This window comes from Phocoena phocoena, chromosome 1 (genome assembly GCF_963924675.1).
Source record: "Phocoena phocoena chromosome 1, mPhoPho1.1, whole genome shotgun sequence".
Classification (NCBI taxonomy): Eukaryota; Metazoa; Chordata; class Mammalia; order Artiodactyla; family Phocoenidae; genus Phocoena; species Phocoena phocoena.
The window spans coordinates 145,882,831-146,095,967 of record NC_089219.1 but is presented as its reverse complement, the minus strand read 5'-3'; the positions used below and the strand labels follow the sequence as shown (position 1 = coordinate 146,095,967).

Sequence of the window (213,137 nt, the reverse complement as noted above, 5' to 3'; positions counted from 1 at the left end):
CTAAGCACTGAAATACTAGGGTAGACCCAAAAGGACATCACCTTAGCCAAAGTACAAACTATCTAGTCTAAGCCTTGGTTTCAAGAATCAAAGGCTATAAAGAAAACATTATGGCTCCTTAACTTGCTGCCTTTAGGCAAGGGCCATTTAAATCACCTTAGATCAATGTGTTCCCCAAAGTAAACAATCTTTTTTATAGCCTAACAACTACACCTAACCCCAAAATGAAGCCAGGAACTCTTTCACCTCCTCTAAAGTACTTTTCCTCCTACTAGAAAGTGGTCCAATAGTTACCATGAGCTATTGATCTAGGTTTTATTTGTATGAGAACTTGTGGTCTGACAGTATTTCCAAGTAATCATTTGCTTCTCTTACTTCTTAACCGATATTTCTAAACTGATAACATTTAAGGAAATTTTTTTAAGTTTTATTGGAACACAGCTCCCCTCCCCCCATCTGATTACATTTTGTCTGTAGTTGCTTTCATCCTACAGTTGCAGAGTTGAGTAGTTGCTTTTGAGGTTTTTTGGGGGGGTTTTGCTTTTTATTTATTTATTTACTTACTTTTGGCCATGCCACCCAGCTTGTGGGATCTTAGTTCCCTGACCAGGGATCAAACCATGGTCCCCGCCATGGGAAGCTCAGAGTCCTAACCACTGGACCACCAGGGAATTGCCAGGAAATTATTATTTACTTATAATTGTCACTGTAGTTTTATGATCATTTTAACATTCTTTGCAAGATGTTCTACCTTTTTAGTAGGAAGAGCAAACAGTACATATAACTTTTTTTTAACATCTTTATTGGAGTATAATTGCTTTACAATGGTATGTTAGTTTCTGCTGTATAACAAAGTGAATCAGCTATATGCATAGGTATATCCCCATATGCCCTCCCTCTTGCGTCTCCCTCCCACCCTCCCTATCTCACCCCTCTAGGTGGTCACAGAGCACCCAGCTGATCTCCCTGTGCTATGCAGCTGCTTCCCACTAGCCATCGATTTTACATTTGGTAGTGTATATATTTCAATGCTACTCTCTCACTTCGTCCCAGCTTACCCTTCCCCCTCCCCGTGTCCTCAAGTCCATTCTCTACGTCTGCATCTTTATTCCTGTCCTGCCACTAGGTTTATCAGAACCATTTTTTTTTAGATTCCATATATATGTGTTAGCATACGGTATTTGTTTTTCTCTTTCTGACTTATTTCACTCTGTATGACAGACTCTAGGTCCATCCACCTCACTACAAATAACTCAATTTCGTTTCTTTTTATGGCTGAGAAATATTCCATTGTATATATTGCCACATCTTCTTTATCTATTCATATGTTGATGGACACTTAGGTTGCTTCCATGTCCTGGCTATTGTAAATAGTGCTGCAATGAACACTGTGGTTCATGACTCTTCGAATTATGGTTTTCTCAGGGTATATGCCCAGTAGTGGGATTGCTGGGTCATACGGTAGTTCTATTTTTAGTTTTTTAAGGAACCTCTGTACTGCTCTCCATAGTGGCTGTATCAATTTACATTCCCACCAACAGTGCAAGAGGGTTCCCTTTTCTCCACACCCTCTCTAGCATTTACTGTTTGTAGATTTTTTGATGATGGCCATTCTGACCTGTGTGAGGTGATACCTCATTGTAGTTTTGATTTGCATTTCTCTAATGATTAGTGACCTTGAGCATCCTTTCATGTGTTTGTTGGCTATAACTTCTTAATTGCTGCCTCTTTTTTGCACCATAAAACTAATTGGTAGCTTAGGAAATGAAAGGTTAGGATTGTGAACCAAGCAAATAATGATGAAAAAAGCTTGATGTTGTAGAATCAAAATTTATACTTAAACACAATTATGTTTTTTTTCCCGTTTATATATAATCTAAAGTTTCTAATAAACCTGCAGGAACTTCTTTGTTAGTGTTTATTACACCTGTAAATTGTATAAATGTTTTCTTAGCAAAGTAATAAGTAGCATATCTTAATATTACTAAATTATACTCTATAGGAGCTCAATTATTTTACTTTGCAATAATTAGCACTTTCAACTTAAATTAATTTCATTATAAAAACACTAAAAATAGGGGCTTCCCTGGTGGCGCAGTGGTTGAGAGTCCGCCTGCCGATGCAGGGGACGCGGGTTCGTGCCCCAGTCCGGGAAGATCCCACATGCCGCAGAGCAGCTGGGCCAGTGAGCCATGCCGCTGAGCCTGCGCGTCCGGAGCCTGTGCTCCGCAGCGGGAGAGACCACAACAGTGAGAGGCCCGCGTACCGCAAAAAAAAAAACAAAACACTAAAAACAATGTTAATGAAATAATTCTGAAAATCTTATGGCGGTGACCAGGATGAGTTTGGATGATTTGGGGGTCAAATATGTGTGTGGCAGGAGCAGGCATGTTTCTGTCTGCCTTTTAAAGGTAGCAATAAATCCAGCCTCCATACCTGAGGATAACTAATTCAGTCAAAACAGCTAAAAGGCTGCCCCAACATCTAGGAGCTCTAAGGAAGCCAGTTTGGGGATAGAGTAGCACCCACCCAGCCACAACCCACTGTCAGGGTCACCTTGGACCTCGTCACCACCCAGACTGCTTCAGTTATGAAACCTGAATCTCCGTATTCCAGCCTCTGGCTACAATCTCCTGTTCTTCGGCTTGATCCTCTCACTCGTGCTCCCCTAAAACTCCCCAGTCTTTCCTTTTCTCCCTCTCCATCTCTCTCCACTAGGCTTCTCTTACCTCGCTTTTCACTTTAATTGCTCTCATCGTTCCCCTCAACTTGCCCTTCCCATAGTCTTCAAATTACACCTGCCCTGCAAAACCTGGGATGGTTCCTGAGTCCATTTTTTGGTCATACTCCTATGGGGGCTGTTGGGTTCAGCTGAAAAAAAATCACACAGCTCTGAACGGAAGGGTGGTATTAACACGCTATGGATTCCAGACTCAACCAGGTGTCCTGAGCCACTTGGAAATCCTTTCATATATCCCTGATCAGCTTCCCATCCCATTCCTCTTGTTTCAAATACAGTCTCCTCTTTACTTTAAATTTCTGATCTGCATTCTCTCCCCTCAGACTCATTGGAAGGCCTCATCAACTGGAAACCTATCTGCAGCTACCTTTATGTGCTGTTGATCATCTAGAGAAGTTTTAATTTATGTTTCTTAGACACATTAAATAAAAGAGTTACTAGGAATTTCCTCATTTTGTGTTACTATTTAAAAACCATCAAACTTCTAAGTAGTGAACAGGACCTGTTGAATAAATGCTGTTTCTAAGAGGAAAGGAGGAAAAGACACAGACTTGAAGGTTCTATTTATATGTATTTAAATTGCTATATATATATCAATAAGTAGATACTGATATTATATATACTTATATATATAAAACAGCTTTATAGATTTATAGTAAATATATATAAGCTTTATTGAGATTTAATTCACATACTACACAATTCACCCATTTAAATTATACAATTCAACCATCTTTAGTATATTCACAGAGTTGTACAGCTATCACCAAAATCAATGTTAGAACATTATTATCATCCCAGCAAGAAACCCTGTGTTCATTAGCAGTCATTCCCTGTTTGCTCCCAAATTCCCCAATCCTGGGAAGCTGTTCCCCTGTATTCTGCCTCTATGAATTTTCCTATTCTAGGCATTTCATATAAATGGAACCACACAATACATGGCCTTTTGTGTTCAGCTTTTTTCACTTAGCATAATGTTTTCAAGGTTCATCCATGTTGTAGAATGTATTAGAACTTCATTTCTTTTTATTATCAAATAATATTCTATTGTCTAGTTATACCACATTTTATTTATCAGTTCATTAGTTGATGGACATTCGGGCTGCTTCTGTATTTTGGCTATTATGTGTAATGCTGCTAATGAACATTCATTACAAGTTTTACATGGACATACTTTTTGAATTTTCTTGGTTATTTACCTCGGAGTGGAATTGCTGGGTCATATGGTAACTCCGTGTTTAAACTTTTGAGGACCTGCCAAACTGTTTTCCAAAATGGCTGCACCAATTTACATTCCCACCAGCAATGTATAAGGGCTCTGATTTTTCCACACTCTTGCCAACACTTGCTTTTTTCCCTCTTTTTGATTATAGCCATCCTAATGGGTGTGAACTGGTACCTCATTGTAGTTTTGATTTGCATTTTCCTGTTGGTTGATGATGTTGAGTACCTTTTCATGTGCTTATTGGCCATTTGTAAATTTTCTTTGGAGAAATACCTATTCGGATGCTTTGTCCTTTTTAATTTGTGCTAACTGTCTTTTTACTGTTAAGTTGTAAAAGTACTTTATGTATTCTAAATACAAGTCCCTTCAGAAGATCTGAATAGCCATTTCTCCAAAGAAGACATACAGATGGCCAAAAAGCACATGAAAAGATGCTCAACGTTACTAATTATGAGAGAAATGCAAATCAAAACTACAATGAGGTATCATCTCACACCAGTCAGAATGGCCATCATCAAAAATCTACAAACAGTAAATGCTGGAGAGGGTGTGGAGAAAAGGAAACCCTCCTACACAGTTGGTGGAAATGTAAATCGCTACAGCCACTATGGAGAACAGTATGGAGGTTCCTTAAAAAACTTAAAATAGGGCTTCCCTGGTGGTGCAGTGGTTGAGAGTCTGCCTGCCAATGCAGGGGACACAGGTTCGTGCCCCGGTCCGGGAAGATCCCACATGCCGCGGAGCGGCTGGGCCTGTGAGCCATGGCCACTGAGCCTGCGCGTCCGGAGCCTGTGCTCTGCAACGGGAGAGGCCACAACAGTGAGAGGCCAGTGTACCGCAAAAAAAAAAAAAAAAAAACCACTAAAAATAGAGCTACCATATGATCCAGCAATCCTACTCCTGGGCATATATCCAGAGAAAACCATAATCCAAAAGACACATGCACCCCAGTGCTCATTGCAGCACTATTTACAACAGCCAGGACATGGAAGCAACCTAAATATCCATTGACAGAGCAATGGGTAAAGAAGATGTGGTACATATATACAATGGAATATTACTCAGCCATAAAAAAGAATGAAATAACTTTATTTGCAGCAACATGGATGGACCTAGAGATTGTCATACTGAGTGAAGTAAGTCAGACAGAGAAAGACAAATATATGATATCGCTTATACGTGGAATCTAAAAAAATGGTACAAATAAACTTATTTACAAAACAGAAATAGAGTCACAGATGTAGAAAACAAAGTTATGGTTGTCAAAGTGGGAAGGGGGAGAGGGATAAATTGGGAGATTGGGATTGACATGTACACACTACTGTATATAAAATAGATAACTAATAAGGACCTACTGTATAGCACAGGGAACTCTACTCAGTACTGTGTAATGACCTATATGGGAAAAGAATCTAAAAAAGAGAGGATATATGTATATGTGTATGTATAACTGATGCACTTTGCTATACAGCAGAAACTAACACAACATTGTAAATCAACTATATTCCAATAAAAAATTTTAAAATAAATAAATAGAAGTCCCTTATCAGACAGGTGATTTGTAAATATTTTCTTTCACTTTGTGGATTTTCTTTTTACTTTCTTGATGATAGAGCACAAAAATTTTAAAATCTGATGATGTCCGCTTTATCTAATTTTTCTTCTGTTGCTTGTGATTTTGGTATCATATCTAAGAAACCATTGCTTAATCCAAGACCACAAAAATTTACACCTTTGTTTTCTTCTAACAGTTTAAGTTTTAGTTCCTAAATTTTTTTGTTAATCTTTGTATATTGTGTGAGGTAGAGGTCCAACTTAATTCTTTTGCATGTAGCTCTCCAGTCGTCCCAGACTATTCTTTTCCCATTGGATGGTCTTGGCGCCCCTGTCAAATCAATTGACCTTAAATATGAGGGTATACTTCTGGACTCTCAGTTCTGTCCATTGATCTATATGTCTCTACTTATGCCAGGACTGTGCTGTATTAATTACTGTAGCTTTGTAGTTAGTTTTGGAATTGGGAAGTGTGAATATATCAGCTTTGCTCTTTTTTTTTCAAGATTGTTTTGGCTACTCTGTGTCCCTTAAAGTTCCTTATGAATTTTAGAATCAGCGTGTTGATTTCTGCAAAGAAGCCAACTGGGGTTTTGATAAGGATTGTGTTGTATTTGTAGTGTCCTGGGAAGTACTGCCATCTAAACAATATTGTCTTTTCATTTGTTTAGGTCTCCTTTCATTTCTTTCAACAACATTTTGTAGTTTCCAGAGTATAGGTTTCACATTTCTCATATTAAATTTATTCCTAATTATTTTATTCTTCTTGATAATGTTGTAAGTAGAATTGATTTCCTAATTTCATTGTCAAATTTTTCATTGCAAGTATATAGAAAATGATTTTAGTTTAGTATTAATCTTGTATCCTACAACCTTACTCATTAATAGTTTTTTTAAAGTGGATTTCTTAGGATTTTCTATCTATAAAGTCATGTCATCTATCCCCTGAATGTTCTTAAAGACTGCAACAATTGCACTGTGGCGGGGCTGAGCTGGGGGGGTGGATCTTCAATCCCTTCAACATAGTGATATAGGGGCTTCCCTGGTGGCGCAGGGGTTGAGAGTCTGCCTGCCAATGCAGGGGACACGGGTTCGAGCCCTGGTCTGAGAGGCTCCCACATGCCGCGGAGCAACTGGGCCCGTGAGCCACAACTACTGAGCCTGCGTGTCTGGAGCCTGTGCTCCGCAACAAGAGAGGCCGCGACAGTGAGAGGCCCGCGCACCGCGATGAAGAGTGGCCCCCGCTCGCCGCAACTAGAGAAAGCCCTTGCACAGAAACAAAGACCCAACACAGCCAAAAATAAATTAATTAATTCATTTAATAAAGAAATAGTGATATAATTTTTTGCTGAAAGCTTTTCCTTTTTCTAGCTAGAAAGGATGAGTTTCTCAACAAGAAAATTCACTACTAATTCTTTACACATTATATTTCAACTAGATGCAGCTGAAAAATCCAGTTTTGCTCTTTACCCCAAGGGTTGCCCTTATCAACCTACCTAAATATATGAGATGGGGATTTTACTGGTGGTCCAGTGGTAAAGAATCTGCCTTCCAATGTGGGGGACGCGGGTTCGATCTGGGTTGGGGAACTAAGATCCCACATGCCGCAGGGCAACTAAGTCTGTGCACCACAACTACCGAGCTCGCGCGCCTCCACGAGAGAGTATGGGTGCCGCAAACTACAGAGCCCAGCTCTTTGGAGCCCGCATCCACAACTAGAGAGAGAAAAAAACCCACATGCCACAGCTAGAGAGACACCCGAGCAGACCGTGCGCCTTAACAAAAAGATCCCTCATGCCTCAACAAAGATCCCGTGTGCCAGAGCTAAGACCCGACACACACACACACACAAATAAGGAAAACAAATAAATTAAATAAATAAATATTTTTTAAAATAAATAAATATATGAGATCATGATTCCAAAATAGTGTCAGTATTCCTCTCTTTCATTCAGAAGGCAGCAAGGTTTAATGGAAAGATCTCAGTCTCTGGAGTTGGAAGACTGATTTCCAGTCCAGCTCTGTGCCTATTAGCAGTGAGACTGTGTCTGCCTAACTGACTTCTACATGGTTACTGTTGAGAGCCCAGTGAGCTACTTCTTCGGGCTTCCTTCTGTGAGCTGGCTGTTTCCCCTGCAGAGGACTGGGCCTCAGAGGGGTGGCAGTGCCCTAGAACAGAGGAAGCAGAACCAGCTGAGCTGTACCCTTGGGAAATATTACTTCTTTTCTTTGGTTTTGTTAGGGGTAATTCCTTTCCTAGTTTAAAACTATGATGACATTCCACCTCATTGAGAAATGCTCTCACTCTAAGGTGGATCTACCTTTGGTGAAGGTATATCCAGGTCTCACCCAGCCTACGTACCTGCTGGCTGAAGAGGATCTGAGAGATAGATGGGAAAGTCACAGTAGTGATTAGGAAGAACACACAGGCTGTGGTTTACCTTAGTCACAGAGCCATGGCTTTGTCACCAGGACGGGGGGACTGGCAGGGGGCATTCCATTCCTTAACGTAATGCTCATTGCTTTAGCTGCACCACTGCTTCCTTCCTTAATGTGTGATTAAGAACTGACTTTATGAGACAAACAACATGTCCATTGTTGGGCTCAGTAGCTTAGTGGCAAGAGTGTGGCCCTATAGTCAGTTTGCTTTTGATTCAAATCCTGGTTCCATCCCTTAATAGCATGTGGCCCTGGCAATCTACTTAACCCCTCTGTGCCCCCATTTCCTCATCTGTAAAAAGAGTATATAGTAATTCACAGAACTGAACAAATATGTATAGTCCTTACCATGCGATAAGCATAATATACATTTTAGCTATTAGGAGGAGGAGGAGTAGTCTTCAAGGCATTTAGTTGATTAAATTAAGACAATTGTTTGAAGTGTTTTTCAATCTTTAGTATGCGTAATAATCACCAGGAATGATTTTTTAAAATGAAAACTTTCAGGCTCTACCCAAGAATTTCTGATTCAGTGGCAGGGCTCATGAAGTTGCATCAGTAGCAAGCAATATACTCCAAGATTCTGAGTCAACTGATCCGTGGGCACTTTTTTAAATGAAATTTTATTTTAATATAATTTCAAATTTACAGAAAAATTGCAAAAAGAGCACAGAGAACTCTCATACATACTTTACCAAGGTTCATCAATTTTTGTAGTTTTCTACATTTGTTTTATCAATCTCTCTTTTTCTCTATTTGTCTCTCTATGTAAAATTTTTTTCTAAATCTTTTAACAGTAGGTTGCACTAAGTGTCCACCAACAGAGGACTAGATAAAGAATATGTGGGAATATTACTCAGCCATAAAAAAGAATGAAATAATGCCATTTGCAGCAAGACGGATGGACCTAGAGATTATCATACTAAGTGAAGTAAGTCAGACAAAGATAAATATCATATGATATTGCTTATATGGGGAATCTAAAAACCGATACAACTGAACATATTTACAAAACAGACTCAGACATAGAAAACAAACTTACGGTTATCAAAGGGGAAAGGCGGGGGAGGGATTAATTAGGAGTTTGGGATTAAAATATACACACTGCTGGGCTTCCCTGGTGGCACAGTGGTTGAGAGTCCGCCTGCCGATGCAGGGGACACGGGTTCGTGCCCCGGTCCGGGAAGATCCCACGTGCCGCGGAGCGGCTGGGCCCGTGAGCCATGGCCGCTGAGCCTGCGCGTCCGGAGCCTGTGCTCCGCAACGGGAGAGGCCACAACAGTGAGGGGCCCGTGTACCGCAAAAAAAAAAAAAAAAGTACACACTGCTATGTATAAAATAGATAACCAATAAGGACCTGCTGTATAGTATGGGGAACTATACTCTATATCTTGTGATAAACTATGATAGAAGAAAGTGTAAAAATAATAAATATATGTATAACTGAAACACTTTGCTTCACACCTGAAACTAACACAACATTGTAAATCATCTATATTTCTATAAAAATTTTAAAAAGGAGAGTAATTTGCATCTCATGCCCCTTTACTCCTTAAATCTTCAGTCTGTATTTCCTAAGAATAAAGATATTCTCTCTACATGAACACCCTTCAGTTATCAAATTCAGGAAGTTTAACCTTGAGAAGCTATTTTTACCTAATATATAATCCATTTTCCTATTTTATCATTGCCTTAATAATGCCTTTTATAACAACTATTTTTACCCAAACAGGATCCATTCCAAGTATTACATATAGCATTTAGTGTGACCTCCCTTTGTCTCCTTCAATCTGGAACAGTGCCCCGGCCTATCTTTGTTTTTGTCATATTGACATTGTTTGTAGAATACAAAACAATTATTTTATTGAACGTTTCTTATTGTGGATTTGGCTGATGTTTTCTAGTGATTAGAATTGAGTTATGCAGTTCTGGCAAGAATCCTTCATAACTGATATGTCCTTATCAGAATATCCCCTCTGGAGACACATGATATCCATTTTTTTCTTATGAATGACATAGACTACACTTTGAAAATACTTGATTACTTTGAGAAGTATTTGTCTAGCCAATTTCTGTTCTAAAAGGCCTTAGAACCTAGAGTGGTCAAAAAAGGAAACAAAACCTCTACTCTTCTGATACTTCTGATTGTTAGTTAAGGGGCTTATCTGTCTATTACCTTGGTACTTCAGAAGAAGATCACATAACAACCACAGCTGCTATTACATTCAAACCTACAACACACCTTCATGCTTCACTTACACAACTCCCCGCTCCACCCCTTTTTATTCTTAGTAACTCTGGATCATGACTTTTATTTTGTTGTTTATACTGATAAACTATGTGATTTATCATATGACATAACTAGACCTATCCTTGCTACTGAGGGTTGTCTGAGACTAGTAGAAACAATTTAATTAATTTCTCGCGTCACACATTTTACAATGATATATCAGCCGCGTCTTCAATGGTGTGCTTGAAAGTACTCACTTATTCTTCCTTTATCTCTAAAACACACTTATCAATGAACTATAACTAACGTTTTACCTTATTATTTATATTTCCATGTAAAATCTCTAACCTGCTGTCTCATTGTACCTACTTCATCACTGACTACATAATTCTCCTAGCATTCCTTCATTAATGCATTCATTCTACAAATAGTTCAAAGACTAAGAAAGAATGTGATTTAAGCCTTAAAGAAGCTAACATTTATTGAATATCAGCTTTATGTCAGCCACTATTACATATATTACCTCACAACAACCAGAGAGGAATGTTTTTGTTACCAACATTTTACAGACAAGGAAACTGAATTAAATAACTTAACTTTACACCAAACCACTAACAAGTGATAGAACTGAGACTTAGTCCTACATCTGATTAACTCTAAATGTACTCTTCATGGGTACTACCTATAAAATTGCAATGGTAAAGACAGAGCGAACAAAATTAAATTTACAAATTTCAGAAAGCCTCTCAAAATTGAAAGTGCAACTTAAGGTGAAATGAAAGCACTACCTTACAAATGGGTAGGAAACTTACGGAAGTTTTACCCCTCAGGGCCCTTCAGGGTAAAACCACAAGTTTCAAAATAGATTCCTTTGAAAACTTTGACAATAAGGTTGAAGTTCCTGTGTTCTCTCCCATCCTACCCACCTTCTTCCTTTCCATTTGTTACTATTATTGTGCTTTTATACTCTGCATAAAATAATGTGACTAAAAATACAAATTAATGCAAAAATAGCATGCTATATGTAATACTGTACAACTTGGTATTGTCACTAAATATGTTTTCAAGATCTAGCATTTCTAACAAACATTTGTCTGACACACGATGTTTAAATACACATATCTAATAGATTTATTTTAAAGACTATATAGTATGAATATGCCAAATGGTATAATTTTTTACAATTTATTTATGTATTCTAATGGAAAATATTCAGGTTCATAATGGGTTATTAGGGAAGCTAAATTGATTGGAAAATGCCTTTAACTTTTGAGATTAGCATTATGAATAAAGCTCCCAAAGCCAGAGGACAAAGGATGCCTGGAGTTGGCATTTGGTGTTAGGAAGACCCTTTGGCTTGAGTCTTACGATCTCAAAGGGGTCTCCAATTAGATACTATTTCAACAATAACTATGTATTAGGAAAAAGAGACAAATGTCAAAGTGAATGGTAAGTTAAATACTAATATTATATATTCTCTCACATGTACACATTATCTTTTTTACTTATTTAATTATTAACAAACTTTATTTTTCAGAGCAGGTTTAGATTTCCAGCAAAATTGAGCAGAAAGTACAGAGAGTTCCCATATAATCCTTGCCTTACACATGTCCAGTCTCTCACACTGAGTTTTTAATCATGAATTGGTGCTGAATTTTGCGAAATATTTTTCCTGCATCTATTCACATGTTCATATGATTTTTCTCTCCTGGACGGTTGATGTGATGTGTTACCTTAATTGATTTTCAAATGTTGATCCATCCTTGCCTACCAAGGATAAATCTCACTTGGTCGTGGTACATAATTCTTTTTGTACATTGTTGGATTCAATTTGTTGACTATTTTTGCATCTATGTTCATGGTCCATTGTTGGTCTATAGTTTCCTTTTCTTGTACTATCTTTGACTGGTTTTGATATTAGAGTAATGCTGGCCTCATAGAATGAGTTTAGAAGTGTTTTATTGGCTTCTGTCTTTTGGAATAAATTGCAAAGAATTGGTATAATTTGTTCTTTAAATGTTGAATAAAATTCCCCAGTGAGCTCACCTGGGCATGGTGCTTCCTGTTTTAAAAGGTTATTAATGATTGATTCAACTTCTTTAATAGTTGTAGGCCTATTCAGATGGTCTGCTTCTTCTTGTGTGAGTTTTGGCAGATTGTCTTTAAAGGAATTGGTCCATTTCATCTAGGTTATCAAATCTGTGGACATAGAGTTGTTCACAGTGTTCCTTTAATATACTATTACAATCCATGGGATCTGTAGTGATGTTTCCTCTTTCATTTTTGATATTAGTAATTTGTATCTTCTTTCTTTCTTTTTCTTAGTTAGCCTGGCTAGAGGCTTATCAAGTTTATTAATCTTTTCAAAGAACTAGCTTTGTTTTTTATTTTTCTATATTCTTTCTCTAAAACTCTTCATTTCTTTATCTAGATACATTTCTGATCTATATAATTTTCATTCTCTCTGAATAATTTTTTAAAACATTTCTGGCAAGGCAGGTTTACTGGCAACAAATTAGCTCGATTTTTGTTTGTCTGAGAAAGTCTTTATTTCTTCACTTTTGAAGGATAACTTCACAGGGTACAGCCATGTCAGCCATCTCTAGTTGACTAATGAACCCATCAAAGGCATTCTTCATTTCTCATGTAATTTCCCTGTTTTTAGTAAGGTGCTTCACCCTCTGACCTCAGCCACATCAAGGATCCCAGAGCATAAAACCTCTCTGAGTCAGCCTCACCAGCGAGTAAACCTCTATCTAGTATTCCAGTGGGATGGGGGAGGTGTACACTTGTACCTAGGCAGGGACAGCAGGCTATCTTGGAACTCTTCTTTATACAAACCTTCATTCAATCCTTTGGTTTTCAGGGCCACCCCAATCCAGTACCTCCAATTTCCTTCTGGGGTACTGCATGGTATTTGTTTGGCTCTTGTTATCTCCCAGAAAGCACTAGTGTTTCTGCTTTCTCCTCTTTACTAAGTCATTTATTATCACCTATCCCCTTTCCATCTTCCAAAATGTTGTTAACATCTCTCATTTGCTGTGGTATTTTCACTTGTTCTCTTTGTCCTTGTAGATTTGTCTCTTTTATTAAGTCCCCCCCGCCCCAACTTTAACCTTTTGAGATTTTGGAAGAACACAGAGACAAATAAATATGACTAATTCATTAGGTTATTCAGAAGCCTATTTATTTTTCATGTAAGATTACTTTAAAAAATTATGGCTAAGGGACCCAAAAAACTTTAAGTTGTAGGGTCTCTTTCAACTTTCAAGTAGTTCTGATAGCTATGATCTTCACAAACTCTTCCTGGAGACAGAATCCCAAATGAATTCTAGATCTGACACAATATCAACATTCTCATATTTTTATATGCAAACATAAATTAGTGGGTAGTTATCTTCTTTAAAGAGGAATTTGCTATGGAAAACAAATTCCCTTAGGATATTTAAAGTAAAATTTTATGTATAAAAACTCAATTTATAGCTTAGAACATAATCATTATATATATATTATAGTATACTTATGTCTTTCTGCTAGCCAAGTCACTCAGCATATTCTTTAATTTGGAAGCTGGAGTTTCGTAAATGGTACAATCATTTAAATCACATTATTATAGCCTCAAAAAGAAGTGGATCATACTAAGCAAAGTAAGTCAGACAGAGTCACTTATATGTGGAATCTAAAAAAATAACACAGAGGAACTTATTTATAAAACAGAAAGAGACTCATAGAAACAGAAAACAAACTTATGGTTACCAAAGGGGAAAGGCGGGGAGGGATAAATTAGGGATTTGGGATTAACATATACAAACTACTATGTATAAAATAGATAAACAATAAAGACCTACTGTATAGCACAGGGAACTATGTTCAATACCTTGTAATATCTATAATAGAAAAGAATCTGAAAAAGAATATATATATATATGAATCACTTAGCTGTACACCTGCAACATTGTAAATCAACTATACTTCAATAAAAAAAAAGAAAAAAGAAGTGGAAGCTGCAAAGGAAAGGAAGACAGGCAGAAAAAAAAAAAAAACAGGTTTTAAGAATGATTGGGCAACAAATAGAGACAAAGTAGGATGACAGCCACAGGTGAAAGAAAGCCATCCAAATACCTGGGAAAAGGTACTGCTGGGAAAATAATGGTGGGTTCTCACTCATGGTAATGAAGGGCTTAAAATGGAAGATTGGAGGAAAAAATTGCTGCAGACATGAATCTAATATGATGGTTATAATCAAGTGCATGATTGCTTTTGAACAGTTTTCCAAGTTACAAGATGTGCTGGGTTTGAATAATGGGTTGTGCACCAAGAGTTCCTAAATTAAAATAGTGACGGCCAAGAGAGAGGACTCATAGATTTAAGAGGAAAAACGTAATCAGGGACTTCCCTGGTGGTCCAGTGGTAAAGAATCCACCTTACAATGCAGAGGACGCGGGTTCGATCCCTGGTCAGGGAACTAAGATCCCAGATGCCACGGGGCAACTAAGCCCGGGCAACACAACTACCGAGCTCACGCACCTCAATGACAGAGCCCTTGAGCCGCAAACTACAGAGCCCACGCACTCTGGGCCCGCGCACCACAACTGGAGAGAGAAAACCCGCACCACAACTAGAGAGAAGCCCACATGCTGCAACAAAAGATCCCGCATGCCTCAACGAAGATCCCTGCCTGCCGCAACTAAGACCCGACGCAGCCAAAAATAAATTAAATAAATAAAATAATAAATAAAATTTAAAAGAAATAATAAAAGTAGACTCAGTGAGAATCAGAAGGAAAGAATCCATTGGAATTCTTCCAAGTTGATTTCAGAATTTCAAAAGCATTGATATCCCAAAAGAGGGGAAAAAGGCATGTGGAGTCGTTGACAAGGAAATTATAGCATCTGTGATGATATCAGGAACAAAACAAACAAAAACAGAGAGATAAGCTCCTCATAACAATATTAACATAATAACTAATGTTTATTTAGCATTTGCTACATGACAAGCACAACGCTAAATATCATAGCATTATCACATTTAATCTTCACAGCAACACTATGAAGTAGGAACTATTTCCTACCATTTACAGATAAGGAAACTGAGGATTTGTGACCTTAAATAAGTTGTTCAAGGTCACACAAACTCAGGTCTGTCTGACTCCAGAGTTGGAACATGTGTTTCTACCAAATTCATGTTATCAGTAATAAGTACTATTTAATAAATATCATTTATGTGTCAGGCACTTTATATACTTACCTTTATTCCTCACTACAACCCTGTGAAGTAGATTTAAATAATACCTAGGTATTAGTAAGGTATCATTACCTTATTAAATATTAATAGTAGTCTTACAACAATTCTCTGAGGTAGCTATTATAGATATTTATAGGATATTACCTTATTAATTATTAATAATATCTTGAGGAGAGTTACATTCAAAAGTATGAAAAACTGATATTGAATTCCCTCAAAAGCAAACCACATTTAGCATCTCTGTTTCCCCTCCTCCTCCTCCTCCAATTTCTCCTCCTTCTCATCCTTCTCCTGTGAGAATGAGCAATGGGAGAGAGCAGATAGGGTATGGATGTTGAAGCCAGACAGGCCTGGCTCTGATAGACTTGGAATCAGCTCCCAACACAAGAAAACAGCAACTACAAAGATCTTATGAGCGACACAGCTGATGCTCCAACTCCTTCTTCACCTTCCTTTTAGTGTGCTGTGGATAGAGCAACTTGTTTGTTGGGGAGTCGGGTGATATCTCAGCCTTCTAACATGTATCAGAGAGGTTAAAAGGGAAAGCATGGAAAGAGGTAGCGTTAAAGAATTGATATAATTCTTCCTAAGAAAGAGCTGAATGTTGTTCTTTGCAAATAACAAACCTGAAAACCCAGAAGAATAAGACAGCAACTTCCCATAGGGAATGAGTTCCTAGAATTAGGGGATATGACAGGAAAGACTTTGGTTATTTTGGAAAAAAAAAAGATATACTTCTAATGTTAGGCAACTTGTCCTCATTGCTTAAGGGATGGTTTGAAGTTGTAGTTTGAAAGTTATCCAAAATTGTTGCTTTTTCTCTTATCATTGCTTGCTTCGGACCACTTTATATCCATTTGCAGGATTCCCAATGAGTGGGCAATAGAAGACAGAGGAAGATGGACTCATGTCCCAATAGATACTTCGATAAAATATTTGATAAAAGAATGGGGAAGGGGAGGAAATCACTGGTTAAAATTACTTTTCTAGGCTAGTTGAGTGATTCAAACACCCATGGTTAGAAGAACACTTGGAGCCAGGATGGGGATTCTGTTGGTTCATTGTTTGACTAGGGTATCAGCTAAACACACCTTAGTTTACAGATTGTTTCTTCCCTGGTGGTTTATAACATAAAGATTAGAGCACATGCAGCCATACTCATGGATAAATGGAACACAGGATGAGGATATGAGAACAGTTATCAGGGGAGTGCTTCTGAGAAACGCCTTCTTCTATTTTGACCCTCATGCATCACACAGGCTGTAATCAATCTCCCCAAAAACCTTACCCAAAACTCTATACCAGGGGAATTCTGAATGAAAAGGAATCTGTCCTTCTTAGAAAGAAAGCATAGTACTTGTCTGGACTCAGTTACTGAAATGATAGCAGTAATAATGTTGAAAATATAGACACTCTATTAAGTGTGCTAAAAGTGGAAATTCATGGAAATAGCCTATGTGATCTTTGGTCTACCCATCTAACATTGAGGAGCAAAGTTCACAGTCAAATGGTCTTCATCTCCAGTTCTGATAAAAGGAGTATCTAGCCAACTCAAATTGTGGGCTAACTTCAGAGTTCAACTCTTGATTTCATGAGTTTAGAAAACCCCTAATTTCATCCCTTTATCTTAGCAGATTCCAAGATGCTTCCATGGGCAACCATGATGATGTCATGAAGAGCTGGAAAGTTCACCTAGCCCCATTTTCCATCCACAAGATCAAGAGAGCCTCTGTTTAGTGGCCTTTACCCTGTGTCAGCCCTGGCCTTTCTCTCTTCCTCTGTAGTTCCCAGCACATCACAGCTAGGGTTGAGGGCTTATTCCTATACCCAGTCCTAGCTGCTCCTCCTCACACCCAGTTTTGGAGTCCTTCCTAACTGAGGCAGGGAGTTTGTCTTTATTTGGGCTACTCTAACAGAGTGCCATAGACTGGGTAGCTTTTAAAGAGCAGAAATTTATTTCTCACAGTTCTGGAGGCTGGGAAGTCCAAGATCAAGGTGCCGGCAGACTGAGTGTCTGGTAAAAGCCCACTTCCTGGTTCGCAGACTGCCATCTTCTCACTGTGTCCTCACATAATGGAAGGGGCAAGGGACGTCTCTGGGGTCTCTTTCATATGGGCACTAATCCTATTCATGAGGGCTCCTCTTTTATGACTTAATTGCCTCTCAAATGTCCCACCTCCTAATATATCACATTAGGAGTTAGAATTTCAGCATATGATTTTTTTCAGTCTATAACAGAGTTCAGTATTTATAGGCTTAGTCTCTCCCTACAACCTCATTTCATGGGGCTAAGAAGGAAGTCTACTCTCTAAGAGTCTGGCTCCCTACTTATGGCTGCTAGGTGCCCATGTGACTTATCCATTGCCCAGTTTCTTTGGTTTCTGGGCAGACCTGGGACTCAGCATTCTTAAGGAGCGGTGGAAGGTGATTGTGCTGACCTGTGAAGCACACCTCTCCTCATGGCCTTGGTCCCACCACCCCTAGTCCTGAATTTTGACCACTTACCTTGCCCAGGATCTCAATACTGAGGTTGAAAATTAAAACTCAACACAGTTGTTGGAACTACTTGTTTCATTGCCAGGGTCATGGTTCTCCAGACTTCCAGCTGGGGTTACAATCTTGATTTCCTCTTGTTGTACTCCCTGCCCACCTCTGACTTACCTCCCAGTGCCAAGTTTTCTGAACTGTGATGAAGGTAACTAGGTCTCGTGGGCCTTGTGCCTGCTCTACCCAGCTGGACCTCTGTCCAAAGCAGTGTGCTGCATGCAGCAAAGGAAGACCCAGAGGTAAATTTCCCATAAAGCTTTCTCAGGACGCTTAAACACCAGGGCACCTGTATTCTAGGTGGGGAGAGAAAGCCAGGTTGTTATCAATAAGAATTTTTGCTGGTAAATTACCTACATTGATCCCAAAAGAAGGATATGAATCTCCAAGTCACCAGTATTTTGTTGTGATTTCTTTACTCATTCTAAATGAATATTCACTTCCATACCTGTAATTTGTATTATTTTTCTGAAAGAGCAACCCCTAAATTGTATAAGCTTCAAGCCCCACAAAATCTGGATCTGCCCTTAGGAAGACCCATGGCCAAGCCCCATCTCCAGACTATGATTTCATTGATCTGGGGCCATAGATATCCACTGAGGTCAATTTTGCCCCCTAATGGATTTTTAGCAATGTCTGGTTTTGGTTATCACAACTGAAAATGAGGGGAAATTTGCTTTTGGCATCAAATAGCTAAAGGCCAGGAATGTTGCTAAACATCTTTTTTTTTTTTTAATAGGATCAGTATTTTATTTTTTAATTTTAATTTTAATTATTTATTTTTTGGCTGCATTGGGTCTTCGTTGCTGTGCCCGGGCTTTCTCCAGTGGCAGTGAGCGGGGGCTACTCTTTGCTGCGGTGCAAGGGCTTCTCATTGTGGTGGCTTCTCTTGTAGCGGAGCACAGGCTCTAGGCATTTGGGTTTCAGTAGCTGTGGAGTGTGGGCTCAGTAGTTGTGGCTCATAGGCTCTAGAGCACAGGCTCAGTAGCTGTGGCACAGGGGTTTATTTGCTCTGCAGCATGTGGGATCTTCCCAGACCAGGGATTGAACCCATGTCCCCTGCATTGGCAGGCATTTTCTTAACCATCATGCCACCAGGGAAGTCCCTGCTAAACATCTGAAAATGCACAGGACAGCTCCCACAAGAAAGAATTATCCAATCAAGAATGCCCATGGTATCACAGATGAGAAGCTTTGATCTAGGATGGGGCTCTGAGCATCAGCATTTTTCAAAATGTTTCCAATTATTTGAATATTATAATAATAATTTATCATTATTATAGTAATAATAGCTAACCTTTACTACTGAGTACTATGTGCCAGTCACTGTTCTAAATTAACTAACTTGGTTAGTCTTTAGAATAGCTTGTAAGTACTATTATTGTTCCCATTCTATAGATGAGGAAATTGAGGTACAGTATATCAAGAAATGTATCCTAAGATTCAATCCCAGACAGTTGGGCTCCAAAGTCTGAGCTATTAACTGCTATTATATACCTGAATATCCTTGACTGACTCACTTCATCCACAGAGATCTCTAGAAGGGAAGGAGAGCCCCAGGTGGTTCCTATAGCCACAGTCCTCTGCTCCCATCACTTGGAAATGAAAATAAAATGCAAAAAGGACTCAAAGTAGGTACAGCTGAGATGGGGGAAGATGTATCGAGCCATTCTGAACTGTGTGCCACAGCGCCCTGGGTATTTGCCCCAGTTCCCGATATGTCTATGACTAGTTCAATTTGCTGGATGCAATTTCTTAAAATGAAAGCTTTATCCAGAAATGACAGACCCATATTGGGGTACAAATTCCTTTAAAAAAAAGTGCCTTGCCCATTAGACGGTAAACAGGTAATAGTAATTGTTGCTACTATCACCATCTCTGGAGCAGTAATGGGTTGTGTGGCAAATGTCCCTTTTACAGATGGCTGCCTTTAATTGAAAGCCATGCCAAACAGCTGTCAGAAGTGCTGACTACCAGACTGGGAAAAGTACTGCCAAATGGGAGGAAAGCAGACAAGTTCGGTGGCAAAATGGGAGAAATATATAACCTGAAATGACTCTCTCTTTAGTCACTCTTAGAAAATGCTGAAGTGGAAAGTACCAGCACTTTGGGACTTCTTGGTTCAATTTCAGAAAACCAAGATGAAGAAGACAGTTTCTGCCTCTAGCACAGCAGATGAGGTGGGGATAAGACAAAGGCACAAGAACTTCTACAATAAAATAGGCCATGGAAAGGGGCACAATAAAGGGCTCTTCCAAGCTTGGAAGAGAACCCCAAGCCGCATGTGAGAAGCACAGCTATGGCCAATTCCTTGATAACCAGCCTGGGGGGACGCTGAGCAGAGAATCTAGTAGCTGTGCCATGCTTGGACTTCTGACTTACAGAAACTGGGAGATAATAAATTTGTGTTGTTTTGAGCTGTTTGTAATAATTTTTACACAATAGAAAATGAATAGGATGAATTACATTGGTTGATTTTCAAAAGCTTAACCAAGTTTACATTCCTGGGATAAACCCTATTTGGTCACCACACACTATCCTTTATACACTGTTAGATTTGATTTGCTAAAATTTTGGTCAGAATTATTTGTATATGTTTATGAGAGATATGGCTTGATGCAAAAGTGAGAAGAAATTTGAAGGAGAAAGAAACGGAGGTAAGATGAGAAAGGAAAACATTACAGGTGAGAGAACAACATAGTAAAAAGTGAGCAAGTGTCAGACAAGGGCTGGATGATAACCACATATGGGAAGTCAAGGGGTGGGGAAGGGCTAGAAAACTGGGGAGTAGAATGCATCCTTAGTTTAGGAGAATAATCAAAGATCCACTGAAATTTGTTGAGATGAGCAAGCCAGAATCAGTGTGTGGTTTGAAATGTACTAAGCAGAACCTGAGGGACAGTAGGGAAGCCCTTGCAATTGTCTGGTTTGAGGTCAGGAGAGCCTGAACCTTAAAGGGTAAAGGAGAGGAGAAGAAGCAAGCACTAGAAGAGATCTAGCCCCTTGGCACTCAGTCTAGTTGTTAGACGGCTCTACTCTCTCTTTGGACACCTGAAGAACATCATCTGGTGATTGGCACCAACCACTGAAGGCAAATCTGAGAACTATTGACCAGCTGCAGGTCCAGCTCCCTGTGTTCCTGGTGGATCCAGGCCTGGCTGGTTGGTCCCAGAAAGTACACAGTTATTAATGGTGGCTCTAGAGGCCCAACCCAGAAGGACTCCAAGAAACTGGTTTGAGTCTGCTGTCCACTCTGGGATGGGAGGTAGTTCAGTTTAATTGATGAAATAGGGGAGAAAGGAACAAGGGAGCTTGGGGAGCAGAACTGTGATCTCTCAGTAAGGGCTTGAAGCATCTCTCTTGGGTTTGTGGTCCTAATGCAGGATCGGAAGCAGAGGCTGATGGGAAGGACTTCTCTGGAGGGTACCACCACCAGCCCTGGAGTTTATCCCACGTCAGAGGTTGGAAGGGAATGGAGCAGGCTTGGGGGAATGTAGCACGTTGGACATTTATTCTTGAGTCTTTGCTGCATGCAAGCTCCCTGTAAGAGACTCTATATTTGTGACCACATTGGGCAGTTATCCCACAATGTCCTCTAGGGAGCTGCCTCTAAATTCATTCTTTCTCCAGAAGGATAGCTTTTACTTTCACAGCAAAGTCAGGTTCCTCTAATAAAATGCTGGCATTACCTGGGGGGTGGCAGAAGGGGGGTGCTTAGTACATCGGCTTATCTGACCATCTCCTCAGGGGCACAGTTTTCCATAGGGAGAGGTAACATACGGAATGGGCTGAGGTGGACTGATGAGGAGAGGTGAGAACACACCTGAGAAGCTGAGTCAAAGAAGTAGGGATGGGGATTGTCTGGCCACTGGGGTGACACTGGCAACAAGATGAGACTCCAATTTACAGTTTTGCTCCAGGTTCATCCTATAGCCTTATGTAGCACTCCCTCCCACTCCCTTCTGTGGTGGTTTGAATTATGTCCACTAGTCCTTTGATCTGCCACCCCTCAACAGGTGAAGAGAGCTTGACCTTCCTTCCTTTGATTAGGAGCCAGAGTTAATGACTCCTGCTAATGGAAAGAATATGGCAGAAGTAACTGTGTTACTTCTGGGATGAAGTCATGTGGCTTTCATTTGGCCACTCTCTCTTGGATCACTGGCTCTGGGGGAAGCCAGCTGCCATGTCATGAGGAGAGGTCCCTGTGGCATGGGACCAAGACATCCTGCCAACAGCTGTGTGAGTTCAGCCATCTTAGAAGCGGATCCTCCAGCCCCAGTCAAGCCTTAAGATGGCTGCCGCCCCATCAACATCCTGACTCCTACCTCATGGGAGCCCCTGAGCGGAACTATTCTCCATTAAGCTGCTCTCGAATTCCTGACCTAAAGAAACTGAAATGATACATATTTGTTGTTTGAAGCCACTACATTGTGTAGTCATTTGTTATGCAGCAATAGGTAACTATTATACATTCCAATGGGTCTCAATCAGCTGTTTCAGGTCAATATAATTCAGTGGCTCTTAGCATGGAAGGACCCAACAAATGAAGATTATTAAAACTAATCTTGGGGACTTCCCTGGTGGCGCAGTGGTTAAGAATCCACCTGCCAATGCAGGGGACACGGGTTCGAGCCCTGGTCCGGGAAGATCCCACATGCTGCGGAGGAACTAAGCCCGTGCGCCACAACTACTGAGCCTGCGCTCTAGAGCCCGTGAGCCGCAATTACTGAACCCGCGAGCCTAGAGCCTGTACTCCACAACAAGAGAAGCCACCGCAATGAGAATCCCGTGCGCAATGAAGAGTAGCTCCCGCTCGCCACAACTAGAGAGAAACCCGTGCGCAGCAACGAAGACCCAATGCAGCCAAAAATAAATAAAATAAGTAAATTTTAAAAAAAGAATCCTTAAGAAAAAGACCAATGTCTGTATTTTGCAGGTAGGGAAATGAGCCCTGATCTGGAATAGGGCTAAAGTGCTTTGCTTTGTTTAATTTTGCCTACTTGAATAAATGCTTTTGAACCTCAGCATAGAAAGTTGTATGTTGGAATATACAAATTCATGCAAAGCACTGGCAGGGAAACAGTACACTTTCTCCATCTGCTCTGATTGCAGAAAGCTGGCTCTTAGGTTCACTAGTCTTGACATCCATGCTTGAACAAGGAATGAACAACCTGGCTTGAACAACGACAAGATTTTGAAAATATAGGGCACTGTCTTAGCAAAGTGCCATCTAGACTAAGAATCCTGGGATGACTTTGGGCTGGTTTGTTTATGGACCAAACAGGGATTGCTCAGTCAGGGAAGCCAGCCAATGGGGCAGTCGGTGAACATATCTGAAAGGCCCCTGCAGGCATTCTAGAAAGATCTGTGTGGACAAAGAATATCACCTGCCATTTTAGTAAACAGAGGATGTTGTGCCCATAAAGCCATCAGCCACTGTAGCCGCCCCTGACCGTGTGCCCTGAGGGGATTCAAGATGGAGAAAAACAGGATACTGCGCTAAAATAGTTAAGGTGCATAGCATGGCAAAGGAATGACTTCAATGAGCCCAAACTCTTGCATCTTCCCATACATAGAAAAACACTAAAATCATTAACTTGAGATGTCTGTTTGTGTGATTAGCAGTAATCTTTTGATGTTGGACTACATGTTTTGTTTGTTTCTTTGTTTTTCAACAAAAACTCCTATATACGCTGGCTCCTCCCTTACCTCTTTGGAACAGTCCCTCAGAGCCATCTGAGTGTCTGACTCCTGGACTTAGGTCCTCAGTAAGTCCACAGAGTAAAATATAATTCTCAGCTTTTAGGTTGTGCTTTTTTTTTTCCAGTTATCTGCTTAACTAACCTTGCTTAGCTCATGATAATTTTGGCTAAGTGCTTGTCAGTGGCAGTGCTTGTAGCCTAACTGGGGCTGTATTTTTGCTGTAACGTGTGCCAGTTAATGTGCACAGCAAGAAGTTGTGAGGTTTTGGACCCAGGTCCCCAGGTGGACTGGCATTTTACGCGGCTTCTGCTCTGCTCGATTAACCTTGCGCTCCTCCGTGTTATAGCTGCCCTTCCTAATCCCCTGGGGAAGCCACAAGACGCTTGTTTGAACTGGATTATAGATTATACAGATCCCTTAGGTTAAGGTTCTTAGTCGGACTGGTAGTTAACATTTATTTTTGTGTCCCCAAGATCTGGCTCAAAAATGTCTGAATGAATGAATGAATGGACAAAAGGATGGCTACCACTCCCTGGGATGGTGAAATCCCAAAGGCGGGTCAGTCTGGCAAGTTTGATGCCTTTCCTGTTCCTTGCAGACAAGAAGCACCAGCCAGAGATCCTTAATTCTTCACTCAAAGCACAAGGACCTTTACAGATTTTCTTTCCTGTGCTTTATCCTTTTTAAATGCAAACTGCGACACCGGGTTTCACAGAGGCAGAGGATTCTTACTCTGAATCACTCTATTATATTTGAGCCTTACCTTGGCACTACTTCCTGGCCACATTGGACTCTCCCATTCCCAGATGGGCCCTGGGGTTTAGTTCCCATCAAAGACCTCCCAGGAAAGTCTGATATCTTCATCCCCAGTCTGGGCACTCTTAGCCGGGCTTAGCTGACAAAGGCACCTCAGTTCTCCCTTTCCTAACCAAAGTTTCTGGTTGACAATCCCCACTCCTCACCTCAGCCCCAGGGGAAATCATTCTGTACTGAGTTATGCTAATATATTAATCAAATAAGACTCCTGTTTTGTATATCCAGGAGCCTTTCATTTTTTGATTTTTAAAGGGGCTTTGCATATCCCTGCTCTGATTTATTGGTTTTATTTCTCCTCACAGTTTGCCTCACTGTCTACTTGGTGGGGCCCCCAAAACAGCATGTGAGGGTGACCTTCCTTTTGAGTGCTCAGTACGATTGACTGTTCATGGGCACAGCCTAGGCTACAAGGTCAGCACCCTTAGTGAGTCACCTCTTTTTTAAAAATTGCATTTTTTTCCCAGCTTTATTGAGATGTAATTGACATACAACATTGTGTAAGTTTAAAGTGTACAATGTGATAATTTAATACACATACATACTGTGAAATGATTACTACAATAAGATTAATTAGTACCTCCATCAACTCACATAATTACCGTTTCGTGGTGGTGGTGTTTGTGGTAAGAACAGTTAAGATGTAGTCTCTTAGCACCTTTCGAGTATATAATACAGTATTGTTAACTATAGTTCCTTGCTGTACATTAGATCCCCAGAACTTATTCATCTTCTAACTGGACGTTTGCACCCTTCGACCAACATCTCCACCTCCAAGCCCCTGGCAACTACCATTCTACTCTGTTTCTATGAGTTCAGCTTTTTAGATTCCACATATAAGTGAGAACACACAGTATTTGCCTCTTTCTGACTTATTTCACTAAGCATAATACCCTCTAAGTGCATCCATGTTGTTGCAAATTTCAAAATTTCGTCTTTTTATGGGAAAATTGTCTTTTTTTTAATTTTACATTGGAGTAGAGTTGATTTACAATATTGTGTTAATTTCAGGTGTACAGCAAAGTGATTCGATTATACATATACATATATCTATTATTTTTCAGATTCTTTTCCCAAAAGGTCATTTCAGAATATCGAATAGCATCCCCCGTGCTATACAGTAGGTCCTTGTTGACTATTTTATATACAGTAGTGTGTATATGTTGATCCCAAACTCCTAATTTATCCCTCCCCCACCCCCTTTCCCCTTTGGTACCCATAAGTTTGTTTTCTATGTCTGTGAGTCTGTTTATGTTTTGTAAATGATTTGTATCATTTTTTTAGATTCCACATATAGGTGATATCATATGATATTTGTCTTTTTGTCTGATTTACTTCATTTAGTATGATCATCTCTAGGTCCACCCATGTTGCTGCAAATGGCATTATTTCATTCTTCTTATGGCTGAGTAGTATTCCATTGTATATATGTACCGCATCTTCTTTTTCTGTTTGCTGATGGGCAATTAGGTTGCTTCCATATCTTGCCTGTTGTAAATAATACTGCTATGAACATTGGGGTGCATGTATCTTTTTAATTAGTGTTTTCATTTTCTTCTGATATATACCCAGGTGTGGAATTGTTAGATCATATGGTAGTTCTATTTTTAGTTTTTTAAGGAACCTCCATACTGTTTTCCTCAGTGGCTGCATCAATTTACATTCCCACCAACTGTCTACAAGAGTTCTCTTTTCTCCACACCCTCTCCAACATTCCTTATTTGTGGTCTTTTTGATGATAGCCATTCTGACAAGTGTGATATGTTATCTCACTGTGGTTTCAATTTGTATTTCTCGGATGATTGGTGACAATGAGTATCTTTTCATGTGCCTGTTGGCCATCTAAATATCTTCTGCCCATTTTTTAATTGGGTTGTTTGGCTTTTTGATATTGAGTTGTATAAGCTGTTTACATATGTTGGATGTTAACCCCTTATTGGTCATATCATTTGCAAATATTATCTCCCGTTCAAGTAGGTTTTCTTTTTGTTTTGTCAGTGGATTCCTTTGTTGCGCAAAAGCTTTTAAGTTTAATTAGGTTCCATTTGTTTATTTTTGCCTTTGTTTCCTTTGCCTTAGGGTACTGATCCAAAAAAAAATGTTACTACAATTTATGTTAAAGAGTATTCTGCCTATGTTTTCCTTTAGGAGTTTTATAGTATCCAGTCTTACATTTAGGTCTTTAATCCATTTTGAGTTTATTTTTGTATATGGTGTGCAAAAATATTCTAATTTATTCTTTTACATGTAGCTGTCCAGTTTCCCAGCACAACTTATTGAAAAGACTGTCTTTTCTCCATTGTATATTCTTGCTTCCTTTGTCATAGATGAATTAACCATAAATATGTGGGTTTATTTCTGAGCTCTCTATTCTGTTTCATTTATCTATGTGTCTGTTTTTGTGCCAGTACCATACAGTTTTGATTACTGTAGCTTTGTAGGATAGTCTGAGGTCAGGGAGCTTGTTACCTCCAGCTCTGTTCTTTCTCAAGATTGTTTTGGCTACTCAGGGTTTTTTGTGTTTCCACGCAATTTTTAAAATTATTTGTTCTATTTCTGCGAAAAATGCCGTTGGTATTTTGATAGGGATTGCATTGAATCTGTAGATTGACTTGAGTAGTATGGTCATTTTAACAATATTAATTCTTCCAGTCCATGAACACAGTATATTTTTGCATCTGTTTGTGTTGCCTCCAATTTCTTTCATCAGTTTCTTATAGTTTTCTGAGTACAGGCTTTTTACCTCCTTAGGTTAGCTCATTTAATTCTTAAAATAATTCTGTGAGGAGGTAGTAAAATTAGTCCCCTGGGCTCTGTTGCTCCCTGTATTCGTTTGCTAGGGGTTTTGGAGGCTGGAAGTCTGAGATCAAAGTATTGGCAGGGTTGGCTCCTTCTAAGGGCTGTGAGGAAAACATCTGTTCCAAGCCTCTCTCGTTGCCTTGGCTTTTCCCTGTGTCTCTTCACATTGTCTTCCCTCTATTTGAATCTGCCTCTGTGTCCAAATTTCCCTTTGGATAATGACTCCAGTCATACTGGATATGGGTCCACCCGATTGACCTCATTTTAACTTGATTACCTCTTTAAAGACCCTATCTCCAAATAAGTTCACACTTTGAGGTACTGAGGGTTATGGCTTCATCACAAGTACTGGGGGATGGGGCATGGAGGGACACAGCTCAACCCATAACAATCCCCAAATTACTGAACTGTAGGTTTCCTAACAAAGATACATGGAAGCTGGTGCTGGCCGCCTCAGTGAGGTAGAGGCAGGAGACAGCCTATGCTATGCATGAGTCACTCACAGTTCATAAACTCACTCACTAGGGTCACTCTCCAGGAGTGAAGCGTTCTACCTGATTCACTTTCTAAAAACAAAACAACAGGGCCCAAATGGAGTCACTTGTGCTGAACCCACGTCACCAAAATAAAACTTAGTACCTACCTAATTGCAATTTCAGCCTCTCCCAGGAATGTAATTTTAAACCAGTCAATCTGGAATTTCCTGGTCAGCAGTAGTGTGGTAATTCCCTCAATAGACCCCTCCCATCCCCCAAAGAAGGATGTGGTAATCACTCTTTCTTTTGCCTGCCCCCCTCTGTCTATAAAAACCTTCCATTTTGTATGATCCTCAGAGCTCCTTTCTAATCCCTGGATGTGATGCTGCCCCATTCCTGAATCGCTGGATAAAACCAATTGGGTCCTTAAATTTACTCAGTGAATTTGTTTTTCAACACACCAAAAAGTCAAATATTTTGATTTTTTGAAGAGGTACCAAAAGATCTAGATTGAATTAGACTTTGATTCCAGGATCAGCCACCTCTTTAACTCTGAGTGACCCTAGAAATTCCTGTAGGTTCATTTCAAGAATAAGCAAGGCTTGGGCCAGCCACTAAAGCAACCGCTGAGAAATGGAACAGAAAGAACAAGAGAGAAAGGATATATTAGGAGGGATGTGAACCCAAGGAGAAGGAAGTGGAGTGTTGAGGAAAGAGGAAAGAAAAAGGAGGTCAGAGAACTGCAAACTGCCTCCAGTCACCTGAGATTTAAATTGCACCTCCTGGTTGGAGATCAAAGTAACATATGTAAATATGTTTTCAAAGGTTAAAAGTGTTATGCAATTGTAAAGTGTTATTTTCTAAGGCAGAAATACCACGACATTGTACCCTTTGGAAACTGGTTCTCTAGGTTTTATGACAGACTGCTACCTGTCTTTCCTTCACTTAATTTTTTAGCCACAAATAAAACATTGTAACTCTTCTGTAAGTCACCAGCATCCATCTTCATTGCTTTGAGGTTTGTGTTATAATCAGCAAATATGAAAAACTTCCAAGGCACATTAACCTCCGTGCTAACCTAACTGGGAGTGTCAGGTTAAAACACTCCCCTTCCTCCTGAGGTCCCAGCAAACTCTTATTGTAGAAGGCAAGAGAGTTGGAATAAATGTCCCTGACTCTCAACTTTCATATTTTGCTCCTGGTTTTGCCTAAGACCCTGTGAATAGAAATTCAGCTGTGTTCCAGAGCCTTCCAACCACTGATTCTCAAAACTACCCAAGGCCAACCTGACGGGCGTCAAACAGACCCAAGAAAGCGACTCTTCCCTTTAGTCCTTACAGACAAACTACTTACAAGTCCATACACTCCAGTTTTTATGTACATCTAGGAGCTACCCTCTAGTAGCTTGATAAGTGAATTATTAAAAGATAAAATCTAATTTGGAATTCATAAACCAAAATCAATGAGATACTAGTTCTTATTGAGGATTTCTAATTTCTAATTTAGTATCCCACCAAGAAGTCTGGCTTCCAGGGAAAGCTCTGATGGAGCCTCGCCCACACCTGACTGTCTCTAGACCAGTGCTTTGTCATTAGTCTACAGTCAGTATTGCCATATTTGGGTCAAGGTCTTTAATTGCTGCCATTCTTGCTTTAATTATAATTTACTGTTAACTTAGCTTCATCATTATCAAGTTAGTTGCGATTTGGTTAGCCTTAAAGCGACTAGTGTTGCATATTTGCTTCAACTGTATTTTTTGGCCTCTAATTTTCCAGTAATTATACCTAAAGACAATTATGCATTGCAATTTGAATATGAATCATGTATGCCCTAGTTGCTAAAGCACATTGACACTTAATCCCCCCCAAATATACTTTACAGTGGCCCCTCAATAGTATCCCTGAGTTATTTTTCCATTGGGACGTGAGAAAGGATGGGGTTGACTGGCTGTGGGCTATTTTGCCCAGCTTAAAGTGGGCTCAAGGAGGAAAAGAAAAGGTTGAAAACCACTGTCTTACACTTGAGGAATAAACAACTGAATATACAGCGCATCTTGCAAATAGCTTATAAGTGGCATGTACAAACTCGTTCCCCTTGATAGATGCCTGGGAAATGAATGTCCACACTTACCTACTTCCACCCCCTACTCAGCTGCAGGCTTGCTGTGCTTGTAGCAGGAAGCAATGGAGTCTGACGGATCAGGGAGCAGAGCAGCGGTAATGAATGGGAGGGGGTGGGGCTGTTCCGAGCAAAGGTTTCAGAGTAACTGTAAATATGAGAGGCAGGGGCACAAACAACACTGAGCTCTGCAAACAGTGGCCGAAGCTCGCAGCCAGAGGTTTCTGTTCAGGGCTGTGATAAGTGCTGGTTGTACATTAGTAAATGGCAGTGACCATGAAAGCCCAAAGAGACTTTGGAAGACTGGGCATTCACACATTCAGGAATCCCTCTAAGCTGGGTCTGGGCTGACCTCAGGCACAACCGTGGTCTCACACGCTCCCTTTCCTGTGGATCCCACTGAATTTCATTTGTGTCTCTTTTGTAACATTGCATTCTGTCTTGCTTTATAGTGGTTTATGAAGGTCTAATTCCCTTGCAGACTTCATTTCTTTGGGGGTAGGACCAGGTTTCACCTGTCTTCAGGGGACAGCTTGACAGAATGCCAGCAGTGGAGTTGGGGGATCAGCCTTCTGTTAGAATTGTCTCTATCCTAAGTACTGAAAACCCAACTCAACCTTTCACCCAAAACAAACAACAAACAAACAAACAAAACCCCAAACAAAGAAAAGTACTGATACACAGAGGTATTAATAGTTTACATTATGATTTAATCCAGAGACTCTAAGACTTTCAGATCTCTCTCTCTCATAAACAGATAGAAGGATGGATGGAGCGCTAGACATGGAGAGATAGAGATATATCTCTCAATGTCTCTCTTTTTTCACACACACACTCAATTCTGCTTCTTTCTGTATTGCCCTCATCTTCTCCTACAAATGAGCTTCCTCCATACAAGTGGTGGCAGTGCCTGTAAATAGTTTATCTCATTTCTGCTTAGCAACCCAGAGCGGGGAAGGACTTCTCTTTCTGCGATCAGCATATACAAGTCCAAGGAAGTCTCTGATTGGCCAGATCTGAGTTGCAAGCTTACCCCAGGGAGGGGAGAAGGGTTTTGTGATGGACAGTCCCACCAGAATCTCCTGGTAAAGTGGAGAGAGAAAATTCCCCAGAGGAAAGGGTATTTGTAAATGCTGTTACCAAAAATAAGGATTTGGGGGGTGCGGGTGGGAAGGAAGCAGAAGTTGGGCCCACAAAATAGGAACTGTCCATTTCAATGGATGGGATGCCATAGGCAAGGGGACAGGGCCTTGTACTGAAATAGACATTAAACTGAGCCATCCATTTCCTCCTTCTTTGGGCAGTTCCCAGTCCCTCTGTTCTTGGAGCCTCCTCCTTCCTTCCTTAAATACCCTTGTCCCAGCCACACCTAAAGTCACTTCTGAGACTGTTGGGGAACGGCAGCCGAAGGGAGCTGAAAGGACCCTTCCCTGCTTGACTCTCTCCAGGAGCAGGAGAGAAAATGCTTTTGATTTGGAACAGAAGGAAGGTTCACAGGGAGATCAGAAAGCTGTAGTAGAGGGCTTCCCTGGTGGCGCAGTGGTTGAGAGTCCGCCTGCCGATGCGGGGGACGCGGGTTCGCGCCCTGGTCCGGGAAGATCCCACATGCCGTGGAGAGGCTGGGCCCGTGGGCCGTGGCCGCTGAGCCTGCGCGTCCGGAGCTGCTCCGCAACGGGAGAGGCCACAGCAGTGAGAGGCCCGCGTACCGCAAAAAAAAAAAAAAAAAAAAAAAGAAAGCTGTAGTAGAAAAGAAAGGAAAGCTAGCACTGCGAGGCCATAAGGCCTATTCTCTCGAGTGCCTGAGGAGTTAGGAGCTGGGTCGCAAGTCCCATTAGAATTAGTGGCAGGGTTCAGAGAGGTGCCATTCAACTGACACGCAGGGTTACTGTTCTCATTCCCCTCCTCTCTTCCCTCCTGCTTTTTCTCTTCGCTGTTTCCACGTTATCAGAGACCTCCAGGCAATGTTCCTTCCCTTGACAGAGGCTCAGCAGGGGGAATGGTGCAATCCAGAGCTGAGGTGTTGAAGCAGGAAGCAGACAGTGATTTAACTCGGGCTCTGATGGGCCTGAGTGTGTAGGCATATCTGGTTTCAGTCCAGTAACCTGCTCCATGAGGCTTTTCTTGGAGTCAGTGGCCCAGAAGACATCTGCGGAGGAGGATGGTTGACAAACCAGGCTCCTGAGCCCGTAGCAAGTGTGGCCCTGGCAATGGATTCAGTGCCAGTGGGAACCAGGATGGGGGGGGGCGGTGAGAGGACGACCACACCTACACAAGGATTTGCGCTGAGTCCTTGTTTGTTTTTTGGTTTTGCCATTGAAATCATATTCCAGTAAGACTGGAGGTGCAGAGAGAAGGAAGTAATACGTGGTTTCCGTAGTTCTTGGCCATAGCTGGGAGGCCAATTGGCACAAGAGTTTGGGTACAGGAGAAATTCAGCGATGGGAGTTTAAGAACCACCCGCAGGGCAGTTGTGATGCATAGGAAAGAGAATGGGACGTGGCGTCAGCAGATCTGAAGTTAAAGCCTGACTCAACTGCTCATTCATTCACTATGTGATCTTGGACAGGTTACTCTGCTCCTCTGTGCCTCAGTTTCCTCATCAGAAAGAGTCAAGACAATAATGCTTCACAGGGTCATTGTCAGCATGAAAAGAGCAAATACTGTAACATGGCATTCCATTTTTGGGGGTCTATTACCTTCCCCAGGAAGCTGTAGGGTGTAATTGTTAAGAGCTCAGGCTCTGGAATTTGACAGAACTGAGTTCAAATCCCCGTTTAAAATTACAAATAGCTATTTATGTATGAAATGATGAGATGTCTGGGATTTGCTTCAAAATAGTGCAGGAAGGGGAGAGTCAGTGGGGATGTTGCGGAATGAGACTGGCCATGAGTTAACAATGGCTGAAACTGGGTGATGGATATATGGGGTTTATTAGACCAATCTGCGTACATTGTATATACGGGCAGTCCTCACTTTGCATGGTTCTGATATGCATGGATTGCAGCTACCATGGTTTAGTTAAATAGCACCAGTCTCCCCGCAACACAGCTCAAATTTCAGTGACCACAGGATATTAACTGTGAGTAATTGCATAAAGTACACAAACTACTGCATAAAAAGCAGGTGCCCATTATCATCAGCCATCTGTCACAACACTTCTTTCAAAGTCTGTCTTTGGTTATTGGTCACTGTCCATCTGTTGTTAAGTTTACACACAGACACAAAGCGTGTGCTGAGTTGCCTCCTTGTCTCCTAGTGATAAACCTATGTGACATTTTACAAAAATGGATAATCAAAAAGAGAGATTTGGCCAACAGAAATGAAAATGCACCAAAGAAATGAACAGTGATGACGCTGAAAATGAAATTAGAGCTTATCTACAGGTGAACTTGTAGATAAATAGCCGACTGTGGAGAGGTCGACATTGACGCCATTCAAGGCTATGGACACAGCCAGAGGAGTCAGTGAAGGCAAACTCAGGGAAAACAGTGGTTGTGAAGAAAAGATGATATTCCAGAGGAAGTGACACCTGGAAAAACCTTCACATTGAAGGTACTCTTGGAGGTGCTTCACAACATGGAAAGCCCAAAGGACAAAGTGTTGGAAGCTGATCTACACTTAGAAAGAGCATGACAATTCACCAAGGCATAGAAAATATGCTTAGTCGTTGTGTGACGTGAAGGCAAGCACTGTTCAAACTACTCTTGATACATTTCTTACAAAGAAATAAACACTTTCCTTTTCAAAGTGTCTACTGTTTTAAATTATAGTGTACTAAATAAATATTAGCTTTACTCTTTTTTTCATCTCCCTATGTATTTACAACGGACAGTAAGGGAAATTTTAATGTTCTGACAAAAATGTTTGAAGGTCACAAATGAACTGTAACTTTTTCATTGTTTATTAAGATTGCTTTGCGTGGTTCCAGCTTACACAACCATTTTCACAATCCTGCGCTACTGTGGAAGGTTTCCATTTTGACATTTTCAATACTGAATAGTTTTTTTTTCTAATCCCCATTCAACCACTTTCTTATGAAAATTATTTAATCTTCCCGTGTCTCAATTTCCTCACCTGTCAAATGGGGATAACAGTAGCATTCATTTTGCTAATCGTTGTGAAGATTTAACAAGTTAATGCCTGTCGAGTACTCAGCAGAGTGACATAAATAAAAGAGTCAGTGAACAGTGGCTGCTATTATATTTACAGATCTGGACCAGAGGGAGATAGAAGACACTGAAAGGTCACAGAGTATCACTGTGTTATAATAGTCATCGTCTACCATTAGATGCCTCACAGCAATTCTTGTTTGCATACTTCCTTAAAATGCTGCCTTCTGCTACACGGAGGTATTTCAGCACAACTAAAAACTCAAGGAGAAAACTCAAGGAGCCTCCAAATCTGGATAAAGTCACAGTGATGTAGCTCAGTGTTTCTCCACTTTTTTTTTTTTCACTATTACCATCCCCCTCCTGCCCCACGGGAGCCTTTTTAGACATCTTTCCCCTAATCTACATCCCCCTGAAATATTAATAGCATAGCTATACTGCATATTCATGTGTTCATGTACTATATGTATATTTGTGCTTTACATAGAAAAGGAATAAAGTCCTACCCCAACCAATATTTTACCCTCTTGGGAGGATATCATTGCTATTGAGAATGATAGCATGATAGCATAATGTAGATGAAAATGTAACAGACATGTTGATTGACTATTCAATGTCCTTATTGCCATCTTCATCTTCCTACGACTACCCCATCCATCCATCCCCAACCCACTGCTTTCCCTTTTCCAAGGGAACCCTGATATTTTATTTATTTATGTCTGTCTGTATGTATGTATGTCAATCCACTGTCATGCATGTGGTCATGTACTTCACTAAGCCAATTAGGTAATCCCGTTCTCTTTGCTAGTGATTTCACTAGTGATTGGTTAGGAATGGGTGTGTGATACAACTCTGGGCAACGAGATGTGAGGGCAAATCTGCCAGGTGGCTTTGGGGAAAGGTTCCTTCATGACGAAAAATGGACACACCAGAAGAGATGGTCTAACATTTTCCCTTGGAAGTTGGCAGGTTTAGATGAGTTACTTAAACTCTGACAGCTAGCTACGTTTTGTCCATCAGATGAATTAGCTTAAGAACCCAACTGACATGCTGAAGATACAGAATGAATGGAAATAACCAAGGTTCTTGATGACATGGAGTTGCTGAAGTAATCAATCCTGGAGCTGCCCTACCTTGAGACTTCTTGTTATATGAGATAATAATTTTTCTTTTTGCTTTGGCTTGCTGAGTCACTGTTTTTAGATACTTGTAGCCAAAAAGATCCCAGTGATGTTGGGGGGAAAACAGCTATGACAACAAAATAATTTTGAACAAATGTATTACTAAAAAGTCAAGGTAGGGCTTCCCTGGTGGCACAGTGGTTGAGAGTCCGCCTGTCGATGCAGGGGACGCGGGTCCGTGCCCCGGTCCGGGAGGATCCCACATGCCGTGGAGCGGCTGGGCCCGTGAGCCACGGCCGCTGAGCCTGCGGGTCTGGAGCCTGTACTCTGCAACGGGAGAGGCCACAACAGTGAGAGGCCCGCGTACCGCAAAAAAAAAAAAAAAAAAAGGTCAAGGTATCCACATAAATTGAGGATCATTGCATTTGGAGACAAGATTGGAAACACATTCCTGAATAACCGTATCCACGTTCATAGCTCCAGCACCCAGACCCCTGAAGTATCTGCGTTTGAACCCTATTCACCCATTGATCACGTGGATGGCCTTGGTAGATTACTCTTTTGAGTGTCAGTTTCCTTCTTAGTAAAACTGAGACAAGAATACCTGTCCTGGATTGTGAGAATCAAAAGAAATAATACCAACGAAGTGTTTAGAACAGGTATGACATATATATTTAATATAAAATAATATATAATAAAATTTACATGTAATATATATATTTAATAAAAGGTAACTCTTATTATCATCATTTTCTTTACGCTGATGGCTTCCAACACAACCTCTCCATCTCTGTCTGTTCCCAAATTTTCTCCGGATATTCTCATTTGGATATCTCAATGTTACTATAAATCTAACTAATTTCCTGCCTCCTTCCTCTAAACCACACTTCTGTTCCTGTGCTCTGGATCCAACACTCTTAGCCCAGAATGCATTTCTCCTTCAGCATCCTTAAAAAAATGTATCTGTGTGGACCCAGCTCCTTGATCCCTCAGGCGTTATAAACGGTCTTCTCTAGTCTCCCAAAGCACTTTGTGTCTCTCATGTTGTTTTTCATTATAAGTAGATTATAAACCTGTCTTCCCCAACTCTAAGCTTCTTGCAGACTGAGGCTATAATAGGGAGATGGCACAGCATCCTTTCTGCCATTCCCTGCCAGTACCCTGATTTTTACTCAAGTATTTACTCTCTGGTCTATTAGATTTGGGGAAAGATAACCCCTACCCTCCAGCTAAAGAGGTAGGTTTTTATTGCCTAGATGTAATCCCATCCTGCCTGTCAAGGCAATTAGCTTAGGCCTGGGTTTCTGAATCAGTCAATGCCTGACATTTCTTTCCACATGGAGATTGGTTTTGAAAGGAATATGTGACCTAGTCTGACCAGTGGAAAATGAGGTGAACTTTGCTAGGTAATTCTGGGAAAGCAGGGTCTATGCTTTTAACAGTGAAACTTCATAAAAGCTTTCCTCTCTTTTGTAAATCCTGGTATCTAGAAGAGCCATTTATCACAATGTGGGAAGCCAACCCGAAGAGGAGGCCCATGCACAGAGGGGAGATGAGCTGGGAGCCACCCAGTTAATTCATCCCTGAAGCCTGCCCTACCTCTCAACATCCATTTACATGAGCCAAAAAAATTATTTATTAAATTGAAGTAACTTGTAGTAGGAAGAGTCCTAACGGATACAGGGACTCTATCTTCGACTTTGTATCCACTGTATATCTGTCACATGGCAGGCATTCAATAAATGCTTGTGGGTTGCATGAGCCCATGATTCTAACATGGTTCCCTGCTGGCTCTCTGGATCTTGCCTGCAGAGCAATTTTCTCCACACAAATCTCCGTCAGCTCCCCTCCTCATCTGAACTTTTGGGAGGAGTGGGTTGTTTTCTAAAACTTAAACAAAGCATCCCGAAGTGACAGGAAGGTTCATGTCTATCCAGTCCAGCTCTCTCTTGGAAATTCCTGGATGAACACAGGCAAATCTAAACTCACTGACCCTCCTTTTTCTAGACTTTGGACTTCGACCTTTAGATGGCAATTGTGGTTATCATTTCAACATACTTTCATGAAGTTTTAAGCTTATTACTTCCTGGGGATAACACTGGAATCACATAATTTAATCAATAAGCGATCTACAAGTCACATTTTAGGGTGGATTATTGTTATTAAGTATTCAATCACCAAATATTTGAGATGCAAAGTCCCATGGAATGATATAATTTCTAAGAAGTTTTCTGTTGTTTATTTTCTTCATTTCTGGATGTAGATTATTAAGAGCTATATTGTCAGTTAGTACTTTTTTTTTTGCTGTACGCGGGCCTCTCACTGTTGTGGCCTCTCCCGTTGCGGAGCACAGGCTCCAGAAGCACAGGCTCAGCGGCTACGGCTCACGAGCCCAGCCGCTCCGCGGCATGCGGGATCTTCCCGGACCAGGGCATGAACCCGTGTCCCCTGCATCAGCAGGCAGACTCTCAACCACTGCACCACCAGGGAAGCCCAGTATTTCTTGATTTGAATATCTTATCCTGTGTCTAATTTCCTCCTGCCCCCATCATTTATTGCTTTAAATGGTACTCCCCTATCTTAGGGACAGCAGATGGGCCAGAGATTGGCAGTGATCCTAAAGCAGACATCCATAAGCTGCCCCGGACCTAGGAGATGGTCTTACATGAGAGTATCATCCAACCACATTGCTTTATATTGTGCTTGGCTAACTAGGTAAATCATCTCTCAGAGATTCTGAACGTGAACCACAGATAGAGAGGGATACACAAAGAGGAATGAAAAAATTAAGCTCAACCACATTAAAATTAAGTACTTCTGTTCATCAAAAGACCAGATAGACAGTGAAAAGATAAGCCATAAAGTGGGAGAAAATATTTGCAACATTAGGTAAGTGACTGTTACATAAAAGAATTCCTAAAACTTAACATGAAAGAGATACACAACCCAATAGCTCTATCCAAAAATTTTGAATAGGCCCCAAAGGGCAAGTCCAAATGGCCAATAAACAATATGAAAAGGTATTTAGCCTCATTAGTCATTGGGAAATATGAACGAAGCCCCAACAAGACACCATTATATATCCACCAGATTGGCAAAATTAAAATATCTGAAAATAACATAGACAAGGTTATGAAACAAGGGGAACACAAATACACTGCAGGAGGGAGTATAATTGCTACAACTACTCTGAGAGAGTTTGGCATTACTGAGTACCTTATGACTCATCAACAGCACTCCTAAGAACGTACCCCAGAGAAATCTGTCCATAGTGCACCAGGAAACGTGTAAAAGAATGTTCAGAACATAATAGGAAAAAAAGCAGAAACCACCTAAATAGCTATACATGATAGAATGGCTAAATAAATTATGGCATATTCTTACAATGAAAGACTATTGGGCAACGAAAATGAATGAGCAAGAGCAATACGCAACCACATGTTTGAGCCAAGCTGGCAGTAAAAGCGTATGGAAGAGATATGGCCATTGTCCTTCATGGCGGATGGCTTCGCCTTCTGGGAGCTCCTTCTTTATCTGTTTCCTCTCTCACAGCATCTTTGGAGCTATGCAGATTTCACAGCCGGCTTCCTACTGGTGCAAATGTTGGGGTCCAAGGGTTGCTTTCTGCTTTAAACACCTGGAGATTTTTTTTTTTTTTAAATGCTTGTAGTTTGAGAATGTAATTGCCTTGAAACTTGAGAAGGCTCAGTCAGTTCCATGAGTCAGTCACCACTCCCAAGTTCTTCTCCGAACATAGGTCTTTAAGTTGCTTTACTTCTTTGCTTTCTTGATCAACCAGTGATTTTCTCTCTCATTTGAATGATGGCTACCTTGAGTCCATCTGAAATGACACTTAGTCCCTTTTTTAAAAAAATTAAGTAATTTATTATTTTGGGCTGCGTTGGGTTTTTGTTGCTGTGTGCGGGCTTTCTGTAGGTGCGGCGAGCAGGGGCTACTCTTCGTTGCGGTGTGAGGGTTTCTTATTGCAGTGGCTTCTCTTGCTGCGGAGCACAGGCTCTAGACGTGCGGGCTTCAGTAGCTGTGGCACGCGGGCTCAGTAGTTGTGGCTTGGGGACTCCAGAGTGCAGGCTCAGTAGTTGTGGCGCATGGGCTTAGTTGCTCCACGGCATGTGGGATCTTCCCAGGCCAGGGTTCGAACCCGTGTCCCCTGCATTGGCAGGCGGATTCTTAACCACTGCACCACTAGGGACGTCCCAGATCCTTAGTCCCTTAGTCTCATCTTTGGCACAGGCCTGGCTCTTGGTTTGGCTGAGAAGTTTTAATGACCCTTTGAAAAATGCTTTGAACAACCATAATTTTAGCTCTTCTTGCTTGGGGTAAAGAAGAAATTGACTTGTCTGACTCTGTAAAGATCCACGATTCTGGACATACTCCGCAATCTGGTCATTTCTTGCCTGCACTTGTTGTAATATCTTACTAAAAAGCAGGAAGGAGCAGCTAGTACACACTGATGATGGAGTTTTATGCAATTACTTCCTTTAGAATTAGGGGCTTGGTAGGCAAGTGGTCTGTCCTTCAAATTATCACAGATGATGTTCTTGTCAAATGTTTTTGCCTCAGCATAACAAGACACTGGCTTTCCAGTAAAAAACATCAATTTCTTATCTCTCTAGTAAAAAACAATGACACATATTTTGAGTTTTTGTAACAGCAATACCATACTTTTGGAAACAATTTCTATATTAGTTCGGGTAAGGTTATAGATGGGTAACAAAGAGACCCATCAATAATCCCACATCTTTAAGAAGACAAAAGTTTCTTTCTTTCTCAGGTAACAGTCCAGGGTGGCTCTGTTCTGCCTGATCACTCAGGGATCCAACTTCCTTCGCTCAGGGTTCCAATCCCATCTTGTTAAGCCACTTCTCCAACCCCTAGGCCTTGATGTTATCTGCGTAATCAAGGTTCAGTCAGTGCCTTGCCAGGGTCCCAGTGTGTGCGAAGGGGTAAGAGACTGGAGAGGAGACACACCCAGGTGTTAAGTGTAGGCCTGGAAGTGGACCCACTCACATTCCTTTGGAGGAAATTTATTTAGCCTGTTGGCCATATCTAACTTCAAGGAAGGCTGGGAGATGTGACAAGGATAAAAGAAAGAACAGATTTGGGTGGGCCATTCGAGTTATATTACCCCCAAATCTTCAATCTCAAGTCTTCAGTTTACTTGGCAGCTCTGGAAATAGATTGAGACTCAGGTTCTTGGCCATAAAGTCAGAGCTATGTAGAAGACCAAAAATACCAGAAGTTCCCCTTTCATGTATATTATCTATGAAAAAGCCACATAATTTCACAAGCATCTGGCTGAAACAGTGGAACATTGTGATCTTAACAATTTCTAGCAGGCCAGACATAGTAAAAGGAAATTAATTGTGCAGGTTTCATTATAAATTTCACATCTATAAAAATTCACAGCTATGTTCTTCAATAAAAAAGAAGATGAAGAAGAAGAGAAAGAAGAAAGAAAGAAAGAAAGAAAGAAAGAAAGAAAGAAAGAAAGAAAGAAAAAAAGAAAGAAAAACAAAGGAAGGAAGGAAGGAAGAAGAAAGGAAAAGAGAGAGAAAGAAAAAGAAAGGAAGGAAGGAAGAAAGAAAGAAAGAAAAAAAGAAAGAAAAACCCAGCGCCCTGCCTGGCATAAAGTAGGCACTTAAATGTCAGTTCCTATGCCTTGTGAGTTCCCTTTCAGAGTATTAATTTGTCTCCAGGGGCTGTCCTGGCTTACCTAAGAAAAGACGATGCGATCCAGGATAGTGGAGGGAATTGATGCAGCCCAGAGACTCAGAGAACAAAGGCAGCAGCACCAAAGTAGCACCTGGGGTTGCCCCCTGGGGAGCGGTACCCTGAACACCGTGAGGCAGTGGCGGCCAATAGAACACACGAACAGCCACTTCTCACTCATCAAGACCTCTCCTGGCTGGCAAGCCTCTTCTCACCTCTCTCTTCTCTAGCCTCATTGACTATCTGCTCGAATCCCATCTTGTTAAGCCACTCTCTCTGCTTGTAGTGGAAAGGCAACACAGCCTGTCAGGGTTGCAGTAGCTGGGGGCAAAGGCAGGGTGTACGTTGTTCAGGGGGAGTTCACCCACTGCGCTGTGTGCACCTGCTGCCAGACTAGCGGGAACAGTGTGATCTCCCAGTGGCCACTCGGGTTCTTGTTTGCTCTGTTTAGGCAAGTTGGAAAGTGCAGGAATGTGATGTCATAGATTTTCCTAAGTTTCAGCAGGATAATTAAACAGATGCTTCTATATCTAGATATTTGAGTAAAGTCCTGCCTGGGTTGCCTCGGCCAAAGTTCACTCATGTTGACTCTAAAGCCCTGTGTTGGACTATGTCCACTGTCAGGAGGTGCCTGGCCACACAGAAAGGAGGGAAAAGGACAGAACAGTAAAGACATCGCTATTGCAGTGGTTAAGAATCTGCCTGCCAATGCAGGGGACATGGGTTCGAGCCCTGATCCAGGAAGATCCCACATGCCGCAGAGCAACTAAGCCTGTGTGCCACAACTACTGAGCCTGCACTCTAGAGCCCGTGAGCCACAACTACTGAAGCCCACGTGCCTAGAGCCCGTGCTCCACAATGAGAGAACCCACTGCAGTGAGAAGCCCGCGCACCGCAACAAAAGTATAGCCCCTGCTCGCTGCAACTAGAGAAAGCCCATGAGCAGCAACAAAGACCCAACACAGCCAAAAATTAATTAATTTTTTTAAAAAAAGACATCACCATCTAAGAAATTCTCGTGAGAGAATAAGCACTACGATTATTATTCTGAGCTCTGTAAAACAAATACAACACACACACACACCCCATGAATTGACACATCAGCTATTTGCAAACCCTTGTGCTAGTTATGAGAAGGAAAGTGGGAGGAAGGCCTTTGCTTTACAGTCATTCAGGTGGACAAGGAAAAAACGGGGAAGACAGAATGGTCCTAAAAGAAACATTATTCGTGAAATAAAACATAGCATAGTCAGTATGTCAGAATAAAGAGACAGTGAAAGAAATGCATTTGTTTAATGATTCACTGATTCAAACTTTTACTCAATACCAACTCTGTGCCATCCATTGCAATAGGCACTAGAGACACAAAAACAAATAGGACACAGAGACCCTGCCCACACAGCTAGAAGCAGGAGGCAGGAAGTCAAGTAAATGAAAGCACGGATATGTCATCAGAGCTTTTGTAGACATGGGTACAAGGGTCAGCTTGATTCTAACCATCTGTGGAGTCTGTGGGCAGAGGTCAAGAGGAGGCTTTCGAGAAGGGGTGGCCAGGGTGACAGCTGTGACAAGTGAGGATGCAGCAGCACGTAGAGAGCAGGCTCAGGGGCTGTGGTGCCAGAGCAGCTGCTATAATCTTAGAAAGCCAAGCTCCCAAAGCAACTTTTTGTTTGGCCATTGACACCTGGGATGCAACAACGATATCAGAAAGGTGCATGTTCCAGGGGAGAATGTGATGTTGGGGAACTAGTGAACCTTAGGAATGAGATGGACTCCTGCTGGGAGCCTCCTGCCCTCATCAGGGCAGCTGGTTATCATACTGCTGACACCTAGCTGGCACAGGAGCCACCCTGATGAAGCAAAAAGCCAGCTGTCCCACTAAGCCTCCTTTCAGGAAATGTTACCCTAAAATTGCCACTCTGGAGCAAACACAAAGGAGCTGGAGGTCCCCACAGTTGAGACTCTGGAGGTAGACAAAAATAAGCTGGAAGCCTGGCTCCTTTTTTTTTTTTTTTTTTTTGGCCACACCACCTCGTGGCTTGTGGGGCCTTAGGTCCCCGACCAGGGATTGAACCCATGCCCCCTACAGTGGAAGCATGGAGCCCTAACCACTGGACCACCAGGGAATTCCTGGAAGCCTGGCTCCTTATTTAACAGATGGACAAAACACTTGTATTAGTAAGAACTTATTAGCTGTAATAGACACTCAAGCTAGGATAAGTGAAAAAGGTCAATTTAACATAAAGATATAGGGCTGTCTCTTAACACCAGAGGGCAGGAAGGCATCCAGGTCCCAGGGAAGACCAGAACTGGTGGGTGGCTGCCCACCAGGAACCATTCTCCCTGTTTCTGCTTCTCTCTAGGCAACTGTTTCTCTGTCTGTCTGTCTGTCTCTCCCCCTCTCTCAGCATAGCCGAATATGGCCACCCACAGTGTCCTTGCTTCCATCTTACAGGTCCTACCCCAGGGAAATCCCGTGTTTCTCTTTGGACACAGTTCCAGATGCCTGGGGGAGGGCTCTGACTCAGCTGAGGCCAGGAGTGCAGGGTTCATGCTGAACAGAAATCTGCCAGGAGCTAGCTCTGTGGGCAAGGGGCAAGGGTTCTCGTGAGTTGGGCAGGCACCCCAAAGGAGGTCAACCATAGTTTTTCAGGGACTCTAGACCCTGAAGATAATAGTCACACCTTACCTGGTCATCAAACAGATTTGATGAGTTAATATATGTAAAGCAATTACCATACAGCATGTCCTTAGTAAATGGAGGTGATTATAATTATTATGAGTCAATAAAGAGAGAATGTGATCTATTTTTAGGAAAACCCACTCCAGGAGGCTGGCATGCAGCCTTCTTTCCTCCACCAAAGACGTTCACATTAACATAAAGATGCAGGGCAAGGTCCCTCTTTCTTTGCCTCAGCCCCATCCCTCTCATCTCTCATCTCACAGTTAGAGCCTAAAGCTCCCATTCCCACTTGCCCCCAAGCTTTCTTTGCTATTACGAACCAATCATTTAGTCTTGGGGCCCTTGCCACCCCAGCAGGTAATGGCTGTTCTTAGGAGTGTTAAGTTTATACGGTGATTATATGTCTTTCTTCTTTATTAAACTTTAGACCTGTGGGCTGAGAGACTACATCTGAGTACCCAGGACATTGCCATGCATCTAGTGTTCACTTGATAATATTTGTTGATTCATCGTGTTTTCACGTCAAGGGCAATATCCATTTATAGACCCATAAAATGAATCTCAAGAACTCATTTAATTCAGGCCACTGCCCTTAGGCAGGGTAAGGTTTAAATGTCGTGTGTTTTATTTCCACTTTCCTGTAGGCCTACAGGCACAGAACCTGGGATTTGGAAGGGGCCTGGTAGGTCTCGGTCAGGCACCTATGCAAGGCAGGATTCCTGCCCTGAGACATGGGCATCTGGTCTCCACTTGTTACCATCCTAGAAATCTCACTCCAGCTTTATCTTTTACAGTTTGGGGAGTTCTTCTTTGTAGGAAGAATCTCAAATCTACCTCTGTGTCAATTCCATTAAATGTTCCTAATTCTGTAGGACCAGAACTAATGCCTCTGAGACAGGCCTGGGACCTGGGACCCTCTGCTACAGTGCTATAGTGCTTGCACCTGGACAAAAGTCTCCTTGAGCTACAAAATACAAAGAAACTATAAGGGACTAAAAATAACTGCTGTGCATGCACAGTTGAGGCAAATTCTGGCCAAAAGATACAAAAAACCCTAAAAGACCAACTGCCACTTCTGGAGAGCCAGGAGCAAAAACAGGGGGTCGGGAGCAAAGGCAGGGCACTGCTCATGCCCCCTGCACATAACACCACAAAGGGGTGGGAAAACCTAAGCCGCCCCTCCGGCCCAACCCCTGGACACACCCCTACCCTCACCCCATGTAAGGAACCAGCTTGTCCCACCTTGGGGAGCAAGCTAGGAAGGGAACCTGTTACTTGTTCTCACTCACGCCTGCTGCAGCAGGGACCCCAGTAAAACCATGCCTGAATTTCTTGTTTGGCCTCTGATCAAATTTCTATTAAGGAGGCCAAGAACCCTGGGCAGTAACACTTCTTCCCCCAGGCAGACTTCCTCGCTCACAGAATGAGGGCCCGGTTCACTCTCTCGTGTCCCCTCTGAGCCTCTTCTCTTCCACCCAAGTGTCCTCAAGTCCTTCTCCACAAGAAATGGTTTACAGACACTTTGTCAACCCTTTGGCACCTTGATATGTGGTGTTTCTCTTTGTTTTCCTTTCTTAGGGTTCAGAACCCAGCCCATAAGACTCAGTGTGGCCCGATTGCTGAGGGGAGTGGGATTGGGACCTTTGTTCTCTATCTAGCGACTGTGATTTTTTTAATACTGTGTAATTTTGAGCTAGCTTTTCTTTCGGTTGGAGAACCATCATAATTCTGGCTCGTATTAGTTTTAAAATCATCATACATATTTTCAAAAAATGGTAATTACTTAAAAAAAAATAAATGTAATATACATCATCATGGAAAATTCAGGGAAACAAAAAAACAAAACATGAAGGGAATAACCACTATATTGTAACCCTTCCCTTTAAAGATAACTATTGTTTACATTTTGGTATATACTCTTCTAGACATCATTTTCTATGTATAACACATACACAGTTTTACAAAAGTGGGATTAAACTTCTGTGGCAGATTAAAGACGGCTGCTAATTCTTTGCTACTCTTCTCATTGAAAGATGGCATTTATTACCTCTCCCCTGCTTCTGGGCTGGGCCTGTGACTGTTTTTTTTTTTTGCAGTACGCGGGCCTCTCACTGCTGTGGCCTCTCCCGTTGCGGAGCACAGGCTCCGGATGCGCAGGCCCAGCGGCCATGGCTCACGGGCCCAGCTGCTCCACGGCATGTGGGATCCTCCCGGACCGGGGCACGAACCCGTGTCCCCTGCATCGGCAGGGGGACTCTCAACCACTGCGCCACCAGGGAAGCCCCTGTGACTGGTTTTAATAGTATTAAATAGTATTTAATACTACTTCCAATAGTATGTGGTGGAAGTAACACAGGGTAACTTCCAAGGCTGGGCCTAAGGAGATCTTGGCTTCTGCCTTCATCTCTTGAAAGACTCTTTTTGGAGGCCAACCATCATATGAGGAAGCATAATAGCCCCCTGGAGAACTGAAGCCGGTGTCTGAGAACACACGGAGCTCCCTCCCAGCTGGCAGCCGGTATCAATGATCAACTGTGCAAGTGAGGTCCTTTTGGACCTTCCAGTTATCCCAGAGTCCCAGTCAGGACCAAGTGATACAAGATAATCCACAGGATCATAAAAAGTCATAAATTGTCATTTGAAACCACTAAGTTTTGGAGTAGTTTGTTACAACAGCAACAGATAGCTGAAAAAAATGACACATAATCACAGCAAATGGTAATACAGTGTTTTCTATGTGCCGGGCATAGTTATAAATTCTTCATACATATTAACTTACAGATCCTCACAATAACCTTATGAAGTAAGTACTATGAGTATATATTATTGTCCCCATTTCACAGATGAGGAAACTGAGACACAGGGGAATAAGAAACTTGCTCAGGGCCACACAGTGAGTGATGGTTCTGGGATTTGAATCCATACAGTCCCTCAGGTTCCAGAGTCTGTGCTCTAAACCACCATATCCCACTGCCTCCTGCTGCTTCCTCTCGTTTAAGATACATGAACAACTTTCAAGGTCAATAAATATCAATCTACAAAGTCATAATTAAGGGCACTGAGTCAATTATCCAAAGTATTAGCAATCTATTCTAGTTTTGAAATTCTCTTCATTGGATATATAGCATGTTAAAGTCATCAAGCTGTTGATAAAATTTGTTGAATAGAACAGAGTTCAGGAGTGAACCCCCTTGAACCCACCTGAGATGTCCATCCAGAGGGCCATCATTTAGCAATACTCTTTTTAAGTACAGATTGTTCAACAAACTGGAATCTGCCCAGGGTTCTATTATCTTAGCCACTGGTTCCCGAGCACAGGCTGGGAGATAGGCCACATAGAAATTGTATAGGCACTTGTTAAAATACAGATTCTTAGGCTTTGCCCCAGACCCTCCAGTAAAAGAATCTCTGAAAATGGGGCCCAGGAATCTGCATTCTAATGCCCTCTATATCATTCTGATGACAGCTAGGTTTGGGAACCATTGATTTAATCTCCACTTCTCCTCATCGATATTGATAGCTCTGTCAAATCCCATACCAAATTTCATGTACACTAAGTCTGTGGGAATTTTCTGGTAGTCCTTTGAGAGGTGTCCTAGCTCTGCTGTTAACCAGATATATGATTTCATCTCTGGACTGTTTTTATCTATAAAATGAGGAGATTGGGTTAATTTTCACAGTGGATGCTGTGGTGTGCCCACACATACCTTCTTCAAGACTGAGTCACTCATTCCCTCAACTGTTGGGATGGATGATAGTTCACAGGTGACCCAAGACCATATCTCCCCCAGAAGCATAGCCTGTCCAGGGACTAGTTGATGAGGAAGTATGAAGACGCAGCCCCCTGGCCTCAAGGTGAGCCAGTTCTGAAGAACCCTCCCATAGGGTTGACCTGAGACCTTTGTTACATCTGCATCACAGTTCAATTCACCCCTCTGCCATTTCTACTCCCTTCGGTCACCCATAGGCATGGCTGCCAAGGTCACTCAGTAAACTTCCTGCCCACAATCTCCATCTCGGTCAGCTTCCTAAGGAACTGATTACCACAGTGACCTTCCGCTCCTGATTTGGATTGAAGTGACAGCACAGACTCTCAAGACCTTTTCAAACATCCTGGGCTCTCCGTTCAGCTTAAGAAAAGCATTCTTCCTGTCATCCGCCTCCCATTCATTCTTCATTCACGGAACAAACTTTTACTGTACCCCTACTACGTGCCAGGCCCTGAGCTCAGCCTGGGTATTCAGAGACTTTCCTGGATCTCCAGTAGTGGAAGGAGAGAAAGCACTTAGGAGCTGAACGGCTCCACTGTCTCTTTGTCAATACTGTGCTATTTCCCATGCTATAGGACTAGCCCATCTTCTTGCTCTGAACATGACCCAATAGGCCTTTTTTTGGCCCTGATCGTGGTTGGCAAGGCCCTTCTTTGTAGGGGATTTAACCCTCCTGACGTCATTCTCATGAGTTTGTGTCTCTCTTTGAATTCCCCTCTTAGCTTCTGAGTTTCTCCTCCCAGCTCTAGTAGCCGGGCTGGGCAAGGACCAACATAAATGTTTCATTCATTCAGGACACTAATGTCTATTTTATGTTTACTGGGCTCACAGTGGAAAATGTAGGGGAAACAATCTTAAGCCCTTCCAGAAGGGCTGAGGCAAAAGTAAGGGATTAGATTTCAAATGTTCATCCAATAATCCATCAAGGACTGACATTCTTCAGGCAAAAGTGGAATAAATCAGCTACATTTGCTGCTGCCACCCCTCTCTTGTCAACTCCAGCCTCTGCCTGAGGGCCCTCTTCAGCTCCATCCCCACTCCTCTTCATGGATTTGCAGCCTCCCTGCCTACTGGTTCTGCATACTTCCTACTCCCTTTGCTGTCAAACATTTTCATTTTTTACTTGCCTGCGACTGAGTCATAAGACATCTTTTCCAGGGATCACCATATTTTATGCTTTTTCTTGTATCATATTGCAACATAAAAAGTTTTGTCCAATGGACATTAAGAAAACAGAGAGCTCTTTTCAGCTCTGCAATCACATCATGCCCAAGGGCTCTTCACTGAAGAGATATAATAATGTAGCACAGGAGCAGAAAGGACCCAAGCCCAACACTCTCATTGTATAGATGAGGAAACCAAGAAAACAGTGAAGTCAAGCAGCTTTCCAAAGGTCACACAGCAGTAATTGCCAAAACAGGAAAAATGGCACCTTCATTCAGTGAGGAAGGAGTCCATGAACGGTACATTCAAGGAAGGGCTCTGCCTGTCAGAGGTGCTAATTTCTGCATACTGCCTAAGAGTGCTACTCTGATTGATTGTTTATAGAAGTAGACATATCCTTATTAGTCAGGCCTCTTTTACCTGCTACTACTCCACTAGGGGTCAAGACCAAGCCCTCGTTGCCCTTTCTAACTAGATCACAAGCAGAATAATCCAGGTTCCAGTCCACTTGGTTCCAGAACTTACAAGTTGTCTGACCTTAAAAACACCATTTAACTGCTGTATCCGTGGTTCTCCAGCCTGGCCTTGCTCCCACAGCTGTGGGGCAAGGAAAAGCACGCAGGATCTCTGAGGGAGAGAGAGCCCTTTGTACCATGAGCTCTCCTCCCTCCTTCCTGTGCATTGGGATCCTCTATGGAGCTTGAAATTGGAGGAGGGGGTATGGTGGTGGAGCAGGGATGGGGGGAATGAGGGTGGGACCTGGTGACTGGGAAGCTTTTTTTTTTTTTTTTGGAGTAAAATTGCTTTACAATGTTGTATTAGTTTCTGCTGTATAGTGAAGTGAATCAGCTGTATGTCTACCCATATCCCCTCCCTCTTGGACCTCCCTCCCATCCCCCTCCATCCCACCCATCTAGGTCGTCACAGAGCACGGAGCTGAGCTCCCTGTGCTATACAGCAGGTTCCCACCATCTGTTTTACTCATGGTAGTGTATTTATGTCAAACCTAATCTCCCAATTCGTCCCACCCTCCCCTTCCCCGCCGTGTCCACAGGTCCATTCTCTACGTCTATGTCTCTATTCCTGCCCTACAAGTAGGTTCACCTGTACCATTTTTCTAGATTCCACATATATGAATTAATATACGATATTTGTCTTTCTCTTTCTGACTTACTTCACTCTGTATGACAGACTCTAGGTCCATCCACATTTCTACAAATGACCCAATTTCATTCCTTTTTATGACTAATACTCCATTGTATATATGTACAACATCTTCTTTATCCATTCACTTATAGTTGGACATTTAGGTTGTCCCCATGACCTGGCTATCATAAATAGTGCTGCAGTGAACATTGGAGTACATGTGTCCTTTTGAATTATGGTTTTCTCAGGGTATATGCCCAGTAGTGGGATTGCTGGGCCATATGGTAGCTCTATTTTTAGTTTTTTAAGGAACCTCCATACTGTTCTCCATAGTGGCTGTATTAATTTACATTCCCACCAACAGTGCAAAAGGGTTCCCTTTTCTCCACACCCTCTCCAGCACTTACTGTTTGTAGAGTTTTTGATGATGGTCACTCTGACCAGTGTGAGGTGACACCTCATTGTAGTTTTGATTTGCATTTCTCTAATAATTAGTGATGTTGAGCATGTTTTCATGTGCCCCTTGGCCATCTGTATGTCTTCTTTTTATTTAAGCTCCATAGGTGATTTTGATGCACAGTTAAGTGAGGAAACCACTGACAAAGTATAAAAGACAAACAGGAGAGGAGAAATAAATTACACTGTTAGCTAAAAAGAAGTCTTAGAATTATCTGCACATTTTAAACTCTGTTTAGAGTTGATAACTAATTGTCTGCCTTTTTCAGGGCACTCAAAACACTAATCTCAGGTTCCTTTCCTTCTAGAAAAGATGTATATGACTTCAGTGACATTTCTCTTACCTTGCAGTCTACACACACACCATGAATCATCTCCACCTGCCTCTGTGCTGAAGTCAGATTCTAAGTCAGGTCTTTTATCCTCTGACCACTGAGTAATCACTCTGGCCCCAGTCTGTTCTTTCAGGTCCAGGAAAACAATCTGATTAGGCTCTGGAAAATGGATTCACAGTGGCCCAAATCTGCACAGGTGCTCTATAAACCCGACTGCTAATGTTCTGCTTGGGACTAGCTGTCAGAGTCCTAGCTCTCCTTTTTAAATAACTGAGTGGCCTTGAGCAAATTGCTCAATCTCTAGGTCTCCGAGGTGATTATCATTACCTGCTCATCACGCTTTACAAGGTAGTATTTCCTTCCTTATAGCAGTTCTCTTCGGAGTACCAGTGCGGTGTAATCAGAAATTTGCTGCAGTGGCCTCAACATTAAAGAAAATGGGTAGGAATGAGAAGCATACATTTGAAGAGCATTTCATTCAGCCCCTAAGACACCAAGGTGGACCCTGTTACTTCTGTCTGCCCAGCACCTCCTTCCCCTCTTCTGGGGACAGAGCCTCCTTCCCTGGGGGAACCGCTTCTGTCTCCCTCCGTACGGTTCCGGGCCGCTGATCCAAGCGCCCTGGACTGTTCCTCTGGGGCCACAGGGGTGGACATGTGACCCCAGCTTAACCGTAACAACAGCCCACTCATCCGGCCACAGCAATTGGTCTGAGGATTCATCTAAGGACCAACTCCCTCCCTCCCCCCTTAAAAAATCAGGGGTTTTTCTAAATGAAGCTGGTGGGGAAACTCTTCTTTCCGGTCAAATTGCTATATAACTGTGACACCAGAGCTGCCACATAAGAAGGATGGGAGGATGAGGCCACCATCCAGAGGTGAGGCTGTGAGAGACAAACATGGAAACGAGGAAAGAGAGTATGTTTTATGGTGTTGAGTTCCCTCCGATTAACTCTTTTTTAAAAAATAAATTTATTTATTTATGTTTGGCTGCATTGGGTCTTCGTTGCTGCACACGGGCTTTCTCTAGTTGCGGCAAGCGGAGGCTACTCTTCGTTGCGGTGCGTGGGCTTCTCATTGCGGTGGCTTCTCTTGTTGTGGAGCACGGGCTCTAGGCGTACGGGCTTCAGTAGTTGTGGCACACGGGCTCAGTAGTTGTGGCTCACGGGCTCTAGAGCGCAGGCTCGGTAGCTGTGGCGCACGGGCTTAGTTGCTCCACGGCAAGTGGGATCTTTCCGGACCAGGGCTCGAACCCGTGACCCCTGCATTGGCAGGCGGATTCTTAGCCACTGCGCCAGCAGGGAAGTCCCCCTCTGATTAATTCTTAATCCAAAGAATTCTTTGGATTCTTTGAGCTACCCCAGTATTTCCACCCCCCAAAGCCTCAAAGCCTCTTTTTCACTTAAGCCAGTTTTAGAATTTCTGTCACTTGCAACCCAGAGTCTTGATGAACAGAAATACTCTGACAGCTTTCCTCTCTACCATACACTTTTTGAAACTTCAAAAATGTGAGGCTCTGTGTATCGGTGGGCTGAGTGTGCTCTTGTCTTTCCTAGAGCAGCGTTGGAAGGTTCTGGTGTAATATTTCCCAGCACCCCCTTCTCTGTGAGAAGTTGGCCAAAAGGGAAGTTGCATGTGGGTGGTGGCGGTGAAACAGCAGCCATCACGCTCTGAAGGCCACTGTTGGCTGGAGCTGGTGAGGGACACACCGAGAGGCAGCCAGGCTCGTGTGTGTCCCTGCTCTTCCCCGCTCCTCTGTGACTGCCGGCCCTGCTGACCAACAGTGACGCCCCCATATACCATGAGATGCTTTGCTGCCAACTCACAGAGGCAGTAGCTACAAAGAGCCACGTCCTTCCAAAGATTGCACCCCAGCCCCTTGGTGGCCCCAGTCCAGCAGCCAGACTTGCCTTGCTCTTCCTTGTAAGCTCTGCTTTGTTCACCCGCACCATGGCTGGTGAATGACTTTTCGGTGATCCTTCACCGAACTTTCAGAAGAAAGAAAGAACTTTCAGTTCTTTACTTGCCCAGCTCCTAATTCTTATAGTATTAATAAATTCCTTATTCCGTAAGACTCATAGTGGCTCTGCTTCCATAACTTAACCCTAAGACAAATGTCACTGGGTGAACCCTAAGGAGCTCCCCGCTTCCTTTCTTTGCTTCAAGCCCACACCCAGTCCTCCTGTCTCCGTGGTGCTGCTCCCCTCTGGTTGCTCATCTTTCCACACCTCCATGTGTTCATGGGAAGATCTGATCCTGTTCCTGCTCATCTTACCATTGTGTTATTTGCTGTCTCAAGCTACTCTTGCCTGTGGCCTCTGCCTGTTTCACTTTCACACTATTTCCTACTCTCCAGTTCAATCACAAGACTGTCTGGCAGGTGGCCTGGAGATTTAACACAGACTGGCATCCAGCTAAGGCGAAAGCCAGGACGTCCTGCCCAGAGCCTCCCACTACTGATTTCCAGTTAGGAAATGTCATTAGAGAAGGAAATAAATACCTTCAATGAGAACTTAATGGACACTCTGTGTTGCCCACAGATGCCAAAAAAAATATTTTAAAAAATGAATTAACATAGCAGAAACTATTTGATGTGAAAATTATCAGGGAATATTTAAAAAATCAACATGGTATGCTGTTGGCCCATCAAACGCTCCATGAACAGCCCTGAACTTTCCACTGGGATGGGTTCAAGGTCTCTGCCAGTTCTGTGATAATGGCTCAAAGACCAGAGCTATTAACCCCAGCCTGGCCATTGCTCAATATGCGACCTTGGTTGAGTCAGCTGGTCTATATGGATTAATGAAGTAGACAGAGAAAGATTTAAGAATCATGGTATCTCAGGCTTGGAAGCAACATGAGGAGTTATCCCTAATTCAGGCAGCTGACCCTTGCTTATCTCCATCCAACCCCTCTGGCTTTGCTCAACTCCTCCCTCAAGTGGGGCCCTGTGGCCATGTACCACTGTCCTATCACTGCAGGCAAAGGCTGGGGCTGGTGACTTAGGCCTCTGTTGGGACTCTGTCCAAGAGTTGGGACAACTGTCTAACAGTGGAATTTTCTCCATACTTATTTAGGCACCTTAAATTTTTAAAAGAACACTCCTGCCCAGTTTGACATGAGACATGGACAGCAGGAGAGGACTGAGAGAACTGGGAACGTGCAAGAGGAAGAAGAATGTATTACAAACAAGAATCAAGCAAGTAGCTGCTGGTACTGGGCATCTAGTACTTCCTACATACTTTATATCTGTGTTGACATTTAATCCTCACAACTCTATGAGGTAGTGGTGTTTTCTCTAATTTACAAATGAAAGGATTGAGACCCAGTGATCTCCAGCAATGTGCCTTGAATTGCACAACTGGTAAGTGGCAGATTTGGGATGCCAGACACTTTGGGGTGACCCCGACCTCTGTTCTTTTTCCATGTATAATCCTATCCCTCTCTACCCATCTCTCAGTCATGCTTGATTAAGGGGCTTTTCCAGGTTTCTAGTCAGAAGGAAATTGGAAGCCAACACATCATATCATTATATCATCTATCATCCCATATCATATGTCATGTCATGTCCTATCATATCACATCCATGGTTGGCTGGGTAAATTTATGATTAAACAATGCAGTTTTCTTTCAGTCACACAGACTTAGTGTTTCTCACCTCTTCCTTTTGTCGTCTACATACATTCCCCAGGTGTATAACTCCTCTGAGTATTTGGACTGGGTGGATTCTGCCAGGCCAATGAAATCAAGGTCAGGTGACCTGACCAGGTAAACCAGGTGACCAGTGGCCTTTACTTGACGTTGGCTTGACAAGGTTTATTTGGTTGTCCTACACATCACACCTGTCCTACATCTGTCCTCAGAACCTCCTGGAGAGCCATGGGCAGCCAGGAGAGCCCTGACTACAGCCTACATTAGAAAATAACTTGCCCTAGTCAGTTTGTGGCAAAGCTGGTCCCAGAGGCCAAGTTCCCTGACTCTCGTTGCATGTTTAAATGCTTCTTTCATGTATATATAGGATGAATCTTTACCCATGCCTAATGCTGATTTCCAGAGCAGGGTTGAGGTCTTTAGCCAACCCCTCTTCATCTCCACCAGCACCCCATGCCCACACACATTCACCTCCTTCTTTCTTATGAATAGCTGATGTTTTCCCAGTTCAGATAGTCCTATGCAAACATGGCAAGCGGGTTCCCAAGCCCACTTTCACCCATCAAGGTTCCTGGGTAGAAACTCTGGAGCCACTAGCACATGTGCCTGTCTCTTCCAGGAGCCACCATTATTTTGCTTCGTAGATTCTGCCCTTCTTCCTGTCAGAGCCATGTTTAAACATCGTTTTCCACTCCAGGATGACCAGGTTGTTATGGTGACTTTGTTTTTCATAGACACAGTGCATCTGGCTGGTTTTCCCAAGTTTCTGACCAGAGGTAGCAACGGCGGGTCAAGGTGTGGCCCAGATGACTTTTCGGCTACACAGATTTTAGAAGCAAAAGTGGCCATGAAATTTCCATTATCTAGAGACCTGTCTTCACCCTACAGAGAATGAAAAGTTAACTGAGATTTGCTAAGGCCAATTCTTTGCTTCTTTTATGCAGAACGGATGCGGAAGTAATGGCCACTTCGCCTGAGAACCCAGCAAATGGGCTGGGCTCACTCCAGCAGGGAAATTTCACCAAAGTGAGAACACCTGAGGGAAAACACCAGCCCACCCACCACGACCAAATGAACTCTCCAGCGGTAGGCTGGCATGGGCTCCCCTCTCCCAGGGGTTGTTGATTGCTCAGGTTTTACAATCCTCAAGCCCTGTGCCAAGGAGCTTTTGTGGTTTAAACCAATGTGCTTCTGGGAATAAGTGCCCTTATTATTCCTAGTTCATATTATTTGCCGTGCTCTTATACCACGGTGACATAATACCCTTTGTGCAGCTGTACAATAAGAGTCCTTTCAGGATCCTCTAAGAGCTTTCTAATTAGGACCACAACCACACGACAGACAGAGAAACTGAAGACCAGAGACAGGGATGACAAAGCTTCGCCTTGGTCACAAAGGAGTCTAGCCCAGTTCTGACTCCTACTCGGAGGCTGTAGGGTCAGGGCTAGGCCACTAGTTTAGGAAGGGCACCTCTGCAACACTGGCTGCAGAATTATTAGGCTGCCTGAGTGCTGGGTCCTTTGTAGTAGGGTCACCTAAGCAGTTGAGTTATTGAGGTGAGGACCAGAAATATCCAGCATTAGTTATGCAATAGCTCTTGAGTTTACAGTTAGTTCTCAGTGGCTAGGCTCCTAGGACCAGTTAACTCTATTAAGGCTAGGTCATTAGAAACTGAATTCTGCATTAAGTAATTCAACTCAAATGACTGCCTACTATGCAGCACCATGCTGGACAGCAGACATGCAAAGATGAACTCCCAATCCTCCCGTTGGATGTTCACAGTTTAGACAGAAGGCGAGATAGCTACGTAAGCAGGGAGATACACGTAAGCAGAGGGTAGACCAGAAGGCTAGGGTAGCACCCAACTCTGTGGGGCTTTCAGGGAAAGCTTCTTGGAGAGGAGGACTTTCAACCCGGGTAAATCTACAGAGATGGACTGAGCTTGCTAAGCAGAACCGTGGGGGAGAAGAAGCAACGCACACTGAATGCCAAGTGCCACAAGGGTGCAGAGGTGTGAGATGCACTGGGGTTCAGGAAACAATGAGAATGTCAACACGTCTAAAGCGACAGCCATGGTTATCTCACTGTTCTTTCTCTCTTCTGTTTTTACAGCCAAAACGCTATCCCTTTTTACTCTCAATGTCTTATTTTGGATGTTAAAAAGACTGAACATTGGGTTGTTTTGTCTTTGCGTATTGCTTTAACCCTCCACTTCTCCTTAGGGCATTGTGGATGTCTCTGACTAGGGAAAGATCACATATTGGGGAATGTCCAAATGAAAAGCAGAAAGATGAATATTTCACTGCATTATAAGGACGTAAGGGCAGCTCAGGGAACCTTGGACAGGAACTCAGCTGGGCTGTCCTTTTTTATTGTTTGTACGTATAGCAAAAAAACATGGTCTTGGATGACTCCCAAGGTTACCTGTCACAGGTCCAGCCATCCAAAGGGAGTCTGTGGTCCAAAGCTCGCGGGGTAGAAGTATAAAGGAAAGCAGATGGGGGGTGGGAGGTGAGGGGAAAACATGAGCTGGCCGGCAATCTAACAGGTGACCTGCAGAGGAGTGAAAGCATCAGTGTGGACCTCTCCGAGTCTGATTTGCGCCTGGCTCTGGATTAGAGTGGTGAGAATCCAAGGCCACCTCTGCCTTCCTCTCCTTGCCTTTGTCTTCCTTGGCATCTTACGTTGCCCACTCCACCTCCCACAGGGTCTTTCAGGCAGCTCTTTATACACGAGCTCAGTCTATGAGAAGGACAATGGAGTGGACTGCTCAAGTCTCACCTCAGTGCAACTGGCACCTCAGCACCTTGGCACTGTGGACAAACATGGATCAAGCTTACACACATGACAACCACCAACCGAAGCTTCCAGAGAGCAGGGACTCCACCTGCTGCAGTGTTTGCATGTATCAGGTGCTCAATCAGTCCTTGAAAAAGAAAGGCAGGGAGAGAGAAAGGGAAGGAGGGAGGAAGGTAACCCAGAAAAAAGCTGGCTGGCAACAGTGAAACCCAAATCACCCAAAGCAACAACATAGTCCAAATTCTGATCAAGAGAAGGCTGGTGCAGGAGGAAAGTGAAGGTGACTCTAAAGAAAAAGACAGATGATGGGAATCCCCTGGCAGTCCAGTGGTTAGGATTCTGGGCTTTCACTGCTGGGGTCCTGGGTTCGATCCCTGGGAAACTAAGATCCTATAAGCTGCGCGGCTGGAAAAAACATAAAACAAAAAACGGATGAACAGGCCTTTTTAAAAAATTTTTATTTTCTTGCAAGTCTAGGCTCTGGTTCCCTCCCTACTGCCTCAGACCTCAGATCAGAACCTGAGTTGCACTCCAGGACCCCCACAATGGCAGTGGTGTGTGCTCCTGCCTTGACACTGCTTGCAGCTCAGAAATAGTAGAAAGCCTTCCCTATATCTCTTGCCTCCGAGGCGAACACTGAGTCAGTAGGCAGACCAGTTGGGACTGCTCCACACAGGGATGTGAACCAGGGCTGGGGGCCGGAGAATAGTCACGAGGGGTGGGACGGCGGAGGGAGCCGTTTTTTCTCATCAGCAGGACACGGTCACATTAGCCACTACACGTCCACCTTTATGCTGACTCCGAGGGCCAGGCAGGCTAACTGCTCCACACAAGATTGAACATGATACAGGTCATGGAGGAACCCTGGGCTTGGCTGGAGAATCAGAACACGGAGGGATGGACAAGGGTTTCAGTGATGGAAAAGAGTTTTCAGGTGGTGGGAAAATATGAACAAAGTCACGACGGTGAGAGTGTGCAAACCAAGCTCGAGGGATGCCCAGGAAGCTAGTTTTATTACAGGCTGGGATACACACAGAGATGGGGTGAGAGGTGAGGCCTGGCTGCCACGCTGGAGTCTCACTGTGGAGGGTTTTAAATGATATACTGAAGAATTCAGGCTGTATATGGAACCCAATGGGAATTAAGATTTTGAACCAGGTGAGTGAACTGGGAAGCAGTGGGAATAAGGATTACTCAGAGGAGGCAGACACCAGCAGCAGGAAAAACAGGAAGTGAAAGTGATATTCCAGGAAGATATAATGAGGCTGTGAACTAGGGTGACGGTAGTGGCAACAGGAGGGAGGCAACACCGTGAAGGACAGTCCCCCATCCTCCAAAGTAGGCCAGCTCTTCTCCCTGCCTAGACACATATCTCATACACACACAGACACACTTAGGAGGCGAGAGCAAACATAACCTCTTCACCACCCCCCTCCTCTCAGCCGTCAATTTTTGTCCTTTGAAGTCCTCAAACCTGGGACATCACCTTTAAGGCAGAGATGATCTGAAACATTACTGTTTTAGGAAGCTGACGTTTCTTTCCCCGGGGTTCTCTGGGCCACCAGGCCACGCTGGCCACTCCACCACTGACACGGAAGGCAAGCCACGTTTGGTGGGCCCGCCAGTAGCCGGCTTTGTGCATGTATTATTACCTTTAATCTTCACAACTCTTCAACAGGCAGGTATCAGCCCCATTTCACAGACGAAGAAGCCAAGGCTCACAGGGATGTTATGAGAGTAAACAGAGACTCGGAGAACAGCCAGGGGGCTGACGTGGGGTGTGGGACAGTGGACAGAGGTGTTTGTTCCCATTAACAGGACATGGTAATCTCAGCCACCATTTGTCCACATTCATGCCAACCCCAGGGGTCAGGCAGCAGAACATGCACGAGACTGGATTTGATACTGGTCACAGAGGGAGACGGAGCACCATGTCTGGTTGGAGGAATCAGGGCCAGGGTTTCTGCTGGGTCTGGAGGGGCAGATGGGTTTTTCAGTGTGGTGTAGCTGGGGTCAGGGGAGGCTGCATTCTGCTTAAAGCTATTTCCCTATGACCAAGGCTTTGGGGAGCTTTCTATCCCCTCAAACACAGAATTGAAGCAGGAGGTTAAGACTGCCGTGAGGGGTTTAGCTGGGATGTAAGGAAAGGTTTAGTGAACTGGGAAGATGGTTAGATACCAAAGGAGCAGACTTTCAGGCTGAGAGAGCTTTTCCAAAGGCCACACAGGAAACAGCAGCGACTCTGATCTGGATGGTCCTGTCTAAACACATTCCTCTCCACTTTCACTGGAGAAAATGATCAACTACCAAGGAAGCTAAGGCCGCCCTGGCATAATCAAGCCCAGGGTGGGTTTCCCACAGCCTGTGCAAAAACAAGCAGTGGCACGGCCGTGAACCCAGGGAACTTGTCTATGACTGTATTCCCAGTTCCTGGTACCCTGTATGTGTTCAATCAACATTTGGTGAAGAATAAAAGATCACCTGTTTCCAAAATTGTTTGTGTCCTTGTTGGCTGTGCCTTTTGCACAGATCTGAGAAATCTGAGCTCACAAACGCCTGCTCAGACGAATGGACAAATGCTGACTGAGCTACAGTGCCCTGTGATGTCAGCTGAGTTACCTTGGTGCTTAGGATGAGGGAAAAGTGCTTTCCATCAGCTAACCTGGTCAGCATGCAGGGGAGAGAGGCAGGGGGAGGCGGTGCTTGGGGGAGACGCGTGGGCCCCCTCCTGCACCAAGGGCCCTCAAGGAGATTCCAGACGTGCTTACTCCCTGAGAGAGACAACTCCAGGCAGGGCTAATACTCTCTTGAGCATCCCGGGGGACACTGTAACCACTAAGTAGGACAGATATGATCTTGCTTAAGTGATTCTGTGATTACAGTCATTTCTCCCTAATGCCCTGATACCTTGAAACGTGACATTGAGGGGTTCGTGTCCTCCAACGGCCTGGCCAGAAGCAGTAGTTTCTGCAACAGGAGACAATATTTAATTCTGAGTGTAAGCTCCTATCTCCTCAAGGCTAAATACTGACTTCACACTTTAGGAGTGTACCTTTTTTCCAAATGCTCTTTCGTTCCTCTCTGGCTTCCAAGTAGTAGCTACCCAACTGTCTCTGCTTATATCAAAAAGAGGCTCTCTGAGGAGGAAAGGACACTGCATTTGAAGTGCTGGAAAAGGAGAAAATGCCACATGATGGCCAGTTTTCTAATTACCTAAGACCCTGTCCTGTTACATATAAGGGGGGTGCTACTAGAATTTCAGAAACGGCATCTTTTGTGCTCTGTCAACAGCTTTTATAAAGTCCTCTCCACATTCTCTGAAAATAGGTCTTTTCTGTCAAATGAGACTGCAAGTTGCTTGAGGGGTCTCCCTGTCAGTTTCCTTTTGCATTTCTCACCCCAGTTCAGGGCCTGGCATTGTCAGGAAAGCCCATCTCTCTAACTTGCACTTCTACAGTAGGTTTTTCATCTACTTCTCCTGTCAAGTGGAAGAAGGGGCTGGGGGGATTTCAGAACTAACCCTCCTAATCACAGAACCGGCTGCCTTTGCTGGCAGTGGGGGTGGGAGGGGAAAGCAAGGATGGGGGACACAAGTGTTAACAAGTCGCCATCACTTTGCTCATCTCCTAAATGTGAGATGACACATAAACAGAAAGCATCTTTAGCCTCACTGCTTCCAATGCGGGAGCTGGGGGTGGGAGTGGTAGAAATTGAGGCAGCCCGGCCTACTTTCACCTTCCATGATCTTAGGAAACAGGAAAAGCAAACGTTGGTATCGTCTCATAATTCCTCAGTCTAACTCAGTTCTATTTTACTTGTCACAGTCTTCTATTTTAAATTTCTTTCTTTAAAATACAAATAAGCCACAAATAAGCTTCATCAAAATCCACAAACGAAATCTCCCGAGAAAACCAAAAGGTAGAGAGTATTTCTTCTCTGCTTACAATCTGAATTTTGAAGGTACTGGGTAGATGTTCATCTTCCTGATTGTTCTGATTCATTTGGTATTATCTCACATTTATAATTTTATTAAGAAAAAAATTATCTGGAAACAACAATAAAAAGATTTTTAGTCTCAGTTTGCCAGCTAAGTATCACTAGACAAAAGCGAGACCCGTAGTCATCATCTATGAAGAAGACAATCCCCAAACTCATTTCACCAAGTCTCAATCTTTAACGAGACCTAAATGATAAGCAAAGAACGCAATTATTGCACAACAAACTGGACTGTGCAGGACAGAACTGCTCTGGGAGAGATTAGCAAGTAAGCAGGAGGATAAGGGAAAAGATATAGACTGAAAAAATGTTTTATAACTGTAGTAGATTTGAAATAAGTAAATTTACATTTTGCATTCTTCATTATACTGTGAAAATCAATGACTCCAGATCTTGGTATGTGATTTAAGAAAAAAATCATGACTTACACTCTGTTTAAATCTGTTACAATTAAACATCAAATCGCTCATAGAGTGAGTAGACTGGGAGGCACCACAGGATAGTGGACTAATGCCAGTTAAGCCAATAAAATACACAGCCCATGGAAAGGTCTTTGTGTTCCTGGGCAAGAAATGGAAAGGAAGACCACCGCCTCCTGGAGTGCTGTTGGCAGGAAATCTAAGGCAATTCACCAGACTTTTGGACTTCTCAGTACTCCCATCATACTTTTACTGTTGGTGACTGATAAAACCTAAATCCAAGGGCACATTATAGAGAGAACAGGGCTAGGTGGTTGAGCAACACAGTACTGTATTATCTGAAGCAAAGCAAACACACGAACCCCGGATGCCTTCCTCGTCATCCACACTCTTCCACGTGAAAGCTTTGGTGCATCAAATAACTCCAATGTAGACACCTTATCTAAAAACCTACTTAAGGACTATCTAGGTCCTAAGGTAGTAGTGAATCTCATTTCTTCGCTTATTACTCTTGCACTGTCCAGTTCTACAGGCAGTAGCCACATGAGGCTATTTAAGTTTAACTGAATTAAAAGTAATAAACGAGGGCTTCCCTGGTGGCGCAGTGGTTAAGAGTCCGCCTGCCAAGGCAGGGGATGCGGGTTCGTGCCCCGGTCCGGGAGGATCCCACATGCCGCGGAGCATCCCACATGCCGCGGAGCGGCTGGGCCCATGAGCCATGGCCGCTGAGCCTGCGCGTCCGGAGCCTGTGCTCCGCAACGGGAGAGGCCGCAACAGTGAGAGGCCCACGTACCACAAAAAAAAAAAAAAAAAAAAAAAAAGTAATAAACAATTCAGTTACTCTAGGCTTACTTTAGATAACTAGGCTTACTTTAGATACACAGCTCTATGTGGCTAGTGGCTATATTGGATAGTACAGACTTAGAACATTTCCATCATTTCAGAAAGTTCTGTCAGACAGCTCTGCTTATACTCTGTATACCAGATGGCAGGGTCATCTTATTCTCAGTATACTGCTGGCATGTATTGGCACAAAAAGATCAAGTGACCTATCCAAGGATCCATGGCAAGTGAGTCTTATAAATAGAACTTAAACTGACACCTCTGGGACCCTAGACTGAAGGTCTTGCTTGGCTGCTTTGTTCTTCTCTGAACCATATTTCAACGTGAAAAGTGACTGACAGCCTTCAGTTGCAAATTACCTGCTACCTTGGTGGGTTTGAGCTGGAAAGCCACATCACAAGATCTCTTAGTTTAAGTTGGACTACAATAGTACCTTAGTTTCTAAATAGTCAATATACTATGGCCATTACCACTGAAGGTAATCAGTACTTTTGGAAAGTATTTTCATAATTTTCTTTGTACGTTTTTCTTTAAATATTTTAATTAAATAGGATTTCAGCACTGCAGTAGACAGAAATTCCATTTTGTTAAGGTCAACATTAAGCTATTTTGTTCTTAATCAAAGTACCCAAAATGAATATGAGGGAAGATAGCTTAAATGTGTGTTGACTAGCAGAGAAAAGGTAACTTTTATTTTGAATAAATAAAATGCTAAGATTAAGAACTGATCTATGGACTTCCCTGGTCGTGCAATGGTTAAGAATCCGCCTGCCAATGCAGGGGACATGGGTTCGATCCCTGGTCTGGGAAGATCCCAAATGCCGCGGAGCAACTAAGCCTGTGCGCCACAACTACTGAGCCTGCGCTCTAGAGCATGTGAGCTGCAACTACTGAGCGCACATGCTGCCACTACTGAAGCCCGCATGCTCTAGGGCCCATGCTCTGCAACAAGAGAAGCCACTGCAATGAGAAGCCCACACACCACAACGAAGAGTAGCTCCTGCTCGCTGCAACTAGAGAAAGCCTGCACACAGCAACAAAGACCCAACACAGCCAAAAAAATAAAATAAAATAACTTATTAAAAAAAAGAATTGATCTAACACTGTGAAAAATAATACTAGGGAGGATAATAATAGCGGTAATAATAACAGCAAACACTCATGTGTACTGATTACTATGCGCGAGGCACATTCTAACTGCTTTATATGTATCAATTCTGTATTAACTTGCTTAATCCTCACACCTAACCCATGAAGCACTATTATGCTTCCTGATCTGGGGAATAAGGAAACTGAGGCATAGAGAGATTAAGTAGCTCATCCAAGGCCACAAAGCTAGGTAGAGTTAGGGTTTGGAACTGGACAGAGTGGCTCCAAAGGTTGGGTTTTTAGTCACCAGGTTATACTGCAAAGTCACTAAATACTGGGAAAAATCAGTCCTGTCTTCTTAAATCAATCAGCCAGTGCCTTTATTACTCATATTTCTAAAATCAGGGAACATGTTCACTTCATAATCAGTATGTTTATCTTTCTTTTCTGCATCTTTCCTTGAGTATTCTTTTCCTTTTCATTCATGAGTGTACTGTTGAAATTATAAACACAGTTTCCCCCCACCTCAAATAACTGTTTAACAGTTGATGCCAAAAATGCAGTAGATATTATACCAAAAATAAAATCAGTGTCCTAATTCCAGATCTAATGGACATCCTAAAATAAAATAACCTTTTTTGCTTCACAGAGTTACTTTTCACTCCAAACTGTTTGGATTTGTTTTTATTTTAATAATTCCTTTCCAATTTGTGCCAGGGGCTCTATAATATACCAAATCAATCAGTTTATAACTACAGCTATCAAAAGCCTATCTTTTAAGAACATAAAATACGGGAAGGTCTCAAAGTGAACTGGGGGAATTGGTAGTTTACAAAATTTGCTTCTTTTCAGACAATTCTGCCTTGAAACAGCACCAGAAACCTAAAATTAACACTGTAAAATTTCATTCTTAAAAAATAGCCACTTTAAAAGAAAAGAAAAGAAAAAAGATTTTTTCAATTTAAGAAAGAACTTTTTTTTTTTTTTTTGTCTTTAGTCTTTCAGATAACAAAACTCTAGACTGGAGTCAAGAGGTCCTGTCTAATCCAGTCATTTTACAGACAAAGAAACTTCTGTCTACAGAGATGATGACACTTGCCCAGGTCACAGGGCTAACTCTTTGGAGCCTACAGTGGAACCTAGGCTTTCCGGTCAGCTCTTGCCACACCTGGTAGAAGGGCAAGAGGTCCTGCACACGTCCCCCGCTACTCTCTAGCAATTCTTCCTAAGGCTTATGTTCCCAGATGTTGTCATGCCTGTGCACATCATGTACTCCGTACATCTGGGCATCAACCACAGTGGACACTGTAGATTTACACACGTTTTATGACAATGCCCTGGCCACTGGCAGAAGAAGTGCTGTGCTGGGACAATAGCTCATGAAGCCAAGAGATCTTAGAGGGACACGAGTTGCCTGCCAGTCACTTTCACCCCTAGAGGCCACATTACACACACACAAAAACCCCCCAAACTCATTTTTTTCCCTTTAAACTCTATCCCTCCTTTGAGCCAATGTCGACTTTAAAGAGAAAACGGCAAAACGAGCAAAGCAATTGAGAGATTTATTTTAAAAGAAAACGTCCAGGGAATGTGCCCTGCGCTTCACCTTGGGAGCTACTTCCAGCCCAAGTGCCCATATCATCAGTGTCTGCAATCCTGTGATCCCTGATGTCTAGAAATCATGATCCTGAAGCACTGAACAATCCCAAATCAAGAAAGAACAGTTAAATTACATGTAGTATACTGTGTTAAGAAAGTGTATTATTATTATATTTTATAATGGTTTTCAACCAGTACTGACATAGAAAAAAAGGGGGTTTTCTGGCTAACGAGAAATCTTCTATTCCCTGAGCATCCCAACTACCTGAGGGTGTATTATAAAGAGACTCTGCTGTTTCTAGACAATCAAGGTTAGCGTTACCTAACTTGCCAAGAAGAATCTAAACCAATCAAAGGAAAAGATCTGCCCTCCTAACATTAAATGTGATGTTTTTCATTCTTAGAAACAATAAAAAACGTCTGTATTACATAAAATTGCACATATATTAGAAAAAACAAATTATTAATTTCCAATCTTTCTATGTAATTGTTAGCTGCTCTTTGGGTCAATTAAATACTAAAACAATAAATTACGATTGCTTTAACAGAGAATAGATAGGTAAACAGTTGAAATAATACAGCAGGATGTTTCCTTTCTGCTAGACTGCAGGCTCTCATAATCCACAACACTGGATGTTTCAGGGGACACTTTCAAGTCCAACTACGGGAGTACTCAGTTTCTACTACCCTGGGTAAACCCGGCACATACTGGTCAGAACTTCCAAAGGCCCAGCTCAAAATTAGAGGTCTATGTCAGGCAGCAAGTGATATATTTTGGTAGGAAAGCAGTCAAATTTACTAATTCAATGATCCCAATATGTGACTTTTCCTGAAAGAAAAAGAGAAGGCTCAGCAGAAATAAAAGTAATAATAGCAAAACAATGAAAGTGCTGAATAGGAGATGAAGGACTTGGTTTAAGAAGAAATAAGGGGAAAAAAATCTTTCTGGTTAGGAACCCAATGATTTCTCCAAGTAAATTTTTAAGAAAAGAAATGTTTTTTCAGAATGTTCTATCACAGAAACCAATGAATAAACGGACTCCATATTCTAACTTTTGTACCTTTATCCATATGAAAAAGCAAACTATTTTCGCTAATTTGCTCCGTTCCTGGAAAGTCTGTAGTGCCTCTGTTGCACGGCTAAAACCGCGTGTAGGCATTTCGCTGCTGCTGCTGTTGTAACGGCTGCTGGACTTGCTGCTGCTGCAGGCGAATCTGTTGCGAATAAGGGTCTTCCAGGGATTTTACAAATATGGTGGTTCTGGGACCAGTCTTCCATACGATGCCGTTGGCGTCTTTCACAGAAGATTCCACTGTAATGTTGTGTGTGCCAAGGATGGCAAAGTTCAACAGGAATTGAGTACTGAAGTAATCATTATGAGGCTCAACCCTCTGCTCCATCTCATTGGTCATATTGTCAATGGGTATCTGGAATGAAAAAAATCGTTAAATAACAATAGCTAACGTTTACTGAGTGCATGCTGTGAGCCAGGACCTGTTTTAAGTGGTATTTAAATCTTTGCCAACAACCAAGAGGTAGGTACTAATATTATCCTTGGTTCATGAACGAGGAAGCTGAGGTGGGGAGCTTAAGTAGCTTCTCCAAGGTCATACAGATAATGAGTGATGACGTTGGCATCTGATAACAAAACTCTAGACTGGAGTCAAGAGTCTGGCTAACTCCAGAGCCTGTACTCTTAATATCAGGTAACACTGCCTCCTCACCAGAAGGAGCCTGAGTAGAAGGAGCTTTCTCAACCCCGCTGATGCTGGCCTTTCTGCCTTGTGAAGCAGTTCAGAACATGCCACCCCAAATACGCTGCTGTGGCATAGCGATTATTTTGAGCTAAAGGCACTTGAAAAACAACAGATACAGAAAGGGCTCTCTGACCTGCCCCTTTTTACCTAAAACATAAATCAAATTTTCCATGAGAAAGGTAAACCTCCCTGCACCAAAAAAGAGAAGACTATCAACAGAGACTGGGAATCGATGTTGAGATGGATCTGTACAAACCAACCTAAGAAAATAACCCGTATCTTCCACTAGTCTCCCCCAATGCCCCAACAGATCTCCTAGTCATTTTACTTACTGTCCCTAGCCCCAAACCCTCTGTCTTGCCATTTTGTCAGGAATTTATCATCTGTGTGACTAAAAGGTACCTAAGCTTTCTGTTCTGGTCACTTCTTCGGGTCTTCAGCCTCCTGTGAAGACTCCCATATATATGTAAAATTCCAATAAAACTGGCATGCTTTCTTTTCTCCTGTTAATCTGCCTTAAGGTCAGTTCAATCTTAGGCCTAGCTAGAGACCCTAAGAGCGTAAAAGAGAAATTTCTCCTCCCCTCTCCTTGTTCACCCAACCCCAACTCCAATTCCCATCTTTCTTTAACCTGTGAAGAGATATTCTAAAGAAACTGGATGCAACTACCTGTTTCAGTGAGTTTAAAATCTGAAAGACTAAAAAAGAACATAATGCTATGCAAATATATGGTTTTTCCCCTCCTAGCTAGTCTGATTTTATATTACTTAAGTAATGTAGTGATTCTTCCCTCCTTTAACAAATTAACTTTAGAACTTGCATGTTGCTTACTTAAAAATCAGTGTTTTGTTCAGACGGGCAGTACAACATATTATGAAACACAGATTTATGAATTCATTTATGTATTTAGCTAGATACTCATACCTTTGTCCTTCAAAGAACAGAGTAACACCTGCAGGTGTACCTCTTTTTGTACCCAAGATGAAGTATGTCAAGAGAGACACTTATTCTAAGAATGCATATACAGGTCATCAGAATGAATATTTGATTAGATTGCTCTATGTTTATGTGTGTATTTCTGTTGTGTAATTAATTATATAAATGTGCCCTGAAGCTTCGTGTCTCAATAAGCAGTTATCATGAGGTCAGTTTTCCAGAGACACTGATCTGTAACATTAATGAAATGAAGTCACCACAAATTCAAGATCTTAAAATTATTTATAAGTCCTTTTTTGTTTTTTGTTTGCACATTCAACTTCTGTAGGATTTTTATTTCTGTAAAGAATATGCACACCAAACAAGAACTTCCTTAAAAGGACCAGAAATAGGCCTAGTAGGCAACCTGATCACTCTGAACGCATGACGCATTTTAAGTTGCAAACTCACTGCAAGTAACATTACAAAGCAATCATGTACTACCTGGCTTATTACGTCAGCTTCTTGACTTTAACCAGTGCCTCTTGAGAGGTAAGTCAACAATGAGAAGATCAGTAGTACTTCTCGACTTGAATGGTTTTTTTAAAAACAGTAAAAGTCACTATATACAAGAACAAAGAGAATCATGGTTACTGTTCTTTCAAACTCAAAATGAGCAGAGAGCTGCAGACAGGGATAAGCTGACTATGTAAGTTCTCCTTTATGATCTTCTGTGACAAGAGAGATCATTGAAACATAAGAGAGTTGTACTAAATACAGTAAATGATTTTTTTCATTATTCACCAAATATCTACTGAGTGGCTACATAAGGTGCCATGCTTTGTGTCCTCGAAGTCAAAAGAGAGGGAGAGAATGAAGGCTGAGCCTTCTCAGAGTGGGTACAGAGCCCCAGAGAGAGAGAGAAAGTTATCAAAGTAAGGAAAGTAGTAATGGCTTAAACCAGACCTTCCCTTGGCCTTTTAGCCTAAAACCACCAAAGAGAATAAAATGCTCTCATTTTATCTTTACTGATACCCCTTTCCTTGCTCTGGACCTCAGTTCAAGGGTGCCTACAAATAAACCCAGACATAACCAATTTGGACATTTAAACAACTCTGTTCATACAACTGCACTTGTTCCCTTGTTCCATTTACTGTGGGTAAACCACCAAGGGACTGGAAAGAGATGTCTAAAGAAAGGAACACTCTACATTTGGAACATTGGTGTTTCACAGGCACAGATTCAGAATCTTAGCTTTGGCTAACAAAGCAAGCGTGATTTTGGTTAACCTACCTCATGATTTCTCAAAGTAGCAAATTTCTAGGGTTAAACCCTTAACAAAAGATTTTACTTCATCTGATCACTGTATGTCAATATAGTATACTTTTTTTTCTTTTTCTTTGCAGTACGCGGGCCTCTCACTGTTGTGGCCTCTCCCGTTGCGGAGCACAGGCTCTGGACGCGCAGGCTCAGTGGCCATGGCTCACGGGCCCAGCCACTCCGGGGCATGTGGGATCCTCCCGGACCGGGGCACGGACCCGTGTCCCCTGCATCGGCAGGTGGACTCAACCACTGCGCCACCAGGAAAGCCCAATATAGTATACTTTTTTTGGAACATGCTAAAATTTACTTAAAACAAAGGAAAAATAAATAGATGTGTTCTTTCGGGGTCAGGGGGTTAGGGAGAAGTTATTCCCCATTCCTGATGCTTCCCTCCATGTGGAGGGACCTTTCATTAGATGAACAGTACTGGTCTCTAGGGGAGACGGTGCATCCTACTGATTGGTAAGTTGTGGGGTGGGGACTGGGCCTGGGGAGCTAAGCACCTTCTCTCTCCCTTCTTCTTTGGGCTTCAGGGTACTGCTCCTCTCAGTTTTATAGGGGCAGGCTCTTGTGTATACTGGCAGAGGCTGGTGGGAAAACTCAATTCAGAGCCACAAGGCTAGGCAGTCCTTGCTGCCAGGCACCTGAGCTAGGTTTCTCCCCAGCTCTAACAGTAGTGACACTCATATTTTGATCTCTGCCTGCCTGGATGCTTTGTCTATCAACTGGTTCGGGCAGGGAAAAGAGAAGTGTTGTTTATCAGCCCCCTTACACCCTAATACGTACTTTTAACTTATGTCCATCTGATCCCTTGGGAGGTATAACTACAATCTGCTTAACCATGAAAAAGACGGGAAAACTTCCATCAATGAGTTGATAAAACCTGCATCACAACTCTGCCTCTTTTCTAAATTACCTTGTAGTCTTGTCCAGATTTACTCTGCAGCGTGGAAGAAACATTCAGACAGACAGACTGAATTTTGCGGAAGAGTCCTGGTTTAGATCCGTGCTGGACCACTCCCTCTACCTTCAGCGCCAGTTGCTGGTTATTCTGGACAGCAATGGGTTCAGCAGGGTTCCGGGGGGATGGTGACAGGGCAAGCTGGAAAGCCAACATTAAAATAAACGCTAACAACCAAAAGCGAGTTTCCTTACAACAAACATGTCTGTGCTAATTGTTGATTATAGATTAAAACGTTACTTGTACATACACAGGCACACATACATACACACAGAGACACACACACACACACCCCCCGCAATGACCTGACCGTGCTGGGACAACCAGACAGATGTACCTTTAAAGTCAAGGGTTCCTTATCCCTAATGCCTCCTTTTAAATACCACTGTTTTGTTTGTTTTTTTAAACCCCCAGCCCCAGTTCTGTTTGAGGGAAACAGAGGATTAGAGAATAGCAAGGGCACTGTTCTCCCAATTTCTGAGGTGGGGCATTTCTTTGACAATGAACCAACTCTAGTATGGAAATGCACTATATAAATTTTCATGTCCAGCTGCTGTCTCTATGGTCTTAGGTAATTTTAAATAAACTAAATTCAAATGTAAATGAATCTAGAATTCTAGGATTACATACGCTATCAAGTCAGAATGGTATAAAAGTCAATTTCCACAAATAAACCAAATGACATTTTTAACCTCTCAGTTTTTCTTTAAAAACATATTAAGAATCCTAAATACCCTTTAATTAAAGAAAGCTCAAATCTTGCTTAAATAAAAATACGCAAGAAACTGGGTCTTTCTGATAATGTTGTTGAGCCACTGAACCCTGAAGACATCTTACCTTAGGACTTCTTATCTACATAATCAATTTTCCTTGTTATTCAGGTCATTTTCAAATGGAATGCTCTATTATTTGTAATCAAAAACATTCAAATGGATGCAAAAGTGCACTGAAGACATTTACTGATAGGGATAATCCAGGGAATCTCTTACAAATGACAATTTCCCCCCTTTCCCAACAATTTCATTCTTTGAATCAAAATAGCTTTTGAATTTTGAGTGGCTTAAATATTTTAAAATACTGACTCTACTCATTGCCCAGCTTCTCAAAATTTGTTATTTGTAGACAAAAGTGCTTTGGAGATAGGGCTGGTGATGTTTTACTGGACCTGATTCATTCTAAGTTGGGTTTAAATAGTTTGATCAGACATGGACTCAGCTCAAGATCCCTGTGGGCTACTATGATGAACAGCAGCCAACTCATTCTTGAAGACAGGGACAGAGCTCAAGGTACCCAAAGTGCCTGTCCCACTGCATCTGGCACTATGAGGAAAGAAAGGAGAGGAGAGGGTTTAACTCCCAAATCACTTGTTGATTACAACTGAAGAGTATAAGTTCTGTCTAAACCAAAGGTAAGGTCCTGAAGCAAAGCTATGCCCCCTACAATCTTGAGAAGAAGGTATTAAACTATATTAAACCTAATTGTTCTTCCTATATTACCTTGATGCTGGTAGACTGCAGTTTCTGGAAAAAATATCTCTGAAATGAAAGAGGAACTTTCAGCAAAGAAATGATGGCATTGCAGAGGCATGCTGTATGCTGGGGAAAAAAAAGAAAAATCAAATGAAAATAAATTTCATCAACAAATAGTTACTTTCAGGAAGAAGTGTAAAAACTACAAACGCTCATAAAATTACTACAAAAGTACACACCAATCAGGTTAAGAGACATAACACTCAAGAACTACATACATTTATCAAATCACTCATGTCAAGGAGGACAATTACAGATTTTTACTTTATTCTGAAATATATTCAATAAAAAATGACAGAGAAAACCCACACTCCTCAAGACCAAGCAATGTGCAAAGTTTGTGTTTCTATAGAGCTTAGAGCTACTAGATATATACAGTTATTTCAGATACTAAAATATAAAGTAACTATCACGTGACAAAATATGAAAAAGAGCAGGTATATGGTAAAAAATCAGAGCAAAATATTGACATTTGAGGCTCGAGTCCAAATCCCTGTGGAACTTTGGCTTGGAACTGCCTCATTCTTCATCCCATCTCTACCAGGTAGCCTCCCTGTTCATGTGGCCATGAGTCTCCAGAGATAGAGCAACGGTGGAAACTTACTGGAATTCAGATTACAGATTACCATATAGTCCAACTCTATAGATTGCTGAAACTTAAATAAAACACCTTCTTTCTAAAATCTATTTCACAAATTTAACTGAGTTTTGAAAATCCCAGCTTAACTGCAGAGGAATAGAACTACTCTAATGAATCTTTCGGGTCTTAGTGAAAGGGGTCATAGAACCAGAATTTAAGAATTCAAAGATTTTATTTATTTATTTGTTTATTTTCAACTACTTTCTTGAGGTACCACTGACATGCAAAAAGCTGGACATATTTAATGCATACTACTTAATCAGTTTGGAGATAAGTATACACTTGTGATACCATCAAAGCTATTTTAAAGATCACCCAGTCTAACCCTCAATTTTGCTGATGACACAGGTCACCCAGACAACTAATGGAACAAGCTGGGACTGGAACCTAGGTCACCTGACTAGGTCACTCAGTGATTTTGTTTTATTTCACCAATGATTTGCAAACTTAATAGAAAAAAAAAAAAGTACAGTACCAGAACACCTGTAACTTTGGGTGACCCAGAACCATTCCTGCTTGGTCTACCATCCCCTCCTCAGTCTACTCCTCTCTCAGTGGCCCCCAAAATGCCACAAGGCTGAAAACTATTCCACTATACAGTGCTGTCTGTCCTTTTAAGTTCCTGCTTCCAAGCAGGGTATCACCTAGTGCCTCTGCTATAAACATTTTAAAAAAGTAGGGCATTAAGGCTAAAAGCCAGAAGAATCCATTCCTCATTGGTTTCAGATTACTGAACATTCTGTGCCTGACAGACTCCTAATATAAATGCCAGGTCTATTACTTGAGATTACCACAACACGGATTTAGAGACACTGGGTCTACTCAGGTTTAACTGCTAAAACGGCACTATTCATCTTCTTGCCACAAGGGATCTGAGATGCGTTTGCCCGGACATCCTACTTGTGGTGGAACCTTTGATGCCACAACAGTATTTAAGGAGAGAAACATCTTTAAAGAATGGATTTAGAGGACCACAAGTGACCTCAGGCTGTTCCCGGGCAAAAAGGTACCATTTTCCCTTTTAAAAGAATAGATGCGGATTTTGCAATTCCCCACTGGGAAAGCAGGACTGCCTCTGAGACCACTAGCCCCTTGGGCACACTTCAACACGTATGTTAGTTGCAGATTACTATCAAAGTACCAGTCTAGAGATGTGAAATCACATATCATGATTAGTAAACCGGTAAGAGGACTATCCCATTATGAATACTGCCTTCATTGTCAAACCGAATACTTTTCAGCCTTTGTGTTTTTTGACACTTCTGTGGCACCTGATAATGCTCTTCTTCCATGAAATTCCACTTAACGGCCCCTGCCCTCACTTCTGATTCTTCCCTGCTCCATCTTCTTTCCTAAGATTCTCTTCCTTTGTACGTTCCTTCAGTGTTGATGCTCTCCTTAGTCCTTTTGTCTTCTCAGTCCGTTTGTTCTTCACAGGCAGTTTTCTTCACTCCCAGGACTTTAAGAATCTATATGCTCACGACACCTCAACTTTACATGCGTTCCAGCCTGTCTCCTTCTGACACCAAACCTATTATCTAACTGCCAATGTTTCACATGTTTAAAAATGAAACCACCTTCTTCCACTATCCCTCTGTATCCTGTCTCAGTCAAGGATCAACCATTTGTGCACCTGGTCACCTAAGCTGGAAACCCAGAGGTCATGTCTCCATCCTCTCACATCTAATTTAAAGAAAACAAAAAACAAACAAAAAACCAAAACCAAGCCTTGAAAATATTACACCTAAATAATCTTTCTTATGTATCTGTTCTTCTCATTCTTGCTCCCACTTTATCAATTTGGCCCCTACCTTGGATTACTGCAGAAGTCTTGTAACCACTCTTCTTTCCTTTAATTTCATGGCTTCCAGGCCATTACCTGTTCTGTTTCTACATAACAATAGTGTACAGTCTTAGCTTAACCACTTCTCTCCCACACCCATTTAAAATTCCTAAAGAGTGCCCCCATTGTCTATGGGATAAAGTTCAAACTCCGTTTAAGACTGTGTTAAAAGCCTTTTGCCATCTGGCCTCCACCGACCTCTCTAGTCCCGAGCCTGCACATTACGCTGCAGCAATAACCCACTGTTCCCAGAAGACATCATGCTATTTCATGCCTCCGCTTTTTTTTTCTTTTTAATAAATTTATTTATTTATTTACGGCTGCGTTGGATCTTCATGGCTGCTTTGGATCTTCGTTGCTACACGCGGGCTTTCTCTAATTGCGGCGAGTGGGGATTACTCTTCGCTGCGGTACGCGGGCTTCTCTTGTTGCGGAGCATGGGCTCTAGGTTTGCGGGCTTCAGCAGTTGTGGAACGTAGGCTCAGGAGTTGTAGCTCGCGGGCTCTAGAGCGCAGGCCCAGTAGCTGTGGTGCACGGGCTTAGTTGCTCTGCAGCATGTGGGATCTTCCTGGACCAGGGCTCGAACCCATGTCCCCTGCTTTGGCAGGTGGATTCTTAACCACTGTGCCACCAGGGAAGTCCTCATGCCTCTGCTTTTGAACATGTTGTTCCCTGCATGAAACACCTCCTTATCTGCCTGAAAAACTCATATGCAAATACCTCTTCCCTCTGATGTGCACCCTCACCCCATTTCCCCTATCCTTTGATATGAATTACTTTCTCTTTTGTGCTACAACTCTGCTTTGTGCAGACCTCTATTATTGCACATATATTGTATTGTATTTGTTTACAAAATCTTTCTTATCAGACTACGGACAACTTGAGGGAAGAGCCTCTTTGCCATTTTTCTATTCTCAGGATTCAATAAATACTTGTTAAACTGAATTTTGGGTTCGGAAAGTATCAAATCTATAAAATACAATTTGGAAAGGGGGAAAAGGGAATCAACATTTATTAACCACTCCTTATATGCCAGGCCAGGCACTGTGCCAGGCATTAGGCATTATTCCATTTAAACTTCACAAAAACCCTATGAGGTAGATATTTTTCCATATCATAGAAAAGGGTATTAGAAATTTGTCTAAAATCACGCCTGCTGAGTGGCAGAGGTAGAATCTGACCCTAGGGCTCTTTTCTCTGTATTGCGTACCTACTGGGCAGAAAAATCCCATTCTTTCCATTAGACGCAGTGGATTGAACTCTATCAAACTCAAGGTACTATCTGGCATCTATTTAATTTCCTAGGGTGGAGCTTAGAGGAAATACATGTAAATAATTTAATCAATGTCTCACATAAATATGTCTACTTCCTACAAAGATAATCTTTACAATCTTCCTTAGCAACCAATCTCAGTATCAAACAGCTACCTGTGTCATTTCAATTCAGCAAATATGTACTGACAATCTTACATGGAAAGCAGCATGCATATGAAAGTATCTAACCTTAAAATCTAATTTAACTCTTTAATGACACATCCTGTCAATTTCTTCTAGAACACCTGATAAATGGTGAGTTCAGAATGAGAACAGCAGGAGGCAGAAGAGAGCTACAGGAAATACCAGTATCCAATGTGTAGGCAGGGCAAGAGAAACTCTCCAAGGTGTAAAGTTCAAAGACAGTGCTATGTACTGAATGTGCTGTCGTCTCTAAATTCACATGTTGAAGCCCCAACTCCCAATGTGTTGATATTTGGAGGAGGGCCTTTGGGAGGTCATTAAGTTTAGATGAGGACATGAGGGTGGGACCCCTGTGATGGGATCAGTGCCCTTATAAGAAGAGAAAGGAGAGAAGAGAAGCCCTCTCTCTCCAACACGGGAGGACACAGTGAGAAAGCAGCAGCTGGCAAGCCAGCGAGAGACCCCACACCACACAACAAACTGGTTGGCACCCTGAGTCTGGACTTTCCAGCCTCTAGAATTGTAAGAAATGTCTGTTGTTTAAGCCACTATGTCTATTTTGTTATAGGAACCTGAACTCAATACAACACTGGAGAATGGCCAGACAGGGAGGAGGAAATCTGGGTGAGAGTGTCAGTCTGTCCTGTGACTGGGAAGTCAGGGGATAAACAGCAGATGTTCAACAGTGCCAAAGGTAGCAGATTCAGTAGGCTAAGTGGACATGAGTATTAAAGGACAGCAGTAGCATCACCCGGCAGGAACTGATTTACTGATAGTCAGAAAATAAGCCCAGTTCTTTCTATTTTAATTGGCCAATAGTTTTCAACCCTGGTGGCATGACAGAATCACCTGGGAGCTTTTAAAAATCCTAAGGTCTGGGCCTCGCAGAGATTCAAAGATAACTGGCCTGGGTGGGGCCTGGATATTGATGTTTTTTTTTTAAATAGCTTCCAAGTGATTCTAATGTGTAGCCAAGGTTGAGAACAATTGCAACTTTAGTTAAATTGTTAAAAAAGGAAAAAAAAAGTTTTATCTGCATTCTGGTAGAGCAGATTTGACATGTTAGTGTGACTATGTAGCAGCTACAGATGTGCTAAGTGCTTTCATGGATTATCTCATTTCATCCTCATAACAATACTATGATGTAGGTACTGTACTAACCCTGTTACAAAACAGGCACAGAGTGGGGCTTCCCTGGTGGCGCAGTGGTTGAGAGTCCGCCTGCCGATGCAGGGGACACGGGTTCGTGCCTCGGTCCGGGAGGATCTCACACGCTGCGGAGCGGCTGGGCCCATGGGCCATGGCCGCTGAGCCTGTGCTCCGCAACGGGAGAGGCCACAACAGTGAGAGGCCCGCGTACCGCAAAAGAAAACAAACAAACAAACAAAAAACAGGCACAGAGAGGTTAATGTGTTGAAGTCACACACAGTAAGTGCCAGAGACAGACAAAAACTCACTTCCACATAATAAAACTCAATAAAACAAATGTGACTTGCCATATAAGAAACAGGGGTATATTTCCGATTGAGTGATTCCACCTCCTCCAAGACATGATTATATACAGACATCATTCTTCTCTCATATTCACTATCAGCATGGGCTGCTCCTGTAGATCCATATTCCTGGAAACTGAAGTCAAAAATTAATATCAATCAATCAACCAAGATAGTAACTAATTTTTTTTTTTTCCGGTACGCAGGCCTCTCACTGTTGTGGCCTCTCCCGTTGCAGAGCACAGGCTCCAGATGCACAGGCTCAGCGGCCATGGCTCACGGGCCTAGCCGCTCCGTGGCATGTGGGATCTTCCCGGACCGGGGCACAAACCCGTGTTCCCTGCATTGGCAGGCGGACTCTCAACCACTGCGCCACCAGGGAAGCCCAATAGTAACTAATTTAATGTCAAAATGTGTCAGGTACTTTCCACACTGTCTCATTTAATCTTTAAAATAATGAAGTAGGCACTGTTATTTCCATTTCACAGATGAGAAAACTGAGGCTTGGAGATGTTAAGTAATTCGCCTTCAGTCACACAACTAGTAAGCGACAAGCCAGAATTCAAATCCAGACCTGACTTCAAATTATACAAGTCTTAATCACTTTGGTTGTTAGCTAGTATAAAAATGTCTAATTAAACCTTGTCCCTGCCATGAGCGGAAAGAGACATAAGGCATTTCTGAAAAGGTAAACTATCAATAAAGTCAGCAGACAAGTGCCAAATAACCAGTAAAGATATGCAAGTAATCAGAATATAGAGGGAGCTGAGGAATGCCACAGAAGAGATCGGTCTTGGACAAATCACTATGCAAGTAGCATGGATAAGATGTGAAGAGATGGAAAGTTCGGAGGGCATTCATAACTGGAGAAATGGCATGACTCTAAAGCAAGCAGGTGAAATGCACAAGAATGTTCAGCAGAGAACTAGCATATAGAGTGTGCTGGAAAACGTTTTACCTAGATTTCTTTTTTTTCTACTGCCTCAAACCCAAAGACATTTCTGAAAGTATTTCTAAATGGGAAAAGGTGGCAAACTCCTGCATTCTAACTAAACTTCAAGAGGGCTATTTGAAAATGCAATATAGGTAACTTAACTATGTTGGGTTAACACTATTCTTATTATTCCCTTATTATCCTTTTAATGCCTACCATGTGCAAGGTACTTCAGCTGGGTACTTTACATACGTTTTCATTTAACCATTACAACCACTCTAAGAGACAGGCATTATTACTTACCTATAGTTTATGCATATGTGGCTCAGGGAGATGAAAGAACATGTCTATATTCATACTCACTCCTAGCTGTATGTACATGTGTATCTGCCTGGCTCCAAAGCTTAGTTCCCTACTCTGTACTATATCTTAAGTTCTATTAAGACAAGAACTGAACCTCATTTAGTGATAGACTTTAAGGAAAACTATACCACACAATAAAGCATAAAGATTTAAAAGTCTCTGACAAAGTGACCTGCAAATAAAAGGGTATAAAATCAGAATATACTGTTCCACCTTCTACAAAAGGAGTATTCCTTTATTTATTTTTAATAAACTTTATTGAGATGTTACAAAATCGTAAAAATGCACCCTTCCTAGTCAATCCCTACTTGTGGCCCCCAGCAACCAGATTAGCTTTCTATCACTGTAAATGAGAGGTTTCCTAATACTGGATATAAATAATCATACTATATGTAATATTTTGTGCCTGGTTTCCTTTACAGCACAACATTTTTGAGTCATTAATGTGTTTTGTGTATTTCAACAGGTCACCCATCTATATTGCTGAGTAATATTCCACTGTATGCACATACTACAATTTATCTACCCACTCACCTGTTGACACATTTGGCTCTTTCCAGATTTTGTTGTTACAAATAAAGCTGCTAAGAAAATCTGTGTACAGGTCTCTGTGGAAATATGTTTTCATTTCTCTTAAGGAAGTAGAAATAGAACTGGTGGTCGTATGGTAATTGCCGAACAGTTTTCCAAAGCGGCTGAATCATTTTGCAGTCCCCAAAATGTATGAATTCAAGCTCTTCCACATCTAATATTTGGTATTAAAGGGCTTTTTAACTTTAGCAATTCTAGTGGGTGTTAGTTGTATCTCACTGTGATTTTAATTTGTATTTTTCTGATACCTAATGATGTTAAGAGTCTTTTCATGTGCTTACTGGAATTAACATATCTTCTCTGTTGAAGTGTCTGTTCAAATCTCTTGTCAATTCTTAAAAATTGGGTTATCTTGAGTTGTATGGTTTTCTTGATATTCTGATAGGATATGTTTGAGAATATTTCACCCTGCAACCAATCTTTTTATTTTCTTAATGGCATCTTTCAGAGAGCAGAAGTTAAAATTTTTAAATCCAATTAAACAATTTTTTCTGTACAGTAACTGCTGCTTGTGTCCTGAAAAAATCCTTGCTGATCTCAAGGTCATGAAGATTTTCTCCCAAGTAGTATTCTAGAAAGTTGGGAATTTTATCTTTTACAGTTTGATCTGTGATACACTTGGAATTAATTTTTATGTATGGTGTGAGGTAAGATCAAGATTCTTTCCCCCCTATACAGTGTGTTCCAGCATAATCTGTTGAAAAAAACAGATTGTCATCTTTGTCAAAAATCAAGTAATACGCCTATGTAACTATTTTGGTCTCTCTATTCTACCCTTAAGCCAATATCACATTGTCTTAATTACTGGAACTTTATACTAAGTCTTGAAATCTTTAGCAAGTCCTCGACTTTAGTTTTTTTCCTTTATTTTACAATATGGTGAATTACACTGATTGGTTTTCTAATATCAAACCTAGAATTTCCAGAACAAACCCTACTTGGTTTTAATGTATTATCCTTTAGAGTTTTGTTAGGTTCAATTTGTACATGTTTTATTAAAGATTTTTAAGTCTATGTAGAATATGTGAATTTTTCCTGTTCACCTCAACTGTCACATTTATTGGCACAAAGTTATTTATTCCTTTAATATGCTTTTAATATCTATGGGATTTGTGATGGTACTCTTATTTCATTTCTAATATTGGTAATTTATGTTCTCTTATTTCCTTGTGCAGAATAGCTAGTCTTATCAACTTTATTGATCTTTTCAAAGAGCCAGCTTTTGATTTCACTGACTTTCTCTACTGTTTATTTATAATTCACTGACTAGCATTCTCATCTTTACTATTTCTTTCCTTCTAATTACTTTGAGTTTAATTTGCTTTTTCTTGCTTTAATATGATAGAAACTAATGTTATTACTTTTAAACTTTCTTTTGTGTGTGTATGTATGCGTTTAAAGTTATAAATTTCCCTCTAAGCTCTGTTTTAACTGCATCACACAAGTTTTGATACGTCGTGTTCTCATTTTCATTCAGTTTAACTTACTTTCTAATTTCCCTTGTTAATTTTTTACCGATTGGAATGTTTAGAAGTCTTGTTTAATTCCTAAACATTTGGGGATTTTCCAGAGATGATTTTCTAATTTAATTCTATCAGATAACATATTCTACGTAGTTTCAATGCTTTTACATTTACTAAGAATTGTTTTGTAGCTCAGCATATGGTTTACTTTGGTAATGTTTCCAAATGCGCTTGGAAAGAACGTGTATGCTGCTGTTGGTAGGGCATACAGGTCAATGAGGTCAAGTTGGCTGGTAGTGTTATTCAAGTCCTCTATATCCTAAGAAATCTTCTGCAAGTTGTTCTAGTAATTATTCAGAGGGGAGTGTTGAAAACTCCAACCATAATTGTGGATTTATTTCTCCTTTCAGTTGTCAGTTTTTGCTTCGTATATTTGGAAGATCTGTTACTAAGTATATAAATGTTTAGAATTATGTCTTCTTGATGAATTGATCCCCTATTACGGTAAAATGTAGCTCTTTATCAAGTCTTTGTCCTAAAGTCCACTTTGTATGATACTGTCACACCAGCTTTTAGGGTTCCTTTTCCATCCTTTTGTTTATTTTTAATATATTTGTATCTTTGTATTTAAAGTGGGTTCACACATATGGTCACCTTATCTTTGATAAAGGAGGCAGGAATATACAATGGAGAAAAGACAGCCTATTCAATAAGTGGTGCTGGGAAAACTGGACAGCTACATATAAAAGAATGAAATTAGACCACTTCCTAACACCATACACAAAAATAAACTCAAAATGGATTAGAGACCTAAATGTAAGGCCAGACACTCAAACTCTTAGAGGAAAACATAGGCAGAACACTCTATGACATAAATCACAGCAAGATCCTTTTTGACCCACCCCCTAGTGTAATGGAAATAAAAACAAAAATAAACAAATGAGACCTAATGACACTTAGAAGCTTTTGCACAGCAAAGGAAACCATAAACAAGACAAAAAAGACAACCCTCGGAATGGGAGAAAATATTTGCAAATGAAGCAACTGACAAAGGATTATCTCCAAAATATACAAGCAGCTCCCGCAGTTCAATATCAAAAAAAAACAACCCAATCCAAAAATGGGTGGAAGACCTAAATAGACAATTCTCCAAAGAAGATACACAGATTGCCAATAAACACATGAAAGGATGCTCAACATCACTAATCATTAGAGAAATGCAAATCAAAACCACAAGGAGGACTACTGGGCATATACCCAGAGAAAACCATAATTCAAAAAAACACATGCACCCCAATGTTCATTGCAGCACTATTTACAATAGCCAGGTCATGGAAGCAACCTAAACGCCCATCGACAGACAAATGGATAAAGAAGTTGTGGTACATATATACAATGGAATATTACTCAGCCATAGAAAGGAACGAAATTGAGTCATTTGTTGAGACGTGGATGGATCTAGAGACTGTCATACAAAGTGAAGTAAGTCAGAAAGAGAAAAACAAATATCTTATATTAACGCATGTATGTGGAACCTAGAAAAATGGTACAGATGAACCGGTCTGAAGGGCAGAAGTTGTGACACAAATGTAGAGAACAAACGTATGGACACCAAGTGGGGAAAACCCCGGGGGGTGGGGATGGTGGTGTGCTGAACTGGGCGATTGGGGTTGACATGTATACACTGATGTGTAGAAAATTGATGACTAATAAGAACCTGCTGTATAAATAAAAATAATTTTAAAAAGCAGATGATTAATACTTAAAAAAAAAAAACCACAAGGAGGTATCACCTCACACCAGTCAGAATGGCCATCATCAAAAAATCTACAAACAATAAATGCTGGAGAGGGTAGGGAGAAAAGGGAACCCTCTTGCACTGTTGGTGGGAATGTAAATTGATACAGCCACTATGGAGAACAACATGGAGGTTCCTAAAAAATTAAAAATAGAACTACCATATGATCCTGCAATCCCACTACTGGGCATATACCCTGAGAAAACCATAATTTAAAAAGAGACATGTACCACAATGTTCACTGCAGTACTATTTACAATAGCCAGGACATGGAAGCAACCTAAATGTCCATCGACAGATGAATGGATAAAGAAGATGTGATGCATATATACAATGGAATATTACTCAGCCATCAAAAGAAACAAAATTGAGTTATTTGTAGTGAGGTGGATGGACCCAGAGTCTGTCATACAGAGTGAAATAAGTCAGAAAGAGAAAAACAAATACCGTATGCTAACACATATATATGGAATCTAAAAAAAAATGGTTCTGATGAACCTAGGGGCAGGACAGGAATAAAGACACAGACAAAGAGAATGGACTTGAGGACACGGGGAGGGGGAAGGGTAAGCTGGGACGAAGTAAGAGAGTAGCATTGACATATATACACTACCAAATATAAAACAGATAGCTAGTGGGAAGCAGCTGTACAGTTGGGAGATCAGCTCAATGCTTTGTGACCACCTAGAGGGGTGGGATAGGGAGGGTGGGAGGGAGACACAAGAGGAAGGGGATATGGGGATATATGTATACATATGGCTGATTCACTTTTTTAAACAGCAGAAACTAACACAACATTGTAAAGCAATTATACTCCATTAAAGATGTTAAAGAAATAAAAACTAAAATAAGCAGCCCACAAAACCTCATAATAAACCTATGAATTAAGATGAGATATAAATAAATAAATAAACGATAAAGTGGGTTACTTGTGGTAAGCTTATACTTTGGGTTTGGCTTTTTTAGCTGTCTGATAATCTCTTTACTTAGAGTAAGACTATCTACATTTATTGTAATAACTGGTATGACTGGGTATAAATCTACCATTTTGTGATTTGTTTTCTTTTTTCATCTGTTCACTGTTTTTTTTTTTTTTCTCTCTCTTCCCCTGCCTTCTTTTGGATTAACTGAGGTTTTTTTTTAAAGTATTCCATTTTACCACCTCTGTTGGCTTATTTATTTTCTAGTGGTTGCTCTAGAATTTATTCATCCTCCATTACCACAAGTTATCTTCAAATAATATATACTTGATGTAAAATGTAAGAATCTTACTACTGTATTAATTCCAACCCCCACCCCCATCATTTGTCTCACGTCACACATTTTACTTCTACGTGTTATAAACTCCCAAATGCATTGTTATTTTTTTCTAAATGGGCAATATTTTTTTAAAAAAGTAAAAAATGAGGAGAGTCTTTTTTATTTACTCACATATTTACCACTCCTAGTGTTCTTCTTTGTAGATCTGAATTTACATCTCAAATAATTTTTCTTCAGCCTAAAGAACTTCCTTTAACATTTCTTATAGTACAGGTCTAGGTCTGCTGGTAACAAATTTTCTCAGATTTTGTCTGAAAATGTCTTTATTTAGTCTTAATTATTCAAGGGTATTTTTACTGAATATAGAATACTAGGTTACTTTTTTTTTCTTTCAGGACTTTAAAGATGTTGCTTCACCTGTCTTCTGGCTTGCATTATTTCTGATAAGAATTAGTAAAAAATTCTTATTTTTATTCCCTTCTACATAGTCTTTTTTCTTTGGCTGCTTTATATTTTTCTTTATTACTGGTTTTCAGCAATTTGATTATAATGTGTGCCTTGTGATTTTCTTTATGTTTATGCCACTCTGGGTTCGTTAAGCTTCTTGGATTTGTGGGTTTATATTTTTAATTAAACATGAACATTTTTCAGCCACTTAAAATATTTTTCTGTCCCTTGCTCCCCTCCTTCTAAGATTTCCAATTACATGTATAGTAGTACAAATGACACTGTCTCACTGGCAATTTTAACTTTGTTCTGTTTTTCAGTCTTTTTTCTTTCACTGTCCAATTCGGATAATTTCTATTGCTATGTCTTTAAGTTCACTAATCTTTCCTTTTGCTGTATTTAACCTACTGTTAAACCCAACCTAATCAACCTTGAATTCTATGTTCATCAAAACTATCTTTCAAAAATAAAGGCAAAGTCAAGATATTTCATTTTTATGCTCTAGAAGTTCCATTTTCTTTTTAAACCTTTAAATTTGTTCATTATCTTCTATCTTTAAAATTTTGAAAATACTAATAGTACTAAAATACTATTTTAAAGTCCAAGTCTGTTAATTCCATCATCTGTCATTTGTGAGTCTTTTTTCTAATTGGCTGAAGTTTCTCTTGGTTATCTGTCACATCTTCCAGCTTCTTCTCATGACCAGTAATTTTTGATTGGATGCTAAAATTGTGGACCTTATACATTTGAGTTTTTGGATTTTGTTGTCTTCAAAGAATGTTAAGATTTTGTTTTGGTGGACAGCCATTACTTGTCATAATCCTGACTCTTTGAAGGATTACTTAAACTTTGTTAGGACAGGTCTAGACTAGTCTTCACTTTAGGGCTAGTTTAGCTTGATTACTAAGGTGGTGTGACCCTTCTAGTGTCTCTTCTGAATGCCTTGAGTGTTCAATTAGGTCTCTACAGTTTGGCCGGTTGGAACTCAAACATTTCTCAGCTCTGCATAAGCTCTGGGAACTGTTCAGTTTACAGCTTCCTGGTAATTATTCCCTCCTTAGTAGCTGTTTTTTGCCTGGCCTTGTGGGATTTCCCCTAATATATGTACAGCTTAGCATTCAGCCAAAGATTCATAGCACTCTTCCTCTGGAAAGCTTCCTCCACCCCTGTACTTGGCCTGCAAATTCTAGCTTCCTTTGTTCTGTGAACCCTGATATCTATCTCTTCAACTAAGCAAGACCACCATGTTTTAATTTGGTTACTCCTGCCTGAAAGGCAGTCTAAAAAGTGCCTCCAGGCAGAGGAAAGCAAGGACTAGTGTAAAGTTTACCTTATTTATGTCCCTTCCCTGAGGAATTACATTCCTGGTCTCCCTGTTGTCCAATGTCTGAAAACTAACTTAAACTTATATTTAAACTTGCATATTTAATCCAGGTTTCTAGTTGTTTACAATAGAAGGAAAAGTCCCATACGTGAATGGCTTCATGACCAGAAGCCATTCCATTATATTTAGGCAGTAAAAAGAAAGGTTAAGTGCAAAGCTAGAATAGAAAAATGTAATGGACAAGCACCTCAAAATATTTTTTCTTAATAATCCTAAAAGGTTGGTATAAGCAGATAATAACATTTATAATTATAAACATAAACCCCATCCTATCCCACACTTACTGATACTGGCTCAAGCACAATGTTAGCTGCTAGAGATACGAAGTTGGATAAGACAAGGTCTCTTCTCCCCAAAATCCTTCTAGGCTATGAAACATACACACAGATTTTTGTAAAAACTATAGTGAATTTTATTAATGTCATGCTTCACTCTCTTGAGGCTCTTTTTAGCAGCAGGTCCTTCTTTATATGAAAGGCACAAAATATATAGTATCAAGAAGAGAAGTTTCAGAAGGAATCTACTCTTTGCAGTTGTACACCAGTACGACTGAAACCCAGAGAGCTCTCCTTCAAGGTACAATCTTTCTTTTCCAATTTTTCATTGCTAGGAAGGGCAAAGGCTAGGGGAGTGGGTTTAGGGGATAAAACAGGATGGAGAAGAGTGAAGAAAGGTGGTAGGAAGTGGAGAGGTTGACAGTGAGAGTAGGATTTGAGAGCTGGCTAGGTAACTCCCTTCACCCCATCCCTGCTGACCATGTGTTAAAAAAAATCAATCAAGAAAAATACTAATTTCTCTTATGTCAACCAACAGTACAATGACATTTGTGTGCTATGAGGTAAGATGAGTAGGCATAATCAGAAATGGCGCGAGCCTGGAGGTATCAATTAACTGGCAAAGACTGAAAAATATGGAGGTTAGAGAACATTTTGAAATTTAAAAGGGAGAAGCTTAAAAAAACAAAACAAAAACACTGGAAGTCTAAGGGGAAAATGAACATAGATCAAAGAAGGATAAATGGAAAAATAAGTAAAAATTAGTATGTCATCGAAATATTAAAATGAATCAGACGAGTGAAAAAAAAAAATAGCCAAGCGGCCTAGTCTGAGAGTAGATAGCACTTTAAAACAGAAGGCAAGGATTTTGGTACTGCCTTGGAAAAAAATGGTGAGTCAATGCTTTAGGATAGAGAAATTTAAAATGCTCTGTTGATTATGTTCTCTTTGAGGAAGCTGATCTTAGAATCACAGGCCTTACTAGATTGGAAATATACAGTTGAAAATACATGTTCTAAAACAGAATACTATAGTGGGAAAAAATAATGGACCATTCTTCAATAAAAATATTTTGAACAATTAATCAGTTAATTAGAGAGTGGAGAAGGATTTTAATAAAGCAAAAAGAGGAACCTCTTTTTGTTTGGGAAACCAAAGAATAAAAATTTCAAGTTCAAGCTTAATTATACTATTAACTCAATTTTTTACACCAAAATTTAGTTATCATATACCAGAAGAAAATGTTCAAATTCAAAGAACTTCTTCCTAGTTATTTAGAAAACAGAACACAGGAGGTAAGTAAACAATGGAAACAGAAAATCTAGGTTTGTCATTAGCTATATAACCTTAGGCAAATGCTAGAGAAGTTCTTCCTCTTTGTTTCTTCCTCTATAAAACCTCTTCCAAAACACTGTTGTGATAATTAGGTAAGATAACATATTTGAAAGTGTTCTGTAATATAAACTTCAAATACCTTGCTGATTCTGGATCCAAAATCAGGGCTTCTATTGCGTGAGATATCAGTAAACAGCTCTGCTGCTGTCTGCATTATGTTAAGGTTATATATTATACATGATAATAGAGAAATGTACTATAGACTTTATATTATTTGAATACTAAATAAGGCAAGATGAAAATTGTAAGGCCAACAGGTCCGGGGAAGGGCCCAGGGAACCAGACGGAACCCCCGCCGAGGAGGCTGATGCAACCAACCGGTCTTCCCGCTCCCTGAGGGGCGGAACCAACGGCTCTGAGGCTGATGCAACCGACACCCAACATTGCCACAACATCCAAAAGATTACCAAAAAGGGGCTGCTTCACACAGCAAGTGCCTCCCCTGCGTCCACCCCTATAAATTTTGTTCGCGCCCACACCCGGGCGCAACTTCTCTGGCCCCTTTCTCTCGGACCAGTGAACCTCACCCAGGAGCGTTCCCAAATAAAGCTTGTTTACACTCTCCTCCGGTTTTGGTGCCGTTCCTTACAAAAATCGTATTCTTAGTGAAGGTAACCACATGTTATTGACTCAAATAGTCTGTGGCTCTATTTTTTTCTTTTTAAGGGATATATGTTGCCTGTGATAGTTCCAGGAAGAGTACTTCAGAGGTTAATGTTGGAAGGAGGAACCAAGCAACAGGCTCTGTGATTCAATCACAGAAACTTTTTTATCTATCTTGGATATAGGGGTTTCACTGATGAAAAGTTTAAAACCACCACCACAATAAGGGTCTGTAGAGCGGTTACCCTGGAGGTTCCTAGGCTGGGGCTCAAGGGATCTGTTAACTCTCCTGAAATGGTATGCAAATTTTGGGGGATATGTGCATATATGCATTTTTTTTTAGGGGAGAGGATCCATAGCATTCATCAGGTTTTCAATCACTAAACCAAAGTGCCAGGAATTACTGATTTATAGGTCTGCAACTTAAAAGCAATTTATCTCCTTCTTCCTTTCAAAAAGGATCTGAAGCTGCTAGTAAGAAAATACGGAGAACTTAAAGGGGGCTTAGGGAACATAAGTGATGACTGAAACGACTGAATATATCATTAATAAAGGTGATGGGAACTAGGGTTGTTAGCTGTGAATAACAGATAGGTGAAGCAAGACAGAAAATGGTTCTCTGGTGGAAAAATATTTTGTGTTGTCCATTGTAGCTCAAGTGAGCACAAAGTATTCAACACTGCTTGGACCTGGGTTTTGGATGCTCTTCCCAGAGGTGGAAAAAGACCACCACTGAGTCACCACTTTTTAAAAAGCCTGGTTGAAGTAAAGAAGTTAAATTATACTGCTCATACTAGGTTTCAAAATAGAAATTATTATTTATGGTAAATCTGTAGGCTTATCTAATGTATATGTATATTTTAGTTAAGCGTATCTGAAATATTTACTCTACATTTAAAAGAATACTTCCAAAGAACAAGAAATATTGGGCAAGTTTAGGATACAGTTCTACATTCCTCAAAGTTGCGGAATCAGCATCAAAAGATGCCTGATAAAGATCCCCATATCGGGAGGCAAGGCTTCGGAATTCTTCCATGGACAGTTTCATCTATAAAGAAGGAAAAATATCAATTATGATAAATAAACAAATATGCTTTTGTGTTGTATAAACAACACAAAAGTCAAAACGTAAGAAAACAATCCTCAAACAATAAAAATGAAAAAATATTTCAACACTTTTTCATTTTCAATTTATTCATTTTTATAAACCCTATTAAAGAAAATTAACAAAGATGGCAAATGAAACTACAAATGTGTACAAGATTATAATTTACACATAATGTACAGAAACAAAAAACACTGCATTTTTAGCTTCTTCAAAGTTTCACTAAAATAAATAATATAGTTATAAACTTCCCAAAGTTTCTTTAAAATGTATGTCCTTTTTCTTTATATAAACATGTAGCAACTAGTGAGATATCATCAATCACTCTTGTCATTTTAATAAGACTTCAGCCTGTTTTTTTGTAAGACAGATGAGTTTAGAAGTATTTGATGTTTCCTCTGAGTCAAACCGCTGATTTTTAAGTTTCAGAATTTTTCATCTCACAACCTCAAAAACCTCTAAAGTGTAAATAAAAACTGCACTGAAAATAAAGTTAAGAAATACCTGATTGGAGATGCGACCACACCGCTGGAGATCATTCCCTAAGGTCATGGCAATTGTTGTGGCAATTGCAGGTGGCGGGCTTGTCTTGAGGCTACTACAAGTACAGATAAGTTGAGAGAAGGCTTGGAGAAGGTCAATCCTGAGCTTTACAAATTCACACTGAAAACTTAAAGGATTCAGTGGTGTACTGGCAGCCTGGGGAATAAAAACAAGCTATATTTAATACAAGGTAAGCATAAAAGGAAGATGCTGAAGGACAAAGTATTTGTCAGAGTCTGCAAAAGTGCAGTAGTTCTAATGATGATGGATAAACACCTACATTATTAGGGGAGGATGTAATATTAGAAAGAAAAACTTATTGTCATTAGCATCAACTCTGAAAAACTATGTTCCATCAACACTCAGGTTCCTTACTTCCTACATTTGCAAAGATCCCACAAGACATGGGTTAACTAGACCGTCATCTGTAAGATATCATATGAGGGATGCTTCACAGACATTACCATTCCCCCCAAAATCCCTTATCACCTTCCTACCTTTCTAACCTGAAATTCGCATGCTGGAATCATTAAACAGAATTTTTAAAAGTTGGAAGGGGGAGGGCTTCCCTGGTGGCGCAGTAGTTGAGAGTCCACCTGCCGATGCAGGGGATATGGGTTCGTGCCCTGGTCCGGGAAGATCCCACATGCTGCGGAGTGGCTGGGCCCGTGAGCCATGGCCACTGCGCCTGCGCGTCCGGAGCCTGTTCTCTGCAACGCCAGAGGCCACAACAGTGAGAGGCCCGCGTACCGCAAAAAAAAAAAAAAAAAAAAAAAAAAAGTTGGAATGGGGAGAAAAGAAAGGTGAAGGCAGGAGAAATATATTGTTAGACCGTCACTGTTAAAAAAGCATGTTGCTGGCGGAGGTGAGGCAAGAGCCAGCCAGACCACGTGGGGCCTTCAGACCACAGGCAAAGTTCCGGATTATATTTTAAATGCAGTAAAAAGGCAGTTTCAACAATAACAAAAACAAACAAACAAAAAAGCATTTTGCCTCATGGCTGCTTTCTTCCATAACTAGCCCAGATTAATTTTAAAAAGAATGTCTCATTAGACACTTGAGATGCACAGAGAGGCCACCAAGGAATAGGTTATAACACACAAGTAAGTTTCAGTGAGAATGGAGGGGTGTCAGGGATAAGTCCTGAATAGCAAAAAGTAGCATTCGCTAGGTAAAGGGAGCAAAGAATATAAGTCAAGCCAGCGTGGGCAGAGAACTAAGACAACATTTAACTATTTATCAACTGTCCTAGTGGAGAACCTAGCATGGTGCTTTCAACAAAAGGCGTACTAAAAATATGCTAACTCGGAGTCCTCTTCGCGTGCCTGGGTGCCACGGGGGCCCGGCCAGACCCGGGCTGCCCTCAGAGGCCGGGCCGCGCGGGCGTTTGGCGCCCAGCCCCCTACTCTGTGCAGCACCCTCTTTGTGTACAGGTCCGCGGCACCCCGCCCCGCCCACCCGCTTTCTTCCCCGCCGATGCGCACGTGCGTCCCGAGCGCGGCGGCTGTGCCCAGAGACCCGCCTGACCCCGGGCGCCCTTAGCCCTGGTCCGGGCTCCAGCCACCGCAGCACGCTCGCCTCTGGTCTCGCGCTCTGCCCTCAGGCACCTGTCCCCCGGTGATCCACGCAAGGCCCCGTCTGCAGGTGAAGTGGCCTCCCTTAGAGCGACCCGGAAAGTGTGGTCTGTATTTAAAGGTGGACTTTCAAAGGCGGTGCTGCCTTGAGCCCGCGGGCCCCGCCGGTGGTCGAGCGCTCCAAGACGTTAAGGGAAGGGCACGCCTTCCCTAGTGCAGAGGCACGGGTGTTGGCCGACTGTCCATTTTTGCAGAAATCTTCCTCCTATGTGGGATCGCTGTCTGGAGAAGGCCTCCTGCGCTGCTCCAGGAAGAAGCTGACCCAGGACGGGAACACGTGGCTGGAAGGGCCATCTCCAGAAAAGAGGAAGAGCTGCAAGTGCCGTCAGTGATCCCCTCCAGGCACCCAGAGCTTTAACTGAAACACCGGATCGTTCCCTAGATTTTTGCTACATTAAACTATATTGTCCAGTTAAAAAAAAAAAAAAAAAAAAGAGTACGAAACACCGTGGTAGAGGACAACGATTCCTGGCTCTCCCCCGACTGCACAGCCTTTGGACAACTTTGCCAGTGAAAGAGCTTTGCTCCAACCACCTGCCCCAGTGCAGCTGTGTCGATGGCACGAAGCTTCGTTCCGCAGCTCCTATTTCACAGCAGTCCCCTCTCCCTGGTCTCGTTGTGGGTCACACCATGATGGCTGCCCACCCCTCAGATGGACCACAGGTTCTGGAGTTGGCTGCTCCCGAGAAGAGCTGGGTGGTGACTTTTTTGAGCAGGACCAGAACAGACCTCCTCGGGCCACGCAGCTGCAAGTGGCACGGTGACCCAGCTGCTCGCTTGCAACCAGCGACTTTCCCAAACCAGCTGCTGCTTCAGCTTCGTGATCGGGCCAGTTTCTAAATTGGGTAACGGTCAAGAGGCATGGTCTGTGATGTCATGTATGTAAAAATCTGTTTCTCGTTGAAGTTACAAAAGTAATGACAACACGAGCTTTTGCAGGGCCGAGCTCACTTTGTTCTGATCGCTGCCACCAGGGTAGGGGGTCCAGGGTGGTGGGTGGATGAAGCCCACCTCTGCCTGAAGCATCCAGCCAGGCTGTGCATCCACTTCCTGGTCTGAGAAACGGAACTAATAAGCAGAATACAACTTCTCTTTATTGTTTTCTATGAAGAGTGATCTGATTTAAACATTACTCGGAGGCCCCTGCTTATTTTACCAAGCACACTGTCCTCAATGTTCCTCCATGCCATAGCAGGTAACAGGACTTCCTTCTCTTTTAAAGGTTGAATAATATTCCATAGTCTGGATAGACCACATCTTGTTCATCCATTCACCTTTCAGTGGACACTTGGGTTGTTTCCACCCCTTGGCTAGTGTGAGTAATGCTGTTCTGAACATGGATGTACAAATATCTGTTTGAGTTCCTGCTTTCAGTTCTTTTGGGTCTGTACCCTCATGGGTGTGAGGCAGTATCAGTGATTTTTAAGACTCCTTTGCTTCCCAATTTCTTTAGCTGTCTTTCTCTCCCCTCCTACCTTATGAAATACTTAAGAGGTTAAATGTATAAGATAAAGAAATTCCTAAAAATGAGGAATTGGGAAGTTTAGACTTACATCTCCCAGAGGGATTGGAATGAGTCCCTTTTTACCACCCTGAATTCTCCCAGCCAGTGCCTGCCCTGTCCCACTTCGCAGCTGGCTTTGAGTTCATGAAAACATATACAATATTAGAAATTAAGACTAAAAGATTGTTTTTAAAAGATTTTTATTCATTCATTTAAACTTACAATAAGAAACCGACTCCATGTTACTCAACAATAAATAACATTTTATGAAAAATCATTATTTTCAAAAAATGACTAGTGAGAACAAGGGACTTGTTTCATATTTTTGAAGATCTCTTTAATGTCTAGCTTGATAAAAGACAGCTGGATTCTCATAGCTGCTTCTGTGTTCAGTCTCTTGTAATATATTATTTTAGTTGATGTCTGTTAAGAAAATTTGATCTCACAGGGATGTGTAGCAGGAAAATGGAGAAGCGTTTATATAGATTCTCCACCAAAACTGACACGTGAATGTTCCTTACAGGTTCATTGCAATGTGGACTCCAGAAGCACTGCTATGTACCTTTCCTGCTGTTAGACTAAAACCCACTGGTCTCTCTGGCACTTTGGATGGATCTATTACCCACACATGATTTTGTAACACGGCCATTTGGTCATTTGGAAAATATTAATTCACTGAATTGTGCAGTTATTCCAAATGTTGACCCATTTCACTAGACAATATTAAAAATCACAGTTGTGTGGAATGTAAATTGGAGCAGCCAGTATGGAAAACAGTAAGGAGACTCCTCAAAAAATTAAGACTAGAACTACCATATATGATCCAGCTATTCCATACCTGAGTATTTATCCAAGGAATACAAAAACACTAATTTGAAAAGATAGATGCACCTCAGTGTTCATGGCAGCATAATTTACGATAGCCAAGATGTGAAAACAACCTAGGTATCCATCAACAGATGAATGGATAAAGATGGTGATATATATACGTACCATTGTGTCCCCGCGAAAAGGCAAGGACTGTCTTAGTATTAGTAGAAAAGTAGTTTTTTTTTTAATATCAGTTATCTTTTAATTGAGGTGTAGTTGTTTTGCACTGTTGTGTTAGTTGCAGGTGTACAGCAAAGTGATTCAGTTATACATATATATATTCTTTTTCAGATTTTAAAAAATTTACCTAAGTATAGTTGACTTACAAAAAAAAATGCTAACTTAACAATAAATGGAGGCGTAATGAAATTAACTTTCTTCCCTGACATGACTCGCTTAAAACATGCTGATGCCGTTCTTAGATAGTATTTCACACTCTTCTTTTAGCAGGAGAGCCTGGTGTGCGACTTGAGGTTCTAGAATTAAGTTACAATATTATCCATCTGACCAAGTATTGACCTTAGTGTAGTTCTCTCTAGTTTAAAGTGTCAAATTATAGTTTTATTATTTGGTGGAATTCATATTTTACTCTAGGAAATAGTTTGCCACTTCCTGTATCCTTTATAAGAACATACACTTGCTCTAGTATCCCTCTCAAATTGCAAAGTTACACCTACGTAAAATTATATAAGCTAGAGGTAATAACTATAATCAATATATTGAATTCTGTGGTTTTCAAACTTCTGGGATGTTTTGTTCTAATCATGAAACAGCACATTAGGGATATTAAAGAGACTATTTCAATTGTTTTTAATTTCTTGGAGATTTAATTTGCTCTTATAGGAAGATAAGTTCCCCCTTCTTCTGCCCCTTAAGCTGCTACTTGCTATTTTTTATTTACTGCTTATCAATAACTTTAGAAGGGTCAGGGATACAAGTGGGTATATATGATATATATACAGTGTAGACCATCTTACCAGACAAAAAAACATTTGCAATATTGTCCTAACATGCATTATAAAACTGAAAGCGAAGCAAGATGTAGTTATAATGAAAAAGATTTACTGCTACTCTGAATTTATTTCTGACTAACAAGAAATATTTGATGATATAAGATGGTAACTTTGAAAGTGACTGTGCATCTTACATCGTGTTATACTGAGGAAAACAATGTTAGATATAGTATGCATGTTCAAAAAGAACACAGAAAAGATAAACTTGTGATAAAGTTCAATCAAAGACTTTAAAAAGGTAATATCGTCCATGAGAGACAGAAAACATAGAAAAATAAAATTTAGACTATAGTGTTATGAACAATGCCAATGAGAAATAAAAGGGATGTTATTTACTCTTCTTTACATGGGGGCTAATGCTTAAAACAGAAATGGGTTCTAAGGTCAGCAGGTAAAGCAAAAATTGTATACAGTCAAAATTATCCCCGAAAATTCCTCAAGAAGGAACTACTTCCAGTAAATTTAACATAGGTGAAGGAACAGCAAACTCAGAGCCCCGGGGTACAAGCTAATTGAGAAGAACTGTCCCCACTATTTAAACTGCTATTTTGCGTCCCCATTATTTAAATAGCTATTTTCCCTCATTCTTGTTCTTTCTTTCTTGATTTTTTTTTTTTTTTTTTTGCGGCACGCGGGCCTGTCACTGTTGTGGCCTCTCCCGTTGTGGGGCATAGCTCTGGACGCGCAGGCCCAGCGGCCATGGCTCACGGGCCCAGCTGCCCCACGGTACGTGGGATCTTCCCAGACCGGGGCACGAACCTGTGTCCCCTGCATCGGCAGGCGGACTCTCAACCACTGCGCCACCAAGGAAGCCCTTTCTTGATTTTTTTAAAAGTCTAAACATACAGAGGTAAATCTGTGTTAAGCACACATATAATGCTACTTCACTGAATTTCTGACTTGTGGTACATATTCTGTTTTCTATATGGAGCAGCTAAAAGAACCCAATGTGGCTGAAAGGAAAGCTACTTAATAAACTCAGTTAAAAATATTTATATATACTGTGGTAAAGAACATGTGACAACCAAGAGTGAACCACAGTGCAAAAAATGGACTTTAAGCCCCTAGTAACCACCACCCTACTTTCTGTTTTTATGATACTGACCACTTTCATTTAAGTGGAATCATATAATATTTGTCTTCTTGTAACTGGATTATTTCACTTAATACAAGCTCAGTTTTTGAAAGAGTAAGCCAAGCTTAAAGCAATAGTAGACTAAATTGTTTAAAACCAGACCTCCTGCTAAGAACAAATGGAAAACTGAGTTAAATATTATGAACATCTATCTAAAAGCACTGAAGAGCTACTAAGGCAACAAGGAGCCAAAATCATGGAGAGATGGGCAATCCAAGAAGATAAGACTGACATCTGGTGATTATTTGCTAATTTGAAAGCTGCTCCTGGGAGTGTGAGAAGCTGAGCAGAGCTTTCAGCAGTCTCATAAGACTAAGAGGGCTGTGGAAAACACTTCAGGCTTTTGGCTGTAACTTCAAAGGGCTATACCCTAGGAGTTAGGAGAACCAAAAATATACTGGCTCTTCCAAGGACTGAAGCTTAGCTCTGAATCAGTTCAATCCTTGGCTGGATTAGGGTAATCTGCCCTTAGCCTAACTGCCTGCCAAAAGCAAGGATGATATAATCATTGTAATTTTTCACACACACTGTCCAAAACTAACTAAAAAAATAACTGAGTATACAACAAAGACAAAATTCCTCAAACCAAAAGGGGGATAAAAGGTCAAAGACACAAACCACAACAGATCCAGATAACAGACTATCATATATGAATTTCAAGATAACTACAATCAATATGTTAAAGAACTTAAATGACAAGATAGAGAGTCCTGGAGAAGAACTACAGAATATAAAATAACCAAATGGAATTTCTGGAACTGGAAAAACACAATAAATGAAATTAAGAACTTAATGAATGAGTCTGACATGCTGATTAGACACAACGTAAGTGAGAATTACGGAAATGGAAGATAGGTCAGAAGAAAATATTTAGAGTTAAGTATGGAGAGATAAAAAGGTGGAAAATGAAGAAGAGAATATAAGAGATCTATGAGTCATGGTAAAAAGAATTAACATGGGTGCACTACGTCCCAAATGAGGAAGAAAGGGACAGAAGCATTGGCTGAAGAGATAATGGCCAAATGTTCCATAACTGATCAAAGTCATCAAGCCTTATATCCCAGAAGTACTATGAACCCCAAAAGTCATTTATACTGATAGTAGTATAAACTGGAAACCACCATAGGCAACTTTTTGGTAGTATTTATTAGAGCTGAACTTAGTATATCTATGACACAGCACTACCATCCAGAAGATAGGCACACCTATATCAAAAGATGTGCGTAAGAAAGTTCAAAGTCAAATTATTCTAAATAGCCCCAACCTGGAAATAACTCAAATGTTTCTCAAAAATAAAATGGATAAACAGATTGTTATAACAGTTATCCAAAAGAATATCACAATGAAATGAAAATGAACAAACTACTGCAATATGCAACAAAAAGCATGAATGCATCACACGAATATAAAGCTGAGCAGAGAAGCTAGAATCAAAAGCATAATACTGCATGAGTCCTTAAATAATAACGAAAAACAAGGCGAGACTAATCTATAGCTTTAGAAATCAAAAGTGCCTTCTACAGAGAAAGGTAAAGGTAGTGACTTGAAGGGAAAACATTTCTTAAAGTGATAAAAAGCCACAAATCAGAAGATAATATTTGCAACTCATATAACCTACAAAAGATTGGTATCTAGAACATCCAAAATAAAAAGGCAACCTAATGAATGGGAGAAAATATTTGCAAATCATGTATCTAGTAAAGGGTTAATACCTAAAATACATTTAAAAACTCATACAAGTCAATAGTAAAACAACAACAACAAATAATCCAATTAAAAAATGGGCAGAGATTTGAATAGGCATTTTTCCAAAGACATACAGATGCCCTATAGGCTCAACATCACTAATCATCAGGGAAATGCAAATCAAAACCACAAGCACAAAATTCAACTCACACTTTTTATAATGGCTATTATCAAAAAAACAAGAAATAACAAGTGTTGGCAAGGATGTGGAAAAAAGGGAATCCTGGTGCACTGCTGGTAGAAATGTAAACTGGTGCAACCACTATGGATAACAGTATGGAAGTCCCTCAAAAATTAAAAACAGAACTACCATATGGTTCTGCAATTCCACTTCTGGGTATTTATCTGAAGAAAACAGTAATACTAACTCAAGAAGATATCTGCACCTCCGTATTCACTGCAGCACTATTTACAATAGCCAAGATATGGAAACAATCTAAATGTCCCCTGATACATAAATAAAGAAAATGTGGTATATATATACACAAAATGGAGTATTATTCAGCCATAAAAAAGAATAAAATCTTGCCATCTGTAACACCACAAATGGATCTAGACGGTATTACGCTAAGTGAAATAAGTCAGACAGAGAAAGACAATTACCAAATGATCTCACTTATATGTGGAATCTAAAAACAAAAACCAAGCTCATAGATACAGAGAACAGATAGATGGTTGCCAGAGGTGGGGGTAGGGAAGTGCATGAAATGGGTGAACGGGGTCAAAAAGTACAGCCATAAAATAAATGAGTTATGGGGATGTAATGCACAGCATGGTGACTATATTGTGAGGGAGAGGCAAAGATAGCAGAGTAGAAGGACCCTGAGCTCATCTCCCACAGGCACATCAAAATTACAACTATTTACAGAGCAAGTATCAATGAAAGTGACCCGAAGACTAGCAGAAAAGAACTTCTACAGCTAGAGATGTAAAGAAGGAACCACAGAGAGATGGGTAGGAGGGGTGGAAATATGGTATAGTCAAGATCCATACCCCAGGTTGGTGACCAACAAATGGGAGGCTAATTACAAACTGCAGAGGTTCTCCTCAAAAAGCAAGGGCTTTGAGTCCCAGCCGGGACTGGGCTTCCCAGCCGGGAGCCCCTAGAATGCTTGGCTTTGAAGGCCAGCAGGGCTTATTTTGGGGTGAGCCAGAGGACAGTGGGAAATAGAGACTCCACTCTCAAAAGGCATACACAAAAGAAATCATAGAAGGAAAAGATCAGAGCAGAAATAAATGAAATAGAGACTAAAAAAAACAATGGAAAAGATCAATGAAACTAATGGCTGGTTCTCTGAAAATATAAATAAAATTGACAAACCTTTCACCAGACTCATCAAGAAAAAAAAGAAAGGCCCAAATCAATAAAATAAGAAATGAAAAAGAAGTTACAACCCACACCATAGAAATATAAAGGATCATAAGATATTCCTATGAACAATTATACAACAATAAAAGGGACAACCTAGAAGAAATGGACAAATTCCTAGAAATGTACAATTGCCCAAGACTGAATCAGGAAGAAACAGAAAATAAGAACAGACCAATTACCAGTAATGCAACTGAATTGGAAATTTAAAAAACTGCTGACAAACAGAAGTCCAGCACCAGATAACTTCACAGGTGAATTTTACCAAACATTTTGAAGAGAATTAACACCTGTCCTTCTCAAATTATTCCAAACTGCAGAGGAAGGAATGCTTCTGAATTCATTCTATGAGGCTGGCACCACCTGATACCAAAACCAGACAAAGATACCACAAAAAAAGAAAATTACAGGCCAATACCACTGATGAACACAGATGCAAAAATCCTCAATAAAATATCAGCAAACTGAATCCAACAATACATTAAGAGGATCATATACCATGATCAGGTGAGGTTTATGCCAGGGATGCAAGAATGGTTCAAAAATCAATGTTATACACCATATTAACAAACTGAAGAATAAAAACCATATGATCATCTCAACAGATCCAGAAAAGGCTTTTTGACATAATTCAACATCCATTTATGATAAAAACTCTCCACAAAGTGGGTATAGAGGGAATATACCTAAGCATAATAAAGGTCATATATGACCAGCCCACAGCTTGTTCTCCACTCAATGGTGGAAAGCTGAAAGCATTTCCTCTAAGATCAGGAACAAGACAAGGATGCCCACTCTCACCACTTTTATCCAATATAGTATTAGAAGTCCTAGCCACAGCAATCAGGCAAGAAAAAGAAGTAAAAGGAATCCAAATTGGAGAGGAAGAAGTAAAAATGTCCCTGTTTGCAGATGATACGATTTTATATATAGAAAATCCTAAAGACACTACCAAAAAACTACAGGAACTCATCAATGCATTCAATAAAGTTGCAGGATACAAGATTAATACACAGAAATCTGTTCTGTTTCTATACACTAAAAAACAAACTATCAGAAAAAGAAATTAAGAAAACAATACCACTTATAATCACATCAAAAAGAATTTAAAATACCTGGGAATAAATCTAAGGAGGGAAAAGACCTGTACTCAGAAAACTGTAAGACATTAATAAAGGAAACTGAAGATGACACCAAAAACTGCAAAGATATGCTATGCTCATAGCTTGGAAGAATTAATATTGTTAAAATGCCTATACTACCCAAGGCAATCTACAAATTCAATGCAATCCCTATCAAAATATCAAATGGCAGTTTTCACAGAACTAGAACACATAATTCTAAAATTCATATGGAAACCTTACAGGACTCCAAATAGCCAAAACAATCTTGAGAAAGAAGAACAAAGGTGGACGTATCACACTCCCTGATTTAAAACTCTACTACAAAACTACAGTAATCAGGGCTTCCCTGGTGGCGCAGTGGTTGAGGGTCCACCTGCCAATGCAGGGGACACGGGTTCGTGCCCTGGTCTGGGAAGATCCCACGTGCTGCGGAGCGGCTGGGCCCATGAGCCATGGCCACTGAGCATGTGCGTCCGGAGCCTGTGCTCTGCAGCGGGAGAGGCCACAGCAGTGAGAGGCCCATGTACCGCAAAAAACCCCCAACAAAACAAACAAACTACATTAATCAAAACAGTATGGTTTTGGCACAAAAACAGACACATAGATGAATGGAACAGAATAGAGAGCCTTGAAATAAACCCACACGTATATGGTCAATTAATCTACAACAAAGGGGGCAATAATATACAATGAGGAAAAGACAGCATCTTCAATAAATAGTGTTAGGAAAACTGGACTGCTACATGCAAAAGAATCAAATTGGACTCCTTTTTCACATTACATACAAAAACAAACTCGAAATGGGTTAAAGACTTAAATGTAAGACCTGAAACCATAAAATTTCTAGAAGAAAACAGGAAGTACACTCTTTGACAGAATACTGTCTTATTGAGCTAAGTATCCTCTGTCTTACCTAGCAATATTTTTTTGGTTATGCCTCCTCAGGCAAGGGAAACAAAAGCAGAAATAAACAAATGGGACTACATCAAACTAAAAAAGCTTTTGCACAGCAAAGGAAACTATCGACAAAACAAAAAGGCTGCCTACTGAATGGGATATTTGGAAACAATATACCTAACAAGGGGTTAATATACAAAATATACAGAGAACTCAAACAACTCAACATTAAAAAAAAGCAAAAAATCCAATTAAAATTGGGCAGAGGACCTAAATAGACATTTTTCCAAGGAAGACACACAGACGGTCAAAAGGCAATGAAAAGATGCTCATCCAGGGAAATGCAAATCAAAACCACAATGAGATATCACCTCACACCTGTCAGAATGGCTACCATCAAAAAGACCACAAGTAACAAGTGTTGGAGAGGAGGTGGAGAAAAGGGAAACTTGTGCACTTCTGGTGGGAATATAAATTGGTGCAGTCACTATGGAAAACTGTATGAAAGTTCCTCAAAAAATTAAAAACAGAACTACCACAGGATCCAACAATTCCACTTCTGGGTTTTTATCCAAAGAAAATTAAAAACACTAATTAAAAAAGACATATGCATCCCTATGTTCACTGCAGTATTATTTACAATAACCAAGATACAGAAGCCACCTAAGTCCCCATCAAGAGAAAAATAGATAAAGGAGGTGTGGCATATATATATATACATATATATATATATGCACACACACACACACACACACAATGGAATATTAGCCATAAAAAAGAATGAAATCTTGACATTTGTGACAACACTGATGGACCTAGAGGATATTAGGCTAAGTGAAATAAATCAGACAGACGAAGACAAATACTGTATGATCTAAAAAACAAAACAAATGAACAAACATAACTAAACAGAAAGAGAGTCACAGATAGAAGAGGTGGTTGCCAGAGGGGAAGAGGGTGGGGAGAGGAAACTGATAAAGGAGATTAAGAGGTACAAACTATCAGTTACAAAATAAATGAACCACAGATATGTAATGTACCATATGGGGAATATAGCCAATAATTATGTAACATCTTTGTATGGTGACAGATGACAACTAGACTTACCATAGTATCATTTTGAAATATACACAAATACTGAATCGGTATGCTGCGCATTAGGAACTGAATTTCATAGGTCACTAAATGTAAATAAACAAATGAACAAACAAATTCATAGAAGAGTAGATCAAATTTGTGGCTACCAGAGGTGGAAGGCTGGGTGGGGGTTGGGAGGGAGAACTGAACGAAGGCAGTCAAATGGTACAGAATTCCAGTTATAAGTAAGTCTTAAGGATATAACGATATAAGGATATAAATACAACACAATAAAGATAACTAATACTGCTGTATGATATATATGAAAGTTGTTAAGAGAGTAAAATCCTGAGTTCTCACCACAAGAAGAAAAGTTGTTTTTTCTATCTCTTTAATGTTGTATTTATATGAGATGATGGATGTTCACTAACCCTATTATGGTAATCATTTCATGACGTATGTATGTCAATCATTATGTTGTACACCTTAAATTTATACAGTGCTGTATGTCAATTATATCTCAGTAAAACTGGAAGAAAAAAAAATTTTTTAAATACTATATTGAATATTTGAAAGTTGCTAAAAGAGTAGATCTTAAAAGTCCTCTTCACAAGAAAAAAAAATTTTCTAACTATGTATGTGACAGATGTTAACTGTCACCATACTTACTGTAGTGATTTCACAATATATACAAATATCAAGTCGTGTTGCACATCTGAAACTAATCCAATGTTATATATCAATCATACCTCAAATATATAGATATATAAAGTTTAATTGTATTAGTAATTTGGGAAACTCCAATCATAACTTCCAGAACATACCAAGTGAGGGGGAAAATGTAGAGTAACAGGAACTCTTATACACTACTGGAAGGATTGTAAATTTGTAAAACCACTATGGAAAAACTCCTGGTATTAGCTAGTCAATTGAAGATGTATATACCTTATGCAATTCCACTCCAAGGTAGTATTTTAGATCGGTATCTCTTAATAGGGGCAGGAGTATCCTCAGCATTTCTGGAGATTAAGCATCTCCAGCCACTGAGCATTAGGCCAACAGCAGTCCCTCCAACCCCTCTATCACTGGGACAAACAGAAACATCCTCACACATTTCTAAATTGGAGCAGGGGGCAGATACATAGTTCTGACTGAGTACTGCCCTAGAGAAGGGTTTTCAATCTCAGTATACTAGTGACATTTTGGACCAAATAATTCTTTGTTGAGGGGAGTTGTCCTGTGCATTGCTGGATGTTCAGCAGCATCTTTGGCCTTTACCCACTAAATGCCACTAACATCTTGGTGAGTTGTGACAACCATAAATGTCTCCAGACATTGCCAAATGGAGCTAGAATCATCCCCAGTTGAGAATCAGTATCCCAGAGAAACCTTTACATAGGTGCATCAAAATATGTCCAAGAATGTTCACAGCAGTAATGTTTTAATAACAAAAAACTGGAAAAATCAAAATTTCCATCAACATTAGAATGGGAAAATAAACTGACGTATAATCATATAATACATGGGTATACAGCAGTGAAACTGACCTAAAGCTTTATGCAACAAGATGGATGAATCTTAGGAATATAATTTAGATAACCAAAGCAAGTCAAAGAAAAATACATGATTCCTTTTTATATAAAATTCAAAAACAAGCAACATAAAACAATACCTTAAGAGTTAAAGAAAAGCATGTTAAAATTGTAAAGAAAGGCAAGGGAATGGTACATACAAGGTTCAGGATGGGGACTTCCCTGGTGGCGCAGTGGTTAGTGGTTAAGAGTCCGCCTGCCAATGCAGGGCACACGGGTTCAAGCCCTGGACCGGGAAGATCCCACATGCTGCAGAGCAACTAAGCCTGTGCACCACAACTACTGAGCCCATGTGCCACAACTACTGAGCCCATGCGCCTAGAGCCTGTGCTCCACAACAAGAGAAGCCACGGCAATGAGAAGGCCGCACACCGCAATGGAGACCAACACAGCCAAAAATAAATAATCAAACAAACTTACCAAAAAAAAGGATTCAGTATGGTGGTTACCTTTGTGAGGTGGGAACTGGTATACAAACATGGAGGGGCACACATGAATTTTAAAGAAAATGGTAATATCCCATTTCCTAAACTGAGTGCTAGGTATACTTGGATATTTGATATTTTTATATACCTCACATAATATATATGTAGATATCATACCTATTCAATATTTAATAAAATAAAAAATAAATTAAAAACCCACCATTGTAGGCAGATTGCTAAAATCGTTCCTCTAACTCATGCCACCACTCCCACCCCCCGCCCCAGTCTCCACACCTTATATATCTCCCTTAAAGTGTGGGTAGAACCTGTAACTTGCTTCTATCTAATGGAATATGACAAAGGTAATAGATTTTGAGGATGTAATTTAGGTCCCTAATGAGCTGACTTTATAATCAAAAGGGAAATTATTCTGGGTAGATCTCGCCTCATCAGGTGAGTCCATTAAAAGAGGGTCTTGAAGGTAAGAGATTCTCCTGTGGGCCCTGAAGCTTCCACAAGTCTTACGGCTGTGAGGAAATAAATCCTGCCAAAAACTACACGAATTTAGAAGAGGACCCTGAGCCCAGGCCTCAGACAAGACTGGCCCTGGCTGACACCTTGATTGCAACTCTGTGACAACATGAGCAGAGGGCCCAGTTAAGTCATGCCTGGACTTCTGACTCATAGAGACTGTAAAATAATAAATGGGTGTTGTTTTAAGCCACTAAATTTGTGGTAATTTGTTACACACCATGGAAAACTAATACAAACACTTCTTACAATTTTTATTTCTAAGAAGCAAGATAACTATCATTAATCACTGCACTGGGAAATTAGGCACCCAACATCGCCATAGCGGCCCCACAAGCACAGAATTTTTAACTTCTCTTTAGTTTGGTTGAAGAAGGTAAAAAGTATAATCCTCATAGCTGACAACCTCAAATTAGAACATTCATGTGTCAGAGAGTAAAAGGGCAATTCATGCTCAAATCATCTTCGTTAAAAAGACAGAAAGCTACCGTCAAATCCATACTTGTCAATTGAACAGGTTTTCTAAAAACCTTAAAACAAAACAAAACCCTGATAGTATAGTACAATCAGAAATGTGAGAAGTTCCAAATGATTGTATGGATCATACTGCCTTCCCTTTCAGACTATTCTCAAGTGGAGAATCATTTCCTGATTTCTTTTTATCCTCAAAGCAGTGTCTGGAACATAGCAAGTGCTTACAGTGTTGAATAAAGGAACTCCATTTCAAAAGATGATCTGAGGCCCAATAACCTGCCCTTGCCTGTGTTAATGGCAGAACAGAGACTAAGACAAGGGCCTTCTGTCAACTGGGTACTTTCTTCCTACATCAGAATTCAGTCCTTAATTACTGCCAAGCCTCATTAAACACACATACACACAAATCATTAAAAGACTATTAAATATTCAATGGGATTTTTCATAATATTAATTCTATCTGCCTCATTGTTTTGTGAGCCTGTTTCACAGTTCTTACCATTTACTGTACTGCATGATTAACAATTTTCTGTTCCACATCAACTAGAAAATGAAATTACCCTACTGATCAGAGGCAATAACTGTACTTTTTCATTTTCTAAGGTATTTATTAGCCTGATATAGGCAACAACAATCTTTTCCTAAGATAATCAAGAGGAGAGAATCACTGCAGTCAGTGCTACCCCTTAAAATGGAGGGCAGCCATTCCTATGTTCCTGTTTTAAAATGGCAGTTAATAAATCATTCTTCAAAAGATATGTACCCACAGTAATCTGAATAGTCTGTCTCTTTTGTGACATCTGTTTATTCTTTGTTCTACTTTGAAACATTTCTCTTTGCATGGCCCACCATTAAAAATATTTTAGATTATGTGATAAATATAAAAGAGGTAGGGCTTCCTTGGTGGCGCAAGTGGTTGAGAGTCCGCCTGCCGATGCAGGGGACACGGGTTCGTGCCCCGGTCCGGGAGGATCCCACATGCCATGGAGCGGCTGGGCCAGTGAGCCATGGCCGCTAAGCCTGCGCGTCCGGAGCCTGTGCTCCGCAACGGGAGAGACCACAACAGTGAGAGGCCCGCGTACCACAAAAAAAAAAAACAAAAAAAACCACCAAAAAAAACAAGTAGCAAAAGTTTTATGGCCCCATCTAAATATATACAATTTTTAAAGTCATGTGACAATACTTTAAACATGTTTAATGCTGATTACATAAACTCTTTACTCTTAAGGGGAAAAAGTCCTTGCATTAATACAGGAAATGCACATTTTAGGGAACAGATTCTTAGGAATATAACTAGTTTCAAGGAAGTGTTAAGGATCTGCTCTCTCTGCTACACCCTTTCTTTCTTGGGAAAAAAAAAAAAGGGAATAGTAGCTGGCTGACTGTTAATTTGGAATAGGAGGATATCACAGTGGGATAAAAGGTGAGACATTAGCATCCCTCATAATTTCTTCTTTATTTACAAAGCAAGAAACTCTAGTCTCTTAGTGAGTAGTTGCCAGGTATGAGATGGGGTCGAGGGTTTATGTTTGACGGTAGCAGTCACCCAGGCTGGGGTCTTACTAACAGGAGTCTGGAAAGGGAGGACCCTATCTCCACTTTATCCTTCCTGCATGGATTCAGCAATCCTCTTCACATGTGTACCTGATACTTGATAAAAACAAAATGATAAATGTTCACCAATCTATGAATGTTAAAAAGTGGGGGAGGGGTTAATGATCTACTTCCATGTCCTATTTATTCTTGTAATACTGCCAAATACATATATATCAGCAGGTTTTTCAAGGTTAAAAGAGGATAAGCCCCAAAAGAAAAGGGAGACCATTGTCACACAAGTCATCATCACCAAAGGAGAATGAAGAGAACTTACCGTTAAGGAAGCAATCCCTTTGTGGTAGAATTTTAAAGACTCAGCAATGCAAGAAAGTGCTGAACTATAATTCTCCTCTTGCAACCCAGTGAGACACTGTTCTGCATGTGAGAACTCTTTCAAACTATTCAGCCAGAAGTAGAAATGTTCTGAGGCAACCTGAGTCAGCAAACTCTGATAAAGCTCTCTGGCCATGTCGTGATTACCCTAAGAAAAAAAGGGGGGGGGAGGATAATGAGGTTCTTACACTTGAATTAGTTGATGTAGCTGCTAAAAGAGAAACCCAAACCTTGGATAAGTTTTAACAATCACTCCTCACATTATAACTCTGTGAGACTCAGTCTAAGTATTTCTTCAGAGAAAACATGCTGAGCTGCTTTTATGTAACATAATGACTGAAGTTCTTTACCAAAACAGTGCCAAAGAGAAAATGAATGGAAGTAACTATAACCCATGTCTAGAACTTTAGTTCAAAATATAGAAAGTATAAATACTTATTATATGTCATTTTGTATGAGCTATTTAGTGGGGTGGGGAGAACTGCAGTTAAGTTCCATCAAGCGATTACCAAGAGGAGCCCTGCGCCCTCTGGAAACGACTGAGGGAAGGGTAGTTGTGGGAGGATGTGAATGCCTTTTAATGCATGGGGGCGAGGGAAGCTCACTGTCTTGCAGTGCTTGGATGCTTGGGACAGTTGGGTATAATAAAGAAATATCCTGTCAATAGTGCTTCTTCTCCCATTTGAGAAACACTGTAAAATGTGAACATGTGCTTCAATCACCTAGAATAATGCTTCTCAAATTTTGTTCTCTGGACTTATCCCCAAAGAATTTCTATACTATCCAAGCTCTATATTTCCTCTCAAACAAAATTAATAAAAATTGTTAGGATTTCCATATGGTTGAGAGGGAACAGAAGACTAAAACTTTCCCGTTTCCACATAAGAATGATGAAGTTGGAGAGGGAAAGGGAAGAACGACATGGTGTACTGAAAGGGGAGAATATAAACGTGGGTGGGAGGGAGCTGTGCTTACGGGAGCACAGGACAAAATGAAAGCGCTGCTAACAACCTACAGCCAGAAAGAGCTCATGTTTTTGGAATTCCCATGGAACTTCCCCATAACAACATATATACCATTCTCTGTGTATATGTTAAAAATTAGGTCCTTTCCTTCATCATCTTTTAATCGCATGACTAAAAAGTACTTCTACCTTCATCTTTAGTTTTGACTAGGAGTAACAATCACACAACCTAAGGTTCGTAATCTGCCATTTTCACCAACCCAGTTCACATAGAAGGATACTACGTACCATTCGGGATGCCTGTCTGGCAATTCGGTATACAGTCCATCCATTGGAGACGCTTTCAAGCTGCTGCTTAATTACTGCCTTTACTTCAGGAGACAGTGCTTTCTGACTGGCTACAAAAATCACAGTGGCCAAGCTCACCTAACATCGAGCAAGAAGTAAGAAAGTCAAGAAAATCATTAACTCTATGCAATGTCAAAGATAACTTTACCCAAAAGCGTTAAAAACTAATTAGAGCCTATCAAAAACGAACAAAATTTGTCTTCCTTTGACATTTATAAAATTTCCACTTTATTCCTTTGCTCAGAGCATTGTGTATAACAGCAAATAATTAGAAACAATGCCCATAAATATGGATAAACTATGATATAATCACACAATGAAATACTATAGAGCAGTGAAGTGGATAAACTAGAAATACACTTATCAGTATAGACGATTCATACAAAACAGGCAAAAATAGGCAAAAGATTACATGCAGTATGAGAACACAAAGTTAAAAATATGCCCAAAATATTGCATATCACTTAGGATATATACTAAGGTAGTAAATATATAACAACATGCATGGGAATGACAAACACCAAATTCGGGAGAGTGGCTACCTATCCTGATAGGAAGGAAGACGACACTATCAGAGAGATACACAGCGGGGTACAAGTCAAGTGTACTAGTAACACTTTTTTCTCAACCTAGGTGATGGATGCAAAAGCTTTCATCATATTATTCCTTATGTGTTTCTGAATATTATGTTTCATAATTTAAAGTTGCTTTAAAGTAGTACTAAGAAAAAAGCAATAAAAAACATTAATTGAAAATGCTGCTTCAATGAAAAATAAACTTGGCTAACTGCTTCTCAGTATTCCAAAGCTGATACATACAAGGATCCATACATACTGTAAAAACTGCCTGATTCCCACGACCACTGTCACTTACTCATCTGGGTAACCTTTACTGATAGCAAATGATGAAATGGGGGCAATCTTTTACACAATGCCCCCTGCAGGATTAAACATAAAATGGGCTTGAGTAAGTAATTTCACTAAGCTTTTTTCCCAAGCCATAAAGCCAGATGACCACAAACAATATGGAGTGGCTACTTTAAAGCTTACATATAATTTATGCATATTTAGAACGTAGTCTACTCTCAGCCCTGGAGAACTTTCAACTCAACATTATTATACAGCTTCCACACCTTCTGTTTTTTTCTAAGCATGTACCTTTCCCAGCCCCCAGACTGTACTGAAACCTAAACTGGATCCTAAACAGCTAAAGAGGTCCTGGATTGGCAAAGAGGAATTGGGTTAATTTATGGTCATTGATATCACTAGGTCTTTAACTTACATTTTTGGAAGTACAATACACGGTTTGGTTCATTATTTATTTGTCTTATATTAAAAAAGAAAAAAACCTTCATTTTCATTTTGTCCTTTGTAATAAAACAAAAATATCAGATTGAAGGCTTTGGCTACACTAAGCTGATTTGACAGGGCTTAGGAAGAAAGCAGTTTTACCTGTGAACTAAATAGGGCTTTCTATACCAAAAGAGGAAATGGTAAAAAGCTCCAGGTCCCAACCCTATTTTGACTTCAGCATGCTCTTGGTCTCAGCTAATTACTTTAACCTGTGGAATTCTGAAAGTAATTCCCACTAGACCAGATCCTATTCTTCCACAGCAGGTTCAAAAAGTGGCTCCTTACCAGAAGTTCTTGTTGCTTGTCTGTGGCTGATCGTCCGATCACCTTGTAGAGCTCCATGAGGTCACCGAGCATTCCATCGCCCAACACAGGCAGCTGCATGGCAATGGCGGCCAGGCAGTGGCACATCAGGATCCGGGCAGCGTCCTGAGCACTGTGCAACTGAGTCAACAAGGTCTCAACTACAGACTGGCTGAGATGGGGCCTACCCTTGGCCAACTTCACCATACAATTCAGAGCGATCTGCATATTGAATAGAAGATGGACCAGTTACATTCTGCAGGTTCATATGAAGTGAAGCTTTAAAGAAAGTAACTCTCTACAAGTTACTAGGAAAAATCAAGGAAAAGGGTTTTTTGTAGGCATGACATTTTTCTTAATAAGAAACACATGACACTGAATCCCATATTAAGATCTGCAAGTGTGCCATGTTTAAAACTAAAATAATAAGACAGGAGGGTACATTAAACACTCATTTTAATCTAAGACTATTCAGTCTAAGACTTGAGATGAACATCATAAGGAATAATGCTGAAAAGGCCAAATAAATGCCAAACTGAATGTCATATTACTGCACTTTCATTAGTTTTCAAGAACTGCTTCTAAAGTGTGGTTTGTAAACTTACCCATAATGGCATCTCCTAGGATGCTAATTAAAATACAGATTCTTGGGCCCTATCCATCCCAAACTTAATGAATTAACCTTTTTTTTCCTGGTGTTTGGGTTACTGAAAGTTTGCAGTTTAAAAAAGGTGCCCTAGGTGACTTCAGCACACTGAAGTGGGGAGGAGGCTTCTAATTTTCTCTTATTTCTCAACAGAAATCTAAATATCAGTTGGTCTCAGAGCTTCTATGCAGGCCGGTTAATCACATCCCTAATATCCCAGCCATCAAAACTAGAAACCCAGAAGTCCTCTAACTAACATAGCCAACAGGTTGCTAAACCTAGTCATTTCTACTTTTGTCAAGTCTCTAATACCCATCTATTTAGCTCCCTTTCATTCTCTCTACTACAACATAAATGTCTCCCTAATTCCAATCTCTTGAAAAGATGGGCCCATTAATCCATCCTTCACGCTACAACCATGTAGCTTTCAGTGTGTTAGGAAGAATAATCATGTCTTTAGGGTCTGACAGACCCAGAGTTTAAGGTCAGCTTGCCCTTGACTAAGTGTGTGTGAACAAGTTATTTTATCTCTCTGAGGCTTAATCTCCTCATGACTATAAGAGGAATACAAATTTCACTAGTTAGGGTTATTGTAAACAGTGAAAGATGTATATATAAGCCTTCAACAAAGTTTGGTACATAATAGACATATTTAAATAATAATAGCTACAACAAAAGTTAGAGCATGGTCACTACTTCAAAATTTTAAGATCTCATTACCTACAGAATCAAGCCAAAGTTCCTCAGCCTGACATTTGATATCCCCCATGATGGAGCTACAAACTACCTTCTAATCTCCCTTTACCTCAACCAGCCACAGTGGGCTACTTATCACTCTTCCAACATAACAGGTACATTTCTGCTTTCCTGTCTTTCATAACAGTGGTCCTTCAGGTTCAAATGATCCTTCCTCAATACTGAAATTCTACCCTGTCTTTCAAGGCTTAATTCATATGACATCTACTTGTTCAAGTCTTCCCTAATACCCTTAGTTGAAATTAATCACTCCCCACTCTGTCCTCTCAATTAGAATTGCACTTTTGTTTATATTACCAGAGAACTTGCGACATTCTGCTTGGTATTACAACCCCTTATATAAATATCAGTATCCTCTTATGGAGAGCTCCTCTAACAAAGGGACTTTTCTTGACCATCCATATATGTCCCACTGTGCTGAGTCCAGTGTTTTATTGACACCTATGATTGCTGGGAAAGGTTTTGGTTTGCTTTCTTTTTAAACTTTTTAAATAAATGTATTGTGGTTCCAAAGGGATTCTGTGGACTTGCCAGTCACATGTTGTCTACTTCCTTCACCACCCCTTGATTATCAGCTTTTATTTAATGGTACTAGTATCTTTACTGTACATCATTATGACTACATCATACCTTTTCTTAACATGCTAAAATAAGTCACAACTTCCCTCAAGCCATAATAATAAACACTTTCAACTGACGGCAAAATAGGCCAAAGCTCGCCTATATTTTGGAATAATAACAGTCAAAATGCTAGTTTTGAAAGTGAAGATCAAGGGCAAATATTTGTTTAAGCCAGGAGTCGACAAACTCTTGCACTTGGGCCAAATCCTGCCGGTTTTTGTAAATAAAATTTTACTGGAACACAGCCACACCATCACCCTTCCTTTTTTTTTTTTTTTTTTTAAAAAAAAAAAAAAAAAAACCACATTGTCCATGGCTACTTTTTCTCTACAATAGTAGAACTGAGCAGTTGTGACAAAGAGTGTACTGTCTGCAAAACTTAAAATATTTACTATCTGAACCTTTACAAAGAGATTGTCAATCCACACTTTAGGCAATGAAGACAGGCATTATATTAAAATAACTGATGTTTTCACCTTTAAAGTGGCTTGAGCACCTGGGCTATCATCTTCACTACAAAGTACCAGAAGGGATTCCAGGCCAAAGACAGCATCTTGTTCCAGTGCCAAAAGGTCTATAGGAAAAACACTAATTTTTTTTAGCGGTCAAGTAGAGAAGATTAAATGCACACACACACACACTTAGAAGAAGAAAACATTAAGGAGTCTAAAATATAGGAAATACTTCAATGCATAAAGCTAACCTTCCTGAAAAAGTACATGTGGCATTACTTCTAAAATGCAAAGGCTATCTTTAGACTTGTATATTTCCACTACTTTATTGAAGATTATAAAAATATATACATTGTATCAAGCCGAAAAGCTTCTGCACAGCCAAGAAAACCATTAACAAAATGAAAAGGCAAGCTGCTGAATGGGAGAAAATATTTGCAAATCATATATCTGATAAGCAGTTGTTAATATTTAAAATATATTAAGAACTCATACAACTCAACAGCACAATAACTCAATCTGATTAAAAAATGGGCAGAGAATCTGAATAGACTTCTTTCCAAAGACGACATACAGATAGGCAACAGGTACAGGAAAAGATGTTCAACATCACTAATTATGAGGGAAATGCAAATCAAAATCACAATGAGGGATCACCTCACACCTTTTAAAATGGTTATTATAAAAAAGATAGGAAATAAGTGTTGGCAAGGATGTAAAGAAAAGGAAACCTTTGTGCACGGTTGGTGGGAATATAAATTGGTGCAGCCGCAACAGAAAACAGTACGAAGGTTCCTCAAAAAATTAAAAATAGAACTATTATATGATCCAGCAATTCCACTTTTGAGTATGCATCTGAAGAAGACAAAAACATTAACTCAAAAAGATATGTGTACTCCCATGTTTATTGCAGCATTATTTACACTAGCCAAGATATAGAAACAACCTAAATGTCCACTGATGTATGAATAAAGAAAATGTGGTATGTATGTGTGTATGTGTATGTATATATATATATATATATATATATATATATATACATACACATACACACACACACACACACAATGGAATATTATTTAGCCATTTTTTATAAAAGAAGGAAATCCTGTCATTTGTGACCATGGATGGACCTTGAGGGCATTATGCTAAGTGAAATAAATTAGACACAGAAAACCAAATACTGTATGATCTCACTTAAATGTGGAATCTAGAACAAAACAAACAAACACCAAGCTCATAGATACAGAGAACAGACTGGTGGTTGCCAGAGTTGGGGGGTAGCAGGTTGGGGGTGGGCAAAATGGGTGAAGGGGGTGGAAAGGTGCAAACTTCCAGTTATAAAATGAGTAAGTTATGGGAATGTAATGTAAACCATGGTGACTATAGTCAATAATACTCCATTGCATATTTTAAAGTTGTCAGGAGAGTAGATCCTAAAAGTTCTCATCACAAGAAAAAAAAACTTTACAATGACAATGTATGGTGACGAATGTTAACTAGATTTATTGTGGTGATCATTTCACAATACATACAAATATTGAATCATTAGGTTGTACACCTGAAACTAATATTTTTTTTAAAAATACACACACATACAATAAACCAAGATCTAAAGCCACAAAGGTATAAATAAAGCCTAACTGAAACAGTGTCACCAGCTTAGCTAAGGAAAAAACTAGCAAACCATGTAGCATGTGTCAATCTTCCAAACAAGACATAAATTATGCAGGTCCATTTTCACCTAGGATGCAACTTTCTCACGCAAGTGGAACTACTTTTAGGAAATAATCAAGACCCCACTTAATCTGATAAATGTTTTAAGTCAGATCATAAAGAAATGAACGCTTTAGATGTCTCATGTAATAGCAGTACTATACCATCTTTTCACTACCTTTGGGTTAAAATTTCTCTAAAGTTTCTAGAAAGTTCTGAATAAATTACTTAACCACATTTAGGTTAATGTATGTCAGCTTTGGGACTTCCCTGGTGACGCAGTGGTTAAGAATCTGCCTGCCAATGCAGGGACACAGGTTTGAGCCCTGGTCCGAGAAGATCCCACATGCCACGAAGCAACTAAGCCTGTGTGCCACAACTACTGAGCCTGTGCTCAGAGCCCATAAGCCACAACTACTGAGCTCACATGCCACAACTACTGAAGGCTGCACGCCTAGAGCCCGTGCTCCACAACAAGAGAAGCCAACGCAATGAAAAGCTCGAGCACCACAACAACGAGTAGCCCCCACTCGCTGCAACTACAGAAAGCCTGCACACAGCAATGAAGACCCAATGCAGCCAAAAATAAATGAATGAATGAATAAATAAATAAATGAATATGTCAGCTTTGAGGACATACAGCAATTTGCTGTGTTAAATGGTAGAAAATACTTATTACTATGGAAAAATAAAACAAGATTAGTTATTCAAATAACTAATAGGGGCTTGGCAAACAATGTCTAGTGAAGGTCAGGTTGCTAGGAAAACAAAGGGACTAGTAACAAGCAGTGCTGAAGCCTGGTGGGGATAAGAGGGACTGCTGATTCTTAACAAAGATCAAAATAAGCACTGTAACAGATGAAACATCCAAAATGCACTTCCTGTTTTTGAACACCGGCATGAACTTCCTTAAGTGTTTGGGTCAAGAGACGTTAGGAATACAATAAAATATATGCATTATTTTCTATGCACATCCTTCTTGATTGTGCAAATCATTTAATGCTATAGATACCTAGAGATAAACTCCATGAAAATTTAATTTGTATTGCTCTGTTAATTCATTTGCCCCTAGGTGAAACTGTCTGTTATTTAAGCCACTCGATAACTTCATGGTTTTTTTTTCCCTAAATTTTCTAGGTTTTTTTTTTTTACAGGTGAACAAACTGATACCACTGGATAGTTATAAGCAAAGGTAAGCAATGGGAGGAAATGGGCAATGCTCCATAAAACCTTTCAATTTCGCAATCCCAATCCTAAAGTCCTCATTTTTTTTTTTAAATAAATTTATTTATTTTTGGCTGTGTTGGGTCTTCACTGCTGCTCGCGGGCTTTCTCTAATTGTGGCGAGCGGGGGCTACTCTTCGTTGCGGTGCATGGGCTTCTCATTGCGGTGCCTTCTCTTGTTGCGGAGCACGGGCTCTAGGCATGTGGGCTCAGTAGTTGTGGCTTGTGGGCTCTAGAGCACAGGCTCAGTAGTTGTGGCGCACGGCTTAGTTGCTCCGCGGCACATGGGATCTTCCTGAACCAGGGCTCGAACCCATGTCCCCTGCATTGGCAGGCGGATTCTCAACCACTGCGCCACCAGGGAAGCCCCCTCATTTTTTTTCCCCCCAAGGATTAAGCAGTCTTGAGAAAATCTGCCCGAAGAACATTCAGGAGGAGGCAACCAATAGATAAAAGCACACAGGCTAAAAATAATAAGGGATTAAAAAACTAAATACACACAGGATTCTGGTGAAACTCCAATCTAAAAGTTTATACATAATATCAGTCTTGATCAAACTTACCTTTTTCTTGACAAGAGACAGTAATATTAGTTAGGACTCTCACTCCATGAGCTGCAATGCCCCTGTTATTATGGTAACAGCACTCTTGGGCTAATTTGACTAAATCAGAGGATCTAGGGGAAGAACCCACATTTCCTAAACAAGAAGAGAAACGTAGTACAGATTTAATTCATTTATAGAGTTCAGATCAGTTCATTTTATAGGTTCATTTTTATCATTTTCAAGAGAAAGTCTCTAACAATAAATTTCAACAAAATTTTCTGCCTCTACCCCATGATCAATATACATCACCACTTCTTTTTCTCCTGTCAAGGTACCTAGAATAAGTATATGCTAATAGTTTTATAATGATTAAAATCTAAAATCAATATACTTTCCCACAAAAATATTAATAAAAACTGACTAAAGAATACAGCAAAAGCCAAAACAACTATAGATTGTATCTTGGGCATTCAAATAGTCTCTCATTAAAATGGAGTCATTACAAGTCTTCTTGTCAAATAAAACCTGACATGCAAAGAGAGGAGAGAAACAAAAGTTTTAAGTTTGCTGTTCCCACTTCAATTGCTGGCACAGTTATACTGCAAAAGGTTTATATAAGAATTTATTATTTTAGAGCTAGAAAGGACCTGGGGATCATCTGATTCAACAACCTATTTTTACAGAAGAAACTGAAGCCTAAAGATTTTAAGCATCTTGCCATGGAGGTAATAAAACCTGTTAGTTATGCATTGGCCTTGTGCTTTACATGTTAAGTTCTATCCTATAGTTGCAGTAACTTTTAAAAGTCACACCTGAAATTCTGTAACATAAGGTTTATGTCGTGAATGTTTTTATTCATAGTAGAGAAGCTCTCAGTTATAAGTGAGTGAGCTTCAGGAAGAATCAGGAGATTAAAGCTCATTCAACTTCTCAGCGGGGTCTCTCATTCCTGTCTTCCTTTCCCCTGCTGATTTTTCCATGATTCCTATCAACTGCAATCTTTTACACTAAGGGTGATCATATTTTGTGAGGTTTGAAAAGGACACTATCATAAATAACAACAGGCATAAACCAAGACTATCTCAGGCAGTGTGGGACATATGGTCACCTTATTGATTTCCAGCTTGACATAAAAGTACTAGCTTAGGTAAAACCTCAGTGCTTTTTAAATAGGCAAAACATCTGAAAGATGAACCTATGAGTTCTCTTTACAAAACCATGGAAATTGTAATTTCCTTCATTCTTTTTCTTGCCCACGTGATACGGACAATGCAGACTCATCTATAAATTTACAAACATGTTTTGGAACTTACTTTTTTCCTTTTTTTTCTCATCAAGATATTAAAGAAAACTTGGGGAAAAACCCAGAAAAACCCAAAGAAAAAAACAAAAATCATCCCCAAACCCACAAACCAGCATGACCTTATTATTAACTTTTGGGAATACTTTAAAACATCTTTTTCCCCCATGCACATCAATACAATTTAAAAATTCATATATAATCAGGATAAGTAGATACTTCTAATTTCTACCTTTAAAATATAATATTTGTGAGCATTTTTCTATGTCAATTGTTTTTGGAATAAAATTATTTTCTATTTTTTTACTTAGAAACAATTTACTAAGATAAATTCACAGGGTCCAAAAGGTTCAACCAATAGCAGAAAAAGGTAGAAAGTCAGTAAGAGAAAAGTCTTCCTCATCCACTTAATGTTATATTTCTTGTGCATCATTCCAAGAGTATAAAACAACAAAAAACTTTAGCCTTAAGTCTGTTACGTAAGCAAGCTCCTCACAGGGCATTAACAAACGCATTTTGGAGTTAAATCATATTAAACAAGCAACGAGGAAAGCATTATTGAACTGGGGTAAAGTTTTATTTTAATCATTTTCCAGAAGGATAACATATGCCTAAAAGGAAGCACATGACATTTGCTTTTAAAATTCACCACCGCTTGGCCTTTGAAATACACTTGCATTTTAAGTCAGAGACATACAAAAGCAAACCAGCTATTTTAAGCACCCTCAGAAATATTGTTTCATCCACATATAATGCAAAAAAGGGCAAATTGAGAAAAACTATAGCCTTGAGTTAAGATCAAAGATGCAAGATTTTATTATCTTAGGAATTAGTTAAGAAATCATTTTCAAAGAAATTCGTAACATATAACCGTATGAAATCGAAACCTTTCCTGATTTAAAGCTTTACAGAGGAAACGACTTGAAATATCAACATGAATAAAGGATTAGCATGTTATCCATATATTATCTCCTTTCTTCTCTTTACCTGAAGCTATGCTGAAGTAATGTTTGACAGCGATGGTCCCTGACAGCGTGGAAAGAACAGACAACATTCCAAGTTTCAAGCTGTCATAAGGAGTCTGGAGGGCACATTCACAGAGTGCCTGAAATGCAGAAGAGAAAGGAATACAGAAGTTAAAACATCAGTATACCTTAAAACTGTCTACTCGTTTTAAATTTTCTAGCTTTTTAGAAAAATTATATCTTTTTTTCCATGATAAAAAACTTCAAACTGCCACAGCCAAGAGGAACCTTAGGAGACACATTAGCTAAATATAATGTTGTATCCTACATGGGATCTGGAACAAAAAAAAGACACTGGGTAAAAACTAAAGAAATCAGAACAGAGTATGAGCTTTGGTTAATAATAATAATGTACCAATATAGGTTCACTGAAGTGTAACAAATATACCATACTCGTGTAAAATATCAATAATTGGGGAAACTGGATGTGGGTATGTGGGAGTCCTCTGTACTACAGTCTCCATTTTTCTGTAGATCTATACCTGTTCTAAAAAATAGAGTTTATTAAAAAAAGTCATCATGAATGACTTTATTAAGATCACTATGAATTATGCCCTATTTAGTCCTCACAAGCAGAACCTCCAATATATTTTGCTTACCTGACAGATATTAGTTCATATGTATATATGTGTGTGTGTGTGTGTGTGTGTGTATATATATATATATATTTTTTTTTTTTTTAAATAGTAGAGAGTATAGCATTCTATCTAGCTAATAAATGAGTGAGCTATCTATCTATCCTCCTCCATTTCAGGTCATTTACTCTACTCTTGACTTAAGGTGATCTGAAGTATTACCAAAATCAAGATGCTAGTTTTTTTTTCACTGTAGTTAACCTTGAATATGTGTTCCTAGTACAGTGAGTCTTGGCTCATCCTGTATAGTTACTCTTAGGACTCTATAACATTACTGCATGTAATGTAAATGGTCAAATAACTGTCCTGTTAAATTAAACCAACTCCCATTCTCTCACAAAGTTTCAGAAAATGAGCAAAACTGAAAGACTAGGGGAACAAATAAAAATAAAATTTCAGGGACTTCCCTGGCGGTCCAGTGGTTAAGACTGCGCTTCCACTGCAGGGGGCGTGGGACTGATCCCTGGTTGGGGAACTAAGATCCGCAGGCCGCACGGCGTGGCCAAAAAAATAAGAAATTTTTAAAAAAAGAAAGAAAACATTCTTCAATAAAATTTTGGAAAGGGTTAAACAATAAATTTAATACGACCCCAATAAAAATATCAACAGAATCTTGGGGGGAGGGGAGAACTTAGATAACCTGTTTACAAATCAGAAAATATGCAGAAAATTCTGACAAAGTATAAGGACAAACAAAACAAGCCTTACCAAATATTAAAATGTAATCTATAGGAATAAAATAAGTTTTTCCTACTTGTGGACAGAAATCAAAAGAGAACTGGTCCCAGAAATAGATTCAAATACACACAGAATTTAATATATGATAATGGCATTTCAAATCAGAGACTATTCAATACACAGTTCAAGGGCAACTGGCCAGTTATCTGAATAAAATAAAACTTGATTCTTGTTTCCTTTTTATGGCAAATAAAAACCAAAACTGTAAAAAGCACTAAGATTTAACATGGGAAAAGAAAAAGTGAAAAGATAAGTGCCAAAATTGGGGAAAAAAATTTATATCATGTAAGATCAACAAAGGCCCAATAATCTTAATATATAAAAGGTTCTTAGTAGTAAATAGGCAAGCAGCCCAAAAGAAAAATCAGTAGTTCACAGAGTTTATATAAATGTTTTAAAAATATAAGATGTTAAACCTAACTCATAATTTGAAAAATTTAAATTAAAATGAGTTGCTTTCACCAATCTGATGGGCCAAGATTAAAGTTTAATAATATATAACACTGAAAACAGCGTGGGGGAAATAGGCACTCACACACTGCTGATAGAACGCTAAAAGGGTGTAAATCTCATTGATGGGTAACTGGCAATATAAAACATTATATATATCACTGAGCCCCCAAATTCCTCTTTTAGAAATTTATGTTCACAAAGGCAACTTTTTTTAACAAACTCGTCAATGGAGCAATGTAAATGGCAACAACAAAAATACTGGAAACAACTCTAACGTCCATCAGTGGGGGACTGGGAATAAAGAGACAGTACCACACAGCTGGTAAAAGAATGAAGTAGATTTATGTGCTAATATGAGATGTTCCCCAAGATGCATTCTTTTTTTTTTTTAATTTATTGTATTTTTGGCTGCGTTGGGTCTTCATTGCTGTGTGCAGGCTCTTCTCTAGTTGCAGTGGGCGGGGGCCACTCTTCATTGCAGTGCACGGGCTTCTCATTGTGGCAGCTTCTCTTGTTGTGGAGCATGGGCTCTAGGCGCATGAGCCTCAGCAGCTGTGGCACTCGGGTTCAGTAGTTGTGGCTCGCGGGCTCTAGAGCGCAGGCTCAGCAGTTGTGGTGCACGAGCCGAGTTGCTCTGTGCCACGTGGGATCCTCTGGGACCAGGGCTCAAACCTGTGTCCCCTGCAATGGCAGGTGGGTTCTTAACCACCGCGCCAACAGGGAAGCCCCCCTCAGATGCATTCTTAAGTGACAAAAAGTTCTTAACATGCATAGAGTATATTTGCATTTGTGCAGAAAAAAGATAGGACATACACATGCTTGCGTGTGGATGAAAAAATTCAGGAAGGATACCTAAGAAACTAGTAATAGTGATCACCTCTACAGAGGAGACCTGAGGGAAGAGATGGAAGACACTTATATTTTGCTCACTGCACACCTATGAACTCTGTTTAATTTTTATCACATGCATGTATACTTTTTCAATTGAAAGAAAAACTTAGTTAATAACAAAAATAGCAGCAGCAGCAAACAGTACTGTGGAAGGCATGGAAATGGACTTGAAACACAAAATAGGTTTTTGGTAATGGAAGGGAAGACAGTCTATGTGATACAAACAAGAACTGGGGCAATAAGGCCAGAATATGAAGTGTTTATTTGCGGTAAGAGGAGATATATACAGAAGGGATTGAAGGCTAAGAGAGAGAAATATTGAGTAGGGAAGATTAGGCCAGATTATAGAGGGCCTTGAATGTTAGGCAGAGTAATTTAAACAGGATGAGAAAGGAAAAAGGAAGCCACTGGAGAGGAATAATGTCATCTAAAGTGTTGGGAAGATTATTCTGGCAATGGTAAACAGAACAAGTTAACAAAGAAAGTTGAGAGGTAAGGAGCCATCCTGTAGCTTATGGCAGTAATCCAGGCAGGTGGTGATTGGTGATGGCCTGAACTAGAACTCGGTGGCAGGAATGGAGAGTAGAGGATAAATATGAGAGACATTTTGAAGGAGACTGTATATGAGGGAATGAACAAGAAGGATTCAATTATTATTATAAAATATCATAACTGATGACCAGAGAATGTTGGTTCCATTTACAAAGACTGAGAATTTATGCGGCTAAACTAATTTTTGAATAACAACAGAAAACAGGAAGAGATATGAAGTCCAAGAGGAAATATCCACCAGGCATTTGGTATCTGAGATGTTGCAGATTTTTAACTGGAACACTCTCATTAGAATTCTGGCTTTGCAGCTCACCATCGCTGTGATCTGAGCCACTTACTGAAATCTTTGAGTCTCAACTTCTTTGTCTGTAAAATGGGGGTAAAGATTTATACAGAATTTATACATCTCTGGAAAAACATATAAAAAATTAGACACTGGTTACCACTGGGCAAAGGAGCTGAGTGGATGGCAGAAAAGTGGGAAATATTTTACTATATAGCCTTTTGTAGCATTTGAATTTTGACACATGAATATATTGGCAAAGAAAGGAAGTGAAGTTTAAAATAAAAGGCGGGCGGTGACATCTATCGTCTGTAAGATTAAACAGCTACTGAGAGTCAAAGCACTGTACAACCTCTGCAAGCTACTATGCTGGAGAGCAACTGAGCTCAGGTAAGAGGACTAGATTGTTAGAGGACGCATGTGCTTATATTAAGGGAAGCCCCCAGAGTGGCAGAGAAGAAATGGAAGAAGGAGCTTAGACTGAATTCAACTCAAAGATTCAACTCTGAGGAAAAGGGGGAGTGAAGAATCCAGAGAAGGTACAGTTCAGAGAGTGGGAAGAGTAAGTGAGGACAGATAAGGACCAAAGAAGGGGGAGGCTGACAGTGTCCAACGTATCAAAAGGAAAGATGATAAAGGCAGAAAAAGGCTCTAGATTTAGCATTAAGAAGAACACTGGTGATCTTTTAAGTAACTAAGCAAAGTAATAAGGAAACAGACCTATAAGCAAGTGTGTTAAAGAAAGAGTAGGGAATGAAGATATAAAAGCAGATATAGACACTATTTTTGAAGTTCAAAAGAAAGCTTTTTTACAAAAGAAAAAAAATTCATTGCCATTAGGTAATATTACAGTTTTAATTTATTTACTTAAATATGTAGGCTACTTCCATTTATCCACTTTTTACTGCCTAAATTGTTCTGGCTTGTACTGTTAGTTTGTACTTGGGAATAAAATTATTAACCAAATAGCCCCATAGGTTATGTCCTGTATTTACACATATTCAAAATTATGTCTTATAAAGTGCTCTATGTATAACAGATATTTAACCTTTTGGGATAATCAAGAAGGTTGAGACATGTTACATAAGATGATATTAATAATTTTAAAGAAGAAAAGATTTACCATTTAAAAAATTGAACAAAGTATTAGAAAATCTATAAAATTATCTACCTTCTCATTTCTGTCACTTTGCACAGTACTGGATACCTAAAATGCTCTCTGTAATTACATACTGGTTTAAAGGTCCATTAATTCAATGTAGTAAGCTTAACGGAGCACATCAAAGTTCCCCAGAAATAGCACATCAGTCATATTTCAACGATGAAATACGGTTCAAGTTTCTGTTTCAAGGATGTTACTTATTACAAAATTGTTCTTACCACGACCACTTTTCAAATGAACAAAAAGGAAAAATCTAACTCTTCAAATGGAGCTCCCTTTCTCACACACCACCATTGTCACTGTCACTGACTATTTGGTCTGAATTTCTCTCTCCAGGCTGGTTTAACTCACTGCTCAACTGAGGCTCTGTCCTGAATTACTGTTTTCTGGGTCAGCTCCTAAATGGGGGCTTCTTCTCTACTCTAGAATGGGACTGGCCACCAGGGATGTGTTCCAGAAAAGCATGGCAAAAAGTTGATAATCTTCAAAATAAAGAAAAATGTCATGTTAAAAGTACTCTGTGAAGGGGATTAAGAGGTACAAACTTTCAGTCATATAATAAGTCACGGCATGTGATGTACAGCATAAGAAACATGGTGAATAATACTGTAGTAACTCTGTATGAGGATAAATGGTTACCAGATTTATTGTGGTGATCATTTCATAATGTATTTAAATATTGAATCACTATGTTATACACCTGAAACTAATATAATATTGTATGCAACCATACTTCAATTAAAAATAAATAAACAAAAGTACTCCGCCAGAGACATAATACCTCTAGATTTTCTATGTCTCCACTGTACTAACTACAAAAAGAAAAAGATTATTAAAAGAGCTAATTCTCATGTTTAACTTGTCATTTCTCCTAGGATCAGGTAAGATACAATCAGAAATCTTAGGAGAGATCAAGTCAAAAATAAAATTACACCTTTGAGAATACCCAGAACAAATAATCTTTTGCTGTGTAACAGACAGGTTGCATAAATCAACCTCTTCAGGTAAGACAATAACACCAGAATAGTGTAAACTATTAATACTGATCAACACAAATGGATATTATAGCAAGACATATAAAAAAAATCCAAAGAGAACTACAAACACATGAAAAAATATTTTTGTTCCTATGAAATTATTTGTTTTTGACTACCTTAACAATAATATGCTATACTTGGGCCTTGATTTAGGCCCTTCCTTCCTTCAGGTTTTTAAGACATTCGGAACGAAAGTATTTCCTTTAAACCCGGAATATCTGATTACAGGTGGAAATTATAATACCTACCAACACACCTGTAAAAATAGCAATAGAATGCACGCAATTTGCACCTGAAATACCAAAACTCAAAAATCAATCAGCAGTGATAAGACTGGCTGAGAGGAAGAAAGGAAAGAATGATGGAAGAAAAGGAGGAGAGAGGAAAACCTTGAAGAAAAATAATTACTCTTGGTGACAGAGTAAAATTTAAATTTGAAATCAACAAGCTATTACCTTGTAAAGGTTAACATTAGAACTGTTTTCTTCTGCTCCATTTCAATATTTTCAAAAATACACCCAAGCTTTGAAAAAATGATTATTTGACCACATCCATTTAATTAAAATCAATATGCTCAGATTTCAGGCACAGTGGGAAAAAATTCTTTGTGGGAGAGACAAATATTTAATAACATGTATTTTCAATTAAAAAGAACTAAAGAAAAAAGCCACAAGAAAGATAAAGATAAATCAGAACAAAAAACTTCAGGAAAGATGTGGTATACTGAAGAAATACTTGTAAGCTGTGAAATCAACAAAACAGTTAACACTTAAGTAACCATTAATGTGATTGTGAAGTTCAATGCAAATATTATTAAAAAAATTTCATACGATAACTGCGTAGTATAAAAAAAGTAATTGGTAATTAAATTTCAGATTATTTTAACAACATACGGGGGAGGAGGGAATGAAGGGGAGTAGAAAAGAGGAGAAATATTGCTAAAATTTGCAATATTTCAACCACCATACTTTTCATTCTTAATAGAGATACACAAGTTCTTACATTAATATACAAAATATAGAGGTAGGTAAAGTAAGAATAATGTTTAATTACCATGATAAAATCTTTTTAGTTCACTAGAGAATAAAGGAACAGTGAAAACTTGATCAAAATTAAAAAGTAATGAAACAAAGGAAACAAAAAAGGACACATTGTAAACAGTCTAAAATAAGACTGTTTATAAAAGTACAAAAACTCAGTTACATCAATAAATGTAAATAAGTTACACTACTAAAAAACTCAGATTAAGTCTAAAGAGGTAAATCTAATTATATGCTATTTATAAGAATCAAACCTAAATGACAAAGAAAGGTTGAGGATAACAAAATTGGCAAAGACCTGATAGATATGTGGAAAGAAAAATAAACAAGAGGCAATATTAATATTACATAAAGAACTTGAGGCCAAAACAGCTTTAAATAGGAGAGAGGATTCTTTTACATTAATAAAAGTTCTCTCTGTGGAACAAGATAGCATTAAGATTTTTAAATTAAAATGGTTACATATAAATTGGCATGAGAAGCTAATGAATATCAAAACTTCACAGATCAAAAAGAGAAACTAATTTAAGATATAGTATACTTGAGTAGTATCAATAAGATTTCATACAGTTTTATACTGAAATATATATTAACACATATATATATTATATTTATCTGTATTACTTAATATATATATTACATTATATAGAAAGTATACCGTCTTTTCAAATTCTACGAACTGTTTACAAAAAGTGATCCTACACTGCGCCACAAAGAAACCTTAAAATTAGGAATTAATAACAAAAGGTTAGCAACAACAAAAATTCCATCTACAAATATAAAAAGCTTATCACGTCAAAAACAGAAACTTCCAGTTATAAGAAAAATAAGTACGAGGGATGTAACGCACAACATGATGACTGTAGTTAACACTGCTGTATGATATATAGGAAACTTGTTCCAGTAAATCTTAAGAGTTCTCATCATAAGCAAAAAAAATTTTTTTTCTTGTTTTTCTTTTTATCTATATGAGATGATGGATGCTAACTAAACTTAGTGTTAATCATTTCATAATGTTTGTAAGTCAAACCATTATGCTTAAACTTATGTATGTGATGTATGTCAGTTACATCTTAATAAATGGGATAAAAGAAGAATAAGAAAAAAGGGGATAAAAACATTATTTAAACTAATTCCATGGTCAAAGAGGAAATCAAAACTGTTCTCATGGAAACTAAAGAACAAAATCATTTACAATATAGTCACCCCTCAGTACCCGCAGGGGTTCCAGAATCCCCCACTCCCTGCTGCGGATACCAAAATCTACAGATGCTCAAAGACTACTGGTGTAGTATTTGCATATACATTGCATACGCACATCCTCCCACATACTTTAAATCATCTCTAGATTACTTATAATACCTAACACAATGTAAATGCTATGTAAATAATTGCTGACAGGTGGCAAATTCAAGTTTTGCTTTTTGGGACTTCCTGGGATTTTTTTTAGAATACTTCTTTGAGTCATTGATGGTTGGCTGAATCAGCAGATGTGATACAAAGGGATGATTCTGCAACCAAAAACCATGAAACACCTAGGAATATCTCACAGAATATGAGCAAAATTTGTATGCTGAAAACTAAAGACCACTGATGAGAAATTGAGGAAGATCTAAATAAATGGAGAGATATGCCATGTTCATAGATTAGAAAACTCAATACTATTAAGATGTCAATTCTTTCCAAATTGATCTATAGATGCAAATACCAATCAAAATCCTAGCAGACTTTTTTGTAGAAATTGACAAATTGGTTTGAAATTTTGTATGGAAAGGCAAAGGACCTAGAACATCCAAAATAAATACAAAGGTAGAGGACTCACACTACCTGATGCCAAGACTTACAGAATTCCAAGCTACAGAAATCAAAATTGTGTGCTATTGGCTTAAGAACAGATACACGGACCAAAGGAACAGGACAGAATCCAGAAATAGACCTATATAGATAAGGTCAACTCATTTTCAACAAAGATGCTAAGGTAATTCACAGAGAAAGGATAGTCTTTTTAACAAATGGTGCTGGAACACCTGGCTATCCAAACACACCTCCATTCTTACCTTGCACCATATACAATAGTCAATTCAAAATGGATTACATAGAGCTAAATATAAAAGTTAAAACTATAAAACTTCTAGAAGAAAATATACGAGAAAATCTTTGAGACTTTGGGTTAGGTAAAGACTTTCTAGATAGGGGCTTCCCTGGTGGCACAGTGGTTGAGAGTCCACCTGCTGGTACAGGGGACACGCGTTCGTGCCCCGGTCCGGGAAGATCCCACATGCCGCAGAGCGGCTAGGCTCGTGAGCCATGGCCGCTGAGCCTGTGCGTCCCGCAACAGGAGAGGCCACAACAGTGAGAGGCCCGCGTACTGCAAAAAAAAACAAAACAAAAAAACCCCAGAACTTCCTAGATAAAAAACAAAAATACAACCCCAAAAGGAAAAAAAAATTGATAAACTATATTTCATCGAAACAAAAAAACTTCTGTTCTTCAAAAGATACTGTATTCAAGGCACATACTGGCAGAAAATATCTGCAAAATACACATCTGATAAAAGTATTTGTATCTGGAATATATAAGGAGCTCAGTAACAAGAAGAAAACCTGAAAAAAAAAGCAGCATAAAAGATTAGAGCAGGCATTTCACTAAAGAAGAGATCTGGATGACAAGCCTATACGATGCTGGTGGATACCACTACACAACTATTCAAAAGACTAAAATTACAAAGCCATACAATAAAAAGTGCTAGCAAGGATAAAGAACTACAACTCATACATTGCCGCTTAGTATGTAAACTGGTACAGCCATTATAGAAAACAGTTTGGCAGTTTCTTACAAAGTTAAACATACATTTACCACACAACCCAACAATTCTATTCCTAGGTTTTTACCCAAGAAATGTCCTACAAAGATCTGTACAATAAAAGCTTTATTTATAATAGCAAAAACAAAAAACTGGAAACAATTCAAATGTCCATGAAGCTGTCAATGGATAAATAAACTATGGTCCATATACTGGGATACTACTCAGCGGTAAAACAGAACAAACTACTGCTTCATGTAACAACATGGATGAATTATGCTAAGCATTATGTTAAGCAAAAGAAGCCATACCCAAAAGGCTACATATTGTATGCTTCCATTTATAATTTGGAAAGGCAAAATTATAGGGATAGAAATCAGTTCAGTACTAGTCAGGGGTTAGGGGAAAGACTGACTAGAGGGGCCTGAAGGAACTCTGGAGTGATTTGAAAATGTTCTATATCACAATTGTGGTGGTAGTTACACAACTGTATACATCTGTCAAAATCTGAACTGCATATCTAGAACTGTGTACCTAGAAAAGTTTCTGTAAATAAATTATACCACAAAATCTGACTTAAAAAGTGCATTTCAGGGACTTCCCTGGTGGCGCGGTGGTTAAGAATCCTCCTGCCAATGCAGGAGACATGGGTTCAAGCCCTGGCTGGGAAGATCCCATATGCCGCAGAGCAACTAAGCCCGTGCGCCACAACTACTGAGCCTGCGCTCTAGAGCCCGCGAGCCACAACTACTGAGCCCATGTGCTGCAACTACTGAAGCCCACGCGCCTAGAGCCCATGCTCCGCAACAAGAGAAGCCACCACAATGAGAAGCCCCCACACTGCAACGAAGAGTAGCCCCCGCTCACCGCAACTAGAGAAAGTCCACGCACAGCAACGAAGACCCAACACAGCCAAAAAATAAATAATTTATTTTTTTTAAAAAAGTGCATTTCAAATTAATGGCAATGGGAACACTGAAAGTTGTAATTTATGGAATGTGGCCAACCTGCACTAAGAGGAAAATTAATAGCCTTAAGTGCTTTCATTATTAAACAGAAGAATAAAAATAAATGTACCAACCATTTGAAAGGCACAAGAAAGCCATGCTTCTGGCAAGAAAAGGGGAACATAAACACAATAGTAAGAATAAAATAAAGACAAAATTTTAAACACGGAGATACTAAAAATTATAAAGGTTCTTTATACTGATACTCATGAATCTGCAAAATAAATTAAATGGAAAACAAATTATCAAAACTGATTCAAGAGGTAGAAACCTTTGATAGGGTAATAACCATGTAAGTAATTAGAAATATTCTCAAAACTCTATCCCTGGAAGAAGTTCCAGGTTCAGATGGACTTATGGCACTTTTAAAGCTATACCCTCAGAAGACAGAAAATTCTTATGTCATAGCTCTTAACCATTTCAGAGCATGGCAAGGGCAACTATTTACACTGCATTTACATTTTATTTATAACTACTTACATAATATTTACATTGTATTAGGTATTGTAAGTAATCTAAAGACGATTTAAAGTATATAGGAGGATATACATAGGTTATATGCAAAAACTACTATTTTATACAAGGAACTTGAGCATCTGAGGATTTTGGTATTCAGCACGGGGTACTGGAACCAAGCCCCCAAAGATGTCAAGGGACAACTGTATATCAATTAAAGTAAAAAAACATGCAATCACATGAATGAGTCTCATCAGTATAATGTTGAGCAAAAGAAGTAAAAACAAACAAAACTAAACAATATTTTTAGGGAGGCATATATATAGATGGTAAAACTATAAAGAGCAAAGAAATGATTATCACAAAGGTCAGAACTGTGGTTTCCATTGGGTGGGTATTAAGGCTCTGATCAGGGAGAACGATGTGAGAGAAGGAAGCAGGGTTCTGTGATTTTGCAGTGTTCTCTTTCTAGCTGGATGGTGGTTACATGGGTTTTGATTTACAATTATTATTTAAACTATTAAATATACATTGTACATGCTTCTTTGTATGTGTGATTTATCTCAAAATAAGGAAAGAAATGAGATAGAATAATACAGTGCTCTCACTTGGTTTGGTTCCCTAAAATGACTGAGCACATTCTCTTCTGGGATAATATGTTTAGTAGAAAAAAACACAAGAGGACAGAGCTCTCTTAATTCTTAATTAAGTCCTCTTAAGAAGCTCTCTTAAGCATATTAAGTCTCTCTGAACCCTAATTTGCTCATCTATTAAGTGCAAATACTAATTACTGTCCTTATGTCTTGGTGTATTCATGACTATCAATCATAATATACCAAAACATGTTTAGAAAATTGCAAACAAACAAAAAAACACAGCAGCTCAGTTTTCATAATCTGAAATTCAAAGGTTTTTGTTACACTGTAGCTGTGATCATACCAAGAGATAATAAAGTCCATGAAAGTAAGATTTATTTCTGACAATTTTCCATTTCACTTTAAGCAGCATTTTCTTAAAAGTGGTGCATCTGTCATCAGTAATGGGTAAACAAATAGGGTTCCACTTTGAGAAAAAATAAATATAAAACATTAATTTAACATAGGAAATGCTACAAAAGATGTCACATTAAAAGTCTAGAGATTGAAATCTGTTCTTGTATTTACAAAAGAAAACTTAAGAATGTCTTTTCCTCTGTGTGAAAAGGAGAAATACAGTTCGCTAAGTTACCCATCCAGTACCTTTCTCTAATAAATACAGTCAGCACCAAAACTGTTCTCCCTAAATTGAGTAAAGGAGACAAGAATAAAATAAACAATTTAACTGGGCTTCTCAATTAGCCTTGGTGCTGCCATGGGACAATTAAAAAGAAACTGAGAGGCAAGTCTAATTCACTAAAACAAACCTAAACATTAAAGGATGTAAATTTTTCAATAAGTAATATCTTTGAATGGTGACACAGCATAACTAGACTTATCATGGTGATCATTTTGAAATGTATAGAAGAAGATTACTATGTTGTGTAACAGGAACTAACACAGTGTTGCAGCTCAGTTATACTTCAAAAGCAAGCACACAAACAAACAAACATACAAACAAACTCATAGAAAAAGAGATCAGATTTGTGGTTACCAGAGGCACGGGGTAGTTGGATGAAAGCAGCCAAAAGGCACAAACTTCCAGTTATAAGATAAATAAGTACCAGGAATGTAATGTATAGCATGATAAATATAATTAACACTGTTGTTAGGTTATGTATGAAAGTTGTTAAGAAAGTAAATCCTAAGAGTTCTTATCACACAAAAAAATGTTTTTTAAATTCTTTAATTTTGTATCTATGAGATGATGGATGTTCACTAAACTTATTGTGTAATAATTTCATGATGTAAGACGAATCATTACACTGTATAACTAAAACTTATACAATGCTCTGTCAATTTTATCTCAATAAAACTGGAAAAAAAAGGGAAAAAAAGAAAGAAGTTTTATATATTTACTTTGCCACTTCTAACTTCTGCCACCAATATCAACAATGCTCTTAGAAATTTTTTAGATTGAAACACTTAGGAAAAGACAAAGATAATACTGGGTTGGCCAAAAAGTGCCTTTGGTTTGTAAGTAAAACTAAAAGACACCTTTTTCATTTCCACCAAAAACTTTACTGAACAACATATTCACCCTTTTGTGCCACTACCTTCTGTCATTTTTTAGGCAACTTCATAATTCCATCTTCCCAAAACTTTTTATCTTTTTGAGCAAAGAACTGTTCCAGATGCCTTTTACAGTCTTCCAGGAAATTGAAATTTTTTCCATTAAGAGAATTTTGTAAAGACCAAAATAAATGGAAATCCGAAGGTGCATTGTCTGGTGAATATGGGAGATGAATCAGAACTTCTCAGCCAAGCTGTAACAGTTTTCGCCTGGTCATCAAAGAAACATTCTGTCTCACATTATCCTGATGAAAGATTAGTCTACTGACTAATTCTAGACACTTTTCGTCAAGTGCTACTTTCAGTTGGCCTAATTGGGAGTAGTACTTGTTGCAATTAATCCTTTGGTTTTCCGGAAAGTGCTCATAATAGAGGACTCCCTTCCAATCCCACCATATACACATCACCTTCTCTGGATGAAGACCGGCCTTTGGTGTGGTTGGCGGTGGTTCATTTCGCTTGCCCCACGATCTCTTCCGTTCTATATTATTGTACAGTATCCACTTTTCATCGCCTGTCACAATTTTTTTTTTAACATCTTTATTGTAGTGTAATTGCTTTACAATGTTCTGTTAGTTTCTGCTGTATAACAAAGTGAAATCAGCTATACGTATACACAATTTGTTTTAATAACGGAACGTTTTTGTTACGTTTAAGTAGAGAATCGCATGTGGAAATATAACTTATGTGGAACCCAAACATCAAAGCGATTAACATAACCAAGTTGGTGTAAATGATTTTCAATGCTTAACTGGATATTCTGAGTATGTCAGCTATCTTCTGTGGGGTATAATGTTAATTGTTCTCAATTAATATCTCGATTTGATGGCTATCAACTTCAACTGGGGTATCCAACCGTGGAGCAACGTCCAGCGAGAAATATCCAGCACAAAACCTCACAAACCACTTTTGACATGTTCAGTTACTGACAGCACCTTCTCCATACACTGCACAAATCTTTTTTTGCATTTTTACCTTTCTTGAAATAATAAAGCATAATAGGTCAAAAATGTTGCTTTTTTCTTCCATCTTCAATATTAAAATGGCTACACAAAAATTCACCAATTTTGATAAGTCTTGTATTAAATGTACGCTGATATGACAGCTGTCGCATACAATCTAACAAAATTGTTTTGAATGAAGTTAAAGACAACTAAGTGCCACTAGAGCCTAGCTTACAGAAAAAACCAAACAAACCTTTTGGCCAACCCAATATAAAAATGTAAAGCAAAACAATATGCTCTATTATAATGCTATATTATTTTTCTATATAAAATATTAATGTTCAAAGCTCTGCATACCTGAATGTTTTCCCTACTCCAAGTATGTGGTGTTTTACTGGCAAGTAATTTCAGATCTTGAATAGCAAGTCTCTTTACTGCTTTCCTGGGGTCATTCTTCAAATACTGCAATAGAAGCTGAATCTACAAAGGAAATAAGTCACTCCATGAATGATACTGTCACTGAAATTATCATTAGGGATGCAGTGTAAGTTAGTGAAAGTTACATTTGAGACAGGGCTCATTTCAAATTACAGCCCCGTCATTTATTCGCTATGTGCCCATGTTTGGACCTCTTTCTCCTCTTGTATAGAAATATACTATCATTTAACTTGCAAGGTTCCAGCACAAGACCTGGCCTCAAACACTCAATTCTTCCCTTTTTTTTCCCCGCCAACTCCATACTCTGCCACGTACCCCCACCTCCCCCTCATTTCTCTCAAGGCTCCTAAGAATTAGCACTATGAACAGAGGAAAAAAGCAAGCAAAAGGAAGTGAAACCTCTGATCTTTATCAAAGATAAGTTATCAAAACTTATGGGTTACTTACTTTTTATCGTATACTTAATATGCAAGTTTATTGAAAAGGCAGTTAAAGAAAATTGACATTACCTGCTTAGGCGTATCAACCAAAGATGAAGCTGCAAGCAGAGTAAAGGTGTGCAAAGAAACAATCACCATTTTGTTGGAAGGATAGGATGTGACTAGCTGTTGTAAGAGCTCACGAGCACTGGATGCCAATATTGCATCATGGTGCATGTGCTGCAGGATAGGGATCAATTTCAGCTTCAAGTCGACTGGTGTGGCTAGACCTAGATACAGAAAGAATGCTTAGAGATTTCTGATCATCATCCTGGATAATAGTTCACAGTTAAAAGGTCTGATTCAATTAGCAAAATGACCATTTAGAAACAAATAGTATATTGGTATTATGGTTATAACATTAAAGATAATTATATACTAGAGCTAATCAACAAGTTCAATAGTTTTTTTCAAAAGTATGTATCTTAACATTAAGTTGTGGGTGCTTATTAAACTACATGCTGATAGTAGAAAATACCCTTAAAAGGCACAGTAGAAAGCAGTCATATTTGCTGCCTGTTTCTTCCCAAAGGATACTAAAAGATATACACATACATGTATACATATACACACGTATATGTACAAACCCAATGGCGATTATTTGATTATATTTACAATTTTAATTATTTCCTTCAATTCTAAGTCAAGATCAGGATGTGAACAGACTGTGTATGGAGCAGTTCTGAAACTCTCTGAACTTTGTGTAGCAATGCCTTTCTTTACAGCATACAAAGCTGGAACTCCATGAGGATTCATTCCAAAGCATCTTTTCCTGTCAACATTGGAGCTACACGGGGCTTTGGGACAGCCTGGAGGGGTGGGATGGGGAGAGTGGGAGGGAGGGAGACGCAAGAGGGAAGACATATGGGAACATATGTATATGTATGGCTGATTCACTTTGTTATAAAGCAGAGACTAACACACCAATGTAAAGCAATTATACCCCAATAAAGATGATAAAAAAAAAAAAACATTGGCGCTACATAAACAAAAGTCTTTTCTTCTACAGCACGGCTTTGAGGTGACAGTGAACAAAAAACTGTCAATCATAATGTACCACACGTATGTCAAAAGCTAATTTATCTCTGCTGATCACTGGTTTTGCCACTGTGAAGTAACTGTTAGTGTGAATATATAAATATCATTTCAACATCCAACAGTGGCTTACATCAACTAAGTCCCTTACTATTTGACCTCTCTTTGAGTTTAGCCAAAGCAGAGAGTCCCAGGAGATGGGAGGGAGAAGAATGAGGTCAGAGCATTTACTCCCTGGTTTTCTCTCTGCAGGATCATATCAGGCTTATGTTATTACTGTTTTGATCCTTAAGGTACTGAATGCATTTGAATGACCAGTCTATCTTTGAAACTCTTTCTCAATAGCTTCTGATTTTTCACACTCTTCCTGGTTTTTGTCCTTTCTCAATCTCTTTGTATTCTCCTCTTTATCCACACTTTAATTTCTGGTATTCCTTGGGCTTGGTACTATATTATCTTCTTACCCTATGTACTTTCCCTGAGTGAGCTTATATAAACCCATGGCTTCTATTACCAGCTATATGCTTTTAAAGACTGCCTCCCCCTCGCCTCCCTGCTCCCTGAACTTCAGATATGTATATCCCATTACCTCTGGTCATCTCCAATGGGATGTCTCAGATGTATTTTATACTTAACACAGCCCAAAGAGAACTTCTGCTCTTTGCTACGAAATTGCCCCTCCAACTTTTCCCATTTCAGGATATGACAACTCCATCATTACAGCTCCTCAGAACTTGGAGTCTTTCTTGATTCCCTTATTTCTCTCACACCCACATCCAAATTTATCAACAGATCTTGTTGGTTGCTATCTTCAAAATATAACTCAAATCTGGCTGTCTTTCCACCTTCATTGCTATCACATTGGTCCATTTCCACCACCATCTCTTGACTGGACCCTTCCAACAGTGTCCTAAGTATTGTCTCTACTTAGGCTTTTCCCCATGGCAGATTCCTGTCGCATATCCCCCCCTTCTCCTCTGCAAGTCTATTCTCAATCCAGCAGTCAGAGGGACTCTTTGTGTTTACAGACATTTTTACTGAAGGCTTAGGGAGACTCAAGATTTTACTTTGCAGAAACACAAGCAGCTTAAAATTTAATTTAAGGATACTTTATTCCTAAAACTTGCTCACCACTTCTATATCTTGAGCTCCAACCTTCCGCCACCTTGCCCTCATTCCTACCCCTGTGTTTTTCTCCCTCTCTCTTTCTATCTCCTAATCCCTGTTCATTTACTTCCATTTTAAATTTATTTATTTGTTTGTTTTTATTTAATTATTTTTGGCTGCATTGGGTCTTCGTTGCTGTGCGCGGGCTTTCTCCAGTTGCAGTGAGCAGGGGCTACTCTTCGTTGCGGTGTGCAGGCTTCTCACTGCGGTGGCTTCTCTTTTTTTTTTTTTTTGGCGGTACGCGGGCCTCTCACTGTTGTGGTCTCTCCCGTTGTGGAGCACAGGCTCCGGACGTGCAGGCTCAGCGGCCATGGCTCACGGGCCCAGCTGCTCTGCGGCCTCTGGGATCTTCCCAGACCAGGGCACGAACTCGCGGCCCCTGCATCGGCAGGCGGACTCTCAACCACTGTGCCACCAGGGAGGCCCCGGTGGCTTCTCTTGTTGCAGAGCACAGGCTCTAGGCACGCGGGCTTCAGTAGTTGTGGCACGTGGGCTCAGTAGTTATGGCTCGCGGGCTCTAGAGTGCAGGCTCAGTAGTTGTGGTGCATGGGCTTAGTTGCTCTGCAGCATGTGGGATCTTCCCGGACCAGGGCTTGAACCCGTGTCCCCTGCACTGGCAGGCGGATTCTTAACCACTGCATCACTAGGAAGTCCCTACTTTAATTTTTTACAGATAAAACTTATGGAACAAAAATGAATCTTAAGTATGCCTATTAATGGATTTCTACATATGAATATATCCATAGAGCCACCACTCAAGCTATACAGAATCCTCCAGCACCCTAGGAGGCTTACCTCTATAGCTTACATCAACTCCCTTGCTATTTGCCTTCTCTCTGGGTGGAGAGCCCCAGCAGAGGGGAAGAGAAGAATGCTCAGGACCGAGTATTTATTCCTTGGCTCCTTCTCTGCAGGGTCACATCAGGTCACATCATTCTGAAGGTCAGTTTTTCAAAGTGGCCCTCTTGATGTGACTCCAGGTTCTGGTAACCACTCCCTCTCCTGCACCATAGAGGGGTATAGGACTACATCATCCCCTATAGTTTACCTTGCCCACACCTTTGTAAATGGTTCCTTCATTAAACCCTACTAATTATCTCAGCTCAAGTGTGACATCTGTTTCCTGTTGAGATCTTGTCTGATACAGCAGGCATTCAATAAAAACCTGCTCAATGAATGAGTGATGCTTCCTTCTAATTAGCTTTCTGCAGGACAGCCCTTTTCTGGCAGCAGGGGAAAAAAGACAAAGGAATAAACAGAAACAGGACAAAGCTCAACCACTGTATCTTAGTCTTCAATTAAGCAATTTTATTGTGGCTCCATTTCCTTTTCCATAAAATAGAGGTAACAGTATTACCTATCCAAGTCTGCCAAATTGCACAATTCAAAGAAATGCCATCTAGAAATACACAAAGAGAGTCGTGTTCTCTAGAGCTGTGCAATGCTGTAACCCCAGAACTTCCTTTTATGAATATTATGAGGGTAAATGGGGTAATACATGTGAAGCACAGTATGGAAGATGAGATTAGCATACTAAGGCTTTGTAGGCTACAGTGAGGAATTTGGATTTGAGTTTTGTTGCAGCTGGAAGATACTGGAGGGACATTAGCAGAGTGAAGAGAGTCCCAGAGCTCCTAACAGCACAGCTCTCCCCCAGGTCAGAATGTTTTCTCCCTAAATATCTGCATTTCTCACTCAAATAACACTTTATCAGAAGTCTTCCTTGATGAACATATATAAAACAGTAACGTCCCCCCTTCTATCCTGCCATCTGCTCTGGGGACTCTCTATCCTTCTTACCGCACTTATTCTCCGCAGCACCTGATATGTCATAAATTTACTTATCTGTTGCCACCACCAACCCTTCCACCAATAGAATGTAGGTTACATGAGGGCAAGGGCTTTGTTTTGTGTACTACTGTATCCTAAGCACCTAGAATAGTTCTGGCATTTAGAAGACACTTAATAAACATTATTTGAATGAATAAACGAATGAATAGTGACTAGCACACAGTAAGTACTTAATAAATGTTAGCAGCTATTATTAATATAAATCCCATTAAGTTACTTCATAATACCAAATGAAGCATACATACCTTGAATCATTTCACTGATTTTGTTACAGATTCCTACAGCAAAATCCCTTTGGAAAGAGAAAACAGCAAAATCTTTAAAACCAAACAATTAAATTTGCTTCAGTTTTCTGAGGACTTAAAAGAAACAGAACACAGTAAGCACAGGAGAAATGCAATACTCCAAATCGTAACTAATATTCCTAAGGTCAGGTGCCAGGGGTGGGGTAATAAATGCAACTGAAACCAAAACTCCAAACAGCAGTGGGTTTATACCAACGCTGTTCCCACATGATTTTCAAGGAAAAATGCTCTGATTTATGAGCATTGTTGCAATGTGCATTACTAAATGACACTGTCTGAAAGACTCAAGGTCACTATCTCGGTCTACAATGTTTTAGGACGCACTTTTAATTAAGAGAAGCTTTCAACACACAAGCGATCACTTACGTAAACAATAAAATATATACCAAATATTCTGAATTTTAGAAAAACAGAGTAAGTATGAAGTAGTAGAAACGCAGTAGGAAATATGGATAGAATCTTACTAAGAGCCAAATTATTTAAAAGTGGCCATTTTTTAGATTAAAGACCTAAATGTAAGACTGGATACTATAAAACTCCCAGAGGAAAACAGGCAGAATACTCTCTGACATAAATCTTTTTGGATCCATCTCCTAGAGTAATGGAAATAAAAACAAAAATAAACAAATGGGACCTAATTAAACTTAAAAGCTTTTGCACAGTAGAGGAAACCATATGCAAAGCAAAAAGACAACCTACAGAATGGGAGAAAATATTTGCAAACGATGCAACAAAGGATTAATCTCCAAATAACACAAACAGCTCATACAGCTCAATATCAAAGAAACAAACAACCCAATCAAAAAAATGGGCAGAAGATCTAAACAGAAATTTCTCCAAAGAAGAAAGAAGACATACTGATGGCCAAAAGGCACATGAAACAATGCTCAACATCGCTAATTACTAGAGAAGCGCAAATCAAAACTACAATGAGGTATCACCTTACACCAGTCAGAATGGCCATCATCAAAAAGTCTACAAATAATAAATGCTGGAGAGGGTGTGGAGAAAAGGGAACCCTCCTACATTGCTGGTGGGAAGGTAAATTGGTGCAGCTACTAGGGGGAACAGTATGGAGGCTCCTTAAAAAACTAAAAATAGAACTACCATATGATCCTGCAATCCCACTACTGGGCATATACCCTGAGAAAACCATAATTTGAAAAGATACATGCACCCCAATGTTCACTGCAGCACTATTTACAATAGCCAAGACATGGAAACAACCTAAATGTCCATCAACAGATGAACAGATAAAGAAGATGTGGTACATATATACAATGGAACATTACTCAGCCATAAAAAAGAAAGAAAGATGCCATTTGCAGCAACATGGATGGACCTAGATTGTCATACTAAGTAAGCCAGACTGAAAAAGACAAATATGATATAGCTTAAATGTGGAATCAAAAAAAAATAATACCGATGAACTTATATACAAAACAGAAATAGACCCACAGACATGGAAAATAGACTTGTGCTTACCAAGGGGGAGGGGGAGGAGGAAGAGGGATAAATTAGGAGTTTGGGGTTAACATATACACACTACTATATATAAAATAGATAACAAATAGGACCTACTGTATAGCACAGGGAACTATACTCAATATTTTGTAATAACCTATATGGGAATAGAGTCTGAAAAATAGATATATATGCATAACTGAATCACTTTGCTATACACCTAAAACTAACACAACATTGTAAACAAACTATATTTAATTAAAAAAATAAAATAAAAATTAAAAACAAAGTAGGCATTTTAAAAATATTATATATGTGTAAAGTATTTTCCAAGGTGTTGCTTTTGAGTCTGTTGCAATTGAAATATCACTGAATGTTGCAAAAATTATTAATAACATGAATGTTTGGGATAAAACATTATATAACACGTAAGGAAATAAGATACAGATAATATGATGTAACTTGGCTCTTTTAGTCATGATAAATTATACACAGGGCATGGAATACTTCCCCTCTGCAGTTTAGATGTCTATATAAAACATTTTCTGCCATTAAGATATTATTTAATATTCTCTGACAAAATGGAAAGCACACATCAAGTACACAGTGGTTGTCTGCAGGAAAAGTACCATGCAGTCATTTGAGTTTTGACATGAACTACCCATTTTTTTTTCATGAAATTCCATAATTATTCAGAGTCGGCTATTTGCAGATATTTTCTAAAAAGATGAATAAAGAAAGCTTGTAACTTTAAGGAAAGTAACTGGGAAAATATTTTGCCAATCTCTGCTTCTAAGCAAAAATTAGCATTTCAGAAAACTTTTATCTGTCACCATGAGCTTGACAGCTTAATATTCACAGACCTTCCTGATGAGATCAGTGGTGATAGTAACAAATGTGATCCTTTGATATTTTACAATGAAAAAGGTCAACATTTGGAAGACCTGCATAACACAGTGAACCAATATTTTCCAGAAGACCAATATCTAAGTTATAAAACCATACACGGGTAAGAGAGGCCAATGGCTTTCAATGTAACAGTACATATTCACTGGTGGTTTTAGAGTTCACAGGGCAATTAACCTTTAAGAACCAACACTTTCTAGTTCTGGTATAGTATCAAAGAAACATACATAATTACCTATAAAGCCTTTAAAAACACTCCTCTCTTTTCCAACTATATATCTGTGTGAGGCTGGATTTTTTTCACATATTTTAACCAAAATAACATTGCAACAGAAACAGTGAACACAGAATCAGATATGAGAATCCAGCCAGACATTAAAGAGATTTGTAAAAATGTAAAACAACGCCACTCTTCCCACAAAATTGATTTTTGTTTTCGAAAATAATTATTTTCATAAAGATATTTTTATGTTAACATATTAAGAATTTGTTACTTTTTTTTTTTTTTTTTTTTTTGCGGTACGCGGGCCTCTCACTGTCGTGGCCTCTCCCGTTGTGGAGCACAGGCTCCGTACATGCAGGCTCAGCGGCCATGGCTCACGGGCCTAGCCGCTCTGCGGCATGTGGGATCTTCCCAGACCGGGGCACAAACCCGTGTCCCCTGCATCGGCAGGCAGACGCTCAACCACTGTGCCACCAGGAAAGCCCCAGAATTTGTTACTTTTTAAATGAACTAATAAATATTTTAAAAATTTAGGCATTTTCATTCTAATACAGTAACTATCAGTTGATATAATAATCCATATAAACAAAAAAATCTCTTTGAGGACTTCAATAATGTTTGAAGAGTGTAAAGGGATTCTGATACCAAATAGTTTCAAAACTACTGCTCTGATATCAGCCTCACATTTGATAAGAAAAAGTAAGTTGCAAATGTCTTTCAGGTATAAGGCAAAAGGTGTTATTAGGTATGCATAGATGACCTGTTCACATTTCAGAGTGCTCTTGTACTTGTTATTCCTTCTGCTTGGAGTATCCTTCCTCTAGATTGCTGCCTCTTCTTCAGCACCCAGTTTCAGCTCAAATGTCACCTACTCAGTGAGGCCTTCCCTGATCACTCTACCTAAGCAGCTCACTCAGGTCATCATCACAATGACAACACTGCTCTATTTTTCCATAACATTAATGAGCAGCTGAAACTATTTTGTGTTTACATCACAACAGGTCATTCATCTTTTCTACTTCTGTATTCCTGGTGCTTGGAATAGAGTCTGGACATGATGGATATTCACTAAGTATTTCTTCACTAACTATAAAATAACTTTAAAAAAAATAGTATCTTTTTTTTTTTAATTTTTTGGCTGCGTTGGGTCTTTGCTGCTGTGCTCGAGCTTTCTCTAGTTGCAGCGAGTGGGGTCCACTCTTTGTTGCAGTGCGTGGGCTCCTCACTGCGGTGGCTTCTCTTGCTGTGGAGCACAGGCTCTAGGAGTGCGGGCTTCAGTAGTCCTGGTGTGCGGACTCAGTAGTTGTGGCTCGTGGGCTCTAGAGCGCAGGCTCAATAGTTGTGGTGCATGGTCTCAGTTGCTCCGCGGCATGTGGGATCTTCCTAGACCAAGGCTCGAACACGTGTCCCTTGCGTTGGCAGGCGGTCTCCCAACCACTGCACCACCAGGGAAGTCCCACTAACCATATAATAACTTTGATAACAACTCAAAGTTTAAAAGTCTGTTACACTCCTCTAGGGTCAATAAACTGCAAGTTAGAAGCCTGCAGTTTTCTTTTTTTTTGGTCTAATAATATTTTTTTAAATTCTTAATTTAAAGCATTAAGAATATGTTAAGAATATATAGTCTTGTATGGTGAAATAAACAGAATAATCCCATTCTCCAGCTTCTTCCCACCACCCCCCACCCCCAAATTCCGATGTCACACCATTGGTCATACACTCCTGCACTGTTACCACCTACCGGTACCAAGGGGCTACTCCTTTTAGATGGTGAGTGCACCCTTCGGTTCACCACAGTCACCACGTGAAGTCACTTCTCTCATTGACAATGCCTCCCTGGTCCCTGAAGGCATTTGGGTTTGCAACTCCTGCTCTGGGACTAGCTCTTAAAAATTATAACCTTTTTCAGAACAAGTCACATGTGGTTGTGGTAGCAGACAGGTGGAAACAGGATTAAATAAATTCTTAAGGTCTTTTTTGGCCAGTTTCTCAAATTTGTTTAAGATCCAAAATTGATGGAGATACTAACATAAAAATCCATCAGTATTGGTTGAGATATTTGATCTCAAGCCAGGTCATCACTTCTGGGGGAAGAGGTAAATGCTAATCTGAAAAAGACGTATTTGCTTATTCACACTGGTACATCTAGATAGGTCCTTCAGACTTTCCTATTGCACTAATTTGGTATTTTTAAACATCACAAATCACAAGTATACCATATTGAAGCCTGGTATGTGAAAAACTGCTTCTACATAAACTGTTAAATGTTTACTGGTCATCGATAAGAAAAAAATGCCAACTTTCAAAAGCACAAATAGGAACTGTCTTTACTCAGATTATTTCTCTTCCTCAATTATTGCCACAGCTACTACTTTCGATCAGTGAATTAAAGACTATATGCTTTCTATTCTTTAGTCTCCTTTTCCAATGAGTAATCCTGGAATTCTGAAGGCTTCATAAGAGCAGCTGAAGAGAAGAATGTGCATGTATTAATGAAATATAAAGGAAGACTGTTGGTGATTAACTCTTTCAAGTCTTATCCAAATTTAGCAGAGGCTCTTAATGTAAATGCTACTTTTTATTTAAAAAAATTCATTAGTCATCTGATTATAAAACCAAAACTTGCTCCTAGCAGGACATACAGAAATTTGTAAAAAAGAAAACAAAAATAAGATAACCATCTTACCAACCAGAGGCAATACTTCGATATATATCCTTCTAGTCTTTTTTCTATTCCATAAATATAAATACTTGTTTTTTAAATAAATCTATAATATCATATAACCTATTATGTAACCTATTTCCATTGGAATTTAAGTTGTTACTAATTTTTTTGGTTTCTATAACCCTATAACTAGCATCCTTGTAAGTAAATATCAGTACACATTGCTGACTCCTTAGGATAAGTTCTTATAGGTGGATTTTCTAGCTCAAAGGAATGTACATGTTTGAAGCAAAATACATATTACCAAAATGTCCTCCAGAAAGCAATGCTACTTCTCCATCAGTCACTAAAGGGAATAATATATATTTTTTAGAGAGGATAATCAAGCAAGTCAAACACAGTAATAAAACTATGGTCAACATTTCATCAAAAACACACACACACACACACACACACACACACACACACATAGATATACTGTTTTGTAAGATAGTAGACTATGACATCCCAAAGAAATTAAAATTGGTTTCAACTCAAGTTACTGTCTCTGTCAAACCGTGCACAGTTCTACTGCCAAAAAGCTAAACTTGAGAAGACAGTAAGAAAGCAGCAATTTACTATTAGGACTGTATGTCTGGGGAAGGCTGTTCAGTAGACAAAGCTTCTGCTCCCCAGTGAAGCCTTCCCCAACTACTCTAATCCCATGCTGATCCTGTCCTTCTGGAAACTCTAATTTCATTTACAGTTAATGCCAACATCTGTACTTAACTTTTCTGTTTTATGGATTTAAGTCCTGTTTTCCCAACATGTCGGAAACCCTCTTGGAAAATACACCTTGCAATTTACATTTTTCTGTATCCCTTAGTGTTTTACATACACAGATGAATTATTCCTTCAAAACCTCTTCCTGGGAAGCCAAATTATAAAAGGCCTACGCTTACTTTGACTGTGCAGAGAAGTTAGCAGCAGCAAAAACAGCGGCTTCAACTTCTACGTTATCATGTGAATCCAGACTCTGACGAATACTATGATGAGCATTCTTCCTCTCAGGAATTATTGATGCCAGACTTCCCAACATCCTGCACAGAGAAACCCAAGAAGAATGGAAATACAATAAGCTCAAGGTCAGAAAAGGAAGAAACAGGCAAAGCTAAATTACCAAAACTAAAGTTTACAGGTCATTCCATAAATCTCAGGTTAATAAAGTATCAATTTTAGAAGTCAAGCAGTGACTCAAATTCTAAACACTTTTCCATACTTCAATATGTCAGAAAAACTAACATGGCTTATTTAACACAAGCAAAACTTTTAAGAATCACCTTGAAGTACATGCCAAGTACCAAAGAGAGCCCAGTAAAAGAAACTTTTAAATTATTAAAGCATCAAAATATCAATTTTCCAGTGTTGTATAAAGAAGTCCATTTTAGCAAAGCATTACGAGTTCAATACTTTTGTCATTAAGCAGATCCGCAAAGTAAAAAGTAAGACTTCCCAGTCTTTTTCTCAACATCAGTGATTACTTGTATCATGATTTTCAAATCTCTCCTCAGTATCAAGAGAAGAGAGGAGAATGCTCCCTGGGGCTCATATCAGAATTGAGGAAGGAAGAGTTTAGGAAAGTGAGTTTCAAACAATCCAAAAATTATGCATATAATTTCATAGATGATAGACCTAAAATGAGGATATTGGTTCAAGCTGGATATAAGGCTTACAAAATGAAATTCTAACAAAACTTAAAAAAAAATTGTTTTAATGCCAAGAAAGAAAAGAAAAGGCTGAAGAAACTAATATGGTTATATCTGGCGTTCTCCAAGGAGTCCAAATATAAATTATCATATACAAAAACAAGCACATAACCAAGGATGAATACAGAAAACTGACATGAAACAGTAGAACAAGGTCAGGAAGGTAAAAGTTCAAAATAAGCCGAGGCTAAGCCACATTTACTAAGTAGAGTTATCAGATCAGAACATCCACCCACAAAGAGAAATATTTCAAACGTAAGTTACCAAAACAGTAATAATAGATGGTTAGCTGCAAGGCATTTACAGATTAGGATGGTTACCATATTTTCTCAGTGACTGTTAGTAGAAAAAATAAAAAAAAATTCTTAATATTCAAAATGATAAAAGTAAATATATTGCCTTTTGGGGATATATAATCACAACTCAAACAATCTTGTGGTGACTCATTAGCATAACAGAGTATACCGGAGTGTGATGGCTCTTGCTACAGGATCATTACTATGAATCACAGAGAAAATCCTCTTCACAAATTCATCCACATTTAGAATCTTCTCCAAATGCTTCTCACTTTGTTGAGTAACTTTAAGAACACATAGCCTCAGGAAATTGTTTCTATGAAAAACCACAGATAAAATAAATTAGACCACTTTATAAAGTAATATTTAATTAGGAATCAAAGCAACACTAATGATATTAATAAATTTTAGCAATAGGCCAATGTTTTTCAATCTTAATATTCTCTGTCTTACCACTGAAAGAGTTAAAGTCTGTACAGTCATCCTGTGATATCCATGGTGGGGAGGGGGACTGGTTCCAGACTACCTCCTGCCATACCAAAACCCTTGGAGACTCGAATCCCTTATACAAAATGGCATAGTATTTGCACATCCTCCCACACACTTTTAAATCATCTCTAGATTATTTACAATACCTAATATAATATAAATGCTATATAAATCAATGTAAATACAATGTAAATAGTTGCCAATGTGTGGCAAATTCAAGTTTTGCTTTTTGGAACTTTCTGGAATTTTTTTTCCAAATACTTTTGACCCATGGTTGGTAGAACCCATGGATGCAGAATGCTTAGTTGCAGAGGGCCAACTGTACATGAGATGCGTACTAAGCATAAGCAGTTAGCAAAGCCTGCAGTCCTACTGCAAGGCACCAAAACAGTAGTAACAGAAAGAGAAGCCCTGGACCCCAAACTCAATCTCCTCAGTCATATTATAACCAAGGAGATGGTCATCTTCCTCTCAAGCTAATTCTACAACATCATTTCTCCAAGTCTGATCTGGTGTGTGTATAAGCACGTGAATGCATGGAGAAGGGCGGAAAGAAGTGGGAGAGGGAATGGCAGAGGGAAAAAAATAGGTGTATATTCAGTGCTTACTTACATGTTTCAGGCACTTCACAGTGACCCATAATCTCATGTAACATGTAATTTCACGTTATAAAATAAACTGTTAAATCAGAAACTTCTCCAAACTATCTGCACAAAGCCACAGATATTTCCGAAATATACAATAATATATTAAGGTTGTCTTAATTTTGAATTATCCTGTCCCCCAAAGAAATAAGTACTCTCTGACTTATATCCTTCACTTTTGCTTAAAATGCCATTAAATTTCACACCAAAATTTGTTGCAAATTGCCATGTGCATCCATTAAAATGGTAATGAACCATGTGGAAGTCCTAAAAGCCAAAAAGAATACAGACCACAATATAAAATAAAGAAATATGAACAATGTGCTTTAGGACAACAAGGCCTTAAAAAGACTTACCCAACTCTGAAAACATCAGCTAACTTTAGGAAAGCAGAATTGATGAGAATGGGGAATGGATACTTCTGAAAGAGCCTGGGAAAGCGGACAACTGCTTCACACTGTTCACCAAGCTTGCCAGATCTTAGACCTATGAAGAGCATAAAAAGGGAAGAACAGTTTACAAATTTGTGGCTACAATAAGGCAAAAATAGCAAATATCAACACAGTATTAGAGTAAAATTATTTACACAGTAAAGTAATAATCATTCTTAACAATTAAGTAAAGTACAATTGTAACTCATTATCTTTTCAAAAATAAAAATGGCATATGAAATAGTAATTTGGTAAAGTGTCACTTTTAGATATAGAATAATGAAAAAGAAACTATTTTTTTAAAAAGATTGAGTTGATAAAATATTTGGGGCCATAAGTAAACCTCAACAAATTTAAAAGGACTGAAATCATACTATGTATGTTCTCTGATCATAATGGAATTAAATTAAAAATCAGTAAGAGAAAAATATTTTAAAATTCCCAAATATTTGGAAATTAAGCAACACACTTATAAATAATCAATAAGATGAATCACTGAAAGAAGTGAAAGGGTGAAAGAAGAAATCAGAAGGGAAATTTTAAAAAAGAAAAGAAAAAAAGAAACTCAATCCTTAATTTGCACCATATACAAAAATTAACTCAAAATGAACCATAGACCTAAATGTAAGACCTAAAATTATAAATTATATAGAAGAAAATACAGAGGAAATCTGTATAAGCTTAGGTTAAGCAAAGAATTCTTACATAAAAAAAAGTGGAGTTTTTAGATTAAAAACATCATAAAATTAATAAGTGATAAGTTAAACTCTATCAAAATTTAAAACTTCTGCTCTTCAGCTTCCCTGGTGGCCCTAGTGGCACAGTGGTTAGGAATCCGCCTGCCAATGCAGGGGACACGGGTTCGAGCCCTGGTCCGGGAAGATCCCACATGCTGCGGAACAACTAAGCCCGCGTGCCACAACTACTGAGCCTGAGCTCTAGAGCCCGCAAGCCACAACTGCTGGGCCCGTGTGCCACAACTACTAAAGCCTGCGCACCTACAGCCCATGCTCCACAACAAGAGAAGCCACCGCAATGAGAAGCCCGCAAACCGCAATGAACAGTAGCCCCCACTTGCTGCAACTAGAGAAAGCCCATGCACAGGAACAAAGACCCAATGCAGCCAAAAATAAATAAATTAATTAATTAATTTATTAAAACAAAAAACTTCTCTTCAAAATATACTGTTAAGAGAATAAAAAAACAAGCCACATATGGAAGAAAATATTTATAGAAATTTATATTTAAAGAACTTTATCCATAGTCCTTATATCTCACTTTTTTTTTTTTTTTTGCAGTACGCGGCCTCTCACTGTTGTGGCCTCTCCCGTTGCAGAGCACAGGCTCCGGACGCGTAGGCTCAGCGGCCATGGCTCACGGGCCCAGCTGCTCCACGGCATGTGGGATCTTCCTGGACCAGGGCACGAACCTGTGTCCCCTGCATCGGCAGGCAGACTCTCAAGCACTGCGCCACCAGGGAAGCCCAGTTCTTATATCTCAATAAAAAGAAAACTTAATATTTTTAAATGGGCAATATTTGAAGAGAAATTTCACTAAAGAGGAAATAAGGACGGCAAACATAAGCACATGAGCAGATGCTCATCACTGTTAGTCATCCATGAAATGTAAATTAAAAACCACAGTAAGACACCACTAGAATGGCAAAGAAGACCGACAATACCAAGTGCCAAGAGGATATGGAGCAACTAAAACTCTCATACATTGCTGGTGGAAATGCAAAACTATACAGTTCTTTGGAAAACAGTTTGGTCATTTCTTATCAAGGTAAATATACACTTATTATACACTCAGCAATCTTACTTCCAAATATTTACCTAAGTGAATTGAAAACATCTGTCCATACAAAGATCTGTATGCAAATGTTCACAGCAGCTTAATTCGTAATAGCCCCAAACTGGAAACAATCCAACCAAGTCTATCAACTGGTGAATGAATAAACAAACTGTGGTCCATACAATGGACTCATACTCAGCAATAAAAAGAAACCGATTACTGATACAACAACATGGGTGGATCTCAAAATCATTATGCTAAGTGAAAGAAGTCAGTCCCAAAAGACTACTGTATATGACATTCTGGAAAAGGCAAAACTATGGGAATAGAAAGCAGAAAGTGGTTGCCAGAAGCTAAAGAAAGAGAACTGACCACAAAGGGGCACAGGGCAAGTTCTGGGGGTGAAAGAATTGTTCTAGGTAGTGGTTTCATGACTGCATACATTTGGTGGATTTTATTATATACAAATTATACCTCAATGAAATCTGATTTTTTTTTTCCCCCACGCCTCCCACAGCTTGTGCAATCTTATTTCCCCAAACAGGGGTTGAACCTGGGCCCTCAGCAGTGAAAGCGCCGGGTCCTAACCACTGGACCGTCAGGGAATTCCCTCAATGAATCTGATTTTTTTAAAAAATCCAACAAATAAAAGGAGTTAATATTCAATCCTTAAAAAAATTCATTAAGAATGAGTATCTTGATATGGAATTAACAGTATCACCTTCAAATATTTTTCTTTTAGTATTTTGCCATTTACAAAATGCTGATTATATCTGCACAAGAATAAGTGCCCTAGAACATCTCTGTTCAGTAAAGTTTGTTCACTGTTAAAAAATGACAAAGGAAATGTTTGTCTGAGGTGTAAAACAAGGAATGTCACTTGCCATTCAGTTCTACAAAGATTAAGTCGCTGACCTACAGCACACCCTGAAAGGAATTTAGGACAAAGAACAAGATGAGGCACTCTGTGCTCTAGGGAAAACAGGCAAAACAGGCCCTTAGATAGTTACATTTCAGGAAAAAAAAAAATTTTATGAACCCAGATTCTTGCATCTTCCCACACTTAGAAAAGCACTAAAATCATTAACTGAGATATCTGTTCCTTAGACTAGCAGTAACCTTCTACCGAGACATATGTTGGATTGCACATACTCCTTAGCCAAAATCACATGTATACTGACCTCTCCCTCTGCCTCTTCAGAGCAGTTCCTCAGAGCTATCTGGAAGGCTGTCTCCAAGGCTATAGTCCTCAGTAAGACACTGAATAAAACTCAAATCACAGCTCTTATATTGTGTGGTTTTCCCCCAGTTGACAGAGGGCTCTTTACTGGTTGCCACTTTGTTCCAATACATAAGACAACCACAAAGTAAATCTGCACATGCAATTTCTACAACTTACTAATGAGTTAAGTTCTAGGTACACTCATGTTAGTTATTTGGTACTTGGAAAATATTTCCTCATAGGAAAAAATATAGCACTATCAGTACTCATAGTACTCCATAATCTAATAACCACTTACAATAAAAGTTCCTCTGGGAAAATTAATTCAAAATTAACTCTAATTTCTAACTGAGATATTTAGAACATACCCCTTCTTTGTCTGCTCCCTTCTCCCTACACCCCTCACCCACCAACTTCCATACACACAAGAACTGTCAATAGAAGATGTAGGAGTCTTCTTCCCACTAAATGCACAGTACCAACAGAGACACTGTAGGTTACTGGCAATGGCTCCTGTATCCTTGAAAAAGGGGTCAAGGGACACACAGATAGGGCACTGAAGGACACAAGGGAAGGGGAGAAAAAGAAAGGCAAGTGTGAGGATGGAGGTGTGAGAACAGAGAAGGAAGAGATGTGTGCTTATGTACGTGTGCTGGGGGAAGGGAACCCACAGTAATTGGACTTGTTTCCTTCTCTTCTCTCTCTCAAGAGTTGAGTGATACAAAGGATAGTAAAGTTCTGCTTGTAATAAATTAACCTTGGTTGGAATGAAAAAGGTAAAGTAGGAAGTGCTCTACATACAGGGAGTCTCCTCAACAGAATATGATCCACTTTACCTTCCCTTTAAAAACAGAACCACAGACCAAATCATTTACTTAAACATGCTGATTTAAAATGTACCAAAGATAATTTTGCATCTGGTCAAAGAAAGGTTTTGATTTCTCTAGTGTGGTCAAATTTTATTTCTTTAAGATAAAGTAGACCCTCATTCCCATAACAGAGCCATCAGGGTACATGAGCTAAAGAATAGTAAATGTCTCGCTTATTTTCTGATATGAGTTTTATGAGAGAGGAAATGAAAAGCTAGGCTGGCTCAGAAGGTCAGAAGCTAGGGTACAAGAGAAGAGAGAAGTGCATTAAGGCCTGCAATGCAGCAACAATCCTAGGCTGGGGCAGTATGGTACCCAGCTTGCTTGCTCTAGGCCAATTCCAACTCCAGTATAAGCCAAGCACCTGAAAATAGCAGCTCAGCACAAGCAGATCTTATTCTTAGAGGAGTTTAAGAGGTTATTCACTGTACTTCTGTTGCTAGCTACAACAAATCTGAGGAAAAATACCCTGATCAGAAGACCAATGATCATAAGAATGCCACCGTAAGACCCACTGTGAAAGGATGTGATTGCTGTTTCTACATTTTACTTTTTATTCTCCCACCAAAGCAACAGAGATCTCTTCCTTTTCAGTGCCTGGAGTTAAACAATGCTCAACTTAGTTGCAACATGCAGGCAGACTAGGAAGAACTAAAATAAGTTGTCCATAAATTGCTTATTCAGTCAAAATCCATTTGGCAGCAATGAAATTCATTATTCTAAACGTATTTCTCATTTAAAATGTGCAGAACATTTTGCTACGCTAGTGGTTTATCAGGTCTGATTCTGCATCAGAAACATTTGTGAAATTTTTCAAAAATGTCTATGCTCGGGTTCCTCTCCAACCTACCAAATCTCTACGGGGGGCCCACGCATCTAGTTAGCTGTTTTGCGAAGGTAGGCGAGTAGATCCTCAAGCTATCCTCTGCCACTTAATCTTATTTGACTGAAAACTAGTAGGCTGCTGAATCTGGCCCTAAGAGTAACTTTATGATACAATGTTTTCAAAGGTTTTGAATTCATTGTCAAATATTAAAAATGAAATGAGATTCCACATAAAACCCAGGATTTCTGGGGTTTGGGGTTTTTTTTGAAAATTGAAAGATCTGAAATGTCACTAAAGAAGATGGGAGAATCCTGACTAAAGAAACATTGTAGTATTGCAGGTCTGTGTTGAAGGCCAGTTTGGGTTTGTGTCATTTCTGATAAAAGCCACATACCAAGTTGTATGACTTTCTCCAGCAATTTTTGGCTGCCTTTGGGCACACATGACTAAAATAGAACCTTGGATGAGAATTTAAAGTACTGGTAAGAAACTTAATGAAATTAATGAAATGAGGGACCGTAAAATCTAAGCTGGATAAAGAAGTAAAAACACAAAGGGATTGAGAGGTAAGGGAAGTAGAGAGGTAAGTATACTGAGGTCTGAATGAAATAAAGAATGGTTAAAGTAGCAGTTAATCATGATGATGATCATGCATATTAAGTGCTTACTCTGTGCCAGATACTCTAGTAAGCATTTTACATGTATTAAGCTCTCACTATACTCACAGAAGTTAGGTATTATTCAATAATTCCCATTTTAAAGATGAGGACACAGGTAAAGAATAGTTAAGCGACTTGCCTAAGAAACAACGGCTAATAAATGGCAGAGATGGAATTCAAATCCTGGCAATCTGGTCCTAATTATTATGCTAAAATGCATTTCTAGCAAGCAACTAGAGGACAGAGGTTAAGATTAAAGAAGAGATACTTGAATGGGATTTCAGAGTGGTATAATTCTGAGGGATGACAAATTCCAAGGAATTGAAGAGAAATAACATAAATTATGGTAAACTTGGGATGTGATACATCAATCAAGTTTTCAAAACAGCATACATTGCTAGGTAGCATGTATCAGTCAGAGTTCTTAGCTGCAAGCAACAGAAGCTAACTCTGATGATTAGGCAGGAAATGAGTTTTTATTGAGTGTTTATTAAAGTAATAAGCAGTTTCAAGGCAAAACTCCTAAGAACACCTAACTCCACACTGCCAAACTGATTAGATGAGGTAAACTATTGTTGCTGGGAAGCACCAGATGCTAGAATTAGCTCTCCTATCATCTAGGAATGTAGTAGCCATTGCTGCTACTACTGTACACTATGGACACTGCAGCCACTGATGCTGCCAAGGAAACTGCAAGTACTCTTCAACTCTGCCTTCTTGCATCTCTAAACTAAATCACAGAGCCTGGAGGAGATTTGTCTGATTGGCAGAGCCTAGTTCACACCCTGTGCTTTTTTTTTTGGCCGCACCGCTTGTAGGGATCTTAGTTCCCCAACCAAGGATTGAACCTGGGCCCTTGGCAGTGAGGGCGTGGAGTCCTAACCACTGGACAGCCAGGGAATTCTCTCCTGCGCTCTTAAAAGGGAAACTAGGAAAGTGAGCTTTTGCTTCCACCTTGATGAGACAGTGCTTGTGGTGTGGGCCATTCCTCAAGCATAGAATGTTCACAAGATGTTAAGTGACCACCAATATGACTAATATCCACTACAAAGAACACCGCTAATACACACTACTACACAAGCACATTTTAGGAGAATTTGTTGTATACATTTGCTTTAGCTAAAGGGTGAGAATGATTCAAAATGGAACCATAATACCCTAACATCTTAAACCATAACATCTTAAAGTCTATTCATTAAAAATGAGGTGGGGAGGGGAGAAATACAAACACAAGTATGCACCACACATTATACCAAGGCAATCTCACAACAGTTTAGTAAACTGATCACAGTAACATCTCAGTAAATTATATTTAAAAAGCAAGAATAAAAACAACTAATAGGATAGTCAGTTCAACTGATGATGCATTAATAATAACTTTAGAATCTGTAAATATACGTGGTGAGAATGTATGCAATATTGTGCAATATGCACAAATACTGAGTTAGAATCATAAACAAATTATTTTTATGAATACCAACTTTTAGGAATATTTAATAACTTACTTTGTAAGTTACAAGATAATAGCTTTTAGCCATATGTAAAAATGAGTCTATGGATTTCAGTAAGAACTAAAGAAGGGCCTTGGATTTTTGGATCAGTTCATAGTCCATCAAGGGATCACCAGCCAGGCTTTAAGAATCAGTCCTTTATAATGCTGGTTTTTATGTGGCTTTGAGTTAAGAGTCTGACCTTAATTCTACATGATCTTACAGGTCCACTTCTCAATACTGCCACACTAAGTTTGGTCTGGTAGTACAGATTCTCGAGAGAAAGAATTTGATTGACTCAGTGTGGGTCACATGTCCACTTCTGAATCACTTATGGCCTGGAATTAGTCACTTGGTACAAACGTGGCTGCAGAGACCTCCCTCTTTAGTAGGCGATATGGGGATACTCACAGGGCCTCATATTTGTTTATCATAATACCAACTACATCTGTACCAATATGGACCTCTAGAGTAAAAGCAACCTGTGGTCTCTTCCACAGTCTGAGAATTCAGATGTTTTGGAACATAGGTGAAGTGACAGCATCTAAGGGAAAACAGACAGTTGTCCTGATTTACATCAATTTCCTATTTCACAATTAACTTTTTCATTGAACATACCATCAAGTTTTCCATGCAACATTAAGTTCACCAACACCTCAGACAGCAACTCTACCCCCTTACATTTCCTTCCTTCTCATTGCCCAGGTGCAAGAAAGGGAAACCACTCTCTTCCCCATTGCTCTTGGATCTCATCCCCCCCCCCACAAGGCCAACCTTACAGAAAGCAGATAGGCTGAGTGACGTCATTTAAGGTAGACTCTCCTTTTCACCCAGGGTGAAGGAGATCTTGCATAAGTTTTCCTAAATCACTGGGACAACTTCCCATCAGCTGACTTAAAAATCTTTAGACTGACAGTGTAGAAGTTACATTAGTGAAAGTTACACTGAGTATATTATGGGAGATATGTCCTTTGTAATGCCTATATTATAGAAATGATTGATTATGAAATGTGTCATACATACATAAGTTATACTTGATTTGACACTTAACTCTGCTGTCTTCACAGCTCAGGCAGCATGGTTATCAGCTTAAAACTTTTAAAAAGGGAAGGCAAAACGACCTCTACATAGGAGCTAAAGTGACCTTCAAAAATGTAAACCAATCCATGTCAGTCCTCTGCTTAAAAACTTTCAATGTTTTCCCAATGCACTTTGCATAAATCCAAACTTCTTGTCCTAACAAGGCCATATTTGATCTAGCCCTGTCTGCCTCATGTGAGCTTCTTAAAGCTGCTTTGTTCACTAATATAGCCCCAAGTCTGAGTGCCTAACACAGTGTAGATGATCAGTAAATATTTGTTGAATGACTTAATGGCTATTATATGAATGATGATTTTTCTGTGTTACTAACTACATCCTAAATGAACAGAGTTAAGTCAGCTTTAAAAGAGCATCCATGGGCTTCCCTGGTGGCGCAGTGGTTGAGAATCCGCCTGCCGATGCAGGGGACACGGGTTCGTGCCCCGGTCTGGGAAGATCCCACATGCCATGGAGCAGCTGGGCCCGCGAGCCATGGCCGCGGAGCCTGCGCATCCAGAGCCTGTGCTCCGCAACGGGAGAGGCCACAACAGTGAGAGGACCGTGTACTGCAAAAAAAAAAGAGCATCCATATATTCCTAGAGAGATCAGAAACAAGTTGCTTACTGCCACGCTTGCTCAAAATGCTCAAAACAAAGTGCAATGGTTATAAACATATAACAGGTTATAAATGGCACCATTTCCCAAGTGTATTTCTTGACACTAGTGCTACAGATACTTCTTTATAATGTAGTTCAAGTATCACATCTGTATATCTAACTGCCTACCCAACATCTCCAGCTGGATGTCTAAGAGACATCTCAAATTTAACAGTCTCAAACTGATCTGATTTTCATCCACTCAGTAAATGGCAATACATACTTCCAGTAGCTCAGACCAAAAACCTCTGAGTTTCTCCTGACTACTTAACTCTCACATTCTCATCCAATTCATTAGCTACTCTTGTTGGCTATACCTTCAAAATATACACAGAACCTCAGCACTTCACACAGCCTCACTGTAACCACCCTGGCCCAAGCCACTATTCTCTTTTCCCTGGATTGTTACTGATACAATTGCCTCCTCACTACAGTAGTCCCTCAGTATCTGTGGAGCATCCATGCATTCAAGTAACCCCACATCAAATTCTACCTGTAAAATACTCACCCAAGGCACTGCTGGGAGGACTTAACACCATCACTTAGTATCTAGGACAGACACCTGGTTTACACTCAATAGCCACCTATATATTTCTTACAGATCTGAAATATTCCTATTCCAATTTTTAAGAAGGAAAAATTGTGTTATACTTTTTCTTACTACAACTTCAAGTTTTTCGGAATTAAACAATTCTAGATTTCTCATTTCTTCAAAGTCCCATCCCAATTCTGTTCCACACCACTGCTCTACTGTCATTATGGGATGAGTCCACCTGGACCACAGTGGTAGAATATGTCTTTACAGAATTAGTAGGAATATTAGATATCCAGACCTGCAACTCTTAAGAGGGTAATAAGGAAGGAAATATCAGAATGGGGAGGAAAAGATTATGTAGTGTATAAAAAACACATTTAGGGGCTTCCCTGGTGGCGCAGTGGTTGAGAATCTGCCTGCTAATGCAGGGGACACGGGTTCGAACCCTGGTCTGGGAAGATCTCACATGCCGCGGAGCAACTAGGCCCGTGAGCCACAACTACTGAGCCTGTGCTATGCAACGAGAGAGGCCGCGATAGTGAGAGGCCCGCACACCGCGATGAAGAGTGGCCCCTGCTTGCCACAACTAGAGAAAGCCCTTGCACAGAAACGAAGACCCAACACAGCCAAAAAGTAAATTAATTAATTAATTAATTTTTTAAAAAAAGAAAGAATGCACAGGGAACTATACTCAATACTTTATAATAACCCATAAAGGAAAAGAACCCGAAAACGAATAGATACATGTATATGTATAACTGAATCACTTTGCTGTACACCTGAAACTAACACAACATTGTAAATCAACTATACTTCAACTACAAAAAATAAATTAAAAAAATAAAATTTATAAAAAAAACACATTTAATGTTATGACTTTACATTTTAGAGGGAAAAGTCCTCATAGATTTGTTGAGAAATCAAAGCTCAACATCATTTTCTTGGCTGATGGACCTGCACTAAAGATACTGTGACTCAACCAAAGGAATATCTCATTGGAGTGCTGTGGCATTTTTATGTTGATCAAAAGGAGTTAAAAGCTTTTTTAAAAAGTCTGAGAAACTCTTATCTAGACGAACCCACTGTAAATGTTTACAGGTTAAAAAACAAACAAAATAAAGAGTCCCCCGAAAGTATAAGATAGTGTCCAAGTCGGAGAGCTGGGAAGTGGCTCAAAGTGGACTTTAAGAAAAATCCTTCTAACCTCTAGTTCTTAATATATTACACACTGGTTGTAGTTAATTAAAAATTAACTGCATACCAGGTGACAAAATGGTTCCCCCATTCAATAAAAATCATTTAAGTACACTGAAAACAAAGGTTTCATTTTAATACTTCAGTTCTTTACTGACAAGTATCTGCCCATGCCTCCCATATCCATATCTAAGAAAGAAGGCAAATCTCTTTTGCATTTAATAAAGGCTTCTTTTGCATACCATTATATCACAACATTTACAACAATCTTGCTAGCTCAATGGTACTTTACCCACTTTGCACAGAAAAAACAACAAGGTTAGGTTAACTTAGGTGACCTGTCCAGGATCATAAAATGAACGATATGAGAATTCAACTCAGTCTATCCAAAGCTCCTACTACTACACCAAGCTCCCACCACTCCACCAAGCTCCCACCACTCCAACTCCCGTAAGGAAATAGAACTCGTGGAATCCGTCTGCAGAGAATGAGCAGGGGCTCTGATTTTCGGATGGTCTTGGCCCTATTTTTAACCTGCCTAATAACCGGCAGGTAAGAATTACAGAAATCAAATGAATCGTTATAAGTTGGTGCAAGATTATTATTCAGCACCCTTGGTGAAGACCTGGTCTCAACTGAACATACTGAAAAATAATTTCACAATTTCAATTTATCGTTTTTAGAAACTGCTTGGAAAATCGGGAGACTGTGCCCTCAAGTGGTCAAAACGGCGCCCACTCGCTACTTTTTCACCTGTACGAGGCCAATCTAACAACGCTGCAATTTCCCGGCAATCTCGCAAAGCGGCAAAAGCCCTGGACTCACCAAAAGCACTGGCGCCAGCGCCTGCCCCCGCCCAAGGAAGATAGGCGCATGCGCCTTCCCGGCTTCTCCCGAGGCTACCACCGCCTGGGGGCGCCACTTCCCCCCACATGCGTTTCACCCGCTCAGCCCGCTCTTTCGAATACCTTTGTCTAATTCCATAAGGGCAGAGTTAGCATCCAGCTCCTGTTCGCCATAGCCGGCATCTGCCAGAAAAGACTTAGTTGAGTTTGACGCCATGACCCGAACAGTTACTCGACTAGCCTATTCAGAAAGATTGCAAACTCTTCCCCGGCACCGCCATCTTCTTCCACCACCTTCTCGCGGATTTTTCCTCCGCGCTCTGTCAAGCCGTGTTACGCATGCGCTCTGGTCTCCCCGCCGTTCGCCAGTGCCTCTGCGGCCCCCCGCGCAGGCGCTCAGGGAGCTCAGGAACTCCAGGTTCCCGCGGCTGGGAGAAAAGGAGGCGGGGATTCGAAGGGGGAAGTGACTCGGACGCGCCCGGACGCCGCGGCGGGAGCCAATCAGAGGGCGTGACGTCAGTTTGGCGGGGAGTTTGGTGGCCGGGGCTTACGGTGGCGGGAGTTGGAGGCAATAACTAGTCGTGTTCTAAGGGACGCCACATAAGATTTCTGCTGAATCTGGGGGCATTTCCACGGCTTTTCTCTCAGTTGAAAGTTTTCCTCCGGCCCAGATGCTCTTCAATTCGGTACTCCGCCAGCCCCAGTTTGGCGTCCCGAGAAATGGTGAGTAACGGCCCTAACCGCTGCCTGTTGCCGGCGGGATTCACCTCCCCCCGAACAACACCTCGGACCAACGCCGACTCCAGTTCTGTTTCCCAGCCGCCGAGTTCTCCCACAGGCAGAGTGAGTTCGTGTTAGCGAAGAGTACTGAAGAAAGCTGCACTTTCGTGCTCTCGAGACACTTTTAGTCGTAATCGGGATTTTTTCAATTGTAGTGTAGGCTGACGGAGGGAGGGACGCTGAGTTAACTGGCCTCCATTACGGCTATGTCTGTTTTGCACACTAACTGGAAAACGCGTTCATGGGAGTATGTGTGGTTTTCTCCACAACTATGTGAGATCGTCAAGACTCATATTCATTGATTAATTCATTCATTTGTTGTGGAACCTTAGTGAGCCCTACTCTGCTATATATAACAGTGACTATGACCCGCTGTTAAGGAACTCAGTCAAGCAGAGAAGACAGAACATCTGCTTCTAGCATGGTCAGAATTTTTTCCTCCTGATTAATACATGAGCATAAAAACTCGTAGTTATAGAGCGAAAAATGCCCATAAGCACATTTCCCAGAAATGACCATTATTAATAGACTGAAGTATCTTATTCCAAATGTTCTTCAATGCCAGAGGTAATAAGTATTGTCATTTACAGAAATGGGATTAAAATGTTTTGTTTCTTTAACGGTAAAACTTGGAAATACTTCCATGTTAGTGTATAGATAACTGATTTATTCTCTCCAGTTCTTGAAGTTCCTTATATTAAAACATTGGCAATAAGAATTTTGAGCTTAGGTTTGGGTGTCATCAACCTGAAACTTTCTGGTAAGTTTCTGATAAGGGAATTACTACCCAGACTAAGCTTGGCTGCAAATGAAATCTCATTCATTTAAAGACGGACTAGGTCTTTCCGCTTGAAACCATGTGAAAAACAGAAAGAAAATAATGTGAGAAGTGAACTTTTTGTATTTAAGGCATAGGTCTAGGAGAAGGATATTGAGAAGGAGACTGGAGAGTAGTTCCTCCACTTTCCTGCCTCCAATCTAAAACCCCACCATCCTTACCTCTTTAAATTATACTCTAAATGCTTCTCTTTCTGTCTCTCCTGTGACCTTGCTTAAGATACTTCTCTATCTTCTGTTATGAGTGTCAGTACAGCATAGTAGTTATGATCTCTGTCTTTGGAGTTAAACTTGCTGAGGTTTAATTCCACCTCCACTCCTTACTTAATCTGTGTGACTTGGAGCAAGCTGTGAAGCCTTTATTTTGTAACAGATTTTCTCCTAATTCTACATTCTGTCTACTTCCCTTTTCCCTCTAATTCACAAATACTTATCAGGGAGGGGTAAATTTTCCCCTCTACCCCTCTTGAGTATTTATGGCTGGACTAATAAAATTGACACAAGACAGATTAGCAAGAGAAAAACAAATTTTAATTCATGTACATGGAGGTCTCATAGAAATGGGACTAAGAAATGGCCAAAGCAAGGCAGCTTTTATACTCTTCAGACAAAAAAAAAAAACAAACAATAAATTTGTGAGGAATTGACAGGACAAAGAAACTTAGGTTTGGGATGCTTACTAAGTGAAGAATCTAAACAGAGTTTGGGCTTCAGGTAGTAAAATAAAAGAAGTAACAAGGTTTGTTTACACACGCTTCTTGGCTCTGAATTCCCTATCTCTGACGTATTAGGGGGTCCTTTTCAGGGAGACAGGGAGGTCGGAGTTTCCTTCTTGTATCAGCTGCTTCTCAAGCAACTTCAATGCAAAATAATCAATATGCCATTGTGGCATGTTTTGAGACAGCCCCCCCTGAGCCCCCAAATGCTCATGCGTTGTTATGTGTGAGGCACTGAAATTCATTCATTGTTATATATAATGCACTGAACTTTATAGGACCATCTTCTTTCCCCTTCCATGAGGGTGTTCCATCCTAGGCCCCTTTTCTATTTCTACCTACTCCCATGGGTGATCATAGCTGTAACCAGGGTTTCTTCTATTACTACCTGCAACCTTCCATTCCCTATACTTTACATCCATTCCTGTAAGAGTTGTATCATCCAGATGGTCAGTCCTGTAAGCATCTCAAACTCAAATACCCAAAACCGAACTCACTTTTTCCCCAAACCTGCTATATTACCTATATTAGGAAATGCTCTCATTATTTTAAACTGGTCTTCACAGTCAGAAACCTGAGAGTCAATCAGAATTCCTCCATTTTCCTCAAGATACGCATTCAGAGAAGTCCCCTTAAAATCTCTAATCCTTCCTCCTCGGGATCCCCACTGATTTTGCCTCTTCACCATATCTTGGATCTGTCCTATGCTTACCATTCTATTTCCCTAGGTTGGGCCATAATATGTTCTTGTCTGAACTGTAACAAGTCTCCCAAATGTCCTCTTAGTTTCCCTCTTTCCAGTTTATCCTCCACATTGCTGCCAATGATCTTTCTGAAATGGAAACTGATTACTCTTCTGTGTATTTTTAAATTGGTATCTGAAAGTTTTTATCATAAGTTTAAACAGATGCAAAGGATGTCATCTCTGGCCATATTGTGAGTGATGACCTTTTTAAATAAAAATGCTACTGCTACATCAGTCTTTAAAATGTATCTAATAGACTGTAAATACTGTAGTGATTTAATAATCACATCAATCATTTTTGAAAAGTATGAACTAATTCTAACTGCTAGATATTCTACATAGTTGTTTTTTCCCCTTGAGCTTATTACCACTTTATTTCTCCCACAGAATTTATCCTAATGTGATTTGATTTTAAGCTTGAAAAGTCATTTTATTGATCACGCTATCTTATTTCTCTGTGTAAAAAAATATGTTTAAATTGATGTTTTCTGTGATCATAAAGCTCTAAGTGTTAAAAGTTTCTTCTGGGTTGACTTATCATTACTATTTTTAGTAGTATGTCGTTGATCAAAACAATATGGATTACTAATTTCAATAAATAATTAAGCAAAATAAAAATTTATTGAAAGTCTATGTTTTAAAGAGATGGATTTGGGTGTTTATGATGCCTTTATTAAAGGAGTTATCCAATTGTCTGTTAATGGGGTCCCAGGAGTTTTTGTACCTTGAGTCAACGCAAGGTATAAGATTGGGTCATGGAAATGCCTTTCTTTTGAAAAGTGGAAGAAAGGTAGTGATGAAGAGGGGGAAAAGGTTCGACCTCGACATTGTAGACAGGTCAGTTTTAGAAATACGTATATATATGGAAGTTGAGTATCTGGAAATTAGTTCTCCGACAGCTCTCATTCTCCTTGAAAAATCTGCATGTAACCCCAGGGGCTTAAGTTGTGCGTTGAAGAAATAATAGTCTTTTCCAAATGAGTGTTGTGAGGGAAACGCTCATGTTGGAAACAAGAATAGAACAATAAGGATCCAAAAGTAGCTCACGGGGCTTGTCCATGAAGTGTGTGTTGTCACAGTCGCAGAGGTGGAGGGGTAAATAGGGACCAGTTACTAAGCCACGTTAGGCCATTTGTTGGTGTTTGGATATAGTTTGTAGGCAATGAGACAGAGTTGAGGGGTCACTGTTTAATTGTAAAGAATTTAGGTCTCCAGAGCTTATCATCTTTAGTTCCACTTGAACTGTTCAAGATTCCTTTTGAATTCATGAGTTGTGATCATTAGTTTTTGGTTTTGTTTTTTTTAATCCCAAACTACAAGTGTATGTTTATATAACTTTAGAACAGAGGCTTTTGTTTTAAAATTCATTCTGTAGATGGATATTTGTGAACTCGACCACATAACTAATTATTGTATTCATATTCTTCTTTTAGTGGTCTTTAATGGCTTGTTTACAATCGTATCTAGCCTTAAGGTAATACCCCCAGGAATAATTACTAAATCTGGACCGAATTTATTTGCCTCGTTTGCATTTCTTCAGGTTATTTCTGTGAACATGCAAAACCAGATTTATCTGAGGTTATATCAGGCTAAGATTTCTTCTCCAAATGGTATTTTTTTTATGAAAAGTGAGAATTGAAAGTACCCTAAAGTATGAGAGTGTTTGTTAATTATTTAGACAGCTCTCTAGATTGTAACTTCATTGTTTCCTCCCATGCTTACTAAAACATGTTTCTTTTATATATTTAAAATATGTTGACCCACATATCAAAATGATAAAACAAATCAAGATGGTTTACTATTTTAGGACCATAGTACACATCAGCTTTCTGACCCAAGCAGAATAAACTTTCCCTCCACCCTGAATTTCTTCCTCTCTCGTATACTCGTATACTAGGGGCTACAGTAGGCTACAGTAGGCACATTGACATACCTTATTTCCTTTAACTCTCTGACCATTGGCTTATGTGTGATGTTGCTAGTAACTTGAGTTTGCAGTAATGATTTAGAAACTCTGAATACATAAAATTTTAATTGATGAGAATGGCAGTTTTAATGGTTGTGGTAGTCTTTGTGGTTGTGTTTTGTGATTGTCTCCAAAGGGTGGGGGAAGGGGTAAGATCTTTTCTAATGTGCAAAGGCCACTTGTTTCTTGCAGTCTTAAATGTATTAGCACGAGTCTCCATTTAAGATGATAAGCCCAAAGCTGTATCTCATCAGAAGCTGAGAGTGCTCTTTCATTTTTTCCTTAGGACCCCTTAGGAAAATACCTGAAACTGTGTTCTAGAGGGCCATGGATAATGAGTGGATCTATACTTAAGTATATAAAGTTTTTAGAAATGAATTTATAACCTCTGCATTTGTTAAAAGTACTGAAATGTGATATATTGGAACTCTATAAGGAATTTTGTCTTACCTTAGGATGGTCTTCACAATACCCTCTACAGTCCCTTCTTACTGGTTATCAGTGCAACTATAATGATGAGCACACTTCTTATGGAGAAACAGGAGCCCCAGTTCCTCCTTTTGGATGCACCTTCTCTTCTGGTAAGGGAACTACTGTATAAGCTAGGCTTGGTCAGAAATGATCTATTTCACTCTTCAGAGGGGAAATATTTTGGGGTGTCTCCCTTTCAAGAAAAAGTAAATTAGATAGATGATAGAGTTTTTCTAATAACTGTTCTCCCCTGATTTATGAAATAGACTTTTCTTAATCTCTATGCATAATTACATATTTCTGCTAAGGGATAAGATTCTTATAGCACCATTTTTTGTTTACTTGTTTGTTTGTTTGTTTTTATAACTGATATCCGGAAAGGGTTGCAAAGGTTCAGCCATCATGAAAACTTTTGCCCCTTTTGACCTGTTTGAATCTATCTCTTTCTACAATGCATTGGGGAACATATTAACAGAAATAGAGTACTTGTCCCTGCTGTTAAAAGTTTAAGAAAAGAAAAGTAAAAAATTGTGAAAAGGGAATATAAAATTAATAGGTTCAGCCTGCTGGTGGCTTGTATCGTATGCTTTTATTTGCCATGCCTATATCATATGCTTTTATTTGCTATTGGCCAGTACCACTTTTGTTTTAATTACCATGCTTGATTCAGCCCTTCTTTAAATAAGAGATTATCTGAGGACTCTCAACCACTGCACCACCAGGGAAACCTGAGGATTGGTGTTTTTGAGTCACTTACTTAATTAGGTATTATGGCAAATTTTCAGCCATCTTTTTTTTTTTTTTGTGGTACGCGGGCCTCTCCTGTTGCGGAGCACAGGCTCCAGACGCGCAGGCTTAGTGGCCATGGCTCAAGGGCCTAGCGGCTCCGCGGCATGTGGGATCTTCCCGGACCGGGGGACGAACCCGTGTTCCTTGCGTTGGCAGGCGGACTCTCAACCACTGCGCCACCAGGGAATCCCTCAGCCATCTTTAATTCAGAAAAACCTCTCTACCATAGCAGGTGCTATTTGGGTAGAATCATCTTACCCCTTTTCAAATAGATTGTAGCTGTTCAGTTAATTTATATTTTGTTGTTTATATAGATTTAAACTCAGCTTTAAATTTTTTTGTTACTCTTTATATATTTTATTCTTTATTTCTTATTTAGCTCCCAATATGGAGCATATACTAGCAGTTGCCAATGAAGAAGGCTTCGTTAGGTTATATAACACAGAATCACAAACCAGTAGAAAGAAGTGCATCAAAGGTAAGTCGGGGTCTAAAATATCTGTCTGAACATTTTTAATTCATAAAGCCTCAAGGAAGTTACTATTTGAATAAATTCTCTGTGATACTCACTTCTGATTAAGCCTGTTTAGGGGCCAGGCTGAAAGTAAATGGTGGACTGCCTTTCTGTCGATAACTGTTAACGGCAGCAAAGCCTTTACTGAAAGTTAAGAAAAATACATTTTAGGATTAAAAACAGTTTTTCTTTTAAAAAATTAAAATTTGTTATATTATACTGAATGTGGGGAAATGTTGCTTTAAAATATTTATATTGAACAAATGTCTTACATACATAAGGCAAAGTTCCACTGACCTTAGGAAGGTAATAATCTGGAACTAGTAAGTCAAGTGTTGAGATAACTAAAGTAAAACAAAGGCTATAGATGATGTAGAGGAAATACAAAGAAAACGCCGCAGGTGTCACAAAGAGCTCTTATGTATCAAAGAAGGTGAGGAAAATTTTTCATGAAGGATGGGACATTTGAGGCAGACTGTGGTATTTAGACCCGTGGAGGTGGAATAGGACACTCCAGGTGGAGGGAAAAGCATTAGTAAAGGCCTAGAGATAGGAAACCATAGGATATAATGAGCATATAGGGAGCGCTCCAGTTTGGTTGGAATAGGATATACAGAGAACAGTAAGAGATACGGCCGAAGCAAGCAGAATTTTGAATGTCAAACCAAAGTATTTTAAACTCCATACAGAGAGCATGATGAAGATTTTTGAGAATGTTTCATAAAGGTTCCATTTTAGAGAATATATACCCTCATGGAAAACAATCTGATATCAAACGGTAGTTTTATGGGGTAATGAAGGAAATGTGCTATGTGTGCAAGTCCACAAATTCTCTTTGGCCTATGGATCTTAGTGTGCTGACCACTGATCTTTTCACTACAGCTTTCAAGGCACTTCAACAGCTATTGGTATAGCTACCACAAGACATAGTTTAGACAGTTCACATTCACCATTTTCTTTGTTTAGAATGGATGGCTCACTGGAATGCTGTCTTTGACCTGGCCTGGGTCCCTGGTGAACTTAAGCTTGTAAGTGACTTTCATTTTATTGGGATCTGGGTAAACACTGGTAAAGGGTTGCTTTATTAAACTGTGAAACCTTATTTTTGAAAGGTTACAGCAGCAGGTGATCAAACAGCCAAATTTTGGGATGTAAAAGCTGGTGAGCTGATTGGAACGTGCAAAGGTCATCAGTGCAGCCTCAAGTCAGTTGCCTTTTCTAAGTTTGAGAAAGGTAGGTATATGCTTACCCTCTTTCATCTCCTTAACCTCTTTCATGGTGAAGTAATAATAAGCTGTAACTGTTTCCACCCTTTCCCCTGTCAAAGTTGCTCCTTTACCTACGTAGATGTTTGCGATTCTTAATATGACTTGGAAACCTCAATGAAATTAAGTTGGATTTTAGTCCCATTCTAATGGATATTATCTCCAGCTTGTCTCTGAAAGTCAAGTGTCTTCAGATAATTTTTTTCTGTAATCTTGCAGATAAGGTAAAAATTCACAAATAGCCACAATCCCTCTGTTCAACTTTGAGTGGCCTTTGAGGTCAAAGCCTGTACTGGACACTGATTAACTCCATTTGTAAAATAGTTACTTTAACTCTACTTGTAAAATTTAAATGGAGTATGAGGCTGGGTGGGAAACCTGATAAACTGGACATGATTCTTTACCTAAAAAATTTACCACGTAATTACTTTAAATGGCCCAGTTCCCTGGTATGTTTTCAACTGTTATTTACTCACAATCTTTCTATATTTATTTAACTATTATAATGGAGAAGGAAGATTATAAGAAAGAGGGCTATAATACAGAACAGTACTATAGTAGCCCCGGAAAAACTTAGCAGGGGTATCTGAATGAGCTCTTCATTTCTGTTTTTTTTGTTTTCTTTTCTCCTTCCTCCATTTGTTTCTCACTAAATAAGAGTGAGACAGCAAACATTCATCTCAAAGAAGTGGCTGATCAATCTGATTTTAATCTCGGAATAATAGAAATAAACAGTATAGTTCCCTTTATCATTAAAAAATATTCTATTTTTAAAAGGAATGTTTTTGTTTATTCACCTGAGCACTCAGGAGTACTAAACTGAGTTGTTGAGCTGGTTTGGACTTTAAAAAAAGGTCAGTTGATTGCTGTTGAGACTGGAACCTTGAAGAGGAAATACATGACATAGTTTTTATCTCTGCATAACTTTTCATTAACACATCTGTTGTATAAAGTTAGGTATGCTTGTGTTCTAGTTTACTACACTCCTGTGTCAGAGTTCATTGTAAGTTTATAAAAATAATTTAAAGTCATGAAAATGTACTTAAAGTAAATTTGTTTATTTAAAGGGTAATAGAAAAGGGAAACACCATATCTTTCGGTCCCTTTACTTTTTAAAACTGTGCATTGAATCTATGCCAGTGTGGTCTAGTAGAAAAAGTGGTAACCTTTATCATGGCTCCCAGTAGTTCACAGGTGCCCTAGTGTGAATTAGTCTGGTTGGACACTGCCCCCAAGGCCTCATCGTTTGGTTGCTAAAACACAGATTTTAGGCCTTACCCCCTCAGCCAAGTGTTCTTGTGCAGGACATACTTTTACAGCCATACATAGAAGCCCTGTGTTTTGTTCTGCTTTCTGCCTTTAAATTCTTGGGCAAAGTCATTTTTATCTCCCAGGACCTTCATTTCCAAATTCACAAAAACACTGTAAGCATAAAAATGAAGTGAGGGGCTTCCCTGGTGGAGCAGTGGTTAAGAGTCCGCCTGCCTATGCGGGGGACGCAGGTTCGTGCCCCAGTCCGGGAGGATCCCACATGCCGCGTAGCGGCTGGGCCCGTGAGCCATGGCCGCTGAGCCTGCGTGTCCGGAGCCTGTGCTCTGCAATGGGAGAGGCCACAGCAGTGAGAGGCCCGCGTACAGAAAAAAAAAAAAAATGAAGTGAGATGTGAATGCACACACACCAAAACAAACAAACACAAAACTGAGGAGCATATAAATGCTTAGTGGGTTGGTTTTTTTGGTGGTGGTTTTTTGTAGGTAACATGGTAGGAAAGATCACGATCCAGTTCTTTCAGCCCTACATGGGCAGGATACAAATAATCCTAAAGGACATAGTTGTACTAGTGGAATTTGCCTTCCCTAAATATCTGCCACCTGAAAACATGGAAAATGTTTTCATCTCTAATTGTCAGTTGCTCACAGATGTGTGTTTTGTGTGATAAAATGGGTGTTAGAACTTCTAGTGAGTAATTAAAAATAATTATAAGCGTTTTTCTATTTCCCCTCCTACAAACTTATCTTCAAATTTGCACCTTCTTTCTCATTCTTCATTCTCCAGTTTAAGACGAATCCTTCTTCCTAGGGCACTGGTTCTCAACCCTGACTCATTAGTCACCTAGGGAGGTGTTTTGTTTTGTTTTGTTTTGATTGAAATATAGTTGATTTACAACGTTGTGTTAATTTCTTCTGTATAGCAAAGTGACTCAGTTATACACATTGGGGAGGTTTTTTAAAATACCAATTAAGTGTGAATCTCTAGGGGGTGGGCCAGGCGTCTATTTTGTTAAAATTCCTCAAGGAATTCCAGTGTGCAGCTAAGGTTAAGAAACATTCTTGATCCTCCCCAAGACCTTATGCTATCACTTACATCCCCACAGCTGCTCTGTCTTCAAGCTTTCCTTCTCTTGGCTCTTTCTCCATAGGAAAAACTCAAGCATATCTGTGGCCTGTCCAGAAAGAAACATCTTAACCTTGTATTCTCCTTCAGCTATCATCCTTTCTTTTTTTTTTTTTGTGGTACGCGGGCCTCTCACTGTTGTGGCCTCTCCCGTTGCGGGACGCACAGGCTCAGCGGCCATGGCTCATGGGCCTAGTCGCTCCGCGGCATGTGGGATCTTCCCAGACTGGGGCACGAACCCGTGTCCCCTGCATTGGCAGGCGGACTCTCAACCACTGCGCCACCAGGGAAGCCCAGCTATCATCCTTTCTTATTTCCTATCTCTTCTAAGTTTCTTAAGAGTAATCAAAACCTGGTTAAATGTCCTCATCTCAGTTTGGTTCAATCCATTCCATCTCCCTTCCTGAAACCACCCTGCCTTCTACTTGTTCAATATTTGACACTTCTGGCAAGTTATTTTAAAATTCATGAAAATTGTTTTCTTCCTTGGAATCTGTGATACCACTCCCTCTGGTTCTCTGTATTTCTCTTTATTCCTTCATAATTGCTTTTGTGAACTCCACTTCTTTACCTAACCTGAAGTGTTGACATGGCCCAAGATTTGGTATTTGGCCATCTTCTCCTTTCAGTCTGTACCTTCTCCCTGGACAGTTTCATTTATTCCAATTTTGTTTTGTTTTTTGCTCCACTTATATTGAACCAGATTGTATTTCCAGCTTTCACTTTTCCTACAAGCACTTCAAGTTCAGCATACCCAAAACTGAACTCATGATTTCCCCCAGCATCACCATCTTTCCCCTGTCCTCTGAAATCATTTCTCTTCAGCCTGAAGAAAGTTCCTTAACATTTCTTGCAGTTCGAGTCTGGTTGTAATTAACCCCCTTTGTTTTCCTTTATATGAAAATGCCTTTATTTCATCTTCACTATTAAAGGATATTTTTGTTGGATATAAAATCCAGGTTGACGGGATTTTTCCTTTCATTACTTGAAGGTGTTGTTCCAGTGTCTTCCATGGTTTCTGTGGAGAACTCTGGTCATTTGAATCCTTTCCCTGTATGTACTATGTTGTTTCTCCCGACTGCCTTTGGGGTTTTCTGTCTTGGTTTGCAGCAGTTTGACTGTGATGTGTCTAGACATGGTTCCCTGCAAAATTATCCTGTTTGAGGCTTGCTGAGCTTTTTGAATTTGTAAATTTACAAATATGTGTCACTGAATCTGAGAATATTTCTGCCATGATTTCTTGAAATATTTTTTTCTGCCCAATTTTCTCTCCTGGGACTCCAATTACTCATGTATTAGACTTTTTGAAATTGTCCCATGAATCCTTGAAGCTTTCTTCATCTTTTTCAATTTTCTTAAATTTGAGATATAATTAACACCCCATAAAATTCACCCATTTAATGTGTACATTTCACTGGTTTTTAATTTTCTTATAGAGTTTTGCAGCCATCACCACAATCTAAGTTTAGAATGTTTCCATCAACCCAAAAAGAAACCAGAACCTGTTAGCAGTACTTTCCGTCTTACCAACCCTACACAGCCACTGGACTACTTTCTCTCTATATAATTTGCCTCTTCTGCACCTTCGTATAAGTAGAACCACACAATATGTTGTTGGCTTCTTTCGCTTAGCATAATGTTCAATCTTATTTTTCTCTCTTCCTCAGATTAAATGATTTCTGTTGATCTGTCTTCAAGTTCATAGACGTTTTCCTCTGTTCTCTCCATTCTGCTCTTAAGCCTATCCAGTGAATTTTATCATTTCAGAAGTTGTGGACTTGGGTTCTAAAATTTCCATTTGTTTTCAATAAGTTCTGTTTGTTACTCTGCTGAGATTTCTCATCTTTTCATTGATTATGAGTGTCTCTTTATTTCACTTGACAGTAATATCTCTTTTACAACCAGACCTGATAAATCAACATCTGGGTTGTTTTGAGGCTGGCCTCTGTTGATTTCTTTTCCCTTGAGAATGACGCATTTTCCTGGCTCTGTATATGGCAAGTAACTTAAGATCATACCCTGGGCATTGGGAATGGTGTGTTGGACTCTGAATTCTGTTATGTTGCTCAGGAAAGAGTTGGTGTTTTTGTTTTAACAGGCAGTTAAATCATTTAGACTCAAATAGCATAAAGTCAAACCTGTGGGAAGGCAGTCAGTTCAGAAGATCGGATCTCAATTCAGTTCTTTAATTTAAGCCTTAGTTGGAAGCTGCTTTTAGCTTTCCTATGCACATATGGTTTGGGGGTCAGCCAGAGACTTGAGCTAAGTTTAAACACAGAATTAGGGTTTCCCTTTCTCTGCTGTCTCCAGGCTTCCCCACTTCCTCTGGCAGCTCTTCTTGCCCCTGTCCTCTTTTCCTAGTTCCTCTGGCTTGAAAGATGGTCCTTTTGTTGGCACTTTGGCTGCCTGGTTCTGATGCTACAACTGTGGCTGCCCTCAAGGTAAAACCACGAAAAATCAGGAACTTACCCTAGGCCAGTCACTTGCTTCAGGTGTGACTCCCTTACAAAAATTGTATGGTTTTGGTCAATCTCTATATGACCCTCAAGTAGCTGTTTTTTGTATTTTGACCAGAGCACTTACCAAATTAATCCACCTACAATTTGATAACTGCTCCCTCTTTCATACAGGAAGCAGAATTTTTTGGTTTAATTTTAAAGAATAAAGTATGACAGATAAACTGGAGTTCCCCTGTGTTCCCTCCCCTGATCTCACCGCTCTCCTTCCATCGCCAGAGGCAACGCCTTTACAAACTTTATGTGGATCTGGTTTGTATCTTTATACTGAGACAATACAGCTTGGAGGTTTGGAATATGGGCTCTGGATACATACTGCCAAAAATAATAACCTTTGCAAGTTACATATCCTCCCTATGCCTTAGTTTTGCTTATCTGTAAAATGCGGATAATAATTCCCACCTAATAGGGTTGATAACAAGGATTGAGGTCATTTATAAAAAAGCACTTAGGATAGTGTCTAAAAATAAGCACTCAGTATATTTTGGTTATTGCTTGTTTATCGTTATTCTTACTACAACTTTATAGTATAGTGTTTCATGTGGTTTTAAAGAAAATTTACAGAGAGGGATTATTCTATCAAGTTTTTGCTCAACATAAGCATTTTGAGTTCTTAAAAATCCTTTCCCTTCACAGCTTTGTTTTCTTATTTGCGTTGAGCTATATATTTTATCATTTTTAATCTCCAGTGCCAATTACAGTACCTAACATATAATAGATACTCTAGGAAATTTAAATTGAAGTATATGTGTCACTGACTGGTTTTGTTAACTTCTTGATAAACTGTTTATGTGTCTGCAGCTGTCTTCTGTACAGGTGGAAGAGATGGCAACATTATGGTCTGGGACACCAGGTGCAACAAAAAAGGTAATCTAGTTCCATTTTAATTTTGATATATGTGGGATTGCCCCATAATAATTCTGAATGAAAAATCAACTATTTCACCTGATTACCACCAGGGGGCACATGTTCATAAACCCCAATTCTGCTCTGTTCAGTTCTCAGGATCTCAGTGATTGTTTTAAGTATTACCCTCCATATTTACCTCATATTGTCTTCTGAACTGTAATGCCATTTACCTAAATTATTGATGGAATTGAAATTATTAGTACATGATCTTTTATTTTAATTTTAAAAATTTGGGAACTTTTAAGAATTGGATTAAATTAAATATAATTATACTCACATTGCCCCATGATGCCATTAAGCAGAAAGCAATGATCATCTCCTTGCTTCAGTTTTTTTTAAAAACATTATTTTTAATAGACTATTTTTTAGAGCAATTTTAGATACACAGCAAAATTGAACAGAATGTACAAAGCGTTCTCTCTGTACTGATATACCTCCTGTCCCTACACAGCCTCTCCCACTGTCGACATGTCCAACGTCCAGGCAGAGTTGGACATTTGTTACGATTGGTGAACCTACTCTGACACATCATTATCACCCAGTGTCCGTCTGTACTTTACATTATGGTTCACTCTTGGTATTATACATTCTCTTGGTTGTGACAAACGTATAGTGACATATACCTACCATTATAGTATCATACAGAATAGTTTCTCTGCCCTAAAAGTCCTCTGTGCTCTACCTATTCATCCTGCACGCCCCCCTAACCTCTAGCAATCACTGATCTTTTACTATCTCCATGGTTTTGCCTTTCCCAGAATGTCATATAATTGGAATCATACAGTATGTAGCCTTTTCAGATTGCCTTCTCTCACTTAGTAATACGTATTTAAGGTCTGTTTATGGCTTGGTATCTCATTTTTTTTTAGCACAGAATAATATATCATTGTCTACATATGCCACAGTTTTATTCATACATTCCCCTACTGAAGGATATCTTTGTTGCTTCCAAGTTTTGGCAGTTATGAATAAAGCTGCTATAAATATCCATGTGCTTATTTCTTTTTATACATCATAATCTCACCACAAGAGATGTAGTACAGTAGCCCTGCTGGCTTCTAATTTCACTAATTTAATAAAGAATATAATTAATTTTGACATCTTTTATATAAATGTTACATTCAGCATGGGAATAAAGTTCTGAAACCTAAACCATTTACCTTGGAATATTTTTCAGATGGATTTTATAGGCAAGTGAATCAAATCAGTGGAGCTCACAATACCTTAGACAAGCAAACCCCTTCAAAACCTAAGAAGAAACAGAATTCAAAAGGGCTTGCTCCTTCTGTGGTAAGGTTTTATAGCTGTATACATGTGTGCAGATCTTGACAGTAGCATAGAGTCTCACTTTAGGGAATTCGTTGGGCATAAAATAGGAGCTAGAGATTCAGTCAATGAATGAGAATCTTCATTTCCTCTTGATGTCACTGGCTTATTGCTTAATACCAGTTCAGTACCTATGGTACTGGTACTCAAACTCTAGTGTGCAACAGAGTCACTTGGGGAATATGTTAAAAATTCAGTTTCCTGAGACTCATCCCTAGAGATCTCCCTGCATACACATCATCTACAGTATGATGTGATTCATTAGGAAAGGGAGATGGGTAGTTTGAAGAAGCATATTAAGTACCATGATACAGTATTCTGTAGGGGAAAGGAATCCCTGTTATTGTTTTCATAATACAAACTGCAGAAAAGATATGGGTTTTTTATTATTTTTGTTTTTTAATATTTGGCAAAAGATTATAAAATATTTTGAGAAATATTGGGGTAAAATATAGTACCTCTTTAGCATATTATAGTCAAAGCTCAAACAATGCCCATAATACAGCTTTTTTCTTTAAGAAAAATCACCAGTGTTTTTACTTGAATTTGTTTATTTTTCTAGTATTCTTGGTGTGTAGAGTCTTAGTTAATATTTTGGGGACGTGTGGTTGCTAGAACATTAGGACTTAAAATTACACGGGCATGAATGGAAACTGACAGGGTTAGCATGTGATTTTTGGAGGCCAGATGAAGTTAAAATGAGTAACATTTCAGACTTTTCATCAGATTCTTAGCCAAGAAAACTTAACAGCAATTAGGAGGTAAAACTCTACTAGCTCCTTTAGAGTTTTCATAGCATGTAACCATCTTTCATTCACAATTCTTTAGACACTCGTATATGACAATCTGGATAGACAGCAACATTTTATAGATGAAACAGGTACAGGTTAAATGAGGTTCCTAAGGGTAGACAGTAGGGATGATTTCAAATAGAGCTAGTAGACTTAGACAAGTACTAAAATCTTGTGTTAATCACCAGTTTTTTCTTGAATATGAGTCAAAGTGTTCATACTATGTAATATAACATGATGTTTAGGTCACTTCCTTGCTAAAATTCCTTCTTGGTCTGCATATATATCTGACTAGGATTATTGGAAGGGCAAGATCTAGTCATACTCAGTTTAGGGGAAAAAGCCATCATTTTAGCACCTTGGTCTCTTGATAGTGAAGATTGTTATACCCAAAATAGGATTTCCTTCTTTTCTTTTTCTTCCTTGTGCTGTAGGATTTCCAGCAGAGTGTTACTGTGGTCCTCTTTCAAGATGAGAATACATTAGTCTCAGCAGGAGCCGTGGATGGGTAAGACGAGTCTTTATTTCTTGGTTCTTTTGGTGAGCTGTCTTTTATGAACTGGGATGGGGAAGTCACCTAGACCCATTATAATTCAATGTGTGTGCTTTTAACTTTCAACATAGTGAGTACCCAGCTGAGAAGAGGAATTACAGATCACACTGGAAAATATCTAGTTAGGACTCTTGCTCAAATAATTAAATGAGATAATGTATCACACTTAGCACATTTCTAGCACATAAGAGGAGTGTTGGCTGCTGCTGCTATTATAGAGAAGCTGGCTGGGTGACTTGCTTGCCTCTGCAGTGTAATTTAATCAAGGATTCTTATTTTGAGGAGCAAAATTTCTGTTACAGGCATATATCAGAGATATTGCAGGTTTGGTTCCAGACCACTGCAATAAAGCTAATATCGCAAAAAAGTGAGTCACACGAACTTTTTTGGTTTCCTAGTATATATAAAAGTTATATTTATATTATGCTGTATTTATATTAGTATATTATAGTTTATTATATTACTATATAGTTATATTTACATTATAGTCTACTAAGTGTGTGATAGCATTATGTCTAAAATAATCAATATACAGACCTTAATATAAAAATATTTGATTGCTAAAAAATGCCAAAATAATTACAATAGTAGCATCAAAGATCACCAATCACAGATCACTATATCAAATATAATAATGATGAAAAAGTTTGAAGCATTGGGAGAATTAGCAAAATGTGGCACAGAAACATGAAGTGAGAAGATGCTTTTGGAAAAATGGCACCTATAGACTTGCCACAAACCTTCAATTCATAAAAGAACGCAATATCTATAAAGCAAAGCACAGTAAAATGAGGTATGCCTGTATTTTGGATTTTGTCTTTTCTGGTTTAGTAATATCCTAAAAGGAGGAATATGATTCTGGACATGTAACTGGCATTTCTGGGAGCAATCTAACTAGATTGATAGGCCTAAAGACTTTCATATACTTTCCTTCTATGATTGCTCTGAATTTTTGGCTTCCAAATAAGTTTGTGATACTTCTTGATTGTTTGCTTTGTTGGAATTTAAGTTCATTGAGTATAGGGGCTCTTTCTTTTTAAAATTCTCTTCTTTGCCCTGTTTTTGCCCATATCTCCCAAGACATCCCTCCCTTCAAAAGTTTTAATTTTAAAATATGATGGCTTAATAAACTAGAATTTCTATTGTGTCCTCTGGACACTTAAACTCTTCTGTGGACTGAATTCTCAGGCACAAATGTAGAATTATCTAAAGGTTATTAGTTATATTTGTAAATGGCTGTGAAAGCTTTGCTTCCAAGGATACTTCCCTTTTATAACCAAGCTTGTGTTTTCAAGTTGCCTACAAAGTAGATGTAGAAAATTAAGAAAATTATTCCAATAGATGAAATGAAAAAATACTTTATTTCACAGGAAAATTTGTTTAGAGTAGATTACTTAAGGAGTTAATATATGGAGATATAACCATAGGGACAGAGCTTAACACTTAATGATGTCAAAGGTTACATGCAGAATGTTAAAGGCTTAGGAAGTGCTTTTTTCTGAAAACAATGAAACAATGACTATCAGCAGTCAGCCTTCATCTTCCTTTTCCGCTCCCTTGAAGTAAACTCAGGGCAACCCATCAGTGGGTCAGATCACATCTGTTTCCGGTCTGCCAGAATTGTTAGCCTGACATTGGAGACAAGAGTATGAGATAGTTCAGTCTGTTTCCCAATGACATATCCTCACTGTACCTGGTTGATGTGCCAGAGGAATTAGATTAAAAGTCATTTCACATTCATATGTACTTGAAACTGATTGGTCTTGGAGAAGGACTATAAAATAACTATTTCTTTACCTTGGTTTTTAGGGTAATCAAAATATGGGATTTACGTAAGAATTATACTGCTTATCGGCAAGAACCCATAGCATCCAAGTCTTTCCTGTACCCAGGTAGCAGCACTCGAAAACTAGGTAAGCCTTTGCGTATTCATTAGGACTTTTTTGTAGGGCTTTTTTGGATATGTAAGTTTTTGTTAAAATTTTTAAAGTAAATAGCAAGCTAGTTTTCAGCAACTATTATTCTCTGTTGACTTGAGAAACTAATATATGGAAGTATCTTTTTGAAGTTCAAAAGATAGAAACTCCTAAGAATAATTTTGGTTTGTATATACTTTAGGGAAGAAGAATTCTGATGATTCTTGTGAAATGATCTAAAAAGATCATTTTCACCTCAGTTCTACTCTCCTTCATCAGCACATGCTAACTAAAGTTTCCTTTTTCTAGGATACTCAAGTCTGATTTTGGATTCTACTGGCTCTACTTTATTTGCTAACTGCACAGATGACAACATCTACATGTTCAATATGACTGGATTAAAGACTTCTCCAGGTAGGAGCTTAGTCATTCAGATTCTCTTTCCTGGAAACTAATAGGGTTTTTTTTGTTAATGAGAATTTAATGTTGATTTTTTTTTTTTTTTTCTGTACCAAATTTATGAAGACATACAAGGACTTTGGGGTCTTCGATTAGTTCCAGTGATGTTTTTATAGATGTATTTACCTTGTGATGATTTCACAAGTGAACAGAATCCTGCTCTGTGTGGTAACTTAATAGTGAGTCTCTCCCGAAATTATACCCCTTTGGGTATACTTAAAATTATCTCAATTTTTGTGGGATAGAGAAGGCTGTTCTGCCCGGGTTTTGTCCTATTTGGGAGCTGTTCATTAAAATTAGGGGACCTCTGGATGTTTTCCCTAACCTCACCTTTTTATTTTTCTTCAAGAAAATTATAAGTGGGATCTGACTTTAAAGCTGATAAATAACATTTTAAAAAATCAGAGTTTTTCAAGCATACTCTAAGAGGGTTATTTGAATTTCATCATTTTAAGAACATTATCAATTATTTAAGCAAGCTGCATATCTTGTAACCTACTTCTCAGGTATAGCTCTGTCAGAAACTGACTTTGAATTCTATAACCAATCCCTAGAGCCACCCAGTTCCCAGTAAAGTAAGATGTGCTGATAAAAAAGAAATCTTAAAATTGTACAGAATTTAGCTGGGCTCTTAGAGAAGTTTCTAAAGACTGACCCCTAGCCATGGTTAGGACTTTGGTATCTGTGGCAGTTACCCAGTTGGTATTTTCAGTGCCCTGGGTTAGGTCTGACGTTGTCTAAACAAGAATAAGAGTATTTGGAAAAGGGAAGAGGTTTTATAACTTTGCTTGCTGTCTTCGTGAATAGAATTAGAACTTGGACAACTTCTAATTTATTTAGCCATATAAAACAGACTCTTTCAAATTTTTCCCTAAAAGATAAAAGCCTAATTATATTATCAGATGTCCAAGAGCTCTTTCTGTATCATTTTGTTATAGTGTGGCACCAAAAGGGGCTTTGAATTTAGTTGTCCTTCTGCCATTAAAACAAATATGCCCAAGGCCACTTTACTAATAATTTAGTAACCTTTTTCCTGTGCTCCTGAAATAATTTGATTGGCTCTCATATATAGATAGGTAGGTAGGTAGATATATAGGTATGTTCCTTAGAAATTGAAAGGAAGACGTGTGTGTGTGTGTGTGTGTGTGTGTGTGTGACACATCTGGTAATTGCTCGTCTTTTTCAAAACTTTAGAAAGGGTCCTGGACTCAATACTTGATCTCCTGTACTTTTAATTCACAGAATTTTATTACACTAAGTGATGTTCATAAAGATGACTCTGAAGCACTTTAATGAAGCATTTTAAAAGCCCGAACTGTCAAAGATTAAATTAAACTAATTAAAGCCAATATAGGTTTTAGAAGGATTTTTCACATGGTTTGAAACATTTACTGTGTACTTTATGTTGGCTTTCCTAGACCAGCAGAGGGCAATGAATACTTACGAGTTTAGTGGGAAATTTGGTCTATAGTTTTCCATTCGTAGCTAAGAGTTGAGAAAGATGAACAATTGTAGTTTTGGAGTTGTAGTCAGAATAAAGGAGCCTGTTTATTTTGTGGGGATTTATCTATCATAGTAGCTCTATAATATGTGTATCTGAATTGATTCATATCCTGCTTAACTTTCACAGTAATAGTATTTGATGTGCAGGCTTTTTCTTAAAGGCCTATAAATACAAAGTTTTTTTCCAGTGTTATTCTAGCAAAAGGAAGGGATTTTTGTGAGTACTTACAGAAAGCTGTTAAGTCCCTTAATAATTCTTTTTTCCCCTCCATTAGAAGATTGGAGTGAAATATTTTTTCCTGCCTAAATGTATCCTTAAATTTTCTAATGACTGAGATTTTTTTCTTTTATTTCCTAGTAGTAGTCTGATGCCAGAGGCCTCAGGTTTTGGTCTCCTTAGGATAAAAGAACTTGTCAAGCACGTTATGCTAGATTGGATAGTGAGAAGTCTAAACCTAACCTAGTTGAAGTATCTTACAAATGAATATATAGCTTACCCCACTTCAGCCTATTTAAAGTGCTAGATTTAATGTTACCACATCTCAGATAAGCGATCCATAAATCTTAACTCTCCTTTCATTGATTTTTACCTGTTCATACAACAAATGTTTGAAGATCTCCTCTGTTCAAAGCATTATAAGGTCTAGTGAGGAAAGAAAACGATATTTATGAAATTTATCCTTAAGATAAGTCTAAGAGGAGGAAAGACGAATGTTTAATGCAACGGAAGAAACCTAGCCTAGGGTGGGGAGAGAGGGTCTAATAAAGGCGTTTTACTAAAGGATTGGACCCCAGCTCCATTCTTGTCCTTTAAGAATATTTTTCATCACTTTCTTCTCTACAGCCAGCTCCATACCAAGTATTTGGGCTTAGATTGTGAGATTGGGTGTAATATAAAGCCTCTTTCTAGGATTTCCATTCTTTCCCTGCCAGTGTCCAGTTCTTTTTTATTTGGTGACTAGCTTGACCATCTGCTTCAGTAATCAGTACACTAATAAAACTTGTTAGAACATGTATACTCCTCATTTATTTGAAAACTGGAAATAACAAGAGCCAAGTAATTTGATTTTTTTTCCTCTGGCAGTGGCTATCTTCAATGGACATCAGAACTCTACCTTTTATGTTAAGTCCAGTATTAGTCCAGATGACCAGTTTTTAGTCAGTGGCTCAAGTGATGAAGCTGCCTACATCTGGAAGGTAAGTTACCAAACTTTCCCCACAAATGTGAGGCTGAAGTATTCTTGCAAATATTTCTTCTGTCCAAGATGAGGTAAGGTTAATGTAAACACATACTTTAACTTTTCTGTATCAGATGTTTAGTAAAAATTGCTTCTTGCCTCTTAATATAGCCAAAACTTCACTCTGATTCTGACAGAAGATATCACACTTTCATGGTCAGCTTCTTAGAAATTGACAATCCATATCCTCCCAACAGTTTTACAGATTATCAGGAAGTTGAGAATTCAGAAGACTGGAAAGAATCTTAAGTACTTTGTCCTGCTTCCTGGAAAAACATGCTGTTCTGCCTTTCTGCCCTGTGTTTTCAAACTCTCATTCAAAACACAGTGTTTGGATCCTAGAATCCTACCCCCGAATCACACTTGCAAAAAACACTCACTCAAAAATATTCATATAATAATTGTGTTCTTTAGTCTCCTGTAAGTGGCCAATCTTCAGGCTATTGAAATAGATGTGGTTGCTTTGTTAGTTTTGTATATCTTTAATAACATTATTTATTCATTTATTTATTTATTTTACAGATTTCCCACTTCTGTTACAGAAATTTATAATTTCTTTTTTTACATTTTAAATAAACAGTGGTTCTAAAGTGACTACTCTAGGCTAAGAAACTTAATGCTATCAATTTGAAGTCAAGTGGAGAAAATTGAAATATAAGTAGCACTTGCTGACCACTGGAAAATGTCTCTTGTGGAATAATTAATTATAGAAATGTCTGAGTTCAGAGAAGGAATAAGAGCATTAAGGCATTGTTTTCCTAGGGCTAGAAATTATTATCTTCCAGATTGCCCTATAATATCATAAACTTCCTTGATATTGGTGAATTGAATGATCAGAGTTCACACATTTTGGATTTTAGAGTCATAATGTCTAAAACTTCATAGACCTATAGGTGCAATATTATCAAATTCCTTCTCAGGAGGAAATTGTATCATTCTTAGTACTGCCAATCTCTAGAAAGTCATATCTTTAATGCAGGACGGGGTAGATCCTGTCAGGTATGAAGCATAATTCTTCAGCTTAATTTTATCTGGTCCTGAGGGAGGTACTAAAAAATGCTTTTTCTATATACCTCTAGGTTTGCAACTCTAGTTGCAAAAATGCAACACTACCTTATCAAAAGCTTTAGTAACAATAACCTAGATGGTCACAAGGTGGAGATATTGTTCTATCCAAGATGCCTTTGTGTTGACCTTACCTCTTTTTCTTCAAGCACATTTGTTGTATTTTTAAAATGAAAAATTTGCTTATAAAATATACAGTTGAGAACCCCCTCTTATGGTAAGAGTTTTTGCATAGCTTCCTGTCTATAAAATTCTTCTGACTTGAGCTTTAGACTTTATGTGACTAGCACTAATGTTTCTGCCTCATAATCTGGTCTTATGCTGTGTATTTATTGTCTTTTGGTTTTCCCTTTCCCCTTCCCTCACTGTTTTACCTACATTTCCCTTCTCTACTTTGGTTCCCAACTTAGTTAGAGGATTTTATTCCTACCAAGGTCTGTATCTTTTTAAGTTTTTTCTTAAAAACAAAATTTCAGACATATCAAAAAGTATAATAAAGGATTATGCAAAAACAAAAAAACTTTAGGCACTGATCATTTTTTTAAATCATTTAAAATCAGCTTCTTAATTATATATATAATTATATATTATGTATGTGTATAGTCTTATTGCCAATTCTTTAATTTGTTTTCTGTGTTTTGTTTTTTTCTTTTTATTGCCAAGCCTTAAAGTTCCTCCCTAGCTGTAGTACGAATGCTTGCTTTTTTTTTTTTTTTTTTTTTTTTTTTCCTTCTTGGTTTCAGTAAATCAGGGTTGAGGGATGCTTCCTCTCTTTAAAGACATGAAGTAAAGATACTTGGTGGTTCATTAGTAACCCATTTTCAGACATTCAATCAGTAGGTATCACACACATGGGTGACCCTTTCTGAATTCTAGGCTGGGTCACATGTCGGTGCTGAATGATGTGGTTCAAACATGATGTTCTCCTGCCTGTCCACACATAACTCAGTGTGCAGGTTCTGATATTTGAGATCCTGGCAAACTTACTGCTCCTAAAATTGAATGTGCCTAGTGAGGTGGCTCAGTTTCTCTTTTCCATGATAAGGAAAAGTGGGAAGGGTGTAGTTTAAAAAAAATTGCACACAAGCTGAGTATTCAGGCTGTTAGGTCAGAATTCTCTCAGGTGTTAGGATTCTCCTATGCCAAAAAAGCCCATGGGCCCAAGAAAACAGGGTGAAAGAAGGGAGTTTTAGATCTCAAGACAGAAGAGAATGGCCTTTTAATCCTCACCACTGGCCAGCAAAGAGGAGGTGTAACATAATTAGACTTTCTGACACTGAGGCCTAAGACTTAAGAATTAAAAGATTTAATATTATGTTATTTTTCTTTTTAAATTTCCTACCCCTTGTCCTCCTCTCACCCCTACCCACCTCCCCTTCCCTGGTTCATTTCTGATAGAGCCACTGAATAGTATTGAAGTGGTTATAAATAAACTGATTTGGCACCATCATTCTACCACTGATTGGCAAAACATTGAGCCTGACACTTTAGGAAGTGTAAATGATCTCATGGCAAAAATGAAGATTAGGTTTGGTTTCTAACTGGGCAGAGTAAGGAGGTTTTTTGAGGAAAAGTGCTGATCTTTTTTGCATGTTCAAGTATACAAAATGTTTTATGAAGTCTGTAGGTTAGAGCCAGTTACTTCATAGTTCTGGGAGCTTTAACTTCGGAATTTCTCATGCCTTGAGTTAGTCTTTATTCTATAACAACTAAAATTTGTAAGAGAGGACAATTTTCTGTGTTTTGACCATTCTCAGAATGCATAGATGTTTGAATGTCTCTTGGATTTAATAGTCATCTCTTCTTGTTTGAAAGTAGAGGGAGGTTTTTAAAAAATGAAATTATCATTGTGATAATATTTTTATAATAATGAAGTGACAATAAATAAAAACTTATTTGAATAAAAATGAAGGATTTAAAAGTCACCTGAGTTTCATTAGAAGAAATTAATCTTCTTTGAAGTAGTCACCAAGTATAGTTTACCATACTAGGATAGTCCTCAACTGTGAAAGCACTTGTTACTAACGTTCATAAAAACTTGTTGGACATCAGTTCTCATTCCAGCCCACAACATGCCCTTCCCTCCACTTTTTTTTTGTTGAGATAGAATTTGTATAATGTAAAATTCACCATTGTAGTCACCTTAAAGTGTACAATTCAGTGATTTTTTTTTTTCCACATAAGCACTGTATTGTGCAACCATCCCCACTGTCTCATTCCCAAATATTTTCATCACCCCATACCCTTTAAGAGTCACTTTCAGCTTCTGGCAACTACTAACCTATGTTCTGTCTCTAGGGATTTGACTATTCTGAACATTTCCTATAAATGATCTTTTATGCCTGGCTTTGCTTTCACTTAATGTTTTCAAGGTTTATCCATGTTGTTGCATGTATCAGTACTTCATTCCTCTTTACGACTGAATATTCCATTGTATGTATAGACCTTGCTTTACTTATTTATTCATCAGTTGATGGAGATTTAAATTATTCCACTTTTTGGCTTTATGAACAAAGCTACTATGAACATTCATGTACAGATTTTTGTTTGAACATGTCTTCAGTTCTCCTGGGAGTGTATACCTAAGAGTAGAATTGCTGGGTCATGTGGTAATTAATTCTGTGTTTAACTGTTTGAGGAACCTTCCCCTCACTTTTAATGCTGTGTAAAGTACCTGGCTCATGGTAATCATTTCAATAAATGCTGACTTTTGTTACTATTATTATTCCTGCCTTATTATCAAATTGTAAAAAGGTTTTCTAACAGGTCTACCCTTTGTGTTTTTTTTCTTTTAAATCCTATAGATAAATGCAGAAATGTACATGCATTCTATTGGTGGATATTTGTTTTTTCTTGATATTAATTTTAATCTTTGGTATAGGCAGTCAGGTTTTCCTAGGTATTTTAATGCCTAGGAAAATGAGGAAGGGGCAGGATCATGAAATAAAGAGCTAGAAGCAACAGGCAAGTAAACCAATGGAGTAAAATAATGTGTTGTTACCAGGGAGGGTCAGGAGGACATGAGGATTTCCTCTTCCTTGTAACTTGCCGCTTGCAGTACTCCTTGGGCCTTGGGTAGAGAAACTTTATGGGCTGGGGCCATAAAGAATTTCTGTGACTTGAGATAGAGACTATCTTGAAAGTCTTTTCTAAAACATGCTACCTTGTGAAAGAATGAGCTTTTGTTCTCTGTGGCATTGTAGGAGTAGGCAGCAAGTGAGGTCCTTTTAGATCTCAAGAAAAAGCCCATCAAGGCAAATTAGATTCTGCTCTTTGTCTTCTTCCGCTTTTTGAATCATTACATATGTGCCATTTAACCCAAGAGAGGAGTAGTAATAATTGAGTTGGGTAACCTTATGAATCAGTGTGTCGAATCTCGTTTAACTACAGTCTGAGGAGTCCATTAAGCTTACTTAGTAATTCTCATAAATATTCTTCCCAGAATGCCTCCACTTTCTTCATACAAATGAGCAATGATTCAGAGCCTCAGGAAAATGAAAAGAGAATAATTTCTCTCTTTCAAACATGTGCTAGTAATAGCTGTGTGAGTTTGTACTCCATGTTGTGCTGATTAATGCCCATGGCCTCTGATAGGGATTGACAGCTCTTGAATGAGTCAGCTGTCAAATGCACATCACTAATGGCATCGAATGAGCGTGAAAATATTCTTAGTCACATGTGTAGTACTGCACAATGTGACCCTTCTTTATACATTAAAATGTATTGAGATGTGGCAATACTTAACTTGAAAATTCAAGATTTCTTTAAGCAAATGAACTTAAATAAAATTTTAGAGGAATTTTTTTTCCAAAATGGATAAAAAGTGCCATGTAGAATATAGCTTATACCCCTTCAAAATGAAGGAGTATAACTTTGGGCTTTCTTAAAAGTCAGTGAGTCTTCTTTTGGAAGAAAGACTGTCCTCTTGTCCCAAGAGATCTGCTAGCATGTCTCAGGTACCTTCAGGACTTAGTAAGTGCAGCGTTCCTGGAAGTAGCTGACTAGAGAAGATCTAAAGTTGTCTAGGCTCCACTTGAAGTGTACTACCTAGTTGCTGAACCTTACCCTTTCAGTCTTGAATTTTAGTCAAAATACATATAGCTAAGTTGTCCTGATTTGAAATAAGACCTGTCCTGGTATCTAAGCTCATATTGTTTACTTATTTTGGCTATTTTCATTCTGTTTTCTCAGATTAATGACAGAAATACTTTCATTGCCCATTGGGACTTTTTCTGAGGTATAAATAGGCATGTCTAGGGGCTTTTGGTAACAACCCTAAAGCTCTCTAAGGTACAGATGTGGAGAGATTCGAAGCCTCTGTCTGGGAGACCTGCCACTGCTCTGCTGACTTGTTTTTTTCTTTTTGATGTTGTGATAGGTCTCCATACCCTGGCATCCTCCTACTGTGCTCCTGGGTCATTCTCAAGAGGTCACATCTGTGTGCTGGTGTCCATCAGACTTCACAAAGGTTTGTAGGTGAATCTGTGGTTGGTTTAAAAAGTAGATCACAGGTTTGTAGGTTTTTCCAAGGTTAGCTTGAGAGTTAATACAGACTTTTATGTTTATATAGACATCTAAAAGATCTAGAGGCCATCCAGAATCTGTATCATCATTAATCACACATATTCTATTTTTTATACCAATAGATAAACTGTATTATGCACTAAAGAATAAGTGGATTTCTTAGTTCCCTAGAGTCATTCCTTTCCTAAACATAGGATTTAAGTTTCTAACATTAATAAAATTTCATTTTTAAATCGAAGGTAAAAAGAAAATCTAAGGTGAAAACTAGTGTTTCTAACTTTCTACATATTATCAATGTGGTGTATTAAAGGTAACACCTTGACTGTTCTTCACAGTCCAGTTTGGGTTCTCACATGCCTGAAAAATGCTTACTGTGAAGTCTTAACGTGTTAGGCTGTCTGTGACTAAACTAGAGAAGAAGTAGCTCCAAAGTATTTTAGACACTTTGAAGAGAAGAAAATATACTCACTTAAAATTTTTTTTAATAGTGATACTAAAAACAAGTAAAAAACCTGAAAGGTAGAAATCCCAGAAACATAAACAAACTCCACATACATGTAGGGATTTCATATAATAGTGGCCCGAGTTCCACTCATTTCTCCAGGGCCTACCTTTGGTCTTTGGGTTATTTTGGGTTTGCAGGAAATGTCCCTTCTGTGGAGAGCTCCTTTTTATCTATTATGTTTTGAAGGTTTGTTGCCTATTATTCCCATCTGTTTTTTTATCTACCGGAATCTTCTCATGGTCTGATCTACTCATGGCATCCCTGTTAGCTTTCCAGTACTGCTGTGGATTTCCTTTTATTTCTATATCCCTATATAACCATTTCTGTGATGAGCTTCATGATAGACTTTTTTTGAAATCATTGCTTTAATCACCAAAAATTACACCCTAATGGCATTTTCCCTCAAAGATTCCCTGTGATTTCCAGTGAAACGTCTGCTTTTAATGTGGAATTTTATATCTTCGTAGAACTTACTGAGATGATTTTTTTTTATTATTCAGTTAATTATCATCTTTTTCCATCCATCATATATTGCCCTTATCTCTTTGCACAGAAAAGACTCAAAGGAAGTAGCAGGGCTGTTTACTCATACCAATTTGACGACCACCTTTTTAAAAGGTTCTTTAAAATAATTTTGTCCCGAGCCTAGAATTAGGAAGATAAAAGACCGCTTAAAAAAAAAAAAAAAAAGATTTACACTTTGAAACTGGAAAAACTTGGATTTAAATTCTAGCTCTGCCACTTAATTGTGGTGACCTTGGGCAAATAACTTTATTCCCAGTTTGTAGATGAGGTTATTTGAGTATAAGGCTTTTTATATTGTGAGAATTAAATAAGATAAAGAACATAAATTTTCAGACACTCAGATTTAGTAGTTGCTCTGTAAATAATAACTTGTTTATAGACTATAGAATAACTGGGAATTCCAGGCATTTCTTTTGAGCAGTTAAATATGTGTGTCTTCTTTTGGCCTCCCAGTGAGGAAAGGAAAAAGCTGCCAGCTTCTTGGGGACCAAGACTTAAGAGAACGTGTGTTCTTTTTTTTCCTCTCTCTTTAGTTACTGAAATAGAGAAATTATATAAACAAATGCTGGGGAATAGCTCTGGTACCAGTGGCCATTTGCCACAAGCTCTTCAAGCTGGACTTTCTCTGCCATAAAAGGCTTGGGACCAAGATCAGGAATGGTTAGATATTTTTAAAGGGGCAAAAGTTATTTTTAACTTTTTTCAGTCTAGTGAATGTGTCGTTTTCCCAGATTGCTCCTTTACCTATCTGAAAAATAATCTTAGGGAAAGGTTTCATTCTACTTGCCACAGCATACTAGAGTCATGGACTAAATCAGATCTTGGGAATAATCCCATTACTTTAACAATAAGCCAAAACTTGAGGAAGTCAGAGGAAAGTCATACAAATTAAATGTCAGTGACATACACTGACTGATCTTTTAAGAGAAAGAGTAAAAATGACATCTTAATTTAATTACATGTTTTGTAGTTACACAGAAGGTGATAAAGATAATGACTTGCCCAACTTCTTGAGAATAAAATGAAATGAACCTGGTTTTATAGTAGAGCTTTAGGTAGCTAAGAAACCACTGGTCACAAAAGTCATACCAGCAGAATGTATATAAAGAAGAAGCTAAAGGATTCACTACTTTGGAAATCTGGACTGATTCCTGAAAGCAAGGAATGAAAGTATCTGACCTTTCAGATAACATTTTCTATATCCTGTTACATCAGGCAGAATAATTCTCTAATCATCAGCCCTTAAGACATACCTGTTTTTTACTTTGTTGTGAATCTTTGATTGAAACTTATTAACTCCCTTCCTGGTTCTCTGTAGATTGCTACCTGCTCTGATGACAATACACTGAAAGTCTGGCGCTTGAATAGAGACTTAGAAGAGAAATCAGGAGGAGATAAACTCTCCGTAGTGGGCTGGGCCTCTCAGAAGAAGAGAGAGGCGAGAGCCGACCTAGGTAAGGATCCCATGCATTTTTCTAAGTTTTTTAATGGTTTGATTGATTTAGTTCTGTAGTACAGATGGTGAGCTAGATTTGATCTTATTTTGGTATGTTTTCAGAGGAAAGCACCGTCTCATTGACATTCTTTTTAATATATGTTTTCTGAACACTACTATGTTTATCATCTACACAAGGCACTGGAATACACCAGTAGATTTATTTTTTAAGTATTTGTTGAACATCTACTATGTTCTAGGCACTGTTCTAAGTTCCTGGGGATTCTGCAATAAACAAAAGATTCAAAATCCCAAAGATGTAAATGAAGCTTACATATTAGTGTGAGAGTCAGCAAACAAGTTAAAGAAGTAAAATTTGTCAGATAACAATATGTGGTTAGGGAAAAAGGAAAGAAGGAATGAGAGAGTAGCAAAGCATGCTGTTAAAATTTGAAATTAGGTACCCAGGGAGACCTCAATGAAAAGATGGTATCTGAGTAAAAAAGTTGAAGTAATGAAGTAGTAAGCCATATGGATATTTTAGAGAATGTTCTAGGCAGACAAAACAGCAAATGCCAAGGCCCTGAAGCAGGAGCAGGCCTGGCATATTTTGTGTTCCTCAAAGAGGATAATGTAGCTGTAGTCCCTGTGGCTAAAGCGGGCAAAAGAGAAGAGGGGAATAGTAGTGGAAAATAAGGTTCTTGTATGATTTTGGCTTTTATTCTGACAGACAGAAAGCTGTTGGAGGGTTTTGAGAAGTGTATGATCTGACTTTTGTTGGAGGGTTTTGAGAAGTGTATGATCTGACTTTTCTTAACTTGATCATTCTAACTTCTGTGTTGAAAACTAATTGTAAGGGGATCAGGGTAAAAGCTGCAAGCTAATTTAAAAACTCATTGAAATAACGCAGGAAGCAATGATGGTGACTTAGACCAAAGAGGTAGCAAATGGTAGGACAAAAAGTCTTCAAAATCTGGATATATTTACATGATGGAGCCAACAGAATGTGCTGTGGGACGTAAGGGAGAGTTATCAAGGATAACTTCAGAATTTATGGCTTGAGAAGCTAGAAGGGTGGAGTTGCCGTTAACCTATATAGGAATCACTGCAGGAGGAACAGGTTTGGGGGAGGGAACAGCTGGGTATGTTGTTTGATATTGTTAGACATCTAAGTAGGGATGTCAGAGAGGCAGTTAGATGTTTAATTCTGCAATTTAGGGCTGGAGTTGTAAATTTGGGATTCATCATCATATTGGTAAAAGGTAGCTATAGATGGAAAAGAGAATAGGTCTGGGGTCTGAGCCTTGGAACATCCTAATATTTAGAAATTGGAGAGGTGAAGGAGCAGGTACAACCTGAGAAGTAAGAAAAACCAGGAGAGTATTGTGTAAACTAAGAGAGGTCAGATGTTTTTGGCATGCAATGTACGATGAAGGCTAAAAACTGACCTTTAGATTTGGCAGTGCGGGCAACCTTAGTGAGAGCAGTTTTTGGTGGTGTGTTGGTGGCCTCATTAGTGTTGTTCAGGAGGATGGGAGAAGAGAAGGCTCTTTCAAGGAGTCTTCCTAGAAAGGAAAGAAGAGAGATGAAGTGGTAGCTGAAGGAGGAAGCTGTGTTGAAGTTTGTTTTGATTTTGTTTTGTTTTGTTTTGTTTTTTGTGGTACGCGGGCCTCTCACTGTTGTGGCCTCTTCCGTTGCGGAGCACAGGCTCTGGACGTGCAGGCTCAGCAGCCATGGCTCACGGGCCCAGCCGCTCTGTGGCATGTGGGATCTTCCCGGATCGGGGCACGAACCCGTGTCCCCTGCATCGGCAGGCGGACTCTCAACCACTGCGCCACCAGGGAAGCCCCTTGTTTTGTTTTTAATGAGAATATAGCATTTTTTATGTGATTGAAAGGATCCTATAGTGAAGGGGAAAATCGATGCAGGAAAGTTTGCTGGACCAGTGTCCTCGAGTGAGGGGATGATATCTAATATACATGCTGAAGTGTAGTCCTTTGTCAGGGGTGTGGATAGTTCATCCATAGTAACCAGAAGGCAGAAATATAGGCACAGTGAAGGTAGGTAGATAAATGGGATGGTCAGAACTTGTGGAAGTTTCCAACTGTTCTGACAGCTTCTATTTTCTTAGATAGGAATGAGGATGATCAACTGAGAATAAGGATGAGAGGTGGAAGTGATAGAGATTTGAGTAGAGAAAAGAAAATCTGGAATAGTCATATAGAGAATAGAAGAGTAAATGGACCAGGGAAATATGAAGTTGGGCATAAGAGTCAACCTAAGGCCAGCACTCACTCGTTGAAAGTGAGCAGTCAGCATGGTTGTGCGTCTGCTGCACAGGTACAGGTACACTGTAGGTGGAAAGTTGGTTTTAACCAGTCATATGGTTTGTTTGTTTGTTTTTTAATTTTTTTCAGTAATTTAATGTTTTATTTATTTTTGGCTGCGTTGGGTCTTTGTTGCTGCCCGCGGGCTTTCTCTAGTTGTGGTGAGCAGGGGCTACTCTTCGTTGCGGTGCATGGGCTTCTCATTGCGGTGGCTTCTCTTGTTATGGAGCACGAGCTCTAGGCTCACAGGCTCTAGGCACCCAGGCTTCAGTAGTTGGGGCATGCAGGCTCAGTAGTTGTGGCGCATGGGCTTAGTTGCTCCGTGGCATCTTCCCGGACCAGGGCTCAAACCTGTGTACCCTGCCTTGGCAGGTGGATTCTTAACCACTGTGCCACCAGGGAAGTCCCTCTGCTGCCTTGTCTTTATATGTATTTTTTGCTCCTTAATTTTGAAAAACAAAAATGAATTATATGAGGAAAAAGCCATCAGCATCGCCACCACTCATACAAAATTTCAGTTAACATTTAGAGTTATTTTTTGAGATTTTACTCCCTTATCCATAGAGATTTTCTTGTTAACAGTCATAGTTATACTACAGATATATTTGGATTTCTTGAGGATTTTTTTCACTGAACATGATATTCTAAGCACTTTCCGTGTTATCTTATTAGCAAAACATTTTGAATCATCCCCTGGGTAAATGTTCCAGTTTACCTAGCTATTCTTTCTTTTGTAGTTGGACATTTTATTTCCAATGTTTTGTGGGAAAAAATTTTTTTCTGAATTTAGGGTCCCCATCTCCCATTAAAATAGATTCCAGAGGTGGAATTTCTGCATTAATGGCTATAAACATTATAACATTTTTGATGAAAATTATGTTTCTTTTAACTAGGTGTTTTTGTTTTTTTAAGATTTTTTTGACATGGACCATTTTTAAAGTCTTTATTGAATTTGTCACAGTTTTGCTTCTGTTTTATGTTTTTTGGTTTTTTGGCCACAAGGCATGTGGGATCTTAGCTCCCTGAACAGGGATCGAACCTGTACCCCCCGCGATGGAAAGCGAAATCTTAATCACTAGACCACCAGGGAAGTCCCTAACTAGGTGTTTTTAGTGTGTCATTAATTATTCTTAGTTTTAGAGGTCAAGTCACAAAAAAGTTACATACGTTGACCAAATTTGTACCATACTAATAACATTTAGCCATTATTGAATATTAATACAGTTGTTCTAAGGACCTACTTGGATTATCTCGTTTAATTCCCCAAACAACCGAAACTGAAACTCAAGGAACTTAGGCTTGCCTAAGATCACACAGCTGTGAAGTTGTAGTAGAATCAGAGTTCAGACCCTTGCAGTCTGATTCTAAAGCTCATGCTTAAGAGTTTAGGAAACACCTTGCAGTACTGCCTTCTTTAACCCAGCACAGCAAAGCGAAGTTCAAACTAAGCCTGGACCAGGAGCTAGACCTAGATTTCTCTGTCTCTGGGTGATGCTAGAGTTAACTCTGAAGAGCACTACAGAGCAACAGCCTGACGCAAGGGCCAAAGGCTGGTGCGCTGGCCATTCGGCCCTGTAAGCCAACCTGCAGCAATGGATTGGCTGCTGCAATCACACTGCCGTTTTGAAAATTATGTCCCTATGCTTTCCCAAGCCTCTAATTGCCACCCCAACCCTTCACTGCTGTCCTGGACTGCCTGTCTTCTCTTCTGGCCCTTTTAACCTAGTAACTAGAAGGCTTTAAATCCCAAGGCACGGCCCCTTTTACCTTGTCCTACTTTTCGCAGTCAGCACCTGCTCTGTTGTTTACTATTCTTTCACTGTTTCAGCCAGAGATTTCATAGCACCGTCAGGGCGAATGGTTCTCTGCCTTGTCTGTGCATCATAGCCACTTGTGGAACTTTTTAAAAGTTTGTCTCCAGAAATTGTTCAGTAGGCCTGGGGTAGGGGCCAAGTACCTGTATTATTATAAAGCTCCACATTAAGTCCGCTATGCAGCCAGATTGAGAACCTCTGGTCAAGTATTACTAAGTGACAAAAATGATTATCTTAAAGAGAAGGAGGGCTTCCCTGGTGGCGCAGTGGTTGAGAGTCCGCCTGCCGATGCAGGGGACACGGGTTCGTGCCCCGGTGTGGGAGGATCCCACATGCCGCGGAGCGGCTGGGCCCGTGAGCCATGGCCACTGAGCCTGCGCGTCCGGAGCCTGTTGCTCCGCAACGGGAGAGGCCACAACAGTGAGAGGCCCGCGTACCGCAAAAAAAAAAAAAAAAAAAAGAGAAGGAAACCTTACCTGTTCTATCTCAAGTGCTTGCTGTAGTCTTTTTCTTTTATAACTTTCTTTTTAATTTATTTTTGGCTGTGTTGTGTCTCTGTTGCTGCACCCGGGCTTTCTCTAGTTGCGGCGAGTGGGGGCTGTTCTTCTTTGCAGAGCACTGGCTCTAGGCGCAAGGGCTTCAGTAGTTGTGGCATGCGGGCTCAGTAGTTGTGGCTCACAGACTCTAGAGTGCAGTCTCAGTAGTTGTGGCACGTGGGCTCAGTAGTTGTGGCTCGCAAGCACTAGAGCTCAGGCTCAGTAGTTGTGGTGTAAGGGCTTAGTTGCTCCACAGAATGTGGGATCTTCCCGAACCAGGGCTCGAACCCGTGTCCCCTGCATTGGCAGGCGGATTCTTAACCACTGCGCCACCAGGAAAGTCCCAGTTTATAAGAATTTGCCTGGGGCTTCCCTGGTGGCACAGTGGTTGAGAGTCTGCCTGCCGATGCTGGGGACACGGGTTCGTGCCCCGGTCTGGGAAGATCCCACATACCGCGGAGCGGCTGAGCCTGCGCGTCCGGAGCCTGTGCTCTGCAACAGTGAGAGGCCCGCGTACCGCGAAAAAAAAAAAGAATTTGCCTGAAGTATTTGTCATTGCCTGTAAACAAGGGACAGGACACATAGAGAAGAGTTCTATCCACTATTTGATTTGCTTTACAGAGAGCGTGCATTGAGTTTCTGAAATGTTCTTTGACATTCTTTGGCTTGTGGAAAATCATAAATTGTAAATTAAGGTGGAAAGCCACATGAGGCCTGATAACAAGTAATTGATGGAATTACTTCTTATGGAGATTAAAAACTATCTCCATTTAATAGATATGGAAACCGAGGCAGAGGTGAACGGTTGTACCAAGTCACATAGTGATTGTGCCAGATTGTAGACCTGTATGCTCCTTAGTGTGCGGTGCCTCTCTGCCCTGTGCTCAGAAGTATACACAGGAATGCTAATGGCAACTTTACTTATGAAAACAAAATATCATTAACAACCCTAATGTCTTACTGTTACCTTAGGATACTTTGTAGCTGTTAAAAGTGATATAAATCTGTATTAATGTGGGAAATGTTCATGATATGTTGTGAAGCAGGTTACTAAATATTTGGTACATCATGGTCCCATTTTTGTGTAGAAAAAAGAGATGTATTATATCACATGCACAAGTATAGAAAAAACATTAAAAGTGGTTCACTTGGATGCTGTTAAATTTTTCTGTAATTTCTAGATTTTTACAAGTATGTGTTTTACAGCAGGGTGTTTGGGGGGCTGGCAGTTAGGAAAAGGGAAGGAAAATGCTAAAAGGGTCCAGTAAGAATCAAATGACTTATGTGATCTGCTCACTGGGAAATCAACCCCTGGATGATTAAGTTAGCTATAATTTTCCTTGATGAGAACTTGGAGGTATTCTATGGCTTTCACTTCTGATTTTTGTGACCCTCTTTTCTTTTTCAGTAACAGTGACAAGTAGCCAGAGTACTCCTGCCAAAGCCCCCAGAGTAAAGAGCAGTCCATGCATTTCCTCCCCATCATCAGCAGCTTGTGCTCCAAGCTGTGCTGGAGACCTCCCTCTTCCTTCAAATACTGCCACATTCTCTCTTAAAACCCCTCCTGCCAAGACCCGGTCTCCCATCAGCAGAAGAGGCTCCATGTCCTCTGTCTCTCCCAAGCCGCCCTCATCTTTCAAGATGTCCATTAGGAACTGGATGACCCGGACACCTTCCTTATCACCACCCATGACTCCACCTGCTTCTGAGACCAAGATCATGTCTCCAAGAAAAGCCCTTATACCTGTGAGCCTGAAATCATCCCAAGCAGTGACTTGCTCTGAGTCTAGAAATAGAGTAAAGAGGAGGCTAGACTCAAGTTGTCTGGAGAATGTGAAACAAAAGTGTGTAAAGAGTTGCAACTGTGTGACTGAGCTTGATGACCCAGTTGAAAAACTTCATTTGGATCTGTGCTGCCTTGCTGGTAACCAGGAAGACCTTGGTAAGGACTCTCTAGGTCCTACCAAACCAAGCAAGATTGAAGGGACTAGTATGAGTGTCACAGAGCCTCCTTCTCCTGCCAGTCCTTATGCTTCAGAAGGCTGTGGAACGCTACCTCTTCCTTTGGGATCTTGTGGAGAAGGCTCTGAAGTGGTAGGCAAAGAGAATAGCTCCCCAGAGAATAAAAACTGGTTATTGGCCATGGCAGCCAAACGGAAGGCTGAGAATTCGTCTCCACGAAGTCCATCATCCCAGACCCCCAACCCTAGGAGGCAGAGTGGAAAGACTTCTCCAGGCCCGGTAAGTTGGCAGTGGTAGAAGTTGCATTTCCCAACTTGGCCAGGGCAGGCACAGATCTCGTCTCAAAAGTCAGAATGCTTTTTTTTTTTTTTTTTTTTTTTTAAAGTAAATCTATTTATTCCTAGGATTGCCAGATTTAGCACATAAAAATGCAGGACAAATATTTGTGGGACATATTTATACTAAAAGTTTTTCATACTAAAAGTTATTTGTTGCTTGAAATTCAAATGTAGCTGGGTGTGTCCTGTATTTTATCTGGCAACCCTATTTACTTCCATTAAAATCCCATCTGTCGGGCTTCCCTGGTGGCGCAGTGGTTGAGAGTCTGCCTGCCTATGCAGGGGACACGGATTCGTGCCCCAGTCCGGGAGGATCCCACATGCCACGGAGCAACTAGGCCCGTGAGCCGTGGCCGCTGAGCCTGCGCGTCCGGAGCCTGTGCTCTGCAACAGGAGAGGCCACAACAGTGAGAGAGGCCCGCGTACCACAAAAAAAAAAATCCCATCTGTCAAGGTCCATACCCCTCAGCTCCATTGCCTGATTCATCAAAGCCTTCTTCATCCTCCAGGATGTCAATTCAAAAATATCTTCCCTCTCCTTTGTTTGACATTATTCCCTCCCCTACCCCCCAGCCCCTGCAGCCTCTTTTTATAGATTCTCTCCCCTTTTTATAGACAAACTGTAATTCATGGACAAGTTGCCAACATCCATAAATAGATTTTCAATATGTAATTACAGCTTATAATTACTTAAAGCAAAATTAAGATACTTACAAAGCAATTTAAGTGAAGAATCCTTCTAGATTTTTATGATTTTTCCCCAGCCTTTTACGATCATCTTGCTCACACCGGTATTTTTGGCAACTCACCTGTATCTGCCTTTTTTTAAACATTCAGTTTAACTTTACTTATCTTTTTATTTAACTTAGATAATTTCAAAAACAGATATTGCTGGCAGAAATAGCTTTGTGAACCTTGAAAACCAAGTGACTCATGGTGGAGGCAGAAGTAGCTGTGAGCATTGGGTGAGCTATGGGTACCACTCAAAGGGAATAGAAAGCTTCTGCTACTCAGTTTGCAAGTTAAGGATGGAGGTGGGTTAAGGAAGTTTCTCCTGTAGTTCATAGTAGCTCTTTCTCTGTGTTAGGGAGAAGGTGGAAGAACGATTGAAACCCAATTTAGGAGTCGTGATCAGTAACATATGCCCATTTAAAGGGCAGAAGCTAGATAACCTTAGGCCAGTTCTAGTTTAATAAGTGTTCATATCCCCCTCCTACTGTCATGAAGCCTATCCCATAATTTTAGGAAAGATAAACTAGAAGGTTTTTTTTTTTTTTTTTTTTTTTGGCTTAAACAACAGACATTTATTTCTCACAGTTCTGGAAGCTGGGAAGTCCAAGATCAAGGTGCTATTCTCATCCTGGTGAGGGTCCATTTCTTGGCTTGCAGATGAGTTGTCTTATTGCTATATCATCATATGGTGGAGGTAGAAATATTTTAAAGATTACTTCAAACACAAATTCCAAGACCTGCTACAGAATATTAAAAAAAAAAAAAAAACTATAAGTAGTCTTTCCTTTTTTCTCTCAAAATTATCCCTGTAGTTGATCTTTGCCCCTAGCTAAAATTCCTATTATTATAGGAATTTTATTTCAGGGAGCTAGTCCGAGCTATGTGTTAGCAGAAAAGCAATTTCAATAAAAAATTGTTTTCATGAATGTGTACACCTTAAAGGCTTTAAAGAATAGTGTGCTGGTCCAAGATATTTCTGGCTTTATAATTTCAATCTTTGAAGCTTACGTTTCTTTAAAATAATTTTTTTCTTTATGTACATGTTGATAATGTAGACTTCAGAAAAGGGTAGTATCTGCCATTTGAATACCTATCTCGTTTGTAAATTTGGGAGGGTGATTTACTCACGTATTTCAAAGAGGATGGTAATTGTAACCTCTTTGGTTCCTATTACGAGGCTTAACTGGCAATATTTTCTGTTCACATGAAAAATCTGTTTCCTCCTTCCTTGCATGCTGCCTTAAATTTTTCTGTATTTAGTACAAATCAACCGAAAGAGACATTGCCATCAAAGTATTTGAGACTGAAATCTATCTGACTAAATAAGCAAATTTCTAGGCATCCTAACTTAAAATACCCTTAGTGATAACTTGCTGAGGTAACAGCTGAACTTTGTCTTAGAAAATCTTTAGAATCTAAACTTTCTTCTTCTAGGTCACCATTACTCCCAGCTCCATGCGGAAAATCTGTACATATTTCCATAGAAAGTCCCAAGATGGCTACTGTAGTCCAGAACAGTCAACAGAATTATAGATTCTCATCTGAGTGAGTTAACTGAACTTTGACCCATTAAAACAAGATAAAAAATTCAACAGAGTGACTCTGTAACTCTGGTTTTAAGAAAGCTACCGTTTTTTCCTTTTTAGAGAAAATCCTTTCAACTCCGAAATTTACCTAGCCTGGTTCTACTGCCATGGTGTACCGTGCAGCTTCCTCGGAATGAATGCTGTGTTTAAATTTCATAAAGTAAGTTTGTCACTGTGTAACATTTTGAATGAGTAGTCTTTACTTTTTAAATTATGCATCCTCCCTACAATAATGACATCCCATGTCACAGAGGCAAAAAAACAAGTGTTGTCTCTCGTTACTCTGAAACTTTCTGGGCACAGTGGAAAGTATCTGCAGGCCACAGCAGGAGGCCTGTCTGTGAAGGTCAGCTGCTGAAGAGGACCCTGGGTCTCTGCTGCTTCCAACAAATACAGTTTCATATAAAATATATATAATCTTTTCACTACATTTTTGTGGGGTTTTTTAAGTATGTGGTAAAATGTGATGTTTAGATAAGCAAATTTATATTGATTCAGTGTTAAAATACAATCTCAAGTTAAAATCATCTTTATTTTAAAAGCAGTGATAAATATCAGCTCGTTGGAGAAACTTGGAGAACACTAGAAATGTTTGTCTTTTTTCCCCCCGTATATATCTCCCACATGAGATCTAAGGTTCTCATATTTTTACCAAGCAACCTGTTTCCAACCCAACATCACATTCTAGAAGAGGTTATAGTTTTTGCCATTTACTGGAGGAAGATGTTTATAGAATCAGTAGTCACTGAAGCTGGAGTTTGAATTCAGTCTTCAGTTCTCTAGGGGCTGCTACTTTTTTAAAAAAGAAGTCATCAGATTTTAAGAAAAAGTAATGATTTTTTATTGATATTTTTATAAAAGTAGGTAGTTCTTAACTGAAAATCCAGAACCTAAAGAGTAAATCTTGACTTTAACTTGATTTTTTGGATTCTCTTTATATACGAAAAAGCAATGATCTTCTAGTAGAGCCCTGAGCCAAATATCGTAGAATTTTCTCTAGGTATTTAATAGAGAGAGTGTACAGACTGACTCTCAGTTAATAGTGTGCAAAATATCTTGAGTATCCCTTACCTTAACAGTTACGTATCAATCAGCTTCAAATGAACCATTGTTTTATATTTTAGCCCTTTGTAACCTCATGGAAACAAGCTCCGTGTACTTCTATGTACTATGTCCTTGGAAGGGAGTCCCCTTCCAGTCATGAAACTTGATTCATTTTATCCACATCCCTGAGGACTGTGTAGACTTTATTCATACTTTTGTCATCATTTTAAAATCTATTCTTAATGATAACTCTTTAATTCCTTTGATTCTTATAAACGAAGGTGTAACAACAAGAACTGCATGGGTCAGTTAAGCATGGGTTCTCCTGGTTTTATCCAAGGAGAAAGGTAAATAAAGGAAAGCCACAGAAATGCTATTTTCGAAACAAAGTATGCCGTAGCATTAACTGAATATTTAAGAACTCTACTTATATTTGATGTTTGATTTTTGTGTGTTTGTGGGAAGGTGTTATTTATGACCAATACCTGCCAATAATGCAATCTATCTTTCTTGATTTGAAAGCCAATGGGGAAAAGGATCCATGAAAAAGAGAACTAAAGTAGGTGGTTTTCTTCTTTGTATCCCTGCTCATCTGACAGTTTCTGCTCAGTAAAATTGGGGATAAATGTGGCTGTCAGAAACTGTGCTGAGAGTCTACTGAGTGTAACATTCCCACTTGGAAAACTAGTACTTCAAATGGGTGCCAAAGGTCAAATGTAATGAGATAATAATTATCCCTGCTTGTGTCAGTGTCAGACTTTGAGCTGCTCCTGAATAATAAAGCCTTTTACCTTATCTGATGTTCTTTTCTGAGCTTTTGCATTAACCTAGAAGCAGTCTGTCTACACAAAAGAACTATAGCAGTAATCAAGAATCCCTTCTACTTGCTCATTGAATAAAATTTGTTTATTCCCAAGGACATGATCTAGTTCAGGCTGAAAGAGGTTTTCATAAAATATGTCTTGCTTGATCAGACCTTGAGTGTTTAAGGTGGCTTGGATTACTTGATAAAGGAGGGTGGGGTGGTGTAATTCTTTTTAGAAACAAGTATTTCCAGCCCAAGGTTTTCTATTTGAATACACTCCAAGCGCTTTTGCTACAAAGCTGTATCAGAGTTTCCGTTTAGCTGTTTCAACACAGGCCCTTAATTTACTTTTGCAAGGGTTGACTAATTAGTCCTTTAAAATGTCTCTTAATCTAGGCTGCACTTTCAGTTGGTGATAAATCAGAATCATGTGTAGCTTACCCCGTTGGGGTGGCAGAAGGCAGGTTCAGCCCACCATCCCTATCCCCAGCCTTAATAACTTAAAACTTTAAGATTTTTGGGACACCCTGTGTAGGAGGCATTTTTTAAAACCTCAACTGTGCAATATGCATGTCTACACATTACTTTTTTCTTTTTAAGTGTGTGTGTGTGTGTGTGTGTGTGTGTGTGTGTGTGTGAGTTGCTTTAACCCTCACGTTGAAATTAGCCAGTGGCAATGATCTTGTATAGGTCACAGCAGTTTAACATATGCTTTTTGAGAGCCTGTTGTAGCCGACACACTGCTGCTCTTAGGTCTGTTCTTCTGCTTTTCCTAGTCCCAAAAGGGACAGGACTTCCTCTCACACTGCTCTTAAAGCAAAGGACGAGCAGTCTCACAGAGAGAATCCGTTCCACAGCTAGGTGGTGTGGGCAACATTTTACAGATGTGCATCAGAAGAGAAACTGGGTGAGGGTGTCGTACTAGAGAACCTGAGTTCTTGTCCTCCTTGTGGCAGTTCAGCACAGGTGTCTGCTTTGTAATTATATACAGGGCTGAATGCTGGCCCCGTTGAGCATCACACCGCTTCCCACACAGGTCTCCATAGGAGATCCTTTGCCTGCCCTCGGTTCGGATCATGCCACATCACGGATTAACCGGTTACGCATCAGATTCCTAGGAATTGTGGAAAAACCTGCATTGTGCATGTGCTCTTTAGAGATTGTTTGCACGTTATAAGCAAGCCAAACAACATTTTGTTGGATGTGAAGTGAGTCAAATTCTTCATTAGATCCAATGCCAGGAATACAAGCCCAGCTTGCCATAAGGACCCACTTTGTCATCTAAAGGGGTAGAAAAACCTGTTTTATTTCTGAGCTACATTTGAGCACATGCTACAAAGTGTAAGGGTTGTTATAGAATTATGAAAAGTCAAGTCAGCCTTTAAAAAAAACATTAGGCAGCTTGTTTGGATCAGTATGCCTACAGCAGTATGTACAACACAAATGAGAGGTGTTACAGTATTAAAGCATAGGCTTATTCCATCCCTGAAGCTCATCCCTCCCACTTCCCTGCTAAGCCAAGAAAGAGGACTTCAAGGATATATAACCAGGTTCTTAATTTTGAATTTCAAAGGTTTAATATTCCATTTATACCCCATTTCTCTTTAATTTCCTTAACTTGCCACTTGCCCTTTCCCGTTTTGACATTCTAAATAATTCAAGCTATTTTGTAGAATATGAATAGCACATTTCAAATGCCTTTGATTGGAAGACATTCAATTCAGCCAACACATCCATCACCTGGAAGATGTTCAATTCAGCCAACACTTATTTATTCACTCCTGCCAAGCCCTGTGTGAAGCACCTGGTCTGCAGAGTTCCTCCCTTTATTTTCAGTAGTCAAAGGAGTCACTTTATCTGTGGCGCTTCAATAGGCTAAAGTCAGCATTTGAGGGAAACAGGCAAAGATCAGATTTTCAGGTCCTTTGAATGAAGTTGTGAGCAGCTACAATGTAGCAAGTGCTGGCTAGATGCAGACTCTTCCCTCCAGGAACTTCATTCAACTGCCACTTAAAGCACCCTTAACTTTTCAAAGTAAGATGCTTTCCTCATGCATGTTTCATATATTCTTTACAACACTGTAAATAACAGTTAAAAACATCTCTAGACTACATAGCTTTGAATTCCAGCCCTAGCTGTATGACCTTTGGCAAGTTCCTTAACCTCTCTGTGAATCAGTTTCCATGAGATGTGTGGTTATTACATGTACAGTTCTTAGGACAGTGCCTAATAGCACGTAATAGCTTACATTTATTGAACGATTACTGTTAGCTATTATTCTCATAAGGTAGGGAGGGCAGGGGTTGTTAACCATATTTGATAAATGGACATAAAGGTTTAAGTAACTTCAGTTCTTCTGACATTCCTGTTCCACTACAGTTGTGATCCTCAGTTAGGGGAACTAAATCAGAATCACCTGGGAAGCTCCGCCTGGGCCTCCAGTCTTAGCACTTTTCAAAAGGAGCAAATGGGCCCCTGAGAAAAAAAAAACTCTATTTCCCCAGGTGTTTGAGATTCATGACTCTTTCTCACCAGGTGTACATGAAAATTACAGAGGTTATTTCATATATAGCCTCAACCACTGTTTTAAGAGGCTGTGGTTTGCAAATCTATATCCTGGACTCTCAAGTAAGCCAAAGACGTTGCTCACACAAAGCCCACCCTGCCTGGACTCTCAAGTAAGCCAAAGACTTTGCTCACACAAAGCCCACCCTCCCATTTCCTGACCGCTGCCCCCAGCTGTGCTACATTGTTTAAGATGTGTTCACCTTTAGGGAGGAAGCTGCTGCTGGGGGACATTTAGAGCCAAGTCTTGATCATTTGTTGGGCTATTGTGTTCCCTCGCCAGTGAGTAGCAAATAAGAGGTAAAGCTCAAAACAGGCTATACTGCTGTATTAGTAGCTCTGATTTTGTAAGAAACTTAGAGTCAAACATTTGGTTGAGGAGTACTGTGTAAGTCTCTAGATTCTTTTCCCTCACTTCAGTGAGATTCTTCCCTGAGCTCTTTTTCAATGCCAATAATACTTAGTGCCTTTATTTCATCAGTGCCAAAATACCAGCCATGAAGGTTTGACATTTTGGTGGACAAACCCAACATTGAGGTTTCAGTTGGCATCTGTGTTGCCACTGCTGCTGTTCAAGACCGTGATTTCCAATTAGGAGAACTTACAGAATGTAGCATTCTCTTATTAGGAGTTGGCACCTTCCTCTCCGAACAGTCCTCCATGTTGGACCCCTTCATCAGTTTGTGCCAGAGTTATCAATTCAGGTGAAGATGTAAAGGGCTGATTTTTTTTTTCTTTCTGTTAACAGCCTTACTTTTAAATCCAGAGTTTAAAAGTAATTATACACAAGTGGGCCCTTCCCTATTATATTACCAGATAACATATGTTATTGAAATAACAAACTATAAATAAACCATCTGGCCTTGCTATGCTGATACGAAGTTAGCACATACTGTCATACGTCACTCGATAATCATTCAGCACCAGTCTTTTCCTCTTTTTAATTTCTCTTCCACCTTTTCCCCATCACCTACAGTACACTCAAACACAATTTTCCAAGAATTATTTGAAAAGAAGCATAATAGGATTTATGAAGTGTAACTGAAATAATAGCGGTATAGGAACTGAAAAGTTAAAATCCAGTAGGCATTGTTGCCCTGGTAATGGGTCAATATTTGGTCCAACAGTTAGTGTCAAGTTGGAAATGCTACTTCCATAAAAGCCTTACTAGATTTTTCTAGCTTTATGTGGGAGTACGATTCCAAGTCCAAAACTCAATGTCTTCACAAAGAGGTTGACTAGCAGACAAGTCCAAATGAATATTAATAACCTTTGAGTGGGGAAGAGAAATGATAAACATTTCTCAGCTTCCTAGTTAGGTAATGAGGTATTGGCTTATAAGTGTTGCAGCTATAATTAAGTATCTGGTTTTGGAAAACTACCTCCTAAAACTAAGAAATGTAAGCAACAAAAGTCTGGAATTATACATGGAATGCCTGCAGAGCCAGGAAAATTAGAATGTGGTTTTTTAATGATTAAGAATGGTTTCTATTCCAGACAACTCTCCTGTACAATAAATTGCACAAAGAGAGGATGCTGTTTAGAGCAGCTTGTTAACTCGAGTTATCCTGTGGTGTCCTCATGCCTTCCTGTTTACTTTGACAGCATTTCTAATCCCATTCACTTTTTCATGGTATTTTGGCCAGCTGAACAGTAAATGAAGCCAGGGTTGTGAGTTGGATTCCCAAATGGCCTATTCACTTCACTCTGTTCTGTGGCCACAGGCAGCCTGTCACATGCCTCCCCTAGCAAGCCACCCCACAGAGGGGTGGCTAGAGTGCTTAGGCTCAGTATAAACAAACTCATAGTATGTACCCTCACTACACACATCCTGAAGGCATTCTGAATTCCTGTCTTTGCTCACTTCTCCCTATCTTATGACCAAGTTTATAAACCTCTTTTAATCAAACTTATAGATTCTTTCATGTAATACACACAATAACCCAATAAGTGACTATAGTTGTTATCTACATTTTGACAGATCCACATTTAGACAGAAACTAAAGCATGAAAGTTCAGTAGCTTGCCCAAGGACACATAGCCAACAAGTGGCAGCTTGTGGATTGGTCTGACTCAAAAGCCCACAGTACTAATTCCCATACTATAATAACTCACAGAAAGAAGCCTGTCTCTGGCCCTCTATTAATCAAATATATGCTTTTCGGGCTTCCCTGGTGGCGCAGTGGCTGAGAGTCCGCCTGCCGATGCAGGGGACACGGGTTCGTGCCCCGGTCCGGGAAGATCCCACATGCCGCGGAGCGGCTGGGCCCGTGAGCCATGGCCGCTGAGCCTGCGCGTCCGGAGCCTGTGCTCCGCAACGGGATAGGCCACAACAGTGAGAGGCCCACATACCGCAAATATATATATATATATGTATGTATATATATACATATATATATATATGCTTTTCATTTTGTGCACGTTTGAAAGAGAACTCTCAGAATACTCCAAAGACATTTCCTACTTGAGTAATAAAAAAATTACTCTTTGGGAGAGGAAATCATTCTTAACTACAGGAGGAAGGTGATATACAGGTCGAGAAGCTTGAACCAATACTGATAACGTTATAAGAACACAAGAAGACTGACAAACAGGATCAAAAGCTAGAAAAACAGGAACAAAGGCACAGAAGTTAAAATTCTTTAGGAAAGAAAAAGTGGAATAAAGCTTGCCCACGAATATAAGGGAGAGAATGAAGGATGAAGATGAGGATACACGGAGCCTATGACCCAACAATTCTACCCCTGTGCCCTAGGGGAACTCACATGCACTGGGCACGTGTACAGGGATGTTCATAGCAGCATTGTTTATACTGGCCAAAGGCTGGAAACAACCCAAGTGTCCATCTACAGTAGAATGGATAAACTGGGATACTCATAATGGAAGACTATGAAAAAGAATGAACTAGCTACACATGACAATGTGAATGAATGTTAGAATGTTGAACAAAAGAAGCAAGAACAAAGGAATGCATACAGTATGATTCCTTTCAAATCAAGTGTTAAAAAACGGGATACGGAACTAGTATTTGAGGGATACATATATGGATGGTAAGAGGCAACACAAAGATGATTATTACATTAGGTCAAGACAGTGGTTCCCTCTGGAGGGTTGTGCTTGGGAAATAATACATGGGGGGCTTCCTAGGTTATGGCAAGTCTCTGTCTCTTGCTCTTGGTGGTGACATGCTTATCTGCTCTGATTATACCTTGCATTTATGTTTTATGTACTTTTCTGTATATGTTTTATGATTCACAATGTTTAAAGGAATGAAGATGAGATCTCTAGAGAAGACAGGCAAGAGGTGGGGATGGAGAAATTCTAGATAGACTGGATAATAACAATAATAACAGTTATTCAAAGGGAATGAGTTACTAGGGGAGCCTGTGGGATCTTCTTGATACTTTCTATGGAAAAAGGAAAATCCCCTGTTCCCTCAAAGCAGAAGGATGAACTAAATTGCTTCTACATATACTGTCAGGATTCAGTATATTCATTCAGTTTAAAAGAAAAGAACTGAGCCTTCAGCTAACAGTGCAATGGCTCAGACATGGGGTCGGGGTTTTCATAACTGGGATGAAGCCAAAAGTTAGCGGGGGGAGCTGGCAGTGGGAGGGAATCCTGCAGCATTGCCAGCACTGCAGCCTTTAGCCACCTAAAAACTCCACGCTATATACATTTCTTCCTTTCTCCTTCTTTCCCACTCTTGTATTTTCTTTCTCTTCCCAAGGTGGGTCATCAAATCAAGACAGAAATGGGCCATAGAAATCAGATTCTTATTTTAAAGGTGTAGAAACTGGCCTGGGGAAGTTAACCAGTTTGACCAACATCACAAAACTAGATAGTGTCAGAATCCATTCTGGTGTCCCACTTTCTTTGCATCCCAGTCCTACTCAGCTATTCCTCCAAATAATGTACTATCCTGCCTTTGTTCAAGGCGTCTCCTCTGCCTGGAATAGTTTTTAACCCCTTATGTCTGCCTTTAAAGTCCTCATTTTTTAAGGTCTAGTTCAGACACCCCTCTTTTCCTATAGGAAGTATTCACAGATTTTCCTAATTAAACCTTCCTTCCATTCAACCCCATAGTGCCTTGTTTAAACACTAAATGGTGCTTATCACATTTGTCTTAGAATTATTGGGTTGGCCAAAAAGTTCGTTTGGGTTTTTCCATAAGATGTTACAGAAACACCCGAACGAACTTTTTTGGCCAACCCAATATTCCTATGTTTCCACCACTAGATTATCCCCTCCTAGTTGTCAAACTGGCCTTACTCATTTCTGCATACCCAGTGGTATGCTAGAGCTGGCTCATACTCATGAAAGCCAATTATTAGATATTCAAGAATTTTGTGAGCTGGTTGTTAAAATGTTGGTAGCCTGAAATCAGTCTGGTGAGAGTATTTATATTATACCATGGAATAGACAAAAGCTACAAATCAGGGCCTTTTTTTTCCCCAGAGAGCCAGCTTATCAGCACATCCGGGCCCCATTTCCCACCGTTGCCATCAACCCCTGTGCTTGCTATAGTGCCCAGTAGAGCAGTTGCAAAAAGCATGAGGAAGGGAACCAGTGAAAGTGCAGACCGAAATGTAAAGAGAATTCAAAAAGCGTCTGCTCAGTAGCCCAGGGAAGAGAAGTCTTTGAGAACTGGGTAGCTAACTGCTGCTCAGAAGTTTATGATAAGGCCAGCACATCTTTGTTCTCCAGAGCTATTTCAGTGGCATGATAGGGACGAAAGATGGCTGGGAATGAAAAAATAGGGGTGGTTAGGAAATAGGTAGTAAGGGTAGATTCAAGAAAAGAGAAAGCAGTCTTTCTCCTATTAAACAGCTATGTGCTAAACACCTACTGTGTGTTGGGCATTGCACTAAACGATGACAGGACCTGTCCTCAAGCTACTCGCAGACTCCTCAGGCAGACAACAAGAGAACAAAACACAACGTGATAAGGTCTCTGATCAAGGCATGATGTGCGGACTGTGGGGCGCATCCAGCTGAGCCTGGGCATCCAAGGAAGGTTTTATACAGAAGCTGACTCTGAGCTGAGCCCTAGAGAAGAAAGAAAATTTCCAGATGGTAAGTGAAGGAAGGGCATTCCTCATAAAGGAAATAGCACAATAGCACGAACAATGGTTTGAGGGTGTGAGAAAGAGTGCCCTTTGGAGGAACTGTAAGTATCGATGATTCCAGTTTCCCCCTAGGGCTGGAGCACAGGGAGCACATAAAGAACAGCAGGAGATGTAGCAGTGGAGGTAAGCAGGGGTCGGGGCATAAAAGCCCCCACTGTGCCACTATAGGGAGTTTGGACTTTATCTGGAAGGCACTAGACAGCCACTGAATGACTAGGCAGGAGATAAACACGATCTGGTTTTTATTTTAGAAAGATGATTCTGGTAGCAGTGTGGGAAGTAGATTGGTAAGGAACCAGGCTTCAGGCAGTCGACCCCGTTAGGAGGTGATTGCAGTAATCCCAGCACTAAAGGCAGTGGACCTGAAGGAAGCAATGGCAGTGCAGACTAGAGGATAGTGTCAATTTAAGAGATGCTCCTGAAATGGCAAACTAGTGTTTTTTTTAGGTAAGTAAACGAGAGAAGAATCAAATCCAAGGATCTGACACTGGCAACTGGGTAGATGGTGGTATCATCTGGGGGGGAAAGGGATACAGTAGAAATGACAGGATTACAGGAGGAAATTATTTTCCCTGTAAACCCCTGATGGGAGAGTAGAGATGCCCTATAGGTAGTTATATGTATAGAACTGGAGCTCCGGAGAGCAGTCTGAGGTGGAAAGAATTTTAGGAGTATTAGGTGTGAAAAGAATAGTTAAAGAGGAGATGGGCCAGGGAGAATGTGTAGTGCAGTGGTTCTCAAACTTGAGTGGACACTCCACTAGTTTTTAATTCAGGAGGGAGGTCAGAGGTGGGACCTGAAAAGCTGCATCTCTAACAAATTCTCAGGCCATGTTGATGGTGCTGGTTTGGGAACCACACTTTGAGGACCGTTAGTGTGGAGAGAAGCCAGCATTTCAGAGTGATTAGAGAAAGAAGAGCTGACAGGAGTGACTAAGAAGGAACCATTTTAGGAAGAGATGGCCCAGGACAGAGTTTCAAGGAGTAAATCTGAACAATGTTGGGCAAGACGAAGAACAAATAATGCCAATTGCATTTGACAATTTAGAAGGTAATACTGGAGCCAGGTGGTCATGTCAGGGAGGAGAGGGGAGATGGCAAACGCAGTTTCCACTTCCAAGGGGTTTGGCTGAGAAGAGAAGTGAGAAGGGATGGACACTGGGGGCAGGGGGAGGGTCATGGTCAGGACGAGACCTGTGGTTGGGAAAGACTAAGTACATGTGTGGGCTAGGAGAAAGGAGGCAGGAAAGAAGTGTTTACAGGCAGGAGTGGGGATAACAGGAAGGAAGGGAATCCAGAACACAGGGAACTTCGCCTTAAGGAGGAGGAAGAAGCCCTACCTGTGAGGCCAGAGGAGCCTTCAGGATGCAGGGAAAGGCCAGAAGAATCAAGGGGGGGAGTTTTGAAGCCTAGATGTGCTGGAGTAGGTTTGTAATATTTGTAAGCCAACGGGAAGGGGCCTGCCCAGAGGCAAGGACCTATGCTATGGCTCAGGGTCCCGGAAATGGAGGCTTGGAGGGATGGCATCAGAAACAAAGACAGGCAAGGATATAATTTAGGAAGTGCCCAAAGAGGCAGCTGCAGTCACCACAGTCCTATGTATAAACTTGAAAAAAAAATAGTTTAATCCAAAAAAAATCAAAAACACTAATTCGTAAAGATACATGCATCCCAATGTTTGCAGCAGCATTATTTACAATAGCCAAGATATGGAAGCAAGCTAAGCACCGTCAACAGATGAATGGATAAAGAAGATGTGATATATATATATATATATATATATATATATATATATATCACATATAAAGTGGAATATATATGATATGTATATAATGGAATATTACTCAGCCATAAAAAAGAATGAAAATTTGCAGCAACATGGATGGATTTGGAGGGTATTATGCTAAGAGAAATAAGTCAGAGAAAGACAAACACTGTATGATATCACTTATATGTGGAATCTAAAACATAAACTGGTGAATATAACAAAAAAGAAATAGACTCAGAGAGCAAACTAGTGGTTACCAGTGGGAAGAGAGAAGCGGGTGGGGCAGGAGAGGCATAGAGAATTAAGAGGTATAAACTACTATATATAAAATAAATTAGCTCAAATATATATTGAATAACTCAGGACAATAGCCAATATTTTATAATAACTATAAACAGTATAACTTTCAAAATTGTGATTCACTATGTTGTAAACCTGAAACTTATATAATATTGTACATCGACTATACCTCAATTTTTTTAAAGTTTAAAAAAATAAAATAGATTTTCCAACAATCATTGGATGTTGGTTAGATAAATTAAGATATGAGTGTTAGGAAAGATGTTATTGTAATGATAGAAAAAAGATAGGAAATAATATATTACCAAATAATAGGTATAATATCTAATTTTGTTCTTACAGGTATAAACGAATTTGAATATAAAGGTACTGTAGTAGTAGTCAGCACTGGAGAGTGGACTCACAAGTGATTGATTTATTTTCTAGATTTTTCTACAAGCATATGTTAGTTTTGTAATTTTTTTTAAGTTACTTTACAAAATACTTTTTCGTTGAATCTAGGGAGGAAAAGAGTTACTTGTTTCTCAGAAGCAAAAGGGAAGGAAGAAATAATGAGCAAAAATACAGAGAAGCTTTGTATCTTTCCCCCCAAGGGTAAATAATTCCACAACAAACATCTTTTTTTGTTTGTTTTAATAAATTTATTTATTCATTTATTTATATTTACTTTTTGGCTGCATTGGGTCTTCGTTGCTGTGGGGTTTCTCTAGTTGTGGCAAGCAGAGGCTACTCTTTGTTGTGGTGTGCGGGCTTTTCATTGCAGTGGCTTCCCTTGCTGCAGAGCACAGGCTCTAGGCGCATGGGCTTCAGTAGTTGTGGCACACGGGCTCAGTAGTTGTGGCTCATGGGCTTAGTTGCTCCACGGCATGTGGGATCTTCCCGGACCAGTGCTCGAGCTAGTGTCCCCTGCATTGGCAGGCAGATTCTTAACCACTGCACCACCAGGGAAGTCCCATTTCCACAACAGACATGTTTGCGTGTGTGTAAAAACATAGAATCTTATATATAGAATACATATACACATTTCCACTACTTCTTCATAAATGATTCCTAGAGGTGGGATTACTATGACAAAGGGTCTGAAAAACATTAAGGCCCTTACCTTAAAAGTGCCAACTCATTTTTGGGAAAGTTGCACTTTGAATGAGAAATTTCTGATACAGATATAAGGGAAACTGAGGAAATTCACTCAAAAAGAAAATGTCAGGACTTCCCTGGTGGCGCAGTGGTTAAGAATCTGCCTCCCAATGCAGTGAATGTGGGTTCGATCCCTGATCAGGGAACTAGATCCCACATGCGTGCCATAACTAAGAGTTCGCATGCCACAACTAAGGAGCACACGTGCTGCAACTAAGGAGCCAGTGAGCCATAGCTAAGAAGCCCGCTGGCCGCAACTAAGGAGCACATGTGCCACAACTACGGAGCCCACGAGCTGCAACTAAGGAGCACACGTTCCACAGCTAAAGGAGCCAGCAAGCCGCAACTAAGGAACCCGCCAGCCACAACTAAGACCCAACACAAGCAAAAATAAATAAAATTAAAATTAAAAAATTTTTTAAAAAGGAAAGTTTCAGAGTCATCTGCAGAGGATGAAGAAACAAATGGGTGTGGGGAAGAGAAAGAAAGGAACTAATATGTGCCTGTTTGTGCCCCAGTCTGTGCTAGGCGCTTCAATAAGTACAACCCTACTAAGGGGATTGTTATTATTCCTATTTTACAGATAAAGAAACTAAACCTCTTTGAGTTTAAACCATTCTCCCACGGAAGCTAGTGAGTAGTGGAGGAGAATTTTAAGTCCTGGCCTCCAAAGCCAGATCACATGGAAATGGCTTTAAATAACCACTATGAGAATTGCAGTATCTTCTCCCTTCCCTAGAGAATGGAGACTAGGACACTGTGGCCCAGCTAAAAGTTGGAGGGATCTGGGGTTATGGTATATGGAGTCCTGAGGGAAGCTCACGTGGGCACTGATTCAGTCAGACACGAGGCAGAAGAGAATGGAAGAATACCCCAAGATTCTAGATGCTCACCAGGACTCCTGAAGCAATGCCTTTGGTCTCTGGTCTCAACTGACCAAAAATGATAGAATCAGAATTGAAATATATATACCTCCAATTAAGAGTGAACAAGGGATGATTTAAAAGATTGTTGAACTACAGAAGGAGCTCTGATGAAAGTCAACAGACTTTTCCTAGAGTTTATGATCATCTTATGATGTGACATAATATAATGTCTCACCGAGATTCTAATCTTAACTCTACCCCTTAGTAACTCTGTGACCTTACGCAATTTACTTAATCTCTCTGAGCCTCGGTTTCCTCATCAAAAAAATGAGAAAAGTAATAACAGTAATTCTTGCATTGTCATTGGAGAATTCAATGAGTTAGTAAGTATAAAGTCCTCAGACAAGTGCCAGGCAAGTGCTAAGTTTTAACTTTTTACAGTTGCCCTGAGGGGCCAAAATTCCTACCTTGAAGAGCAAATAGTAGGGAAGAGAGTCAGATACACATGGTCTTTTTTTTTATTGAAGTATAGTTGATTTACAATGTTGTGTTAATTTCTGCTGTACAGCAAAGTGATTCAGTTATATATATGTATATGTATATATTCTTTTTCATTTTCTTTTCCATTATGGTTTATTACAGGATACTGAATATAGTTCTCTGTGCTATACAGTTGGACATTGTTGTTTATCCATTCTATATATAATTAGTTTGCGTTTGCTAATCCCAAGCTCCCTATCCATCCTTCCCCCACCCCCCTCCCCCTTGGCAACTTCAAGTCTGTTCTCCATATCTGTCAGTCTGTTTCTGTTTCGTAGATAAATTCATTTGAAGACACACATGGTCTCAGTGGAATGGTTTGTGAGAGCTCAAACACCACAGAAAGCTTGTAAATTTCCAGCATAGCTCAGCAATCTGGGAGCAGAGGCAAAGAAATCTGAGTTAGGGATTACCTGAGATGGGGAGTCAACAAGGAAGGACCCAGCGAAGAATAAAGAATGCGGGATCCGTGAGCAGCCTGGAGGCAGCAGGCCGCGAGGTCCAGGCTGGATGTGGAGGAAGCAAGAGTTTCTGGGAAGGGTGAGTAGGTGAGGAGTGAAATACCTTGACAGGTAGAAAGAGTTAAGTAGGTTGTGGTCAGAGTAGGGTTATGAGAATTTGAGATGCCATGGGCCATTTTGATGCCGTACCCAAGTTACGTTCATCACAGTGAGTGACAGGTTGGCAGAATTTAGGGTCAAATTTGTAGTTTTTCAAAATGATGGTGAAGCCAGAGTATCAGAAGGATCAAAAAACAGGTGCCTGGGATGAAGTGGCCAGGAAAGCTGAGAGGCTGGTGTTAAGCCACTGAGGAGGATAAGAGAGTGCTGGAGATCAGGAGACAATCAAATGGACAGGGCAGCCTGTAAGATAAGATGGTCTGCCCACAAGGTGTTGGGGAGCCATGACCTGGAGAAATACCAGCAGCTCAGAGAATGCCAGCCTGTTCTCCTGACCCCGAGACCCAGGTGCGGGAGAGAAGCTGCCTGCTCCGCAGAGGGCCAGAGAGCAGGGCAGGCCATGTTTCCATTAGGATAAGAAGATGGAAAGCGTATGTGTTGAAAAGATGGAGGAGGTGAGGAAGTGCCTTCACCAGCTAACTGGTACTCTATAGCCTAGGGGCAAGGAGACACTTCAAAGGCCTAGGAACAGTTAAGTGAAGCTCCGTCTTGTAATAGGATTACTGCCTGACAGGAAGAGAGACTGGGAGGCCAAGAGATGTCCCCACACAGCCCTGCCTGGGCCCACCACGCCAGGACAGGACCCTGCCAGAGGGAAGAGCTGACCTATTTCTGTACATTCAGCCTGCTGAGTAATGGCTCCAGAGGCAGTGCCAGCATCTCATAGGGCACAAGGGGAAAGTGAGAAGTAGGGCTTGGCACCTTATTTTGGGAGCTGTCGTCAAAGGCCCAGCCCTCTGGTTTGTGTGTCTGACACTCCTCTACAGTTCTCACTTGGAGCCTAGATGACCAGACCTGCTCAGAGGGAGAGGTGCTGAGAGAGAAAGGCCCTGTAAAAAAAGAAAAGCTCTATGGTTTCCCCAAAGACAGGGAATTTTGAGTACTTACTTCCTGAAGGAGATCAACAGTCAATCCAGTTGGTCAATACAACGAGGCTAGTGCCTCAGCCTAAGGCCCTCAGGAGTGAACCCTGTTTTCTCTCCCTGCTCACACGTTCTTTAAAATGACTGCAAAATGACCATGACCTGCAAGATACTTACAGATACGCTGTTCTAAACCTTAGGGGTCAAGGTGTGTAGTTTGAGTTAGAGTGTATTTGAGCTAGTTTCCAAAGGTGGGGATGCCAGCTACACTCTCGCAGCCAGTCCTCTGTGTGTCCCCAGTAATGCACATGTGTGACTCTGCTGGTTGGGACTAGGGCTCAGTCTAATGTGGAAACAGTCACATAAACACAAAGATCAAATCTCTGACCCCATGGCATCTTGAGCTAACTGGCCCTCCGAGCCTCTGGGACAAGCCTTTGGATTAGTTGCTGCGGAATGCATAGCTCCAAAGACTCTGCCCTGGGGACACTCGTGGTTCTATGATAGTAGGTCTTTAGTTACCTTAAACCCCCAAACTCCCTTAGATCCATTCAGGGACTCCAAGTCTGGACTCTAGGTGAATCCCCTATCTTGACTTCCTATATACTTCCTCCTTTTCTTAAAAAGTAAACTCTGTTAATTCTCTGGGATTTCTTCTTAGGAATTCAAGTTCTCTCTTCTCATTAAATAGCCCTATGAAATAAAGGAATTGGGATCCAGCAGGGTTGAGTGGTTTGCACTGAATCATAACTCTACAGCACAGCAGTGGTTAGAGCTCAGCAGGGTCCCTGCCTCTTTCAGTTGGCCCGCCCCGCACCTGCTTACCTCTGGCGTGCGCCCCTTCTGCAACACTGCCACCTGTCTCTCTGGGACAGTCTTGGACATCACTACATCAGGTAGAGATTATCATTACACTGGAAAACTTTCTGACACATACCTTTCTGTGATAACCCTACCTGGGTGGAATTCTACCCAGCTCAAATATTATTGTCCTGCAGTCATGGCTTCTGATGGTTTTTTCTTGTCATTGATCTGTCAATGACCCACCTGTAGTCAGAATGACTGTCTCGTGCATAGAAATGCTCAGACCTTTGTTCTGAATTTCATTAGTTTTCTGTGGCTACAACCAGGACTTAATCATTTATCAGATTAAATGCTATAGTGTTGGGAGCATAAGTTTCTACACTTGTTCTCTGAAAAGCTCAAGGATTTCTTAACCACTTGGGGCTTATCCACATTTTGGGGAATCTGAAATCTAGGGACACACACCCCAGAAAAATTCACAAGATACTTATACACAAAATGTTGCTTATAAGAGTGGAGGTGGGGCTGCAAGTTTACAGACCCTATGAAGCCCACTGATGGAACTCAGGGGCTCTGCAGGTCTTGTGTTTAAGGATGCCTGGCTCAAGCTACTGTAAGGCAGTTCAGCTCCAGCC

The 213,137-nt window shown here is 39.6% G+C and overlaps 2 protein-coding genes across 6 annotated transcripts; one reads left to right on the top strand and one right to left on the bottom strand.

The window, feature by feature from the left end:
• Nucleotides 1-64,740: 64,740 nt before the first annotated feature.
• On the bottom strand, nt 64,741-157,406 carry INTS7 (integrator complex subunit 7). Of its 4 annotated transcripts, none has more exons than XM_065872459.1 (20): nt 157,090-157,406; nt 145,722-145,851; nt 144,402-144,548; nt 143,133-143,270; nt 136,871-136,917; nt 132,603-132,802; nt 132,013-132,135; nt 117,410-117,527; nt 115,141-115,275; nt 111,662-111,759; nt 109,145-109,384; nt 107,448-107,585; nt 106,137-106,343; nt 88,837-89,031; nt 88,172-88,275; nt 86,704-86,772; nt 76,718-76,850; nt 71,248-71,346; nt 69,707-69,892; nt 64,741-66,222 (listed from the first exon to the last, which is right to left on the bottom strand). In XM_065872459.1, exons 1-20 carry the CDS (start codon nt 157,181-157,183, stop codon nt 65,935-65,937), a joined length of 2,889 nt encoding a protein of 962 aa, XP_065728531.1. In that variant the 5' UTR covers nt 157,184-157,406; the 3' UTR covers nt 64,741-65,934. The 4 variants fall into 4 exon arrangements, with proteins under 4 accessions (XP_065728531.1, XP_065728546.1, XP_065728539.1 ...); XM_065872474.1 differs by having other exon boundaries at nt 65,935-66,222; nt 71,248-71,286; nt 157,090-157,183; XM_065872467.1 differs by having other exon boundaries at nt 65,935-66,222; nt 76,760-76,850; nt 157,090-157,183.
• A 231-nt stretch (nt 157,407-157,637) lies between these two features.
• Nucleotides 157,638-195,950, top strand: DTL (denticleless E3 ubiquitin protein ligase homolog). 2 transcript variants are annotated; one of them, XM_065883882.1, is made up of 15 exons: nt 157,638-157,689; nt 162,466-162,591; nt 163,650-163,748; nt 164,751-164,812; nt 164,897-165,017; nt 170,761-170,826; nt 172,046-172,158; nt 173,420-173,493; nt 175,348-175,451; nt 175,764-175,868; nt 178,501-178,613; nt 184,098-184,187; nt 186,592-186,727; nt 192,794-193,626; nt 195,852-195,950. In XM_065883882.1, exons 1-15 carry the CDS (start codon nt 157,638-157,640, stop codon nt 195,948-195,950), a joined length of 2,193 nt encoding a protein of 730 aa, XP_065739954.1. The 2 variants fall into 2 exon arrangements, with proteins under 2 accessions (XP_065739954.1, XP_065739963.1); XM_065883891.1 differs by lacking the exon at nt 162,466-162,591.
• Nucleotides 195,951-213,137: the final 17,187 nt, after the last annotated feature.

Bases quoted from the DNA above. Each gene is read 5' to 3' on its own strand.
- INTS7 (XM_065872459.1), bottom strand. From the start codon at position 157,183: ATGGCGTCAAACTCAACTAAGTCTTTTCTGGCAGATGCCGGCTATGGC. The intron at 136,918-143,132 runs GTAAGCGTAGGC...CTCTTTCCAAAG, and splicing joins AACTTCTCTGCACAGTCAAA to GGATTTTGCTGTAGGAATCT. The intron at 66,223-69,706 runs GTAATTTAGAAA...TTTTCATTCCAG, and splicing joins AATCTGGACAAGACTACAAG to ATACCCATTGACAATATGAC.
- DTL (XM_065883882.1), top strand. From the start codon at position 157,638: ATGCTCTTCAATTCGGTACTCCGCCAGCCCCAGTTTGGCGTCCCGAGA. The intron at 172,159-173,419 runs GTAAGGTTTTAT...CTTGTGCTGTAG, and splicing joins AAGGGCTTGCTCCTTCTGTG to GATTTCCAGCAGAGTGTTAC. The intron at 193,627-195,851 runs GTAAGTTGGCAG...TTCTTCTTCTAG, and splicing joins GAAAGACTTCTCCAGGCCCG to GTCACCATTACTCCCAGCTC.